General features: G+C 43.6%; 1 protein-coding gene across 2 annotated transcripts; it reads right to left on the reverse strand.

The window, feature by feature from the left end:
* Positions 1–25,529: 25,529 nt before the first annotated feature.
* Positions 25,530–242,768, reverse strand: WNK3 (WNK lysine deficient protein kinase 3). 2 transcript variants are annotated; one of them, XM_068248302.1, is made up of 24 exons: positions 242,139–242,768; positions 213,073–213,659; positions 146,926–147,098; positions 142,348–142,568; positions 133,015–133,172; positions 129,058–129,146; positions 120,466–120,685; positions 119,975–120,269; positions 106,341–106,537; positions 99,905–100,000; positions 89,647–93,468; positions 83,241–83,290; positions 82,365–82,491; positions 80,935–81,051; positions 70,054–70,197; positions 68,405–68,459; positions 68,174–68,290; positions 64,720–65,501; positions 54,568–54,661; positions 53,892–54,019; positions 49,249–49,736; positions 38,063–38,274; positions 33,142–33,344; positions 25,530–30,374 (listed from the first exon to the last, which is right to left on the reverse strand). In XM_068248302.1, the coding sequence occupies exons 2-24, from the start codon at positions 213,598–213,600 to the stop codon at positions 30,060–30,062; spliced, it is 8,631 nt and encodes a 2,876-aa protein (XP_068104403.1). In that variant the 5' UTR covers positions 213,601–213,659; positions 242,139–242,768; the 3' UTR covers positions 25,530–30,059. The 2 variants fall into 2 exon arrangements, with proteins under 2 accessions (XP_068104403.1, XP_068104404.1); XM_068248303.1 differs by lacking the exon at positions 242,139–242,768 and adding an exon at positions 241,929–242,088.
* Between the last annotated feature and the right edge of the window lie 1,025 nt (positions 242,769–243,793).

The raw sequence follows: 243,793 nt of genomic DNA on the forward strand, positions 1-243,793 counted from the left end.
GCTAGAAACAGCCCTGGCCATTAGGTCCAAGAAAACATAATTCAGTAACTAGAAGATCACAGTTGGATGAAGATTTAACCGGAAAGCTGATTTTGAACATTGAGTTACAATATAGCTTAAAGAGACTACGTAACAAAAATTGCATCCTGTTTTTTATCATCCTACAAGTTCCAAAAGCTATTCTAATGTGTTCTGGCTTACTGCTGCACGTTCTACTATCACCATCTCTGTAATAAATCAACTTATCTCTCTCTTGTCAGACTTGTCAGCCTGTGTCTGGAAGGCTGCCAAGTTCTTCAGTGTTGTGGTTCTGTGATGCATCTCTCTCCTCCAGGCCCCTCTGTGCACACTGCCTGTGTATAGGGAAGCTTCTCTCTTATCTTTTACAAGCTGGATAAATCCTCCTCTGAGCTGGCTGGGCTTTCATACTGAGGAATTACATACAGGCAGAGCTGTCTGCACTCTGCATTAAGAAACAGCCTGACACTTCAGTGGAAGATAGCTGCAGGGGGAAAGAAACACACAAATGATCTCTTGAGATTAAAAAGGAAGGCTGTATACAGCCTGCTTGTGTATGGATGTATTTTCTATGTGTGGACATACTGTACATCAAGCTACTTCCTGTTTTGGTGGCCATTTTGTTTGTTTATAAACAAACTTTTTAATACTGTTTTTAACCACTTTTAATGCGGCGAGGAGCGGCGAAATTGTGACAGAGGGTAATAGGAGATGTCCCCTAACGCACTGGTATGTTTACTTTTGTGCGATTTTAACAATACAGATTCTCTTTAAGCTTTAATCAATGACATATGCAGCAAAATTCTAATGATGTACAGTCATTTTTCATTAAAAATTTAAATTGGACAATGGTCCAAGCTAATCCCAAGAAAGAATTAAGCCTGGTGCACACCAAGCGTTTTTGTTAGCGTTTTCAAAACTGCTGCCGCCTGTGAAACTGCTTGGCTAATGTATCTCAATGGGATGGTGCACACCAGCCGTTTGAGGTTTTTAGCAAACCGCAAACATGGCTCCTGCAGAATTTTTGCTCAAACCGCTCTGAAAACCGCTAGATAAGAGCAGTTTTCCAAGATTTTTTGTTATAGAAGCTTTTCAGTAACAACTGTAACAATATATGAAATCTACTAGACAAAAATGCTCCAAAAAAAACGCTAGGCATGTTTAAAAATCTTTTGAAACATGCCTAGAATGGCTCTGAAAATATGCTTCAAAAACCTCTAGCATTTTGCGGATCTGCTAGAGGGTTTTGGTGTGCACTGGGCCTTAGACTGGGACAAGATCTTTACCAGTATGGCCAAGCCCTCATCAAATATTATTAAAGAACCAGCCTATACAATTCTGTATGAATGGTATCTTACTTCCATTATGTTTGCTAAATGTAAAGCTATACCTTTCCCATGTTGCCTTAACTCTACATCCTCCATTGCCTATATGTATTACTGCTGGTGGCCTTGTCTGCCCCTCCAAAATTCTTGGGATGGAAGTTTTTTGCAACTTTCACTTACACTGGATTTTTAAAGGAGATGTTTGTGGCTCTATTTTCTAGAAATTGTTCTGGTTTGATTAAATATCAGAACAAGCTGGTAGTTCTATTTTGTGCAGCTAATAGATGTTTGATTGCTAAATTTTGTAATGGTCCACTCCATGGTTCTTGCATAAAGTGTGGTGTATCTCTCACATAGCAAGACGTTTTGAATCATGATCATACCATTTATTGGCCAAGTTAAAATAATAAGAGTACGTTTTTGACTGTGCAGCCTTCGTCAGACTTCAATCCTGTTTGCTTGCAAGATGTAATAGACAGCTACTGTATATACATGCAACATCAAAAGGAATATAGTAGAGTCTTGGTTATCCGGCACAGATGGGGATTGGCTGATGCCAAATAAGTGTGCTTTCTGGCTGCTTGAGAGTCAATATTATAAATACACAAACAGCCTGAGAAGTTGGCCTTCAGCACTGAGTACAGCCGGCGATTTGTGCTGGTTGGTTGAGTTCTGGATAACTGGGATTTTACTGTACATAGATTTTTTTTAATACTCTACTGGATCTATCACATGGAGCAGATCTACCTTAAACCTGCCTCTTCATACAGTATATTTCATCAGATTTGGGCCTTCTGGATGGCCCAATTTCCCTTAGGACAGCCCTCTAATGTCAAGTTATATTCTGCAGCTTTAAGTTATGTAGCTTGCTCTGCCTATTTCAGTTGAGTAGTATTACGTTTTATGTTTAATTACATAGTTACACAGTTATTTTGGTTAAAAAAAGACATACGTCCATCGAGTACAACCAGTACAAAGTACAACTCCAGCCTGCTCCCTCACATATCCCTGCTGATCCAGAGGAAGGCGAAAAAACCCTTACAAGGCATGGTCCAATTAGCCCCAAAAGGGAAAAATTCCTTCCCGACCCAGATGGCAATCAGATAAAATCCCTTGATCAACATCATTAGGCATTACCTAGTAATTGTAGCCATGGATGTCTTTCAACACAAGGAAAGCATCTAAGCCCCCTTTAAATGCAGGTATAGAGTGTGCCATAACGACTTCCTGTGGCAATGCATTCCACATCTTAATCACTCTTACTGTAAAGAACCCTTTCCTAAATAAATGGCTAAAACGTTTTTCCTCCATGCGCAGATCATGTCCTCTAGTCCTTTGAGAAGGCCTAGGGACAAAAAGCTAATCCGCCAAGCTATTATATTGCCCTCTGATGTATTTATACATGTTAATTAGATCTCCTCTAAGGCGTCTTTTCTCTAGACTAAATAAACCCAGTTTACCTAACCTTTCTTGGTAAGCGAGACCTTCCATCCCACGTATCAGTTTTGTTGCTCGTCTCTGCACCTGCTCTAAAACTGCAATATCTTTTTTGTAATGTGGTGCCCAGAACTGAATTCCATATTCCAGATGTGGCCTTACTAGAGAGTTAAACAGGGGCAATATTATGCTAGCATCTCAAGTTTTTATTTCCCTTTTAATGCATCCCAAAATTGTGTTAGCTTTAGCTGCAGCGGCTTGGCATTGAGTACGATTATTTAACTTGTTGTCGATGAGTACTCCTAAGTCCTTCTCCAAGTTTGATGCCCCCAACTGTATCCCATTTATTTTGTATGGTGCTAGACCATTGGTACGACCAAAATGCATGACTTTACATTTTTCAACATTGAATTTCATCTGCCATTTATGTGCCCATATAGCCATCCTATCCAGATCCTGTTGCAATATGACATTATCTTCTTGAGAGTTGATGTTTTACTTTTCTGTTGATGCAGACACATTTGACATATGACTTTGCACAATATGCTTTGTGTATCTTCTGTTATTCAAGTGGACAGTACTGTAGTAGAAATGTTATTGCATATTTTGTATGTTGATATAAAACCGGTTTCAATAAAAATCTAGTAAACAAAAAAAAAAAATAATTAAATTGTACAAATGGAGGGTAAAGGAACACACAAGTAGGAGAGTTTAAAGTGAGTACATGAAAAACTCCAATCCTGAAACAAGCTCGGTTGTATTTAAAAGCCACAAACACAACAATATATAAATATAAATGTTTATCAAACTTAATTGGAGGTGTGGAAAATGCATACATGAAAAAAAGGCGCCTGGAAAAAAAGGGGGATTGCCGCTAGTAGAATATCGCTACAATTAGCAATATTCTACTGCTGGATTCCGATAGTAAAATATCGGTAATGTTTACAGATATTTTACTTTGACTAAACCAAACCCTCTAACGATGCCTAACCATGACCCCCCAGTGGTGCCTAATCCTACCCCACCTGGTAGTGCCTAGTGCGAAGACCCGCCCACACCTAATCTCTCTCCCTCGCCACCAAAACCGCAATATGTGGCAAGGAAGGTACATTTTGGCGCCTGATTAGTGGCAGACATCGTAAATTTCAGGACTCGATAGCATCACAGGCGCCAGGGGCTTACAGAAACGCACAGCCAAAAGTTGCGGCTTTAACAATAGGCACAAATGTCAGCACCATTTTTTTAAGGGATCCTGCGTCCTTTTTTCCCGTTCCTGTGGAAAATAACCTCAGAAAATCATTCTGGGCTGTATGAAAAGCATTCACAGAGCTGATTAATCTGTAATTATAAGATTTTGCCACAGTTATGGTGACATATGGTGATTACTTGCAGCAAATGCAGCATAAATCTGTACACAGCAAATTGCATAGATGCATAGACATCACCATACATTTCATCATAAATACAATGCAATGCGCTAATCAAGACAAGGGGGTGTGCCTAGGGAGCCTGAGACATGACTCATAATTGTGCCTGATGCACATTTCATGCTGCTTCCTCAGAGGCCCAACAGGTTCAATAAAAGTCAGTATTTTGAGCTATACTGTAGCTGGGTCACTAAATAATGGCACAGATGTCATCAGAAATAAAGCCCCAGCTGAATGAGACTGAACTGTTGGCCCTGACAGAGGCGAGACATAAGTTAAATAAATTTCAGGATTATGCCAGACAGGCTGCACGCAGATGTTCCCATGCATTTTATATGCATGGAAAAAGAAAACCGGGTAAGCTTTTAGCGCGGGCACTAAAGCAGCAGCAACAGAAAACACATGTCTCTCAAATAATAGATCATATGGGTCAAATACACATTCGTAGTGAGTCTATAGCTAGCTCATTTCAAGATTTCTATCACAAATTATACAACTTGACTCAGAGGTCCAATGGGACTTGTAGAGATCAGTGGTGGGCCGAAATTTTGCATCAAAATTACACATTGGAAAATTATTTTTTTGACTTGTACCCACTATTTTCAACATATGTAACAATTTTGGTGTCAATAGCTTGTATGAGGGCTTTGCTATTTACTGCTAAAGTCTGCATGAAATTATGCAAAAATTACGCTAAATTGTACGCAAAATTTCAAATGACTATGCAAAATCAATTGAATTTACATATCGTAATTACGTACAGGCGTAATTGCAAAAATGTACATGAAAATTTGCGTAATCATAAGTATCTAATTATGATCATCACTAGTAGAGATACTTGACCCTCAGCTGAACACCTGGGCTCCCTGTCATCCTACACTGACCCCGAGTCAGCATCCATCTACTACTCCACCACAATCACCGCTGTCATGAACACAGCCGCCCCTCTCACCAACTTCCGCCCCCCCCGCATAAACAGACAGCCCTGGCTGACTGAACCCATCAAACAACTGAAAAGACAGTCCAGGGCAGCAGAACGGCAGTGGAGGAAAAGCTCAAATGCAGATGACTTCGCCCACTATAAAAACACGCTGCTCCAGCTCAGGGACGCTCTCTCACTTGCAAAGCAGTCATACTTCTCTACACTTATTTCTTCACAATCCCATAACCCTAAACAACTTTTCAACACCTTCAGCTCTCTTCTACACCCCCGCCTCCCCCTACAACCACAAGCCTGTCGGCAGAAGACTTTGCAGCATATTTTGTGAGCAAAATTGAAACACTACAGAACAGCTTTCAAAAGCAACCCTCTTCACCGGTCCAATCACCTCTTCCTTTTTCCTCTCTGCCCGGCAGCTCCCCTACTATCAAATCTCCGTCTCCACATAACCACTCACCCACTCAAACCTCCTCCCCGCTAACAATCTTCTCTGCCTTAACTGAACAGCGTCTTTCTTCACTAATCTCTAAAGCTCATCTTACTACATGCGCCTCAGACCCTATTCCAGGGGTCTCAAACTCAATTTACCTGGGGGGCCGCAGGAGGCAAAGTCAGGATGAGGCTGGGCCGCATAAGGAATTTCACAATCGCGGCGCATCGCCGCCTCTGCCCGCCCCTCTCACTCTTCCTTCACAGAGAGGGGCGAGGAGAGGCGGCGATCCATGCGGCGATTGACGTCAGGAGGGGCAGAGCTGAAGCTGAAAGCTCTGCCCCTTCCAGGAAATGCAGGCGAATTGCCCCCCGGGCGATTTGGGGGCTCTGCAGCCCTCGTTTAGCGACGGGGATGCGGCGGATTACTTGGGAGCACTGAAGCGAACTATAAGGAAGCTTTTGACGGCGAGGGCCACAAAATATTGTATCAAGGGCCGCGAGTTTGAGACCCCTGCCCTATCCCCTCATCTTATCCCCCAGCTCTCCTCCCCCCTCATTCCTGCTTTAACAACACTGTTTAACCTTTCCATCTCAACTGGCACTTTCCCTACTTCATTTAAACAAGCTATAACACCACTAATAAAAAAACCCTCTTTAGACTCTACTGCCCTTTCTAACTACCGCCCAGGCTCTCTCCTTCCCTTTGCCTCCAAACTGCTGGAACGCCACATTTACTCAGAGTTGTCTAACTTTCTCTCTGCTAATTTCCTGTTGGACCCCTTCCAGTCTGGCTTCCGCCCTCAACACACTACGGAAACCGTTCTCACTAAGGTTGCCAATGACCTCCTAGCTGCTAAAGCCAAAGGCAGATTTTCGGTACTAATACTCCTAGATCTGTCCTCTGCCTTCGACACTGTTGATCATACCCTACTTCTCCAGACCCTCTCAACACTGGGAATCAAGGGCCTAGCACACTCCTGGCTCAACTCTTACCTGTCTGGACGTTCTTTCATGGTCTCCTATGCCAATACCAACTCCTCTCCACGCCCACTGTCTGTGGGAGTACCACAAGGGTCCGTCCTTGGACCCCTCTTTTTAATTTACACCCATGGCCTGGGACAGATAATAAGCTCTTTTGGGTTTCAATATCACCTCTATGCTGATGACACCCAAATTTATTGTTCTGCCCAAGACCTCTCCTCACTACTATCAAAAGTCCCCGAATGTCTATCCGCTGTATCTACATTTATGTCATCCCCCTTCCTTAAACTCAATATGAGCAAAACGGAGATTGTGATATTTCCACCTTCGCTCTCTGTTCCACCTCCCATTGTCACAATCAATGTAGATAACACCCCAATAGCATCAACCCCCAAAGCTTGTTGCCTAGGGGTAACTCTGGACTCTCCTTTAAACCACATATTAACACTTTAACTACCTCCTGCTACTTCCTTCTCAAAAACATTTCCAGAATCCGTCCCTTCCTTTCACAAGAAGCAACTAAAATGCTTGTACATGCCCTAATCATCTCCCGTCTTGACTACTGCAACACCCTACTCTGTGGTCTACCAAAAAGCAGACTGGCACCTCTCCAATCCCTACTAAACTCTGCGGCCCGTCTCATCCACCTCTCTTCTAGATCCTCTGAGGCAGCCCCTCTTTGCCAATCCCTCTATTGGCTACCAGTTGCCCAAAGGATCAAGTTTAAACTTCTCACACTTGCATACAAAGCTCTACACAAGCTATCGCCTCCATACATTTCCTTTTTAATCTCCAGATACCTCCCCGCCCGGACCCTCCGTTCCTCACAGGAGACCCTTTTGTCCTCCAGCCTAGTCACCTCCTCTCACTCTCGCATCCAAGACTTCTCACGGGCTGTCCCTCTCCTTTGGAACTCTCTCCCTCAGCCGGTTCGTCATGCCACAAGTCTGGAAACCTTCAAACGTACTCTGAAAACACACCTGTTCAGACAAGCCTATAATTTGCTATAGGCAGCACTGAAGGCACACTGGCTCACCCACTAGTCCTTGTGTTTCCTTCCCTTTTGTTTCCTCGCCACTACCCTCTAGAATGTAAGCCCGCAAGGGCAGGGACCTCCTCCTAGTGTTTCTCATACTGCTGTTATTTTAACATATGTACATGTACCAACTACATATCAACTATGTATGTATCTGTATTTATTCTATTCAATGTCATGACTGTACAGTGTCTTGTATTTCTTATGTATATTTGTTCCCCATTATTTGTTTGTACTATGTACAGCGCTACGGAAGATGTTGGCGCTATATAAATAAAAAATAATAATAATTACATAATACAGGCAAACATGCCAAAACTAGCTGAAGAGATTTACAGAGACTGAGATTGGTAAGGTTATTACGGGAATAAAAAAAATGGTAAGTTTCCAGGGCCGGATGGGTTTCCTGCAGAGTATTACAAAAAAATTAGAGGCATATTAGCCCCGTACTTATGCAAATTGTTCAATGCTTTAGCAGCAGGAAACGGGAATTTACAGCTACCTTTGCAGGCATTGGAGTCGCACCTCACTGTAATAGCTAAGCCACAGAAAGACCCGGCGGTGTGAGGGAGTTGGCCAATCTCGCTTCTAAATTTAGATTTAAAAATTCTCAAAGGTCCTGGCAAATAGGTTGGTGGAGCATATGGCATACCTAGTGCATTGGTACCAAGTGGGGTTTATCCCACAACATGAAGCACGGGACAACACAATTAGAATGATTGATCTGCTCCAGTTTTGCGTCTATCAACAGATGCAGAGAAGGCCTTTGACTGGGTGAGCTTAAGTGGATGAAGATGGTGTTGCAGGAGATTCATTTAGGCAGACGTATGTTGGCGTGTATAGGTTAAAGTAAAGAAGTATACCATCAGACCCCTTGCTTATAACAAATGGTACTCGGCAGGGGTGCTTTCACCCTTAGTATGTGCACTGGCCCTGGAGCCTTTCCTATGCCATGTTAGAAGTTATAATGATATATCAGGCCTTCAAGTGGGAAACTGCACACAAGTTGCGGCCTATGCCGACGATTTACAGTTCTTCTTGACGCAGCCTGTGACAGCCTTACCCAACCTAATGGCTGAATTTGAACGGTTTTGAAAATTTTGAGAAGACAATTTACCACGCAACCGAATACGTAGGTCGAGAAATTTGTCTGTAAAAGATGTGCTCCCAGGGATATTGGGTCACTCTTACAGATCTCAAAAGGAGGCCAAATTGTGCAGACCTCTTATGGTGAGAATATTTTCAATGTAGACATTTACTGATGACTCTTGGCTTACACCCCACACATTTCTGACAGAACTTGGACTTTGAGGAGGGGGAAGGGGAAGTTTAGGGGAAATACCAGTTAGGAAAACTTTATCCATACTATATACCTTATTAATTATAATGGCAGTGCCACAGATGCCGTTCTTCAAGGCTAGGGAGACAGAACTAGGTAGAAACTTTACACCTTCCCAAAGATCCAAAATATGCATTTATGCACATACATTTTCCAGAGCAACTAGGGTGCGTGATGTGAACTATAAATTGCTCACGCAATGGTACTATACTCCAACAAGACTTCGTAAAATCTACCCGGATAGGGATGACATGCTGGAGATGTAACTGGGAAACAGGGACCTTGCTTCATATTATGTGGTCTTGTTCTGCTCTGGTTTAATTTTGAAAAATAATTGAGACTTATTAAATCCCTAACGGACAGATTGGTCCCCTATACACCAAAATTCTACCTCTTGCACTGACTGGACAATGAAAAGCTATTGAAAAAAAAAAATCAGTAATCAAACATATCCTTAATAGCGTAAAGTGTTTGCTGGTAAGACACTGAGGGGGGCGATGCTTCCAAGAGAAGAGGAGCTTGTGAGGGAACTAGACAACACTGAGCTAATGGAAGACCTGACATTCACTGCCCTAAATAAGACAGATACTTATAAGAATATATATATATATATATATATATATATATATATATATATATATATATAAATAAGACAATACTCGGATAGCATGTTACAAGTGGGGTTAATAAATGTTAACGGTTTAATACACTACCCATATGTTATACTATATTACATTCTATCTATGTGCATACAATGAAAAGCTGCAAGGAGGATTCTGTCCAGAAGAAAAAGCCCCAATGTAAGAAAACATGAAGGGGCTGGCATTGCAGTCTGTTCAAAATATGAGGTAAGAAAAAATGCACTCTAGGGTGCTGGTTCATGCTGTTGTGAGACGCAAGGTCCAATAAAAATGACTGATGTATTCAGGTTGCACAAGTTATTTTGTAATTTATGTAGGTTATTCAAAATGTCTTCCTTTAGTTTTGTTGAACAGAAAAAAAATGTATTCCTCTTGAAGTTTAATCCCAGATATAAGCACTTAAATTAACCAGGAAATTTAAATAGTGTTTCTACAACCAAAGCAAAAAATACACTTTTGCTGAAAGAGCAGTGCCAGAGTTCCATTAGGCATTGTAGACTCGCGCCTACAGGCAGGCGGCTTATTGGCCGCCCAAAGTGCCTCCTTCTCTCCCTCTCCAGAAGATATACATACCAGCTCAACAGGAAAAATATTCAAAACATTGACAATACGTTTTGTGGGTCATGGACCACTTCCTCAGGTCAATACAAAAAAAATGCCTTAGCAGTATAAGGAGTAGAGTGTAGGCGCCTACACTCTACTCCTTATGCTGCTAAGGCATTTTTTTTCTAATTGACCTGAGGAAGCAGGCCATGACCTGGGAAAGGCGTTGTCAATTTTTTGAATAAATATTTTTCCAGTTGCAATGGTGTCTGTATCTTCTGGAGAGGTAAGAGTTTACCTCATTTACATGTTATGGCTTAACGTTTTAACACCCATATATTTTAGGCGCCTCCACAACCACCCTTTTATCAGACCTCCCTTGGAGGTAATGTTCCCACAATGGGTGCTGTTCACAGGTGTGTGTTGCCACCTTGGTGTGTTGGATTCTTTTGTAAGAATGCAAGCCATGTTGTGTGCTACCAAATACTGCACAAGTTACACCCGCATATTATGGGATACTTATGTTATCAGAAGATGCAAATTTTGAAATCAGTTGCAATGTGTCGAATGCGCATCACGACAGATTCAATGTGAATGTAGCCTTATTTCTATGGTGTTAACATTTCTAGCAGCACAAACAGGTTCTGTTGCAAGGACGGGTTGTATAGAAAGCTCTTGGCCTTGCTCTATAGTCCTCACTACCATGTCTCTGTATGAGCTCCTTTAGCTGTGGCCAGGATCCTAATTCTCAGATGACAACCAGTGTTTTTGATGCAAATGTAACCAAAACATCAGGTAGCTCTACTGTCCTCTATTTTTTACATGAAGGTGGAAGGAGGTGGAAGAGAGAGGGTGTAGAAAAAGTGCAGTAAAGGAGAATTATCTCAGATTTTACAGTTGCTGTTCAAAAAAAATTACACTTTTGTAAATAAAAAAATAAAAAAGTTGATGGCTATACAGTGGGATGCAAAAGTTTGGGCAAACTTTGTTAATTGTCATGATTTTCCTGTATAGTTGGTTGTTAGGATGAAAAAATGTCAGTTAAATATATCATATAGGAGAGACACACAGTGTGATATTTGAGAAGTGAAATGAAGATTATTGGATTTACAGAAAGAGTGCAATAATTGTTTAAACAAAATTAGGCAGGTGCATTCATTTAAGTACCACAAAAAAAGAAATGGAATCAATATTTATTAGATCCTCCTTCTGCAGAAATTACAGCCTCAACGCTTCCTGTAGGTTCCAATGAGAGTCTGGATTCTGGTTGAAGGTATTTTGGACCATTCGTCTTTACAAAACATCTCGATCAATCAGGTTTGATGGCTTCAGAGCATGGACAGCTCTCTATCACCAGAGATTTTCAGGTCTGGGTACTAAGATGGCCATTCCAGAACGTTGTACTTGTTCCTTTGCATGAATGCCTTAGTGGATTTTGAGCAGTGTTTAGGGTCGTTGTCTTGTTGAAAGATCTAGCCCTGGCGCAGCTTCAGCTTTGTCACAGATTCCTGGACATTGGTCTCCAGAATCTGCTGATATTGAATGGAATCCATGCGACCCTCAACTTTGACAAGATTCCCAGTCCCTGCACTAGCCCCACAGCGTGATGGAACCACCACCATATTTTACTGTAGATAGCAGGTGTTTTTCTTGGAATGCTGTGTTCTTTTTCCTCCACACGTAACGCCCCTTGTTATGCCCAAACAACAATATTAGTTTCATCAGTCCACAGCACCTTATTCCAAAATTAAGCTGGCTTATCCAAATGTGCTTTAGCATACCTCAAGAGGCTCTGATTGTGCTGTGGGCGGAGAAAAGGCTTTCTCTGCATCACTCTCGCATACAGCATCTCCTTATGTAAAGTGTGCAGAATGGTTGAACGATGCACAGTGACTCCATCTGCAGCAAGATTATGTTCTAGGTCTTTGGTGCTGGTTTGTGGGTTGACTGACTGTTCTCACCATTTGTCGCTTCTGTTTATCCGAGATTTTTTCTTGGTCTGCCACTTCGAGCCTTAACTTGAACTGAGCCTGTGGTCTTCCATTTCCTCAATATGTTCCCAACTGTGGAAACAGACAGCTGAAATCTCTGAGACAGCTTTCTGTATCCTTCCCCTAAACCATGATGGTGAAAAATCTTTGTCTTCAGGTCATTTGAGAGTTGTTTTGAGACCCCCATGTTGCTAATCTTCAGAGAAAATTAAAAGAGGAGGGAAACTTACAACTGACCCCCTTAAATGCTCTTTCTAATAATTGGATTAACCTGTTTATGTAGGTCAGGGGTCACTGACCTTACCAAGCCAATTTGAGTTCCAATAATTAGTTCTAAGGTTTTGGAATCAATAAAATGACAACAGTGCCCAAATTTATGCAACTGCCTAATTTTGTTTAAACAATTATTGCACTTTCTGTAAATCCAGTAAACTTCCTTTACTTCTAAAATATCACTGGGCACCCCTGCTCAAGCTATGTGATATGCAAATGCTTTATTTATCCCTAGATCTCGTAGACGTTGTTTGTTAGCAGCCCAATGGGTCGTAGCATTCAACTGGAAACCACCCACATTGCCCTTTTCCCAATTTGAGCACAGGCTAGACCTCATCATGGAAACAGACTGGCTAGCATTATTTCTTCTTCTTATGATATTTTCCAATTACGATGGTCCGATTGGTTAACTTATAAAGCTAATCTCTCCTCTGATGTATAATTCTGTACTCCTCCTGCATCTGGTACCAGTGTCTCAGCAATGTTTTTCTTTATCTGTTTTGTGGAGTAAAACTGTTTAGTGTTTTGATGTTTTTTTTTTTTCCTTATGATGCTTTGTTGATGATGATTATTTTTTACCTTTAATAAAAACCTTTTGCAAACTAAAATATCAGTGTGTCTCTTATATGATATATTTAACTGAAATGTTTTATTGTAACAACCAACAATTTATACAGGAAAATCATGACGATCAACAAGGTTGCCCAGACTTTTGCATCCCACTGTATATTAAAAGGATCAGGGCTGGCAAAACCTTACAAGCAAAGGGGGCAAAATTACCCCAGGCCTCCGAGCACTGCCACCCCCCCCAGGTCTCCCCCTGCTTGTGCTCCATTCGGGGTTTCTGCAAAGTTTGGTCAGTATATCAACTCACCTGTCCCGACACACTGCCCGTCTGTGCTCCCCATCTTCAACCCCCATTAAGTCACTACGCAATAACATGCACCGACCTGGTGCACTGAGAAGTGGCGCCTCTGCGAGAATGAAGACGAGAGCTCACGGACTAATGTAGCAGCACCAACAGGCATGTTGCTATTATGACAAAATGTGCAGGGGCCACGGGGAGGGAGCACAGTAACGTTGAGGGGGCAGGTCAATTTTGTTTCCTGGGGCCGTGGGGTGGTTTAAACAGGCCCCAACAAGGATTTTAATTAATTTCACAGATTACTTTAAAGGACCACTAATATGGTTTTCAGCTCTATTTTGTAAAGGTATAGTATTAAAAACAGAATTTTAATAAGCTTGGGGTTTTTTTTTTACCAATTCAATAGCCTTAAGTCAGCAGTAGATTTTTGAAAGGGGAACAGACTATGTTTATAAGTAAACAGAAGAAAGCTTATTTCCTGTTTTGTTCATGAACAGTTATATCTATCTGCTTTCAGCTGTTATGCTGGAAATCTATACAATGCATTTTTTCTACTCGATTTTCAGTCCGCTCGATTTTCTATTTGTTTTTACGCTCGATTCTCTTATCGTTTATTTCCATTCACTTCTATGAGGAATCGATCAGAAAACAGATATGATCTAAAGGGGCCCATACTCTGGTCGATTTTAGCCATCGATCGATTCTATAGAATCGATCAGAAATCTATTCTCTCAAATTCCACATTCGATCGATTTGTGGCAGATTTCGATCGATTTGATCTATCAGGATGGAAGATCTAGGTCGATCTGCTGCTGGCAGCAGATCGATGGCCCATAGAGTTGCATTGAATCTAATGGTCCAAGATCGATTAAATCTATTGGAAATCTGTTCCTAGTGTGTGGCACACATCAGATAGATTCCTGTCAGATTCTACTTGACAGGCATCTGACAGAAATCTATCTAATGGTCGAATCTGCTGTAAATCTATAAGTGTATGGGCCACCTTAAGGAGTGATTGTGAGGTTTCAATACGCGTAAGCTAATTTGCACGTCCAGCATATCCATTTTTCAATAAAGATCGGACTTTTATTATACCAGTGAAGCGGATCTTCTTTCCTTTCTACAGTATCAGATAGGGCTTGGTTGCCCGTGGTTAATTTGCCAGGGTGGCGAGCAGTGTTCATTTTTTTCTACAAGATCAGAAAAACAATCAAAAATAAGATCGGACATGTCGGAAATAACGTATAGCCCCATATACCTGTAATGCGTAACTGTCATGAATGGGTTGCCAGTACACTTATCAGCTAATTGTTTTACTACCCCTTGAGAGCTGAGCAATAGGTCTCTGATTACAACAGAGTGCACAAAGGACTAAAAGAGATGACTATGTTTAGCTCTTCATTTTCACTGCTGTGGGACTTCACTGCTCTATTGCTGGGAATACACGGTACGTTTTTGGCACTCAATTTCCCGCCTGATCGTTTTCCACGCTCGATTATTCGGGCGATTTTGTTATCTTCCATTCGATTTTATTATCTTTTCCCATTGTTCCCTATGCATTATTGAGCACGGAATCGATTGGGCGAGAGATCTGACATGTCGGAAATTATCAATCAAGACATCTAAATGGCTCAATCGAGCCTCAAAAACGTACCGTGTATTCCCAGCATAAGAGAAAAAAAAGGCAAAGACAAGGAGAATCAACCAGCATTAAAGCACACCTGAGGTGAAAATAAAATCATGAAAAACAATTGTATCGATCCTCCTAAATATGACAAGATATTCCAGAGTTTTATTTTACATTTAAATCTACTTAAAGTGGACCCAAATTAAAAATACAAGATGTCAGAAATAAAATCTATGTTCTAGATTATAATAATAAATCGCAGCCTTTTTTCAGCTGCATGATGATAAAGATAAAATATTTTACATTTATTGGTGGAACCCCTCCCTTCCTTTCATATTGCCGGGACAGAATCCGGCAAAATGCTGGAGTAGGTGGTGTCCGGAAAAGGAGGAATTGCTAATGTTTGCCACCTGTATAACCCTAGTTATGAAAAGAAAAGGGTGAAAAGCAGGCACTGAAATGCTCATAGGCTTCAAGGAGCCTATTTATCATTGTATGTGTCAGAGTGGTGCAACTAAATATTTTGAATTAAAAACATTTTTGGTTTGGGTCCGCTTTAAGTTTTTACTCAATGACACATTCATTGAAGTATGCCAGAGCTAAAATCTATGAACTATTGACCCTTTTTATCTCTTTCCTGTTCTCAGAAGCCATTTTCTGTTGGGAAAGTGATTTATAGATGTAATTTCATATCAGTGAGGGTCACACTAGTCTGACCCAGTCCTGAGTCAGACAGGAACTGCCACTTACATACCTGATGTTTAACTCTTTCAGGCAGAGAAAGAAAAAAAGGAACACAGCATAGTTATGTGTGTGCTATGCACTGTAAATACATGTCACATCACCTATCCTTGGAAAGATGGCATTGGTGGGAACGGGCAGCTAATGACAGATCGTTCCAATTTTTTGGGGTGTGTACAGTTGCCACATGACAACCACTAAAGATCTGTCATGTTGGAGCTTTAAGGATGCCTGACCACTGCCATTGTTCATGCCACTCCCTGCCCACCAGAAGCCCTGCACAGTTACATTTGCAAAGTCAGCAAGAGGCTGATGGCGCATATGTCCAGCGGTGTGGCTGCTCTGTTGCCAGTCATCGGTAGCCAATCCCTTGGGTGTCAGAGCTGAACTACATATCTCCTGTGGGTATGTACAGTGGTGTGAAAAACTATTTGCTCCCTTCCTGATTTCTTATTCTTTTGCATGTTTGTCACACAAATGTTTCTGCTCATCAAAAACCGTTAACTATTAGTCAAAGATAACATAATTGAACACAAAATGCAGTTTTAAATGATGGTTTTTATTATATAGTGAGAAAAAAAAAGTCAAAACCTACATGGCCCTGTGTGAAAAAGAAATTGCCCCCTGAACTTAATAACTGGTTTTGGCCACCCTTAGCAGAAATAACTGCAATCAAGCGTTTGCGATAACTTGCAAGGAGTCTTTTACAGCGCTCTGGAGGAATTTTGACCCACTCATCTTTGCAGAATTGTTGTAATTCAGCTTTATTTGAGGGTTTTCTAGCATGAACCGCCTTTTTAAGGTCATGCCACAACATCTCAATAGGATTCAGGTCAGGACTTTGACTAGGCCACTCCAAAGTCTTCATTTTGTTTTTCTTCAGCCATTCAGCGGTGGATTTGCTGGTGTGTTTTGGGTCATTGTCCTGCTGCAACACCCAAAATCGCTTCAGCTTGAGTTGACGAACAGATGGCCGAACATTCTCCTTCAGGATTTTTTGGTAGACAGTAGAATTCATGGTTCCATCTATCACAGCAAGCCTTCCAGGTCCTGAAGCAGCAAAACAACCCCAGACCATCACACGACTACCACCATATTTTACTGTTGTATGATGTTTTGCTGAAATGCTGTGTTACTTCTACGCCAGATGTAACGGGACACGCACCTTCCAAAAAGTTCAACTTTTGTCTCGTTAGTCCACAAGGTATTTTCCCAAAAGTTTTGGCAATCATTGAGATGGTTTTTTTTTTAGCAAAATTGAGACGAGCCTTAATTTTTTTTTGCTTAAAAGTGGTTTGCGCCTTGGATATCTGCCATGCAGGCCGTTTTTGCCCAGTCTCTTTCTTATAGTAGAGTCGTGAACACTGACCTTAATTGAGGCAAGTGAGGCCTGCAGTTCTTTAGATGTTGTCCTGGGGTCTTTTGTGGCCTCTCGGATGAGTTTTCTCTGCACTCTTGGGGTAATTTTGGTCGGCTGGCCACTCCTGGGAAGGTTCATCACTGTTCCATGTTTTTGCCATTTGTGGATAATGGCTCTCACTGTGGTTCGCTGGAGTCCCAAAGCTTTAGAAATTACTTTATAACTTTTACCAGACTGATAGATCTCAATTACTTTTGTTCTCATTTGTTCCTGAATTTCTTTGGATCTTGGCATGATGTCTAGCTTTTGAGGTGCTTTTGGTCTACTTCTCTGTCGGATAGCTCCTATTTAAGTGATTTCTTGATTGAAACCGGTGTGGCAGTAATCAGGCCTGGGGGTGACTACAGAAATTGAACTCCGGTGTGATAAACCACAGTTAAGTTATTTTTTAAGAAGGGGGGCAATCACTTTTTCACACAGGGCCATGTAGATTTGGAGTTTTTTTTTCTCACTAAATAATAAAAACAATCATTTAAAACTGCATTTTGTGTTCAATTATGTTATCTTTGACTAATAGTTAATGGTTTTTGATTAGCAGAAACATTTAATTGTGACAAACATGCAAAAGAATAAGAAATCAGGAAGGGGGCAAATAGTTTTTCACACCACTGTAGCTTTAGGCATCATTTGTTGGATTACACTAGGGCTGGGAATTGTTTTGAAGCTTCATAAGGAGATTGGTCAGAGTTGGACATGGGGCGTATGGATGGGAAGCTAAAATAGAGATGCATTGGTCAGAAATAGGCACACCAGAAGCAGAGGCTAAGGTTTGCTAAAGTGGGAGGAAGATGCATGCAAAGTGGAAGTAAAAGACAGCTGCTATGCAAACAAGCTGTGAAGCAGAAATCCGGCACACTGGATAGTTTTGTACCAAGCTCATGAAGGCCCAAAGAAAAAAAACAAAGTTACAGTATTAGCAGCCTACAGGAACCACACAGCTCCAGCATTCCACTGTGCTTATTTCACCATTATGGTAATTTACAGTACTTTTGGGGCCAAGAGTAATACATTGATAATCACATGCTAGTAATCATTTCAAAGGTAAAAATGTATGTGTTGTAAGAGAAAATGAGACAGAGAGACACAAATGATGCCATTTAATAATGACAGTTTAATGATTTTTTTTTAATGCAAACTTTACAAGAACCCTCCTGTAGTTAAACAATTATTACAATTCCAGTGATGGAATGTTAGTATTCTAAAATACCCCCAAAAAGTGCATGCTGCGTTTCTAAACTGAAGTATATTGCAGTAAAAGACAAACTTTCAAAAATAAACACAGTACTTGTAATAAGAATATATATATATTATGTATAAAACACAAACCACTGGTAAGGTTTTAAAGCAGGGATCTGTTCAGATTTGTATAAGAAATAATACAAAAAAGGCAAGGGGGCCAGGGACAGAGAGAGCCAGAGCAGCCATTTCTACAGAACTGAAATGCAGTTGTAGCCCCGGCTCTATAAACATTGCAATGTTCACTGCTATTTGGTTTTAAGCAGTAAAGGAATAAAGGGGCGCGAGAGTGGGGCAGAGACGCTCTGAACAAATCCCTGGGCAGCGGGAAAAAAAAATATTCACAGTTTGGAAATGACAACAAAATTGAGTACATTAACCTCATTCTGAATCAGCAGGTATGTCTGTGTAAAAATTCACAACCGGCGTTTTTTTCACTACGTCGACAGAATGCACTTTTGTTTTGCAATAACAATAATTAAAATAAAGCTTAAATAGATTAAAAGAAAAAGCAGAAAGTGTTCAATGCGAAAATCAAGTATAAAGAACAAGTTTCGGTAAAGAAATTGTTTTGTTTCAAGCGACGAACACTAAGCTCCCTAATCACAGCTATAGAAGTGCAGCTACCTACCGCACAGATTTAAAAAGAATAATAAAATAATTGTGCCTATGCTGGCCATACACAGGCAAGATCTTTGGCCTAATGCGTCCAACAATCCAATAGTTACCAATTCACCAAAGGATCTGGCAAAGCACAGCAGCAATCATTTATTCCCCCGTCGAGAATTCTCCAAGATCTAATTCTCCATTTTCAAGACTTGACTGTTTGGTGCTATTGCCGACAATTTCACAGTACAGTAAGGAGCAGTTAATTAGTTCAGTCCAGAACATGTTACTTTTTGCTGGATTAAAAAAAATACATTTCTGCAATAAGCACGATTTGTCTATACTGCAAATCGCCCAAAAGAAAACTCTCTCAGACACATTTATCCTGGTTTGGATCGGTTACAGTAAGCATGCCATGAAAGAAGTGGGGGAGAACTCATTGCAGACTTTTTGGAGACTGCCACTCAAGTGTTAAATGTGTTCTTCTAACAACTTTCTTCTGTCAGGAGGAACAAGAGTTCCAGATCACAGACTCAATGTCGTGGAGGCCCAGGGTGAGTAAACTTCAGCTCAAAAATGTATTTATTTAATGTTAACTTACATATTTATACTGTGCTGACATGTTCTTCAATATTTTATGGACATAATTGCACAATTCCTTATACTAACATCTTCCCTGTGAAGCAGACAATCTTATGTTCTTGCCATAGTATAAAGTTAGGTTGGAAAGAAGTCAATTAACCAACAAGTGTGTTTATAGAGTTTGGGTGGTATTGGGAGCAACAGGAGTAAACTTACAAAACATGGGAAGAATGCAATTAAACCTAATGCACACCCACCATGTGCTCCACAAATTCCGAGTTTGAAGAAAGCCATAGCAGTTCCATGAACATCTTCGCATTTGACCAGTTTCCGACTGCTGTGGGATCCCATTCCCCTCGTAACCATACTCTAGTCTAGAAGTAGAAATCCTATAAGATTTTGACACCACCACGCGACTTACAGGCACCCAACAGATGTAGGCTTGCATGTTGTGCAGCCTTGCATCGAGTGTGAATTTTCAGAATGAAGGAATAATCTGGCGCACAAAAACAGCATGACCAGGGTACATTTCACCCTAAAGGATTAGGGCGAGCTCAAAATGTCCTAGGATTTTCAAATTCCAGTTTGATCAGAGTGCATTAGGGACTGACAATGAGATGCAAATAATTACGAACTTAAGGGCTCTTTCACACCAGAGCCCACTTCTGGCGTTTTAACGCAAAGTCTATACTTTGCGTTAACCAAGGTAAAAGTCCATAGACTTTCCTTTTACCTTTCACACCCGACGCTGCGTTTCGATACGTTGCGGTACGACGCGTCCCGGCGCATTTTATCGTCGGGAATCACAGTTTCCCCTTCGGGGTAATTAACTACCACCGCTGCTACTCAGCGTCGCACGTAGTTTCCCGACGACACGCCGCAACGCGTGCAGGAGCCGTTCTCCTGCACGCTTTTGGTGTGTAACGAGCCTAAGCAAATTTGTATTAAAATATATGCAGCTTGAAAATGGACCAATCAAAGGCTAAAGCAGCAGCAGTAGATTCATTTATTTTCAAGTTGCATAAAAATTAGCATCAACTTTCAATTATTTGTATCTCATTAATCTATGATGCATCAAGAGAAACAGATCTTCTCAGAGGGTTAATCCAGTGTGGGAACTAGCAGCTGAATAATAATAAATCACCCATTTAACTGATCAGCAGTTCCAAAGTCTGAATCACCCATTGCACAGTTTGCTTCCACTAAAGTATATGCTAAACAAATGGAAAATGTGAAGATTACCTGAATTCCTAGCTCATTGCTGCTCATAAAAATCTGTCTTGAAAGAATTGTCCAGCCTTCCTAAAGTAATCCTGAGGCAAAGCTCGGGTTCAAAATAAAACATTATCCTGAAGAGAGGGAAGCCTATTCCTATCCTATTGAGGTATCCCTCGGTGGTCTGAAGCCCCCGTTGCTGAGCGTGCCCCCCCCCACATCTGGACTGCGCAGTAGTCCGTCCATACAGGTGCACTGGTATGGAGCCCTTGGCTCTGTCTTAATGTGCATGCGTGTGCAGGCTTGCGTGACCATAAAGCAGGAAGAGGAGCTGCGTGGCCCCAATATAAATTGCAACAATGCCTCATCGCTAATGTTCGGGCAGGTGACATGTTCCACGACGAGGGACATCAAAGCAGCGATGGAAGCCTCAATAATATCCTGAGGCTTCCCTCTCTAAGTAAGCATCTCGTTTTGTACCCAAGCTTTGGCTCGGGTACACATCAACTCATACAATTAAGTCACTCATGTAAATGTGAATTGTTCTTTACACAAACACTGACATTTTACGACACCCAAAGCTGACGCTTGTTAGAAGGAAAAAAAAAAAACCCTGTCTATGGCCAGCATGTGTACTGTTCTACATGGATACTCAAAAGCAAAAGCTCAATATTTTCTTAGGCTTTCAGTTCAAACACAGCATGCTAAATAGCATTTGCTTTCTCATGCTTGTAGTAGCAAAACTGCTAAAAGAAAAAAAAAAGAAAAGAAAATACTAGCAAATGACCCATAATGTTATAAAAAATAAAATAAAATACAAATTCACCAATATGCTTAAGCGGCAAATATTTAGAGGGTGGAAATCCCACAAACCAAAAGTGCTGCCATTCTAGATGGCATTCTTCCAGTTATAGGTTCCTTGTGTAGGACAAACTCTTCCTGCAACACAAAAACTCACAGTATAGCGCAGCTCACTTAGCAAACACCACATATACAACTTTTCTCATAGACTCAACCACCGACAGAGGCTCACTGGAACATGACAGCAATGTGGCTTGCTCAGATGGCTTCACAGATAAGAGCGCAGGAGATATTGGAGTTTACATTCCACAATGCTACATTCACCTTAAAACACTTTTAGGAACAAAAATAAAGAAAAGTTAACTAAATGAGTTAACTGGAGACAATTGTGTCAACTTGGATATTACCCAGGTCTATAAATAGTAAGCCCTCCGCATGTCATTCACATGCATACTTAGGTCTCACAGCAAAATGGAAGAAAAATATGCAGTCATCAGTTAACGTGCAAACATGCTTCACAGGACTTCCAAATGAACAACCTTGTTGCAGCTGCTTCTGTGTTTTCTGTACTTGAGAAGAAAGAGGGGGTTGCAGCCATCCAACTCAGTCACATTTCGTTACTGACTTCTACATATTTAGAAGTCATCCATCACTGCGTTCAACCAAGATGCTTAAAACATGCTACATAAATATATTTTAAAAAGACCCAAATATGGCAAAGTGTAAATGGATGACACAGATGCTCTTTGGACTATTGTTATAATTATCATTGAACAATCCATTTCCAAAGCACACTGAAATGGGCACCGACTATAAATTCCTGTGAACCGATGCCTATGGAACAAAGTGAAAAAAAGCAAAAGTCCTTTTACCTTTATGCTACAGTGACAAAGGTAGGCAAGTTTTCCAAGCAGATATACCAAGCCACCACTAAAGTCACTCAAACCACTAAAATATGTCAGTAACCGCTATTGAGTAAAATAAATTAAATGAGAGAGATCAAGTAGCTCAAGATTGAGATTTAACTGGCTTGTTAAACTTTAAGATCATTTGTAGGAAACATTTGATCAACTCCTACCTTCTGCACCCTTGTTCCCCTCATATTGCTAGCATAACCCCAGATAATCCTCTACCCACATCAGCCTAGCTGTTGTCTGGAAACTCCCCCCTGCTGCTAGGCCACTCTCCCTTCATAGACAATGAAGGGAGGCGGAGGATGAGTGGCTGACTGGTCCTTTCCACCAGCAGTCCCACCTTGCCAAGGTTTTCTTTAGGAAGGCAAGATGGTAACTCCCACAGCCACCTTACCCTCCTTCAATAGGTAGGCAGATGAGTGGCAGCAAACACACTTGAAGGCACTCTTGTAGCCTGGGCCATTGCATTAATATGGTGCCAAATCTGCAAAAGACCTTGGGGAGTCAGGTTATTATGTGCAAAGGATTCCACCACTCCGACCATATATTTCATAAGGGGAAATAAAAATCCTTGTTATCTACTTTAATCCTCAACTCCCATCCAAAAAAACCCCCTATTTTTTGGTTTTAGAGTGGTGAAGGGTTATATAACCTATGCCAGGCTTTGCTTTCTGTATCATTGAGAATAAGTCCCCTCCCTGCCCTTGTAACACAGAGTTATGCTGTAAAGTATGGGTGACATCAGCAAATATTTCTGAAAATTCTCCTCGATAAAAAAGCAATAAAAATTTCGGCAATGTATCAAATCTGTCAAAAAAAAAAAAATGTATTGCTCAGATTTATCAAGACAAGTGCAAAGAAACTTGAAGCAAAAGGGAGGAATTGTTCAGATTGGCAAATTAGCTTTCAAGTTGTTAAAACAAAGGATTCTGATTGGCTGCTCTTCTTAACTGCACTAGTTTTTCTCCAGTTTTCTTTGCACCTGTCTTAATAAACCTAACCCTATGTCAGCAGATATTTCTTGTCATGGTGACACATGTTAATGTAGGAAATGTCCAAAATGATCTCCCGAAAACAGATAAACTGCATTCTAACCCACTTATATTTCCACATTATTCATAAACTGCTCTAGCATGATTAGAGAGAGTTCATCCATTGAGCGTTCACCTTTACTAATTTTCTGTAATCCTGCCTTAAGACAGTTTACATACTGCAGAAACAGGACTCTACTTCTGGCTTGAGATTCTGAAGACTTCTTTCCACAAACTATAAAAGAAAGGAGCATGCCTGACACATCTAAAGTGTTTGCTAAAAAAGAGCTTACACCAGGTGCAAGAGAAATTTATTTGTCTGTGTACAATTCCTTTAAAGGGAACCTGAACCGAGAGGGATATGGAGTCTGCCATATTTATTTCCTTTTAACAATACTAGTTGCCTGGCTGTCCTGCGGAGCTATTTGGCTGCAACAGTATCTGAATCACCCAGCTGAAACAAGCATGCAGCTAATCTTGTCAGAAACATATGTTCTGCATGCTTGTTCAGGGTCTATGGCTAAACGTATTAGAGGAAGAGGATCAGCAGGACAGCCAGGCAATGTGCATTATTGCACACTGCCTATCCCCCTCACTTCAGGTTCCCTTTAAAGATCAATATTTTCCATTTACCTCATGGATTGAGGACCTAAACACTTGCTGACAGCAGAGTTTGCTATGGCATATTGACATTAAGAGACCAGAGTAACAACATTTCCTATATACTTATGGATGTGAGGGTTATCTCACTTATTTTGCCTACCAATCCGGCTATTTAATTTTACAATAACTGACCAAACAGCTGAAAAACTTGGGAAGAGGAAAGGAAATACAAAACACAAGTTAGGAGAGGCAATCTGTTCTGCCCACCTAGCAACTTCCTTGCCTATCTTACATTGTATAGTAACTGTCAAAGCTCATTGCAGCTGCAAAGGAATATCGATTATTATAAAATAGGGAAACTAAAGTAATCAAAACCACCAGGAATTACATTTTTACAGGGAAAAAAAAAATGCAGAAATTCATTTGCCTGGGATCCTTTACTTTAATAGCACGGTCCTTACCTTCCAGAAGGTCTAGTCCACTGAGAAGTCCAACTATAATGATACACAAGAGCTCCTACAGAGAATATCCATGCAATCACCAATAATAGATTTTATCAGCAGGTGGTGCTGCAGGCAAAACCTACAAAATCAAGGCAGGCAAGGCCAAAGTTGAAAAGAAGAGACCCCTCTGTGCTAAGAACAATTCCCACCTTTGTGATTTAACGAAACTGCATTTTTTAACATGCATTTTTAATTGTAGTTTTTGCGGTTTGCATGCACTGCGTTTTGCATGCAGTTTTGCTGCATTGTAACTGTAGCTTGTATTTAAAACAAAGGTACAGAATTCTTCATAGAACTGTGAAGGAAACCCTCTCTACGTATTAAATGAAACTAAATTATTGTTACTGTATACAAATAGCTGAACAGATACCCTAACCACCACTTCGTAATCAATTGTGTAAAGAAACACAGGAACTTCTACTACCATTACTTGAACTTTTTAAATAGCCAATGCTGTCAGAAGGGCAGGATCTAAATCTTGTAAAAAACATCCAGCATCAATCATTGTTGGGCTGAGGTGACCTACATGGATGACCAATTCATTGCTGTACAGTACTGTAAAATAACAGACAGTTCATTAAGCAATAGAAGGTATTCATAACCACCAGTTACTGTTCAAAGGTGGCCACTGAGGATTGTAGCTGGCTGTGTAATTAGTGCTGTGGTTTTGCCATCCTGATACCCTTTTTATTTAGCAATGGGTGGGGGTGGTGAAAAAATATCAAATCAAGGAACCAGCCCATCAGTAATGGAATTTATACCCTCAGTTTTCAGGAAAAAATACTTAGGGTTAAGGTCAAACACAATCACTGAATAATATATTGAGAGGTGCGCTGAACAAATAGATTCTTACTATGTGGGATTGAAAATCTCTTATTTTATTTATTTATACTGCATTAAGTTCGTAATAAAGTGTACACTTTATTACGAACTTAATGCAGTATAAATAAATAAAATAAGAGATTTTCAATCCCACATAGTAAGAATCTATTTGTTTAGCGCACCTCTCAATATATTGTTATAATTCTTTTTCTGAACGGTGGGGAACGGGGGTTTACCCCACCCGAGAAGGTTGCAGCGAGAAACAGTGTTTACAGCATTAGCCCTGTATTCAAACATATTGTCTGGACAGCGCCCTCCTGTTATTGTACAATCACTGAATAAAAATAAAAAGCATTTTCTGTGAAAAAATAATCCAGGCTTGAAACTTCTGTCTGCAGAAGCAGGGTCTACCGACGCTGTTTTCAACAAACTTTAGTCAGGTGTAAGCCAATGCAGCAGTAAGGATACTTTTTCTCCATTTATGGCTAGGTGGGTTGCCATGGTTACCAGACACTCCATAATACTTGGCCAAAATAAGAATGTGTCATAGCAGATCAGGTTTCTTCTCCGAAAGATCTTTCGCTCTGATAAAAACAATCTTTCTTGGGAAAGATAGTTTCTCAAAAGAGTGAAAGGGCTGATAGGGACCATTTCAGCTGACCAAAGCATCCTGTCTATGGGTACTTTCAGGTTTTTTTTTAAATACTAGGTTACATTTTTTTTTAATTAAAAAAAAAAAAAGTATAGTCCAGAAAACAAATGAGTTCCTTATAACTGAACAGCCCTGTGAAACAAACAAACTATTAAGCTATCCAGGTCTCAAAATTTGTTACACCTACAAAAAAAAAAGTCCGGGTGTCAAAATGTGTTACACCGACACAAAAAAAAAAAAAAATCCAAGAGAAAATCAAACTTTTGGATCTTTGTTGCTCCTAGAACCTTACCGCCTATGCACCTTAACTTGCTGAGAGATTATTACAACGGACCAGTACAGTATTTTATTTTTCTTAATGCAGGTTTTACTTAAAACAGACTCAAATAAATCTCAATTTTACCATGTGGCAGAACTCGCTGAAAAAAACCTGGATACGATGAAATAACATTCCCCATGGTGGGAATATCTAAGTGTGCGGAAAGGCAACTGCAGATACTGAGGACATTTTTGTGGCAGTGTATGTTCTAGTCAACCAGAGGAAGTAGCAGAAAGGAAGGCAAAAGGAAAGGGGAAAAAAAAATCCTCTCAGATATGACACCATGTCAAAGTGCATTTCCTCAGTATAGGATGGGCACTACAAAACGAGGTAGATTAAAATAAAATTATTAAAAGAAAATTCACATCAGAAAAAGAAAAAAATCAATAGTCACCTCAACAAAAAATAAAACAAAGGTACATTCTATTACATAAAGCAACAACAGGAATTCTGTAGGCAGAGTGAAACTTTTTGCAATTCACTTTATATGGATCATTTACCCTAAACTATTTGCGACACAAGGTTTCAGTGAGATGGGAGGTTTAAGGGTGTTATGAGCAAGAGGAGTGCATTCCAAATTCAAAATGACAGTCTGCAACTGTCACTCAATGACACTGTCACAAATGACTTTTTTTTTTTTAAGACCTAGTATACATGGGAGTGTGTATTTTGCTTCAGACGCAGATTTTTTTTAAGCACTTTGGATAACTCTTCAGTTCATTATTAGTAATATGAATGGAATCTTATTCAGCAGTGAAAATCTGCATTTTATCTGCTTTAATAAGCTTTCCATTTTGACATTTTAAATTCTAGTGTAAAATACCACTAGAACAGATAAACAAAATACCCTTAATACAAATGCTCATTTACACACACACTGAAAGCCAAATGCTAGGTAAGCAATGAAGCTCCCACGCATGCAATAAGAAACCCCTCAGCAGGTGACACCATATTTAATTGCTTATATTCACAGAACTAACCCCAATACCCAGGAGAGGTTTAATGATTACACAAGAATGGACAGTGGATTTCCTAAACATAAACCATTCAATGCAAACACTTTACAGTTACTGTTGAATTGTCAACTGTGTATGAATAAAAAGTAGCTTCTCGGAGTTTAAAAATTATCAGCATTTTTTGCATTACACATCAAGAGTAGATTAGAGCGGTCATGCTAGAAACATGGCTTCTTGCACTGCTGCCCCCATTTAAACTTCAGTTGCTAGTTTAGTACCCCCATATTCTATGGCTTCACTGTACTGTAATAAGCATGCAGCCAGAGAAGACTGTCAAGCCCGAACTGCACACGTGTCCCAAATTGCTCCCTCACTAGGTAATGAAGCCACAGGACAAGTGTGACAGCCACATGCGTATATATCACAGTCTGAGAAAGAATGAGCAATGACAGCTATGGTATATTTCTCATAACAGGTTTGCTCTCAATGGATTGTTCACTTTAATCCAAAACAGATCTCTTCCTTCACCCAACTATGGAACTGCCTTAACCAAACTAGGAGAATGGAGTTATCTTTTTATGAGTTCTATTAGATCTGCACAGACAGCCCGCCCATTCAATTAATACACAATCTGATTAGTGCCTACAAAGGGTAGTGGGTAGCATATGAGCCATTTTCAAGAAGGCTCAAAACAAAAGTGTGGAATTTCAGGCCTTTAATATGAGGCCATGACCATTCAGAAAATTCACATTATAATCACATCATATTATATTATGCTTACGGTCAACCAGCTTTTCATGCCTGCAAGTCTGTTACATAAAAGAACCTTTTCCCACAGCATGGTGTTGCGTCTGCAATCACTGGCGTTTCCCAGTGATTTTCTCACTGACATGTTACAGATTACAAGATCACTGAAAGTCCTACATGCTGCAATTAAGCTTTGAAAACAACTTTCTGAAAGATTCTCGTGTGACCTGAACACAAGGTTTTCAAATCAAACCATTGTGCGGCAAATCTTGCTCTGGTGAAAAATAGGAGTGGCTTCTCAATACAGATCTCAGACACATCACTAAAGCTCCACAGAGTGTCTATGTCACCACCACCAACCTTCACCTCAGATGTTTTTCCAAAGCTCCACAGAGTGTCTATGTCACCACCACCCACCTTCATCTCAGATGCTTTCCCAAAGGTCCCTAGAGTGTCTATGTCATAGCCACCCACCTTCACCTCAGATGCTTTCCCAGAGCTCCACAGTGTCTATGTCACCGCCCACCTTTAGGCATAGCACCCCTTAAGGTAACGTTCGGTGCCTCAGCATCTTAGGACAGGCCCATGTGCAAGAAAAAATAAAAGATACCTTTATGCAAATAGAAACTTTAAGAAAGTAAGTCAGTATTTCCATAAACACTCCAGGGAGCTGCTGGAGTCCCCAGGACCTTCTACAATAGGATGACTTCCACCTGGTGTGCAAAAGTTGATTAGGCTTAAAAACTGCTATTCTACGTAACAAAGTTGTGTGCTTAATGTATTAATATAGCCCTCTTTTTAAAAGGGAAAAAAGAGGGAATGGTCAAAGCTGGAACAAAATAAATTCAAGTATGAATCCAATCTACAAGCAAGTTGAACATAAACTGCTTTTTAGCCCATCCGTGGTGCCTAGGCACAGCATGAGACAATCTGGCAGGTTATGTCATCAGAGATGGTGAAATGTAAAACATCCCCCAAGGCACAGAGAGAGTCTGCGGGTGAAGCAGAAGCAGCAGTTGTGCGAAAGACAGAAGCAAGAAGGCCTCGTTGTTTACAGGTACTTGGGGTAACGCATGCAGGTGAAGAGCTGGAGAAGACGGTAGATGCTGTATTCCAGAGAAAGGCCTAAAAACAGATGATAGATTTAAACAACCCCTGTCGCAGAGGCAGATAAGCTAAAGTCACCAATGATAAAGGCAATGCAGAAAATAAAGCGTGTAGGAGACATCATTTAACCTGTGCAGGGAAAAAAAGTCACCAACAAAGTTTATAAACACCATAAACCATTCACATTTTCCTTCAGCTGGTGAAAAATACCACTGCTACAGAACAGTCCACAATGGGGTAATTTGTCACACTGTTTGAAAAAACAAAAGAAATAAAAAGAAAGGAACAAAAGGCATATTAGCGTAACATAAGGAAATGTTCCACTTAAACGATAACGACAACAGAAAACATATTTCTGGGGGACTTTGTTGTTCGTTCCACTCACTGACACAGAGGAATAATAGACAACTGTGAAGCCACAAGCGGGTTTTCCAGTAAAAAGACAGGATATGGTTGTGCTGTGTGCAACCCTGTACAAAAAGGCTGGGGTGCTGTTTGGAGAATGCAGTCACGGGAATTTTCCCCCACACATTTCACCCAGTGATTTGATTGGCTGCAGCTTGTTTTGTAGGCTGGGACACATTCATTAACCAATATGGCACCAGGAATTCCCTCATAAATAGAAGTATTTTTTTCTTTTTTTTAATCCATGATACATGTAAAAAGTGAACCACATCGTAGAGTGACTAGGTGTAGCAGATTAGCTACATGTAAATCCGATTCACACAACACAGCACTTCATGAAGAGAAAAAAAAATAACATCCCCAAGACAGATAACAGAATTACTGCACACTCTTTGCATCCCGCCCAATCTTTACTTGGGAAATGACAAAAAAAGGAAAAAAATAAACAAAAAGTGGGTTTATGATGAAATTGGTACGGGAAGATAGGCAGATCCCAAAGAATAGTCCAATGTCTTGTCTGGGATTCATTTTGGGGATGACGGGATTGTAGCAGCTTTTTGGGCTGTAGCAGAGGGGAATGCTTGCATCGCAATTCCGGGCTGGTATGCTGCAAGATGCTGTGCAGGATGGCCTTGCGTCTGTGTAGGCCACTGTACTGGGTAGCCAGAGGAGCTCATTGCATTGAACTGACAGGCATGTTGTCCTGGGTATGGTGGCATTCCTCCTGGTGCAAAATTGGGCAGTACAAGAGACTGAGGGATAGCGGCTGGAACAGTCCCGTGAATCGGAGATATTGTGGGCATCCAAGTGGGTGGGTAGCCTGAGGCAGATGATGAATTCTGGGGAAAAAATACGTACATAAATACACCAAATAAAACATGCATGTCACATAGAATATGTCACACAATAGTTACACTTGTTTCTCAAAACAATGCATGCTTCTGATGATATGAACCTATTCACACAAATGTGTTTTAGAATACAGTATTTAAAGCAAACCTGGGAGGTTTGCAATGCAGCGTTTTTAGTACTGACCTTGGGAGGGTGAAGCCTCTGGATCCTATAGAGGCTTCCCTGTAATCCTACATCAAGCCGTTCTAATGCTGGGGCCCCGGAAGAGTTGTTTGCACAGTAGCACAGGCCCAGCTTTTTTCCAAAGAAAGCCGAGCGGTCCGTGCTAGTGCACATGACAGATAGGGTCCAAGTGCTGAAACAGGCCTGAGAATGACGCTTGGGGAAACTTCTTTTCAATTCTGAAGCTTCCCCCTCTTGAGGCAAGTACCCCCCGTAGGAGCACTTTTTTCCCTTCAGGTACACTTTAAATTGTGCATATACATATTATGCTTATACATGTAAAATTAACTTTTGTATATAAATCTTCAGCAGATTTAGAGAAAATATTTTGTTTAATACATTCATCTCTAAATGTAGTCTGAAGTGATATGATTCTGAATTACTTTTAAGGCTGTTCTTGCCAAGCTGATATGCAACCCTAATCTATGTTTTAGCACTTCAATAACCTGTTCTAATCTTAACTAGAAAATACCTTTTAACATCTGGCAAGTGAAAACAATATAAAACTATATATAAATCATTCCAGGAAAACTATACAAAAATGATGCATATTTGATTTTGGTGCCTGTGCATTGCTTCAGCTAAAGGTGGCTAAAAACTATGGAATAAAATTACCCAATTTAACAACAATTTGATAAAAAAAAAAAGTTCGGTTGAACAGAATTATTTTTTTCATTCGTTTGAGAAATCTGATCAAATTTCCATTTTTTTTTTTTTTATTTTTTTTTACAATACAAGATCAGAAGTGGTGGATTTTTCTGATAAATTTTTTTGGTTGGAAGGTGTGGGGTAGAATGTCAAATGCTTGATGTATATGTAGATCCCAAGCAATTTTTCCAATGTTTTCTATCATTTTTTTGTCATAATTGAGGAAACATTTAACAAGTGTGTGATACATCGATCAGTTTTTGGAAATGTTACAATCAGAAAAATGTATTGTAATTTTTTAATTGAAAAGTAATGTAAAAAATTGTATTGTGTGTGGCCACTTTAGCCCGTTCAGGACCACTACATGTTAAAACTATGCCGTACTAGTTGCTGTCTAAGCTTGCTGCAGCGTAATTGTAACACCGGTGGCTCCCATGCACAGGACTCGATCGCACGCCCCTGCTGGGACAGAGCTAAGCTTGCTGCCTAAGGACAGCTGAGTTCCATACATCGGTCAGGTGCCATTTTCACTGGTGCCTGACCTCCTGATTACTGTGAGCCAATCATAGTGATCAGGAAGTGCAAAATTGCAAAAGGGCTCTGGTCCATAAAGGCTCCAGAGCCTGCCATCGCCAAGTAGTTCAGCAACATTATTTTCAGCGTACTTTTGTTGTTTCAGAGGGCCTATTCACGCTATAAATTGCAAAACTAAGCGCTACAGTTTTGCGCTGGTGATTTTACCACGATTAGCGCTGTAAATTCACAGCTTACACTTCCGCAATTCAGAGAGATTGCAATCAGAACTGTACCACAATCGCTCCAGAATAGCGGCAAAATGCTGCATGTAACGCGTTTTGCGATTAGCGCCAATCGCAAATCGCCTGCGATCAGCATTAACCACTTCCTGATGCCTAAACCTATAAAACTAACAAAGCATAGGCTTTAACTTTGGCTACACCCCTTCAACTTCTGGCCTAGTTTTGCTCCTTACTAAATACAGCATAACCTAAACACAGTGCCTCTAGGTATACATATTGTATACTACCCCACTTCTTGTTCCCTTATTCCTTAAGACTCTAAGCATGCAAGGGTAGGGCTCTCTTAACCTTTTGTATCTTGTATGTACCCATGTTTGTCAGAGATATATGTAGGTGTGTGTGTAGATGTGTGTGTGTGTAGGTGTGTGTGTGTAGGTGTGTGTATGTAGGTGTGTGTATGTAGGTGTGTGTGTGTAGATGTGTGTGTGTAGATGTGTGTGTGTGTAGGTGTGTGTGTGTAGGTGTATAGGTGTGTGTGTAGGGGTGTGTGTGTAGGGGTGTGTGTGTAGGTGTGTGTGTGTGTGTGTGTAGGTGTGTGTGTGTATGTAACAACACACAACCTCTTCCCACCCAATCTCTTTATGCTAACCCTCCTTTCTAACATGCAACTTTAACTGATACTTCCCTTTCATTATCCTTATCCTTTAATATCCCATGCCGTCCTCCTCTAAACCGCCGTTCTCCACCGTCGGCCCTGGTCTAGCGCAGCATGCCATCCACCTGCGGCTGCGCGCCTGCACGCTCCCGCGCGCATCATAAATAAATCATGAATAATTGTCCGGCAGCAGGGAATGGGGGATCGGAGGAGGACGGCATGGGACATTACTGCTACAGGGGGCTGATAGAAGCCCCAGGTATGTGTGTTTTTATCTTCAACACACCCCCACAGAACCCCTTTAAATGCCAATGACTGATTAATTAAACACAGGCACTAAAATAATCCCAATGTAGCAAAAAAAAAAAAAACTACTTCACAAGCACCAGAACTTGTGCAAAAAATAATAGCCAAGTGCAAGTGTCCAAACAAATGAGAATGCAATCACTGTGTTCCCTGTCCCTTTCTTACCTCATGAACCCGATTCCAGCTATCGGAGTCTGGGCGACTCTGGTTCTGTTTGATCTGGTTCAGGCTGGGTTTCAGATTAAGGTTCCCTGCATTCTCCTTTGCCCAATCATCCACCAGTTTATGCAGGTCATCTGTGAACATGCTTTTCTTTTCGGAGACTGAGTTTTGTCCAGCATCAGAGTTGCTTTCCGTACCCGGCTGGTCTGGAAAACAGAGACAACATACTTTAAATAACGTCTAAATCTCGGCTTTTTTTTAAACTACAATACAATATACCACTATACACAAATGTGTCTGATCCTGCTCCAAGAAAATTCAGAATTCACACCTTAACCCACGTACACTTAAATACAGGACAACTCCATTAGAGCAGAACACTTTAAAAGACTAAGTCCACATCTGTTTAAAGTGGATATGAAATGAAAAACTAACTATGACAAGTAACTTGTCTATATATCTTATCTAAAGTTTACACACAAAATCTAGCTGCAAACAGCTTCAACAGTATATGATTATTTCTTCCTGTGATACGAGAGCAGCTATATTCTGCTTATTACACACAGGCGAGCTGCTCTGCATCTCCACCTCTCAGCCTGTGAAAACTCCACTCCCCTCTCCGCTCCCTTGCCTCCGAAATCTCTGGCTGGTTACGCCGCCGCCTCTGGGGAAAGCTGCCTCCTCCCCAGACTGAGCTCCCATGAGCACTTGCTACATAGGACTCAGAAGGCCTAGGCGCTAGAGGAGCTGTGGGCGAGGCTTGCTTAGTTTATAGGAAATTGGGGTATTAAAAAAAAAAAAAAAAAAAGTATTTGGCTTGAAGAATGTCCTATAAACTTTATGTAAGGGGCACAATTATGCAATGGGTAAACTTTTATCTCAGATCCACTTGAAGGACTTTTTCACACAAGGCCAACCATGAACTTGTCAGGCAATTCAGCCTCTTGGCTGCTGCCCATGAACGCCTTTTGGACAACATTTCATGTAGCATCCGCTCTCCTGTATGTCCTCTATCCTGAGTTCCTTTGCAGTTAGGGGTCACCAAGTCTGGCATCAAAATAGAAAGCACTGAGGAGAAAAATCATGCATGCATGTTGAAACCATTTTATTTTTAACTAACCAGTATGAATCCCTGCACTTGGCCATCTAGATACTGTTATGGCCTCAAAATTAAACCCCTGATTTACATTCTGACATTACATGGTGACATTTTTACTGTTGGCAGATTATGTAGCTGCTGCTTGCTTTCTTGGCAGTTGGAAACAGCTGTAAACAGCTATTTCCCACAATGGGCATGATTCACAAAGCTTTTTCACCTTATCGATGTTACATTTTTAAGTTTCCAAAGAACAAAAATATAATACAATTAAGGCAAGAAAAGATATATTGAAATACATTTAATCAGGAACAACTGTGTAAATGTGCTGAATGGTTATTTTTATTAATTAGGTGGTAAATAAGTTATTTATGAGAAGTTTTGTGAATAGAGCCCAATGCAGCAAGGTTCACAGACTGAAACTGCCAGGAATACATACTCAGTTTCTTATGGGCGGGGTTTCACCACAATATCAGTCAGGCCTCTTGCACACTGCAAGCAAATCAGATTCAGATTCCGCTTTTTAATCAGTTTTTACCTCCGATTCAGATTCAGATTTGCAGTGTGCAAGGAGCAAACTGCAAATCTGAATCTGAATCGGAAGTAAAAACAGATTAAAAAGCGGAATCTGAATCTGAATTGCTTGCAGTGTGCAAGAGGCCTTATACAGAGCCCCCTGATGGTCTGTTTGTGAAAAGGAATAGATTTTTCATGTAAAAGGGGGTATCAGCTACTGATTATGATAAAGTTCAAATCTTGGTCGGAGTTTCTCTTTAAAGAGGAACTTTTACTCAGGATTGAACTTCATACCTTTACTCAACTAGGGCAGTTGGGAGGGGGGGGGGGGGGGGGGGGGTTTCCCGCCAAGAGAACCCCTCCCACAGTCCTGACAATTTGCAGTCGGTGATCCTTGTTGCATTGTGGTTGCATTTCTAACTGCTAAACAAGCAATATCGCCCACTGTGCATAGAACTCAGTAATTCACATTCTGTGCAGATCATCTAGCAGAACGAAGGATGTCCCCAGCAGTAATACATTTCAGAATGAAAATCAGGGGAACAAAGAAGAAAGGTGGAGCACTACTCAGAGTACAGCAGTGTGCCACGATCCTTGCCCCAGTATCCCAAGGGGCGTACACCGATGAGACTTCACAATAGATCGCCACCACTCAAACTTTAGTAGTTATATGTTCTTTTATTGCATGTAAAAGACAGCAGCAATGACAGACGCTGTTGCCCTTTATCAAATTGCATAAGCTATAAAAACAAGTGTGAAATGCACCCTGGTGGGGTATTTAAAGGAGCACCATGGCGAAAGTGATGCTGTTCCATTATCCCCAGCATTGGTTGTTTAATAGAGACTGAATCATTTTCTCCATACAGCCTGTGTTTAAAAAAAAAAAAAAAAATAGATCCCATCATAGAATCTGCTTTTGTACACAGCTGACTTGCATCATTACATTAGCTCTTAACCTTCTTGGCGGGGTAAGCCACCACGGAGGATTTCTCAGGCTCTGCTGGGCCGATTTTCATAATTTTTTTTTTTTAGAACACGCAGCAAGCACTTTGCTGTGTGTTCAGGTCGATCGCCGCCGCTCGCCGCGCCGCCACCCGCCGCGATACAGGCCCCCCCCGCATACCCCTTGCACAGCCTGGCCAATGGCTGCGCTATGGGGTGGATCGGGACTCCCTGTGACGTCACCATGGCGACAGAGGAAGCCCTGAAGGAAATCCCATTTAGAACGGGATTTCCGGATGGGCTTGATCGCCGGCGGCAAAAAAAATAGGCTTAAAAAACCTCCCGCGGCCGCGCAGCCACCGAACAATTGACCGCCAGGAGGGTTAATGACGGGGGATGCGATGGGGAACTGCTATTAGCCATCCGTGCCTCAGACACAGCTGATTTTTTAAGCTCACATACTGCAGACTTCTCACATGTAACTAAATTATCAGGCTGTAAATATTGTGAAGCTGGAATGAATAGAACATGTTAATTTAGTAACTTTGTAGCTGTGAGAAGCCAGAGACACAGTAGGCTGATCGCAGTAAGAAGAGTTTTTTTTCTTTGGAGATTCTTGTACGGGCCAAGAATACCTAGGTGAGAAGTAGGGAGAGACCGGGAGCCCAATGGTACAGTATCGTTAAAGTGAACCTAAAGTCAGAATGAAAAAATGAGTTTAACTCACCTGGTGGCTTCCCTCAGCCCCCTGAAGCTGATCGGTGCCCACGCTGACTCCATCAGCTGTCCCTGGACCGGCCAGCGGCGACTTCCGGTTTCGCCATCACCGGCCGAAAGGCTGGGAGCGCGAGTGATTCTTCGCGTTCCCAGCCAGAATATCGTCCCCTATGCTGCTATTGCAGCATAGGGAGGCCGCAATAGCAGCATAGGGGGGCGCTATTCTGGCTGGGAACGCGGAGAATCACTCGCGTTCCCAGCCTATCGGCTGGTGACGGCGAAACCGGAAGTCGCCGCCGGCCGGTCCAGGGACATCTGATGGAGTCAGCGTGGGCACCGATCAGCTTCAGGGGGCTGAGGGAAGCCCCAGGTGAGTTAAACTCATTTTTTCATTCTGACTTTAGGTTCACTTTAAGTATAGGGAGGATACATTTAAATATATACTCACCAAGGTGAGTTGCAGTTCCTGCAACCACCATATAGGCCTGCAGGGAATTAACTGTCCCTGCTCAGTACTCCAGATCCTGCTGGATACTGGATGGTCGCTCTCCTGTAGTACGATAGACTTTTCAAAAACTGCAAAGCTATTAACTCCAAAGGAGGTCTTGTCTGGTAGTGGGTAGGATGGAGGCAACCAATGTGCATTCTCTCTTAGTATTTTTAAATACAAATAAACTATATAATAAAAAGAGGTAATAGCTTACCTCTCCAGAAGATACAGACACCAGTTCAACTGGAAAAAAGTTTTTATGCAAAAATGACAACGCTTTTCACGGGTCATGGCCCGCTTCCTCAGGTCAATACAAAATGCCTTGATAGCATAGGGGATAGAGTGTAGGCGCCTCTAATGTCCTCTTTTTTTATTATATAATTTATTTGTATTTAAAAATACTAAAATAGAATGCACATTGGGCGCCTCCATCCTACCCACTAGCAGTAAGAAGAGAGCAGATAACAGCCAGCCCCCATCACTACCCCCTCAGGAAGAACTGATGTAATGACACTGTCAGCTGTGTAGAGCAGATTTGGTGTTAAGAGCTTTTTTTTTTTTTAACAAGCGGTGTGGCGAAAATTGGCTTGTATCCTGCAACTCTTTGCTATTTTATAACGCTGATACCATCCGCAGTGCTTTAAAGAGTATTAATAATTCCAGCATTTGTATAGCGCTTTTCTCCTGGTGGACTCAAAGAGCTTGCGAGGCAGCCACTAGAGTGCACTCAGTAGGCAGTAGCAGTGTTAGTGAGTCTCACCCAAGAACCACTTACTGAATAGGAAGAATATCCTTGACTATATAGTCATATCACCAGAGAAGCTTACAATCTAATTACAATGACAGCCCTATGTCTCTGCCACAGTCTAAAGCCAATTTTGAGATTGAACCATTTATTAGCATGGTTGTTTTTGGATGTGGAAGAAAACCCATGTAAATATGAAAAAACAAAAACATATAAACACCACGCAGATAGTGTCCTGGCCAAGACATTAACGCGTTCATGGCTATACCATGAACTGTTAAATTTACAGCTGAAACAGCAGAACAGGCCACTCCCAATTATCACTCTTTACATCTGTAGATACATTTAACTTCCTACGTACATTTGTTACAAAGGTTTGAATCATTATTAAAGCTTTACCAGACATATGACAACCTACCTGAGTTTCCAATCCCATTGTCCATGTGAGTCAGGGAATGTGTGCGGCTCCGCTGTTTACTCTTTAGTGACCTGGGGCGACGCGGGGACATTGGTTGGGAAGGGGTGTCAGAGGACTGTGCTTTGCCCTCTCTGTATGAACGTAAGCGCGCATATACTTCCTCCAGCTCTCGGTTTTGTTGGGCCTGTAAAGTCACAACCTCATGAATGTGCCTAGAGAGGGAATAAACAGCAAATTAACGAATTTTACAACTTTAACACTACAATACTATATAAAAGACTGTAAAAGGTCAGAAAGCAATTGCTATCTACAAAATGTATTATATACAGTACCGGACATCTATTGTGAAACTTTAGAAACCATTTAGTTTAGGAGAGTAAAAAAAATGTGCATACTTTACCACTTCCTGCAAAATTGACGTTAAAAATAGTCCTATTTGCGCACCTTTAGTGCAAATAGGACTTGTATATAACTTCAGCTATACTGCCAAAGTGCACACACACCACTGGAGCGTGCATGCACACTCATGCACGTCCTCAGTCAATGGCATGAAATGGATAAAGCAAATGAATCACATAAATGCAATTATAATAATATGAATGTGCCAACTTTTCCACACCTGACCGGCAGAAGTACCTGCAGCAGGCAACTTCCCAGCAATGATGTATGCGTGCGCTGCAATGCATGCCACGAGATGTAGTCCCTGAGTCCTACATCTCATAGTATTTCCAAAAATGATCAGCGCTTCAAGTCACATATGCCTGAAATTTGCAGAATAGTTTGACAGTGACAACTAATAGTACCAACACAGCCAAAAGTCCTTGGTGAATCAATCCCTGCATGAAAAGTCCTTTTCCAAGGCCAGGTACATTATGGCAAGTATTCAAAGATGCTGCATGGACGTCATCTTGTCGGCACAGATCAGTCCATGTCCCTGCTGTTCGTTTTTGGAAATACTGCAAGAGTGCCTGTAGGTGCTCTGACAGGCTGACTATTGCACTCCCCAGTGACCCTCTGGGTGTGCATCTACATCCTTGTATATAGTCCTACACTTCCCAGCATGCATTGCCGCGTGCATAACACTGCCGGGAATGTACAAACTGCAGCTGTTGTGGCTGGTAGTAGATGGCTCATTCCTTGCGGGCCGTGGACTGGAGGAGCAGCACCTGTAGGAAAGTAATGATACTCGCACCAACCACTACCCCTCCAATAGCACACCCTATTAATAACCTCCCATATGGGGAGGCTAATTTTAAACAATTTTACCGTGTTGCTTAGTTCCTTTTGAAGTTTTGACAGCTTGCAAGGAAATGTACATTAGTAATTAAAAGTATTACCTAAACTGCTTTTGTTATGTCTTCATATTTTCTCCATGACTAACACCGGACCACATACAACTCGCTTGACTAAAACATTGTGTTGTAATAACTGAGGCTACCTAAAAAAAAAGGAAAAGTTTTGCTAATCTTGGGCTTCATTCAGTCTCTAGAAGTCTATTGGATACAACGCCAAAGTACAACTCTACTCCAGGCTGCCGCTGTCCCCTCCGTAAGATCGCGACCCACATTGCCTGTGCATGCGCGGGGCTTGCCTCTCGTGATCACACTCCCATGGCCAGGTGAGCACTTTGCATTGAACAGTTCAAGTCTGTAAACTGCAAAAAGGTAGAGCGCTCCCAGCCATGGGAACACGATGACGAGAGGCCCGCACATGCGCATAAGACCATGACCCACCGCTAGTCACAATCTTACAAAGGGGACAGCGCCAGCCTGGAACAGAGCGGAACTTCGATGTGGGACCCGATAGACTTCTAGTGGCTGGGAGAAGCCCCAGGCGAGTAAAACTTTATACAGTAACACTGTATAATTACCAGTCCAAGGTGTAATGTCCGTGAGCACATGAGATGTATGCAGACAGTGAGTGTGGGATCTGGGGATCCTATGCTATTGAAAATAGTGTCTGCTGCTGTTCACTTCCTAAGTTCTTATTTTGGTAAACCACCAGTGACTGCCTCAAGACATATAAAAGGGCATAGCTTATCCCTGGTCACATGATTTTAAAAACCACAAGTGAATAATATCAGAGCAGAGAAAGTATTATCACAAATATGAATATTGACTTGAGATTTCTTCCAAGCACTGCTGGCTACTTAGGAAACAAATGAAATGTAGATCTACTATCAGGGCCGGATTTGTACTTTTTGCCACACAAGGCCAACTTTCCCCAACCGCCCCCCAACCAACAGCATCTTAATTAACACCCCCTCCCCTCATCCGTTCCCCCACCCACCCAACACATTTCCTCCTCAAGCTTCCATGTTTCCCCCATCGGCATGAGCAACCTGATTATTTTTATTATTATTATGCATTTATATAGCACTGACATCTTCTGCAGCACTTTACAGATTAAATAGTCATGTCAATGACTGTCCTCAGAGGAGCTAACAATCTAATCCTACCATAGTCATAGTCTAATATCCTACCATATTATTATTATGTATTTATATAGCAGTGACATCTTCTGCAGCACTTTACAGAGTACATAGTCATGTCACTGGCGGTGGCTGGATAGTGTGCTGGTTAAGGGCACTGCCTTTGACATGGGAGACCAGGGTTTGAATCCTGGCTACAGTCAGTACCTATTCAGTAAGGAGTTCATGGCAAGACTTCCTAACACTACAGGGTGGCCTCTTGAGTCCCAGTGACTGCAGCTCTTGAGCCCTTTGAGTCCAACAGGAGAAAATGGCTATACAAATCTTCCAATTATTAATCACAGTCTAATGTCCTACCATATAATTATTATGTATTTATATAGCACTGACATCTTCTGCTGCACATTACAGAGTACATAGTCATGTCACTGACTGTCCTCAGAGGAGCTCATAATCTAATCCCTACATGCTCATATGACCAACATAGTCTAGGGCCAATTTAGGGGGAAACCAATTATCTGTATGTTTTTGGGATGTGGGAGGAAATTGGTGCGCCTGGAAAAAACCAATGCAGACATGGGGAGAACATGCAAACTCCATGCAGCTAGTGCCCAGTGTGGGATTTGACCCAGCGCTGCAAGGTCACAGGTTCAGAAACACAGCTAAGTTGTGGGGAAGCCATGGAAATTAGATGCACTAAGGTACAAGTAGGAATGAATTGGAAAGACAGGTGAGTTACTTAACCTTTCAAAATGTTTGGCTAGCATTAGGCCTCTGGGTGCAGCCCTCTCAGATGGCAATATTCCTTGTGGTTCAAATCATCCTAGTGAAGCCAGTTTCAGAATGACTACTGTACAGACATGCTGTTAGGAAGCTAGTCTGTACAATGTTGTCCAATCTTACCACACTCTATGTAAAGGGGTTCTTAGGTTCCTTTTAGTGTCTCTCAAAAAAAAAATCCTAGACACACACACCCCTACACACACACCCCTACACACACACACACACACCCCTACACACACCCCTACACACACACACACACCCCTACACACACACCTAAAATGTCCAAAAAGGCAAAAAATGTTGGAAAATACAACATTTCTTTGACATATTTATACAATAAAAAGACAAAACCAAAAGCGGACAAGTTTCAGACCAATCGGTCATTACTTACAGGCAGCCCGAGGTGAAAGCTGCAGCAAAATACAGATACTTACCTAGGAATCCTCCAGAGGCTTTTTGTGTCCTCCTTGCCCTCCCCCACAGCCTAGGACCCTCTGGAACATCACAGCAGCGTTCCTCTTCATACACAAGGACTGATGTACTGCCTGCGTGAGTATGGCCTCACCTTTTCAGTAACAAGGAGTTTCTTGTGTACATGCAGTTCCAGCTCACCTCGCAGGCGTCTCCATACCTGTGCAGGCACAGTACAGCCCTGGTCGTACACAGTGGAGAGTGCAGAAGCTTTTTGTCCAGTGCTGTGCGCTACAATGGTGAGGAGGAGGAGGACACAGGAAGACTCTGGACTATCCAGAGACTTCGCTTTACCTAGGTAAGCATTTGGTTTTTTTTCTTGCAGGTTTTACCTGAGGTACATTTTAAGGTCCGAAGCATGACAACTTTGGCTCTTTGTGCCCATTGTAATTGAATATGTCTGGCTATACAGAGATTTCGTGTTTTCTTATATAATTGCGGATCTATTTTTTGCCTTTTTGATAATTTTAGTGCTGATAAAGCTAGTGGATGACATTTCTACTTACAATAATCACAGCACTTTCCTGTACTGTAAAGAAAAAATACTGCCAGTTTATAATCTTAAAATGGCACTCTGCTTTTTAAAACTGAGAACAAAACAGCATTGATCAGAAAGCAATCACCCAGAAGGGTCCCTATATATATTAACACAACATTAGGAGCTGGGCATACAGTTCACACCAGGGTCGGACTGGGACACTGGGGGCCCACCAAAGAAATTTCAACCTGGGGCCCACACATCCCATGATTGCGGTAAAAAAAGGGCGTGACAATGCAACGGAAGGTGGGCGTGGTCATGATTTATTATGGACAGGGCCAAATGTACATGATCTTCTTAGCAGCATTGTAATTCAGAGACACTGCTGCCCAGCAAAACTTTGCTGGGCAGCCCCCTCCCCTCCTTCAATATAAAGTAATGTCCTACTTTGCAGAGGTTGCGACCACAGAGGTTGCAAGTCGGGGCCCTTGGGCCAAAGGGCCCTAACTCAACTACAGTATTACCTCTCTATTGGTCCTGTGCTCATAATAATCACTTCTATAGATACTTTGAACAGTGATAATCATTAACAAGCTGTTCCCCATCCCCTACTTGCACCTCTGACACGGTTGTTGCCATTGGCAGGTTTTGGTGCGTCGTATCACTTGTTATGTATAGAGTGCTTGGGGGGCCCCATTGTAAAATTTGCATCGAGGCCTACAGCTCCTTAGCTACGTCACTGCTCTCAGCATGAGTGCTTACAGCACTGAGAAGATAATTTTTGTGCTGCAGGCAGCAATTGGAGCTCTGTCAGACAAGGAGGGGGGGTTCATCCAAGACCTGGAGGCGGGACCCACCGAGGGAAAAAACTGTACTACTGTGGCCCAGTTCGACCCTGGTTCACACTAGTAAATGTTTCACAATTCTGTACACTTCAAATAAACAAAGGACAAACTGATGAAGGATGGATGAGTACCGTATTTGGTGGTTCCAGGAACAAGAACAGTGAGAAGCTGAGGACTGGGCTGCCTGCATTAGGCTAAATCTCTGCACAGTGGTCCGGCTCCCATCCCCCCACAACACATTCCGATGAGTGATCTTGCAGTTGCAGCTATTATCTTCTCTCCGTGAGTGTGTTATACGAGGTGTGGGAAGAGAAGAGCACACTGCTATAGGAAGTGTCAGACCTCGAAGCTACTGCAGCACGAGTGAACCACGAGGCAGAAGGGCAGCAAAATGTGACAGCCTTCCTTCCTCTTTGAGCAGTGCATCAATGGGCACATGCGAGCTACTACTCAGCACTGAAAGTAGAAATTTGAAAGGGGCGGGGAGCGAAATGTGATTCTAGACGATGGATGCCCCCGGAGACAACAGAGACACCACACATGATCGGTGCACCGGAGAGCAGCTATAAATACATGCTTTGTGCAGAGCGACACAGGGGTAGGTCGGGGTGGCTGCAAACTTTGTGGCAATAAATCATTGTGGGGAACGGTGTGGACGGTAGCCCACTTCCTGTTGGGAGACGGGACATTGTTTAGCAGATTGACTGTTTGTTAGCCCGCCCCTTCCATGGCTCCACCCTAGGCACGGGCCTATAGTGCCTTCCCACAAATCCGGCCCTGTCTACTATATCAGTGCAGAGCTGCCGCTTGCCTACATAATATACATACTGGCCAAAGGTGCACTGGATCACCAAGCCAGCATTTGCTAACGATTTCAGCTAAAAGATAAAGTTGGGATCAGAACAAAGTTCACTCAACACAAAGTCTTATCAGAACACAATTTCCCATTTTATTAACATTTTGCCTAAAGCAAAATAATTATAATCTCTTTTTGATATATTTTAGTTTGCACCCTTTGCTGCCATAGTGCAGACAGCATCTACAGTCCTCACTGGGCTTATGCAGAGGAAAAGACAGACAGATCCTGTAGGGTATTACCAATGCTACAGTCATAAGGTCACCTCCTAATCTGATTTACAGCTATTTAGAAAGGATCATTTATCAGACACTCTCCCATGTCTATTGGCTGACCATGCCTGCTGGACAACAATTTACACATCACTTACCTTGTGGAACCTTAAAGTGTCAAGAAATGTTTTCTACAAACTGCAGATTCAATATTTTTTTTTTTATAAATATTAATTGCCTCACTGCGCCTCAATGATAATACATCCAATGCTTCAATACTTCAATAAAAGATTTTTATTAAAAGTTAATTAAGATAATAATAGATAACATAGAAATGTCTCCTAAGCTGTTACTGAGATCAGCTGACCTCACCACACTGCATACCTTCATGCACACTGCTCCATTCACAACCTGAATTGGTTAATTCCCCCCACGAAAAGCCAGCTACTGCCGCCCGTGATCGTGTAGGGAGATTGTACCCCAGATGTGTTTAGAAACAGGCTGCAAGATCGTCCTTTGGGTGTGGCAGCGTGGTTTACACCCCAAAAAATTGGCAGCGTAGGCCCCGATTGGTGGAGACAGAGTGGTGACGTCACCTGAAACTTCCGATCCACGGAGAGTACCATCTTGAAGCAACAAGCGGCTCCGAGCTTTTGTTGTCCTCGGCCGGGACAAGGAAACTTGTCGAGCTGCTGAAGAAGACTAACACAGTCTAGCTGCCAGTCTTGAACCTCCCAGCCGCTAAGTGAAGGTTACGTGAGTCTATCAGCTACACGCCATATGCGGAGCAGTAAGACTGCTATGAACTTGACCGACAATCTAAATCAATTTGATTATACACAATAACACGCTATACACGGAGCATATGAATGCTATGAAATACAACACGAGAGATCAACGGAATTTTTTCTATATTTTATATTTATATGTTTTTTAACCATTTGGGGTGTACCAATTTTTTGGGGTGTAAACCACACTGCCACACCCAAAGGACGATCTTGCAGCCTGTTTCTAAACACATCTGGGGTACAATCTCCCTACACGATCACGGGCGGCAGTAGCTGGCTTTTCGTGGGGGGAATTAACCACTTCAGGTTGTGAATAGAGCAGTGTGCATGAAGGTATGCAGTGTGGTGAGGTCAGCTGATCTCAGTAACAGCTTGGGAGACATTTCTATGTTATCTATTATTATCTTAATTAACTTTTAATAAAAATCTTTTATTGAAGCATTGGATGTATTATCATTGAGGCGCAGTGAGGCAATTAATATTTATGTTCCCAAATCGATGAGGTTTTGAGCAAACCCCATAGCTTTCTCTGCAGCCCACACTATTACTGCTACAAAGCGCCACAGCCATCTTAATTTAAATATTTTTTTTTAGTTTTTCAAAATGTTATACTTACACCGGATGAAGGCATACATTTCTGGTAATGCCACAAGAAATAGCCTGTAGTAGAATATGGGTACACTTACAGATATTCTACTACTTCATTCATATTGTAAAATATTGGAAATATTTACAGATATATGATTATATCTATAATACCTAACCCTAGTCTCTTCCCACCCCCCACCCCCCATTTGTGTGCCGCTTCCTTTGTTTTGTAAGTGCACTGGGTTTGGAGGCCTGAGGAGGATTGGCACCGATGTGTCAGAGCAGACTTTGCTGTACATTTACCAGTGTATTTCTTTCACTACAATGACTTTTAGAGTGTCCTTGCAGTGCATCAATGCCTCCATGTCTGTACTACAGCCTTACTACCTCAGCAGGCTGCTCTCATTAACCTTTTGTAGACCACGTGTATTAAATCCTACGCCGCACTTGTGGCTGTCTAAGCCTGATGTGGCGTAGGATTTATGCCACCTGCCATTTCCGCTCCCGACGCCGTGCACACCCGAGAGGGGAGATTAAGCTGTCATTTGACAGCTGACATCTCCCCTCAGTAAACAGGAGCCATTGTGATTGGCTCCTGATCACTACGAGTGCTGGCGGATCGCAGTGATCACTATTGGCAGTGGCGGTCTGGGGGGGGGGGGGGGGGGGGAGAAGGACGGTGACTCACCGTCTCTCCACTCCGCTCTGGCCAGCATCCCCAATCGCTCTGCTTTGAGTGTCGGGTCGCAGACCTGGAACTTAACAACAGTGCGAGTGATGATGCCGGTCAGAACGGAGGGGGGCTAGTGCTGCTCATTGCTGAAGCCTGGGAGGTGAGTAAAGGCTGCATTTCGGGGGACACCTGTCTACTACTTAAGGAGATTGTGGCTGCACTACCCAATCTGTGAAACAACCGTGTCTGCACTCTGCAGGACGCCCAGAAACTGGGCAGTAGCACAGAGTAGCTCCGGGCTAGGTGGGAAAACCCAATCTTGAGCGGCTCTATGTTACTGCGCAGCTGTCCTGCGCAATGCAGCCACACTTGTTCATGGACAGGAGCATGCAACGAGATAAAAACAAGGAACACCAAGAGCCCCAATAGTGTAATATGTACTGGTAAATGGTTAGTAGATAGAGTAAATATTAATACTCACAAACCAGGGTTACCATTAGGCAACCACTGTAAAGGCAGGTGGGGAGATTTTCCTGACCCCACTCAGGAATAAGAAGTCGCTCTCTGTAGATGAGAAAAAAGGGGGTTCAACCCTCCAACCCATAGTGGACTCAATATTATGCAGGAGAACAGAGGCGCCAAAAGGATAAAAGGAAGCTAAATGAGCTTAAAAACCAAATTCTTGGTAAATAGAGGAGGTGCATATTTGGAGTTCATAAATAAAATATATTGACTGTCTTTACTACAGTCGTTGTGTGTCTACTTGGAGGAGGCAAGTCCACCACTACCTCCTCTATTTACCAAGAATTTGGTTTTTAAGCTTATTTAGCTTCCTTTTATCCTTTTGGCGCCTCTGTTCTCATGGACAGGAGCATGGCCACATGCACCAATCAACAAGCCCCGAAAATAAGACCTAGCATGATATTTCAGGATTTCTGAGGATGCTCAAAATAAAAGCCCTACTCCAAAAATAAGCCCTAGTTAGAGTTCATTAAAAACCAATGCAAATAGTTTCCAGGCAGCTACATTATAAATGCAAAAAATTGAAATCAATTGGCAGTAGAATGCAGTACAGATAGAGCCTTCACTAAGAAAAGCAGACACCCCCAAAACAATCACACTCAAAAGACCTCACAAGATCCAAACCATAAGGGTTGGCAAATGTGGACTTTCTGTAAATGTAGATTGTTGTACGTGGAAAAAGGAAAAACAGTCAACTATGAGAAATTCATGATGGCATTTTCAGAGGTTTGGAAAGTTCTAATTCTAGAATGTGTTGACATGACAATGGGGTTGATTCATTAGTTATAAAGCAACATGCACACACTAGTGCAGGGTAGCGCTTGTTCTTAAGTAACCAGCGCTCGTCTAAGTTACGTGGGCTCCTTTAATTGTCGCGTGCTGTGAAGTAGCGCGACCACGATACTTTACTAGCGCGGCTGCTACTACATGAATTAATGTTGTAGCGGCTGCGCAAGCGAGGTATCCCGTTTGCGCTACTTCACAGTGTGCGGCAGTTATAGGAGCTTACGTAATTTAGACAAGCGTGCTTGTTACTTAGGAACGCACACTACGCAGCATGACCGTGTGTAGCGTGTGCATATTGCTTTTTAACTCGCGTTGCTATAGCAGTGCTCTTTAATGAATCAACCCAAATATTTAAATAGTTTTTTTATTTATTGTGTGTGTTCAAGAATAAATCTGTCCTCTTGCCCCCCCGACAAGGTATAAAACCCCCCTTGTTGTACACAGACACTGGCGTAACAATAGGGCCTGCAGCCCCTGCTCCCGTGGGGAGGCCCGGGCCCCCCCCCCCCCCCCTGGTTCCCGCTCGGGCCGTTTTGGGGGGCTGGAGGGGTCGCAGCATGAGGGGAAAGCAGTGGCCACCGTCGGCGGGGAGGGGGGACATTCCCCCCCACCTCGGGGCTCTCCCCTCTGCGCTCCCCCCTCCAGCTTAAAGAAGTGTCCGTGGGCAGCGGCGAACAGCGGCCGGCCGCAAACAGATACATACCTTCCATGCGCTCCAGCCTGCGTTCCTCTCGCTAGCCTCTGACGCGACTTCCGGTACAACTTTAAGCTGGAGGGGAGCGCCCTGAGGTAAGGGAGGGGGGAACGTACCCCCTCCCCGCCGACTGTGGCCACGGCTTTCCCCCTGCGACCCCTCCAGCCCCTCAAAACGGCCCGGGGGGGGGGGGTAAGCTCTGAAATTCTGCAGGGGGGCCCAGTTACGCCCCTGTACACAGATACTGCCTAAGGATCATAGATGGAGCCATTTGCATGTTCTCTCAATAGCAGCAACGTGAGCATTTTGGGACCACTTTTGTATACATTGAAACTTAAAAAAAATGGGAAAGACTACATTCCAAGTTGATTCAAATTTCATGGAGACAAGTGCTGATGGTGCAGTGAGATACCATGTCAAAGTCAATGTAATTGAGAAATTAAACGGTTTGCCTCAAAATTGCATTTCCTTGACTCGATAGAACCCTAGTGCAACTTTCGAAAGGACCCAAAAGACCCCCCACAAGACAGGAGGGAAGACCGTGTATCATTCACAAGGCAAATTAAAAAATGCAGCCTTTAAAATAAAATACATGGAGGAAGAAAACTGAAGGGAAGAAAAAGGTAAGATTAATATCAATATGTAAATTCCTTTAAGTTACAATCCCACAATGTGAAACACTGGGCTGGGGTACTTTTTTCTAATATTTTCATGTTGCTGGTGTTGCTGCAGTGTAAGAAGGCAGAAGATGAAAGGCACAATTCGTCTAGTGCAGGATATGCAGCGTTTCCCTGCATCAGAGTCGCACAGGGAAACACTGCCTATTCCGTCAATAGCTTGCCGCTCAAATCACATGCTGCTGCTATTCTGGACAGCATGGTGCAGTTTTCCATGGCATGCGTCCGAATCCCTATATAGCAATTGGGCTGCAGCTTCGCAGCTGCATGGGTGGAAATAGGGCTTAAGACTTTGCATTTTGACTTTGGGTTTGCTGGAAGACATCACCAATTTTTCAAAACCTGCAAGAACCAATTATAAATATAGGAAAATAGTACTAACTTCTGCCGGAGTTTCTGCAGTTCCACCTTTAACTCCTCATCTTCTAGTTCTGACTCGTCGTCGCTGCTCATGGGGGAGGATGGGGAGTGCAGCAGGGCACTCGACTTTTGGGATATTGCCTTTTCTCCCTGGAAGTTCTGCTCCACTTCTTGTACTTTGAGTTCCTGGACTCTGCTGGGGGCTGCAGACACCTCAGAATCACTACTTGGCTGATTTTCTAAGTTAATAGCTTTTTCTTTCATCCACAGGCTTGGCTTAGACTGTGCACTGCTTCCAGTGGCAACATTTTCCTCTAGCTCCTGGTCAGGGGTTAAAGAAGATATATCTGACTCGAATGCTGTGCTAGCTGCCTGTGGAGTCTCCTCCGCTTTGGTACCAGCAGACCCTGTTTCTTCAAGAGAGTTTGGCTTGTCTGATCGCTGAGATGTCTGAGGGCCATTGGTAGCTTCATTAGTAGACGGCTGCTCTTGCTGTGGGACAGTAACAACCTGAAAGAGTAAGAAAAATGAGGTGCATGATGGCTGGCACCACTTTTCATTTCAAATCCATGCACTTCTTCAGCACAAGAGGGAACAGTAGCTCAAGACTTCAGTGGCTAAGGTGATGACCAGGGAAGTCTAACAGCAAGGGCACTGCAGAAGGTATTATCTACAAAATACATTTTCTTGAAGGGGGTGGGGAGGGAGGAGAAGAAAGAGAATACGTTCGGCAAGAGGCAATAATGTTAATATTTAAAATGGCAAATGAGTCTGTTCACCGAGGTGGATATTGCAAAACTAGCACATGGAAATCCAAAGCAGAACTGGTACAAAAATAGAGCAAATGTCCAGATCAAGGATTCTGAGAGGTCGCCCTGAGCAACTGCTCCACTTCTGCAACTGTAAACAATAGTGATGCCGCCTCATGTCTGCCTAAAGAAGCTAGACATGAGGTGGAGCTTTCAACATCACTGCCCTGCACACAGCTATCAAAAGCCACAATTCCTGTCCATCTTCTAGCTTACCCCTAGTTAGGCAGACTGGAGAAAACAACCGTTGTTTACAAGTGTGAGTGTTATGGGGGAACATAGATGGTCCCCCTGGGCCTTAGCCAAGTCTGGGGGTGGACTCTCTGTGGTTCTCTGCCAGCCTCCCTTGGGGGCAGCCATGGTATTCCTGAGCAGTGGACATGCTTTGGTGGTGTCCAGGGACGGATCTAGAACAAGTTGCCCCAAGTTGCGCCTGGGGCAAGGTCAGGTTTTGGCGCCTAAAGTGCCATTCTTCATCCAAATTTTGCCGCCTTTTTAAGAATTCAACAAACTGTGCCTGGGGCAAGAGACCTGCTTGCCCCCCCCCTAGATCCGTCCCTGGTGGTGTCAGTGCTGTTCCCCACTTCCTGGGGACATAGGAGGCCTACACGCTGCGCCCCTGTTGAGATGCAATGGATTTTGTGTGGGCTAACCCCTGCAGGGAACAGCAGTAAGTTAGTTATGAAGTGGCCACACACCATACAATTTTTCAAATATCTTTTAAATTCAAGAATTGCAATCAATTTTTCTGACTGTTTGTAACATTTAAAATATCTGACCAAAGACACACACACACACACACACACACGTCTCTGTACGAAGGTACACACACACACACACACACACACACACACACACACACACACACACACACACACACACACGTGTGGTCAAATTTTACCCAATTATGAAAAAAATGATTGAAAACTGAGAAAATTGCTTGGAAGTATAAATAAGGAAATTAACAATCTACCACACACCGTTCAATTTTCAAAAGAATTGATCAGAAAAATCCAGTAATCACAATAGACTTATCAAATAAATACGGGAAATCAGATTCGATTTCTTGCTCGAATTAAAAAAAAAAAAGCTTTTGCATTTTTGGAAAATCCGATTGTTTTCATTGAATTGCCATAAAATTAGATTATGTTACGGTAACGTGTGTGGCCACCTTTAGACCCTGCATATTCTGGCAGACAGATGCTTTCAGCAAATGCAATGCCATTTTAAATGAGTTGATAGACATTTAGGCAGCCATTATATATCCAGGCGAACCTGGTCAGAATACACATCTCTGTTTTTCTCCAGTTTGAGTAAGAGTTATACCTGGATATCTTAAGGGTCCTTTGGGGGGCAAACAGACAGTCATATCCGCGTGGTTCAGTAGTTTATTTAACATTTAATTAAAAGTTAAAGGCACAGGATCAGTGGAATAAAAAACAGTAATTCAATATTAAGGGGTAAAAAAATAACCTTTCCAATTTAGTTGGTTATGTTTTTCCAGTCTGGGTAGGCAATTTATTTATTGAAATTGTACAAGCATTATGTCTACAGTCATTTTTCTCAGCAGTAAAGGTAGAACATTAGCATTGAACATTTAATGTTCTGAGTTCACGCATATTTTTTGGGGCAAACAACATGCAGCTTGTAACTGAGCCAACCCCATGTACTTGTTGCCGATATTAACTGGTCCAGTTCCCATACCTCCGAACTTTTTGAGATTAGAAAGAGGGACAATTACGCTACCTTCCTGCCACATCCCTAATCATGCCCGACACCCCAAGTCACACATACCATAAAGATTTCATAAGAAAAATATATTTTATAATTCAAACTACATTGTTCCTTTATATCTTGGATCATGTTTCTGCATATTAACATATACATTTAAAGGAGGGGTGTAAAGTTAAGAGTCAATTGAACACTTTTTCAGCAGGAAAATACATATATTTACATAGATCTGTACATTGGTGCTGAAAGAGGGACAAATGAGGAAGAAAGAGGGAGAAAGGGACAGGGTTCCAAAAGAGGGGCAGTTAGGAGCTATGCAATCCCAAATTATATGCTATCTTCAATACTGCGTCTATGTTGAAAATCGGCATTTTTTTTAGATCATCCCTAGCACATATATATATGGGTTGACTGTAGCCTGACCATAAAAACAATCAATTATCCCCACTCAAAATATATTTAGGTTAAGAACAAACAATTCATCACATTTCAGCATAGTATTTTGCTCAATTCTGATATATACATAGAGTGCTACTACTCCCTCCGGCCACTAGGTGGTAGTGTTGAGTATAAAACAGACAGCCAGACAGACAGCCTCTATCACTTTCAATGAACATTTTCTTTCCTTATTTGTAACTTTTTTTTTTTTTTTTACTCCAGTAAATTCAGAGGCCAGGATAGAGTAAGTGGCATGGTGAGAGGTATACATTTGTTAACTAATGCTGTTTATTCAAAAAGGGAGGGAGGTTTGATGCATACTTGTAATGCTGGATGGAGTTGTTTGACTTTTGTAATTCTGCCCAAGCCAAGACCTTTCTTTAGGGTCCCTTTGATTCAGTATCGAGGTTTCTTCAGAAGACCTCACACCACATTCTCTTGCCCTCCGGCTGGATAGACGCATCAGAACATGAATGTCCTCCCTTACCCTCTTTTTGCATAGCTCCCAACTGTCCCTTTTTCGGAGGGACAGTCCCTCTTTGGGAGCCCTGTCCCTCTGTCCCTTTTTGCTCCTCATTTGTCCCTCTTTCTATGTAAATATATGTATTTATCTACTGTAAAATGTGTTTAATTGACTCTAAATGTTATTCCCATCCTTACAATTGATATATTACTTATTTTCAAAATGTTAATATGAAGGAAAATGAACCAGGATAGAAAGGACCAGTGTGATTTGAATTATAAAACATATTTTTCTTATGAAATCTTTATGGTACGTGTGACTAGGGGTGTGGCTGGGCGTGATCAGGGGTGTGGCAGGGGCGTGGCTTAAGTGTCCCTCTTTCTCATCTCAAAAAGTTGGGAGGTATGTTTTTGTCCGACAGCTCTTATAAGCAATGTGCACCACTCTCCCCCTCTCCCTTTTTAACCGATTAGCAATGTTTTGTTTAGCACCTCTGTTTTCAGTACACAGCTTTACTCTACTCAGTACTGGGGTTGGGTTTTTACTGTGCGACAGCTGGGTTGCCTGACTGGATGAGATTATATTCCATACCTGTGAGTTTGGTTGGTTGTCCCTTAGACAGCCTGCTCTTCAGAGTATTATACTTTCTCCACAAAATACTTTCTCTTAAGTAGGTACTACACCACCAGTGTCTCTCTGTTACTTTTTTTATACTTATAAAGTGAGGAGATGACCCAACATCGGGGGAGGGGGCAGGACCAACACTAGCTCGCATGCTTTAGTTCCACCCCCTTGCATGTTTGTCAGTGTAACATTATCACGCAGTTGTGGGTGGTGATCTTGATCCACATAGGGAGGACGCTGTGCCAGATCAAATCCGGCAATGGCGCCCCAAATTAGCCCCTGTAATATTTGTATTAAGTTGTTAGGATGATGTGCTGAATTTTATCTGCAACAGGGCCATCTAGTGGCAGAGTTTTCCTATGTTGGACCATGTCCAACACGGGATCTACAGAGGAAAAAGGCTAATGTTGGACGTAGTCGGACATTGGATTGGGAAGGGTTAATACAAACACATAAAAAGAGTTGCTACCAGAACATTTCTGCAATGATATTTGGTAAAATCACAGCAATGTATATAGCTGTCCTGGAAGAGTTTTTCCTTTTTCACTGAGAATTTAGATATCTCTTTCACACACAACCTAAAGCTACTGAAATACACACCTGAAACCGTCCACGTTTAAAGGCACTGGTTCCGGAGGTCGTCCCTTCTGACAAGGCACATTCAGCCAGTGCCTCCACCACCCTTTGTGTGGCATCACACACTTCCCGTCTTGAGCCATCATCTTCAGCTAAGAGAAAATCAAACATTAAGTCACACTGCTCTACAACCATTGCGAGATAAATATCCTCCCATAAAAGTGAAGGGGAATACGGCAGCGGAACAGAACGGCGAGTGCGGCTTCCAGGGAAGGTACACAGTGCCATGCTCAGGCCAAAACTAGTGAAAACACATGTAAGACAAGAAGCAATGAAAGCCCAGGGCTCGAACAATAGTGTCCTTTGAGACACAAGCTAGACAAACACAAAGATAAAAAAAGGCAAAAAGTGAGGGAACAAGAAACGTGAGGGAACATTTCTGAGGATGAGTAAAAAAACTAAAATAAAAAGGTAACTCACTAAAAAGAAATATATACGTACGGAAATAACCAAAAGGGATGTTTCCTATGGGTACGGGCCTAACTGTAAGCAACACTACCTTGACGGACTCTTGACCTCTTGAATAAGCTGTTGGAATGCCGCAATCTGCATGCCCAGCTTTTTAATTTGCGAGCCCACGGTTTCTTGCTAATGGGGTTTTTGAGACTAGGACAAGTAAAGCTTAGGCCAAAATATCCACCTCCTGTCTGTAGATGCGCGGCTCCTGTGCTCATAGAGCGCTTGGTACAGGCGTGAGAAGAACTCCCAGGGTGCCAGGCCTCTTCAGAGCTTTCCTGGGAAGGGTGAAATAAAAGAAAGGGAAGGGGGGAAAAAAAAAAGCATAACATGATGTGAGCGTCCTGCTGGTACTGTAACGTGTTTGTGAGCAGTATGAGAGGCAACCTGTGAGATTTCTGACAGCTTTATAAAACGTTGTGTGTGTTCAACAGGCTCCTTCCACGTGAGGAAGCATGTAAACCGCTACTGCTAAACACCAATATGGCTATTCTGAGTCATTCTACATTACCCAGTACGCCCACACCTTAGTGATACATGATCACTATGGACCTGATTGACTAGAGGCATAATTTTCACCTCAGCCTGTACTCACTGTAAATACCATAAATCAGAGGGGGAAAAACATTTCTGTTTGTAAAACTAAATATCTGAATCAAAGGGTAAGATTTATCTTTCATGACAGAGCTATGAGCAGGGCCGTTGCTGACTAGCTGAAATGCTTCTACTCATACTTTAATGCTTATCCTTTAGCTATAAGTGCTTGTTTACACTTAATGCCGTGCCCATGTAAAACCACAGCCAGCAATGTTGTTGATCTGCACCACTGATGGCCCAATATTCTGAGGCACTCACTTGGAGCAAGTATGCAGAAACAAAATGTTAGAAAAATTGACCAAAGAGCGATGTGGTGGCTGCCATATTTATTTCCTTTTAAACAATGCAAATTGCCTGGCTCTCCTACTGATCCCCTAAATACTTTTAGTTATAGACCCTGAACAAATGCAGATCAGATATTTGACTTAAAAAGACACTGTAATGCAATCAACGTCCCCTGGAGGGTACTTACCTTAGGAGGGGGAAGTCTCTGGATCCTTTTGAGGCTTCTACCGTCCTCCATCCCACGGTGGCAGCGCTGGCTTGCCCAAAACCACAGCTGACATGGGATTCAGTAGCACCTGCAGTATTTACATTCCCTGACTCCAGTGCAGGCGCAGTAGCGTCTTCCTGAAAGGCTCAGGCGGAAATAGCCAAACCCAATTGGGTCCGCTCTACTGCGCAGGTGACGCGGACTGAGCTCGATTGGAGAGCCGCTACTGCACCTGCGCTAGTGGCAGAGAAGAAGATAGATATTTACATGCCCGCTGTTCGGGGACTTCTAGAGCTGCCACCGTGGGATGGAAGAGGATGGGGGAAGCCTCATTAGGATCCAGAGGCTTCCCCCTTCTGAGGCAAGTATCCCCCAGAGGGTTTTGTTTTTTTCATTACTGGTTTTCTTTAAGTTTGACTGCATTTGCCGCATGATTGTTTCAGGCGTGTGATTCTGAAACTACTGATGCATGAAAGATCAGCAGGACACAAGGCAACTGGTATTGTTTAAAAGGATATAAATATGGCAGCCTCCGTATTCCTCTTAGTACAGGTTTACATTAAAGTGAATGGGAACCGCAGTTAAAAAAAAAATGAAGCAAATATTTACCTAAGGAGAGGGAAGGCTCTGGGTCGTATAGAGCCTTCCGTCTCCTCTCTCGGTGCTCTCTATCCTGTGCTGGCTCCCCCCCCCCCCCGTTTCAATCCCCCACCGAAAGGGTATTTGGAAGTCTTCGGGAGCCATGTCCTCTCGAAGACGTGCGGATCCATACTGCACAGGCGTGAGCGTGCAAGAAAGCGTGCTCGCGCAGGTGCAGTACAGGGCCGCCCTTCTTCAGGAGCACTCGGGCTCCCTGAAGACTTCTGAAGCCTCCTTCGGCCGGGTAAAGCAGTATTTGACTAAATTAGTCAAATACTGCTACCGGGCAAGCCAGCACTGGAACGAGGGGACCAGGAGAGGAGCGGGAAGGCTCTATAGGACCCAAAGCCTTCCCTCTCCATTGGTAAGTATGTCTAATTTTTTTAAATGCGGTTCCCATTCACTTTAAAGAACTTTACTTATATGTTTGGTCCAAGTGAGGGACTAGAAAGGATTACCAGCAATTTTTAGAGAGGATAGCGATGGCTGCTTACATACTTCCCTCATGATAGGTGCAATTTAAACTACTAATTAAAAGTGATCTCAATATGAGGCATAATAAGATAAATATATGTGGTTTGAAGGCACAACATAACTCAAAAGGAAACTGATAAAGAAGGGTGAACAAAAAGGGAGAAAAATCAGAGCAAAGTGTAGCAAAAACAAAGAAAGACGATGTATTTAAAATGTTCCTTCTACTTCCTTTTCTCTCTCCTGCTCTCTGGCCCCACAGTTACTCAGAAAAGAGATTGAACTTTAACACATTGCAGAACTGGCTAACGTTTAATCCCTGACACTCGTTTTCTATCATAAAGGGAAACGGAGGTATGGTTAGATGGAAACAGAGTAGATTTTATAAAAGTGAATCACTGCTTATTCACATGTGTGCATGCTACAACCATATTGTGCAGCTGAAAGTTTCTTTGGATACCAGAGCTGAAGAGAGTAGGTAAAACAGGGGGAGCAGGCATGTACGGTAAGCTGTCCTGGTGCCCACCTCTCCCCTCGTTCTCCTCTGTCCCCCTCCTTTGATACCTAAATGCCCCCCAGCAGCCTCTTTTGGGTTGGCCATTAGTGTGTAGGGGCTGGCCCTGCATCGCACACCTGTAGCTGGAGTGCTCTGCGCATGATGTCAAAACTGTGCCGTGCACATGTACAGAGCGCTCCCGGCTGTGGGATGTAGGACGGGCGCAGCCAGGCCAGCACACTAATGCCTAACTAGGCCGAGCCTGCTGGAGACATTTATGTATCAAAAGAGGGGACAGAGGAGAGCGGGGGGAGGAGTAGGCGTCAGGACAGTTTACTATACATGCCTGCCGACATGCGTTTTCCTACTCGTTTCAGCTCTGGTATCCTTTAAGGACCAGAGCGGTCCTTTTCCCTATTTTGTATTGTAATTACTATGATTGGCGCACAGAAATCACTGGGTCAGGAGCCAATGACATGAGATATGGAAGCTCTGCTGTCAGCGTGACAGCAGACCAAGCGACTGCAGCTGGATGATGGATAATGGAGATCTACGAAGGAAAATGACGTTAAAAAAATGATTGCAAAGTTTAAATCAGATGACATGTTTTTTGGAAAGCAATTTTGAAACCCATAGCAATTATATTTTCTACTGGTGTTTGACTGTGGGTGTATGCATATGATTTGTTAAATTCCTCAAATCCAGGTTCAAATTAGGGGTTTATATTTTAATTATTACTGGAGAAGGTAATGTTTGACTCACTTTGCAAGGTGAAATACTTACCCAACAGAGATCACTTCTGCAACCAGCAGACACCTTCTCCTTCCCTAGTAACAATTATCCTGCAATAACCTGAACATGTCAGCAGAATATTCATTGTAAGACAATGAAGGCTCTGGTGGTGATAGCAGGCTTTCTCAACCAGAGAATCCTTGAGGACCCTATAGGGGTTTCTCTGGTGTTTTTCTCTCCAGTTATTAAGGGACTCAGGAGGGGCGTTGGCTCAGCTAGTGGGGTAAAAAGGTTTCAAATGTGGCTCCGGTCTTCCTCACACATGGCTTGCCTGTCCCAAGTTTCAGCTTCCTTAATTGTTCAGTACTGCCACAATGGTCATGTGACTGTAGTATCACATGACATAAGACCATTGTGCTTTGGTGAAGGAATGAGGAACAAGAAGTTGTCAAGAACTGAGGATGGGGGTATGTACTGTGGGTAAAAGAGAAAGAAGTCAGGCAGGTAAAGATAACCAACCATCATTCAATCTTTGCAAGGTGAAGTGGCTGCATTTCAATAAAGGGCACTAAAATCGTGTGCACTGTGTGTTGAGGCGAAGATTGGGTCAGTACAAGAAGGGGCACAGTAATAAGAAGCACAATGATAAAGCGGCAGTGTAATAATTGGCATTTTCAGTGGAATAGGTCAATGTGCTATTGTATGGAAAACTTATAATTGTGGGAGCTATAATAAAAAGGACTTTAAAGGCAAATGAAAACCACCCCATAAGGGAGGTTTGTAACACTGTATGGTGTTTGTGTGCTGGGGTTAGGGGAAGAACCATTGGTTACCTAAAGGGGGGCTGCTAGTGTAGCTCCCCATCAATGTGAAAGTCGCCATCTCGTCCGCAGCCGGCTGCCTTTCAAAGAATCTGTGCGTGGACCTTACTCCCGGCCGCAATGCTTGTCGGGACCTGTAGTCCGTAAATGTGTGTACATCTCCTGCTGGGAAGATATATGTACTACAGCTTCTGGAATGCATTGCAGTATGCATTTCCCAGAATGCATTGTGGCCAGGACTGAGCTGCAGAGGCAGGTTCTTTGAAGTGCGGCCAGCTGCAGATGAGAGGGTGACTTTCACAGGGAACACCACATGTAGGTAACCAATCATGCTCCCCATAACCCCTGGCCAAACAATGGCATACAGTGTTACTTGCGAACCTCACTTATGGGATGTTCAATGTCATGTGCTCAGTTCCCTTTAACGCAGGCCACTATAATAGGGATCACTATAACGGAGAGCAAGACAGGAATATGGAATACCTAAACAAGAAAGCTATCGCAATACAAAAAATAACTAGAGCCACAAGGACCATGCCTCCAGCAAATTAAATCCCCTTTCCCCAGGTAATGCTTACACATAGGTGCCCTGAGATGCAATAATAATTGTTACGGTTCCTTGATGGTAAAAAGGCTGTGAAAGACTTATTCTTTTTTTAGTTTGCATCCTCTTTAAAGGTTTAGAGCATTACAATAACTTAAAAGTAGGCCCTGCTTGCATTTGTGATTTTACCTCTGTGATAGAATATAACCTTGTCATTGCAGTGGTTTACATTACAAAATGATTTATCAGCAAAGATGATCAATGAGATGCATATTATTCCATCTCCTGTCCAAATTTAGTGCATATTGTATGCTGCATGAAATTGGGCTGACCAAATGCATTCTCTACTGATTCTGACTGTCCCAATTACAAGCTGCATACAATTCAGAATTATTAGCCTCCCATTGTCCATCTCTAGGCATCAGTACTAAAGGTAGCAAAGAAAAAAAAATAGATTCCTAGATAACCTATGTGGAGGGAAGCCTGTGGATAATTCAGAGGCTTCCCGTGTCCTCTTCGACCCCACCGTTGCTGCGCATAGACCCTCTGAATGAATCAGACAAGAGCTTGTTGTATATGTTCCCATGACTGCTCCCTGCCATGTACGAGTGCAGTGGCACTGCACAGCTGCATGTGCACAGTGAACAGCCGTGGATGAGTAGCTCCATGCTACTGCACAGGCATTGCCACAAACTAAAAGATGATCCCAGCCAGGCACAGTGGGGTTCAGGAGAAGGTAGGAAGCCTCATGCTGGGTACACCCGATATGATTTCCCGGGATCGATTGATTATTTCCAAAATGTCTGATCGGCTCTTGATCGATTGAATGGTCGATTTTGCACACTTAGCATTAGAAAATCGATTGCTCTATCGATCGAGAACTGATCGGACATGAACGGGAAATCGCATCATGTGTACCCAGCATCAGGCAGATCCAGAGGCTTTCCTCCTCTTTAGTATGTTACCTAAGAGGTGAGTAAGTGGCCTAGGTAAGTAAATGGCTAAAAGTTTTTTAGCCACTTCGGGTTTCCTTTAAAGGGGCACTACAGCGAAAAACTGTAAAATTTAAAATATGTGCAAACATATACATATAAGAAGTACATTTCTTCCCAGAGTAAAATGAGCCATAAATTACCTTTCTCCTATGTTGCTGTCACTTACAGTAGGTAGTAGAAATCTGACAGAAGTGACAGGTTTTGGACTAGTCCATCTCTTTATAGGGGATTCTCAGGGATATATTTATTTTCAAAAGCACTTCGTGAATGGCAGTTGCTCTGTCCAACTGCCAAAAAACTGTGTAGGGAGCAGGGAAGCTGGCCAGCATCATTGTTTAAATCCTTTTTTCAGGAATACCTTTATAAAGAATAAAAGCCTTGCTGAGAATCCCCTATGAAGAGATGGACTAGTCCAAAACCTGTCGCTTCTGTCAGATTTCTACTACCTACTGTAAGTGACAGCAACATAGGAGAAAAGTAATTTATGGCTCATTTTACTCTGGAAAAAATGTACTTATTTGTATATGTTTGCACATATTTAAAATTTTACAGTTTTTCGCTGTAGTGCACCTTTACGTTAATTTGAGTACATTTTTCCTGTAGTGAGCTGTAAAGATATTTTATTAGTAAGGTGCAAAACAATGTAAAATCCGTTACGTATTACAATATGAAAACAACAATGCTTTCTATTTTAAAAAAAATTCAATAACCATTTTGAGGGTGGGTGTGGTGGTGGTGGTGGTGGTGGGGGGGGGGGGGGGGTGTGGAGGGTAGGTGTAAAACAATTTCCCGTGAGAAAACTCCGGAAAAAAATTAATTTATTACAGGGCCCTAATGTTACAGTGTAAACTAATAAAGCCCTGCAACATGACAGAGATAATAAAAAAGAGGTGGCTAGACGCCTCCCTAATAAAGGCTATAAATCTCCAGCACAGTAAAACCAAGCTATAGGGCTCATATCTGTTAGCCTCCAAATCAAAAATTCCTTGACATTGCAAACTATTAAAACCAAAGTCTTACTACACGTAGATTTTTATAGAACTTCAGCTACTTATAGGAGCAGAAATTAATGCTACAAACCAACAATTTGCATAGTTTCCAAAATACCACTCAGCAAATAAGCAGTCAGACCATAGCAGAATAAAAATAGAAAAGTTGCAAACGGCAAGTTCCTTCCTCCAACCAGTAATTTTGGCCACAATACAGAAGTCTAGTATATTTCTCACACTAGTAATTTGCAGATAACATGTCATAAGTATACTCATCTGGGTAGAATTTGCAGCTGAATCAACCACAGTTGAATATAAGTTCCACTTTTGAAACAGAAGCGCGATCAGATTGAATAATAAATCTTTGTGTAGCGACAGTGGTGCAGCTTTATACAGCAGCTGAAAGTTACAAAAAGAGCACACTGTGAGATATGTACCCACTCCGGAGCAGGTTGGCCAAGGTAAGGTTTCACCTAGTTTCAGAGGCTGGAAAGCCTGTACAGGAGATCCAGTGGTGAAGCTTTATCCCTCTCTAGCCGGGGACCGGGTGCCTTGGCAGCTGGTGTAGTGTCCAAGTCTGCTTTAGTTAGCAACTGCAGGTCATCATACTCCAAGCTGGCTTCAGTGAGAGACCCTCACTTGCATTTGTCCCTGCATAGCCCTGAAAATTGACAAACATCACAACAACTCTCACTGAAGCCAGCTCATGAGTGCAAGAACCCGCAGTTACCAACTAAGGCAAACATGGAAGCTACACCACCTGTCAAGATGCCCAGTCCCTGGCTACAGAGGGACAAAGCTTCACTGCTGGATCTACAGTACAGGCTTTCCAGCCTCTGCGATCAGAAGAGACCTTTCCACTGTTAACCTGCACCGGAGTAGATACATATCTCACAGAGTGTGCTCTTTTTGTCTCTCTGAACAACCACAGCAACACAATCCACAGTACTTGCTCAATACCCTTTTCCAAGATGATGTCTTAACTTTCACTCCTCCTGTCATCATCACAGGGCCCAGAGGTTACATACAGCCTTCATTTGCTTTTAACTATCCAATAAAAAAGGGAGAGGAAAAATTGTGCAGGCTGACAAACTTCATGGAAAAAAGTTATTATACTAACTGATCATACTCATAGGGAGTAGGCACATAAAAGAAAAAAGAAAAGTGGCGTAGCACTAAACTGCATTCTGATATATATATATATACACACACACACACACACACACACACACACACACACACACACACACACACACACACACACACACACATACTTTTTTTTTAAGTGTATTAAAACAAAACAATAAAAACTATATGACTATGCTAAGGTGCAATCTTTGAAAAATGATTTGTAGATTGCTATATTTGGCTCATTGATTGTAAAAATATTTTAATAGTTCTAAAAGCAAACAGTTACTTAAGTGCAATATCTGGTCCATTACAAATATCTAAAATGTATTAAGGGCAAAAACATTACTCCAAAACGCAGTGTTGGGATCATCAATAACCAAAACACTGAAAACCAAAGCCCCCTATAAGGTGTAATTTTTCACTCTTCTCATTTGGTTATAAATGAGTAAACACAAACATTACTGTACTGTGTGTATATGTGTAAATACAGTTAGTGCGCGTGTAAATTATCACTGTACGCCGATATCCGCTAATTGTGGGTTACTCTACCGGAAAAAATGCAATTCAGGTCCTAATATCACTTAAGCTGAACCTGAACAGCAACACTAGTGTGTACCATTAAATAATAATGAGGACCCGCAATGCAGGAATAAACACTGACTAATAGCCAAGTGGGAAAGAAAAGTATATGTACTGAAAAAGCTTTAGTGTAATAATTATACCCCTGAAAAAACAACCAAAAAAAAAATAAGCCAAACCTGTATTGGATTTACTGTTATACACATTTTATTTTGTGCCAACTACCTAAAATGTTTATTTAGCGAGTATAAATTGTGTCATGAAGCAAATCAGCAGCCTGCATGATTTTCCTCGCTGAAAGCTGAAGGCTTTGTGAACCATCTGGTCCCCCATAGTGATGGCAAAGACAAGCAGAAGTCAGGGTGGCATCTTGGAAGAGAGTACTGGGAAAATACAGTGGAAGTGTGGGTTGTATTATGGTGAGATTTTCACTGCAAACGGTTACCAGAAAACTGCATATATGCCATTGAAGCGGTGAGTAGGACTACCACCCTATACGATAACTGACCCAAACAGTATATGGAGGCTGCAGTAATAATTTTCTTTTAAACAATGCACATTTCCTGGCTGTCCTGCTGGTCCTCTTTCCCTAATACCTTTAGCAAAAGACCCTGAACAAGCATGCAGACCAGATGTATGAGACTGCATTTGCTGCAAGCTTGTTTCAAGTGTGCAATTCAGACACTACTGATGTCTGAAACATCAGCAGGACTTCCAGGCAACTGGCATTGTTTAAAAGGAAATACATATGGCAGATATATATTCCTCTCAGGTCAATTGTCCTTTAATCAGCAAGAAATATTGACATTTTGTACTGTGGTCAGAATTGTTGGTCGGGGGATCAACTGCACTGTTAGCAACATTTCATTTGTTAAAGGGAACCTGAAGCGAGAAGTATATGGAGGCTGCCATATTTACTTCCTTTTAAACAATATAAATTGCCTGGCAGTCCTGCTGATCTATTTGGCTGCAGTAGTGTCTGAACAACACCAGAAACAAGCATGCAGCTAATCTTGTCAGATCTGACAATGTCAGAAACGCCTGATCTGATGCATGCTTGTTCAGTGGGAGGATCAGCAGAATAACCGGGCAACTGGTATTGATTAAAATGAAATAAATATGGCAGCCTCCATATCCCTCTCGCTAGACGGCAGCCCTAGGACCGCGTAATGCCAATTGGCGTTAAGTCCTGGGGGAGTGGTTTGCAGAGGATTGCGCACGTAACCCCGCTTGAGTGACGGAGCTCTGCTCCATCATCAGTCTACTAGCGGCGATCACCGTTTGGAGAATGTTAGACGGCGAAACCACACTGTACAGCGCTGCGATCTACAGCAGCGCTGTACTGGGGACAGCCCTGTCACTCGGCTCAGAGACGAGAGCGATCAGCTCTCATAGGCTGATGTCTATGAGAGCTGATCGCTGTGATTGGCTGTTGGGGGGAGATGGGGGGGGGGGGTAGAAAAAACAACCAAAAACAAGTAAAATAAACAAATTAAAAACACACACACACACATATATATACATACACATATATATACATATATACATGCACACACATACATATAAATAATAAAAAATATAAACATCCATGGAAAGGGGGGGGGGGGGGAATCACTAGTGTGCTATGTAGTATGGCTCTGCAGCAAGCTTTTAAAGCTGCAGAGTACTAAATTGCAAAACATAGCCTGGTCACTTTGGGGGTGTAAGCATATGGTCCCTGAAGTGATTAAAGGGAGTACTTATTTCATTGATATAGCACTAAATTAGAAATCATGAGTGAAAATTCAATAATTCCACATCATGTGCACATATAATATTAAACGCGAACGTGAAGAGATACATTACTTACAGATGGTGTCAATTGATCAGGGACCGGAATGGCAGCTTCAGGGTCTTTAACTTCCAAAGAATCAATCGGTTCTGCCTCCTCTGGTGTGGCCTGAATGCTGCCAACATTCACATTTGTGTCTTCAGGGGCAGGACCAGACGGGGTATCTTCAGCAGATGATGAAAGCGGAGACTCCGTACTCTGCGTTTCCTTTGGACTGTCAGCGACGCAACTAGCAGAGCTGTCCTGATACAATAAGGTTCTCAGCTTCTCATCCAGGGTTTTGATACGGTTGTCTGCAAAGTCTCTTTTAGGAGGTCCTTCAGTATCAGACTCTTGGACTGAAGCAGAGTGTACCAGTGAGGATTCTGAAACTGGTGTCTGAGCAAATGTGGCTCCCTCTGAAGATGTTATATTGTCTGACAGTGTCAGCCCCAAGGATACACCTGTAGCAGTCTGGGAAGGCACAGAACCAGACTCTGTCGTATTTGTTGCCTGTGCATCCTGATCACTACACAGTTGCAACCCTGGCTGCTGTCCTTCAGATAACAAAACAATATTATTATCAGGGGCATCATGCTCTGTCTTGGTCTGCAGGGCTGGCAAGGAAGCGCTGTTTGCAGGAGAGAGAACATTTCCACTGTCTGTAGTTGCATGAGCTGTGGATACGGGAGGTTCCGTTTCAGTGACAGGAACCTGGCCATCGGCTGAAGTGCGGCCAGTTAGATGCTCTGTCTGATGGGAGGAGCTAGAGTTAGAAGGCTCCTCGGGCAGGCTGTGGCTTGTTGGCTCACTATGTGATTCTGTTGTGAAGGAAAAGAAAAATGTTAAAAAAGGACTCCTTTTCTAGCATCATAAACAACGTTCAGCCCAACTCCAGACCCAAATGTTTTCCAAGTCGAATAAAACTATTTTAAATCTACCAAAAGTCAAAATCATTAAAAAGCTACAAAAAGTCCCTCTACCAATCAGTGTAAGCTACACAGACTTCCAATGCTGCAGATTTCTGACAGTTCTATCCAAGCCCCGCCCCTTTGCAGTCTGATGATGCAAGCAAAACAACAGAGTCTGCTGTCAACTCCATTAGTTTGATTGTTTTAGATGACAATTTAAAAATATCAGCAGAATTCTGCAATTTCTTATGTTGAAGGATGTGGCAGACTTTACAGCACTTTTTAATTTGTTTTGCTGAAACTGTATAAAGACGGTCAGTTTTCTGATATTTTGATGTACTGGTTGTATAGGATACTTTCTCTAGAACTTGCTGAGGTCTGGCAAAAAAGTCATCTACAGTCTAAAGCAGGGGTCTCAAACTCAATTTACCTGGAGGCCGCAGGAGGCAAAGTCAGGATGAGGCTGGGCCGCATAAGGGATTTCACAATCAGCAGCTACCCGCCCCTCTCACTCTTCCTTCACAGAGAGGGGCGAGGAGAGACGTCAGGAGGGGCAGAGCTGAAGCTGAAAGCTCTGCCCCTTCCAGGAAATGCCGGCGGATTGCAGGGCTGTGGAGTCGGTCCAAAAATCCACCGACTCTGACTCCGACTCCTCAGTTTAGGATTCCACCGACTCCGACTCCACGACTCCGACTCCTCTAATTTGCATATTACAATTTTGTTGATTAAAAGTATGTAACATGAAATTCGTCTCCTAACTGCCAACGCTTAGGAATTTTACAAGACAACTGAAGTGAGAAGGATATGTAGACTGCCATTTATTCCCTTTAGTCATAGACTAAAACTAGTCCTTGGTAAGAGTACTTGTAAAAGGTACAGCCCGGAACAAAGAACATCTATCAGCCCCTAGGCAATGTAAGTGTGGGTGCATGTAAGAATGATGTGCAGGTACTCTGCAGGGGAATGAGGAGATTGTAAACAGACAACACCTCTGTGTTCAATGTGCTCAGCATTCTCAGTGGATTCCCTGCAGCTCTGTGGGGAGTGCATATGTAGAGTATAGTACTACTGTGTAACAAAGTAAACCTGAGACAGATGAAATTAAAGTTTTATACATACCTGGGGCTTCCTCCAGCCGCCTTCAGGATAATCAGTCCCTCGTTGTCCTCCTCCACCACCTGGATCTTCTGCTATGAGTCCAGGTACTTGAGCCAGTCAGGCGTAGTGCGCATGCACACACTCCGCCGCCAGGAGCATACTACACCTGTGCAGCACTATTGCGCAGGTGCAGAATGTTCCTGGCTGTGGGAGCGGCATACGGCCGGACAGCGCTGACTGGATGAATTACCAGGACTTATAGCAGAAGATCCAGGTAGTGGAGGACAGTGAGGGACTGATTAGCCTGAAGGGGGCTGGAGGAAGCCCCAGGTATGTATAAAAGTTTACTTTTCATCCGTCTCAGTTACCCTTTAATTTGTAGTCACCAAACCAAATTTTAATAACATATCAAATTATTTTATTTCATCAGCAAAGGGAGTGCATACATTTGCATAAATCAGCATCAATGCAGAATTATTTCCATCTCGTTGACCATCTTTATTAGTGACACAGCTACACATCAGGCTTTATTCTTACAGCATAGATGTTATTTAGTATATATAAGAGATTGCTGTGTACACATCATATATACAGTCACAATCAGATATGTATATCTGACCTTAAAAATATGGGGACTGCTTTATTGAAGCAGCACAAGTAACTCATTTTGATTGGTTTATTTCATTTTTGTGGACTAAGCACAGCTATTACTGTATATATACTGTATATATACATTATTTTTAATGCCTATTATCTGAGAAATAGAACATTTTATCATATTTTCTATTTTAATTACAGTTACAAATTCATTAGGAGTCGGAGTCGGTGCATTTTTTCCCGACTCCAGGCACCCAAAATTGCCCGACTCCACGACTCCGACTCCACAGCCCTGGCGGATTGCCCCTCAGGCTATTTGGGGGCTCTGCAGCCCTAGTTTAGCGGCAGGGATGCGGCGGATTACTTGGGAGCACTGAAGCGAACTATAAGGAAGCTTTTGCCGGCGCGGGCCACAAAATATTGTATCGAGGGCCGCAAATGGCCCGCGGGCCGCGACTTTGAGACCCCTGGTCTAAAGAATGGAGGCTTCTGGAGTAGTGATGGTCAGGTCAAGGAAAACGCATGGAGAAACATGTGATCAGTTTGGTCAGGTGATAGATATGCAAGTCTCTGATTTGCTAGTCATGATTACGTGCTAAAGCAGGATGTAATCACAGCAAATCAGAGCTTTGCAAATTATCAGCTGATCAAACAAATCACAGGTCAACAGCAGTGAATCTTCTAGTCAGGGAGATGACACTAGCATCATAGTAATAGACTGCCAATGACTAATATCATCAAGTCCCAATTTCTGTCTACCGCCCACCTTTTTTTAGGAAAAAGAAATCACCATTGTCAACAGATATCTGTGATTTGGAAAATATATGTTGGTGGAGGGGTTGGAAATGAGACAAAGATATACAGCACAAAGGGAAAACTAGGGATACCTGTAGCTTGATGAGGAACTTTAGCAACAAATCCAGACTGAGCTTCCCGGTTTCTAATTGTCTGGTTGATAAAAAATCTCCAGCGTCCAACGGGAGAGGACTGCTGTGCAGATTCTCCTGTGAAAACAAGAATGAAGTACCCTGTAAATACCACTATGTTGCATAGATAAGGATATATTACATTTATTCAGCATGGACTGCACTTGCATCAGAACGTGCTGAGACACTTACCTCCTGCCTGAGCAGAGACTGGAGCTGATATCTGTGAATGATCAGAGGATCCCGCCTGAAAAAAAAAATAATTGTAACGTTAATCAACTATGCTATGTAACTACATGACGCACATGTCTTGTGTCTTCTACTTCATTTTTATTTGTAAAATAATGGAAAGTGAGTGTAAAAAGGCATCATATTTATTCTACTGTCTCGCACACGCTAACGGATCAAACCCTTTGTCTTTGAGGGGAGTGCAACAGCTGGAAAAGAGGGATGACGCTCCCTATGCAGTATTCAATAGACGAAAGAGCTGGCACATTCAAAGTAAATCTTTACTGCTTTCATGTAAAAGCATAGGGCCAACGTTTCAAAGCCACATAGGGCCCCTTTATCAAGGCAATGTTTCAGCTGATCCCAGAGGAGTACACATCGCTGCGTGCAAGTGTTTAGCGGAGCCTGACTCACACTTCCTCTACAGGAATTTCTACACAGCAGCAGACAGATTTTTGCCTCAGAGCAAACATTGCCTTAATAAAGGGATCCTACGTGGCTCTGAAACATTGGCCATATGCTTTTACATGAAACAAATAAAGATTAAGTTTGGACGTGCCAGCTTTTTCTTCTATTGAATACTGTAGAGACTTGGACACACAATGCTAGGTGTCAATGCAGGACCAGTTAGCTTTCAAAAAAGAATAGATATGAAGAGACAGTCTGCAGCATAAATTACTCCTGTCATAATTTAAAGTAAACCTGTGATGACAAAGAGGTTAAAATCTGGATACCTGCCTAAGTAGTGGGAAGCCTTTGAATGGTCCAGAGGCTTCCCAGATCATATTAGCCCTCCATTGCTACCTAGGGCCCTCTTCATGTGGCCGCACTCCTGTCTATGTATAAGCTTATCTCTACTGGGCATGCACGAGCGAGGTCCGCACATGGCCAGTAAAACGATTCTCTTAAGTGAAGAGAGAGAAATGCTGTGCATTCGTGGCTTTATTCTACTGGGCATGTGTGGACTTTACACACACATGCCCAGTAGAGAAAAGCTCATATGTGTCGGGAGCGTGGCCATGAGAAACATATGCCACTGGCCCTTTTCAAATATGTTTAAAGCACTTCAACAGTAAGTTGAAGAGCTCTCAATCCAATAACTACTATGATGATAGTCTAAAGCCGGATCTACACGAGGCGATCCGGCGGCTCGATCAGCCGCCGGATCGCCTCTTCCGCATCCCCGCGCGTACCCGCCGTGTCCCCGCTCGCCCGCGCATCGGATTCGATCCGCCCTCGTCCCCGCACCGCTTATCTTCCACTCGATTCCCTGCCATTGTCCCCTCGTGGGGAACGAGCAGGGAATCGGCGGCAGCAAAATCGGACCTGACGGATCTTATCAATCGAGCCGCATCAGCGGTTCGTAATGTCCCAATTATAGCCTGAGGCCAGTTGGGGGGGGGGGGGGGGGGGTTGAGAGACCAGTTAAGCTGTCTAAATGTTTTTTGGAATGTGGGAGGAAACAGAAGGCACCAGAGGAAACCCACAGGCACATAGGGAGGACATACAAACTGGATGCAGACAGTGTTCTGTATGCATAACCTCCCCGGGATGGGTAGATGGGTGCACTGACTGAATAAGGAAGTCTGCAGAAATTGCCTGCAATCACTCACCTGGCCGCTGTACTCTGAGCTGGTTGAGTCACTCCTTTCTGTAACCGGAATGGTGCGCAGAATCTCCTGGGCCTGAGTGACAATTAATTTCAACTCCTCAACGAACTTCTCCTTTTCTGCTGCCAGCACAAAGTCATCCTCAACCTGTTATAAAGAAAAAAACACTTTCCAAGTTAAATATTAAATCTCAATAATTATGAATAGAGTGTCTAAAAAAACGAAATAATGATCTCAGGTATTTTTACTGTGAGAAAGAAAACATGCCAAAACAATGAGGAAGTTGTGTAATTTAGTTTACATCTCCATCAAGTTAAGGGCAGTTGGGCTTACAGTAAGCTAAGGCATTTAATTTCTATCCTACCTGTCCTTTACCAGATGGGGAATTAGACAATTAGACAACCTTCACATTGTATACAAGACACCAGTGCCTCAGTAATGTTTGTTTTCATGGACACAACCCTCTAGACTTTATACCAGTAACTATGGCGATTCACATTGTGAACTGTGTCGATTAAATGACTGTAAGCTTGTCAAGTTTATCTGCAACAAACTGCACATTGTGAAACAGTCCTCTCTCAACAATGATCTCAAATATGAATATGCATATGACACCTTTACTGAGAACCAGACAAAGGAGTAGTTTTATGCCAAGCAACCTGCAAACCTTCAGGCACTTTCCATATACACACACACCTTCCACATGCCCAGATTCAAATGAAATATGTGAATGTTAAATCCTAGGCTGTAACATTAGATTTAATGTAAATTTTTTTTTTTTTTTTTTAAAAGGACTTGTCAATCAATGTTGGTCTGTTTTATTGACTGCAATGAGTAAGGACTGGCACTCCAATAACATTTGTAGGTTTTCATAGCTGCCCAAAATCCAACATTTCGAAGTTACGCAGTACCTCTTTATCAAGGAAAGCAATGCAATGAAAACGTGCATTAGGGAAATGCATAGGTGTACAGTGAAGCGACAGCGCACACCACCGCCTCCCCAGGATGCATACGTTCATTGCATTGCTTTCCTTGATAAAGAGGTACTATGTTACCTCGAAACATTGGATTTTTGTCAGCTATCAAAAACCTACAAATCTAAATGGAGTGCCGATCCATACTCCTAGCATATACCGTATTTATTGGACTATAAGGCGCTCCAGACTACAAGACACACATAGATTTAAGTCCCATCTACACGATACGATTCTTTGCGCGATTCGATTAAGATTCTATTTACGATCCGATTAAATCCGACATGCCCGATCAGGATTCGATTCAATTCAATTCAATTTTCCATTGTTTTGTAATGGCAAATCGAATCCCAATCAGACATGTCGGATTTAATTGGAACGTAAATAGAATCGTAATCGAATCGCGCAAAGAATCGTATCGTGTAGATTGGTCTTTAAAGGGCAAAAAGCAGGGGAAAAGGGTCTGTTTTTCCAGGCTGTAAATTATCGTAATCAAGTGTACAGTGGGGAAGCAGCAGCAACTCGATCCACAGCATTTTCAAGTGGCATTGGAGCAGCTGCTGTAATGAGCCGCAATGCTATTCCTCTGATCTTCCTCTTTCATCATGTCCGGCATCAGCCGCACAGCAGTGCGATCCACAGTGCTTCCAAGCACAATAGGAGCAGCCGCTGTAATTATCCGCAATGCTGGCCCTTTGATCTTCCTTTTCAACAGGCCTGGCATCAGCGCGATCCCAGGTGACAAGTAGATCTTCAGCCGCAATAGCGGCAGAGTCCTCAGAGGCTTCCGTACTGCCTTGTTTACTGGCGCCCTCTCATGACCTGCAGCGCAGTGCACCGCAGGTCATGGGGTGATGCATGTAAACAAGGCAGTACGGAAGCCTCCGATGACTCTGACGCTATTGCGGCTGAAGATCTACCTGTCACCTGGGATAGTGCTGCAAATGAGACATTCCAAACATGGCTAAAATCTACACACAATCAATAACAGCTTTTGCCTTGATATTTAACATAAAAAGTAGGAAAATGTTTACACAGCTACTTAAGACCTTTTTGTACATTGTCATTTTAGAACACTTGGTTTCATAGCTTTCCTTCAAGCAAAAAGTTCATATTTTAATACCTGCATGCATATTTGTTTCGTCATAGAAAGGATTCTCATGATTCCAAAACTGCCCGGTGCTAAACAAGTGGCATTTAAAGTAAATGTCATTAAAGAAATATGTGGCTGCTTTTGCAGACCACCTTTTTAAAACACTCTCTGTGTCTATCATTAATTCTGGTCCTTTTGGCTAAATACACAGTCAAGTCAATAAGTGTTGGGGGGGATATTTAGGCCACAAAGTGGACTTCTGCCAGGTCCAGCTCATACAGTCTGGTTTGTACGAATGAGGAGGGGGAGAGGAGAGGCATAATTCAACTCGAAGCCATATTGGATTTCTTTAGTTTGTAACTTCAGGTACACATTTGGCGCATGCAGAAGCAAATGGGGTTTGGCTTCTTTCTAAGCCCCTATGTACAGCGTAAAGCTCGATTCCATAACAGGGTTAATGAAATTTATTACCACACCTGCCTTCCCAAGCATTCTTCTTAAGAACCAATTCACCAGAAGTGGCCCTTGCTTCCCAGTTCTCTGATAAGAACACATTCCAGGCTGGACCTGCATTTCTAACAGAATAGGTGCTCAAAACAACAATCAAAGGTCCTAAATCAGGAACAAGGGAAACCACTACATGATTTCCTGCTGTTTCTATTAGGCTTTAAGAAAAGAAGGAAATGGCGCACCGCTGACATATGAATGATATTACTTCCAAATTCTTACACCCAAGTTGCGTGTATTGTTCATGTGATTGATTTATTTGTTTGAAATGGACAGTTTCCAAAGCGGTGTGCAAACCTAATTCCTTTACTTACCTAAGGTGAATAGTTCAAATGTATCCAAAATAATAAAGCACCAAAAAACATTTTAAATGTTTATTGTCAATTGTTCTCAAAACAATCGTTCACACTGAAGTGAAAACTCCCTTCAGGACATAGGTAAATATCAAGTACAGATTAGACAGCGACTATGTACCATATCGACTAATCACCAAAAAGGCTCATAAATAAACAGCTCTGAGGCCTCATTCACACCTAAAATCAAAACCGCAAACGCAAGGATTTTGCGTGCTTTCCCCCCCCCCCCCTCCCGGCACTCCACTGCGCGCTGCGTATCTGGTAAAAGCGCTTTTCTAAGCACTTTACCAGAGCGGTTTTGTAACTCACTCCCTGGCGCAAAACAGGAAGTGAACTCATTGACCTGGAAAAGAATAAATACAATGTATTTAGTCTAAAAACCGCGAAAGCAATCGCCGCATACAGCAGTTTTGTGAGCGTTTAGCTTTCTTCCTATACCTTTCATTACAGAAAAAAATGCCCCAAATGGTACAGGCACTGCTTTGTTGAACGAACAGCGCATGGACCGGGCCGATATGGACCTTCTCAGAGAATCATTGCAGAAGCGTTTTGTGGGTGATTTTAAAAATCGCCTGTGATCGCCTGTGCTTGAAAAGAGGTCGAAAACGCCCCTAGTGTGAACAAGCCCTAAAGGCGTAAGACCCGAAGGTTACAACTCCCCCAACTCCCACTCCGCTCTTTTCACCTTCAATTGACTATTGTTGCTGTCGCTAGCTAATAGTCCTGCCAGTGGAGTTTCTAGGGTCCTTGGAGATTGGGGGCACCTGTGGGCACCAGGTGGGGAGGTATATGCGTGTGCCGCGGCAAAAATGGGCGTGGCCATGAGGTGAGTGGGCGTGGCCATGGGTGGGGCCAAATGTACATGAACTTAGCAGCGGTGTAAGCTACAGATAATGGGCCTGCCCATCGAAATATTGGATGGAGCCCCCTGTCCTTTATTTAGATAATTTACAATCAGTATAGGCATAGATCAAAGATGTATACGCACATACAATTTTGATTGGTCAATCACTGACCACCAATTTTACCACCCCCGTGCAGTAAGTGGGCCAACAGACAATACATTTTATGAACAGAGATAAAATTGGCTAATCAAAATTGTATGTGTGTACTAGGCTTTACAGCCAATACTGTACATACTGAAAGTAGCAGGGATCAGCATACAATACAGCTGGTTTACAATCAGTAAAGGCACAGAGTAACACCTTACACTGTACACACTGGAGGTAAATCAGCACACAGTTCAGGCACTAGAAAACAGCGTATACTGTACATACTGTAGGCAGCAGAATTCAGCACACTGCAGCTAGCGTGCCAAAAATATGAGGATCCCGTTGTGCGGCGTGCTTATCCCGCTGCACCGAAAAATGGGTGGGCCATGGACCAGAATATAGGTGTGGTAACAGGTGGAGACAAATTTACATGAACCTAGCAATGGTGGGACAGATTATGACAGTGGTGGCGAACCTTTTGGAGGCCGAGTGCCCAAACTGCAACCCAAAAGTCACTTATCTATCGCAAAATGGCAACAGCAATTTAAACTAAATACTGTACAAACGTTTTAACTCATACATGAACATTATGGAAAATCCAAGTTGAAAATAAACTGTGAAGATAAACAATTTCATCCATCCTACTCCTCAAAAATGTATTTAATTTTTTTTAGAACCTCCCAGTTTTATTTTGTGTTTTAAAAAGCTAAAAAAGTAGGTTTAATGCTATTGTCTCATATGATAAGGATTCAGCTTTTCCCATAGTCTCGCAGTTAGCAATCATGAGGCCCCCAACAAGACAAATTCAGCAATCATGAGGCCCCCAACAAATCATGAGGCCCCCAACAAGACAAATTCAGCAATCTTAAAGCCCCCAACAAATCATAACGCTCCCAACAAGACCAATTCAGCAGTCATGAGGCACATAAATAGACAGCATTTCACATAAATAGGCAGAATGCCCCCTTAATATGGTAGCCCCCCAAGTTAGGTAGTGAGTGACAGGGACCCCCAGGTTAGCTAGTGAGTGACAGGGACCCCCAGGTTAGCTAGTGAGTGACAGGGACCCCCAGGTTAGCTAGTGAGTGACAGGGACCCCCAGGTTAGCTAGTGAGTGACAGGGACCCCCAGGTTAGCTAGTGAGTGACAGGGACCCCCAGGTTAGCTAGTGAGTGACAGGGACCCCCAGGTTAGCTAGTGAGTGACAGGGACCCCCAGGTTAGCTAGTGAGTGACAGGGACCCCCAGGTTAGCTAGTGAGTGACAGGGACCCACAGGTTAGCTAGTGAGTGACAGGGACCCACAGGTTAGCTAGTGAGTGACAGGGACCCACAGGTTAGCTAGTGAGTGACAGGGACCCACAGGTTAGCTAGTGAGTGACAGGGACCCACAGGTTAGCTAGTGAGTGACAGGGACCCACAGGTTAGCTAGTGAGTGACAGGGACCCACAGGTTAGCTAGTGAGTGACAGGGACCCACAGGTTAGCTAGTGAGTGCCAGGGAGCCCCTCTAGGCGGTGAGTGCCAGGGAGCCCCTCTAGGCGGTGAGTGCCAGGGAGCCCCTCTAGGCGGTGAGTGCCAGGGAGCCCCTCTAGGCGGTGAGTGCCAGGGAGCCCCTCTAGGCGGTGAGTGCCAGGGAGCCCCTCTAGGCGGTGAGTGCCAGGGAGCCCCTCTAGGCGGTGAGTGCCAGGGAGCCCCTCTAGGCGGTGAGTGCCAGGGAGCCCCTCTAGGCGGTGAGTGCCAGGGAGCCCCTCTAGGCGGTGAGTGCCAGGGAGCCCCTCTAGGCAGTGAGTGCCAGGGAGCCCCTCTAGGCAGTGAGTGCCAGGGAGCCCCTCTAGGCAGTGAGTGCCAGGGAGCCCCTCTAGGCAGTGAGTGCCAGGGAGCCCCTCTAGGCAGTGAGTGCCAGGGAGCCCCTCTAGGCAGTGAGTGCCAGGGAGCCCCTCTAGGCAGTGAGTGCCAGGGAGCCCCTCTAGGCAGTGAGTGCCAGGGAGCCCCTCTAGGCAGTGAGTGCCAGGGAGCCCCTCTAGGCAGTGAGTGCCAGGGAGCCCCTCTAGGCAGTGAGTGCCAGGGAGCCCCTCTAGGCAGTGAGTGCCAGGGAGCCCCTCTAGGCAGTGAGTGCCAGGGAGCCCCTCTAGGCAGTGAGTGCCAGGGAGCCCCTCTAGGCAGTGAGTGCCAGGGAGCCCCTCTAGGCAGTGAGTGCCAGGGAGCCCCTCTAGGCAGTGAGTGCCAGGGAGCCCCTCTAGGCAGTGAGTGCCAGGGAGCCCCTCTAGGCAGTGAGTGCCAGGGAGCCCCTCTAGGCAGTGAGTGCCAGGGAGCCCCTCTAGGCAGTGAGTGCCAGGGAGCCCCTCTAGGCAGTGAGTGCCAGGGAGCCCCTCTAGGCAGTGAGTGCCAGGGAGCCCCTCTAGGCAGTGAGTGCCAGGGAGCCCCTCTAGGCAGTGAGTGCCAGGGAGCCCCTCTAGGCAGTGAGTGCCAGGGCGCCCCTCTAGGCAGTGAGTGCCAGGGCGCCCCTCTAGGCAGTGAGTGCCAGGGCGCCCCTCTAGGCAGTGAGTGCCAGGGCGCCCCTCTAGGCAGTGAGTGCCAGGGCGCCCCTCTAGGCAGTGAGTGCCAGGGCGCCCCTCTAGGCAGTGAGTGCCAGGGAGCCCCTCTAGGCAGTGAGTGCCAGGGAGCCCCTCTAGGCAGTGAGTGCCAGGGAGCCCCTCTAGGCAGTGAGTGCCAGGGAGCCCCTCTAGGCAGTGAGTGCCAGGGAGCCCCTCTAGGCAGTGAGTGCCAGGGAGCCCCTCTAGGCAGTGAGTGCCAGGGAGCCCCTCTAGGCAGTGAGTGCCAGGGAGCCCCTCTAGGCAGTGAGTGCCAGGGAGCCCCTCTAGGCAGTGAGTGCCAGGGAGCCCCTCTAGGCAGTGAGTGCCAGGGAGCCCCTCTAGGCAGTGAGTGCCAGGGAGCCCCTCTAGGCAGTGAGTGCCAGGGAGCCCCTCTAGGCAGTGAGTGCCAGGGAGCCCCTCTAGGCAGTGAGTGCCAGGGAGCCCCTCTAGGCAGTGAGTGCCAGGGAGCCCCTCTAGGCAGTGAGTGCCAGGGAGCCCCTCTAGGCAGTGAGTGCCAGGGAGCCCCTCTAGGCAGTGAGTGCCAGGGAGCCCCTCTAGGCAGTGAGTGCCAGGGAGCCCCTCTAGGCAGTGAGTGCCAGGGAGCCCCTCTAGGCAGTGAGTGCCAGGGAGCCCCTCTAGGCAGTGAGTGCCAGGGAGCCCCTCTAGGCAGTGAGTGCCAGGGAGCCCCTCTAGGCAGTGAGTGCCAGGGAGCCCCTCTAGGCAGTGAGTGCCAGGGAGCCCCTCTAGGCAGTGAGTGCCAGGGAGCCCCTCTAGGCAGTGAGTGCCAGGGAGCCCCTCTAGGCAGTGAGTGCCAGGGAGCCCCTCTAGGCAGTGAGTGCCAGGGAGCCCCTCTAGGCAGTGAGTGCCAGGGAGCCCCTCTAGGCAGTGAGTGCCAGGGAGCCCCTCTAGGCAGTGAGTGCCAGGGAGCCCCTCTAGGCAGTGAGTGCCAGGGAGCCCCTCTAGGCAGTGAGTGCCAGGGAACCCCTCTAGGCAGTGAGTGCCAGGGAACCCCTCTAGGCAGTGAGTGCCAGGGAGCCCCTCTAGGCAGTGAGTGCCAGGGAGCCCCTCTAGGCAGTGAGTGCCAGGGAGCCCCTCTAGGCAGTGAGTGCCAGGGAGCCCCTTTAGGTAGTGAGTGAGTGCCAGGGAGCCCCTTTAGGTAGTGAGTGAGTGCCAGGGAGCCCCTTTAGGTAGTGAGTGAGTGCCAGGGAGCCCCTTTAGGTAGTGAGTGAGTGCCAGGGAGCCCCTTTAGGTAGTGAGTGAGTGCCAGGGAGCCCCTTTAGGTAGTGAGTGAGTGCCAGGGAGCCCCTTTAGGTAGTGAGTGAGTGCCAGGGAGCCCCTTTAGGTAGTGAGTGAGTGACAGGGAGCCCCTTTAGGCAGTGAGTGAGTGACAGGGAGCCCCTTTAGGCAGTGAGTGAGTGCCAGGGAGCCCCTTTAGGCAGTGAATGCCAGGGAGCCCCTTTAGGCAGTGAGTGAGTGACAGGGAGCCCCTTTAGGTAGTGAGTGAGTGCCAGGGAGCCCCTTTAGGTAGTGAGTGAGTGCCAGGGAGCCCCTTTAGGTAGTGAGTGAGTGCCAGGGAGCCCCTTTAGGCAGTGAGTGACAGGGAGCCCCTTTAGGTAGTGAGTGCCAGGGAGCCCCTTTAGGTAGTGAGTGCCAGGGAGCCCCTTTAGGCAGTGAGTGCCAGGGGGCCCCTTTAGGCAGTGAGTGAGTGCCAAGGAGCCCCTTTAGGTAGTGAGTGCCAGGGAGCCCCTTAAGGCAGTGAGTGCCAGGGAGCCCCTTTAGGCAGTGAGTGACAGGGAGCCCCTTTAGGTAGTGAGTGCCAGGGAGCCCCTTTAGGCAGTGAGTGAGTGCCAGGGAGCCCCTTTAGGCAGTGAGTGAGTGCCAGGGAGCCCCTTTAGGCAGTGAGTGAGTGCCAGGGAGCCCCCCCTCTAGCCGCCGCTCCCCCCTCACCTGGCAGTGTAGTCAGACCTCAGGATCAGCGGCGACCCGACCAGTAGTACGAGCGGGTGCCGTACGCACCCGCTCTATATGCGGAAGTGATGTCACTTCCGCATATCAGTGCGGGCGCTGGGTCCTAGCGCCCGCACGATTGGTCGCCGGCTCGCCGCCTGATCCTGAGGTCTGAGTGACGCGGCGGCGACTGGAGGGAGCCGCTGAGATCCGTGGCACCCTAGGACAGATTGGGGGCACGTACCACCCCAAAATAGGGCTAGCGACGCCCCTGAGTCCTGCAAAAAAAGGAAAACAAAGCCAAACCAAGGAAAAGAAAATAGCAGAAAAGATAAATGGAAATACACAGACCATCAGTGATCTGCATCTCCCCCCTTCTCATCAATCAATTCCAACAATTTGTGAAGACCTCCAAAAAGTTGTAACATCTCAAGCCAACAAGAGTTTCCCTTCATCAGAGAGAGCAAAGACCCCCCATCTCAGCCACATTTGGTCAAACTTTTCCTCCCTATTGGCTGCCAGGTGAATGATCGGTTCAGAGAGTAGCATTCCAAGTTGAGCAGTAAGAGGGAATGGGGCTCAATAGGCACCTTGATATTACTAAGCATCTCAATGATCTTTCAAATTGCCTCTCAGAAGGGCTGTAATATGGGACAGCCATGCCAGATATGCATCACACCACCTATAACACTGCTGCAAAGCCAACACAACTCCGAGACAGAAGGATAGAATATATGCAGCTTCTCTGGGGTCTGGGAAACCTTTGAGGTAACAGCTTACAAGCATTTTCTCGTGCTCTCTCTGAAGGGGAGCACTTAGGAGTTTAGATCATTCTGTCTCAGAGGTTCAAAAGGTCTTGCCATTCTGCTATAAATGTAGGTCTTGCATCACATACATAGGGAATAAGTGCACCATAGAGACATCTTGTGCTCGGTCAGAAGGTGTGAAAAACACAGCTCCTCTATATCTGTCTCCTCTCTGCATGGCAAGTCAGAGTCTACTACTGTTCTTAGAAAATGAGTAAATTGTAGATATTCATATTGCATACGTGGTGAGATATGGGCAATATTATAAGGGGAGAGAATTTCTTTTGGGGGTCAGATCATTGGATACAAGTTAGCTGAGGTCTCAAAGGGGTAGGGAAGGTGGACACTTGACAGCAGGCACCATAAGGTGACAGCCAGAGCCAGTACAAGGTCCTCCAGCACCCAAGGCTAAGAAACCAAAGCGCGCCCCCTCCATCCCTCCCACCTCCGCAGCATCACACAGTGGGACGTGACCAGCAAGCCATGCAGCAGGTGACAACCCTATGCAACATTGGTTCATGTAAAGGCCCGTACGCATGCTAGACTAGGGTCAGCTGAGGTGGTACATAACAGTCTCTGATTTCGAGGGCTGCTGTTCACACGCCTGATCATCAGACGGCAGCCCAGCAAGTTCAGCCTCAGCCCAGTGATGTCGCCCAAGGGATCGGGTGACATCCATCTAGCGTGTGTACAGGTCTTAAAGTAAACCTGTAAGGGACAAAAGTGCCCCTGGAGGGTACTTACCACAGGAGGGGGAATCATCTGAGTCCTAACAAGGGTTCCCCTATCTCCCTCTAGCAAGGCCAATCGAAGCCCAATCCTGCTGCCACTCTGGTGAAAATAGCCCAGCCTGATAAGGTCCGCTCTACTGAGCAGGCGGCTTGTGTCTGTGCAGTAAAGCAGACCCGATCAGGGTCGTCTATTCCTGCAGGAGCCTGACCGGAGAGTCTCTACTGCGCCTGCACGCACGCCGACAAAGATCTTCGGTGGATCCCAGAGCCGGATCCCCTCTGCTGTGCAGGATGGGGAAGCCTCTTTAGGATCCAAAAGCTTCCCCCTTCCGTGTTAAGTACCCCCCAGGGGGAACTAGTTTTCTTACAGGTTTACTTTAAGTGAAAGCTATTACAGTACTCAGAGGTTCCCTTTGTTTTTGTTTTTTCATCATTTTAGGGTTACCTTGATGCTATGTGCACACGGATGCCTGGCATTTTGTTGTTTTTTTCCATCCCTAGCAAAATGTGAACACAATGTGAAATTCATCGTTCTTAATTAATCCAATTCATGCTACAAGTGTGGTGCTGGCTGGCTTTGCAAAAAAATCTTGCTTCAGGCAAACTTACTAGTGATTTAACCTCCATAACAGTCAATGGAAAATACCTGTCAGCGCCAGTTGGCTTATGCTAAAAGAATGTGTCAATGCTAGGCAATGTCAGCTATACTGTACTAGCCAAAGCATATCAACACCTGCTAACTGTCAGTTAGGGTCTGCCTAAGTGCTAATGTTTTCTTCCCTGATTCCAGTGCGATTGTGCCCAAAAACTTTTTTTTTTTTTTTTTAAACCAATGTTTGTCTAACGGAAAACAAAACTAAAAACTGCAAAAAATATAGCCCAATTAGTGCCCTGTAAGAGCTCACCATGTAGTCTGCAATGTCCTCTGGAGCATCTCCATCCGCATCAAATTTAAATGTTACCATCTTGTTGTTATGGGTCTCCAGCTGACATTCCACCATGTTGTCTCCAAATTTTGAAACCTGAAATGAATATATTTAAAACTAGTAAGTGCTGATACTCAACACAAATTCAAGTCTAAAATCTGGCCAGATTTGAGAAAATAAAGGTGTCTAACATGGTGATATCAGGAAGCAACACCAGAAATCACTGAGGAGCACGATTTTCTGTTCGATTCTTTGTTCATCTTTTTTAAAAATAGAAATATGACCAGACAACCTGATGCACACATCAGTTTGTTTGGTTAAAAAATACATACATCCATAAAGTTTAACCAGGGGAAAAAATACACAAGTAAAAAAAATTAGGTACATATCTGTCCTGCCCCATCACATATTCCAGTAGATCAAGGGGAAGGCAAGAAAAACCCTTACAAGGCTTGGCCTATTAACCCTTAGGGCTGGAACCCACAAGAGCGTTTTTTTTGAGCATTTTGGCAGCGCTGCGATACGCTAGCGTTTTGCCAAAACGCTCAGCTGATGTTAATGGATGGGGCAACTTCCACAGGAGCGTTTGCGTTTCCCAGAAACGCAAACGCAGGACCTGCAGCATTTTGGGAGCGTTAGCGCTTCAATGAAAGTATTGAAACGCTAGCAGAAACGCTCAGCAAAACCTAAACTGAGCGGTTTTGCTAGCGTTTTGCGGTTCAGCACACTAAAAATTAAAAATAATTCACAGGACCAATCAGGATAAAAACGCGAAACGCAAAATGCTACACAACCGCTGAGGAAAAAAATACACTGTTGCAAAACGCGACCGAAAACTCGCATGAATCCGCTTGCAAACAGCTCAGGCAAGACGCTAGCGGTTGCGTTTTGCGTTTGCGGATTTCAGTGGGTTCCAGGCCTTAGGGTGGATTCACACTTTGAAGCATTGTGCTGCATCACATTGCATCCCATTGAAAAAAGCATGCTGCAACGCAAAGTGACGCAACACAACGCATCTAAGTGTGCATCCAGCCTTAAAGGGAATCATTTTCTTCCCAACTCCAGGTGTGAGTCAGAAAAAGTCACTGTATCAACTCTGCTGGGAATCACCTAGTAATTATAGCCATGGGTGTCCTTCAATGTGAGGAAAGCACAAGAGTCAACCAACAAGCACTGAAAAACTGATGTGCTTGACTTGATAGATGAATAAGGGAACCTTGGCTCTCCAGCTCTTAAGGAACTACAAGTCCCACAATGCATTGCAGGTGTCTTACAGTAACAGTCATGATTAATAAAGGCAAATGCATGCTGGGATTTGTAGTTTTATCACAGCTGGAGAGCTAAGGTTCCCTACCCCTGCTCCAGCATGTAAGGCCAGGTCACAGGCATTGTTTATTAGAAGTACATACCTCCAGGAAGGTCAAGTTAAACCGTGTCATCTTATCTGGCCTAGGGCAAGATGCTCTACGTTGCTTCATCTTTTCAGGTTTACCATTGCCGACGGTACCATCAAGACTGCCAGCATCAGTATGGGCACTGTAAAGGATATAAGAATGTGTGTTACCATGCTACCCAGCAGCAGAGAAGGGTAAAATGCAGCCAAGTTCTTTATCCTGAATCCAAAATCAGACTTCCTGTGACATTTTATCAAATCTATTGCTCTTAATGCAAAAATGGATTGTGGTTGATTTATAAAGAAAGGTGCAGAAAAATTAAGTAGAAAGGGAGCAACCAATTAGGTTAAATCCGTTGGAGAAACAAGAATCGTAATTGGCTACTCTAAGCTGCTGCAGTTCTCTTTCCACTTGTCTTTAGAAGGTAGACCCAGTGTATTCGCATATAGTTCTTGAAGTCTTTGGTGTTCTGCAAAACAATTTCATGTTCACTGCTCTGGTATCTTACAAGCAGCCTATTCTGTGCAGAGGGGAGATTGAGGACAAGTGGGCACTACCCAAGTGCAAGAACTACAAGAGAATAGCAACAGGATCTGGCTTTCACACCCTTGTCACCATCTTCAGGGGCCACCTGTGCGGAATATAAATCTTCACCACAGGCAATCACAAAATCGTGTTTACTGAGTAAAATCTGATGCGTGTACATAACTTCACAACCAACAAGGTACTACTAATGAAATTGGGCAATAAAACAGAAGACTAGATACATGTCGCTAATAACAATATAGAAGTCATAAAAATCCACTGCTAATTGAACGCAATTAGATCGGCATGTAAAGAAAAAAATAGTTTTTTTAAGATGGGGATGAAAGAATTACATCATTGTCTTACCTATAAACTGGATCCAGCTTCTGAAGACCAGACTGCTCCATTCCAGACACCTACAGACAATAAGAATATGAAAATTGAATACAGTAAGTACTAATGCCTCCCTTTTAGCTGCCGATGCCCTTTCTGACATACTGCTCATGTACAGGGCCACCGTCACGACCCTGCATGTGCGGCAGCACACAGATTCATGGAAGTAGATAGCAGGGATTTTAATATATGGGATTACTTAAGGCCTGGTCTCCACGTTAACGCTATGAGCAATGCAGGTTTTGGTCGCAATGCACGGCACTTGCGTTACTACGCAATTCTCCACGGTGAGATTGCAATACCATTGAGGATAATGAACGGTATCACACAAAAAAATGCATGCAACCATGCGATTCTGCAGTGATTCGATACGCATGGATGGAAACATCAAACAGTGCAGTCCTTTTGATGCAGATTGCATCATTAAATTAAACGTTGCTAAATCAGCAACACACAGATGGGGACAAGGTGTTGTTGTATAAAGGCTTTATTTAGATCAGTACCGTTATACATTCTCCATAAATCTTATGCCTGGTACACACTATGAGATTTCCTGTCAGATCGATTATTTCCAACATGTCCGATCTGATTTCCGATCATTTTCCAATTGATTTTCGACTGTTTTCTGTTCACTTCTATCGGAAATTGATTGGAAATCAGATCGGAGATGTTGGAAATAATCGAGCTTACAAGTAAATCAGCCAGAAAATCTTATAGAGTGTACCTAGCATTACAGGACTCAGAACCACATTCACATTGCATGAACTGGTCCCCAGTCTATATCGGTCAGTGATAACCTGATGTGGATTAGATAAAGGTTACCTACTAATACGGTTGAATAGTGGTGTAACTGCTGTCATAGCAACAGCCATGAGGCTGTAGTCTCCCAGCAAGCACCACTAGCAGGAAATGACTCTGCTGACCTTCCTTCTCATGCGTGTTGCTTGGTTCCTGTTAATTCCCTTGTGGAGATGTAAATTAGCACTTGCATTTCTCTTTTACATTTCTACATATCATAGCGAGAGGGTATCAAAGAGCACAGCCTGCAATCATCCTGTCTTCAGGCTGTTATACAGCATGGCGCTGTTCTCTTTACTGACAATAAAAGGGCTCAATGCCAACAGTCTACACAGTGCTCTAGTGTTAAATGACAGCCAGAAGACAGGATGGCTGCAGCTACCGGTATGCATCTCTACCACAACCCAATTTGTTATGCAGTAGTGAGCAGGAGAAATGTGAGCGTTCACTTGTGTCAACATGTGGAATTGCCCAGAGGAGCTGAGGGGTGAATAATGGGGTATTTGAATGAACACCACAAGTAGGGCCTAGGACCCATGGAGTAGAGGGAAAAAACAATGCGAGTGGGGTCCTGAGGAATAAGCAGTGGATGCACAGTGAGTTCAGTGTGCACAAGTTGGGGATATTTTTAGAGTGAGGCCTGGGGAAAATACAGTATTTTATATACTTGTGTATAAATCAAATAACTTTTCCCTTTTTTGAATAGTGAGTGTGAAAGATCATATTACAAACGTGTCCCACTCTGCTTGTAGAAAACCTAGACTGAAAAGTTCCTTTATTTAGCAGTTTAACTTACCTGAGGCCTCTTCCAGCCCCCTGCAGTCTTTCTGTGCCCACATTGGCTTTCCGCGATCCTCTGGTCTGCTGCAGTGCCCTTTTGTCAGCTGTATGTGTGGCCCAAGCCTGTGCGCCTGCTGATTGCGCTACTGCACACAGGAGTTATCTGTGCTTGCACAGTACGTAAAATTGCTACTGCAGAGCGCAATCAGGAGGCGCATAGCCCAGGGGCACAAATGTGCAGTAGCCCATGACTGGCCAGCTTTCAGAGGGGCTCTGCAGTTGACTGCAGGATTGCTGAATACCAGCGAGGGCATAGACTGAAGAGGCTTCAGGTAAGTTAAACTGCTCTTTTTTTCACTTAAAGAGAACCTGTACTGAGTAAAAATATTTAAAATAAACACGAGGTAACTTCAAATGAACATTACATAGTTACCTTGCCATCAGTTCTTCTCAGAAGCCCACCATTTTCTTCTGACAATCTCTTCCAGTTCTGACAATAATTTGTCAGATCTGAAATATATCAGTTGCTGTCAGTAAAATATCAGTTGCTGTCAGTTATAGCTGAGAGGAAAACTGATGTACAAGGTAATGTCCATGTTTCCCTATGGCTCAAGTGGGTGATGTTACAGTTTAACTGTGTGCTGACCAGAAAGCTGTTATGGGGTAATGGCCATTTTCAAAATGGAGGACGGAAAATTCCCTTGATCACAGTGAACAAACAGGACGCGGGACAGGAGAAAGACACTGAGGAGTAGACTACATGGAAGGTAAATATGACTTGTGTATGCTTATTTTGACTTTTAATTTTCAGTTCAGGTTTTCTTTAAAGAGAACCAGAGGCGGCATATTGAAATCCTAATAGAAAGTACTCTTGGGTCGTGTCTTGGCTTCCTATTGGAGGAAGCTAATAGACGGGGAGCCAGTTACCGAGGGGGCGAAGCGGAGGAGGCTGATTGACAAGCCTCCCATAAACAAAGCAGGCTAGCAACAAGCAGATTGTCGCTAGCCTGGTGATCTTTTAAAGGCGGGGGGAGGGGGGCATCAGAGAGCAGGAAGGGGGGGGGGGGGGGGAAGGCTGGCAGTGGCAATTGTATGACAGAGGCATGTCATTGTGCACATGACATGCCTCTGGGTCCTATTAGGATTTTATTATGCCACCTCAGGTTCTCTTTAAAGAGGAACTGTAACCAAATAAGCAAAAAGACTGCGCCCATGTTTAACTATAACACCTTTGTTAGCAACCTGCCCAAAAGGAACCCCCTTTACCCTCAACAGTGCCATAGCCCCTCCATTAGGTACCAGTAAAACCTCAACTCCCACAGTGTCACAACACCTGTTATTTAGTTTAATACAGACTACAGCCTATTGTTTTGTTTCATCTCCCAACAACTGCAACAAGAAAGAACTACCATACTTTATATTTTCGCCTTTCAGCTTATATAGGAGAAAAGGCTTCTCACCAAACATGATGGCTAATGATTAGGATTATTGTCAGCTTTACAAGGTTAGTTGCAGCAGTCTCTTCCAGTACTGCCCAGCAGCCGACCACCTCATGTAATAGCACCTATTCTTCAGTTAGCAACCACATTCTTACTTTCCAGTCACTAGGGCTGGTTAGAGCATGCAAAGGAGACACACAATGGTTATTAAGGAGGAACAGAAACTCTCATATATATGCCCAACATTATGACAGAATGAAAAGCCCCTAAATATTTGTGTTTTTCCATTTCCCTGGGTACTGCTATTTGTTGTAAAAAAAAATAAGTGGTTAGGCATTTACACCTCCTGACACATACTCTGGGGAGTAACCAGTGTCAAGCATCTCGCATGAAAAAGCGTTTGAGAAAAAGTAGTCTTTAAAAAAACACCAAATATCAGATCCCTTAATATCATTTGTACATTTATATCAAAATTACTACAATACTAGTTGTCTTTTAGGTGTTAAGTGTTCTTACATTTAAAGGCAAGACAATTACCAGTATTGTGGAATGCTGGACTACACTTCCCATGATACCTAGCAGTGAACATTAGATGCTAATAACACACTCTTCAAGACTCTTGCCTGAGCAATCAAGGTAGGCTGAATATACTAATGCTGGACCAATAGTGTGTGGGGGATGATGAGTGTGACAGTACTGACTTCTGATAGCGGATATTAGTTTGAAGCTCTGATGACTATGATGATGAAATATTATGCAGGAGAACAGAGGCGCCAAAAGGATAAAAGGAAGCTAAATGAGCTTAAAAACCAAATTCTTGGTAAATAGAGGAGGTAGTGGTGGACTTACCTCCACCAAGTAGACACACAACGACTGTAGTAAAGACAGCCAATATATTTTATTTATGAACTCCAAATATGCAACGCGTTTCGTAGGTTTGATCCCTCTTCATCAGGCAATAACGGAGCAATAGCACCTCAGAGGTGCCTGGCTCTTCTACTGACCACATATGCTATTGCTCCGTTATTGCCTGATGAAGAGGGATCAAACCTGCTTAACACGTTCATATTTGGAGTTCATAAATAAAATATATTGACTCTTTACTACAGTCGTTTTGTGTCTACTTGGAGGAGGTAAGTCCACCACTACCTCCTCTATTTACCAAGAACTTGGTTTTTAAGCTCATTTAGCTTCCTTTTATCCTTTTGGCGCCTCTGTTCTGATGCATAATATTGAGTCCACCCTGGGTGGAGGGTTGAACCCCCTTTTTCTCATCTACAGAGAGCGACTTCTTATTCCTGAGTGGGGTCAGGAAAATCTCCCCACCTGCCTTTACAGTGGTTGCCTAATGGTAACCCTAGTTTGTGAGTATTAATATTTACTCTATCTAGTAACCATTTACCAGTACATATTACACTATTGGGGCTCTTGGTGTTCCTTGTTTTTTATCTCGTTGCAATGATGATGAAATATGATGATATCTAGGGCAGCCGACTGCTTAATGCAAAAATCTGGAGGCACATGGCAGATTTAATACTCAAGTATGGCCTGCAGATACATGTAAAACTGCCTCTTCTGCCTACTGTTGGATTTAACATGGATTCATCTGCACAGTTCCACTGCAGAATCACTTTCTCTTTCATACTGTATAGTGTTTACTTTACAATGTTTTTCTATAAATACAGTTGCAAAAATTATATATAAAGTGGTAAAGCTCTGAGTGCTCCAATTAGAAATTAAGGAATTTGGTCTACCTGAAGTGCTAAAATGCATTTAAACTTTACAGCGTTCCTATCTTGAGTGTGACAGTGAGTAATACAGACATTGGGGTATACTCACTAAACCCTGTTAAACTTAATGTGTAAAGACAGCATAACCTTGTTATGTAATTTGCGCAACTTGCACTATATATGCAACACCTATGCGGCTTGTGCAAACAAATAGGTGTTGTACATCTAACTCGAGTTATGCAAATAACGTAACTGGTTATGTAATTTGCGTAGATCCTGGTAATAGTAATGTGCATTGCCTGCATGCACCAAGATTAAGTGTTTAGTGAATATACCATACCCCATTGTCTGAAGAGTGCAACCACAAACACAGGGTTTCTTTTGAATTTCCATTACAATCTGTGGTGGCAGTAAATGCCTGTGTGTGTATGTAAAGGCTCACCTAGCTCAGCAGGCCATGCTTCAGTAATGGCCCCTCTCAGTCTGCTAGCACTTACATTATTGTCTGCCAAGCTGGAAAAACTCTGTGCAGGGTTATTGATATGCTTCACCTCACTATTCATATGGGAATATAAATAAGGTTCCTATTTTTAATGCACATGATAGTAAGTATGCAATAAACAGCAAAGCACAAGGTTTGAGGAGAACTGTTGATGAGGCTCTGTAGAGATGTTGTCTTTGCCTTGGTGATCACGAAGAGAATCTCCCTCAGCAGCACAGAGCAGGTGGGCAGGACCAGCTCGGTTTTCTCAAAGAAAAATTGGTCTCATCCCCCTGGCTCGTTCATGCTTCACTGCTTCAAGTGGGTGATAACAGGATAGAGGGAGGAGTTAAGACAGGGCACAGAAACCCATTAGCCAGAATAGGGGATATAATGGTGTCTGTATGCATTCTCTTCATGCTGGATAAAATGAAACCATTCACATGACAGACAAGCATTTATACTTACCTGGGACTTCCTCTTTTTCCGTCCGGTTTCATCCATTCCTCCACTGTCCATACGGAACCTTGGTCACACACCCACGGCCAGGAGCATTTTGCGCCTGCACAGTTCGTAAAGGCTTGTAAATGCGCAGGTGCAGAGCACCCCTGGCCAAGAGAGCGCGACCAAGGACGTGCGTGGCCAGGGTCAGGTGTGTGCAGTAGTCTCCAAATGGCTCAGTCAGGGACTTTACCAGGATGGACAGCACAGTAAGACTACAGGGGGCTGGAGGAAGCCCCTGGTAGGTATAAATGCTTGTATTTACTACGTCTCAGGTACACTTTATACTGCACTGTGGACACTACTATGTTACTGTCCTAACTGTACTTGTTAATATGACATCTGCAACTTTAGTTAGTGACACATTTTTAACAAAAGTTATGTTTTAGCTACTTATCTAGGAACAATGAGAATATTCAGGAACCGATATTGTCTGATTGCAGCATTGCACCTATAAGATCAACATGATAATGCTTTATAGTGCAAGGGATAAGCTATAGGTCATTGAGGGAGTTCTTCAAGCATACGTTTCTAAATGATTGAATGGTGTACCCTTCAGTAAGCCACAGCGAAATGGAACAACCTGAAGTAGTGAATTCATTGTAATGATGGCTCTTTTTGTATAATTCAATGTTCAGCAATGCACTTACCGGCTGTGACTCTGGAACTGGCTGCTGAACTTGGCTTTGGGCCTGTGCTGAAACTTGGTGAGCATCACGGAGTGGATCTGCTGCCTCGGCTGTGTACCCACTTGAACCTGAGCTTGCCTGCGCCAACACAGGGTTAAGATAACCAGGTGGCTGTAGAGATTCACGGCTGTCAGTATGAAGAACTGGTTGCGGCTGTAGAAGTGGCACTGCCGCTGGTTGCTCTAGAGATGCAGGTGGTACTTGACTTTGAATAGGCATGTGAGCTGATGCAGCTTTATGAGACAGAGGAATAAAATTCACATTATCGAATACTTGTGACTCACTGGCTTGAACAGGAGGGGGTTGATTATAAGGGGACATAAGCGGTTCTTGAGCAGAAAGGGGAGCATTCATGTGCACATTGCTCTGATGGCCATTCTGTGGCTGCTGAACGGTTAAGGGTTGACTCATTTGACCATACTCAGATGGAACACAAGTTAGCGGCTGTGCATGAGAAGTTGGAACAGGATACTGCTGACTCAGTCCTCCATGTGGCACAAAACCCTGACTTGGGTGCTGTGACCCTACAGAGGAAAGAGGTATTTGACTAAGATTTGTCTGAGTCCTTTGTTCTGCTTCTGGCTGCATAAACAAGGCTTGTTTATCTGGAGACTGAACAGGCTGTTGAGCATAATGTACTTGGTTCTCAGCTTGCAGTTCTTGTCTGGGCTCCTGTGGCGGTGTCATTGTTTTTTGCAAGTGCAGACTTACAGGCTGGTCAGAGGGCTGCACATGAACAGATTTCAGAGACTCAGCAGAAGGGATTGTATTCTGAACATGCATATGACCATGCATAGAAGTGGGAACAGCATGGCTATACATCACTTGGTGCTCTGCAGAAGGCGTAGCTTGTGGGATTGGGGCATAAAAAGGCTGATGAGTGGGAGGCACAGGTTGGGACATATAAAGAGATGGAGTAGCCTGGGGAATGGTTTGATGGCTATACACCTGTTGATCAGCAGAAGGAACAGTCTGTTGTATGTATACTTGTTCAGCCAGGGGGACTGACTGAGGGACAAACATTGGCTGAGGAGATACCGATCTATGCACATGTCCTTGTTGCTCAGGAACAGCATGCTGCGCTACTGAAATCTGGTCACCAATTGTTCCTAAATGTGGACTGCCTTGCATATGCTGAGTAGATGCTTGTGGATAGGCTTGCTGGTCAACTGTAGTGACTACTTGTTGGTTACAAACTGGCTGAGATGAAGTGCCAGTAGAAGGCTGACCAGATGGTGCTACAGCCTGCTGGTTATATTTCTGTTCACTGGGAAGAACTGCTTCACGGGCATACATAAGCTGATCAGCAGAGACATTCTGTAAATTCCCAGGGTGGCCTTGTAATTGTCCAAGAGATGGATCAGTTCTCTGTATGTGTTGTAGGTAGCCAATCTGTTCACTGGACTGTGTAGAATGCTGACTATAGACCTGTTCTGGTGGTGGCACAGAATGCTGGACATAAACAGGCTGCTCCAGTGGTGGCACAACTTGATGGGTATATGCAGGCTGCTCCTGTGGGGGCACAACCTGCTGGGTATATACAAGCTGCTCCAGCGGTGGCACAACCTGCTGGGTATATACAAGCTGCTCCTGTGGTGGCACAACCTGCTGGGTATATACAAGCTGCTCCTGTGGTGGTACAACCTGCTGGGTATATACAGGCTGCTCCTGTGGTGGCACAACCTGCTGGGTATATGCAGGCTGCTCTATTGGTGGCCCAACCTGCTGGGTATATACAGGCTGCTCCAGTGGTGGCCCAACCTGCTGGGTATATACAGGCTGCTCCAGTGGTGGCACAACCTGCTGAATATAAACAGGTTGCTCCATTTGTGAAACTGCATGCTGGGTAAATGTAGGCTGCTCAGATGTCATTGCTGTGTGCTGTGCATACATGTGCTGTGTATACAGAAGCTGGTCAGGCTGATTTATTACATGTTGGCTATACAAAGACTTCTCTGTTTGTGGTTGTGCATGCTGGGGATGCATGGACTGCTGATCGTGAGGCAGTGCGGTAGGTTGGGCATAGACAGGATGCTGCTCAGACTGCTGCATAGCATGCTGGGAGTAAACAGATACTTGTTCTCGCTGTGGAACTCCTTGCTTGCTGTACATAGCATGAAGCTCAGAGGGTGGTACAATTTGCTGTCCATATACAGACGACCCATGCATTGGCATAGCTTGTGTTGCACATGCTGCTTTCTGCTCAGGTAGTTTTACCCCCTGCTGCTGATCTGAAACGGCAAGGACTTGTGTTACACACACAGGCTGTGGTTCAGATGGTGGTCCAGGGTGTTGGCCATACACTGGCTTATCAGCATGTGAAATAACCTGCTGTGAATACATTAACTGATCAGACAATGGAGCAGCCTGCTGAGCATATCCTACTTGGTCTGTTGGAGGAATCACCTGTTGGATAAATCTACCCTGTTCAGATGGAGCTGTTTGCTTGACATGTTGCAGTACATCAGCTGATGGCATTTGCTGGAGATACCCTGGCTGTTCTGATAGTGCTGCAGGTTGCTGGCCATACACAGGCTGCTCACATGATGGTTTCCCTGGTTGGGAGCTTGCTTGAGGCTTCTCAACTGGTGCAGTTTGTTGGATATACACTTGTTGTTCAGCTGAAACAGTCTGTGGTGGATACAGAGGCTTGTCGGTCAATAGCGGCTGTTGTGGGTAAAGTGGCTGCTCTGCAGACACAATGCTTTGCCTAGGGTACATAAGATGATCAGGTGCCACTCTATCCTGTTGAGGATGGATTAACTGATTAGGCATAGATACTGCTTGTTGGACATAACATGGCTGGTCAGAAGGCTGTAACACTTGCTGGTTGTACATTAGATGCTCAGGCAACCCCGTCGTTGAAGCAACAGTCTTCTGTGCACACATAGCCTGATCTGGGATTCCAGCAGGATGCTGTCTATATGCATCCGGAGGAGGAATTTGGATGTAAAGCGGCTGCTCTGCAGGATTCTGCATTATTTTAGGTTGAGAAAGCATTTGCTCTGAAGAACCTGCTACAGGCTGAGATAACGTTGGCTGTTCCGCTACAGTGGGCTTAAGCACTTGTACAGGATATGCTGTCTTGTCCTGTTCACAGGAAGCCTGCTGGACTGGAATCTGTGAAACAGTGTTCTGGCTGTATGAAGGCTGCTCATGCACAGTCATTGGTTGCTGTAACTGTCCTGAAGCATCAAGGACCCCAGATGATTGGGCACTGAAGGGCAAATGTTCTACATCATACTGTGGCTCCATGCGCACCTGCTGTGACATAGTGTCCTGCACAACAGAAGCTTGGTACATTATCTGATGTGGTGGTTCAGCCACAGCTGGCTGCAAAACAATCTGCTGCTGTGCCGGTGGAGTATGGTAAGAGGGCTGAGTCACAGAAGACTGCAGCTGCTCAAGGTGTGAATGCTGAATGTGAAAACTTTGCCCTTGCTGTAGAGTTGTGGAGTATGCTAATGGGTCTTGGATAGGCATTTGCGACTGCTGCAGAGTAGGTATCTGTTGCTGCTGAGTGTTACTCTGGACTCCCATCACATTCTGTAAGCCATACTGATTTATACTGGTGGGGTGGCATGAAGGAAGAAGTCCTGAAACTTGATTATCACCAACAGAGACAGAAAGGAGTTGCACGCCCGTCACACCACAATTATCAAGCTGGATTCCAGGCCTTGTCTGCTGAGGTGGCATCTGTCCGGATATTATCTGAGGGGACAGTGCAGAATATGGTGGCTGCATTACTGGCATCCCTGAAGCATCCAGCTGGGCATCCATGGACTGAAAAGACAAAAAGAAAGAATAAGTAATTTTCAGTAAAGAGAACCTGACGGGGATCTAAGTGTACATAAAATGACACTGCATCTTAAAACATACCTTTTCAAACAATGCATTTTGTTTTTTTACAACCTTTTTTGACCATCAGGGTATACCTTTTGAGAGTAAATTTAGCATTCCATATAAACAATATCCATCAGTTTAAACCAGGCACTTTCCAGTTTTGAAACAAGGGCACTATCTTTGCCAAGTGCTAAGCTTGTCCAATAAAGACTAATTATTTATTTTATTTATTTGTTGTATTTATAAAGCGCCAACATATTACGCAGCGCTGGACATTAATTTAGGTTACAGACAATATTTAGGGGTGACAAACAGCAATATGACAATACAGGAATACAAGAAAACCAGATCACACAGCACAGTATGAGTACAAGGTAATGCTTAATCAGTCACTGGATGGGAGCATGGAGTTAGGCAAGTTAGGTTCACTCAAATGCATAGCATGGGTGCACAGTAATAGAGGTGCATGATCAGGTAGGACACAAAACTGCTACTTTTATTGTTGAACAATAGACACCGGAAATGTGAGGGACGCCTGCAGCCTCAGTTGTGCCTCTTATAAGTCATCATCTTGTAGACATAATTACATGAGTAAAAGCCAAGTCATAAACTTCAAGCTTTTTTTCCCAAAAGGTGAGGAAAAGAGCAGGATGAAAAGAACTAGTACTATTGCTAAGAACTAGCATGTAATGTGTTCTCACACACTTTCTCCAGAAACAGCGTAGAAAATGTATTTGCATTGTAATGGAGTACATTAATACGAGATGTGGATATGCCCATGTGAGGTCCCATTCAGCAATGCAGCGTACAACAAAAACGCATAGACTGAACTCAGCCTTAAAGGGACAACGAAGTGAGCATGATATGGAGGCTGCCATAATTATTGCCTTTTAAATACAACATTTCTATAGCGCTTTTCTCCCATAGGACTCAAAGCGCTTAGGCTATCTCAGATTCAGTAATTGGTAGTAGGATGAAGTAGGATGAAGTATTCACACAACAAAAGTTATATTTCTGCAAATGCCAAACTGAACAGGTGGGTTTTCAGTCTGGATTTAAACACGTCCAGTTCCCTGACTGTGCTGTTGCTCTTATCGCATTAGTAGCATCTGATTCACAACTCAAACAAGGATGTGGCTAATCCAGTCAGATGTGAGTGAGAGCGTCTTATCTACTTGCTTGTCCAGGGTCTATGGCTAAAAGTACTGGGGACACTTGATCAGGACAATCCATGCCCCTGATGAGTGTAACATATGTGGAAAAGGCAGCTGCGGTGAACAGCGCTACCACCGCAGCTGCCTCCAGCGCTCATACCAGCAGAGTTTCCGGGCCTCAGGTGTCTAACACGCCGGGGACGGAACTGTCAGTTGCACATAGGGTTGCCCTGTCGCGCGTGCGTAGACAGGACCTTTATGCGGGGAGGAGGCGCGTCAGCTTACCGGCTGACGTCAGAGGGGCCGCTCCCCATTGGTTGATCACTGGGGGCGTGCCTGGAGGGTCTCCCTCTGCTTCATAAGCCTTGGCATGTCACTCGCAACTTGTCTGCTGTTGCGAATACTTCGTGTTAGCGCTCAGACCCTTAGATAGTTCCGGTGTGCTTTGATCCGGGAGGAAACCGGGGAGTTCACACAAGATAGGAATTGTTTGATTATCTTTAGCATTATCTTACTGTTATTATTTGTATAAGACTCTGGCTTGTTCTGACTACTCTCTTGCTAAGTGATTCTGTACCTTTGCACATCTGATCTTATTGCCTACCCTGCCTGATTATATCTTCCTGACTCTGCCTTCCGATTTTGTACTCCATCTGTCTGTCTGTTGCCGAACCCGATCTGTCTGACTACTCCACTCTCACCAGAGGGCCCTTGTCTCTGGTGAGAGGCTCTCACTGATAGTACCCACCAGCTCCTCTGGTGAGGTACAGCTCTAATCAGTCTTACTGTTGCACCAAACACCATCAGTATTTGTTGTCACATCAGTTTCTGATATACCAGCATTATAGGTGATTCTGCAGATCACCTTATAATCAGGTATATTTCTGCATTATAGGTGATACTGCAGATCACCTAATAATCAGAATTCTTACAATTACTGACACAAATCGTTACGAGTGACAAAATCAATAGGGTGGAGCCTGATGCGGAAGCGGGATTAGTGCTTACACGGAGTGACGTGGAGGCGGCGAGGCGGACTACGGAAGGGAATCCCCGATACACCAAGCGCGCGGCGGTGGTGGGAGTGAGCCCGACGGTACTGGAGCCTGCCAGTCTTGGCCACCAATACAGGGGAGAGCCAGTTCAAAAAAAACCTGAGCTTTCTTAATCTGCTGGAACATGTGAGTGTAATTGGATGTTTTAATAAATGGTATTATACTATGTGGAGTTTTCTTTGAGGTGGCCAACATAGAAGAATTCTCCTTGGGAGAAAGTCTACTGTTGATCTGCTCTAGAGGTGGGGGATGACCCGGGAACTGTCCCAAGGCTCATTCTGACCTGTGAGGTCAGTGGATGCGGTGAGTGGCACACAAAGGGTGCTGGTGGTGGCCTATCCCTGTATCTGAAGCGATATATCTGCTGGAGCTATTAATAGGATTTGAAGTGGTTTGGAAGCAATAGTGGATCTCTCCAGGGACTAAAAGAACTCATTTTATGTGTCTGCATATATATGTTTAATTTTTACTGCAATTGTGTTATCCACACCATGAGCTCCACCTCTTGGATCAATCATTTCTAACTGTAAGAGGAGGCGAACGGGTGGCGTTTTAGGTGTTGTGTATAACTGCAGTGTTCTCCCCAGGCTCTTTTAGCCGGGTGCTCCACCCGGCTAGTTTTGGTGAGCACCCGGCTGTCATCAGCTCACTTTCACCTCTGCTGTAAGCAGAACTGTGCAGAGAAGTGCAGCCCTGTATTCTCTCATCTCGCCCCACCCGGCTACTTTTTCATGCCACACGGCTGGAAAAAAATTCTGGGGAGAACACTGAACTGTGAGCGCTACCTCTTGTGGATGAATTTTTGATCAAGAAAATGATCAAGCAACTGGTATTGTTTGAAAGGATATATATATATATGGCAGCCTTAATATCACCAGGGGCTCCCTTTAAACACAGGCAAAACAATGCGCACACCATTACTTTTGTTATACTGTCAAATCATTGCTTCTGTGCAAAAAAAAACAAAAAACCCTGTAAGAATCGAAGGACTACACAGAACCAAGGCCTCGGCCTCCGACTTGGAGCTTTATACCGCCTGTTTCGGCCAATGACAGCACTGGTTGGTTGCTCAAAGTAAAGAGTCAATCTCTATTTAGTCTAGGGCCGTTATATGAAAGTGACTTTTAGCTCAGCAAAGGATCAAGCACGGTATATAACAAAAGTAACTGAATGCATTTTGTGGTACCAGCACTTACCTACATTGAAAACCCTACCAAGATCACTTTTTAATTAAGCGGAGTAGGTTTAGAACCTCTGTCAGGTTATTACTGTTGGACACTGTCTTTCACTTTTGCCACTGTGACATGAAATGAAGGTGGAAAAAAACCTCCCCTAAAATCGGGGAATTCTAGCCCTTGGCAGTTGTCACCAGAAGTGGTGTGCAAACATTTATACTGATACTATTCCAGTGACACATTTTAGATTACACCACACAATGACTCAAGGCCAAATTTTAAAAGGGCATTGAATAAAGATGTCTTTATAACAAAGCCACAACAGTGATAAAGTCCTATTAGTGGTGCTAAGACCCTCCCACTCTATCCTTGTAGAGGTACTACTGTAAGCTCTTCCTGCGCTCTCAAACACTGAAAATGTTTTGGGCTGGATTTCTATTTAAAGGACACCTGAAGTGAGAGGGATATGGAGGATGCCATATTTATTTCCTTTTATGAAATGCCTGTTGCCTGGCTATCTTGCTGATCCTCTGCATCTAATACTTTTAGCCATAGACCCTGAACAAGCATGCAGAAGACCAGGCGTTTCTGGCATTTTTGTCAAATCTGTCAATATTAGCTGCATGCTTGTTTCTGGTGATTCAGTCCGGCACTACAGCAGCTAAATAGATCCGCAAAGCTGCCAGGCAACTGGTGTTGTTTATAAGGAAATAAATATGGCAGCCTCCATATACTTATCGCTTCAGTTTCCCTTTAAGCAAAGAACAAGGACTAAAAAGAAAGGTGCCGATGAGCACTTCTAAAAAGGCAACTTGCCTAGATGATAATGTGATCTTCTGTCTGGCACATTCTGACTCACAGACCCAGAACAAGTATGCAGCCGAGGTGCTCTGACTCTACTGGCTGAATGCTCTTCCAGGTGAGTAGCTCAGACACTAATAAAGCCAAGCAAGCACAATGACAACAAGGGAACTAGAATTAGTATTTTTTAAAAAGAAACTAAAGATACCAGCCCCCACATTCTTTCTCAGTTCAGAAATTCCTGAACCTTAATTTCATGCCACTTAACTTCAGACACTTCTATAGAATTGCACAGTGAAAGTAAAAGTACAGCTTAAAACATAGCACAGGGCTTCAACCGTCCAGGTGGCACAGACTCCCCTATAAACTTCAGGTTTTCATTCTCAAAATGTCCTTCTGCATTGAGGAGCCTGAACCTGACAGTTTCCTTAAAAGGAACCCAAGGTTAGAGTTATAAGGTTATAAGAAGGCTGCCATATGTATTTCCCTTTAAAGACAAGGCAAACAACATTTATATCATGCTTTTCTCCTGGCGGACTCTAAGCACCTGAGCTGCAGCCACAAGAGCACGCTCAGTAGGCAGTAGCAGTGATAGGGAGTCTAGCCAAAGGTCTCCTACTGAATAGGTGCTGGCTTACTGAACAGGAAGAGCTGACCTCCTGTGTCTTAATACACTGTCCAGCTACTGCTTTTAAAGTGAACCCGAGGTGGGAGTGATATGGAGGCTGCCATATTTATTTCCTTGTAAACAATACTAGTTGACTGGCAGTCCTGCTGATCTATTTGGCTGCAGTAGTGAACTGAATTACACCAGAAACAAGCATGCAGCTAATCTTGTCAGTTCTGACAATATTGTCAGAAACACCCGACCTGCTGCTTGCTTGTTCAGGGTCTATGGTTGAAAGTATTAGAGCCAGAAGACCAGTAGGGCAGCCAGGCAACTGGTATAGTTTAAAAGGAAATAAATATGGCAGCCTCCATATTATTCTCACCTCGGGATCCCTTTAAACCATGCAAGTTGCCTGGTTGTCCCCCTGATCTTGTGTCTCTAATACTTTAACCATAGTCCCAGAACAAGCATGCAGATCAGGTGTTCTAACTCAAGTCTGACTGGATTAGCCACAGTCTTGTTTCAGGATTGTGCCTCAGACACCATTTATCTTAGAAGATCAGCAGGACTGCCAGGTAACTGGTATGGTTTAAAAGGAAATAAATATGACAGCCATATTCTCACCTTGGGGTCACTTTAAAGCCCTCGTTTTATTAACATAGTATAAATATTTCTCTCAGTGCCAGTAGCAGTCTGCTAACTCCCACCTTCCTGTAGGTAGAAGGAACCATGCCTCTCTAGGGACTGCAGTGATGCCATCCACATGGTAAGGAGGCTAGTCCAAATGCTATGTACACTGATACCACATGTCCTCACTAACAGCCTAGAAGCTCTAGCACTGGCTTCAGTATGGACTCATTCCCCCGCTACATGAATGGTGTTACTGTGAGCCTAAGAAGGGATAAGTGAGTAGCCCACGGCAGGTCACCAAGGAGGAGAAAATCGGGACAGTAGAGGCATTCTGGATTTCTATACTGCAATAACATTTTCAATTTATTAGCTGCATTAAAGCAGTATTTAACGCTGACATAATATTCAATAAAAAAATGTTCCTACTTTTTATAACCCATACAGTTATATTTGCTTTTGTGCACAAGTATTATTCATTTAGAAATTACAAGTTCCCAAAGTGCAGTTAATTTGCTCTAAAAGCTGCCATTGCACTTTATTCATAGATTCAGTATTTATACATTGTAATGTACCCAGTAAATTTTTCTGAGCTGTATCTGATCTAGAAGTAGTTTCTCCACTGCCAGGAAATGTTTACATTCCTCTCTTGCTAAAATAAAGTAGACACATGATAAGGTCACCTATTCGGATCTCAATGCAGGGAGATTTTCTATTGAAAACTAAGTCCTGTGTTTAACTGTTTTAATGCTGTTCTGCGCAAAAAAAATAATAATTGTGGTAGTATATTATATGCTGTAAATAATCTTTTAGAGCAAAGAAGATATGCTGGGTTTCATGCCGCTTTAAGAAAACTTGATCTTGAACTAGCACATTAAGAAACAATGTCTGCATCAGATACTTTAAACAATGGAGTAGGTTATAGTTGTGGCTGTTCTGTGTACACAACATTACCTGTGCAGTAAGTTGTCCTTCCACCATTGTAACTTGTTGGTATTGAGCACCAGGTTGAGCCAAGCACTGCATCGGGATCATCTGTGCTATTGGCACCTAAACCAAAACAAACAGAAGCAAAAAATAAACAAATGGACAATTTCATAGAATTTAGGAATGGAGAAATTCGGAAGTTCATCATTATAACCAATGAACCAGCAGGAGCAGAGAGATAAGAGACTATTGTTTCACTTATACTGTATTCGGAGGGTTGACAGAGTTCATGTACTATTAAAACATAAATTTAAACATTTTAACAACTATGGTTAAAGCATGTTATAGTAAATGTTTCTGTAATCTTTTGAAATGACAGTTTAGTTAGCATTTTGCATAAGAAATTTGGAAAATATAACAGAAATTATCCAGAACAATTAATAAAAAAAAAAAAAAACAGATTCCTTTAGGCCAGGGGTCTCAAACTCAATTTACCTGGGGGGCCGCAGGAGGCAAAGTCAGGATGAGGCTGGGCCGCATAAGGAATTTCACAATCGCGGCGCATCGCCGCCTCTGCCCGCCCCTCTCACTCTTCCTTCACAGAGAGGGGCGGGGAGAGGCGGCGATTGACGTCAGGAGGTGCAGAGCTGAAGCTGAAAGCTCTGCACCTTCCAGGATACGTGTTAGCAAAGTATTATAAGATGGTGCCAACAATTTTCCTAGGCTGACAATGAAAGTGCAAGCTATCTGGTTTCTTCAAAAGTGACAGCAAGCTCTAAAATTGGAGCTACTTATATCTGAATTTTCTGCAAACATTTCTACTGCCACTACGGGCTTGGTAGTAGCTAAGGCCACATACACACATCAGACCATAGTCTTTGGAAAATGAAAGATCACAGACCAATCTTACCACCCTTCCTGTAGTATAAGAGCCATACTCTACACAGTCTTTTCTATGGAGCTGAACTCCCCATCAGAAAAAAATCTTTGCAAGATGCTGAACACACAGATCCTGTACAGACACAAAAGATCAGTATCTGCAAAAGATCTGTTCCTGCCAGAAATCCATTCCTGCAAATTGCAATGATAGTCTATGAGATCTGCAGATCATCATACACACATGATTTAACTGACATTCATCTGCAGATCCGCAGATCTGAAAATCCATCCTGGTGGATCTGATCTGCAGATGAATGTCAGTTAAATCATGTGTGTATGATGATCTGGAGATCTCATAGACTATCATTGCAATTTGCAGGAATGGATTTTTGGCAGGAACAGATCTTTTGCAGATACTGATCTTTTGTGTCTGTACAGCATCTGTGTGTGCAGCATCTTGCAAAGATTTTTTTCTGATGTGGAGTTCAGCTCCATAGAAAAGACTGTGTAGAGTATGGCTCTCATACTACATGAAGGGTGGTAAGATTGGTCTGTGATCTTTCATTTTCCAAAGACTATAGTCTGATGTGTGTATGAGCCTTAAGCCTCAGGGTATTACAATTAACACTAGATGTGGCAAAATGCTAGAATTAGCTGTGTTAGGATATCTAAAAATAAGCAAACATTAACAGAATAGCCTATCTTGACTGATGAACTGAAGCAGTGCACATGCAAGATAGTGGGTGCTCTTTTGACACCAAGTGTTAAGGTTGGGGGGGGGGGGGGAGGGGGGAGAGATGAGATAGGATGTTAAAGTTGATGTAGGTAAGAGGTTGAATGGCTATGGTGTTAAGCTCCCATAGGAGTAGGGGATAAAAAGGCCAAAGTTCAAAAGGTCAGGTAACCACCGGGAAGGGGGCAAGGTTAGGCACCACTGGGGGGGCAGTTTGTTAAAGTTGGGCACCACCGTGAGGGGCTCTGTATGAGAGTAGGGAGAGGTTAGGTCATAGTCAAATATCAGTAAATATTACCAATATTTTACTACATGTGTAGGGCAATAATTTTACAGATATTCTACTACCCTCTATTTCCAGCTCCCTATGAAATGATAATTTTTTTTCATGGTGCAGCCCTCGCCCATTGTGGCACTGCAGTGAACGCAAGTGCTCATTATTGCCACCTATGGCTGATCTGCCTGGCCTAAGCCTTATCAGATTGTAATGGATGTAATATTGGGTCTCATATGCCCATCCTGTATATATTCATTTCCAAGAAATCCACAATAGCAACGCCGGCAGGGGCAGAAATGTAATCAATGGCAGTGTGCACACAATTGAAGGATTAGCATCCAGCAACACCATGACAGCTGCTTCAAACAATTATTGCAGTTTTTGAAGCACCGTGCATTATTCAATAATCAAATAGAGCCGGGTTCCTCTATTTAATTTACTCTTTTTTTTTTATAGCAAAGTGCTTGAAATGCCTCACTGATAAACTAAACCATTATTTCAGCATTCTGCAAATTTACATAATAAAAGGCTTTTATTGTGTGCCTATCTTGTTAGTTAAATGTTAGCACTCTGTTTTTATTAATGTTCAGTTTTCAAAATGGTAAATTTGAAAAGAAAAAGGTGCCAGCACATATAACCGGGCTAGTGTCGTAACCAATAGTGAGGCAGGTGTACGTTTAATTAAGGCGCCTAAAAATTTTGGCGCAGAGTGAAGCCGAAAAATGTCTCATCCTGCTTCTGCAAAAGCCCTGGCGGAGTCCTTTACTATTCCCCCTTCAGGCCACTGTGTACTGTGGGGTAAGACGTAATTTGGCTGCAAGCTATTGCTGGCAGCTGAATTACACTTTTTTATAGTAATTTGGGCTCCGCCTCTTGATGGTGCCCAAATTATTGCCTGAGCGCCGGGATAGCCGTTATTCCTATTAGAACTAGCCTGATGCGCTCCAATTTCCTGCCCGTTTTTGCCTGGCTTGTGAGGCAGTGCCTAACAAACATTTTTGAATTGATCTCCTTCCCTGCAAATCCTAAACATTTGTACTGAAACCCCAGCACATGATTGGGCATGGATTTCCTGCCTGATCGCCAGCAACCGGTAATAGTCATTAGAGTGGCAGGAAGAGGATCCAGGCAAAAGTGTCTTAAACTATCACAAATTATTCCTACTAAGGACCAAAGAAGCATGTATGTATGCATGAGAACTTAGTAAAGTTAATTCGTAGTCACCAAACCAAATTTTAACAACATATCAAATTATTTGATTTCATGAGCAAACATTTGCATAAACCAGCATCAACGCAGAGTTATTACCATCTCATTGACCATCTCTATTAGTGACACTGCTACACATCAGGCTTTATTCTTACAGCATGCCATAGATGATATTTAGTGTATATAAGAGATTCCTGTGCACACATATATAGTCACAATCAGATATGTATATCTGACTTTAAAAATACGGGGACTGCAGCACAAGTAACTATTTTTGACTGGTTTATTTCATTTTTGTGGACTAAGCACTGCTATTACTGATTTATGACAACTATTATCTGAGAAATAGAACATTTTATCATATTGTCTATTTTAATTACAGTTTAAATTCATTCGGAGTCGGAGTATTTTTTCCCGACTCCAGGTACCCAAAATTGCTCCGACCCCACAGCCCTGCTTATTACGTCCTATGGTGGCGCTTGCCGTGCCCAAATCTCCTGCGCTCATACCCGGTCCTCCTCCACGGGCCCGTCCCTGTGCAGTCACCTTCACTAAACTACTAAGCCCTTGTTGACGGCTCGTGCATGCGCAGTCCCGCTTCGGGGGTTTCAGAGCTGGAAAGGGCCGGTGGAAAGAGACAGAGGGAAACCTTTAGGAGGATCCAGACGCTTCCCTCTCGAGGTAAGTATCAAACTTTTACCTTTTGTAACCTCACAAGAACTGGAAGCAGTATGGATATGGCTCAGAAGGATCCAGCACGCCTACCTTCTGTCTCTAACAATTATGGAAGGCCACCACTGGGCCACTGATACATTTTTGCTGCCTTGGGAACCTGAGTTTGAATGCAAAGACACAATGCAAACAATGCAATCATTTACTACCTAGATGGGGAAACGCTTTTTCTACATTTACGGTAGGCGATAGAAACAGATGGAATGCACAGTGTAGCAGCCATGAAAATACAGCCATTTGGTTGCTGTACATGCAAGCAAATGCAGCAATCTATATGGACAGTTAGGGTCAAGAAAACTTTGGCATGACATGTGGAGGGTGGCTGCTGCTTACCCAGATATGTGACTGAATTGCTTATACTTGGGAGCTGCTAACAGGCGGTTAATCCATTGCTGTCAGCGTGACCTGAGCCTTAAGCTCAGAGTGCTACACTCTTCAGAATTATCTCAAGCGCTCTGATTAAATAGATCAGGTTTATTTATTGGGGTATTTTCTGCACAGTATTTAGGTTCCATAATACAATTTCAACTTCCAGTGCCTGTACGTTTCAAGCATTTCATCAACCATATGCAAGGTAAAGAGATAAAAAGTATGGAAATCAAAGCAAAAAACTCTGGAGAGTCCTTCCCAGGAACAGATAAAAGCCAGTATATACTCTCCTTAGCATGGGCTACACAGAGAACATTGGACTTATACAGATAAACTATATTCAGCAGAGAATATGCAGCAGATATCTGCCCGCTCTTTTTCCTACCAATTCCACCTTAGAAGAAAAAACATGCTCACCTAAAGTGGACCTGAACTCTTGCACAGAGCAGAAGGAAAACCGAGAAATGCACCCTGTATGCATTTATTATTATTATTATTAATTATTTATTAATTTATAAAGCGCCAACATATTCCGTAGCGCTTGTACAATGTACTTAGCGAGTTTAGCCTGTCTAATTCCCCCTCATCTGTGACTAAGCACAAGTTGTAATTTGATCCCTCAGCTGTGTCAGCTGACTTCCACGGCAAAGAGCTAATTGGTAAACAGGATGTTAACAAAGGGTCTGCTTCAATGAAAGCAGGAAGTAGACAATGCAGATTTATTGCAGTATATGTATCAGTTGTAACAAAGATGTTTTTCTTCAGAGGTTATTATGCTGCTGCTTATCTTTTAGAGCAGAGAGGAAGTTCTGAGTTCAGGTCCGCTTTAAGGGAGTATGTTCAGGCAGCTATAATTCATCTGAAAGACTGGTGAGAGTCGTGGCATGCGTCATACATCCCACCAGGACAGAGGAATTCCTGGAATACTTAGCTTAACCCCATCCCACTTCAGAGCTTTACAATACTAATTAGCCATGGAATGTTTAATTCCCACCAGGAATTCTCTGTATTGCTGCAATAGGTGTAACTGGGAGCTCTATACCTCCCTTCCCTCAGGGGGTGCCTGGAAACCTACAGTGTGGAACTTCTCAGGTTTTTTCTATAGGGATACTATCTGTAACCAAAACAAATGCAAATGTGATGGTCTCTCATGAATGGAATGTGTTTCTCTTTCCACCACTTCATGCAAGTTCCAAAGCAGCTACTGAATAAGTTCATTACTAGACCCAGACATGGCCTGCTTCTATAAAGCTATGCAATCAATTAGAAAATCATCAAATAAGCCATTGAGATCTATTGGTTACAGCTCAATTATCTGGTATACCTTTTTGCACCATTAGATGTTGGATTCTTGACTAGTTTTAGTTGTTCAATGCCTGATTAAGCTTTGATAGCTTTTTAACAGATCTCCTTTTTTTCCAATTTATAAAGCACCAACATATTACGCAGCGCTGGACTTAGTTCGGATAGATTACCGCTCGCCCCCGCTTCCTTATCAGCGCTCGATTCCCTGCTATTGTCCGCAGGCGGGAATCGAGCGGGCGGGGGTCGAGCGGCTTGAACGGGCCAGCTGAATATTATCAGCTGGCCAGATCAGCTTGTCGCTACACGGTACAGAAACGTACTGTGTATCCCCAGCATTAAAGGGAACCTGAAGTGAGAGGGATATGGAGGCTGTCATTTTTATTTCCTTAAACAATACCAGTTGCTGGCAGTCCTGTTGATCCTCTTTCTCTAATACTTTTAGCCATAGACCCTGAACAAGCATATGCAGATCAGATGTTTCTGACTGAAGTCTGACTGGATTAGATGCGTGCTTGTTTCAGTTGTGTGACCCAGACACTGCTGTAGCCAAAGAAATCAGCAGGACTGCCAGGCAACTGATACGGTTTAAAAGGAAATAAACAAGTCAGCCTCCATAATCATCTCACTTCAGTTGTCCTTTAATTGTCCTAACACAAAGGTATATTGTGACAAATTCCAACAAATTTTGCAGTGAAACAATTTTCTGTTGCCAAGGTATGAGAGCACAATGAGAAGATCATTCATTTCAATAGCATGCTTATTTGGGTATACGGATCATCATAAAAAAAAAAAAAAGAAAAGTACTGTGTTGGTGTAGGAATGTAAGTGAGCTGTACAGTACATAGTCACAAAGTATCAGGTCATCAAAGCATTTCCTATACATCCTTTTGCATGGACAGCCTCATTTTATCGGTCTCTCAGAATAGACTATTCCATATTTAGAAGGGATGGGAACTCACCGCCTGCGTCTGCTGATAGTGTCCTATGACGTGTTGTGGTGGATAAAACTGACCCATGTGACTGCTTTCTGTTTGAGGCATGCCAGGGACTTGCTGAACACTTATCCCTTCATGGGGAGGCGCATAAATGGCACTGTGCTGGCTGGATGCATCTGACTGTGTGACGGAGCCTGCCCCTGCGTCAGACAGGACATCAACTAAAAAAAGAAAAGAAAATTGTTATGAAGCGTAAACAATTCAAAGGGAATGCTAGATCATGAATAAGCAGGATCAATACTAAATGAGCATTAAATAATACAAAGATGAACAAAACAACATATCACAGGAATTATGTAGAAACACTAACTTTCCACACAAAATTGGGGGAAAAAGCAAACTAGAGTTCCATAACCTGAAATGAAAGCTCAAATATTCCTAAAAACAGAATTCTGCACGATCATTAAAGGGTACCTGAACTGACATGTGACACTATGAGATAACCGAGTATGTACGGTCAGATTCCTGAAAAACAACTAGGCTTAGCTTTTTATTTTTGCTACGAGAAAGGGTTAAACATTCATGTATGCAATTGACAATTTCTCTATTGGGACTTAGTTGTACTATAGTGTAACCCTCACTAATAACCAATTACAGCCATAAAACTCTTCTCTAGAAGAGAACAACTCCGGAGTGCAGGGAATAAAAAGAAAAGGCTAATAGTTTGGCTATGAACCACGTCAGATTATGTGAAATACTGAGTCATTCAGCTGATAAAATAAACCATTAAACCTGCTTTTAAGCTTTTAAACAGAAAATAAATCTGTCGGATTAGGAAATAAAAAAAGTCATTGTTAAGAGTAGGAGGACAGATACAATTGTTTATCTCATCAGTTTATTTTCAGCTCAGGTTTGCTTTAAAAATGTCCAGGTGTGGATTTCTACAACTCAAACTAGTGGTGAGGCCGCACCTCTCCCACCAATCCTGCAGGGCCAGGTAACCCTCACATGGCACTGTCATTACCGAGGGGTACTCCAAGTATATACAACCATTCATTGAAATACCATTTCAGTATATAGTGTTTCCTTGCAAATAACATGACAGCTAAAGTACAATCAAGGAACAAGAGGAAAGCTTTACAATAGTATTTGTGAAATGTTCCATTAAAAGCAGGACTGAATTAGAAGAGAACGGAGGAAGAGCAAACCATTATTATCTCAACTTTATGAAAGGCTGATTGTGCCTAACTAAGCTGATCTTTTGGAAGCAGGAAGTTACCTGGCGAAGGATGTGGGCACCATTTACCAAGAGGAGTATACACATACCAGGCATGTGACCAGCATTGTACAACTACCTTGGTCATAATAAGTCTCAGTGTTTCTCCAAAATACAAGCTGCACAGGTGGAGTGAGGAGCCAAAGGCTTTAGCTGTGCAGTTTATCTCAGTACAATTTGGAGACTATGACGTAAATATTCTAGCAAACTACACCTACTGACAGCTGTCAGGAATATATTGGGGTGCTGATAATGTTAAGGATAATAACAGAACATATTTCTGTCTTTTTTCTGTCTACTGGGTGAAACCTCAGATGTGTATTGTGCTTGGTAGTAATTGGCCACCTGGCCAGAGTAATCTGAAGGATAATGTAAGTCTGCATGTAAATGTACATTACCTCTGCCCTCATTGTCCAGCCGGGGAAACTGTGTGTACTGCTAATTAGCGGCCAATTGAGGAAGAATAGGCTGGTCGGCATGGCTTTTGAGTCTGGTGTCAGCTATTGTCCCATTATACAAGGAAAGCCTGCTAAGAGTCTTGAGAAAAGGGGGAAGCTGACACCTGAATGTTTGAAATGTATTTGACAGCCTACGGGAAATTATAGAAGGGGTAAAGTCCTTTTGATACCATTTGCTACCTGTGGAAATTGAATTATTGGTGGAGGTGCAACCTCCTTATCTTTGATCAGCTAGGAAGTACTGTCAACAATGGGGTTGTCACCTGTAACTTGGACTAGGGAAATCTTTTCATGTATGAGGGCTATTGTACATTTTTCGCAGGTGGATGTTAGATCTCTGGAGATCCAATTATGACTGAGGATGTAATTAAATCTAGCTTCCCCCCGTCCACACAGGCTTACAGCCTCGAGGCGAATATTTCATTATAAAAACCAGGGGACATCTACCTCAAATCAGTTCTCTTCTGACGGTAGCTACGGCTGGTCTCCTGGCCTAAGCTAGTGGACTCCTGGCCTAGCCAGAACTGTGTCCGTCCACACAAAAGTCCACGATTCTTCTATCTGGACCCCTTTATTTTGGTAAGCAAAATTGCTTGGTGTGTTATCTTTGTAACTTTTATCTTGTAACTATGTTTACTTTGTTTTTTGTAATCTTTTTGTATATATTAAGTTCTGCACCGTTCTATGTTTTTCTAGAATATTAAATTATTATTTAATAAGTTTGACTTCTGCCGTACTAAACTAACACTCATAGCCTAGAAGAGACTGAAGTGTAACCGTGTATAAGTTCATGCCTAATTGTACGCTTGAGCAACACTACCGTATGAAATTGTAATTGCATTGTGTGTGGGGGCGTTTGTCATATGTTGGCCTAAGCGCGCAGCTGACCCAACGTACGAACAACGCCAGTGCGAGTAGCGACAGCAGAGTGGCTAACAGTATCGTTCGGAACGACTGTTAGTGGGTCTTTGCTTCACGACAGTGTAAGATTGCAACTGTGTGTGTGTGTGGGTGCGTGGCGTTCCCGTATTTGGCCTAAGCGCAAAGCTGACCCAAATACGAAAACGCAGATTGCGTATTGAGCACTCGATAGCTGAGTGAACGTGTCTAGCAACGCTAGTGGTGGCAGTGGGAAGTGTTTGAGGGGTTCCAGCCTTGGTTGTAGCTTAAATAAGGCTGTTCCCCGCTTAATCTGGTCAAACCCGCAGTCGGGAACCGTATACGCAGGCGTGCCGCGGGCTGGTTCCTGACATAATTGGCTGGCAGTGGTGGCATCGTTTAGTACATTAGTATGCAGTTTAGCTCGCTATTCTGAGTACTAAAGGCTGGAAGCTTGCTAGAAGCAAATAGCCTACAGAAGTCTACTCAGTGCAGAATCTATATACGTTTTTTTTTTGTTTTTTTTTGGTTCAAAGATACACACTTGGTATTTGCTTTCCCTTCCCCCCTTTTTTCTTTTTCTTTTTTGCAACACGATGGCTCAGAAAGCATCCAGCTATGCAAGGCAAAATAAAGAGATGCTACTCCACCTGTGTGAGCACAAAGGCATCGAGACGGTGAGCGGCCAGACTAAGGAGCAGTTGGTTCGTGCCCTCGAGGAGCATGATGAGGCAGAGCAAGCCCGTGCTTCAACGTCAGCGGATGCAGCTCACGACATGCCAGAGGAGGAATCGCTCCCGCTACAGGATGCGAGTGGAGACGATGTCCTGGATGATCCACCGAACACGGAGATGACATCTCTGGAAGCTGATCTACAGCTACTGAACTCGGCTGATCCTGAACTGCGCCTAAAGCTGATCCTACTGCACCGACAGGCAGAGAAGGAACAAGCGGCACAGCGACTCCAGGCCGAGAGGGAACAAGCGGCACAGCGACTCCAGGCCGAGAGGGAACAAGCTGCACAGCGACACCAGGCCGAGAGGGAAAGTGCTGAACGGCAACACCAGCTGGAGCTGGCTAAACTTCAGCAGCAGAACCGGTCTGCTGGACCCGCAGAACGCGAAGGTGAGCGAGTCCACAGAATCCCCCTGGATAAGTTCCCCGCTATGGACAAGGACTCTGACATAGACACCTTCCTACAGGGGTTTGAAAGGACTTGTCGGCAGTATGGGGTGCCCCGTGAGCAGTGGGCAAGATACCTCACACCAGGGCTGAGAGGCAAGGCCCTGGAGGCATTTGTGAGTCTCCCCCAGGAGGAAGAAACAGACTTTGAGGCAATTAAGAAAGCCATCATTGCGCGATACCACCTCACGCCAGAGGTGTATCGCAAACGTTTCAGGACAGTGCAGCGAGGTCCTAATGACAGCTACCTGGATCATGCTTGCAACCTGCGCACTGCCTTCCAGCAGTGGCTAAAAGGACTGTCAGTTAAAACCTTGGATGCCCTGCAGGAGCTGATGATAAAAGACCAGTTCCTACACACCTGTCCTGTTGAGGTCCGGCTGTTTGTGCTGGATCGAGAACCAAAGACAGTGGATGAGGCTGCGGAAATGGCCGATGCCTACACCGCCCATAGAGCACCTGAGTCCCGGAGGACTACTACGCCCAGCTGGAGAGGAGAACAGATTGCTAAACCTGTTTCACCCAGCACCCAGAGGAGGCAAGCACCGCTGTCTCCTGGATTCAAGCAACCTGACACTCGGAAATGCTTTGTATGTGACAGGGTGGGTCATATCAGCACGACTTGCCCAGAGAGGAAGAGGGAGGCCCCAAAATCCAGTGAGGCCTCAAACGCCAGTGAAGTCCCAACGGCATTGTGTGCTACCAGGAATACCACTGGCTATGCAGAGAATCTGCAGCTTGTCACGGTTGGGGGTACAGTTGCCACTGGGCTGAGAGACACTGGAGCAGAAGTGACTCTCATACATCCCCAGCTTGTGAACCCGGAGCAGTACATACCTGGGAAAATGATTGCTGTCAGAGGAATTGGGGGTGTCACCCCAGCAATACCCACCGCCTTGGTCCACCTGGATTGGGGGGCCGGCAGCGGACTGAAAGAAGTTGGGGTAACCGACAAAATCCCCACCAACGTGTTGCTGGGTACTGACCTGGGACGGTTAGTGGCCCGGTATGAGCCTACTCCAAACCCCGTGGAGCCTGCATCCCCAGCAGAAGTTCAGGACTCTTGCAAGGTACTGTCTGATAATGCTGTGCAAATGGGGAGTGCTGGTGAGGCCCCAGGGGCTATGGACTGTGTGCTAGGAGCCAGCCCTAGTGAGTCTCCAGTGCCTAGGCCTGGAGTGGGACATGTTGATACAAAGAATGCAGAAATGGATAATGTCATTTATGACGCACGGACTATCGAGGCGATCGATGCAAGAACTGTTGATGCTACTTGTGAAGTGCTGAGTAGCAATGTGTGTAAAGATACAGATAATGTTGATGTTTTATGTGATGTCCCAAATGACAATATATGTAGGGCTGATAATGCTGTGTGTCATGTGGACACTCCGTCAGCTGCAGGGGGAACCAGCGGCGCTCGCTGGGCTGCAGCAGGTGGACTGTCCACTGAAGGGGCAGATGGCACCAGGCCAGATCCTTCCCCTTCAGATGGTTTCAAGACCAAAGGTGATGTGGTTTATGATATGTGTAAGGTGGGCGCTCCCTCGGCTGCCGTGGTAACCCGCAGCGCTAGCGAGTCTACAGCACAGGGACTGTCCACCGAAGTGGCAAATGCTGCTGGGTCAGCCACATCTAATTCGGAACCTGGCCCTGAGGGCCCAGGAGCCTCTCCGTCTGCAGCCTTCCTAGAATGTGTGACAGGCAGCACTGAGCTCTCTGGGGCTGTTCGATTTGACAGCAGCCTGGAAGAGCTCAGGGGGCTAGCCAGCAGGTCACCAGCTGGGAGGGGCGGGCTGAGAGGGTTCTGGGAAGTTATTCCCTCGGAGCTGTCCGAAGGGGAAGAGGCAGACCAGCAGATAATCGATCCCCAAAGGGACCGAGAGATAGCTCCTGCCACTATAGAGAAAGTGCCTGTAGCGACGGTTGGAACCCTCCCCCAGCTGCAGCACTGTCTCTATGGTCGCGAATTCACGGTTGTCACTGACCCTCATTCCCCTGGTTGGTTACGTCAGGTTGTCAGGGGCAATGACACATTGCAGCAACCTGACCTAGCTTTCCAGTCCTGTAGCTTGGAGCTAAGGAATTACCCCCCCAGGCCCGGCCGTCAGTGTCGGCTTTGGCAGGACGATTCGTTAGAATCATCTGCCGGCGCCATTTGGAAGAGGGGGCGTGTCAGGAATATATTGGGGTGCTGATAATGTTAAGGATAATAACAGAACATATTTCTGTCTTTTTTCTGTCTACTGGGTGAAACCTCAGATGTGTATTGTGCTTGGTAGTAATTGGCCACCTGGCCAGAGTAATCTGAAGGATAATGTAAGTCTGCATGTAAATGTACATTACCTCTGCCCTCATTGTCCAGCCGGGGAAACTGTGTGTACTGCTAATTAGCGGCCAATTGAGGAAGAATAGGCTGGTCGGCATGGCTTTTGAGTCTGGTGTCAGCTATTGTCCCATTATACAAGGAAAGCCTGCTAAGAGTCTTGAGAAAAGGGGGAAGCTGACACCTGAATGTTTGAAATGTATTTGACAGCCTACGGGAAATTATAGAAGGGGTGAAGTCCTTTTGATACCATTTGCTACCTGTGGAAATTGAATTATTGGTGGAGGTGCAACCTCCTTATCTTTGATCAGCTAGGAAGTACTGTCAACAATGGGGTTGTCACCTGTAACTTGGACTAGGGAAATCTTTTCATGTATGAGGGCTATTGTACATTTTTCGCAGGTGGATGTTAGATCTCTGGAGATCCAATTATGACTGAGGATGTAATTAAATCTAGCTTCCCCCCGTCCACACAGGCTTACAGCCTCGAGGCGAATATTTCATTATAAAAACCAGGGGACATCTACCTCAAATCAGTTCTCTTCTGACGGTAGCTACGGCTGGTCTCCTGGCCTAAGCTAGTGGACTCCTGGCCTAGCCAGAACTGTGTCCGTCCACACAAAAGTCCACGATTCTTCTATCTGGACCCCTTTATTTTGGTAAGCAAAATTGCTTGGTGTGTTATCTTTGTAACTTTTATCTTGTAACTATTTTTACTTTGTTTTTTGTAATCTTTTTGTATATATTAAGTTCTGCACTGTTCTATGTTTTTCTAGAATATTAAAATATTATTTAATAAGTTTGACTTCTGCCGTACTAAACTAACACTCATAGCCTAGAAGAGACTGAAGTGTAACCGTGTATAAGTTCATGCCTAATTGTACGCTTGAGCAACACTACCGTATGAAATTGTAATTGCATTGTGTGTGGGGGCGTTTGTCATACGTTGGCCTAAGCGCGCAGCTGACCCAACGTACGAACAACGCCAGTGCGAGTAGCGACAGCAGAGTGGCTAACAGTATCGTTCGGAACGATTGTTAGTGGGTCTTTGCTTCACGACAGTGTAAGATTGCAACTGTGTGTGTGTGTGGGTGCGTGGCGTTCCCGTATTTGGCCTAAGCGCAAAGCTGACCCAAATACGAAAATGCAGATTGCGTATTGAGCACTCGATAGCTGAGTGAACGTGTCTAGCAACGCTAGTGGTGGCAGTGGGAAGTGTTTGAGGGGTTCCAGCCTTGGTTGTAGCTTAAATAAGGCTGTTCCCCGCTTAATCTGGTCAAACCCGCAGTCGGGAACCGTATACGCAGGCGTGCCGCGGGCCGGTTCCTGACAACAGCATTTACTGAATTATCTAACATTCATGCCATAATGCATTCCTGGACTCCATAAGAAGCTCAGGGGGGTCCTGGAGGTTGTGTAAGCTCAGTACACAAGTCCCAAAAACCGTTTCAAGTCAAACTGCTGGCATGTCTCTGCCTCACTCTTCCGTAATGCAGCCCACATGTCAGTTGCTGGCCATTTTTTCCAGTTATTACTTCCTGAACCACTGACCCAGAATGAATGTGTAGATCAGGTATCCTGATTCCACTGTCTGCAAGCTGGATACCTGTGTGCAACTCAAACTAAAGCCAAATGACCATTGTGACAGACAAACCATTAAAGCAGCAGAATAGTGCAATGGTTAAAAATGCCACCTTTTACATAGGAGACCAGGGTTCAAATTCTGGCTAGAGCTAGTGCCTATACAGTAAGGAGTCATTGGCAATACTCCCTACTGCTCCAGGGTGGCCTACTGAGCATGTTCGTGGTTGCAGCTCTCAAGTGCTGTGAGTGACAGAAGCTATGTACTACAAGAGGTAACATTTTACAGCACTCCAATATTTTGAAAAAAGGTGGAAAGGCAGTTTTCGGGTTATCTCTCAGTTTGGGTTTCTATTAAAGTGAACCTGACCTTTACACAGGACAGAAGAATAACAGAGAAATACACCCTGTATGTAATTAAAAGGTCCTGTCTGACCTTCCCCTCATTTGTGTCTAATCACAAGTTGTAATTTGATTCCCCAGCTTTGTCAGCTGACTGCCATGGCAGTTTGAAAGCACATTATGTTAACAAGATGTCTGCTTCTATAAAAGCAGGACGTAGACACTGCAGATTTATTGCAGGATTTGTATCAGCTGCAACAAAGAAATGTTTTTATTTAAAAGTTATTATGCTGTTGCTTATCTTTCAGAGCAGATATGCAGTTCTGAGTTCAGGTCCACTTTAAGACCAAAAATAGAGAAGTACTGCAGGCCAGTTATAAAAAGGGAAAAAACAGAAAGAAAGATAGATCTGGTAGTGGTGAAAAGTGTAGGTATAGACAACAATTACAGCTTTACTGCCTGCATTTTTTTTTACCATAAATGACTGTTCTCCCAGTTTGCTTTAGGAAACAAACTTGTATCTTTCCATACCAGTTTCCAGCCTCTGTGTCTCTAAAGACGCTGCTCTCACAGATCGATGCTTATGGCCTAGTCATCAGTGTGCCTGTACACATTTTAACAGGCATCTTTTTTGTTGTTCTCTTTTTAGCCTTTATATGGCCCTCAATAGCAGCATGTGTTCGCTGACTCCAACAAAACAAAACCCGCCAATGACTTTTTAGATTGGCCAAGCTGGAACTGAATTTTAAATTGTTTACCTACTGCTGAGATAAATATCTAGAACACCGATCTAAAAATATAAGGATTCACATGCATGTGCACCATCTGCTAAGCAAGCAGTCTGCATTTGTTAAAGGCAGGTCTCTCGAAGACTCGATTTACACCACGCATGCTGGAGGACACAAATAGGTTACCCAAGAGGCTTGTGTGTTTGAGGACTAGTATTTGTACTGGTACAATTTATGGTTACCATGATTTAGGTTACAATTTTGGAAGAAAAAATGGACACCACCTTAAAATATGAAGGAACAAACAACCCCTATTATAACTATAACCCTCCTGCAGCTAACGTGTACACAGGTACATTCTTGTTATCATGGGAATAGATTTTTCCATATCAGTGCAAAGGAGAAATTGACGAACAGTTTCTAATAGCAACAAATCAACTTTTTTTCCCCCTTTTTTTGCTGTTAAAGGAATACATACAAAACTGACATTAACAAAGATTGGTGCTCCATAAGCATTTAATATTGCAAAACTAATGCGGTTTCAATTTGTAAGTGATTTTTCCAAAACGGTCAGTATATTAAAATTGCACGTCTTTGTAACCATGGCAACTGTGCTCTGTTTTAGTAATGAGCCGCACAGGCAATTAGTGCAGGTGTTGAAAAAGAGCAACAACCCACTGACTATCAGCAAACTTGGGCGCTCTTTTCTATTTTCTGCCACTTCCTGTTAGGAATACTGTAGAACAACTCGTTTATCTGCACGTAGAAGAAAACATAAGGTAAGCACTCTGAAATAATGTTTGCCATCAATGCTTGCAACATGTAAAGCCAAACTGAACAAATTACTCTTTCATAAGTAAAAGCAGTTTCCCTTTAAAGGCAAAAATTACTCAGAACAACTGCTCAACATCCAGGTCAGTTTTTCTTGCTCTGGTTTTGATCACTTAGTCCTACAATACACATTGAGAAACAGCAAAGCTCGTAACAGGTTCAGAGACGCTCTCACTGCATCATAGCAGCCAAGCTTTTTTCTCTTCCTTTTGCTGAAACAGCGCAAATAGTTATCTAGTTTTGCTGAAGCTACAGGTTTATTTTAACCAGCTATACTTAACACAAATGATGGGTTTAAGGCAAGCCTGTCTTAATATTTACTCTTGTGCCCTGGCTGCCTGACTACCTACAATGCTAGGTCTCCCTCACAAGCTTCCTCATGGTGACTGCAGATGAATTACAGACGACAAATCTTAATTACTAAGCAATTCTATCTATAGGGGAATCTTTAGTGATTTCAGCATCAGCAAAGACAGTCTTCAGAAAGGCTCATTATAAAAGCAATGCAAAAGTACGAGGGTAGGAGAGGGAGGAGTACACTTCAATTGAAACACAATTTCCTATAAAAAGTATAAATTTTATTCGAATATTGCATCATAAAACATCACTTTCTATTCCAATCTAAAAGGGTGTACACCCAAGGGGGAGGGTGGCCGGCCCTAGCCTAACCGTCACTCAGTCATCCAAACCACCATGCACACAGGGATAATTTTCCAATTGCGTACTAAGCCAATGCATAGATGTCCACAGGACTATGTAGGTGAAGGTGTAGGTTCCTCCAGTAATAGCATTTAGGCAAGCAATGAGAGTTCCAGTGTGTGTGGACAAGGAGAGAGTAATACATCCGCTTTAAGCCACAAGTAACAAGCACAGTCCGCAGACCTCAGACAGCAAGTAAAAGACCAGTAAAGCAAAGATAAGCAGCCAGCAGCAAAGCCATGCCTAGAGCCCACGATCATCAGATATACTCTACCCGTTCCATGCAGTTTCCGGGTGTCAAAGGTGATAACGTGATAGCTCACAGTTCACTTGAAAACGGGTAGTGTAGGCTTGCTGTAATCCACAACCAGGAGGAGAAGCTGGTCCATTCAAATGCTATGGCTAGAATCGTCAGAGTCCAAGATGGAGCTGTATGCAGTGCCAACAAAGGATGTCCGGATAGTGCGGCTAAGCGGGATGGGTAAGGCAGAGGGCGGGCATACTCCACGAGGGTTACACCAACACGCCGTGTAGACCCGACATGTTTCGCCGGTTCACTTCCGGCTTTCTCAAGGGGGCGTGTCAACCAGCAAGATACACGCAATCACGCACACGCTGTCTATTAGAACTGATCATTGGCCAATCCGGGCGCAGCCGCCCATACCAACAACCCGTCAGCGGAAACAACCAGTGTCCACCGACAAGGGGAGGGGATGGGGGCGGGAGCGTCCAGCGGCCATTACTTCGGAGACCAATATAGACAAGGTTTAAACTGGTTAAGTGGAACAGTGGCTTGAAAAAAGGAGAATATAGAAAAACATGCAAAATATGCGGCGGCCACAGAACTAAAAACTGGGCTCCCGTATAGGAAACTATCCATATAAATTATGCATAAGATTTCTGACAATAGCCACAAGGTGCGTGGTGCAACCACAACGCAAGGCCAGGTCATGTCCAACATCTTTCAGGTCAGAGGCACACGCACTATTGATGCACCACTAAAGGTAAATGGCGCACCAAAACACACAGGACACCAGGGAAAGGGAGAACCCGCCAATCACAGCGGCAGGAAGGAAGAATAGCTCTGCGAGTTATTCAGCCCAGGGGGGGTGGTGGCATTTAGTTCAAAAATCCACCGTGCTTCACGTTGGAGGACCAGTCTATCGAAATTACCCCCCCGGATGTTGGTATGTATGCGGTCCAAACCTATGACCCTAAGGTCGTGGTACTTGCCCCCATGTACCGTCTTGAAATGTCGGGCCACCGGAGACAGAACTACTGGGTCCTTACTTTTAATTTTAGATATGTGTTCACCAATCCGTCTCCTGAGTTCCCTCTTGGTCTTCCCAACGTAAAAAGCTCCGCAGGGGCAGACCAAGAGGTATACCACAAGAATGGTGTCACAATTGACAAAATGAGGAAGTGTCCAGGTTCTACCGTCATTATAAAAGCAGACTCAGCCTCTTACAGTATATCCATTATGTATAAAGTGCCAACACAGTCATGTACAATAAATTAGTAAGCGCTATTGATCACAAAAAGAATACAATAGATGGAAAGGGCCCTGTCCAGGCCTATAAAGCAAGACAAGACACAGAGGTTAGAGAAGCAGGGGCAGCTGGGGGTGGTGGTGGGAATTAGCGGTTAGTAAATAACTAAAGATTAAAAGGAAGATGGGCAGGCAGTTCTGAACAGGCAGGTTCTGAGGGACAGTTGAAATATCTTGAAGGTTGGTGAAAGACGTATAGGGCAAGAGACTGGTTCTGGTGAAGGCATTATTGTCTCTACTGCACTCAAAGGATGGCACAAGATAGGCTGTGCCAAAAGGGGGGCTGTGCCAAATGTCAATTCCTTCTGATGGCAGGGCTTGCATACAGCATAAAGTGTATATAGTTTGGGGAGGACACTGGTGCTAGGGGGCTAAGAAGAATGTGAAGGTCTGCCTTTACATTCTAAATAATCAGTTTGTTTGCCACAGCAGGGAATAGGAATATTCTTGTAGTCAGTAAGGTGAAAGGATAGAGGTAAACACACAGCAAGGTTTCGTAGAAGCTGATAAGATGGAGTAGTGGATCCTGTAGTATGACTGAACATCAAGATGATACTTGAGGGGAGTAGAATGGTGCTTATAGCTGTTATGGGGGAAAGGGAGGAAGAGTAGGTAGTGAGGTTAAAGCGAGCCCGAGGATGATAGATGGGGATGTTGTGAAAGTCGAGTAGCTGTATGTTGCCCAGAGGTGGAAGGAGGGGTGAGATAGCTGAGGGTGGCAGGGGGCATAAGGGCCCATTCACACTAGGGTGATTCCCGCTCTACCCTATGGCAGTGTTTTGCAATTAGCGCCAATCGTGTTACCTGCAGCATTTTTGGAGCAATTCTGGAGTGATCATGGTACTGCTTATAAAGCGCTGATCGCGATCGCTCTGAAATTGCGGAAGTATTCAGGGTTTTTAGAGGTAAAATCCCTTCAGCAAAACGTTAACACTTAGCGCTACAGTTTTGGGATTTTAGATGTGAACGGGGCCCAAAACTTAATTTGATAGGAGATGGAGGTTGGGGAGTGAAGAGAGGTAGCATATCATCCATGGTGTGGGGCTGGAGCAGACGGTGGTTGTGGATGAGACAGGTAGCTGCTGTGCAGAGCAGTCACAACTCCTAGATCACTTCTGTCAAAGTGGCTATAAATGGGTGCTCTTCTCTTCAGTGGAACGCAGGATTCCTGGTTTTATTTGCATTCCCACACAGGTTTGAGAAACACTGGGTTAGAACCTTCCACAAAATACAGATAAGTTAATTGTCTTTCCCTTAAATTGGCTGTAGACTACACTGAACATATGACTCTGGTGACTATTAGACTGTGAACCCCGCTGAAGAACGGTTAAGGCCCTTAACACACCGTTCAATTGGTGTTTCCCAACAGGGATCGAGACCCATTCCCTCAGGTCAACATCCCTGGGCTGAGGCTGTACAGATGCAGAGTCAGCTGCACAGCTGACAACGTGCTCTGTTGTAATGGGAGAACTGATGAAGCAACACAGACATAAGGCCACGTGGCGAGCACAAAAGATTTAGACCATCACTCAACCGAGTTGATCCACCTAGGGTGGATTGCTGGCCTGGCGGTGGTCAGGGGCCGCTGTATACATGCCTGATTAGATCAGCCGCCTCTGCCGACTTGAATCTAGCTAGCATATGTATGGGCCTTCAGCGAAAAGACTATACTGTGTGAAGTGTTGCAAGAGACGCCAGTGCTATATGAATACTAAGTAATAATAATTGTAAGACTATAAAATACATTTTGAGCTTTAACATTCCACCCTGCATGCAGTGTAGCACACATCACTGATGGGTAGATTCAGACCTGCGTGTGAAGAGCACTGCTGTAACTGCTGCTGCTGTTGGAGCTGCTGGCGCACATGTTGATCCACCTCGGTGTCCTCATTCTCATTGACACCCGGCTGTGAGAAGCTAGCAGTAACTGAGGTTCCAGGCTGCAGAGGGGGGACTCCAGAAACTTTGTTTTGAGAATCACGGCGATCATCCAACTGTCCCGACAGCAACTTTCTTTCCCTGGTCTTCTTAATTAAGCTCACTCGATCCCTTATGGATTTTGCAACAGCTTTACTGTCACTTTCATGAAAGAATCCAGATTTCACCTAGAAAAAAATAAATGCATATTATAACTTATTTCTAGATACCAGCTGTCTTCCCCCCCCCCCCCCCAAAAAAAAACACATTCTTTAACACATATGGCATGGCAAAACCCATTTGGGAAACTACTCTATTTTAACTACAAGCAAGGAAAAAAAAAAAAAAAGCAAAGTCTTGTCATATCAAAGTCGAAGTTCTCACCATTTCAAAGGCCACTTCATCTGGATTGTCCATTTCCAAGTTAAAGCTGAATTCTATAGCTTCATTGTCTTTGTGTTTCCCCTTCAGCTTTTTGGGATCTTCCACCCAGAGTCTCAAAGCTAGAGAGGCGTTTAAACCATCGTCTTCTTCTGCCAGTTCCACCCGCAGGCCAGTGTCTTCAGCAAAAAAGGCATGGTTCAAGAGCTCCTTAATAGATAACCTAGATAAGGGAAATACAAGTGAAAATTGATCATTTATATGTAGTCAACAAAAGAAAGTATAAGATATAAAAACAAGAAATTCCATACGTAAACTAGTTTTGAAACTGTATTTAATAAATATAAGTAAATTAAAAGTTGAGAGATTACAGCTCGATTGACAAAGTTTTGTACACACTGGTTGATAGTAATTGTTTGAAATGATCAAAGCAAGACCGCTTCACGAACAGTACAGAAGATGGCATGATGTGAACAGCAGCAGAAGAATGCAAACGAATGCCAAACTATTGTAAACCGGATAGGATCATTAAATGATGCAGTATGTGACAGACCATACGGGGACGTGGTGTAGACTTCGTGGACATCTTTTTAAACTCTAGCAAGCTTTGTATACACTGCTGACAATGAGCGATTATCTGCCAAAGTGATCTGTCAAGTCGGTTATTTTAAAGGCCTGGGCACCATCGGTGATCTGTCGATTGTTGTTCCCTTATGGCGTTTGTGCTTATGATTTTTGAATGATACTTGGACGATGGGTTGTTCAACGGCAGTTTACAACAATTTCACTGTACCGTGTGTATGTTATTACCTCCAAGGTTTTCTGACCCTCAGCTTTGTACATCACCTTTTCAAAGAACTGCACTAAGAGCTGATTAAAAGCCAAAAAAAACATGAAACAAAAAAAACCAAAAACAAGTGAATACATATTTGCTAGTACTCCATTTGCCCAATTAGAAAAATGGACACAGAAAACAACTACGTTAACTTTATTCTAGCATATGCCCGTCAGAGAGCGCATTCACTTTCCTCAGAACTCTTTAATTCCAGAAGTAGTCCTTGTTTCCCACTCTTGGTCCTGGTCAATGCGGTTTCACATATACAGCAAGCAAGACAAAAACATCAGCTTTAGCCACAACTACTATTCTACAAAAAAAATGTATTATATTGCAATCACATATATTTGCATTTCCCCAATGAATGAGGGGAGTCTATTTACATTCTTTGGGCCTGATGCACTACCCTAGACTACACAAGCAGCTTACGGCAAATTTACCGTAACCACCGCTGGCAGAAATAGTACAAATTGCCTAATTAGCGCAACCCAGTTTACGTAAATAACATAAGTGTTGCTAGGGTAGCATGTGTTGTACTGTGTCTTACCCTAGCAAGGCTTGTGTTACTTTAACGCCATTTTTTCTTTATTCAGGCAAACTGCACTACACCGCCAGCAGTAGTATTGGTAAAATTGCTGTGTGCTACATGGCAGTCTTACTGCAGTTTAGTGAATCAGGGACTAAGTATGTCAGGAAACTTTTATTCTGCTACACCAGAGGTCAGGAACCTGATTGGCTGAGAGAGCCATAAACGCCACGTATTATAGAATTCTGTGAGAGCCATACAATATGTTTCAAACTGGAACAGTGCGCATGCACAGCAGAGGGCTCACGTCCCTGGTGCCATGGGGATGTGTATACAGTTGATCCTCAGGGCAGCGGAAGTGTCAGTCAGGTCTTCAGCTTCTCTTGTGTTTCTGCAACATCAGCAATTTCCCCGTGAGCCAGACAGGAGAAATACTGACTTAGGCCCGGTGCACACCAAAACCCGCTAGCAGATCTGCAAAATGCTAGCAGATTTTTAAACGCTTTTTTTTATTTTTATGAGACGTTTTGCTAGCATTTTGCGGATTGCTGCTGCGGATTTCAGTGTAGCATATTTCATATATTGTTACAGTAAAGCTGTTACTGAACAGCTTCTGTAACAAAACCGCCTGGCAAACCAATCTGATCTGCCGTTTTTCAGAGCGGTTTGCGTTTTTCCTATACTTAACATTGAGGCAGAAACGCCTCCGCAATCCAAAAAATGCCTCACCCCGGGAGGATTCGTTTCTGCAAAACGTCTCCCACTGTGGTGTGCACACCCCCATTGAAATACATTACCCTAGCATATCCGCAGCCGCAAGCGGCTGCAAAAACGTTCAAAAAGCAGCTCGGTGTGCCCCAGCCCTAACCGCTCGTACAATTAGCTCAGTGTTCTCCCCAGGATCAATTAGCTGGGCGGAGCGCCCGGGTAAATTAAATTACCGCCCGGCTGATGAGACCACCTGTCCTGTCACCACATGCTCGGCTCATCGCTGCCATTATTATTCTCCAGCTTTCAGTGAAGTGACGCTCGGCCAATCAGCGCTTCCTTACCATCACAAGCGTGGCCTAGTGGGAGGAGTCCGCAGAGCGCCCTATCATTTGCGCCTGTCAGCCATTTCACGGCCCGGGGCGGATTCTGTGTAGCCCTTGAAGCCGTGCGGTGACGTCATCTGGAACGCGGAGCTTAGCGTGCGACGTGCTGGCAGCAGTGGTTGCACCTGTGGCTTCCCGGGGAGTTGCGCAGCGGTAAATGTATATGGAGTGCAGCCAGGTTGGGGGGCGGATGCGGGACTGCTCCGGAGTGGAGGAGGGCGCTGGAAATTGTGTGGGGGACTGAGGAGCCTAGCTTCACTCATTTCCATAGCAACCGACATGGGATTCTGCGCCCGGATATGGGGAGGGTGAGAGGGCGGCTGTGTTGTGGGGGGAGCGAGGCCTCTGTAATGTGTCACTAGCCCAGCATCAACAGGCCAGCCAATCACAGCCTTTGCCTGCTGGCTGTGTGTAAAGGGGCACGCCACACAGATTTGTCTCTAGTCACCACAATAGTAATGTATTCTATCTCTGTGTCAGTTGTCCAGCTCTAGCCAATCGCAACCTCTGCCTGCTGGCTGTGTGTAAAGGGGCACTCCACACAGAAGTGTCTCCAGTCACCACAATAGTAATGTATTGTCTCTGTCATTAGCTCAGTGCCAGCCAATCACTACCTCTGCCTGCTGGCTTTGTGTAAAGGGGCACTTCACACAGGTGTGTAAGTCCAGTCACAGGAGTAGGACTGTATTGTCTCTGTGTCACTAGCCCAGCTCCAGCCATCAGTAGGCCAGCCATTCACAACCTCTGCAGTGTTCTCCCCTGGTTAATTTTGATGAGTACCCAGTTGTCATCTGGTTGCCACCTCCTCCTATGCTGTAAGCAAAGTTGTGCCGCTCAGCATTCCCCCAATCCCACCCCACCCGGCTACTTTTTCATGCCACCCGGCTGGAAAAAAATCCTGGGGAGAACACTGTCCCCTCTCTCTCATCTACCTGTGGCTGTGCAAGGCTGCCTCCCCTTTAACAGAGCGATCCATCTCTGCTCTGCTTCCAGGACCCCGCTGCCCGCTGAGAGGGGAGTGTGTCGCTCCTGGCCCCGCCCCCTTTGTGATCCGAATCACTTATTTTGATGATTCGGATGATTCGACTCACAAAATAGATTCGGATCAAGGATCAAATCGTTCATGATCAGGACAACACTAGAAGCAAGAGGTCTGCGGCTCTGCACTGGCGGAAGGTAGGGAATCCAGGGCAGGTGTTAGGTGAGCCAATGCTCACATCTATGCAAGGGGCGAGTGGAGGAGGCGCGGGGGGGGGGGGTCGGAAGAGGACGAGCGGGGGATCGGCGGTTGCGCGGGGATGCAGCGGGATTCGGAGCTGGATCCCCTTGTTAGGTGAGCCGATGCTTTTTTTTTCTATGTAGGGGGTGAGCAGAGGAGGCGCACAGAGGGAAGGGGGGTACCCTGGCTAGCTATACTCAAGGCACCTATACCTAACTAGCTACACTGAATGCGCCTATACCTAACTAGCCACACTGAATGCCTCTATACCTAACTAGCTATACTGAGGGTCCCTATACCTAACTAGCTATACTGAGGGTCCCTATACCTTAACTAGCTACACTGAATGCCCCTATACCTAACTAGCTACACTGAATGCCCCTATACCTAACTAGCTATACAGAATCCCCTTATACCTAGCTATACTGAATGCCCTTTTACCTAACTAGCTATACTGAGGGCCCCTATACCTAACTAGCTATACTGAATGCCCCTATACCTAACTAGCTATACTGAGGGCCCCTATACCTAACTAGCTATACTGAATGCCCCTATACCTAACTAGCTACACTGAATGCCCCTATACCTAACTAGCTACACTGAATGCCCCTATACCTAACTAGCTATACTGAGGGTCCCTATACCTAACTAGCTATACAGAATCCCCTTATACCTAGCTATACTGAATGCCCTTTTACCTAACTAGCTATACTGAGGGCCCCTATACCTAACTAGCTATACTGAATGCCCCTATACCTAACTAGCTATACTGAGGGCCACTATACCTAACTAGCTATACTGAGGGTCCCTATACCTAACTAGCTATACTGAGGGTCCCTATACCTAACTAGCTATACTGAGGGCCCCTATACCAAACTAGCTATACTGAATCCCCTTATACCTAGCTATACTGAATGCCCTTTTACTTAACTAGCTATACTGAATGCCTCTATACCTAACTAGCTATACTGAGGGCCTCTATACCTAACTAGCTATACTGAATGCCCCTATACCTAACTAGCTATACTGAGGGCCCCTATACCTAACTAGCTATACTGAATGCCCTTATACATAGCTATACTGAATGCCCCTATACCTAACTAATTATACTGAGGGCCCCTATACCTAACTAATTATACTGAGGGCCCCTATACCTAACTAGCTATACTGAATGCCCCTATACCTAGCTATATTGAATGCCCCTATACCTAGCTATACTGAATGTCCCTATACCTAACTAGCTATACTGAGGGCCCCTATACCTAACTAACTTTACAGAAGGCCCCTATACCTTGCTAGCTATACTAAAGGCCCCTATGCTTTGCTAGCTTTATTAAAGGCATCTATACCTAACTAGCTATACTGAAGGCACCTATACCTAACTAGCTATACTGAAGGCACCTATACCTAACTAGCTATACTGAAGGCACCTATACCTAGCTATCTATACTGAAGGCACCTATGCCTAGCTAGCTATACTGAAGGAACCTTTACCTAGCTACCTATAGTGTGAGCACCTAGCCTGCCTACCTATACTGTGGGCAACTATTCCACGGACCGCAGGATTCGTTAGATTCGGGATTCGAAAGGTTCGAGATATTCGAGAACCTTTTTAGATCCGGATTCGAAGAAATTGTGGATTCGTCCCATCCCTAGTATCCATTAACAGGTTGTATTATTTTTTTTAACAGGTTAATTGTTTGCATATTAAGGATTAGTGGTGGTCAACGAGGAGCTTGAAAACGGGCCAATCAAAAATGACGGAATCTGAAATGGTCCAATTAAGGCTGCGTTCAGATCAGACTGTGTTGCCTTCCCGGTCAAGGCAGGGGTGGAAGGGAAAAGTTGCACTGCACGTTATATGGGCATAGAGCAGTGATGGCTAACCGCGGCACTCCAGCTGTGGTGGAACTACAAGTCCCATGAGGCATTGCAGTGCTCGGAAAGCTGTAAGCTGAGGGGGGAGGCAGAGGCATGATGGGATTTGTAGTTTTGTCACAGCTGGAGTGCCAAGGTTAGCCATCACTGGCATAGAGTCATGTACAGTGAAGCCTACAGTCAGTGAAAAGTAAGCTTCACTGTTTTATAATAGTTAGATTGCAACAGATGCACTGTGAACACATAGGTGTTACATTGCAGTGAGATGTTCTGTATTATAGTGCATCCGTTATGTTGCACTGCAATGCCCTACTTGTGAGCGTAGCCTTAAAGAGAAACCTGAGGTCACATGATGAGATAGACATGTGTATGTACAGTGCCAAGCACACACATAACTATGCTGTGTTCCTTTTTTTCTTTCTCTGCCTGAAAGAGTTAAATATCAGGTATGTAAGTGGCTGACTCAGTCCTGACTCAGACAGGAAGTGACTACAGTGTCTCACTGATAAGAAATTCCTACTATTGCCAGCGCATGCACAGAAGAGCCCTGACTGGCAAAATGATGGGAGCTTTCTACGGAAGGACGGAGAGGCACATGATCAGCAGGAGAGTCAGGGAACTGGTATTTTAAAAGGAAAAATCCATATTCTTCTCAGTTTAGGTTCCCTTTAAAGTGTACACTGTGCCTGATTTATACTTGGGGTTTCCTCCAGCCTCATGTGGGCCGTGGGATCCCTCGCCACTCTCCCCGGCCGCTTTGTTGTCTCGTAGAAAGCTCCGATAGTTTGGCCAATCTGCGCTCTTCTGCACATGTACGAGTATGCCCTTGTAGCTGGGAGTATTCTGTGCATGTGCTGGGGCAGAACACTCCCAGCCACAAGGTCATGCACAGCCTGCCAGCGCATACACAGAAGAGACCTGACTGGCAAAATGATGGGAGCTTTCTACGGAAGGCCAGGGAGGACGGTGGGCCAGCCTACAGTCCACTTAGGGCTGGAGGAAGCCCCAGGTAAGTGGAAATCAGGCACAGTGTGCTGCAGAATGTTGCATAGAAAATTGTAAAAAAAAATTTGCACCAACTTGGAGTATTTGCATCTCATTGACCTTCAGGCCTGGAACTTGCAAGAGCGTTGGGTTTTTTTTGAGCATTAAGGGCCCATTCACACTTATGCGTTTTCAGAGCGATTTCAGCTTTGCTGAAAATCGCCAGCGATTTGAAAAACCTGTGCACAATGGAAGTGTATGTAAGTGTTCTCATCTAAGCGTTTAGCGATTTGCTGAAACGCAAACGCGTTGCATGCAGTGTTTTCTGAGCGGCTCTGGAGCGATTAGCGTTTCAATAAAAGTATTTGAATTAAACTAGAAATCGCAAAACGCTAATTGCTGGAAAAACGCTCTCTATACAGTGAAAAATCGCTAGGAAAAATGCCAGAAAAACGCTCAGCGTTTTGCGTTAGCGTTTAGCGATTTCTAGTGTGAATGGGCCCTTAGGGAACGCTTTCAATCACTAGCGATTTCCCTAATCGCTCTGCCAATGTAAATGGATGGGACAGATTCCACAAGAGCGATTGTGATTAAGGAAATCGCAATCGCAGGACGTGCAGCATTTTGGGAAAGTTTCCATGCTAATGAATTGTATAGGAGCAAGGAAACCACTACCAAAATCGCTTGCAAAACCGTACCACAAATCGCTAGTGTTTGCAATACCGTTTTACTCTTTTTTTTTTTTGTGGGTTCCAGGCCTCACATTTAAGGATCAGTAATCATCATTACAGTTGGATTGAATAGAAATTGATGTAAAGTATGACCATTTTCCCTCATCTCTCATGCACCTGTGAATCCTATGTATCTGTTGCTCATACCTGTCAGAAACCATCAACCTTCCATACAATTCCAGTGTTCTCCCCAGGCTCTTTTAGCCGGGTGCTACACCCGGCTAGTTTTGGTCAGCACCCGGCTATCATCGGCTCGCCTCCTCCTATGCTGTAAGCAGAGTTGCTCATAGAAGCACTAGCCCTGCATTCTCATCTCGCCCCACCCGGCTACTTTTTCATGCCACCCGGCTGGAAAAAATTTCTGGGGAGTACACTGCAGCTAGATGACTTGGGGGTTGATTCACTTTGTAGGACGAGATTCCTGCGCTTTGATTGGCCCAATAGGCTGCCTGTCACTTGACAGGCAGCCTATTGGGCCAAAGTGCGGGGATCTCGTCCTACAAAGTCACTGGACCTGAGAGGGTCCAGAGTGGGACGATTGGACCAGCAGTTTGTTTTACGGTAGCGCGAGCAAGTTAGTAGTGCATGCTACAGCAATAGTGAATCAACCCCTATTGATTTGTATGTGAGCCAGCTGTAGCCATCAAAAGAGCCACATCTGGCTCCCGAGCCATAGGTTCCCTACCTCTGTACTACACAGTGCAGAATTAGCAACATAAAGCTGAAATTCAGTCTATGTGATAAAATTTAAAGACAGGATTTTTAGATGCATATGGTCAATTTTAAGTTATTAGATGGAATATTTAATTAATTATCGGCCTGGAGATGAGCTTTAATTCAGTATACCAGTTTCCAGAAAGTAACTGCTGAATATATTCCTAAACATATAAAAATCAATTATGCACACATAGTAAAAGGTTACAGTACGACCTTCTGCAATTACAGAAAACCCCTGAAGCATATTTGATTAATCAGATAACTAGATTGCACCGGGGATAGACAAAGTCCTCAGTAGTGAGAATAATAGTGCAGGAAAGCAAATGCAAAGGAACAAGCTCCATGTGTTTCCAATAGGAATTTCTGCTTAACATATTACAAGACCGCCATTCATATGGGAAAGAATTCAATGACTGCAAGCAGCGTTTTAACTTTGACAACACGTGAAGAGTTATTTCTGAAAAAGGGTCACATTTCAGGTCATGTCAGGCTGGCAGAATGAAACAGATCATGAGCTAATTGCGAAGTGACTGAGTTCTGATGAGCATGTGACCTTTTCTTCTGCAGCAATTGTGAGATGCGCGCATTCATCTTCCTGCTCATTTTCTTACCTTTCAGTCTTATTCTGCCGTATGCAACTCTCTATGATTTCCTTCACCTCTGGGTCCGTCACTTTGTTGAAACTGGCAGGCTTAATACCCTGTAAGGGTCAGGAAAGACAATGGTTAAGTTCTGACATTCTTCATGGTTTTCATTAAAAAAAATTTTTTAAGATTAACACAGAGGTATTGGTTGTGGTAGTAGTAAGTAGGTCTATGATCTGAGCTACCTATCCATGTAATGATGCGCTTACAGATTTTTCAAAAGATTAGACTGAGGTTCAGTAAAAACAACATCTATTGAAATCATGGCATTTTTTTTTTAAATCTGAAATTTTGATTGTACACAGGTCAGAAAAGTAGATTCTTTGCGGGATCGATTACGCCCGGAACTGTATGGAGAGAGGCTGTGGGTAAAAGCAGCAGCCTGCCGTTGGGGTTCCGCACAGCTTTGTATTACATAAGGCAGATCAAAGCTTGTGGCTATAGCAGTGAGATCAATATTAGGCAGGGGTTTTTTTATCCTGAAATCTAGTCACAGAGTTAACATTACAGACTGGTAGAACAGATAAACCACCATCACCTGGAACATTTCAATTGATTATCTAAATTACCACTAATTGAATAGTGTACAACCAACTTTACTGCCATTCTTCTAAAGTGAAACTTAAACAGGCATGAATATGTAGGTTGATTCTGCAGACTTGCTTACAAATAAGGCTTCTTGCCAGCCAGATCTGCCTACTGTACAATATTTCTTAACCCTGCCACAGACTACTATAGGCATTTCCGCACCCATACGTCTAACGGCGTTTGACTACAAAACTATTTTCGCCTGCAGCGGCCGTCTGAGTGTTTTTTTGTCCCAATATTGCTTTGCCATGGACGTCTAAGGCTTTGTTCACATTCAGCGCAGATGGCTGTGCGATCGGAACGCAACGCGTACGATCGCACGCCATCTGCGCTACAGATCTGATCTGCCCTGCGATTCCCGAAAATGCATGCAGCAGTGCAATAGCGTACTACAATTCTTGTGCAGTGCATATGATGGGAACGGTAGAAGGGCCGTCTATGCCATTCTACCATTCTTGTGTATCGCACACTATGCGCACTGCCAAAATGTGCACGGCAGAGTGCATAGTCTGAACGAGCTCTTAAAGGGGAACTGAAGAGAGAGGTATATGGAGGCTGTCATGTTTATTTCCTTTTAGACAATACCAGTTGCCTGGCAGCCCTGCTGATCCTCTGCCTCTAATACTATTAGCCATAGCCCCTGAACAAGCATGCAGCAGATCAGGTGTTTCAGTGGTTCAGACTTAGAAGTCTGATCTGACAAGACTAGCTGCATGCTTGTTTCTGGTTTTAATCAGATACTACTGCAGAGAAATAGACCAGCAGGGCTGCCAGGCAACTGGTATTGATTAAAAGGAAATAAACATGACAGCCTCCATATACCTCTCTCTTCAATTCCCCTTTAAGGGCGTTTAGTACAAAGTTTAGGCTCAGTGCCAACTTTCTACTTGACTTAAAATATGCAATTAATTCTCAGTTGATGCAGAATTATGCAAATGTTACTGAGATCTGTGCAGCTTGAAATGGATCAAATGCTTTCACTGCAAAATTTGATTAGTCCATTAACATTTTTGATCTTCATAATCATCTGCATAATTCTGTATCGTAATACTTTTAATAATTCTCAGTCCTCTAAAATGTATTTGCACCTCAGTGACATTCCCTACTGACACATGTGAATTTTCGTACACAGATTTGCTCAAGACATCTAATAAACACAATTTTTTTTAACACAAAAAGAGATGGCACTCTAAGGGTTAATCGTTGAATCAGAACCTCTATGCAGATTGAGAGTTCTGACTTAATAGGTCTACAACTCAAGACACAAAGGGCCCATTCACAATTGTGTTTGCAAAATGCCGGCGATTTTTGCCGGCGTTTTGTAGGAGTGATTTTTCCGCGATTTCATGCAGAAAAATCACTGAACAGTGCGGCGATTCTTCCGCGATCTCTTTTAGCGCTTCTATAGCACTGAAACGCAATCGCCAGGAAATCACCTGAAAATGATGCAGGCGACGCATTTGCGTTTCACGTTTTTGGGTGATTTGCGGCGATTAGCGCGAATCACCCAAGTAAGAACGGGCCCATAGGGTTTTATTACACCAGCGCTCCTTAAAAGCGCTAGCGTTTGAGCGTTTTGCAGAAATCGTGGCAACGCTCTAGTGTGAATGGGCCCTAAAGAACCCAAAAAGATCAACATCAAAGCCAAGAAATGGCATTTTTCTAATCTGACATTAACATGGCAGCCTCCATAGTCGTCACACTTGAGGTTAATTTAAATATTAGGACAAGGTTAGGCCTAGGCTCTGAGATCCTCAAATATACACCAAAGGTAGAATCCTAAAGTGGTACTGTACTTCTATTTAAGATGGCTTAAAATGTCAACATAGGGCCCTGATCAATAATGCAGTAGTTTTGCACAATTTATTTTAGTCCGGATGTAAGATGCTGGCAGCGCCACTCGTGTGTCTATATCATTGTAACTTCCAGGCAACTGGTATTGTTTAAAAGGAAATAAATATGGAAGCCTCCATGTCCCTCTTAAGTCAGGTTTGCAAACACAGGGTATGAGAGAATAGCAAGTCAGAAGCCATTTTTGACAAATTAACAGGACTGACCTTTACAGAAAATTCAGTGATGCAATAAGACTTATTGATCAGAATGTCATTATAAAACGCTTTATATACAATGAACCATAAAAACACAAACTTTAGGGTGTGTTAAGACCTTTAACCCCCTTGGCGGTACAATAAATCTGCCAGGGGGCGCTTTTTAAAGCATGTGGCTAGCCTAGAGCTAGCTACATGCTTCCCCCCCTCCGATCGCCGCCGGCGCTTTTACCCTGCAGGGCTTCCCCGTCGCCATGGCGATCGCGATGACGTCATCGACATCCTGACGTCAGCGGGTGTTCCGATCCACCCCTCAGCGCTGCCTGGCACTGATTGGCCAGGCAGCGCAGGGGTCTCGTGGGGGAGGGGGGGCGTCGCGGCGGCGATCGTTATGCACACGCAGCTAGCAAAGTGCTAGCTGCGTGTAGCAAAAAAATTTTTTATGTAAATCGGCCCAGCAGGGCCTGAGCGGCACCCTCCGGCGGCTTACCCAGTGTCACACACAGGGTTACCGCTAAGGAGGTTAATAGTAGCCTATGCAAAACCTGTTTGAACTATCATTTATCGTCTGACCAAAGACCCTTGTACATATACTGTATGTACATGTGACTAAGCAGGGGGCGGGGATTAAAACAATAATCCGTTATCAATGCTCCTGACAGCTGTATTCATGAGCTAGAGGACAGGGGGAAGCTTGTACAGGCATTATGCGGTCACCATAAATTGTTGCTTTTGGACGTGAGTTACCCAACCTACATCTGAGGCTTTTGGACCGGTGTGGTGGACTCTAGCACATGATCACAATGGATTTTACAGCATCCTGGAAGGCAGTCAATGACTGGCAGCAGTTTACTGTACTTTAAAACGGCACACTGTGTAAGCCTATGGACGATACATACACAGAGGTTATGGTTGAAGGTGATTATAAAACAGCAACTTCAGCAGTAGATTGTGGCAAGCACCATCCCCCTACCATATGTATATAAAATTGTGCCAGTTTTTCACGCTGCTTTGCAAGTGCCTACAAATCCAAAATATGAGATTTGCAAAACCACCAGTATAAAAACAGCCTTGCTTAAAGTGAAAAAAAAAAAAAAGTCTACACAATATGAAATACTGTACGTTACATACACAGTCACAGAACACAGCATACAAGATGGACAGTACTGTATAGAAGAACATTTGTTCACCTACAGGCAGCTGTTAGGATGCAACGCTGCACAGCACAAGAGGGAAGGCAAATGGAATTACACATTAAAGGCAGAATTATGTTAGAAAGCAGACGTACACTGGTTACTTTGCGGTAGATCTGAGCGGCATTCTGGCATTCAGAGTATGGGTATTCTGAGGTAGCCATTTCCAGCATGCACATGCCAAATGCATAGACATCCACAGACTCGTCATAATGCTCCTCATACATTTCTGGGGCCATGAATTCTGGAGTTCCTGGAAAATAAATCATTACACAACAATGCATCATCTTCATCAGCAAACCTATTTTAAACCACTGATAAAGTGCGCCGGTGTCTCCAATAAAGCAACAGCCTAAGAAACACATTGAATAATATCTCAAAGTAAATTAATTGGTTACACCTATTAGAACTACTCACCAGGGCTGTGGAGTCTGAGTCGAGGAGTTGGCGCAATTTTGGGTACCTGGAGTCTGAGTTGGAGTCGGTTGTTTCATAAACTAAGGAGTCGGAGTCGGGAGTCGGAGTATTTTTGTACCAAATTCACAACCCTGGTAAATAGACTAATGAGTCGAGGAGTCGGAGCTATTTTGGGTACCCAGAGTCGGAGTCAAATGATTTTTGTACCAACACCACAGCCCTGCTACTCACAGTGTACAGTTCAAACTAATGTTTATTTAGGCGCCAGTGGTGCATTCGGCTGTGCATCATTTTTTATAATTTGTATACTGTGCATCATTTTTTATACTGTGAGTAACGTCCCATTGCCCGGTTTTTCTTTCTACGAGGGAGGGGAGTCCACCAACTTCCCCCTTTTTAAACAGTTTTTTTTTTATCATTTTTACTCTACTTGGCGCCTCTGTTACTGCTTTACAAATTGTCTAGTCCACCCTTGGTGGAGGGGTGTATCCCCATTCCTTCCTGTCTACAGAGCCACTTCTTAAAGGGACACTTAAGTCAAACAAAAAAAATGAGTTTTACCCACCTGGGGCTTCCAATAGCCCCCTGCAGCTGTTCGGTGCCCTCGCCGTCTCCCTCCGATCCTCCTGGCCCCACCGGCAGCCACTTCCTGTTTCGGTGACAGGAGCTGACAGGCTGGGGACGCGAGTGATTCTTCGCGTTCCTGGCCACAATAGCGCCATCTATGCTGCTATAACATATATCATATACCATATAGCAGCATAGAGGGTGCTAATGTATCTGGTAACGTGAAAAATCACTCGCTTCCCCAGCCTGTCAGCTCCTGTCACCGAAACAGGAAGTGGCTGCCGGCAGGGCCACGAGGATTGGAGGGAGACGGCGAGGGCACCGGACAGCTGCAGGGGGCTATTGGAAGCCCCAGGTGAATAAAGCTAATTTTTTTTGTTTGACTTAAGTGTCCCTTTAAACCTGAGCAGGGTCAGGTTATAATTCTCCCCGCCTGCCTTTCCAGTGGTTGCCTTTGTGGCGACCCACGTTTGTGAGTATAACCATTACTTTGTTGTACACCTGACTGTCACTGAGATACTACACTACATTGGGCTCTCAGTCCCCTTTTGTCTCCTTCAATCATTTTTTCGCAGTGATTGTTTCTGCACTTTCCCCCCATCAATCAGCTACTTATTAGCAATACCCAGAATCTAATCCACCTCCTGAGGCCCATTACCCTCCTCCACCTAGATTTTAATCCTTTGCTGACACCTCTCCTCCACGTTAACCCCTTACGGATTGCTTAATCGTACAGTAATTGACCCTTACAATAACCCTTAATACCCCTAATTAACATTGAGCCCTTAACTGATTTGACTCCCTTAACTCCTAAACCCATCCTAATAACCTTCGCCAATAAATCTAACATCTCCCTACATATATCCCCTAACATCAATATTCCGTAACTTACTTCTAACCCTGACCAGTACTCACCTTCTGTCATTTTTCTCCTGGATCTTCAAAGAAACATGAGGTGAGAGACATGTGGAGGCTGCCATAAGCATTTTCTTTTAAATAATACCAGTTGCCTGGCAGTCCTGCTCATCTTTCTGGTCAGTAGCATCTGAAACAAGCATGCAGCTAATCATGTCAGATTTTGGTCAGAAACCTCTAATCTGCATGCTTTATTCAGAGGCTATAACAAAGTATTAGAGGCAGTGGATCAGCAGGACAACCATGCAACGTGTATGGTTTAAAGCCCAATCTACACGATACGATTCTTTATACGATTCAATTACGATTCTATTTACGATCCGATTAAATCCAACATGTCCGATCAGGATTCGATTCAATTCGATTTGCCATTGTTATGCAATGACAAATCGAATTGAATCGAATCCTGATCGGACATGTCGGATTTAATTAGATCGTAAATAGAATCGTAATTGAATCGTATAAAGAATCGTATCGTGTAGATTGGGCTTTAAAGGGAATAAATGTCGGCCCCCGTGTCTCTCACCGCTGGTTCCCTTTAAAAAGGGAAACTGCAGCACCCCCTCTAGTGGAAACCTAACCTAGCACTTTGGCTACTGCATAGCTGAGTGCTTGGAGCCCAAATGAAACCGCACTCAAATGACCAGTGCTATGTTCAACATTTCTCCTACCCACTAGAGATGGTCAATGAGATGCTAATAATTCCAACAAACATGGAAATATAAAGAGTATTGTGCAGAGCATTAAAATGGGCCAATAAAATGCGCTTTCTGCCAGTTGACTGACCCAATTCCATGTTGCATACAAATCTGCATTACATCGGCATGCAAGACTATTACTACCATCTCATTGACCATCTCCATTGCACACAATTAGGCAGGTTTCTATGAATCGTTTCTCAGTGCTACATAAAATAAATGTGCCATGCTGTAATATGGGTTAATGCTAAAGAGGAAAAAACCCGGAGATCATTCATGACGTTAAAAATGAATTCCCTTGATAAGCACCAGTCGCTATGGCAACTAATCCTCTTACACACTTTGGCTAACAGGTGATAAATGGAGAAACTTCTGTCTATTCAGGAAGACATTCCATCATTCCTCCTACTGACTTTTTCAGTTCATTGGAGTCTGAAGGATAAGGAGTGTTTCACAGACATTGCACCTGTACAGAGGTCTGCAATACAGCAAAGTACAGGTGCTTTCCATAGAAGCTGGAAAGAGAAGGACATGGGAACCTGAAGCCATTCATGCCACAACAGCCACAACATTGAGTGAAATCACCAAGCAGATTGTTGAAGCGAAGCTGAAAAGGGGGCTGATGTCATACAGTTGCACCTGTCCTAGGATTCTTGTGACCTGCAATAGGTCTATTTTTGCTCTAGAAGCTAAAGGATTTTCACACTGCTCACAAGATCATCAATACCAACCATCTAGCAGATAGGAGCTCAAAAATCCTTTAGTATTGTTTCCTTGCTTAGCAGAGGCTTTAAAAACTACTGGGGGGGGGGGGGGGGGAGGGAGGGGGGGGGGGGTTGAACTTACCTGGGGCTTCCAACGGTCCCCCACCACAGACGTCCTGTGCCCGTGCAGCAGTCAAAGATACTCAGTCCCCACCTCCCGTTCACTTCCAGAAATTCAAGAAGTGAACCGGAGCATCGGTGAGTGGCTGCTCAGACACAGGAAGTCTGCCGGGGACCATTAGAAGCCCCAGGTAAGTTCAACTCTTGTCCCCCCTACAGTAGTCCTTTTAAGACATGTAGGCTACATTCAAAGTGGGACATTGCGGGCCTGCGTTAAGTCATGTAACGCAGCTTACCGCACTGCATAAGCCTATGGGACATTCACAGTGCGACGTTAGCGTCACATTGTAACGTTATGCTAACACTGCTGCATTGCGTGCGGCACCTCTCGTTACCAGGGACAGGAAAGCATACTTTTCATGTCCTGTATGCTGTACTGTACTTCATGCGACGGTAAAGCAGCATTAATGTACGTTACCACTTTTTTGCGTTCAATGCTGTGTTGTGACTTCAATGCTCAGGCCACGCTGAGGAGCGCTAGCAAGTGCCCAGCTGAAGCACAAGAGTAGGTGACAGCCAGTGACTGCACCACCTGCAGCGGCTCGTGTGACATAGGCCTAACCCTAATCACCTTTGAAAGGAAGGGATATCTACTCTGTTTTCTCGGTTTGCATAGCATAATGAACCACTAATTTCTGGTGTCTGTTTCTTATTTTCACTTTAAAATTAGTGGGGATACTTCAACATGCAGTGATTGAAAGCCTTGCTGATAGGCATGCAGATAGAAGTAATATCGCCTTTTGGATAACAGTGAGGAAGGTTTAGAGGTTTTTTTCAATGTGACCCTTTTAAGCAGATTTCATTTATTTTCTCCACCATCAAAATTTCCTGGCAGGAGTGAGTAAATATCGTCATATTTTAAACATAAAAAAACCCGGACAGAGTTTATAACCCTTGAAAAAAAAGCTTTGCTACACATAAAACAGATTGTTTATTCTCTGACTTTCGTTCAAGGACATTGGAACCTATAAATGGTTTGACCTCCTATTTGCTCTGCACGACGTCGTTGATCTTTGTTTTGTTTACATGTGATGCACTGAAGTTAACACTTCGATGCAGCATAGATTTATTAATAGAGACCATTTTTCAATGAACTTTAGCCACCTTGGACTTAAAATAATACTTTTGCTACAGCAGTCATGCACACAGCTTTGCTCACAAGATTGTTAATTAACTAACCTAACAGTAGTCCCTTATGACCATGTTAAGCACTTTCAACCTTTGCCAGCGAAACAGATGATTTTTGGTTAAGGTAAGCCAGTTTGGCCAGATTAAGCAAACGATTTTTGGTTAAGATAAGCCAGTTTGGCCAGATTATGAATTAGCTCAGATAGTCTCCAGAATAAGTGACACATTGTCAAATAGTGAACCTAAAAATGTTTTTCATTTTTACCATAACCTTGATCCCAACCGTTTGTGCCTCTGTAGGATTCACAGTGTCCCCACCCCTCTGCCTCATTTCCCAACAGGCCTACCTTAACCTTAATACGCATTAGCTCTGTACTCCCATCCACTGAACACATCCCCCAGCAATCATTGCAGCACCCTGAGACTCTACCAGGAACTACAAAATTCAGTAGATACAGCCAGTTTGCCGAGAAGTTGATACATGTCGTACGGGCTAGGGGCGGGAGTAGCAGCACCCCATAGGCAAGTAGTAAAGCTCACCCCTACCCCTACCCCCCAACAGCACACACCATAGCAATCCTCAACTGATGGGAAGGTCAATCAGGAGAGCTCATGTGCCACCCAAAGTATGAAGAACAATAGATGCCAGACTACATTCCCTGCATTACATTAGAAGCTATTTGTATGCAAGAGAAGGCTGGCATGTGGTTCACAGAAAGTAGGTGCTGAGCAATTAGACCATAATTTGCTAACAAGAAATTACTCTGTCTCCAGAGGTCTGAAATCTGTATGGATAGGTGCACAGCTGCAGGCAAGAAGACCTACAAAAAATGTTTGGGAATATGAAAACTAAATAAAAAAATACAATATATAAAAGTTGATTGTATAGAGAATTGGACTTGTTCAACTTTGGGTTTAGTTAAGCTTTAACCTTTCCCCACCAAAAGCTTAAAGGACAATTGAAGATTCGAGTTAATGGGACCCTGTCGGACGCCTTCAAAATTACCAACGGCACCAGACAGGGATGCCCATTATCCCCACTACTCTATGTAATCTGCATGGAACACCTAGCAATAGCACTAAGACAAAATCTCTCAATTCATGGGATAAAAATAGGTGACCACCACTTCAAACTTTCACTATTCGCAGATGACCTATTACTATATATCTCAAATCCACACATAGAATATTCTATCAGACTTAAATAAATTTGGAGATGTTAGCAATTTTAAAATAAATATTACTAAAACTGAAGCGATTAATATCAATCTCCCTACAGCCACGATTAAAGGGGAACTGAAGAGAAAGGTATATGGAGGCTGTCATGTTTATTTCCTTTTAGACAATACCAGTTGCCTGGCAGCCCTGCTGATCCTCTGCCTCTAATACTAATAGCCATAGCCCCTGAACAAGCATGCAGCAGATCAGGTGTTTCAGTGGTTCAGACTTATAAGTCTGATCTGACAAGACTAGCATCATGCTTGTTTCTGGTTTTAATCAGATACTACTGCAGAGAAATAGACCAGCAGGGCTGCCAGGCAACTGGTATTGATTAAAAGGAAATAAACATGACAGCCTCCATATACCTCTCTCTTCAGTTCCCCTTTAATACCCTAAAAAACTCCTTCAACTTTAGATGGCAGTCCAGCCATATCAAATACCTAGGAATTATAATTCCTAATGATCTAAGTAAAGTATTTCAACTTAACTACCCACCACTCTTTAACAAAATCCAAAAAGAACTAGATAACTGGACTAATCTTAGGCTCACCTGGTCCAGTCATATAAATATTATTAAAATGGATACCCTCCCTAAAATTTTATATACACTACAAGCCATCCCCATTGGGTTAACCTGCTCTTTCCTCAAAAAATTACAATCACTAATGTTAAACTTTATTTGGCAACTCAAAACGCATAGAACAAAATTCAAACTCCTTACACGACCCAAATCAGAGGGTGGCATGGGTCTACCTGACATTAAAACATATTACTATGCTTCTCTCCTAACCCATGTTCTTAATTGGTTCCAAGATAGAAATAGCAAGCAATGGGTCATTCTGGAGTCAGTCACATCCAAACTAGACCCTAGAGCATTGCTTTGGATACCATCAGATCAGAAACCGGGGCCTGCTGACATTGCATTCTGGACCCAAATTGTTCTAAGAAAATGGGGTAATGTCAGAGAACGTCTCAAACTATCTACCCTTTATAGCCCACTTACTCCTCTCTTTGACAACCCCAATCTGGCCACCGGGATCCAGCAATCATCTTTCCTGGGATGGGACAGGGATTTCTGGCCTCAGGTGAGGCACATCACCGCCTCTAATAGGCTTCTACCACAGGTCAATATAGGCAATCCCCAAAATCCTCCTACAGTAAATTGGCTAATGTGGTCCCAGCTTTCTTGGTTCTATAAATTTCTGATGTCTAAAACTAACATTCATAGAAATCTAACTCCATTCGAACGAATGTGCGCTACAACCTCTTCCCTAAATCACAAGGTCTCCCTAATCTATTCATTATTAGTGTGCACCAACAGCAAAAAAGACCTTCTTAAGTTAACGGACACCTGGGATAGAGACCTAGGACAGGTTCTACCAGCAGAAGATTGGGAAAAAATCTTTGAGTTAACACACAAATCCTCAGTCTCCCTAAACCATCAAGAGAGAAACTTCAAAATATTTGCCAGATGGTATCGTGTGCCATCGCAGGTGTCTAAATATAGTCAAGACAGTTCGGACCAATGTTGGAGGTGTTTGCAATCTACGGGAACCTATATTCATATTTGGTGGGAGTGCCCTAAAATACAAGAATTCTGGGTGGGGGTGTTTGAGGTCCACAAACAATTGTATTGTTCATCTCTGCCCTTAAAGGCTTCAACAGCCCTTTTGACACTACTCCCTGGTAGAACTTCCAGTATCAAAAAATCAATAACTCCTATTCTACTATTCTACTTATCTCAGCGAGATTACTAATAGCTCGACACTGGAAATCAAGCTCAGTACCTACTATGGCGGAATTATTCAAAGAAATAAATGCAACTATGCGATTGGAGGACCTCTATACCCCGACCTCAGACAACGCTGAATCTTTCGTAGCTAAATGGGCTGTATGGATGGATTTTAGGGACTCAGAGAAAGCTATGGTAATTCTTCGTAGAGACCAGGCCCCCGTAACATCCATCACCCTAGGAAATGGAACTTTATAAACACCACAAAATAGGCTTGACCGGGGATTAGACATACCTCCTACACCTCCTGCCCCTCCCCTCCTCTCTCTCACTCTTCTTCTCGTCCCCTATTTTTGTTTGTATATGTCTTACTAAGTCCATGTCACTTCCGAAAATGTTTTTCAATAAAACCAAGTTCTGGTGTATTTCAAATTCTATGCTACTCTGGTACATATATGACATGTATTCCTCACTCCTTTTGTATTAAGTGGACTACCTCACCATTGTCACCACTTTCCTGATTTCCTTGTCCAGAAATATTCGGAATAGACCAAAGCAGACAACCTGGTACATAGTTACCTCGTAATAACCTACAATTGAACTCTGCACATCATTCTGGACTATCAAAACCTGTACAAATGTACCACAAGCTCAACTACATGACATAACTAATATCCGATTTTATACACTTAATATCTATGACATGTTATTTTGTCTATCTGTTCTTACTTAATCTTTCAATAAAAAATTATTTGGAAAAAAAAAGGACAATTGAAGTGAGAGGGATATGGAGGCTCCCATAATTATTTCCTTTTTGATGCATCAGTAGTGTCTGAATCCCACACCTAAAACAATAATGCAGCTAATCCTGTCAGATTTTTGCCAGAAACATCTGATGTGCATGCTTGTTGAGGGTCTATGGCAAAAAGTATTAGAGGCAGAGGATCCGCAGGAAAACCAGCATAGGAAATAAATATGACAGCCTCTATAACCCTCTGACTTCAGGTGTGCGTTAACCTTACCGCAGACCAGAACAAATACCAGGAGTCAGGTAAGCAAGGCTCCTTGAAAATTACAGCTGGATCCTAACTTTTGAGCTATTGATTGTGGTCAATGGAATAAACTTCAAAAAAATTCCTGCCGGTTCCTGAATTCCATAGGGATTTGTAAATTTATGCTCTAAACTTACCTTATGCCTAAGCCCTGACCTACTGTAACAACACAATAACACTAACAGTTAACCCTAACCTTTCACCTAAGCATAGCATTAACTTGCACTCTTCCAATGATGCTTACTGCTCACTCTGCCTGATAACTTTCTCTGTAAGCCCTAGCCTAACACACACATAACCTTCACTAACCCTTCCAAGGTTCCTAAACTTAAAATTTTAAGCACCACAACTCTTCTTCACTCTCTGCTTCAAGGCAAACAGTGCTCTAACATCTCCATTGCAGTAAGTCAAACATAGCAAAACCACAATCTTTTCGGTTGTGCTAGAATATGTTTATTACCTCATGGGTATCTTTCTAGTGTAAAAGTACAGTATGCAGAACATTCTAAAGTACAAGCTTCCTGTTTAACCCCTAGCTTTCACAAATGGAACGTAGAAGCAGCACATTGCTGATCTGAGTTTTGTCAAAACCATCTCTTCAGAAAAAAGGGCAGCTGGGTTTAAAGGGGAATTACGTTCAAAGAACAAGTAAAAAACAGAAATTTAAACTGTGGGGGAAAGAATAAGTGAACATGACGATATGTTGCGAAAAGGCTACTGACTTTTTATTCTGTTCAACAATTGCGGGTGTCTTTTAAAAGATACATACACCCTCTTCCCAGTGTAATCGAACAATAAGAATGAGGAGACTTACCAATCACACTTTTTGCAAAGGAGGTTCGCATGAGAGTGGCCAGGCCGAGATCTCCAATCTTCACAGACCCCGTGGGCCCAGTAATAAAGATGTTGTCACATTTTAGATCGCGATGGATGATGGGAGGAGTCCGAGTGTGGAGGAATTGGAGCCCTTTCAAGATTTGCCTACACCAACTTCTTAATACTTTGGGCTTCATTACTTTGAACCGTTTCAAGTAACTGCAAGGGAGAAAAAAAAAAACACCACATTACTGACATGTGCTAGAACATGAATTTTTATTTAGCTGAGGTTAAAGAGAATCTGTACTTCAAATTCTTACAATAAAAAGCATACCATTCTATTCATTGTGTTCTCCTGGGCCCCTCTGTGCTGTTTCTGCCACTCTCTGCTGCAAACCTGGCTTGTAATTACCAGTTTTAGGCAGTGTTTACAAACAAAAGACATGGCTGCTAACCAGAGTGTGATAGGCTGAGAGGAGAGCTTGGAGAGGGTGTGTAAAGCTTCTGCCTATCACAAGCAGTGCTGCACATTCCACACATTCCAGCCTGAGCCAGACAGAGCCGACAGAGGAAAGAAGATAAGATTACAGAGACAGTGCAACTAGAAAAGGCTGGAGTATGCCAGAGCACATTAGAATCTGACAGGAATCTAATGTGTGCCACACACTAGGAACAGATTTCCAATAGATTTTAGAATGAAATCTGTAGGAAATCTATTGAAAATCGATCTAAATGCACGATTGCACCATTGGATCCAAATCAACTCTATGGGCCATCGATCTGCTGCCAGCTGCAGATCAACATAGATTTTCCATCCAGTCAGATCAAATCGATCAAAATCGGCCATTGATTCCCGAACAATCGAATCGATCAATCGATGGCTGAAATCGACCAGAGTATGGGCCCCTTAAGCCGAGAAAGGAAAAAAAATTATTTGGGGGGAGGGGGTCCGGGGGGAGGAAATCTTCAACCAAAAACTAAGCAGGGGGTTTGTTGCCTGCTACGAAAAAACAAAGCTTTGTAATTTAATAGGTTTAGAGCTGATGGATGTTTTTAATGCGGTGGAGGCTGTGGTTTTCATGTATTTCAAAGTCTCAAAATCGCGCATGAACCACCAAGCCTTCTCACAATGAAAATGGATGAGAACAGTTCAAGAGGCTTCTGCCATCAAGGATTTCAAGTGTTTGTGAAAAGATCTGCAGGTCTAAAATGCATTGTGGCAACCACTTCTTAGACTTTGATGTAAACTTAACGAGATAAACATATGTACAGTCCCAGTCCTACTTAGAAGTAGTCTGTTCCTTTTTTTCTCACTGTAAGAGTTAAAATCCAGGGCTCTAAATGACAGTTTCTCTACAGCTGGACTGTAATGCAACTCTGACCAATAACTAGTTAGAGATCAAAAAATTCCTATGAGCCAGGCAAACACATCCGAGAACAGGAAATGCATCATTTAGAGCCCTGGATTCAATAGATCAAAATATGTCTATATAAGGCTGAATAAAACAGAAAAAGAGTCAGCAACCAATATAGTCAAATCTTTAAACCTTGATTTTTTTCACTTCCAATAAGACTACAGGATTCCAGGAAAGTCCAATATAGGCTCATGACAATACATATAGAGAGGTTTATCTCATCAATTTTCACTTCAGGTCTGCTTGAAATGCTTTCTTTTTAAACATTTGCAGTACAGAAAATGGCCTCTTTCTATACCTTTATTTTTCCTGTGCAAGCTAATCACTTAAAAATGCTGGACACATTTACTCATACTACAGCAATTGTCAGGCATATGGAAAACACCTGCAAAAGTCCTCAACATGCCTGTCTGCAGCTTGAGCAACTGGTCTGCAAACACGATCAAAAGCCTGGCATTTTAAGATGCCTAGTAGGCAACTCTACCATCAGAATAAACCAGCCTAAACAGTCACACTTTGTGCTACAGCAGCTCAGAGAGGGCAGCTGTTGTCAGCGCAGGAGGCAGATGATTGAAAGCATGAGCCAAGCACTCCCGAATTAGGCACTAGCCCAGTTTCAGTGACAGCTTCCTGCATGCAGAAGGAGGGAGAGAGACCGAAATCTAGTCCTTGGTCAAGGGACTAATAATTCCATCCTACAAAGTTAGATATGTGGGGGAAGGTGCCAGAGAATGGTCAGTAGTTCTTCCAAAATCCCTGGGAGCTTAAATTTAATCTCCTAAACTAAATGTAAACTATATAATATTTAACCATATTTAACCAGTAACAGCAACAACAAATCCAGCAAAATCCAAATATCAGCAACTAATTAATTGGCGACAGATACTTTGGACCCACTTACACTGGGAATTTTAACTCCACATTTCCAAAACGTTGCCCTTACGACTTGCCATTATTTATCACTAAGCCATTCCTAGACTGCATATTCTACCTCTTGTGACAGCTGCATGATCATATCCAACACACTGCTCAACAATAATGACAGAAAAGGCCTTTACCCTCCTATACATGAGCATTATAAATGTCTGGTAAAACTGCTATGCGCAAGGAATGCACCAACGCCAGGGTAGTAAAAGATGATACGCCTTTACCGCAACCTGTGCGCAGCAGTTTTACCTTCCTTACTTGAACCAGGCGTTATATGTCCTAAAGAACAACCTGCTCAGACATGGAAACACGTTTGTTTAAAAGAGTGGCAGAGAATAGGGATGGCCCCCAAGATACAAATAATTCTGAGCTGATGCAGGATTATCCCTTGGAAAACCATTCACAGCAGAGTCCTGCACAAGAACATCTGTAGTCTAGAGGCAAGCAACAAGTCTGTTGCTATAGAGGATGGGGGGGGGGGGGGGGGGGGGGCCGCTCAGTGGGCCATCCAGGAAGGGTTGAAAGGACCCACTAGAGGCTGCTGATTCTGACTTAACATATTGAGGTCCCGATTTAGGAATAAGTGCTGGCCAGTCCTGTGTGTAGGTTGATTGCGCACAGAAATAAGTTAGTATGCAGTCCCATTGCATGCAGCTGGAGTGTCTGATTATGCATGTAGTGGATCTGTTGTCCCATTGATTCCTGTTTTTTAGGGGAGGGTCTGTGGCCCATATAGAGGTGTGTCCATTTCTGGCTATTTCGATTTAAATAAATGAACAAATAAGGGAAGTCTTTGCGTCTTAATTTGAGCACAGATTCATTGTTTTTACACTGTTGAGAAATTAGGCCGGTTGCTGCCATGGGGATCCATGGTTTGGCAACAAAATCAGTGGTGGTGGTGCTACCTGGTTATAACTTACTACAAATTCAGTTTAACTTACCTGGGGCTTTTTCCAGCCCCCTGGTCCCCACTGCGTTCCTCTGCTGTGCTCCTGTGAAAGCTGGCCGACTGAGTCCTGTCGCAGACTACTGCACATGTGCGGCCTGGCCTCGATCGCGCCTTGCCGCATGCGCAGTTCATAAAACTTGCAGTAGCCCGCAACGGGGATCAGTAAGCCAGCTTTCAGAGGAACACAGCAGAGGAGAGCATCAGATCATGAGGACAGCAAGGGACCTAAAGAACTACAGAATACCCAGATAAGTTAAACGGAAAGCCTTTGGGTCACATAAAGAGACTAACAACATTTTCAGCCTTATTTCTTCTATCCTATAAGTTCCTATACCTGTTCTAATGTGGCGTGTCTTACTGTAGCCTTTCCTAGTTGCACAGTGGCTGTATTACCTCCGTTATCTAATGTAATCTTCTTTCCTTTGCCGGCTTTGTCGGCTCAGGCAAGAATGTGCTGCTCTGCTGTGATAGGATAGAACATATACACACCCTCTCCATGCCCCCTGCAGGCTCTATATGAGTCACAGACTGAGCTTCTCTGAGCCTGTCACATGCTGGTTAGTAGCCATGTTTTTTGTTTGTAAACACTGCCTAAAACTGGCAATTACAAGCCAGGATCTCAGCAGGGAGTGGCAGAAACAGCAAAGAGGGGCCCAGGAGAACAAAATGAATATAATGATATCCTTTTTATTGTAAGAATTTTAGAGTACAGATTCTCTTTAAAGTTTCCTTTAAGAGATAGTCACAGATCTTCGATGTTCAAGGAAATAATAAATCTGCCCTGTATGTAAATTTAATGCAGATTCTACACAGCTTGAATTGTTCCCATGCAAACCAGCAGGAATACATTTGATTGGCCCAGTTCCAAGCTGTATACAATTTGCAAAAAAATCTGCATGCAAGTCAGAAATATTGGCATCTCATTGACTACCTCCAGAACCAGATAATCTCTTGGGAGGTCCGTGAAATGCGACCAGTCTTTGGAAAAAACAAACAGGTAAAAACGTGTGTGTGTTTGCTAGGACTAAAACAAAACCCCAAACTAAAATGCGCATACAAAAATCAAACATGAAAAAATAACAAAACTTGAACTTCAAGAACTAGATCTCAGATTTGTGCGTCAGTAAAAGTTTCCAGTGGTTCAGATGAAAGGACTTATCAGATCTCTGGCCCGGCTGATAAAGGTTGCTGAAAAGGTGAAAGCCTCTCTGCTGCGTTCTCTCAATGTGATGGAATAAAGTGACAGGAGAGCATGCTGCTGCTGAATAACTGTAAAAATAATTACGTTTTTAAAGTGCCAGACGTCATCAGCTCTGTCACCAGGACTATACACTTCTTTCCTTTCAGCGTAGACTCCCAGGAATCGTAGAAACGTACAATGTTGGGATGCTGAAGCCCCTTTAGCATCTCTGCCTCTTCTTTGAATCGTTGCTGCTCTGCTTTGGTTAGTTTTCGATCCTTGAGAACAAAGAGATTAAAACAAAACGTGATCATATTATAGATAAAGGAGGAGAGAATGTTTGCATTTATGTGCCAATATTTTTGTATGAATGCAGTACTAAAAATAAACCTAAGTGTTTATCACTGGCCATCTACAATCCTAGAAGCACATTTTGGTTATTTTATGAACTTGTACAGTGCTGACAGTACAGAAAAATTGAAAATCAGACAAATATTTTACTACTCCTGTAATCCATATAAAAAATTGATTTAATCAAAACCTCACACTAGACAAGGCACAGCACATTTATATCATGCTTTTCTCATGGCGGACTCAAAGCACCAGAGTTGCAGCCACTAGGGCGCGCTCTATAGGCGGCAGCAGTGTTAGGGGCATGCATGTAATTAAGGTGCTGGGAAATTTGGGCAACCAGGCAAAGCCAAAAAATGGTGCACCCTGCTCTTGCTAAAGTCCTGGCGGCATTAATTACTATTCCCCATCCATTACGGCCTTTGGCGGTACATCGTGCGCCAAAATTTCCTGAGTCTTTTTTGCTGTCTTGGTGTTAGGGAGCCTTGCCCAAGGTTTCCCGACTGAATAGGTGCTGGCTTACTGAACAGGAAGAGCAGAGATTCGAATTCTGGCCTTATGTGTCAGAGGCAGAGCCCTTAACCAGTAGACTATCCAGCCACTGCTAGATGTGGTCAATTAGTAATTGCAGCTTGTTTAATGCAAATGATATGCACTTTGGAATTCAGACAAGCAAAAATACTTCCTGATTATTCTATTTGGCCCAATTTCAAGTTGCATACAGTTTGCAGGGGACCAATCTCACTGCTTAAATAAAACTCTGCAATAAGCGAGAACTAGTATTTTTCGATCGGATTTACAACTATGCCAGGAAAGCTCTCAGTCACTGCTGAAATGTACATGCATATAGATATTATCCCTGGCGGGAACCGAAGCCCATGATTGTAGTACCCCATCAACATTGACGATCAGATTCTGAGCCTACTACATCTAGCATGTAAATCTTGAAGACAACTGTCTACTTTGACAGTAAATATCTTCAAGTATTCTGTATATTTAAGAATTATATGAAACCCAAAGTACTGATTAGACAGATTTTCACAGCATGTGCTTCTGTAGAAAATACTCCACAATCCTCTAGCAGCAGCTCCCTAACTGGGGTCAACCTCACAGACAAGATTCTCCTCTTCCTTTTGTGTCCAACCTGATCATGCACCTCCATTACTGTGAACCCATGCTAGGCATCTGAGTGAACCTAACTTGCCTAATCTCCATGCTCCATCCAGTGACTGACTAAGCATTACCTTGTACTCATACTGTGCTGCATGATCTGATCTTTCTTGTATTCAGGTATTGTCATTTTGCTGTATGTCACCCCTAAATATTGTATGTATCCCTATTTATTGTCCAGCGCTGCGTAATATGTTGGCGCTTTATAAATACAACAAATAAATAAATAATAAAATAAGATAATACTCCAGTCATCACACAGCTTGGCAGTGGTGTGTGGTTCTCTCACTGTCTTACATAGTTATTTTGGTTGAAAAAAGACATACGTCCATCGAGTTCAACCAGAATTCTGTAGGAAGGGCCCGGAGTTGTCAGGCAGGTAATGCATGCACAGCCTATACATTAGGTCACTGTCAGGCAGGTAATGCATGCTCAGTGTACACGCCAGTTCACATTGAGCATTCTGTTGTACACGAGAATAACCCACCATTCATACCACAAGTTACAATGTGCACATAATAACAATGCAATCAGTTTCAACATAATACACATTTTAGCATGCGTTAACCAGAAACACATCATAAGGCTTGGTTTTAATCTGCAGCCGTACCACGTACAGCCAGCGGGAGTGTATAGTGAAGTGTTTGCTCCGACGGTCCGCTGTGGTCTAGCTAGAGCCTAGGGCGCTGCATTTTAAGCATAGACTATATGGGAAACTCATCAGACTGCCCAGGATTATCAGGGTCTGCACAAAAATACGGACCGCTTAATGGGTTCAACAGATCTGTTGCAGACTCACGTGTGAATGGCTCCTTTTTATAAAATAGGAGCCAATCACCGTCAGTTTTGTGGTAAAATGGATAAAAAAAAAATATAGTTATCCATTCAAGTGGGAACACAGCCTGAGACAGCGTATTAGGAAAATGCAATCCACTAAGATGCAGAGATAAACAAGTTCCTTGTATTGTATGGGCAGTGTGTTCATGTACGTTCAGGGCTGGTTACAGGCACTGCAATTGGTTCTGGGAAGTCTTGCTTCCCTTCCCCAACCGCCGACACGGAAATACCACCAGGTACGAGCGGCGGTGCGCTCTCGACGATAAAATACTGGAAGCGTGCCTATCTGGACGACTATAGTCGTCCAGATAGGCTGAAGTGGTTAATTTTTTTTAAATTGAATTGAGTGTAATCAGTGCAGTCATCGATATCAAGCTGAAACCAACAATACTGTTCATAGAGCAGTATGGAAAATTTTGGTTGATTGCACAGGAATCGACTGTCATTTTGACTGCTTTTGATTGACTATGTACTTAAACATTGATCTCACTGTAAATGAGTGATCGATTGAATCACATATTCTATTAATAATTTGGATGAAATCTACCTGATATCGTTAACCACTTCCCGACCGCCCAACGCACAGAGGCGGCCGGGAAGTGGACCCCGCAAGGACCGCCACATGCGCAGAGGCGGCGGTCCTTTTACGGGCATGGGCGGCGCGATCGCGTCATTCGTGACGCGATCGGCCGCCGGGGACTGGCTCCACCCACCTCGCGCTGTAACCCGCCGGCCGTTCGGAAGCGCCGGCGGGTTACTAGCACCCGGATCGCCACATACAAAGTGTATAATACACTTTGTAATGTATACAAAGTGTATTATACAGGCTGCCTCCTGCCCTGGTGGTCCCAGTGTCCGAGGGGCCACCAGGGCAGGCTCCAGCCACCCTAGTCTGCACCCAAGCACACCGATTTCCCCCCCCCGCCCCCTGATCGCCCACAGCACCCCCCAGACCCCCCTCCCTGCCCACCCCCCAGACCACTGTTTGCACCCAATCACCACCCTAATCACCCATCAATCACTCCCTGTCACCGCTATTTTTTTTATTCCTTAAACTGCCCTCTGCTCCTTCCTGCTCACCCCCCCCCACCCCTCAGATTCTCCCCAGACCCCCCCAGACACCGCCCCCTGTGTACTGTATGCATCTATCCCCCTGATCACCCGTCCATCACCCATCAATCACCCCCTGTCACTGCCACCCATCAATCACCCCCTGTCACTGCCACCCATCAATCACCCGCTGTCACTGCCACCCATCAATCAGCCCCTAACCTGCCCCTTGCGGGCAATCTGATCACCCACCCACACCAATAGATCGCCCGCAGATCCGACGTCCGATCACCTCCCAAGTGCAGTGTTTACATCTGTTCTCTACCCTAAACACCCACTAATTACCCATCAATCACCCCCTGTCACTGCTACCTATCAGATTAGACCCCTATCTGCCCCTAGGGCACTCAATCACCTGCCCACACCCTCAGAACGCCCTCAGACTAGTCCTGATCACCTCGCCAGTGCATTGCTTGCATCTATTCCCCCCTCTAATCACACCTTGAGACACCCATCAATCACCTCCTGTCACCCCCTAGCACACCTACCCATCAGATCAGGCCCTAATTTGCCCCGTGTGGGCTCCTGATCACTCGGCCAAACCCTCAGATCCCCCTCAGACCCCCTTCCGATCACCTCCCCAGTGCATTGATTGCATCTATTTTCCCCTCTAACCACCCCCTGAGACACCCATCAATCACCTCCTGTCACCCCCCTAACACTCCTATCCATCAGATCAGGCCCAATACAACCGGTCATCTAAAAGGCCACCCTGCTTATGACCGGTTCCACAAAATTCGCCCCCTCATAGACCACCTGTCATCAAAATTTGCAGATGCTTATTCCCCTGAACAGTCATTTTGAGACATTTGGTTTCCAGACTACTCACGGTTTTGGGCCCCTAAAATGCCAGGGCGGTATAGGAACCCCACAAGTGACCCCATTTTAGAAAAAAAGACACCCCAAGGTATTCTGTTAGGTGTATGACAAATTCATAGAAGATTTTATTTTTTGTCAAAAGTTAGCGGAAATTGATTTTTATTGTTTTTTTTTTCACAAAGTGTCATTTTTCACTAACTTGTGACAAAAAATAAATTCTATAAACTCGCCATACACCTAACGGAATACCTTGGGGTGTCTTCTTTCTAAAATGGGGTCACTTGTGGGGTTCCTATATTGCCCTGGCATTTTAGGGGCCCTAAACCGTGAGGAGTAGTCTAGAAAACAAATGCCTCAAAATGACCTGTGAATAGGACGTTGGGCCCCTTAGCGCACCTAGGCTGCAAAAAAGTGTCACACATGTGGTACCACCGTACTCAGGAAAAGTAGTATAATGTGTTTTGGGGTGTATTTTTACACATACCCCTGCTGGGTGGGAGAAATATCTCTAATTGACAATTGTTTGAATTTTTTTTTTTACACACAATTGTCCATTTACAAACAATTGCCAATTACAGAGATATTTCTCCCACCCAGCAGGGGTATGTGTAAAAATACACCCCAAAACACATTATACTACTTCTCCTGAGTACGGCGGTACCACATGTGTGGCACTTTTTTACACCCTAAGTACGCTAAGGGGCCCAAAGTCCAATGAGTACCTTTAGGATTTCACAGGTCATTTTGTGACATTTGGTTTCAAGACTACTACTCACGGTTTAGGGCCCCTAAAATGCCAGGGCAGTATAGGAACCCCACAAATAACCCCATTCTAGAAAGAAGACACCACAAGGTATTCCGTTAGGTGTATGGCGAGTTCATAGAATTTATTTTTTGTTACAAGTTAGTGAAAAATGACACTTTGTGAAAAAAAACAATTAAAAATCAATTTCCGCTAACTTGCGACAAAAAATAAATTCTTCTATGAACTTGCCATACTCCCAACGGAACACCTTGGGGTGTCTTCTTTCTAAAATGGGGTCATTAGTGGGGTTCCTATACTGCCCTGGCATTTTAGGGGCCCTAAACCGTGAGGAGTAGTCTTGAAACAAAAATGACCTGTGAAATCCTAAAGGTACTCATTGGACTTTGGGCCCCTTAGCGCAGTTAGGGTGCAAAAAAGTGCCACACATGTGGTATCGCCGTACTTAGGAGAAGTAGTATAATGTGTTTTGGGGTGTATTTTTAGACATACCCATGCTGAGTGGGAGAAATATCTCTGTAAATGGACAATTGTGTGTAAAAAAAAATAAAAATCAAACAATTGTCATTTACAGAGATATTTCTTCCACCCAGCATGGGTATGTGTAAAAATACACCCCAAAACACATTATACTACTTCTCCTGAGTACGGCAATACCACGTGTGGCACTTTTTTGCAGCCTAACTGCGCTAAGGGGCCCAAAGTCCAATGAGCACCTTTAGGCTTTACAGGGGTGCTTACAATTTAGCACCCCCCAAAATGTCAGGACAGTAAACACACCCCACAAATGACCCCATTTTGGAAAGTAGACACTTCAAGGTATTCAGAGAGGAGCATAGTGAGTCCGTGGCAGATTTCATTTTTTTTTGTCGCAAGTTAGAAGAAATGGAAACTTTATTTTTTTGGTCACAAAGTGTCATTTTCCGCTTACTTGTGACAAAAAATAATATCTTCTATGAACTCACTATGCCTCTCAGTGAATACTTTGGGATGTCTTCTTTCCAAAATGGGGTCATTTGGGGGGTATTTATACTATCCTGGAATTCTAGCCCCTCATGACACGTCAGATGGTCAGAAAATGGGAAAATTCACTTTTTGCACCATAGTTTGTAAACGCTATAACTTTTACCCAAACCAATAAATATAGGCTGAATGGGGTTTTTTTTTTAATCAAAAACATGTTTGTCCACATTTTTCGCGCTGCATGTATACAGAAATTTTACTTTATTTGAAAAATGTCAGCACAGAAAGTTAAAAAAATCATTTTGACAAAATTCATGTCTTTTTTGATGAATATAATAAAAAGTAAAAATCGCAGCAGCAATCAAATAGCACCAAAAGAAAGCTTTATTAGTGACAAGAAAAGGAGCCAAAATTCATTTAGGTGGTAGGTTGTATGAGCGAGCAATAAACCGTGAAAGCTGCAGTGGTCTGAATGGAAAATAAGTGCCTGGTCCTTAAGGGGAGTAAAGCCCACGGTCCTCAAGTGGTTAATAGAGTTGGACTTAAATCAGTTTCTTCTCAATTGATATAACTAAAAAAAAATTAAATTAAATTGATCCTGCTATCAGTCAATCAGAACTCAAACTAAAGCACACCTAATGTAAGCCCAGAGGCCGGATCCACAAACTTGTGGATTGTCCATTCGTCTACTCATTTCTCCCGGTCCCCTTAATAACCAATTGAAAAACTTGACTTTTGGCTAAAGTGAAATTTTCAGATAGGAAGAGGCAGGCTTACTGCAATGTTTTCTATATAATCCTTACCTCGTCCCCACCCCATTTAGTCTTCTTAAAGAGAATCTGTATTGTTAAAATCGTACAAAAGTAAACATACCAGTGCGTTAGGGGACATCTCCTATTACCCTCTGACACAATTTCGCCACTTCTCGCCGCATTAAAAGTGGTTAAAAACAGTTTTAAAAAGACTCCTATTAGACCTACCGGTAATGGAGTTTCTGATTGTCATCCGGGACAACCTGAGAGAGATCCGGTCCCGCCCCGGATCTGTGGAAACACGAATCCAAGAAGATTAAAAGCCCCCGCCCACCCTCCATACTCAGTGCGTCTGAAAGTATATAAGACTAGAAACACCAAGATGAAGGAACACATAAAACACCAAAAAAGGTGAATGTACTAGATCCCAGTGATCTAAACTGTAACAGAAAGGTGCGCAGTCGAGATAGGGAAAAGGGTTCTAATGTTTGTCCCGGATGACAATCAGAAACTCCATTACCGGTAGGTCTAATAGGAGTCTTTCTCTAATTGTCATCCGGGACAACCTGAGAGATAAACAAGAAAGTCTTTATGGCAAAAAAAGACTAACCTAGGGAGGGACCCCCGCCTGGAGCACCTTTCTGCCAAACGATTGATCTTGTTGAGACAGTACATCCACTCTGTAGTGCTTGATGAAAGTTGATGCACTTGCCCATGTTGCCGCTTGACAAATTTGTTGAATGGTGGCTCCTGCTCTTTCCGCCCAGGATGTAGATAGAGAACGGGTTGAATGAGCCTTAATGTTAGGTGGTAAGGGACAATTACTACCCTCATATGTTAAAGCTATGGTCTGTCCATCTAGCAATGGTTTGTCTGGATGCCTGTTGCCCCTTATTTTTCCCTGAAAATAGGATAAATAGGCTGCTTGACTTTCTAAACTCTCTCGATCTTGAAAGATATACTAGTAGACATCCTTTTACGTCCAAACAGTGAAATTCCTCCTCCTTCTGCCCCGAAGGGTTGCCACAAAAAGAAGGAAGAATGATGTCCTGAGATCTATGAAACTCAGAGACTACCTTAGGGAGATAGGCCGGATCAGTTCTGAGTCTGACACTATCAGGGCAAATGATTAGAAAGGGATCTTTGACAGATAACGCCTGTAAATCACTAATACGTCTAGCCGATGTAATTGCGATCAAAAAAGCTAATTTCAAGCTAAGGAATCTCATTTCAATCTCTTCAATGGGTTCAAAGGGTGGCTTTGTTAAACACTTGAGGACCAGGGATAAATCCCATTGTGGAAATACCTTCTGTCTTACTGGTGTAGACCTCTGAAGTGCCTTGAAGAAATTCTTTACCAACTCTTCCTGCGCTAGATGCCTATCTAATAGTATTGAAAGCGCTGAACATTGAACCTTAAGAGTACTAAGAGCCAACCTCATGTCCGACCCTTCCTGAAGAAACTCTAAAATTGAACTAGTCAAATTTTGATCCCTGGTTCTAGTTTCACACCAGGCTAGATAAACCTTCCAGACCTTTCGGTATATCTTCTGAGTTACTGGCTTTCTACATTTCATTACCGTGTCAATAACCTTCTCTGAAAGGCCCTTATTCCTCAAGATTACCCTTTCAGGATCCAGGCGGCCAGTCTGAATAACTGTGGCCTGGGGTGGATAAGAGGGCCCTGGATTAGCAGATCTGGCCGATCCGGCAGGGGAAAGGGTGGAGCCACTGCCAACCTCCGCAGGGTCGCATACCATGGTCGTTTCGGCCATAGTGGAGCTATCAGGATCATATTCCCTCTCTCCCTTTGAAATTTCCCCAATACCTGAGGTAACAGTACTGTTGGAGGAAACGCATAGGAGAGGTTGAAGTTCCAAGGGAAGCTGAGGGCGTCCAACCCCAGAGATCTCTGGCACCTGTGCAGGGAGAAAAATTGGTCCGTCTTTGCATTCGTCGGAGATGCAAAGAGATCCACCTCTGGGAAACCGAATCTGATTGTCACCATCTGAAAAACCTCCGGGTGAAGTTCCCACTCTGACTGATTTACCTGATGACGACTTAAAAAATCTGCCTCTATATTGAGAGTCCCCTTTATGTGGATAGCTGACAAAGATAGAACCAGGGGTTCTATCCAGTCCAGAATTTCTGAGCATAGGCGCCTGAGCTCGATTGATCTCGTGCCTCCTTGCTTTGCCAGAAAAGCCACCGTCGTGATATTGTCGGAAAATATTAACACGTGCTTTCCCTCTATCAGGGATTGAAAAGATAGAAGTGCTTCCTGTACTGCCAGTAATTCTCTGAAGTTGGACGATTTCTTTGCAATTTGCTGCGTCCAATGCCCCTGAGCATGATGGCCCAATATTGTTGCGCCCCATCCCCAAGAGCTTGCATCTGTAAAGATCTTTATTGGCTCTTCCTGTCTCCAAAAACATCCTTTGGTTAGATTCTGAGCGTCCAACCACCAGCCCAGCCTGGATTTTACTAACTCTGGGATAGTTATCTGAGAGTCTAGGGAAAGTTGGGACCTGTCCCAATTTGCCAAAAGCAGAGACTGGAGATCTCTGCCGTGGTGTTGGGCCCAGGTGACAGCTGGAATGGCTGCTGAGAACAATCCTAGAACTCGCATGATCTGGCGAAGAGAACTCTTTTGCTGTCTGCACAGCAGATCTACTTCCCCCTGAACCTTTGCAATCTTTTCGGCCGGTAAGTAGATCCTCCTCTCTATCGAATTTATCCTGTATCCTAAAAACACAATCTCCTGTGCTGGATTCAAGGCTGATTTCTTGTAATTTACTAACCACCCCACTTGGGACAGGAGGGAAATCACTATATCTCTGTGAGCTCTGGCCAGAGCCTCTGTTTCTGCAAACAGGAGGAGATCGTCCAGGTATGGGACAATCGCTATTCCCTGTAACCTGAAATTCTTCATAACTTCTGCTAATATCTTTGTAAATATTCGGGGAGCCGAGGCTATCCCAAATGGAAGGGCCTGAAATTGGAAATGTCGAATCTGGTCCTGAGACCTGATTGCGAACCTCAAAAACCTCTGATGGCTGGAAAAAATGGGAATGTGCAGATATGCGTCGGAGAGATCTATCGACACAAAAAATTCCATGCCCTGTAATAGGGCCCTCACCGAATAAATGCTTTCCATCCTGAACTTCTTGTATGTCAGGAATGGGTTGAGAGATTTCAGATTCAGGATGAACCTGAATTCTCCACTCGTCTTCTTTACTAGAAAGACATGGGAATAGTAACCCTGGAATAATTCTTCCTGGGGTACTGGAATTATAACTTTCTTCTCTAAAAGTTTCAGAATTTCCATTTCCAAACCCCTGGCCTTTTCCGGGTCCTTTGGAGTTGGATTTACAAATTTCCTTTGTGGAGGGGGGCTTGAAAACTGAAGACGATAACCCGTCTTGATTATCTGAAAAACAAAAGGATCGGGATTCAACTTTTCCCATTCGACCTGAAAATAAATTAGCCTCCCTCCTACTGGTAAATCGTCATTTACTCGGCTTGGGGGGCTCCGTCTTTCCAAGAGTCCCCGCGTCCTCAAAGGATAGATCCGAGTCCTTAGAATATTGGGACAGGGATGCGTCAAGTTTAGGACACTTAGTCCACCTGTCAATTTCTGATTGAGAATAGGGATACTTCCTCTTTGCTGACTTGGGCACAAACAGTGGCCTCTCAGGATTCTGCCACTGTGAAGTAATAATATCCTGTAAAGTTTTGTGGATAGGAAAAACTCTGCCCGAGGACTGACCTAACCCAAGATACACCTGATCCTGGGGAGTAATTTCCGGAACTGATTCCTTTATCTGTTCTGTGGTATATACTGCCTTAAGTAACTCAGAAGATTCCTCCGGGGAAAACAAAAATCTAGGCGTTTTTACCCTATCATCCCCCTCTGAATCCCCCGACTGAGGCTGCTCTCCCTCCTCCTGAGATACTGACATATCTTCCCCTTCCTCTTCTCCCTCCTCTTCCTCGTCAGCTCCAAAAATATCAGAAAAGGAGTGATGGGAAGGAGTGCCGGAAGAGGGTCCTGGCAGAGACTCCTTAACTGGCTGGACCAGGGACTCTTTAAATTTTTCTAAAGTTTCCTGCATATTTTTGTTGACAGTATCCATAACTTCCTTTAGGATGTTAGGAGTTTGGGAGGCCACAATAGCATCTATGCAAGCCTGACATAAATTTCTTGGGGCTTCCAAGGCTATCTTACTATTACATAAACTACATCTTTTATATTTAGCTTGAGTGGATGTAGTAGTAGTAGATTTGGGCTCAGATTTTGTCTGCAATAAAAAGACAACAAAGACAAAGTACTGAGATGCCATCCTCTATATGATATTTATCAGATGTGGTAGTAGGAAAGATATCCTCCACTGGAGGCTTACCCCACTGGACCCTGATGGCTGGACCTGCGAAGAGGATCTGGGAGCAGAACTCTCCGACTCACGCTGCTGCTGAGGCTGCTCTCCCCTCTGAGGCTGCGACATTCCGCTGTGCCGCCTGCAGGCCTGATCAGAGACGCCAGGACCACGCTGCTTCACTTCTTGGCTTTCTCTGATGTTCCTCCTCCACGCCCCCTACGTCATACGCCACGCGACGTCTGACCTCACTTCCGGCGTTCACTCAGCTGTCCGGATACGCCTTGCAGAGCCGGCGCTGATGGAGGAGGTGCGGCGTAACGGCCATACACCACGCGGAAGCCGTACACCGCTCTAAGAGGTCTGTAGTCCGCGCCGCTGCTGAGGCCGCCTCTTGCTCTGCCCGCTGCTGCTAAGGAACCATAACAAAACCTCCAGGTACTCCGGACTCACCCTCTGGTGAGTCCATAAAAATAAAAAACAGGAGCTTTGCTTCTCAGGTGTTTCCGTGGCGGAAACACAGATGAACTGAGTATGGAGGGTGGGCGGGGGCTTTTAATCTTCTTGGATTCGTGTTTCCACAGATCCGGGGCGGGACCGGATCTCTCTCAGGTTGTCCCGGATGACAATTAGAGAAAGTTTGTTTATAAACAAACAAAATGGCCACCAAAACAGGAAGTAGGTTGATGTACAGTATGTCCACACATAGAAAATACATCCATACACAAGCAGGCTGTATACAGCCTTCCTTTTGAATCTCAAGAGATCATTTGTGTGTTTCTTTCCCCCTGCATCTCTCATGCACTGAAGTTTCAGGCTGCTCGTTTCTTCCTGCAAACAGCTTTGCCCTTGTCTGTAATTCTTCAGTATGTGAAAGCCCAGCCAGCTCAGAGGACGATTTATCCAGCTTGTAAAAGATAAGAGAGAAGAGAGAAGCTGCCCTAATCTAAATAATACACAGGCAGTGTGCATAGAGGGGCCTGGAAGGGGGAGTTCATAGCAGAACCACAACACTGAAGAACTTGGCAGCCTTCCAGACACAGGCCGACAAGTCTGACAGGGGAAAGATACATTGATTTATTACAGAGACTGTGATAGTAGAAAGTGCTGCAGTAAGCTAGAACACATTAGAATAGCTTTTGGAACTTGTAGGATGATTAAAAACAGGATGCAATTTTTGTTACGGAGTCTCTTTAAGAGGACGGAATGGGAGGGTGAAAGGAGGAAAACCGGTCTCTTCCTGTCTGAAAAAGTGACAAACTAAAAGTAAAATTTTTCAAGGAGTGATTATGGGAGGTGATGGTGGGGAAGGGACAACTCAGATTTTTGTGGATCCAGCATGAACATAACCCTGTGCACCTTAGGTAGCTTTGCCTCGGGTCAGGTATCCTTTAGGCCTCTTGCACACTGCAAGTGATTCCAATTCAGATTCCGCTTTTTAATCAGTTTTTACATCCGATTCAGATTCCGATTTGCAGTGTGCAGGGAGCAAACTGCAAATCGGAATCTGAATCGGATGTAAAAACTGATTAAAAAGCGGAATCTGAATCGGAATCACTTGCAGTGTGCAAGAGGCCTTAATGTATTTTACAACTTGGGTCTTCTGCAGTGTTTTTGATGCAAAGAGCAAGAGCTTTTTGGATCTTTGGAGTTTTTTTTTTTCAACCAACCAGAGGCAACTAACTACTGAGGCAAGTCTCCCCCCTACACCACCACTTCAGGTGCACTTTAATTAATGTTTGTGATACGGTTTTTATTTACAGCAACAGTAGCTTCTTGAAGGATGGAGGATAAGTGATTCCCTTCATCATATTTTAAGCATACGGACAACTCCCAAACTTTTCCATAATGTATATGGTAAATACATTCTGAATACAAGGCTATAAGAGAAGAGAGACAAAAAAAAGCCCACACAAGAGCCTTCTACATAAGAAATGTAAAGAAAGAAGGGCAGATTAGCAGCAGTAAATGTAGCATCAATAATGATGTCGGATATGTATTTAGGATGAAACTGTCACAGAATCCGGTTTCCCTTGCAATAAAACAGGGTTATCATTCTCAGGTCAAAGGTTTTACAGATCCAAAGCCATAATGTTCAAATCCTCATCATGGCAGAAAAAAAAATTACCGTTTTATACTGTAGAACAAACAGTGTTCCCCAACACTGTCCTCAAGGCCCACTAAGGCCCGGTGCACACCAAAACCCGCTAGCAGATCTGCAAAATGCTAGCAGATTTTGAAACGCTTTTTCTTATTTTTCTGTAGCGTTTCACCGAGCATTTTGCAGTTTTGTGAAGAGTTTTTGGTGTAGTAGATTTCATATATCATTACTGTAAAGCTGTTACTGAACAGCTTCTGTAACAAAAACGCCTGAAAAACCGCTCTGAACTGCCGCTTTTCAGAGAGGTTTGCGTTTTTCCTATACTTTACATTGGAGGCAGAAACGCCTCCACAATCCAAAAAATGCCTCACCCCGGGAGTATGCGTTTCAGCAAAACGCCTCCCACTCTGGTGTGAACCACCCCATTGAGATACATTGACAAAGCGTATCCGCAGCCGCAAGCGGCTGCAAAAACGCCGAAAAACCCGCTCGGTGTGCACCAGCCCTAACAGTGCATGTTTTGAGGACAACCACAGAGGTAGTTAATTAGCTCTGCTGAGGCACAAATTACCCCACCTGTACATGTTTGTGGTTTTCTGCAAAACGTACGGTTGGTGGGCCTTGAGGACAGGGTTGGGGAACTATGTAGAATATGTCACATTATATGAAGGCATACAAATGTATTGCCGTTCTTCAAATTACACCATCTCTGCAGCATATATTAGAGCAGTCTTTCTAAAAAATCTCCTTTGAAGCCCAGCACTGGGGAAAAAGTAATTTTTCATTTAGGATACTGTTGAAAAGGGTTACTCTTGGGTTTTTAGTCATCTGTGACCTATTCTCTTACTACTCTAACTGGAAAAGTCAGAAAAATGGATGGATGACTGTACAAACTTGAGTTCTATCTCTAGAACCATCAAGGTTCATATTACAGGCATGACAAATTAACAGGAAGAGAGGGCAAAAACAGCAAAAATAAAACAAACCGTTCCACAATTCCTGTTTTACGGTACCAAACAGAATAGTCAAACAAATTCCCTGGAGTCGGGCTTTAGAGCAATTGCCGTAAATAGAGATAAGGCCCTTTCACACTATACACAGTCTTGTTCATCTTGCAAATCCTAAGCACATGCACTTTTTGCATAGGGATAGTTCCTTTCGCATTCTCCATAAAATTCTACGGAGAGTAAAACCGATGAATAGAAATATATATTTTTGAAGTCATTTTTTCTGGTTGGAGATGGTCATAGGCACCCAGCATTTTCTTTATTTGGCACATGCAATTTAGAAAACGCACTGCAATATTTGTATTTTATTTATTTTTTTATTTTAAGTATTTATATAGCGCTGACATTACGCAGGGCTGTACAGAGTATATTGTCTTGTCACTAACTGTCCGTCCCTCAGAGGGGCTCACAATCTAGTCCCTACCATAGTCATATGTCTATGTATGTATTGTGTAGTGCATGTATCATAGTCTAAGGCCAATTTGTGGGGGAGCCAATTAACTTATCTGTAGGTTTTTGGGATGTGGGAGGAAAACTGAGTACCCGGAGGAAACCCACGCACACAGGGAGAACATACAAACTCCTTGCAGATGTTGACCTGGCTGTGATTCGAACCAGGGACCCAGTGCTGCAAGGTGAGAGCACTAACCCCTACGCCACCGTGCTGCCCTAGAGAAACAAAAATGTGTACAGAATGTAACAGTAAAAACCTGCATGACAAGTGCATTAAAAATCAGTGAATTCACTGCAGTTTCTCATGCACATTCATTTATGTTCTGTGGTGTGCAAAGGCCTCTCACCACTACAATGAGGTAGGACATTTTGATGCAAATGATAGTAAATTACACAACGGATTGCCAAAAAAAGAAAAAAAACAAAAAAAGGATTGAACTTTTTGGAACCATTCATTGGGCCAACTCTGCCACTGGCAATGAAATAGATTCAATTAGTTAGCAATAACAATGTTAATGGTCAATAATCAAGTTTCTTATTAATGTGCTAATGAGGGAAGGTGACCGGCTTCAGAGTCAGGAGCGAGTCTCAAACAAACAATCCCCCAGGCTGGCAATAAAAATGAAATCAAGAATTTGCACCCATCTGAGTTCCCCTGAACCAGAGAACATTATCATAAAATCTTTCTGATCTATTGAATGAGAAAGCAGGGAATGGCTATAAAAACAAGAAGCCCAGCTAATGAATAACCTTTATTACCGCAAGAGTCAAACACTTTTTTTTAGCTCTGTATGTATGAGCCGAACATACTTATTAAGCTATAATTTATTAATGAGGCCCTTTAGGGAGCTTGTGTTTAGATGCTTTACTGAGTACTTCAGCGTGGCTTGCTCCTCTGGAAATTTAATTAAAGCTAGGTAGTTCATCTAAACATCAGACTGAAATAATGCTGGGAATTCACTGTGAACACTGATTAGGGGTGTCTCCTGCAATTACATACAATTAGAGGCCACCTCTGCAAATTTGGACAGCTTCCCCTCACCCCTCAGTATGAGAAATAAATGATTCAGTATATGTCTATCACTTGGAAGCCCTTACTATTAAAAAGGACACACAAAAATGACAAAATAGCTAAAAGTTTATCACATTAGCAGAAAATGGCATGACGTTGAAACCAAGTATTTATTTCCAGAAATAAATGGTGGCCATGAATAAAAAGAAGTAATGCTGTTGACAAGAAAACATGTCCCTGCCTCCGAAGGACTCACACCCTGGGGCATTTGCTGTGGCAAGCAGTAGAGACAAGATGAAGTAGTCAGAAGTTTAACTTCATACACTGAAATACAATATATAAATACATTTCAGGGTATCTGCCCCTTCATCAGGATTACACTGTACTGCAGATAAAATAGGGTGAGGTGATCTGTGGTGCCAATCAAAAGACCGGCTGTGTTTCCCCGACTGCCTCATAAGTGATGATAGAATTGGAGGAGGAGTTGAAAAAAATCTGGAAAATCCCTCCATGGAGGACGTTCTGATATCTCGGCTGTAAGGTGGATCCCTTGTTCTCTCTTTGGGCGACATGCAATTCACTTTTTCACCTGAGTTTTCTCCTAGGAGATAATTTTTTATCTTCGATTTAAAATAACTTTCCAGCATTTTTCAACTACAAAAGTACCAAAAAGTTGGTGAAAAAGTACTATCAAAATTATTTTTGAGTATTTTCTTGCTTTCTAGTGGCTTAAAAGGCATTTTATTAACATGTTTAAAATCATTACCTAGGAGAAAACTCCAGAGAAAAAGTGAATTGCATATGGGCCTTTGTCTCTTCTTTTGGACTTTTCCTTCTCTTTTCTCCTTGCTCACCCTCTTCTTCCTTCTATTACGCAAATGGTCATTACCTTCTCCTGTTGGGCCTGTCCATCGCTGGACGACAGGCGCACGAGAATGTACAGCTACTAGTCCAATGTTAACTTGGACCTTCCCTCCCCTGAACTACCTTCTGCATTGCCCCAGATAGCTGTGGGTATTTTTACCCTCTGAGGGCATATCCTATCTTACTGCATATCATTATTCCCGGGTTGCATTATGGTTATATGCTACTGAAAATTACTATTGTCCTTTCTCCCCGACTACAATGTTAACTTCTACAAGGCTTGTAACCCCCCCCCCCCCCCCCCCCTTTTCTTGTTATGGTTTTCATACTGTACTGTTGTAAGCTTTAAAATGCAAAACTTTCAATAAAAAAAACTTTATAAACAAAAAAGAATTGGAGGAGGAGTCTAGATAGCTTTCTTTCCAGTGAAATTCCACCACCATCTCAACAGAATATGAGAACCAACATCATTGATCATCATCAAAATATCGTGCATTGCCAATCCATGAAAAATTTACTACAGTTTCATATGTGTGTTTCCACCCCTCCCTTTAGATTGTAAGCTTCTGGCAGTGTCCTCCACTCCCTAGTGTAATCTACAGGATCATGTGCTCCTGTCCTATGACTGCCTGTACTTGTATTACTGGGCCTACCTAACCAGCCCATATTGCATGATCATGTATTTTGTACAATTTGCATGTATAACTTTGCTCTATGTTGTATAACCCTATGTATGTCATCCTTGTATCATTGTCTATATTTATTGTCCAGCGCTGCGTAATATGTTGGCGCTTTATAAATACAATAAATAATAATAATAATGATATGCATAAAAAAATGAAGTTTAACAAATTCCCTATTCCTAACTCAAACTTACATTCCCCCAATAAAGAGACACCAAATCTTAACCAGTGCATAACAACTATCATATCCTATGTTAACTATTAAAACACCTAATCCTAAACAATATGGACCTTTTTCCCGTTGAAATCTACCCACCGCGAAAACAGATAATGAAAGGTGCTCCTGGCACCAGAACAGTTTTTTTTGCAAATTATACTATATATTGATTTGAAGAATCTCGCTGAGACCCGCGAAACGTGTTCTGGTTTCACCTCAGGCTAGTTACTGTCTTCTTTTGAGGTAAGTGAAATTTCCCTAAATATTGATACTTTTTAATACCACTTTTTGGGGGCACCTTCTCCTGCATACATAAAATATAGGTGAAAAAATGACGTTGGATATTGCTGCTAATAGAAGATCACTAAAATTATTGGTAAAATGACCAATATTCTACTACTTCTTTCCAATAGTAAAATATTGGTAATCTTTGCCAATATTTTCTATTATCTAACCCTACTGTCACACAGAACCCTCTCTCTACCGATGCCAAACACTTAACCCTCCCCCCCCATAGTGCTTACCCTCTACTCCCCCCCCCCTCCCCCCAGGCACAACGCAGCAATTCGCAGCATTACAGGAAAATGTGGGCGCCTAGAGTATTCTACTAAGGGAAATTCATATAACGGCAGTAGTAAGTGTCAATATGAAAATCAGAAGGATTTCCATAGTGAGACTTCCACTATATGATTTTCTTATTGAGACTTCCTCTTGCTTTAAAAAAAAAATATTGTGCATTATATATTGTGGGTGCCGCAAAAGCCGCTAATAACATTGTGCTCTATGCAGTGCCCTTTTTAACCGCTTGTCGTATGCACCCCGATTACCTGCTTTGCCTCTTCCCTCTCAGTAGTGGCAGTGAAGTATATTGTCAGCACCAAATTACTGTGCTAAATCCACCTGGCCACCAAAAAAAACCTGGTTCTTCCCTCTGGCAAAGGGTATGTTTTGCGTGTTTTAAAACCGATCCCTGGAGTTTCACTTTAATAACTTCCTACTGAAGACAAGAAGCACATTTAAATCAGTAAATTCAAAAAAACAGTTTCAAAGAGTAACAATGGCTGCTTTATATTGACAACAATGGTTTCACACTGGCAGTTTAGTGTGGATTGCAATTAACCAATATAATTAATGCGCTTTGTTACTCTGTATAATAGTTGCCTTCAGAAAGGATATTTCACCATCTTTTCTAATGAATATTTACCTTGTTTTTATTGAAATGTTCCCAAAATAAATAACAGCCAATAACAGTCAATAAACTCATCTACTACGCACACAAAGCAAGCCACACTGTAAACAGGAACACATCCAAATGATAATGCTACAGCAACAATCCTGCCGCTGGCACAGTACCAAGGTGCCTGACCGCTGGACATTATATGAAAATAGCAACACGCTCACAGCAGTAGCTCGATACTGTATCAATTATGTATTGAGGTAGGACAATTCTCAACCACTAAACATCCGAATAACTTGTAAACTTATGCAATGTTTTGCTGTGCAGTAATTGGCACAGTGCACAGCTTACATTAAAAAAAAATTTTTTTTAGAGCAATCCAGTTATAAGGAGAGAGCTGCTGTCACTGCTAAGCACCTTTACAAAATGTAAGGCATTTTTGATCTTCAGGCTAGAATACTTTTGTAACCACCCAGTGTAGAACAATTTATTGGATTGTGGAGCTGGTTGTCTAAACACACTAAGGTTGGCTGAGGCGGCCAATAACAACCGCCTCAGCCGATACCCAAACAGGTGTACGGCGGCCCCCAAACTGCAAGCGACACACTGTGAATACATCCACTCGATGAGCGGCCAACTTCGAGGACGCTGCTCCCCTGCCCGTCAAATGACATTATGCAAACGCCACTCCCTCATCCCTCCGCATAGCAACAGTACACAGTGAGCTACACAGCTGACACGCGTCTGTACTAGTCGGTCCAGCGATGTTGCCCAATGGAATCGGCTCCTGATCCCAGACGGGCAACACATATCACAGCTGTGTACGCGGACCACCTAGGACATTGTTGAAGTAAACTTGAAGTGAAAGGAATACAGAGGCTGCTATCTTCATTCTCTAGTAAACAATGCCAGTTGACTGACTTCTGAGTTGATGCTCTGCTTCTAATACATAGTCACTGGCCCAGAAGGAGTATGCAGGTCAGATATTTTCGACTCTACTGGCCGCATGCTCGTTGCAATTGTGTGACTCAGAAACAGCTAAATCCAAAAACTCAGCATAACAGCCAAGACACAGGCATTAAATATAAGGCCTGGTGCGCACTTGCAACCGTTCAGTTTTTTTGCTCGTGTTTGTAAAGTTCTTTGAGCAGCAATTACCAGTGTGTTTTTTGTAGCAATTTTATTTCTTGGGTAGTTCGGGTAGAAAAATTGCTGCAAATTCACTTTTTAATAGTGATCTCAAAGTGAAGGTATACTTTGTATTGGAGCGCAAAGACTTCAAATATGCTGCAGGCAGAGCAATTGCAATTTGACTTAATCGCAATCACTCTGGCGGATTCCCATTGGCAAAGCATTTTTTTGGAAATTGCCGAAGATCCAAAAGAGCTGCCAAAAGGGCTCAAAGCAGATCCCAGGCCTAAAGGTGGCCATACACTCGTTAGATTAGCAGCAGATAGATCATCAGATAAAGTTTCTGATCTATATGATGTGTTTAGGAACATTTTTTACTAGGAACAGATTTCCAATAGATTTCAGTATGAAATCTATTGGAAATCTGATGGCAAAAAAGCCATCAGATCGATTTTCATTAGGTCCAATGCAAGATAAGCAATCTCAACAGATCGATCTAGATTTTCCAGCACGTCAGATATCGGCCGCAAACCGCTCAGGCAATCGATCGATTTTGATCGATCGTCCGCTAATCGGCTGAGTGTATGGGCCCCTTAAGGGAATGAAGATAGCAGCCTCTGCATTCCTCTCTTTTCAGAATCCTTCACGATTGTCATAGTGATAGTCCCTTTTTTTGGAGGGGGGGGGGGGGGGTAGCCTTACTGTTTATTTCCCCTCGACCTTGAATACTTTGTGCTGCCCCTTGTGGCCTCTCTCAAATGACTTTAGAAATCTGAGTGTCAAGATTGGTTTTGAAGATTTCTACTGACCCCTAACAGGAGGGGGATAAATAGAAACAATTGAAGACTGAGCATTAACAAAACAGTGGACTGAGGATTTTGGGTTGTAATAGATTAATTCTGCTCTTTTGAGTAGTGGCATATGGCAGAGTCAAAGCTTGGATTTTATTTTTGTGAGGGACAAACTTGGGATTGTCTTATGAGTCCGTGCTTACAGTGATACCACACAATCACCACAGAACTATTGGAGCAAAGAGAATTGCAGCAGTGGAGCTTTTGGGAAGCAAACTAGAAAAGATATACAAGCTATTTAGATATGGAGATTAAGAATACAGAACCTGCATGGAAAAATTATGATAGATTTGTTGATATTATAAGGAGAGTTTCAAGGTGTTGTATACCATGAAGTTGTAGGACAAATAATATACCCAGTATGACAGAAATTATATAGCAGAATAAAGACGATCCATTCCCCGAGTGAAAATTGGAAGATTTTAAACAAACGATTGCATGTCTCAGAGAATAAATGTGAAAGAACAGGACAGGGTCAATACCTATTCAGTAAGAAGTCCTAGAGCAAGACTTCCTAACACTGCAGGGTGGCCCCTTGAGCTCACCCTTAAGGTGCGTACACACACACTACTAAATGCAACGACTGGTCTGCCGGATCCTCCTGCTAGGCGGTCTTTAGCCAACAGTATGTGCGTGTGTACGCACGGTCGGCGGACTGATAAGGCTGTTTCTGAACGATCCTCTGCAGCTCTTGAGCACTTTGAGCCCAACAGGAAAAAAGGGCCATACAAATGTTAGGATTATTGGTTTCTGTCCAAGAAAGACTTTTACTTACCAAGTTCTCAACATCACAGTACACTGAAGACAGCTACAAAAAACACTTGGTTACAGGAGTTCACTTGGTAGATCTCACAGCACCATTTGACAGATCTTTACATTAGCTGATTATGGCTATCAGCTGACAAAGGACTATGGATTTGTGCAGCCGACAGTAATACTGCTAAAATATAGATATTTTTACATCACCTAGAAAAAATAAAGTTTAGGTGGCACAATGCAACTTAATAGAGCAGACCAGGGAAGAGACTTGACTCCCTTACTCTACAACCTCAATACCAAAGATCAACCAAAGTTTTGTGTACTGAGATGACCTTGGAACTGCCCGTCAGTCTAAAGGGGCCAATTGAATCGATCGGAAATCGATTAGCCGATCGATCTGACAGGATGGGAAATCTAGGTCGCTCTGCTGCTAGCAGCAGATCGATGACCCATACAGTTACATTGGATCTAATGGTCCAATAATGCATTTATATCGCTTTTCAATAGATTTCATTCTGAAATCTATTGGAAATCTGTTCCTAGTGTGTGGCACAGATTCCTGTCAGATTCGATTTGACAGGCATCTGACAGAAATCTGATGGTCGAATCTGCTGTAAATCTATAAGTCTTTGGCCACCTTAAAGGGGTTCTGTGGACTGCTAAAATAAACAAAAACCGCCACTTACCTGGGGCTTCTAACGGCCTCCTGCAGCTGTAATGTCTCGCGCCGTCCTACTCCGATGCTCCGTTCCCTGCTGCTGGTCCCGGTCTAATGACGCAATCAATTACACTGTGGACACACACGTACTCGCTCCAGCTATCGGGAGCTTACTGCACAGGCGCAGTACAAGAAAAGTTCGTACTACGCCTGGACACGCGCAGGAGTAAGCATTATTCGTCTTGTTAGACGAATATTAGACCGGGACTGTCAGCAGGGAACGGAGCATCGGAGGAGGACAGCACATTACAGCTGCAGGGGGCCGATAGAAGCCCGAGGTAAGTGGCGGTTTTTGTTTGTTTTAGCAATCCACAGTACCCCTTTAAGGACATTAACATTATTGAGAAGACATTATAGAAGCCCTGTCTGAACTATCAAAACTACTATAAAAAGAATAAAGTAAAGGTAAATCTACCTAAAACTCAGGTCAGTTTATGTCCCCTCCGGATCCACTTCACGGATTATAACCTCAACTTAAAAGGGACCCTAAGCTGTGTATTAAAAAAAAAAAACTGGACTTACCTGGGGCTTCCTCCAGCCCACCATAGCCCGCAAGTTTCCCGGGATCCTCTTGATCAGATAATGCGCTGACTTCAAGTGAATTCCCGTGCTCGCCCCTGCCGCGTAGCCATCATGTCGGCCGCCATAAGAGTTCTGCACATATGCATTTCTCAGACTGAACCGCGCATGAGCAGGACTCTTATGGTGGCCGACGTGTTGACATGACTGCTACGCAACGGGGCAAGCACACGTGACTTCATCCGAAGTCAGCGCGTTACCAGAGCCACCAGTGGATCAGCAGAGAGGGGCAGGACGATGCCGGGAACCTCGCAGGCTACAGTGGGCTAGAGCAGTGCTGTCCAACTGGCGACCCGCGGGCCGCATCCGGCCCGCCAGGCCTTCTGCTGCGGCCCCCCTGCTGTGGCAGTGTTAGCCCCCGAGTCCCCATAGCTGAGGGGACTTTTTTTTTTTTAAACAGTTTCCCCCATTCCTCGGCTATAATGTAATATTTCCAGCCCCCCTCCCCTCGTTCCCCCCCCCTGCTGCCGCCGCCTCACCTCTCAGATCGGCGGCGGGCAGGAGATAGGAAGGAACCAGCCACACCGGCGCACGGCAGCCGCACGGGGGACTTTAAATGCTAGACGTGACCGATGATGTCACTTCCTGCATTTAAATTCACCGCGCAGCTGCCGTGCGCTGGTGTGGCTAGTTGCCATCTCCTGCCCGGTCCGATCTGAGAGGTGAGGCGGCGGCAGCACGGAGGAATGAGGGGAGTGGAGCAAAGGGGGGCTGGAAATATTACATTATAGCAGCTAATCTGAGGGAGTTTTGTGGGTAAATCTGCAGCCGATCTGAGTGCATTTTGTGGGGACATCTGCAGCCAATCTGAGTGCATTTTGTGGGGACATCTGCAGCCAATCTGAGTGCATTTTGTGGGGACATCTGCAGCCAATCTGAGTGCATTTTGTGGGGACATCTGCAGCCAATCTGAGTGCATTTTGTGGGGACATCTGCAGCCAATCTGACAGCATTTTGTGGGGACATCTGCAGCCAATCTCACAGCATTTTGTGGGGACATCTGCAGCCAATCTGACAGCATTTTGTGGGGACATCTGCAGCCAATCTGAGGGCATTTTGTGGGGACATCTGCAGCCAATCTGACAGCATTTTGTGGGGACATCTGCAGCCAATCTGAGGGCATTTTGTGGGGACATCTGCAGCCAGTTTGGTCTGCCGGCCCTCCACCATGTGGCCTGGAAAAAAAAACGGCCCTCCATGCCCACGAAGTTGGACAGCACTGGGCTAGAGGAAGCCTCAGGTATGTCCGGTTTTCTTTTTTAATACACAGTTTAGGGTCCCTATAAGCTGGAATGATGTAAAAAGTGAATAGTGCAACAATTCAGTCTATTTAGGGTTTTGTTTTTTCTGCACAGAATACCAACAGGGATGGTAAATAAGATTCAAATAATTCTGAGTGGACGCTCTCTATATGCAAAATTATTGAGCTTAAATATGGACCAAACGATTTCAACCATGATGGGCATCAATTGGCCCATTCGCAAGCTGAAATTTGCATCTCATTGACCATTCATAATCACAAACATTTAAATCTCACACTATGAGGCTGAGAATCAAAGTCAGCTGATGCGCTCTACATACTAGCTGGACCATCATCTCTCCCCCCCCCCCCCCCCCAACATGCAGTGGTCAGCAGGATAGAGGACACTAAACTTATGCTGGGAACACACATTACGTTTTTTCATTAGTTAGATGCATTTGATTGACACATATTGACTTGTTAGGAGCTCCTTGCTGGTTTATGAATGCTTTTGAAGATTCAAGCACTTTGTCTTTGTGTGACACACAATTAAAGACACTTTGCCGAGACTTATTTTACACTCCCAAAACTCACTATTGTAGATTAAATATATGTTTAATCACATGACCCCTGAAACCAACCCAAATACTTAAGGGATACACATATTACATGATAGGAAGCTATGGCCTTAAAAGCCTGAATTAGAACACCAAAGACACCCAAAAGCAAATAAGATTCCTAAAAAGTATGAAAACTGGAAAAAATAAGTAAAAAAAAAAATCACTTGCCATCACACTAAAAGCAAGCAAGCTGTGTCATCAGCAACAAAAACTTGGGAAGGTTGTATAATGGAATAACACGTTTTACAGGGGTTACCTGCTTCATCCAGTTTAATTCATAGCTTAATAGCAGTATTAGAGGGCTGGGAGCTACTTTGTAACAAAAGGCTTTGAGCTTTCCAAGTGAGTAACCCCAGCAAAATGCATTGTTCCTGTACTATATTTCAAGTATTTTGCCACAAACACCACTTGCACGCTTTTAGCGAAAAGGAAAGCTTTTTTTATCCGAGTTTTGGTCCTTTCAGTTATTTTATTCTCTCTGAGTGCTTCTGCAGTTCTGAAAGACGGTCATCCTTCCTGTCCCTTGCTTAATTTGGTCACACCGTGAAAGCCCTGCAGGTCATATAGCCTGACTGGGATGGTTATGCATTTTATACAAGTGTTTATGGTGGTTGCCCGGATAAACCAAACCCATAGCAGATTATGGTATCTTGAGTTAATCTCACGTTGTACATTATTCCATTGATATACTGTACTAGATTCGGAAACTAGCGGAGGACAAGAATAAGGTGCTCAGCAGTAAAAGTCGTGTTGGTTGTCCAGTGATATGGCACGGTGGTTCACTAAACATCATGAAACCCCTACTGACTATAGAATTTTGCTTGACAGGATTATAAACGATCATCTTGACCAACACAGATGAACTTCTGTAGCCAACGTTAATCTAAGATAATAGTCTCTTCAGAGAGGGATCTACCTGGTTGAATCCATCCAGACATTGCACACAGCATAATTCAACATGAAATCCAATAAAAAAAAAAAAAAAAAAAAAAAAAAAAAAAAAAAAAATCTATCTAACCGCAGTGTTCGATGCTGTGCAACACTATGGACCAACGATCTGCTGACGCTCCCGACCTGCCGATTAAAATCTTCAATATCGTGAGATCAGCTAAAAATCAATCAATGTATCATGCCACTGGTATGCAGGGTTGCTCAAATCCGATCCAGGAGACATCCAGATAGTTGCTATCCGGATATCTCCCAGTAAACCTGTGCGGGGTGGGCGGGTCAATCTTACCTGTCTGACGTCTTCTTCATCCGTCCCTCGGCGCCTCCCATGATGCGGTCCAAGCGGCGGTCACATGATTACAAACACTTCATCAGGGTTGAAGGAGGAAGTGTTTGTAATCACGTGACGCGCGTGGAGCGCATTGTGGGAGGCGCCGAGGGACGGACGAAGAAGACAGACAGGTAAGATTGACACCCCCCCCCCCCCCCCAAGGTTTACTGGGAGATATCCGGATAGCAACTATATATACTACTATATATAGATATTTAGACTATTTGATCATTTGAATCTACTAGAAATTGATGCCACAACATACCAGTAGGGCTGCTCAAATCCGATCCGGATGTCTCCCGGATCGAATTTGAACAGCCCTACTGGTATGTTGTGGCATCAATTTCTAGCAGATTCAAATGATCAAATAGTCTAAATATCTATGGAGGAAAAGTATCAGCCAGTGTATGGCCATCTTATGCTAGTTACACACCATACAATTTTCTAGCAGATTTACCTGCCAGATTGATTATTTCCAACACGTCCGATCTGAATTTTAATCGATTTTTCATTTTTTCGATCAATTTCCACAGCAGTGAACAGAAAAACGATCGGAAAATTGAAAAATCGATTGAAATTCAGATCGGACATGTTGGAAATAATCAATCTGGCAGGTAAATCTGCCAGAAAATTGTATGGTGTGTACACCGCATTACACTTTTGACCGAATAGCCCCAATAATATAGAAAAGGAGTATAGAGTTTCTTTCAAATCCTCTAACAGTAGGTAATATCCAAAGTGAAAGCAGCCTTCTATACTATCTGAGAAAAGAAAGCAATGCAGCTGAACTAAACCCAACTTGTTAAAACAGGCACATTGTAGTACAACAGTCAGCAGTTCTAGATGTCAAGCACAATCATCAACATACAAAGACATATTGGAAAATCTTTTTACAACACAATAGAAATGAATCCCTTCACTATGAAGACAGTGGACCAATGTCATTAATGGAAGCACACAACTCAGTTGAAGACTGTCAAGAGTTCTCATGTCCTATCTATAGTTACCATTACCCTAGATAATTTGCTTGGTAAGTTTCTTTCTTAAAGAACTAACTAGATATTGTGCTGTACCCAGAAGGAATTTAAAGGATTGCTAGAGCACATCAGCCTACACAGTTGCAGGTCAGAGTCTTCATATACATTCCAAGAACATGTTAATCATCAACTGTCAAATGCCCATTCCAACACTTAAAGGAGCGTTCATTCACCAAATACATGTACATGTAAACACATGTACACACAGCCTTAAACAGTTTTACACAGCATACATACACTTAACATTAAATGCCATATAATAAAGTATAAAACAACAACAAAAAAAACACACACACACACAAACCAAAGAGAATGAATTTTGAGTTGGTGCCTTTCACAATCTTGTCAGCATACTGGGTATGTTTATAACTAGGCATCATATCATGGGTTACGGTGGAGAAAGAGGAGAACGGAGTCACTGTGTTGTATAGCAATATCTCCGCTATAGCCAGATCTACAAACTTGTTTTGTAAGGTAGAATTTTATTAGGCACAACAGTAAAGCCACATATACATATGTTAGTAGGTTCTTGGCCAAGGCGGCTGGTCAGGACAGTCTGACAAAGATCTAGCATGTGTACAGCCTCCCTGATGCTTCGCTGAGTGAACAGGAGAGCCATGTTGTGTCAGCCAGTAAGACCTTCATCCTCCTTACCCCTCCTGCTGAAAGCCGCTCCATCATGCAGCACACCATTGTCTCTCCCTCCCCACCCACCACATGGAATCTATGGAATCTGTATGGCTCTTGGCCCTGAACTATTAAGTCCCAATACCTGTGGGCAACATTCTTTGTGCGCGTCTAAACACCCTCAATACACATAAGTGTGCATCTTTCTACTGTAGTAGGCATGGCCAATGTGATGCACAGGATTCTGGAGTTCAGGACTATGCAAATAAATGCAGCATGAAAATGGAACAGTTGTGAGAAAAGGAAATGATGGCCCCACCACTGTACTAAAGCCAGGAGTAGGATATCAGGTTTGCCAAAGCTTCAATAAAGAGAAAGTTACATTAATTCTACTCAAACTGGCTCTTCTGTAAAAGCCATCAGCCCTTAGTCATTGCTATTTGAAAATAGACCAATCTAATGCTGCCGAGCTGCGATTCAATCCAACCATTTTCAAGCTGAATGCACTTGAATAAACCTTTGCATAATCCTGCATCAACCCGAAATTACTTGCATCTCCTTAACCTTCCCTAATTCCTAGCATAAAGCAGAGTGCATAATCTAGAGGAAAGCCTTACAATAAAGAGATCTGTCGGTTACCTATACACCGCACGCCGATTGCCGATTTCATCAAGAAATCTCTCAGGCATCAGCGGAATCTGCCACCGCACCCCTAGTGTATAAATGTGTCCCTCGTGTGTGCATTTATACATTACCTGCTTTATGTTACCCATTGTGTGGTGGCCATCCGTCTTCTGCTTCTCGCTCCTCCATTTACACTCCATACACTGCCGGCATTTAGCACCTGGCGCAAATGACATCACATATGCACCACAATGCTATATGCTGGCAGCGTGTGAGGTGCAAATGGAAGTAGAGGAATGGGCACCAAGCGATGGGCGACATAGGACGAAATATAAATGCACACATGGAGGGCACATTTATACACTAAGGAGAACAACGCCGGGGGTTTCGTCGCTCTACCCAATATCACCATTACCACTGCGCACCCATTTGACCATGATGGGCAGACACCTTGCAGCATGTCCACTCGTTACATGCGACCAATTCGCCAAAAATTGGTCACATCGTCCATCTGGAACTCTTTGTGGCACCGATTTTCATCTGCTTTCATAATTATCGAATCGGAAAGGTCAATTATTTGCCAAGTCGAGCAGTATATGGCAACCTTAATAATTAAGAGAATTAAGACTAGATAATAGATTTAATAAGAACTGTAAAAAAAACACGAAGGCACTTGTACTTCACTATAGAAATGCAATATTGAGCAGGCATGGATCAGGATTAGGGAGTTGATGCTGGCGGGAGCAGTGCACAAAACACAGCCACAAAGCTTTGTACTAAATCAAGCGATGTGACCCCTGACCATGCAATGACTCCCACCCACAGCCCCCAACACATGCTCCTGGTGGGACCAGTTGCACAAAGATTGTTCAAGACCTTCAGGTTTTGATTCATGCAATAGAAATTAAACATAGTGCTTCTGAAAGAGTTATTCAGCCATACAGGCAAGATGCATACAAAGGTTGCAAGGGCAGACCAATATAACTAGGTGCAGCCTAACGCTGTTCAAATTCTCCTACCTGTTGAACATAAAGAGCCACAGGCTATGCTACCTGTGTGGTTTTTTTTTTATTACATTTCTGGCATTATTCAGCAGCAGAAAGACCTTCCAATGTACAAAAGTGTGTACGAAAACAGAGGATCTTGTAAGAAATGCTACAGAATCTGGACACGTTGGCTATCTATGTTTACAATCAAAATGTTAATTTGATGTTGCTCTTTTCAGATGTCAATACAGAGAATGGGGTCACTGGTCACGCTGGAGCATGGGATGTACTGCTGTTAGATCGGTTTTTCTCTCGAAAAATCAATAAAGAAAAGGTTTTTACACAAAAATTGAGCTGAACAAAATGTGGGGGAAGTTAAGTGTGGTTTCAATATCAACACAGACAACACCTGCTTAAAGTTTATTTGTCAATTATTCAAGGTATAGGTAAGGGTTTGTCTCTGATGGGGATACTTCCAGTCAAGGTCATGTCATACAAGAAACTAAGTTGGTGAGAAGTTGTTACTAGTGGGCATGAATAAGCATCTGAGTGACTTTGACGAGGACCAAATTAACCACTAAGTCAGAACAGCTCCAAAATGGCAGGCCTTCCAGGGTGAGTCCTGTACGCAGTGATAAGTGCCTAGCAAAAGTGGTCCAAAAAGGAAATCCATTGAATCAGAAACAGTGTCATAGTGCCTAAGGCTCATTCTTGTGAGGGGGATTCAAAGGCTAACCAGTCTACTTCCATCACTCAAAAACTACTACAGCACAGACTGCTGAAAAGTGAGAGGCATATGGAGGAGCCATATCTATTTCCTTGTAAGCAAGATCAGTTGCCTGGCAGCCCTGCTGATCTTCTGCATCTAATACTTTTAGCCATAGACCCTGAACAAGCATGCACCAGATCAGGCGTTTGACATTATTGTCAGATCTGACTGATTAACTGCATGCTTGTTTCTGGTGTGATTCAGACACTACTGGCGCCAAATAGATCAGCAGGGCTGCCAGGCAATTGGTGTTTAAAAACGAACTAAATATGGCAGCCTCCATATACTGCTCACTTCAGGTTCCCTTTAACATATGTCATGAGCTAAAGGTGTCATAACACACAGAGTACCCATGCTTACCACAACACACCACCAAAAATGCACCTAAAATGAATACAAGAGCACCGAAAAAAAGATCCTTAAGGAAAGGAAGAACGTGGTCAGGTTTAATTCATCTTATTTGGAGTTACAATGGGGACCTGCATAGTTCTAGACAGGTTATATTAATGGGGCTTGACAAAGGGGTGGATGCGCCGAAACGAGTTGTGAAGTCACTGCACACGGGCACCAGAGGGAAGGCTCCTATTGTCCATCACCACCCAGGACACCTACACACTGCAGGCCACAAAGGAGGAGCAGGTCGCCACCCATGGTTGTCTTATTGGGTTTTCAGCCCATGATATGCTTGTTTATCATTGTCTTTTAGTAAGTGGTTTTTAATACTTTGCGTGTGTGAGTATTAAATAACTTTAATGCACTACGGAGCGCTCCTTTTTGTTTCTTATCTACTATTTTAATGGGAAGTTGTACTTGTACAATATCTTAATGACTCTTCAGCTTCCTTAATTTAATCAATCAATTGCAGAAAGGTCTCTAGCACCTGCTAACAACCTTATGCCCCCTCAGCACCAGAAGATTAGCAAGCAGTCTATTTACTTACTGCACCACTTTACCCTTCAGGACACTTTATGCTTCTGCCCTGTAAATGGTAAACTGCCTCTCCATGGAAACAAGCACACACGGTTTTCCAATTACAGCACCATTTAGAGGCCAGGGGATCACTGGTGTGGCAAGTGAAGACCACACCAGTCTATGATTAGGGGCCCTTGTACATGTTATGTGGATGGCTGAACCAGGTAAAAGGGCCTTTGAGAGTAACAGCGTGCTGAGCAGAGTCATGGAGTACTTTATAAGGTTGTCTGTTCTATGAAAACAAGAAAACAAGTCAGGAATGGCCAATCCAATACGTCTATGTTGACTTGCGCCTTTTAACATTCCATGTATAACACTAATAGTGACATTGTTTCCTAGTAAGAAAATATATTTTGGATGTCAGCCCACAAAACAGATACAATTAGCCTCTGAGGTTTGCAAGTATTAATGAAGTAGCTGTTAAAAGCAGCTATTGCAAAGGGTGCTCTCCACCGCTGACAGATAATGGAAACAGAACTAAAAATACCATAGCGACATGTAGAAAGAGAGTGAGACAACTTCGCACTATATGGTAGAAAGCTTGCAGTAAGCACAATTTCTTCTGAGAAAACACAGAGGCGGAACAGAAGTGAGAAGCAGAGGGAGTTTCACATGAGAGACGTGTAAAAGGTCTTACTACTGACAGTAACACGTAACCACATAAGGCAGCTTTCCACATCCCGTTCCTGACGAGAACTCCCCCCACAATAAACTCGTCTCACAGAACCAACGCACACACGATCATAGAAAAAGTTTACTTCACATGTAGTTCACAGCAGAACATGCCCATAAGCAATCAATCAGAAACAGGCCAGTGGGACCTGTTAGCAAACAGGTCGATTAGTCAGGTTAAAAGAATGATCTCGAGGGGATTAAGTCTACGTAGTTCGAGTTTACCCACCCGCACGCATACCATGCAGGAGCTTAAACGTATAATCTAAGTGTGTAATTATGAGCATAGATTATTAATAGATCTGCTGCAGGACAGGCAAGGATATCTATTATGTACGTCAAAGCACTTAAGATGAATGGTCATTAATAAGAGACATTCAATATTAGAAAGGCTATTTTTGACCATGTAAACCTGAGCAGGATTTCATGGGCTTGAAGAGAATGTAGTAAAATACAGTGGATATGAAATACCTTAAGTACTCGCATATAATCCTAATTTTTTGGCATTAAAAAAATGTGCTTAAGAATTACCCTCTCGACTTATATGCGAGTCAGTGGAGCAGACCAGATGGTGGGGCAGGTTTTGTTACTGGCAGAGGGGCATAATGATTGTGCACTAGTGATCCTGCTCTTGCCAGCTGGCTCCCTGCTGTGTCCGTTACCCCGCATCCCTTGCAACATGGTGAGCAGAGTGCGCTGCTCAAGACTACCTGTGTACCCTGGCTTGTGCAACGTGTCAGTGGTGCAATTACTGGGGATTCTTCTTGTGTGGCAATTTGCTGTGTCTCATACCTATGACGCCATCTAGTGACAGCTGTATTATCCTTGGTGCACATCTGGCTATGGGGAGAGGGGATGGCTTATACTGGGGAGGAGGATATACTGGGGAGGGGGCTTATCTATGAGTCAATCACTTTTTCCTGGTTTCTGAGGGAAAAGTGGGTACGTCTGCTTATATGCAAGTACATATGGTAGATTTAAAAAAGGATATAAGGATAAGTAGATACAGACCCAAAGTATTAAACTTGTAAAACTAAAACAGACATTTCTTCCAAGGCAACAGCATACTATCCCTTTGAACTCGACACCATCTTCTAATAGCCGAAGGAGCCCTAAAGCTACATAAAATAAATATGCACATTATTATAACATAACTCCCAGTGGTACAAGGTAGTCATTACACTTGTCCCAATACACAAGTTGGCCACCACAGATAGTGGTGTTACAGTCAAACGCCTCTCTGCAACTATGACATTATTATTACCACCAACTCAGACTCCTCAGTTTATGAAACCACCGACTTCGACTCCAGGTACCCAAAATTGCTCCGACACCAAAGCCCTTGCAGGGCTATGGAGTGTGTACCAAAATCATCCGACACCTCAGTTTAAGAAAGCACTGACCGATTCCTGGCACCCAAAAATGGCTCCTTATCCGTATCAATCCTTGCCATGCACTGATGAGGACTTAATAGTCCAAAACAGGCTGTCTGCATGTTAGGTTGATGAGGCTCGGTAAAATGTTTAAGCTATAGGCTTTCTTACACCATTTGTTCTGGATGTGAGCATGGCTTCAGGGACAAAAAGAGAATTTGCATATTCAGGAGCAAGGCATCATGGGAAACCACAGTTACTCAAAGCTGAATTACTGCAAATACCTTGTTTAAGGCGGCAAATTTCACGTAGAGTAGATCACAATCTAATCCCTACTTTAATCATAGTCCATTGTGGTCATCACAGTCAATCATAAAGGGGAAGCCGATAAACTTGCCAGTATGATTTTGGTATGTGGGAGGCCCAGAGCCCCCCACACACAAACACAACAAGGGCATACAAACTCCATGCAGATGGTGTCCTGGACCACATACAAACAGGGGACACTTGCACTGCGAAATGTAAGCGCTACCACTATCCACTACGCCAGTGTGCCGCTCATTCAGATGTCACACCACAAGAATGCACAATATACTATGAGATAATTCTGCAAGCATTATGTTATCAATTGCAACAGAATGTTGCAGGACGGATATTGTCCAGGTCCTCAATGAGAAAACAGATCACAGAACGGGCACGGGTCCATTATACCCAATCTCATAAACATTCTCTTTGCTGTTCATTGTACAGCGGCTTGGACATGCCTAAAAGCCGCTATGCATTGCAGTGTGTAATTTAAATATTTATCTATACAAAGAAATAACATTTATGAAAATAACAATGGAGCAAAAGATATGGCATTCTGCTGACAATTCAGTTTTATGCTTTTTTTCCCCACTACTGTAAAATGGTTGAATAAATTGCACTTTTGATAGTATTACTTTCGTTTTTATCAGAGTTGTGTAGTTGGAGTCAAAGCAATTTTGGGTACCTGGAGTCTGTGGTTCCATAAACTGAGGAGTTGGATGTTTTTTGTACAGACTCCACAGCCCTGGTTTTTATCATTAAATACCGTATATAATTGTGTATAAGCCGGATTTTTGAGGCCAAAAAAGTGGCCCAAAAGTGGGGGTCTCGGCTTATACACGATTCATGCCACTAACCTGGCATGAATCCTCACAGAGCAGTGTGTCGGTCTGTCCCTCCCGTGTCCCTCGCCATGCATTTAACCACTGGAGCTATATGATCAGTAAACTCCCACCTGCGTGTCCCCGGCATGTGTCCCCCCTCCCACTGAAGCAGCAGCCTATGTGCAAATAGCTATCCCTCGGCGGCCCTCCCTAGTGTCTCTCGCAATATGTGCTTTGTCCGCCCAAGTGGTGCTTCTAGATACTGCTCCCGGAGTTTCCTCGGCATCTACAAAGTCCAGCGCGGTTGATCGTTCAGTCACGGATTCCCGCGGGCAGTATACAGCTTCCTCTCCAGTATCAGTCCCCTCTCTATGATGCCCTCTAGTGGCGCCTCACATTACGTGCACCACTGCAGGACGTCATAGAGAGGAGACTGATAGCGAAGAGGAAGATGTATACTGGCCGCGGTAATCAGTGACTGAACGATCCACCGCGCTGGACTCTGTAAATACCGGGACACTTGGGGAGTGGCATCTATAGGCACCACTTGGGCGGACAAAGTGCACATCAAGGGGTGACACTCAAGGGAGGGCTGACAGGGGATAGCTATTTGCACATATGCTGCTGCTTCAGCGGGAGGGGGGACACATGCTGGGGACATGCGGAGGGGGAGTTTAATAGCTGAGCATACCGCTCACATGCTAAGTAGCTGTATCTCAGCTGCAGAATCCAATTTAGTCCTCCCTGCTCCTTCTCTCACTGCTTTCCCTCCAATAACATTAGATTTTTCCTCCATTGGCTCTCCAAATCATTAGCCTTCTCAATGCATCTTCTATTGTTTATCACTGGTGGAGAGTACATTAGGAAGGACAGTATTTCACTACTGTCTCAATGTTTTCTTGCTAAAGTTCTGCTAAACTCTAAAATGCAAAAAAAAATTAGAACTACACTTCGGTTGATAGAAGTGATTGCACAAAACCGACTGTAGTTGTTAGAAACAAGATACAATATGTGATAAACACTAAGGTGCCATATGGACACGTTTGACAGGTGCTTCACTTCCTACCCTTGGCTTATACTCGGGTCAATACTGTTTTCTGTTCTTTTAGGTAAAAGTTGGGGGGGGGGGGGGGGTCGGCTTATACTCGAGTATATACGGTAGCTTTATATTCACCAAAACAACCAAACAAAAAAAGTACCTAATCTTTCATTCACTTGATAATTATCTTAAAGGGACACTGTAGGGGGGTCAGGGGAAAATGAGTTGAAGTTATCCGGGGCTTCTAATGGTCCCCCACAGACATCCTGTGCCCGCACAGCCACTCCCCAATGCTCCAGCCCCGCCTCCGGTTCACTTCTGGAATTTCAGACTTTAAAGTCTGAAAACCACTGCGCCTGCGTTGCTGTGTCCTCACTCCCACTAATGGCGCCAGGAGAGTACTACGCAGGCCCAGTATGGTCTGCGCCTGCGCCGTGCTCTCCTGGTGACATCAGGGGAAGCGAGGACACGGCAACGCAGGCGCAGTGGTTTTCAGACTTTAAAGTCTGAAATTCCAGAAGTGAACCAGAGGCGGGGGCGGAGCATTGGGGAGTGGCTGCGCGGGCACAAGATGTCTGTGGGGGACCATTAGAAGCCCCGAATAACAAACTCATTTTCCCCCAACCCCCCTACAGTATCCCTTTTAAGCGTAACCACAGCACAGGCACCCTATTAATTTAACAAACATAACATTTAACACCCACATTGGAACCTTATGCATTGAAAGTCAAAATTTAGGATCCAGGTACCCTTTTTGCCCCATTCTTTAGATGGAGATCACATGGGCTACTCCTTCCACTTTCAGCATTAATGGCCAGTTTGTGTGTGGGCTATGGTGCTGTGTCAAAAGTGTGGACAGGGCAGGGTGGAATGTCTTGAATTTAAGGTGATCGGTAAACTATGGCAGAGACTGTGGTGATGAAGACAAATCTCCCCATTCTGAATCTACCGCCACAGCCAAACTTCTCCAACCAACAAAAGGGTGTCAAATCAACTCCGTCTCCAGGGAAAAGACAAAGACAAAAAGGATATATATATATATATATATATATATATATATATATATATATATATATATATATATATATATATATATATATATATATATATATATATATATATATATATATATATATATATATATATATGTATATGTATGTGACAGGAAGTTCTATGAAGGGACCAAATGCCAGGCATAAGTTTCACTCAGCCGAGTCACCGGAGATTCAGGAAGTGCATTTTCAAATTTACTTTACCAGCAGCCTCTCAAAACAAATAATTCTAGGCGGAAATGATCTTTGGCTTGGGACAGACCAGGTACATCATTACGTATGTACAGTAAGAATAATAATTAGGATTCATGCTGTGGTTTTAGATTTCCTGATAAAATACAAACACATAAATACACATATACAGAGCAGAGATATACTATCTCTGTGCTGGACAATTCCCAGGGGGCAGACAGCCAAGGCTTGTTAAACATCACAGAAGACTGCCTTCTGAATTCCATGTGCATTTTATATATGCATTTACAAGAATGCTAAAACATTTTTTTAATAAAAATGGGGGGGGGGGGGGGGGGGGGGTTGCGGTCATTGCTTTGTTTGCGGTCATATCTTTTTCTCTGAAAAAGACCATGCATCTTGGTGACAGCTGCCAAAAATTGTCCATATCTGCAAGATTATGGTGCTGAAGATGCAATTTCTAAGAAGGTCTCTTAAAACGATGCAACATATTAAGGGTTTAGAGCAAACCAGTCATTAAAAGCAAAAGCTTCAAGCTAAGCAAAGCAGCTAAAAGCAAGCATCAGGTGGACTGTCGGAATAGTGGAAACAAAGTTTAGACTGACTTCTATAAATCTTCTCAAATAATGAAAGTACCTGTAAATAGGGTTTAGGCAGGGGTGACCCGATAGATTGCCTGGATGTAACAATTTTATAGGCATTATAACATCAGATTTAGCAGTTTGACTGTGGAATACCATTCTATACGATATTTTCATTCTGACTCAAACATATCCTTACATTGTGCAGGTTTGACTGACACTAATAGGGTTAATGTCACTCTTCTGAATGACTGCTTCTCAGTGCATATACTCTAAGGCATTTGTTTAATCATCTCAGGATTCATTGAAAACTTTCATGCCTCGCATGGCTAGTTCGTGTTATATAACCTCAGTACACTGCCATGTATTGTAATGTGGACCTCTGCTGTCAACTAGGAGCTTTTGCTAATGTCGAGCTGGCACATGTCTGTGCCAACATCCTGTACAAACATTTTTTAAAATAAATAGCCGGGTTACTTTGGCTTCATCTGCTAACAGTGAATGGATGATGTAACGGGAAAGGCAGCAAAAAGGCTGAATTTAAAGACAATGATAAAAAGTTAGACAGAGGTCACTGTCCCATACAAGAGTCAGATTCCAAATATATGAACAGCAACCTTTTTCAGGCATATCCTTAGAATATAATTTGCATTCCTATATTTATATTTACATAGGAAATACATAGAAAGCGTTCTGACTTCACTGGAGGTAGACTTGTTTTGGTACAGTAGTTTAGGTGCCTAGTCCAGACAGTCAGGTACTGAGCATCTTCCAGAGGAGGAAGAATTGTCCATCTGAATTTTTCTTAGTAAAGATTTCCTTTAATGCCCTTCAGAAAAACATTGCTCGTTTACAGCCCAAGTTTTGCCTCCCATATTTAAAGCATAGGACAGAAAATTTCAATCATTTACACGTTTTATGCAATATATTTTAAAATACCAGGCTCCTATAGTTCCTTCTCAAGCATAAAGCAGATCACATGACCCCACCACCTTCCTCTGTAGTGATGGTCATGTCTATGAGAACTCACAGAGAAGCATGTGGTCAGTTGACAGATACGCAAGTCTTTAATTTGCTAATCATGATCATATTCCAAAGTAGTATGTGATCACAGCATATCGTGTAAATCTATCAGCTGATCAAACAAATCACATGCTTTATGAGTTCTAGACACGATCATCAATATTCTTCTGCTAACAAAAATTAATTTAGTGATTTGCCCCACAGCTACAGTTCCTCCTTTCACAGTGTAATAATACACTGAACTATACACTGAGCTATGTAATAATACACTGAACTATTCCCATAGTGTGTTTATAAAAGACGTGTACCTTATCACTCTTTCCTGCAGCAATATGAAACCATTTCTAACTGCACTTTTATAAAATAGAGAGGAGGGTAGGGGGAGAGTTTAAATCCCTTTTCCACACTAGCCAGGAACCTTGAGAGGAGACTGCTCAGCTACACATGTAGTGCTACAGTACTGACCAAAGTGTTAATTTCTCAGCAGTACAGGGGATGTGGGTAGAGTCAGCTATGTGCAGAGATAGAGAGAGATTGGCCAAATCCCTTTCCATCCTATCATGTAAGTGGTGATGGGATAGGGATGGAGATTAGACAGCTATCTCTCCAATAAAATAGCACTGTGATCTCTACAGAAAATGGAGCGAGAAGTGTCAGCAGTCGGTCAAGTAATTTAAATGCAAAAAAAAAAAAAAAAAAAAAAAAAGGAAGCTGAACAAAGCTGAACTTTACCCCCGCCCGTACGGATTTCTCCGTCCCTTTTTCCATCCTTTAACCCCCAAGGACGGAGAAATCCGTACTTTGCGCACTCCCGCCACTGCCCGTGCTCCCGCTCGTAAACACGCCGCCCGCTCGCCCGGAGATCAATGAACGGGAAAATCCATTCCCGTTCGTTGATCTTAGCCCCGCAATGATCCGCGGCTCTCCGATGGGCAGCGCGATCATTGTGAAACGATACAAACTTACCCAGCCTCCAAGTACTTCCTCCAAGCTTCCGGAAGGACGCTTGGAGGTCGCATTAACGCAAAAAGTTACTGTGGCCATCTTGTGGCCAAATAGTAAAACTACACCCTACACATTTTTCACATACAAATAAATTACTTTTACACAAAAAATTAACTCATTACCTCCCACACTCCCAATTTTTTTTTTTTGTAATAAAAAAAAAAATTAAAAAATGTACAATAAAAAAAAATACATAAATAGTTACCTTAGGGACTGAACTTTTTAAATATTTATGTCAGGAGGGTACAAAACTGTTACTTTATAAACTATGGGCTTGTAATTAGGGATGGACACAAAACTGAAAAAAATGCACCTTTATTTCCAAATAAAATTATGGCGCCAAACATTGTGATAGGGACATAATTTAAATGGTTTTATAACCGGGACAAAAGGGCAAATACATTTCATGGGTTTTAATTACAGTAGCATGCATTATTTAAAAACTATAATGGCCGAAAACTGAAAAATTAATTTTTTCCCCACATTTTTCCTATTTTCCCATTAAAACACATTTAGAATAAAATAATTCTTGGCATAATGTCCCACCTAAATAAAGCCTAATTGGTGGTGGAAAAAACAAGATATAGATCGTTTAATTGTGATAAGTAATGATAAAGTTATAGACGAATGAATGGAAGGAGCGCTGAAAGGTGAAAATTGCTCTGGTGGTCAGGGGGTAAACCCCCTCAGTGGTGAAGTGGTTAAAAAAAATGCACATTGTGATAATTCACATTAGTACTGAAAACATAACAATTTCAATGGAATAGTTTCCATGGAATGCAGTTTTTGTAGTCCTTTCAACCCCCCCAACAAACCTTTGACTGCTAGCTGCAGATTTGCGCACCACACATTCGTTTTCCATGTAATGATTGTCCAATGTTTATTGACACCTTTGTACCAATTTATATTTATGAATGCAAAACAAAACAACCCTTGATGCTTCCTTAAAGTGGCCATTAATGATGCCATTCTCCAGACGATCGATACGATAGTAATATCAACCGGAAACGATTGTTCAGGCCACTAATAAAAGGAAAGCTACTTTTCAATTCGATCAGATTAAATGGAAAAGATGCATTTTTCAGATTGATTCCATCAACCTGATCGAATTAGATAGCAGCATTCCTTCTGTTAGTGGGCCCGAACAATCATCCGAGTATTGGATTGTTAATGGCTACCTTTACTTTGATGGAGGCAAATGTTATAGGAAACAGACAGTCCACAAAACTGTGTCCCTCCACTTCCAGCCCATAATCACACCACTGAAAAGACATCTGTGGCTTTATGCATAAATAAAACAAATGGCAGTAACAAGAATTCAAGAGTGTGCCCCATGCAGCTACCAACACCGATCCCCTCTCTCTGCCCATTTTCTGAAGTACACAGAGCAGTCTCCTCAGTTTTTGGCAAATCCCACATTTTCATAACATTGATGATGTAATTTTGATTTGTGATCTACAGCGGCTATTCTTTTCTGACCAACGGCGTGCAGATTAGGGAAACGTCAAACAGTTTCATGAGGAATGTTTTCTCCCAGAATCATTTGAGGTTTTCCATATCCTCGCACTCTCACCAGTAAAGAATAGCAGCTACAGATCAATCAATCAGATTATATTCACTGCATCAGCGGTAATTTAACGATTACATAAAAACAAACTATGGATTTCCAGCAACTGTAGAAAGGTAAAAAAAGAAAAAAAGAAAAAAAAAAGGATCCAATTACAATACCTCAGCTGAGTTCCAGTTGCACTTGTACAAAACAAAGAGTGCTAGTGGCTCCATATAAGGCAAAACTGATTTTTGTTTATTTTTCAGTTTTAAATATTTTATTAAGGATTGCAGGAAAAAAAAAGATTGCATCAAGGTGTAAAAATATACACTAAATAAAATTACAAAAATATTCACAAAATGAAACCATTAGAACAACACGTTCTGTAAATAACAGAAATACCAAACTAATAAAGACACAGGTGGTAGTGGTCAAACCGTTATGTCAGTATGTCAAAAAGAAAACCAAGATCAACTGGTACACTGCAAGCTCTCCAAGTGTAAATAGATGAGAGAATCAGCTTTTATTCCTATCCCTCCAATCCAGCCAAGGATGCCAGATCTGCTCATATAAAGTCATAACGTCCCGTATAGCATTCATTTTTTTTTTGCAGATCATAGTATTTATTTTTTTATAGGAGAAATTAGGGGTCCTCCAAATAGAGACAATTAGGGTCTTAGCTGTTACTACTATAAATGGAATACGTTTGTTCTGGGGGGATTTTCAGCCCGATTTTTTTTTTTTGTAGGACCAACAACTCTGGAAATAAGCTGTTATTTCCACTTTATTGGCACTTTTTTTTAAGTGTGCCAAAACTAACAATTCCAATGATTCATAAGATTAACTGCATGTATTCTCTCAAACAGCTTGGGCACCCTGTTATAATTCAGCCCCATAGGTATTCAGTCTAGTTAGCCCTCATTTGTTGGTAGAGAAGACCACAGGCAAGTTATGATATGCAGAGGCAGACAAAGCCTACCTCTCCTCGGGGCATACTGTGTGCTGAGTCTGCTGACAGCTGCAAAAACAGATTTTGTGTGCTAAGAGGACAGTGGCTGAAGCACAGTGCTGTTTATTGAGGGGAAAAAAAAAACAACCAGACTGGGTATTACTCCTGGCTTCACTCTGATGGGAAACCCATACACATGAAGCTTCACTGTTACTGAGCTTAAAGGACACCTGAAGTGAGAGGTAAAATAATTAAAAGGCAATGTGATAAACAAAGACCCATGGCTTTTTTTTCGGCATAGACAGGCTGGTTAGCATATTCATTCTACGTTTACCTGACCTGGTATACAGTGACCGGTCACAGTGATACCCACCAAAAGCTCTAAGTTCACTCAAAGACCTAAACGCACTTTTGCATTGCTAAGCTCATTTCAGTGACGTGTTTCAGTGTGTGACAGCACTGTCTCATAGGCACACACCCGTTCACACTTGAGATCGCAAAAGCTAGTTATCAGCGCTACTGATTTTTACATGATTATCGCACATTTTTCACTGGATATTTTTGAGTTGGAGCAATCGCGATTGGAATTTTATCGCAATCGATAAAAAAAACTAAAAAATCCTGCATGTAGTGAATCGCAGGCAATCGCGCCAGTTAGATCACTGCCATGTACGTAAAGAGAAACCGTGACCAAGACTTGAGCTTCATCCCAATCAGTAGCGGATACCTCCTTTTAAATGAGAAATCTATTCCTTTTCACAAACAGATCATCAGGGGCTCTGTATGACTGATATTGTGGTGAAACCCCTCCCACAAGAAACTGAGGACCGTGGTACTCCTGGCAGTTTCCTGTCTCTGAACCTTCTTGCATTGTGGGAAATAGCAGTTTACAGCGGTTTCCATCTGCCAAAAAAGGAAGCAGCAACTACATCACCTTCCAGCAGTAAAAATGTCATTATGTGATAAATGTCAGAATGTAAATCAGGGATTTAAACAATTTTACAATGGGCAAACACTGACTAAATCATTTATACATAGTTATTGTAAATATGAAGCAACTTTTTATGACATTTTCACTGGAGTTCCTCTTTAAGAATGCACTAGCACTTCAAAAAGCAATAGCGATCACCAGCCATGCTGTGATTAGCGGTCCGCTAATCGCCAAGTATGAATGGCCCTTGAAGGGACACTTAAGTCAGAAAAAAATGAGTTTTACTCACCTGGGGCTTCTACCAGCCCCCTGCAGCAGTCCTGTGCCCTTGCAGCCACTCACTAATCCTCTGGTCCCCCGCTGCCAGCTAGTTTCGTTTTTGCTGACAGGCCCGACAGGACTGGCCACGAGTAGCTTCCTCCGCATTCCCGACTGCAATTAGCGCTATTGAGTATTTTTGTACGCGTTGCTGCCCGCAATAGCGCTAATTGCAGTCGGGAATGCGGAGGAAGCTACGTGTGGCCGGGCCTGTCGGCAAAAACAAAGCTAGCTGGCAGTGGGGGACCAGAGGATTCGTGAGTGGCTGCGAGGGCACAGGACTGCTGCAGGGGGCTGGTAGAAGACCCAGGTAAGAAACTTTTTTTCTGGCTTAAGTGTCCCTTTAAGCACCGTGCATTCTGACAACACATTGCTGAATACATTCTGTGTGAAACACAAAGCTGCCCCATTCATACTAGAATTTTTATTCTGAAATCTAGTGAAAATCTGTCCCTAGAGAGTGGCACACCTCAGACGATGGATGGGCTATAGTTCAACTCTTTGCTGGAATGTATTAAAAACAGATGTACTGTGTGAGGTAGGAATAGATTCCTTCTTAATCGAATCCTTTCTGAAACGAAACAATGATTTTGAAACACTGGGTGGAAATCTGTAAATGTATGGGCCGCTTAAAAAGACAACTGTAGTGTAAGAATATGGAGGCTGCCATAATTATTCCCGTTTAAACAATACTAGTTGCCTGGCAGCCCTGCTGATCCATTTGGTTGAAGTAGTGTCTAAATAACACCAGAAACAAGCATGCAGCCAATAAACTCAGAAACACCTGATCTGCTTCATGCTTGTTCAGGGTCTATGGATTAAAGTATTAAAAAGACAGAGGTATTGCTTATAAGGATATAAATATGGTATTGCTTATAAGGATATAAATATGGCAGCCTCCACATCCCTCTCTTTACAGTTGTCCTTTAAGTGTATAGCCACCTTTAGATACGCTATATGAAACTAAAGTTTGGCTTGCAACTTTAAAGTGAGTGCAAGAGCAGCTGGAATATAAGTAGAATATGTATCCATATGTCTCTTCCTGGCAACTGGGAGACTAAAAAAAGAGCAGCAACAAGGTCAGCACTTGGAAATTCCCGTTTTACAACTCACAGAACTGTGTACAGCAGCTGCCCACCAAATACAAGTCTTTGTGTTCAGTAATGTAATTAGGAACATTTCCTTCAAAACAGGACATATTTTTTTATGTGTAAATGGTATCTGTAAAAAGTCTACATCCGTCTTCAACTTTCTGCTATCGCTACATTATTCTATGGTGAGGCCATTCATGGCTACCCAATACAAAAAAGAAGCCATGATATGCATTACATAAGTTAACTCGCCAGGCAGTAGCAAGTGTTATGGAGTCTTGCCCAAGGTCTCCTCACTGAATAGAAGCTGGCTTACCGAATAGGTTGAACTTGTTGAACAGTCTCTGTTAGTTGTTGTGCTTCCATAAGGCTAAATGAGGCAGTTTTCTAGGTTTGCCTGCAGAGGAAAATTAATGTGTGCAACAAAATATCACTCCCCCTGAATCCCACTATGTTTTACAACAGATCTCCCATTCTCCTGAAAGCACTGCATGTTTATTGGTGCACTACATAAAAGAAAACCCCATTACAGAAATAAGTTCATGAAAATTATTTAAACTGCAACTGGAAGCCGGATTGGTTCAACTACTGGTCGCATGCCCAAGCGTCCGATCCTTCTCATGTCCTTAAAACAAATATTCCATTAATTCCATGGTTGGTTTCTTTTTACTTCACAACCCACCTCCTACTTACCAGGAACAGGGATGCTCAATAAGATGCAAACTTTGGCAGCTTTAAAATGGACCAATAAAATGCAGTACTAAATGGTCCTTTTTTCAAGCTGCATCAATTTGTATGAAACCACTAAGTCATTTGCAATTGCTACCAGGACTCCTTGGCAAGAACATTGTACTGGGGCTTCACAGGAGTCCAGCCTCTGCAGTCAGGTGGGATTTGTACACATCGTGCGTGTGTGTGTGTGGGCATGTATTCTTACTGCACCTCCTGTATGCCTGCATCCCCCTCCACTTATCTGTAAAAATGCCCCATTTTGTCTTGTAAGTCGGCATGGTCGGCGCCCTTTCACCTGGACATACTATCTATGCTGTGCATGTATGTCAGGTCAGCAGCCTCATGACCATGCTCCCCGCTTGTCTCCTATGTGTGATCACACAAGGCTGCAAACCTGACATACCTGCTCATGCACACTGAGCTAGGACTGATGTTCAGTCACAGCAGGTAAAGTGGTGATTTGCCTAAATGAGCTTCCTCGTAGCAGAGATCATGTAACTAAATATCTAGGTTTTTGGTATTACTGGTCAATTTCTTAACACAAGCATCTTCTGTCAATCTAGAAAAACCACTTAAAGGACCTCTGTCATGAAAATCTTACCATTTAAAATACATGTAAACATATACAAATAAGAAGTTAGTCTCTTCCAGAGTAAAATGAGCCATAAATGACTTTTCTTCTATGTTGCCGTCACTTACAGTAAGTAGTAGATCTGACATTACGGACAGATTTTGGACTAGCCAATCTTCTCATGGGGGGGGGGTTCCCTTTATTATAGCACTTAGTGAACGGCAGTTGCTCCGTCCAACTGCCAAAAAAAAGTGTGCAGCGAGCAGGGAAGCTGGCCAGCATCTTTGTATAAATCTTTTTCAGGGAATGTCTTTATAAAGAATAAAGGCCATGCTGAGAATCCCCCATGAAGAGATGGACTAACCCAAAACCTGTCGGTAATGTCAGATTTCTACTACCTCCTGTAAGTGACAGCAACATAGGAGAAAAGTAATGTATGGTTCATTTTACTCTGGAAGAAATGTACTTATTTGTATGGGTTTTAATTTTTTTACGCGACAGTTCCTCTTTAAAGGGAAGGTTCAGGGAGGGTGGGTAAAAAATAAAAATCAATTTCCACTTACCTGGGGCTTCCTCCAGCCCGTGGCAGGCAGGAGGTGCCCTCGCCGCCGCTCCGCAGGCTCCCGGTGGTCTCCGGTGGCCGACCCGACCTGGCCAGGCCGGCTGCCAGGTCGGGCTCTTCTGCACTCCAAGGCCCGGAACTTCTGCGTCCCACGCCGGCGCTCTGACGTCATCGGACGTCCTCCGGGCTCTACTGCGCAGGCGCAGAACTACTGCGCATGCGCAGTAGAGCCCGGAGGACGTCCGATGACGGCAGCGAGCCGGCGTGGGACGCAGAAGTTCCGGGCCTTGGAGCGCAGAAGAGCCCGACCTGGCAGCCGGCCTGGCCAGGTCGGGTACCGAAGACCACCGGGAGCCTGCGGAGCGGCGGCGAGGGCACCTCCTGCCTGCCACGGGCTGGAGGAAGCCCCAGGTAAGTGGAAATTGATTTTTATTTTTTACCCACCCTCCCTGAACCTTTCCTTTAAGGCATCCAGCATTTATTATTTTAATAAGAGGGAGGAAAGGACAGAAGGGTAAAGAACTAGAACTTCTAGCAGCCTTATGTTAAAGGAGGGACCACTAGGTTTTCTGACTGCATTAGGCAACCTTCTTTACAGTTATGCCATAAATGTTTACTGCATTGTCTGGTGGGCAGGTGATGCATTATTTATCAAATAAATGAACAGCAACCATACATCAAGCATGTAAATTATTTTCAAGACACTGTGCACGTACATGTAGACAGTGTATATAGGAGAAAAATGTATACACCCCCCCCCACCCCCCCAGAGATCGGTAACGAGACAAGAACTCTTGTCTTGTGTGACAATTTAATGCAACTCAGAACTGGGCCAACAAAGAAGAGCAGGAAGTTCATTTGATTGGATTGGTCCAACTGCAAGATGCATACATTTGGCCTTAAGTTTATGCACAACCCAGAATTGTTTTCATCTCACTGACCATCTCTATTAAGCCGCATCTACACGCGTAGATGCGGCTCCGATCCGTCGGCTCGAGTAGCCGCCGGATCCCCTCTTTCGCGTGCCCGCCGCGTCCCCGCTCACCGCACGTGTGCCTAATTCGATTCCCCGCTCGTCCCCGCTGGCGCCGCTTATCTTCCACTCGATTCCCTGCCATTGTCCCCTCGCGGGGAGCGAGCAGGGAACCGGCGGTGCAGAAATCCGTCCTGTCGGATCTTATCAATCGAGCCGCATCAGCGGCTCGATTGATAAGGAACATCGGAGCCGCATATACGCGTGTAGATGCGGCTTAAGGACTCGTTCACACTGCAAGAGCTTTTCTAAGGGCTTGTTATTTTACAGTAATCACTTACTGTAAAATACAGGCTGGTATTGGTTATGGTGCTGGAGCCAGGGGGTGGGCTCTGACTCCTGAAAAGTATCAATGTACACAGCTTGGAAAGTGGGTTTGAACTGCAAATTGAAAACTGTGGTACCTATTGCTAGGTATGTTCAGCGCCTGAATACCAGAAGGTACTGAGTTACAGGAAGCTTTCTTCTCCTTATAGCTCACTTCTCCCCTCTTGGATATAGTATGCAAAAACCAAGAGCACTCTCTTTTCTATGATGTACATTTATTCCAGTATTTTGGGACAGTGTTGTGTCCCTTTGTAAAGGAAATAACATGAACACCTGTCTTGCAGCATCTGTGCGCTTGCGTGTGAGGTGAAACCTCAGCAGGATAGAGCCAAATGGCTGATGTGGAGCCATTTCCCACCATCCTGATGAAGGTTTGCCATGAACACGAGTGCACACATCCTGCAAGTCAGGTGTTCGTGTTATTTCCTTGACAAAGGGACACAACACTGTCCCAAAATGTTGAAATAAATGTACATGATTGAAAAAAAGAGTGCCAACCCTTTTTTAATACTGTATGTATGTAAGGGATCTCTCTCTCTCTCTCTCTCTGCATTCCAGTTTCTGAGCATCACACAATTGCTTTTCTGCATGGCCCAATAAGTGCAAAACCATACCATAGCTGCATGTATTCTCCCTCGGAGTCATGTGGAGTCGGAGTTCAGGAGTCTGAGCAATTTTGAGTAACTGCAGTCGGAGTCTTCATAAACTGAGGATTTAGAGGATTTTTGCACCAACTCCACAGCCCTGGTGGCAATTGGCTGACATGTCATTCGGAAATGGTTCCAAACTGTGCGGCTTTCCACTGGTCTTATACGGCTGTCAGTCACCATGACTTCAGAGTTATCGGGACAGTGGAAAGTCATGCAGTTTGGAGTCCTTTTCCAAATTAGTTATCAGCCATTGCCACTGCAACCCAAATGTATGAGGCAGGAGGTATACAGGCTCTGGGAATGAAAAAAGTGTTAGGGGAGAAATATGTTACACTAACCACTCTTGTACTAGCAATAGATACAAGAATTTTCAATTTGCAGTTCCATCCCCCTTTAAGAGATGCAAATATTTATGCAGCTTAACAACTTGAAAAATCCAGCCACTGCAGTAGCTGGTTGGTTCATTGTAAAGCTACACACATTTGCATAAAATAAGTATAAAAAAATGTGTGCATCAACCAGTAACATTTCATGGACTATCCCTACTTTCTATTGGTCCATTCAAGGAGACTCATCAGTGGCCAATTTTACATAAGTCCCTATGGGAAATTCAAATAAGCTTCAGTAGGACTTATTTGAATTTGCAATCATCCATCCCAATTGTTCCACGTGTAGATTTCAGATCCGACTCTGCATCATGCCAAACTCAGAAACATAAGGGATATTGAAAGCGCCTATCAATCTACTGAGCTACCCAACAAACATACTTCAAAAGTCCTAATCAGCATATCCTTGTTCCAAACTTTCCAACATATACATGAAAATAAGTTGTCAATTATGCAAGACAAGCCCATTGTGGTATGCTGCTATGCAAGCTGTCACTAAAAGACAGCTGGTAGATTTCTATGGAATTACTGAGTCAGCTGTTTGTTAGAATCAAAAGGTCTACACCCCACTGCAGATGCCGTACTATTCTCCGCAGGAGACGGAGAGAGTGCACTGCGCATGCTCAGACTGGATGAAGTTATGGGACACGGTACCGGAGCTGGAGAAGGCTGGGGGCAGCCGTATGTGAGCAATCCGTGCGGATGGGCCTGGAGGAAGCCCCAGGTATGTATAAACTTTGACTAATATTCGTCTCTGGTTTCCTTTATGTCACTCTCAAATGATGCTAGATCAAAGGCCATACCGTAATTAGTCTTACGACACAAGTATAAGCCTGAAATGGCTTTATCAAATCAATGCACCCACAAGCTCTGGTAGACTGTAGAAGATAGAGAAAAACCATCTGGATTAGCCACCCAGCCAACCGCTGCTGTAATGTAGATGCTGGTGTCTGAAATGAGGGAAATACAGTGGTTCTCCTGTGTATATGGATATATACACTACACCAGTGTTTCCCAACCCTGTCCTCAAGGCCCACCAATGGTGCATGTTTTGTATACATCCACAGAGGTAGTTAATCAGCTCAGCTAAGACACTAATTACCCCACCTGTGATTGTGTGTGGTTTCCTGCAAAAGTTGCACTGTTGGTGGGCCTTGAGGACAGGGTTGGGGAACTCTGCACTACACGATACATACATACATAGACGACATGTGACTATGGTAGGGATTAGGGATGATCAATGAGATGCAAATGGTTCCGAAATGATGCAGTTTTATGCAAATTTATTCAGTTTGAAAATGGACCAATCAATTTAATTCAAGGTTTTAAGTGATTGGTCCATTTTGAAGCCGCATACACTTGCAATAAAAATTTGCATACATTTGCATCTACTCAGAAACAATTTAAGTTAATGGACAAGACAATATACTCTGCACAGCACTGCGGAAGATGGCACTATATAAAAATACTAAATACAAGTCCCTTAAGTATGTGCCATTAAAATGAATCTTTCAACATCAGTCTGTAGCTGCTAAAACGTTTCGTTTTAGGAAACTTGCTGGAAGTTATGGTAAAAAATATCTTGGCATTCACGTTAACCAAAATTCCCCTCTCTGAATCTCATTGTTCATAAGTCTGCACAATGCAGGAAGTAAACTTTATTGCATCCATTTTCACTTTTGCAATTTTCTTTACAATTTTCTTTCTAGAGGGCTACTGACTCCACATAGGCACACTTTGAAAGATACCTTCCGTCTTTGCACCATCTGAGAGGTATGCAAGATAGCTTTCCCAGTATAATGTGTATTGCTCTAGACAGGGCTGTGGAGTCGGCACAAAAATCTCCCGATTCAGACAGCATGCGCTGTCCATTCTTTAAATCCTCGTGAATCGCACTACAGAATGGCTGGGCAGAGCCGCTGAGAGCACTCGTGTATGGTTCGAAAACATTGACAACAGCACATGCCCAGCATGCTCTAGTGATGGCTGCTTTACACAGCTGTGTGGGAGCATGCACAAATAGGGCACGTGAATGGAGAAAGCATACACCCTTGAGCTCCCACCAGAGCCAAGAACAGGCATTAAAGCAAAAGCATGGAGGGAAGATCAGAAACGTAGTCACTGCGGGGGACCAGAGGATAGTTCCAGGACGGCGCTGGCAAGGCGGCTGGTAGAAGCCCTAAGTGAAACTTTGTTTTACGTTCACTTTAGTTTGCCTTTAAAGGAATCATTAGGCAAAAAAAAACAACAAAAAAAAAACCTCACCTGGGGCTTTCTCCAGCCCCTGGCAGCCGACTGTCCCACACTGACTGCTCTGCTCTCCGCCACCATCCCGGGCTCCCTGCACGCTGTTCATGCCGACCTTCAGGTCGTCCTTACTGCAGCTGCGTGAAGCGCCACAGTTAATCATGGCCACGTGGTCGCAGGTGCAGTAGTTCTGCGCCTGCGCAGTGTGCCCCAGACCACGTGGCCATGATTGACAGTGGCACTTCACGCAGGTGCAGTAAGGGCGACCTCTAGGTCGGCCTGAACAGCGTGCGGGGAGCCCGGGACGGCGGTGGAGAGGTCAGCGCGGAACAGTTGGCTGCAAGGGGCTGGAGAAAGCCCCAGGTGAGTAAGGCAGATTTTTTATTTTTGCCTGATGATTCATTTAAGTATACACTCAAATGTTTGGGATAGTTTATACAGGGATGTGGTTGAGCAGGTAACTGCACTATTCAAACGCTAGTATCTATTATGTAGTTTAGCTATAGATCCTTATCGGTATATATATATATATATATATATATATATATATATATATATATATATATATATATATATATATATATATATATATATATATATATATATATATATATATATATATATATATATATATATATATATATATATATATATATATATTTTACTAATCGCATCATCAGCAGAAGCCGGCACTAGGGGAGCAGTGAGGGAGAAGAGAGGTCTCTGATTGCCAAGGGCTCCAATGGATTAGGTGCGCCAGTGCTGCTGCTACTCGTATCTATGGGTGGGTGGGAGGCAGAGGAGGACACATGGAGGCACAGAGGATGACCGATGGAAGGTGGAGGACACAAGTTTGGATAACTATGTTCCTCACATGTAAAAGACAATTCTAATGTATAGGATTAGTTAGATTGGAGAGGTGCGTGATATTCGTGAACCTTTTTGGATTCAGATTCGAAGAAATTTTGGATTCGTCCCATCCCTATTTTGAATGAATTGTTTTCCAATCTCAGTGGAAGTTCAGAATTATTGCCAGAGTGTTTAGGTGAAGGATTATTATTTGACTTTGGTGTTTCGATTATTGTCATGAGACTTGGCAGGTTTAGTGGATGTGCGCAGTGTTTAGCCAACTTTTTAATTGTATTAACCTGCTATGACATTTTTGTCAATAGTAGCCGCTTCAAGTACTAACCACTGTTTCACCACACATCTAATACTCTGGAAAGTTATATACAGCAATAAGAAGACTGCAGACTGTAGTTTAATTTGTAAATAAGCACTATAAAAATGAGAGCTGAAAGCAGGACAAACATTTCAGAGGAACCAACAATCATCATGGTATACACGAAGGAAAACAAATGCAGGGCACTGACTTCCTGTACACGAATTAGATTTAAACTCAAATCAGGATTCCTACAGACTCCTAAGACAAAGACAACAAGAAGCCACAGAGTCCATATTCATATCTGAACATTGAATGTATTAAGCAATTTTTTTTTATCTAGGTCTGCTTTATCAAAGACCATAAAGCTGAAGAGTCGGGGTTCAAAATATGCAGGCCAGAATTCTTATTCTCTTTACCAAAGTTCCTTCTTTCCAGCACTGCTGTAACTTCTCTAAACATATGAAACAGGTAATTTGGGTGCTGCTTTGGTAAACGCACCACATAGACAGCAAAGTTAATTAGGTCACCCAGAGGGTCATTTGGGTGCTGTGGCACCCAATAATTCTCTTATTAGGCGTTGTAGATATCATCAGAGGGGTTTTTAGAGGTGAAGGTGGTGCATATATTGGTAGATATTGAAGTGCCAGGACCGCATAAATAGAGATAGGGTCAGTGAGAGGATAAGGTGAAACTTAGCGATAATAAAATATTGAAAAAAGTACTGATATTGTAGTATCGAATTACCAATTGCCTAATAGTACAATATTGGTAATGTTACTGATATTCTACCAGCAGCTATCCCCAGCACCCAAATTACTACAGCTTTTTTTTTTTTTTTTACCTTTCATGCATTTCACTCCACTGTGAAGAACCTATTCCAAACTGGAATGTAATCCAAATCTGTGGTTCCTGTCACTCTGAAAAAAATACAGGGTATACAAAAGCTACATATGCCAGCCACTAATCCAGCTGTTCACACTTAGCACATCTGACTACAATCAAGGCTTCACCAAGTGTAACTGAAATACTCGGACACGTTTAGAAAATTTCTTCAGAATCCCCCCTCATCAATAATGCAGTTATATTACATTATTAATTTTGCATCTGAAATGAGCTGCCACAGCAGCACCTCCAATTGTTTGCAGGTTTATGTACAGCACACTGCATGTAGACACATGACAGCCATTTGCTTGCTCCAACTGTTGTAAAACCCTCTATTCCTATCCTATTAAAGGCACTAAAACAAGAAATCACTTCAAATGTTTAGTTTCCTCATTGTTCACCAGCAAATTCAGTAAAGCAAAACAATTGGAACGATGTTAATCACATCAACCACCAATGAATTTGCATGCTTTTTTTACTGCATGGGGAAGAAAGGGTTAAACGTTTGCAGAGCTGCAATTCATTTGATGATCCTGCTGCAGCTTGTAGCCTTGGCACTCAGAGAGTGATCTGAGACCAATCAGAGGGGTGGTCTCTAATCACGTGACTCCTTCGATCACCACAACTGGTCAATTGCAGTGATCAAAGGGAAGACATTTACAAAAAGAGAAATGGCTGAAGCCAGAAGACACCCGATACACAAAACATACTCGCAATTCTTTTGCAATTGCTTAGAAACAAGCAGGCCACTCTCAGTATGTGTAGTATGGACTCTTACACTGTGCTTAACCCCCTTGCCGGTCTAATTCCCGCTGGCAAGGGGGCAGCGCAGCACTTTTTTTAAATTTATTTTTTTAATCATGTAGTGAGCTCGCTACATGATAGCCGCTCAGCAGCGGCATCCCCCCACCCACTCCGATGCAGGAAATCCTGTTCAGAACGGGATTTCCTGCTGGGCTTCCCCGGTCGCCATGGCGACGGGGCGGGATGACGTCCCCGACGTCATGGACGTCAGAGGGAATCCCGATCCACCCCTCAGCGCTGCCTGGCACTGATTGGCCAGGCTGCGCAAGGGGTCTGGAGGGGGGGGGGGGGCGGCGCGGCGGCGATCAGATGTTACAAGCAGCTAGCAAAGTGCTAGCTGCATGCAACAACAACAAAAATTATGCAAATCGGCCCAGCGGGGCCTGAGAAATCCTCCTGCGCAGGTTACCCCGATCTGAGCTCGGGATAACCGGCAAGGAGGTTAATAAGCTACATTTTGTGCTGGTTTCAGGTTCGATTGTTGTTATTTAAACACTGATTGGGAATGGCCTTACTTTGGGAGATAGTGTGCTGGAGCTCGAGAAGAGGAGCAGCAAGAAAGAAAGGTTCCTCAGATTTGTATGGTGGTGAGAAGAACAAAACTTGTGGCTGAAGCAAGGAGAGCGATATCTGAGGGGACGTCTATTGACGTATAACTTGATAGCTCTTTGCAGTACATAAGATTTGCAGTACATAACAACACTAACAAAGTCTAGGCTAGAGGCTGTTTTCTATGACTTGGTTCATTCATAGAACAGTCATACAGAAACCGGGGTCAGGTAGCAGAGGACCCTACATGGATATGGTAGACTTAAGGTGCAGGGGGTAATGAAATTTTGCTATTTGTGGATTCCATCCTGGCCACACTGAATGCCAAACTGTCCCAATTTATGCAACTTGGAACACGTTCATCAACTGTCATTTCAGGCTCCAAGTACAGAGACAAGTTGCAATTTTACATGTCAGCAAAGAGAATATCAATCACCGCAAAGAGGCCCAAGTAAAGTCGGCATCATATTTCACTTTAGGGTATACCACATGCTGCAAATTTTTTCCTTCTGATGGAACTTCTTAAAGTGCTCCCCTGCTTAGTTTATGACATACTGCAAATCACAAAGGGTGAGGAAAAACTACAGGGTAAAGGCTTTGTCAATTTTCTTTATAAGTTTACAATCTGCTCTTTTCAGAAACAAAAAAAAAAAAAACAAAAAAAAAAAAGTGTATGAACAGTTTAAGATGTTTTCACCTGCTTCCTTCTCCACTGTATAGGGAAAATATAAAGGAGGAAAAATATTTATTTACAGCACCCCTGAACTGACGAGATAACATGGGTGCATATAGTACTAAGCCTACAGCTGATAACAGAGAGCTGAAAAGTTTAAAGTGAATGGGAACCGCATTAAAAAAAAAAAAAAAAAAAGGAAGCAAATACCTAAGGAGAAGGAAGGATCTGGGTTGTATAGAGCCTTCCGTCTACTTTCTCGGTGCTCTCTATCCTGTGCTGGCTCTGATTACTTGTGTTTACAAGCAAGGCTGAGGTGACTCAGTGATTGGATGTGTAAATAAAAAAATAGTGCAGTTGTTAGTATACACCTCAGTGGGAGTGTCTGAAGACTCTGGGAGGAGGGCAGCTAATGAATACACAATGAGCAAGAGAAGGGAGGGGGGAAAACAAGAGTCAGGGAGGATATGTTGTCAGCATTAGCTTGGCAAGATGGCCACTGCCTAGAATAGTATTTTCTGCTATTCCTTTATAAAATTCACAGGAATCATTAGGTAGATAGCACAATACATCTGTTATGTAAGAAGTAGTATTTATCTACTTATATACCGTATGTGTTTTTTATTTCTAGGTTAGCATGGGTGTCGCTTGTTCTTTAAGGACCTACAACAAAAACAGCAGATCGTGTACACAAAAAGTTGAAAAAGAGTTAACACTCAGTGGTGAAACTTTTTTCAAATTAAACACGGGCAGGACAGCCACTCATACAGCAATTAAACAAACAATATCTCATAAGAAAAGGAAAGACATTTGTATTACTTAGAAGATATTGAATTTGGGCCTGTTCACGTGGAATACATGACTATACATACCGGTAGCTTACTTTTCGAACAGGAGAGGTTTGTAAAATGTGTTCATAAAATGTAATGTAAATGATTACTACTTTGCGTCAATGTATGCTAGGTTATTAAGGGCTGGTTCAGACGGACGCTTGCGGAGCGTTTACCGCAAGCGTTCGGACCGTCGCGGTAAACGCTCCCATTCAAGTGAATGGGAGCGTTTACACCGAGCTTTTGCGCGCTTTTACCCGAACGCGGCGTTCGGGTCCCGATTTTCGCGAGCGTTCGGGCTGCCCCTGGAAGCAACATGTAGCTTCCAGGGAGCGGCCAACCGCGACGGCTAATGTTCCCCTACGGGAAAAAAAAAACGCGACCGCATCACGACGCGACCGAAGGCTACTGAAAGCCTGACCGCGCAGCCGCCGCAACGCCCCCAGACGCGACGCTACGCAGACATCCGTCTGAACCAGCCCTTAATCTTTTGACTGCCATGGACGACATGCAACTCAGCAAGGCTGTCGAAGGGTTAAAACAAGCTTATGGTGTTCGTAGTCACTGCAACCTTGTGTCAAATAGGAATGGGTTGCCTCTAATCATCTGCACCAGGGATGTGATCTGACCTCTGGTGTTATCTAACAGGGTCCCATCAACAACAATCTATTGTCACATGGGCTATGTCAGGACTTGGTGATAGGGAAAACCAACACAAATTGAAATTAAACACTAAAGAAATTCTGTATAAAAAGAAACCAACACACACAGTTGAATGAATCAGGAGAGAAAGTGCAATCTTCACACAGGTTGCTGAGGTTGATCAGGCACACATGCAAGTAGGAATCAAAACAACCTTGCCTCCATGTACAGCACACAAGCCCTGTTATGTGTCCAAAGTAGAAATCACATGGGTACTAGCAATAAGCAATGGATTTATTACACACTAGCATAAATACAGCAATACTGCATGGACACCGAGAAGAGGCTGCCGCAGGCCGCACACCGAGAAGAGGCTGCCGCAGGCCGCACACCGAGAAGAGGCTGCCGCAGGCCGCACACCGAGAAGAGGCTGCCGCAGGCCGCACACCGAGAAGAGGCTGCCGCAGGCCGCACACCGAGAAGAGGCTGCCGCAGGCCGCACACCGAGAAGAGGCTGCCGCAGGCCGCACACCGAGAAGAGGCTGCCGCAGGCCGCACACCGAGAAGAGGCTGCCGCAGGCCGCACACCGAGAAGAGGCTGCCGCAGGCCGCACACCGAGAAGAGGCTGCCGCAGGCCGCACACCGAGAAGAGGCTGCCGCAGGCCGCACACCGAGAAGAGGCTGCCGCAGGCCGCACACCGAGAAGAGGCTGCCGCAGGCCGCACACCGAGAAGTGGCTGCCGCAGGCCGCACACCGAGAGGAGGCTGCCGCAGGCCGCACACCGAGAGGAGGCTGCCGCAGGCCGCACACCGAGAGGAGGCTGCCGCAGGCCGCACACCGAGAGGAGGCTGCCGCAGGCCGCACACCGAGAGGAGGCTGCCGCAGGCCGCACACCGAGAGGAGGCTGCCGCAGGCCGCACACCGAGAGGAGGCTGCCGCAGGCCGCACACCGAGAGGAGGCTGCCGCAGGCCGCACACCGAGAGGAGGCTGCCGCAGGCCGCACACCGAGAGGAGGCTGCCGCAGGCCGCACACCGAGAGGAGGCTGCCGCAGGCCGCACACCGAGAGGAGGCTGCCGCAGGCCGCACACCGAGAGGAGGCTGCCGCAGGCCGCACACCGAGAGGAGGCTGCCGCAGGCCGCACACCGAGAAGAGGCTGCCGCAGGCCGCACACCGAGAAGAGGCTGCCGCAGGCCGCACACCGAGAAGAGGCTGCCGCAGGCCGCACACCGAGAGGAGGCTGCCGCAGGCCGCACACCGAGAAGAGGCTGCCGCAGGCCGCACACCGAGAAGAGGCTGCCGCAGGCCGCACACCGAGAAGAGGCTGCCGCAGGCCGCACACCGAGAAGAGGCTGCCGCAGGCCGCACACCGAGAAGAGGCTGCCGCAGGCCGCACACCGAGAAGAGACTGACGCAGGCCGCACACCGAGAAGAGACTGACGCAGGCCGCACACCGAGAAGAGACTGACGCAGGCCGCACACCGAGAGGAGACTGCCGCAGGCCGCACACCGAGAGGAGGCTGCCGCAGGCCGCACACCGAGAGGAGGCTGCCGCAGGCCGCACACCGAGAAGAGGCTGCCGCAGGCCGCACACCGAGAAGAGGCTGCCGCAGGCCGCACACCGAGAAGAGGCTGCCGCAGGCCGCACACCGAGAAGAGGCTGCCGCAGGCCGCACACCGAGAAGAGGCTGCCGCAGGCCGCACACCGAGAAGAGGCTGCCGCAGGCCGCACACCGAGAAGAGGCTGCCGCAGGCCGCACACCGAGAAGAGGCTGCCGCAGGCCGCACACCGAGAAGAGACTGCCGCAGGCCGCACACCGAGAAGAGGCTGCTGCAGGCCGCACACCGAGAAGAGACTGACGCAGGCCGCACACCGAGAAGAGACTGACGCAGGCCGCACACCGAGAAGAGACTGACGCAGGCCGCACACCGAGAAGAGACTGCCGCAGGCCGCACACCGAGAGGAGGCTGCCGCAGGCCGCACACCGAGAGGAGGCTGCCGCAGGCCGCACACCGAGAAGAGGCTGCCGCAGGCCGCACACCGAGAAGAGGCTGCCGCAGGCCGCACACCGAGAAGAGGCTGCCGCAGGCCGCACACCGAGAAGAGGCTGCCGCAGGCCGCACACCGAGAAGAGACTGCTACAGACACAGGAGACTGCTCTAAACACACACATGGAATTAAATAAAAGACAAACATTTCCACCATCCATATTTCATTTTTTTTTTTAGAATCAATAGCTTAAATTTTCTATATAAACCAAGTGAAACCACTTGTAGATTATTACGCTTTTGCTTCAAAAAAAAAGTTCTGGGGGCGTGGCTAGCTTACAAGGACAATGGATGATTTGCATATTCAACAATGATGCATTGTGAGAGACCTCATTTGCTCACTTCAGCTTGAATTATCGCAAATACCTACTGTTTTAAGAAGGCAGACTTGTGTTTTTCATAGCAAAGTAAGGGGGCTTTAGGATCTTACACATTGCAATGAGTTATGGTTCACCATGACCATGTCTGTAACTCGGGGCATTTTAGTTACTACCCCATAGACTCTATAGAGCCACATTAATCCATGCCATGCACTGATGAGGATCAACCAATATGAAACAGTCTGTATGCATGATGGATTATTGTGGCTCTGTATAATTAACTAGCTGACATCATTGCATTCCAGTGGTTCTGGAGGTGTGGCTAGCTTACAGGGACAAGAGATGATTTGCATATTCAGCAGTGATGTATTGTGGGAGACATCATATGCTCACTCCAATCTGAATTACTGCAAATACCTTCTGTTTTGAGAAGGCAAACTCTTGTTTTCCATAGCATTTTAGTAAGCGGGCTTTTGGATGCTCTGTAGACTCTTACACACTCCAATGAGTTCTGCTTCACCAAGAGCTTGCTGAGCAGTCTATCTTTTGCTTTAAACGAGGTTTTGTTTTGCATCAAAAACCCCTGGGAAAAAACTGTACATTCCTGAGCAATATTTATTTCTTCTGGCACTTTGACTGTAAAAAAAAAAAAAAAAAATCTGAGAAAAGCTCACATGCCTCAGTAACACTTCTGAACCTAATGAAAGACAGTCATAACCTCTGACGTTCCAGGAAGTTCATAAGCAAACACAGGAATTAGCACCCTGGGTAGCATCAATACCCCATATAGGCCATTTGTAAACTGAGAACTTAAAGCAGGCCTTTGAGAAAGAATTGCACAGAGCATAAATTATCTTATCAACATGTGTCATGTTTTAAAAGCCTTTTCCCTATGGCTTATTTCTATCTATGTGTGTGCATGGCAGAAACCATCCTATGGCTCACATTCCTTAAATTACGTCAAGATGGAGACAAGACTCAGATGGTTGTTGCCTGTGAAAAAGTATGATCCTGTAACTATCACTCTAGAGCAATATATGAATAGACCGATTATCTAGGCCATTTCTATCCACCTCTAGGGGAGGGGGTGTAGAGGAGAGGAGAACAACCCCTTTACTGAAATAAAATGGGAATCAGCCAGGAAAAAAAAAACACTGCTAATTTCCCCTCCATGGGTTAGCCCTGTAGGATTGCAGGGACAGATATAGCTTGTCTCAATCTAATAACTGTACACAGCATAATGGAAACCTGAGGTACAAGAAGTATGGAAAAGTATCAATGCTGGATCTATGTCGAGAGACTGTAAAAGTGACCACTGCAGACGTCCTTTTAAAGAAAACTACCTGACAACTTTATGCCTTCAAAATATGTCACCTATCTGGCTGTAAAGGTGCACTTTAGCAGTGCGATTTTTTTAGTGAAGTACAGGTTGTCCCCAGTTAACAAACGAGATGGGGACTGTAGGTTCGTTCTTAACATGAATCTGTTCTCAAGTCAGAACATTGTGCCATCTCTGTCCCCTGCACCTCCTCTAGGCCCCCTCTGCCTCCAGTGTCCCCCTCTGTGTCACATCTGTCCTCTGTACCTGCCTACACAAGTTTAAAAGCCATTCATTCTTTGAATTCTTTCAAATCGATTTTCTCAAAAACTACAAGTCCAATTTGAACTTTTTTTACTTGTTCCCATGGTAACAGAATGTCGTACATGTAATTCGTATCGGCGGGTCGTTCGTAAGTCGGGGACTACCTGTATCATAAGATCATTCAGATAGAAAGAAAATATTGTATTTAGTTGATCCACAGCATTAGAGAATACAAACTATCCCTGATATCGAAACCAGTTGGGACCAAATCTATGAAAAAAATCCAACACGCTGATCGACCACTTCTTTACAGGAAACAATTGATATTGGACATGCTTCGCAAAGCTTTTTCACCTCTTTTCACTTTATGTTACTTTTTTTAAGCTCCCAAAGAGCAAAAGTATAATATAATTAAGGCAAGGTAAGTATTATTGAAATGAAGTTAAAGGACTGCTATCGTGAAAATTGTAAAATTTAGAATACAAACCATGAAAACCCATACAAAAATACATTTCTTCCAGAGTAAAATGAGCCATAAATACATTTTCACCTATGTTGCTGTCACTTACAGGAAACAATAGAAATCTGACATTACCAACAGGTTTTCGACTAGCCCATGTCCTCACAGGGCAGAGTTCCCCAAACCTGTCCTCAAGGCCCACCAACAGTACACGTTTTGCAGAAAACCACAAACATGCACAGGTGAGGTAATTAGTATCTCAGCAGAGCTGATTACTACCTCTGTGGATTTACACAAAACATGCACTGTTGGTGGGCCTTGAGGACAGGGTTGGGGAACACGGGCATAGGGGATTCTCAGGGTATTGTTTATTTTCAAAAGCACTTAGAGAATGGCAGTTGCTCAAACTGCCAAAAAAATGTGAAGCGAGCAGGGAGGCTGGCCATCATTGTATAAATCCTTTTCAGAGAATGTCTTTATAAAGAATAAAAGCCTTGCTGAGAATCCCCTGTGAAGAGATGGACTAGTCCAAAATCTGTCGGTTCTGTCAGATTTCTACTACCTACCATAAGTGACAGCAACATAGGAGAAAAGTAATTAACAGTTAATTTCACTATGGGAGAAAAAAAAAAAAAAACCCTTCCTTGTATGTGTTTACACATTTTTTAAATTTTACAATTTTTCACGATAATGGTCCTTTGTTTAGAAACCACTTACTTTGAGTGATAATTTTGCTTCTAAATGTGCCGAAAGTTTATTTTTATCAATTAGGCGATACGTAATTTATGAGAGGTTATGTGAAAAGCACCCATAGAGTTTTTTCAGGATCTGTTGGACCACCCAGCTTTTCTGTTTTCCTACAATACGATCTGAAGTGTCTGATCGAAAATATGATGAACTAAAGTTGGACCATTAGCAGGCACCTTAAAGGAGTCATCAGGAAAGATTAACTACCTCCGATCTACTTACCTGGGGCTTCCTCCAGCCCCATGCAGCTGACATGTCCCACACCGCAGCTCCGCTCTCTGCTGCCGGTCCGTGGTCCCCGCACGGTGTTTCGCCAGGCGTCCTCTACTGCGCGAGCACCACTCTCAATCAAGTCCACGTTGTGGACTGTACTGCGCAGGCACAGAACTACTGCGCCTAAGCAGTACACTCATGACAACGTGGACTTGATTAGCAGCGGCGCTTCATGCAGGCGCAGTAAAGTCTACGTTGTCTTGAGTGTACTGCTTAGGCGCAGTAGTTCTGTGCCTGCGCAGTACAGTCCACAACATGGACCTGATTGAGAGTGGTGCTCGCGCAGGCGCAGTAAAGGACGCCTGGCGAAACACCGTGCGGGGACCACGGATCGGCAGCAGAGAACGGAGTTGCGGTGTGGGACATGTAGCAGCATGGGGCTGGAGGAAGCCCCAGGTAAGTAGATTAGGGGGTAGTTAATATTGCTTGACAACTCCTTTAAAGAGGGATTAAACTGACATTCAGTAAAACACGTTTTCCTACATTTTATTAATACAATTATCACATTTGCATTTGTGCACAACTATTACTGTCTGTTTACAAATTACAAGTTCCCAAAGTACAGTTTATCTGCACTGAAAGCTACCATTATAATTTCTTGCATAGCTTCTGCACTTATATAGTACAATGTATCCAGTGAAAAGGTTTTCTCCTGTGTACACTTTTGGCTTGTATTAAGCTGATACACAGCTAGCAGCGTTTATATTACCTTGTTTGTTTTTCTTAGCTACTACTGTAATCACTTCCTCAAGTTTGGCAATGGCACCAAACTTCCCACTGAAGGAGAAAGTGCTGTGTTTAACTGTTTGAATGTTCTGTTACCAGTGTTTTTTTTCTGGTAGTAGCTTTTTTTGCTGTAAGCAATATTTTAGTGCAAAGAAGAAATGCTGAGTTTAATGGTAATCTTTTGGCTTTAGTAGTTCCTGGAGCTAGACACCTGGAAGAAAGCCTACATCCAATGGAGTAAAACATCAAATGCCTGCTATGCATACTTGTTCTGGGTCAGTTTCAGTTTGTATGGCAACAAAGTCTCATTCTATCCCATAATACGAGTCTAAGGGCCCGTTTCCACTATAGCGTTGCGGAATCGCCGGCGAATCACCGCAGGCAAATCGCATGCGGGTGCGATTCCGCATGCGTTTTTTGCCGCGATTTCACATAGGTAAGGCTGTATGCGAATTTAACCATGTCACTGCCTGTGTAAATTAACATTAATACCTATGCGAAATCGCATGCGAATTCGCGGCAAAAACGCATGGGGAAAACGCATGCGATTTCCCTATTAAATACATTGCGTGCGATTCGCCTGCATTCCACACGCAGGCGAATTCTGAGGGCCCTACCATGCAGATTTTTTCTGCACAGAAAAAACGTGCGGGGAAACGCACAAGTGGAAACAGTCCCATCCACTTGTACTGACTGTGCGAATCCGCATGCGGGCAACGCATGCGGATTCGCGATAGTGGAAACGGGCTAAAGAAGGCATTTTAGACAGAAAGCTTACTTCTGAATCCTCTGATTAGCAGAATGGCCTGGCAGTATACATTTTTTAAATGCTAGAAGAACTGTATAGCAGCTTTTAATATCTCACTATATGGTTACTTTAAGATGGCCAATAAATCACATCATCATCAATGTAAACTTTTTTTCCTTAACTGTTTGCCAACATGGTACAATACTCTGCTATGCTTGTTCTGAGGACAGGCAAAGAAATGAGAACACCAACCAAGCAAATAATTTAAACTGATACAAAAAAAGGCAGCTTCCATATCCATCCTATCACTACAGCTTACCTTAGTAACTATGCTAGCCTGCTTATAGTCATAATTATTTGCACTTTAAAGGGGAGTCCATGAAATGGGTGCATGTCATTTTGGAGCCGCTCAGTTCGGCGCGGTGAGAGCCGAATGACTGCTTTCACCGCTGCCGCAAAATACTGAGGCGGCATTAAATACTATTCCCCCTGCAACTCGGAGGGAGATGTAATTCGGGGTCTGGCAGCCGCCAGAGCCCCGAATTAACGATACGCTCCCCGCGCAGCATAACATTGCTGCTATGGGGCGCCCAGCTTCGGCGCTCGGCTCTCAGAGCTGCACTCCAAAATAAGCTGATCCGCATGAAAAACCACTGAGTTGGGCACTAAACATGAATATTTTAAACAGACGAATGAAAAAAAGTTCCCCTGGAGTGTACTCACCTTGGTAGAGGGAAGCCTCTGGATGTATCGAGGCTTCCCCCGTCACCCTCCGTCTCACGGTGGTCTTGCTGCAGCCCACTGAATGCACAGCCGACAATTTGTCAAGCTGTGCAATATTTACCTTTCCCTGTTCCAGCGGGGGCGCTGTTGCGGCTCTCCGCTTGGAAATAGGCAGAAATAGTCGATCTCAGTCGGGGTCTGCTCTACTGCACAGGCACAGGAGACTTGCGCCTGCGCAGTAGAGCGGACCAGACAGGGATTGGCTATTTCCGTGAGGAGAGCCGCTACGGTAAATATTTGCATGCCTGCTGTTCAGTGGGCTGCAGCGAGACCACCGTGGGACACAGGAGGATGGTGGAAGCCTCGATAGGATCCCCTCCTAGGCTTTCCCCTCCTGAGGTGAGTACCCCTAGGGGCATTTTTTAACTTTACAGATCCTCCAAGTTATACGTTTTAAAATATTTGACCTCTCTAGCTAGCTGGCAAACTCACCTATCTGAAAGAGTCTGGAGCATAATATTTGCAAAAAAAAAAAAAAAAAAGGACGTCTTTAACTACTTGAGGACCACAGTGTTAAACCCACCTAAAGACCAGGCTATTTTTTCCCTAATTGGCCACTGCAGCTTTAAGGCTAAGCTGCAGGGATACACAACACAGCACACGAGTGATTCCTTCCCCCCTTTTCCCCCCCACCAACAGAGCTCTCTGTTGGTGGGGTCTGATCGCTCCAATTTTTTTTATATAAATATTAATTTCATTTATTTTTGAATAAAAATGACTATTTTTTTCCCCTGCTGCCTCCCTCCTTCCCCCCCTCCCCCCCCCCCCCCCGCCAGCCAGAGTGATCAGCAGTCATAGGCTTCAGCCTATGACAGCCGATCAATGCCCAACCTATGGAGGGGACAGCCGTGTCACACGGCTGTCCCCAGTACAGCGCTGCCACCAATTGCAGCGCTGTACATGTAAATAGATGGTGATCACGCCGTCTAACAGTCTCCTGAGTGGCGATTGACGCTCGGAGATTGAAGGTGGGGTGCAGCCTGCGCGCGATCTCCTTCAGTAGCCGGCTCCAGGACATGACGCCAATTGGCGTTAGGCGGTCCTGGGGCTGCCGCCGCGGCCACGCCCATTGGTGTGGAGAGGTCGTAGAGTAAAACACAAGAGGATGCCTGAGGAAAACAGCTCCTCAGCCTCTATACAACAGAAGGTATGAAGTGATTTAATTTAGCTTATTCCGGAAATATACCGCATTCACAATAACAGACTGCTTTAAGCAGTCTTTCAAACCATAGTAAAAAAGGAAAACTGTATTCAAACATTAATCTCAGTAACTAATTATAAGTGTGTATGTGTAAGGCTTGTATTTAAAACATCCCGCTATTGTCCTTTCTGCCCCAGGCTGAGTTTGGTAGTCAGAAGTTGTGACTCCGCTTTGCCTAAATTACATATATGCATATTTGGGTGTGTGACTGTCACGCTACTGAAGCAAACATATCAGATGGGCAGTCAGCGAATTAGCCTTTGTTAAAATTAGTTAAGCAAAAGCAGCTCTAGTAATCTCCCAGCAGAATATAAGTTACATGTTCTTACATTAAAGAATGCCCGAGGCAGTGCAGGGCGTGGGGGGGGGGGGGGGGGGTGTCAGGGGTCAGATGGGACACAGAGGCATGTTCTCTGCTGCAAGACATGCTTCAGAGTCATCGTCAGGTCCATACAAAAAAATGCCTTAGCAGCATAATGAGTTGAGTGTAGGCACCTCTATTCTAATAGTGGCCCCTACTCACTACTCCTTATGCTGCTGAGGCATTTTTTGTATTGACCCGAGGAAGAGGGCCATGACCCACGAAATTAGTTGTCAATTTTTTGAACAAACATTTTTCCAGTTACACTGGTGCCTGTATCTTCTGGAGAGGTAAGCGATTACCTTTCATTTACACGTTATGTTTAAACACCCGTATATTTTCGGCACCTCCAACCCATCCGTCTATTAGGGATTTGAAAAGTTCTTGCAAACGCAATGCTATGGGTGATTTTTATAAAATCACATTGCTCAGGTGAGAGCACACACAGCATTACATCAGCAAAACGTTTTAAAACAAGCGCTTAGAAAAAGCTCTTGCAGTGTGAATTAGCCTTTCAATTTTAAAACATTTGATCTGCATGCTTGTTCAGGGTCTTTGGATAAAAATATGGGCAAGAGGCATGGATCACGGAGGAGCAGCAGGATAATTTGCATTGCTTAAAAAGAAAAAAAAAATCAGGTCATCCTCCATGTCCCTCTCACCTCATGACCCCTCTAAGGTAGTGAAATAGGCAAAATAAAAAAGGTAGCGGGCTGAGCACATAGTGGAAGTTAAAAACAACAACCTATAATCAATTGCAAAACACAAAACAGATCTGAAGAGAGAAAACTCACTTCAGGTTAGATTCTCACCAATGTGGAGGGAAGGCTTTGGATCCCATAGAGCCTTCCTGGTCCTCTCTCTGTCCCCTTGTTCCACCGCATCTCCCATTCAAATTACAGGCCTTCGGAACTGCTCAAAGTACTCAAGGATGCAAGTACTTCCGAAGGCTGCCCAAGGAGAGTGACGACTTATTCAACTTGCTGGTCAAATTATTTCAAGGGCAGGGGCAACGGTGCAACGAGGGCATGGGGAGAGGACTGGAATGGCTCTCTGGGATCCAGGACCTTCCCTCTGCATAGGTATGCAACTAGTTTCCTGAACCGCTTCAGGTTTACTTTAAAATAATGTGATCTTGACAAACTCATTTCAGGAATAGGTTTGAAAGAAAAAAAAAAAAAAAAAAAAGACTAACCTGCAGCTCACACCAAGCGACTTCGACCCACGTCTCAGTGTCTAGTCCCTTGAAGACAGTTTTGAAAGCCCCTCGACCTAATTCAATATCAAACTTCAGAAATCGTCCACCCGGTGATGTTGCCACAGCTTTCATTTCTGCTTCCTCCTCCATTTCTTTTTCAGTCTTTTCCCTGGGAGAGTCTTTAGAGGCCTCCAATACCACTTTGGCTTCATTCTTGCCTTCCTGTACCAAGTCTGTGGCATTTGATATAGGACTACCCAACTGCTGCTTGCCCACACAAGCAGGCTCCTTCTCTTCCTTCATGGGTTGCTCCAGCATTGTGTCATCCTCAGTAATGTCCACACTCTTCCTAAAGAACCGTTTTCTTTCACTTGTGCCTGAAGCAGAATTGGGGTTGTCACTGACCTCCAAACTTGCCTGTCGGGCCAACGAAGAATCCTTAGGGGCCAGATTCTTCTCTGCAGAAAATCCAGCAGGTTTATCAGATTCATCAGTACTTGCAGGCTCTCCAGAGTCTGTAGCCATTTTCCTCAGGTTTGCAGTTCAGATATACACAATACAAAATAAATAATCCTTTGCGAGTTCTGCAGGTTCAAAGGGAAAAATATTATAATAACCAACAAGCTATGGTAAAATTAAGAATTTCAGTAAAACAGGCAAGTTACAAATAATAAAGAGAAAACAGTTTTGCGATAAATTATTCACACCTTTCCTTATTTATTGTATTTCCAAGACAAAGGACTTCTGCTCTGTTGAGTGAAAATAAAGAAAACTTAAGTAAACCAGTTTTTAATTAATTGTTTTTTGATAGTGATGGAAGCATTTTTTTTTTTTTATTACCGACTGTCCTCATGGGTGAAATTGTAACTCCCTTACTATTACAGGGAACCCCACAAAGCTTTGTGGCTTTAATAGTACAGTGGGATGCGAAAGTTTGGGCAACTTTGTTAATCGTCATTTTCCTGCATAAACCCTTGGTTGTTGCAATAAAAAAAATGTCAGTTAAATATATCATATAGGAGACACACAGAGATATTTGAGAAGTAAAATGGAGTTTATTGAATTTACAGAAAGTGTGCAATAATTGTTTAAATAAAATTAGCAAGTGCATTAATTTGGGCACTGTTGTCATTTTATTGATTCCAAAACCTTTAGAACCAATTATTGGAACTTCAATTGGCTTGGTAAACTCAGTGACCCCTGACCTACATACACAGGTGAATCCCATTATGAGAAAGTATTTAAGGGGGTCAATTGTAAGTTTCCCTCCTAATTTTCTCTGAAAAGAAGCAACATGGGGGTCTGAAAACAACTCTCAAATAATCTGAAGACAGATTGTTCACCATCATGGTTTAGGGGAAGGATACAGAAAGCTGTCTTAGAGATTTCAGCTGTCTGTTTCCACAGTTGGGATCATATTGAGGAAATGGAACACCACAGGCTCAGTTCAAGTTAAGGCTTAAAGGGGTTATCAGGGAAAAAACTAAAGATAAGCTTTACTCACCTGGGGCTTTCTCCAGCTGACTGTCCCACACTGTCACCTACGCTCCCCTCCTAACTAAACTGCATGGGATACTACAATAAAATTAAAAACAATGGTGCATGAGCCAGCCTGGAGCCCCGGGAACTGACTGGCAGCCTGAAGCCCTCTCCAACTGACTGGCTGACTTGCTCAGCTTCTGCTTGATTAATCACTGCAGGCTAGGTGTATTATATGTGTGCATTTCTCATTGGCTTATAAGCAGCCTGCAGGCTTTATAAAATAGCAGAGAACTGTTTGGGAGTGAGTTTCTCCATTTGTGTGTTTGGTAAGTTTTGGGGCAGTAGGAGACAGGCCTTGGTGGTGGCAGCTCCAGGGCTTGACTGCGCTCACATATGGTGTTAGATGCTGGTTCTGGGGCCCCGGGCAGTGAGAGTTCCCGGGGCCCCAGGCTGGCTCATGCACCATTGTTTTTAATTTTATTGTAGTATCCCATGCAGTTTAGTTAGGAGGGGGGCAGATGAGAGGGAATATCCTGCACGCTGGTGCCCCCTGCTGGTCATATAGCCATTGTCTATATGCAACTGAAGCCCTCTCTAACTGACTGGCTGACTTGCTCAGCTTCTGCTTGATCACTGCAGGCTAGGTGTATTATATGTGTGCATTTCTCATTGGCTTATAAGCAGCCTGCAGGCTTTATAAAGCAGCAGAGAACTGTTTGGGAGTGAGTTTCTCCATTTGTGTGTTTGGTAAGTCACCTACGCTCCCCACCGCTGTCCTGCTCGGTATTCGGCCTTACTGCGGCTGCACGAAACGCCGCTGTCAATCATCGCTACGGCAAACTGCGCAGGCTCGGTATTCAGGCCGACCCTACAGTCCGCCTGAATAAAGAGCGGCGAGAGCGGGACAGCGGCGGGGAGCGGAGATGACCGCGTGGGTCAGTCAGCTGAAAGGGGCTGGAGAAAGCCCCAGGTAAGTATAGCTTATTTTTAGTTTTTTTCCCGGATAACTCCATTAAAGTGGCAGACCAAGAAAAATCTCGGATAAACAGAAGCGACGAAAGGTGAGAACAGTCAGTCAACTCACAGACCAGCACCAAAGACCTACAACATCATCTTGCTGCAGATGGAGTCACTGTGCATCGTTCAACCATTCTGCGCACCTTGCACAAGGAAATGCTGTACGCGAGTGATGCAGAGGAAGACATTTCTCTGCCCACAGCACAAACAGAGCCGCTTGAGGTATGCTAAAGCACACTCTCATTGGAACCTTCAGGAAGAGTTTCGAGGCTGTAATTTCTGCAAAAAGAGGATCTACTAAATATTGATTTCACTTTTTTAAACGAAATGAATAATTAAATTCAAATTTATGCACCTGCCTCATTTTGTTTCAACAATTACTGCACACTTTCTGTAAATCCAATAAACTTAATTTCACTGTGTGTGTCTCCTGTATGATATTTTTAACTTACTTTTTTATCGTAACAAGCAATGATTTATACAGGAAAACGATTAACAAGGTTGCCCAAACTTTCACAACCCACTGTAAATCTGGTGGGGATCTGGAAAGCAAAATGTAGAACATCAAGAAAAAAAGCCTCTTTGCTAATCAATAATAATTATAGTTTTATTTGTTGCTAATAATCTCACTTTGAAAGATATCCCTAATTCCTGTCTGGGAAGGAACATATGAAGAATCGCACAGGTGGGGAAATGCAATAAAATCCAAAAGAGATTCTAATCTTTCAGACAACCAAAATAAAAAGATTTCCTTAAGTTGGCCATTACAATTTCATTAAGTCTGAAGCAAAATTATCGGAAACCCATCCATTTCTTGCTTGCGAAAAAGTCCTCGTTTCTTAACCAGCTGACCAAAAGTGATTGAAAATTAGTTTCAGATGGCAGACCACAACCAGTTTTTAATGCAGCCGGCCATTTTTCATCTCATCACATACTGAAACTTACTAAGGCAGTGTGCACCATAACTGAACTCTGTGATCAAACTAGAAGTGCCATGTAGAATCCAATAGAGATGCCGTGGAACGAACCTAAAATGCGTTCATGTACAAGAAAAGGGGCATATTTTGCACATTTGATTGACACAAATTTAAGTTCACAAACTAAGGGCTCATTCAACCCTAGTCAGTGAGTTGAAATGCATGAAAATGCATAAATTAAAAAAAAAAAAAAAGGTGAATGGGTTTGTGAGTTGCTGTGCATTTCTACGCATTTCCATGAGCTTTAACTCCTGATGAGTTGAAATGCACGGCAACTCACTTTTGTAGTGCGAATGATAAAATGAAAGTGTATGGACTTTCATGTCACCATGAAAAATGCACACTATCTAACTTACTGCAACTCACAGTGTGAATGAGCCCTAAATGAAAAGCCATTTTGTTTAACCACTTAAGTACCAGCGGTCTCTGCCCCCTTAACCACTTACCGACCGCCTACTGCAGATTGGCGGCGGCAAAGTGGCAGCCCCAGGACCACGTAACGCAGAATGGCGTCGGGTCCTGGGACACTGTTTTGCCGGGGATCGCGCATCCACCGGCAATAGGCTCCGCCCACCCGCGACGTCAACCCGCCGGCCAATCGGAAGCGCCGGCGGGTTGTCAACCCGATGATCGCCGCATAGGAATCGTATAATACGCTTTGTAATGTTTACAAAGTGTATTATACAGGCTGCCTCCTGCCCTGGTGGTCCCAATGTCCGAGGGACCACCAGGGCAGGCTGCAGCCACCCTAGTCTGCACCCAAACACACTGATCTGCCCCCCCTGCCCACCCACAGCACCCCTCAGATCCACCCCTGCCCACCCTCCAGACCACTGTTTGCACCCAATCACCCCCCTAATCACCCTTCAATCACTCCCTGTCACTATCTGTCAGCGCTATTCTTTAGATTAGTCCCTAAACTGCACCCTGGGGACTCCTGATCACCCGCCCAACCCTCAGATTCTCTCCAGACCCCCCCTCCTGTGTACTGTATGCATCTATCCCCCTGATCACCTGTCAATCACCCATCACCCCCTGTCACTGCCACCCATCAATCAGCCCCTAACCTGCCCCTTGCGGGCAATCTGATCACCCACCCACACCATTAGATCGCCTGCAGACCCGACGTCAGATCACCTCCCAAGTGCATTGTGTACATCTGTTCTCTCCTCTAAACACCCACTAATTACCCATCAATCACCCCCTATCACCACCTGTCACTGTTGCCCATCAGATTAGACCCTAATCTGCCCCTTGCGGGCACCCAATCACCCGCCCACACCCTCAGACCCCAGCCCTGATCACCTCGCCAGTGCATTGCTTGCATCTATTCCCCCCGCTTATCACACCTTGAGACACCCATCAATCACCTCCTGTCACCACCTGTGACCCCCTAGCACACCTACCCATCAAATCAGGCCCTAATTTGCCCCGTGTGGGCTCCTGATCACTCGGCCAAACCCTCAGATCCCCCTCAGACCCCCTTCCGATCACCTCCCCAGTGCATTGATTGCATCTATTTTCCCCTCTAACCACCCCCTGAGACACCCATCAATCACCTCCTGTCACCCCCCTAGCACTCCTATCCATCAGATCAGGCCCAATACAACCTGTCATGTAAGAGGCCACCCTGCTTATGACCGATTCCACAAAATACGCCCCCTCATAGACCACCTGCCATCAAAATTTGCAGATGCTTATACCCCTGAACAGTCATTTTGAGACATTTGGTTTCCAGACTAGACACGGTTTTGGGCCCGTAAAATGCCAGGGCAGTATAGGAACTCCACAAGTGACCCCTTTTTAGAAAAAAGACACCCAAGGTATTCTGTTAGGTGTATGAAGCGTTTATAGAAGATTTTATTTTTTGTCAAAAGTTAGCGGAAATTGATTTTTATTGTTTTTTCACAAAGTTTCATTTTTCACTAACTTGTGACAAAAAATAAGATCTTCTATGAACTCACCATACTCCTAACAGAATACCTTTGGGTTTCCTCTTTCTAAAATGGGGTCACTTGTGGCGTTCCTATACTGCCCTGGCATTTTAGGGGCCCTAAACCGTGAGGAGTAGTCTAGAGAACAAATGCCTCAAAATGACCTGTGAATAGGACGTTAGGCCCCTTAGCGCACCTAGGTTGCAAAAAAGTGTCACACATGTGGTATCGCCGTACTCAGAAGAAGTAGTATAATGTGTTTTGGGGTGTACTTTTACACATACCCATGCTGGGTGGGAGAAATCTCTCTGTAAATGGACAATGGAGTTTAAAAAAAAAAAAAAATCAAAAAATTGTCATTTACAGAGATATTTCTCCCACCCAGCATGGGTATGTGTAAAAATACACCCCAAAACACATACTACTTCTGAGTACGGCAATACCACATGTGTGGCACTTTTTTGCAGCCTAACTGTGCTAAGGGGCCCTAAGTCCAATGAGCACCTTTAGGCTTTACAGGGGTGCTTACAATTTAGCACCCCCAAAATGCCAGGACAGTCAACACACCCCACAAATGAAACCATTTTGGAAAGTAGACACTTCAAGGTATTCAGAGAGGAGCATAGTGAGTCCGTGGCAGATATTTTTTTTTGTCGCAAGTTAGAAGAAATGGAAACTTTTTTTTCCCTTTTTTTTGTCACAAAGTGTCATTTTCCGCTAACTTGTGACAAAAAATAAAATCTTCTATGAACTCACCATGCCTCTCAGTGAATACTATGGGATGTCTTCTTTCCAAAATTGGGTCATTTGGGGGGTATTTATACTATCCTGGAATTTTAGCACCTCATGAAACATGACAGGTGCTCAGAAAAGTCGGAGATGCTTCAAAATGGGAAAATTCATTTTTTGCACCAGTTTGTAAACGCTATAACTTTTACCCAAACCAATAAATATACAATAAATGTTTTTGTTTTGTTTTTTATCAAAGACATGTAGCAGAATAACTTTTGCGCTCAAATGTATAGGAAATTTTACTTCATTTGAAAAATGTCAGCACAGAAAGTAAAAAAAGTCATTTTTTTGACAAAATTCATGTCTCATTCATGTCTTAATGAATATAATAAAAAGTAAAAATCGCAGCAGCAATCAAATAGCACCAAAAGAAAGCTGTATTAGTGACAAGAAAAGGCGATAAAATTCATTTAGATGGTAGGTTGTATGACCGAGCAATAAACCGTTAAAGCTGCAGTGGTCTGAATGGAAAAAAAAGGCTCTGGTCCTTAAAGAGGAACTGTAACGACAAAATTCCCCTGGGGGGTACTCACCTCGGGTGGGGGAAGCCTCAGGATCCTAATGAGGCTTCCCACACCGTCCTGCGTCCCTCGGGGGTCTCGCTGTAGCCCTCCGTACAGCCGTGACGCAATATTTACCTTCCTGGCTCCTGCGCAGGCGCTCTGATGGCTGTCGGCGCCGAAGTAGGCGGAAATACCCGATCGCCGTCGGGTCTGCTCTACTGCGCAGGCTTCCGGCGCCTGCGCAGTAGAGCGGACCCGACAGAGATCGGGTATTTCCGTCTATTTCCGTGCCGAAAGTCGCCACAGCGCCCCCACTGGAGCCAGCAAAGGTAAATATTGAAGCTACAGTCGGCTCTGTCGCCGGCTGTTCGGAGGGCTGCAGCGAGACCCCCGTGGGACAGAGGACGGCGTGGGAAGCCTCATTAGGATCCGGAGGCTTCCCCCACCCGAGGTGAGTACCCCCCAGGGGAGGTTTTTGTTGTTACAGAGTCTCTTTAAGGGGTTTTATGACTGCAGTCCTTAAGTGGTTAAGGACCAGAGACCGCTGGTACAGAAATGGCGGAGTCCCGATGGAAAACGACGAATATACCCGCACATACCCGCCGAAAGTCGGTAATCTGGCCCACCCACTATGCCGTCAGAGACTTCCTGTGAGCCGGTCAGGAACCACTTTCATTGGCTCCTGATCCTGTCTTTCAATGTAAGCCAATGGGAGTTGCTTGCATTGAAAGACAGGGCCAGGAGCCAATGAAATCAGCTCCTGACCCGCTCACAAGGATCTGCCATCATAGAGACAGGCAAAGCCAGTGAGCTGCAACGACAGACGGCGGGGATTAAGCGGCAAGATCGGCGAAAACGGAGGATGCGTGCAGTGGCGGCTAATTGAAATATATGCCCTGCCAGCCAGGTGACCACCAAAACAGGGCGTAGATTTCAATTAGCTTGGTCCTTAAAGAGACTCTGAAGCAAGTCTAAATTCTCTTTATTAACTTGTATTCATTTGAATCACCCACAGCCCTGCTAAACCGCTGCTATCCTGCGGCAAAACAGGGGGTTTATACCCCCCAAATCACCTCTGCAAAATCCACAACTTTCTTAGTCGTGGAATTTTGCTGCTCATGGAGGCAGAGCTATGAGCTGCAGCTCTGCCTCCATGCGCGTCAATCTGCCGGCGGATCTCCATCTCTCCTCGCCCCTCTCAGTGAAGGAAGGGAGAGGCGGCGATCAGCGAGGATTGACGGGCGAAGAGGAAGAGCTACAGTCATTAGCTCTCCCTCATTCATCTTATTCTTGTAATACTCATTTATCATATATGTATTTCACTTCCCACGTATAAACCACAGTACGTAGGAATGCATTTGAACCCCGACGCATGCGCCCTTAAAACCAGATCCACTACACCCTCCCTCCCCGCTGCCCTCCAGCGTGAGACGCGCTCACGCATGCGTACAAGCACATCCTATACGTCAATAATGACGCATTGCCCATACCCTGACGCGTGAGCGGTGTGATGTTATCGCACTGCCCACACCACGACTTACAGGCAGTGCAACGTTGTGGGCCCACCACTAATAGAATGGGATTGGTAAGGGGTGGGGGCTACGTGATGGGCAGGTAGTGGAATTACTATGGGTGAGGAGGAGAATGAATGGGGGGGCGTGTCCGTGAGCCAATGGGAGCCTGGGGACAGGTTATGTAACTTAACCAAATCACACGCGTGCACGCGCACTCCCGGCCGCGGATTCGGTAGCCACGGAATCAATGTATCGGGCTATGGAGCCCGATCACTGATTCCTCTCCCCCGCTGAAAAAGCAACAGCTTCTCTCGGAAGCTTCGCTTTTTCTGAAGCTATGTCCCTCTAAGCGTACATTGTACGCTTAGAGTGACGTCATGTAAACAAACTCAAGCCAAAAAGTAAAACTACAAGTAAAAGTAAAAAAACATTACAATACACAAACATTTCCCCAAATAAAACACTTTTATATCCCACCCTCCCAAAAATGCCCACATAAAATGTTTAATTAAAAAAAAAACAAAAAAACATTACTATAAAAAAAAAAAAAAAAAAAAATATTTACCTAAGGATCTAAACTTTTTAAATATCTATGTAAAGATGAAATATTTCTCTTTTTTTTATAAGCTTATAAATAGTGATGAATGCAAAACGGAAAAAATGCTCTTTTATTTTCGAATATTGTCGCGATACATTGTGATAGGGACATAATTTAAACGGTGAAATAACCGTGACAAATGGGCAATTACAATATGTGGGTTTTAATTATGGAGGCATGTATTATTTTAAAACTATAATGGCCGAAAACGGACAATGAATTTTTTCTTTTTTTTTTCTTATTCTTACTGTTAAAATGCATTTACAGTAAGGTAGCTCTTAGCAAAATGTACCCCCCAAAGAAAGCCTAATTGGTGGCAGAAAAAACAAGATATAGATCAGTTCATTGTGATAAGTAGTGATAAAGTTATAGGCTAATGAATGGGAGGTGAACATTGCTCGGATGCATAAAGTGAAAACGACTGAGCGCTTAAGTGGTTAAAAAGGGTCAGTGACTGAGGATGATGTGGTTATGTAATTTAGGAGAGGGCGGTGCGATCAGGTCGCACCGCCCTCTCCTAAATTACATACCCACATCCTCCTCAGTCACTGACCCAATTTATGTTACATAACCTGTCCCCAGGCTCCCATTGGCTCACGGACACGCCACCCCATTCAGTCTCCTCCTCACCCATAGTAATTCCACTACCTGCCCATCACGTAGCCCCCACCCCTTACCAACTATGCCATTGGTCCACCCACACACACAGGTATATAATCAGAATTCTCCGGACTTACTAGTACAGAGGCGCTTATCGTGACCTTGAGACTATACTGGTAAGTCTAATCTACTGCCTTTTTACTATAATGTTTTCTTGTGCCACCCCACCTTCCTCCTTAACCACCCCCCGCTTTTTACTATTATCCCATTTTTACTATTATCTCCTTTTTACTATTATTACTTTTCTACTACCCCAGGTCCCCCTCACAGCCCCCTTACCTTATGTCCCATTATACCCATAACCTTGTCTTTGTCAACCCATTAATTACACTAACTTAATTATGCACTAAACATTATTCAACATACACATATATATATTAGTCTAAGGACACTATCTCTGTCTTTTCAGTGTACTCCTATCTGTTTATTGCCTGAGGAAGTGGGAATATACCCGTGAAACGCGTTGCATTGTTTGTTTTGGAGTATATAAAAAAACCTGTTGTCATAAACACTGATGGTATCCTGTCTGCTTCGGGGAGGCGAGTCCACCACCACCGCCTGGGGAATTTTGAACTTTTTAGTATCTTTTATCCTGCTGGCGCCTCTGTCCATTCTTACATTACCAATATCCACCCCTGGTGGAGGGGTCGATTCCCCATCTTTTTCTTTATCTACAGAGAGCAACTTTTAATCCTGAGTGAGGACAGGTCTAATCTCACCTGCCCTTACAGTAGTTGCCTAGGCGGTAACCCACACTTGTGAGTATATACATTATATAATGTTCATATTCCTTCTTATTGTTTTGCATACTACATTATATCGGGCTCTCGGTGTCCCCTCTTTTTCAGGAAGCGCTCCCCGGACATAGGAGAGGGGATTCGGGGGGTATAAACCCCTCGTTTTGCCACGGGATAGCGGCGGTTTAGCAGGGTTGAGGGCGATTCAAATGAATACTAGTTAAGAGAATTTAGACTCGCTTCAGAGTCTCTTTAAGTAGTTAAACTATGCCATTTGTTCTAAGTCTAATTCTTAGGCCTGGGACCCACTAGCAGCACTTTCATAGCCTTTTGTAAGCGCTTGAGATTTGGAAAGACCGTGCTAATGTAATGCAATGAGTGTGATCCCACTTGAGGAATGAGATTTTTTTTTTAAATCCCCCACAGCACTGCATTAGCAAGAGCTTTACAAATCCCAAGCACTTTAAAAAAGTGCTGCTATAGTGAGTTCCAGGCCTTATTGTAGTTTTGAATAGTGGGGTAATGGTTTAGAACCTAACTGCAGTACTAATTTTTTCTTACATCCAAGACATACTCAAATAATATGAAACCTGTTTTCAACCTAGGTCTCCCCAAAGAGCAAAAAACTTCCATCCCTTTTCTACCACCCATAGGCTTCAAACCATCCAAAGATCAAAGAAACAGAGAGAAACCAGAAAATTAATTATTCATCTGCTACATGTTTATCGTCCATCTTAATGCATTTTCCGTACAGACCAGATATCCCTTCACTTCTCCACTTTAAGGTTGCGTGCTCCATTTCCCAAGTATTTGCTACCATCTTAATCAAATGCTGATTTCCTAGCATTGCTCCAAAATGTCAAGACCAGCACCAGGGCTGCATTAAAAAAAACATCTAAGCAATGGCTTTATTTTTTTACCCCAATCTATTTACTCGACCAATAGAGGGAAAAGTTGAAATTAGAAATTGTGTGTATATGCTTCCAAAGTATGGCAGCAATTTCATACTACACACTGATCAATCTGTGCTGTCAGCACATTAGAAGAATCCTCACTACACAATTTGAAAAGTCATTAGAACTGACACCATGGCTTCAATTCACAAATTCACTGCATGCTCAAATCTTTGTGAATTGACATTATACTGACATGCGTTGAGGCCGGAAATTTAGCTCACTGGTCGGAAATTTAGGCTTGCCATACGGTAACAGACTAAAAGTAGATACACACATCCAATTTTGATTAACTTATGACTGATCAATTTTATCACTTATGTAGTATGAGAGCTTACCTACACACAGTATTCAAATTGTGTTGACCTTCATACGACATGGAAGTGGTAAAACTGGCCAATCTAATTCTAATCTAAGTGAACCAGGCTTTTGTGAATTGAAATTAAACCAAATGTTCGGTAAAATATGCTGTTTTCTGCATTGCCGCATGCGGTAATGCTTTGCCTTGTCAATTGTGGCCCACGTGTAAATCAATGGGCTTGTTCTTATCTAGTGTATCTCTGCATGCAAAAAAAAACAACAACAACAACAAAAACAAAAAAATCACATTGCATGCAATATTTCATGAAACTACTACATCACTACAATATTTTTATTTTTAAGTGACAAGCAAAAAAAAAACTTGTAGAGCTAATGACCCTTTGAACTCCCCTGTTGTAAAACCTTATCTGAACCTGTCTCGCAATGTTTCTTTGCTGTTTAACAAAAACACAGAACATTTATATCGCGCTTTTCTCTTGGCGGACTGGCGCCAGAGCTGCAGCCACTAGGACGCGCAGCAGTGTTAGGGAGACTTGCCCAAGGTCTCCTACTGAATAGGTGCTGGCTTACTTAACAGGCAGAGCCGAGATTCAAACCCAAGTCTCCTGTGTCAGAGCCCTTAAAGCGGTATTGCCACCTTAAAAATCAAAATTTCAACAACAACTGGTCTGAGTGTATTAAGTGATAAAGATGCTAATCCTGCATTCAAAACTTGCAAAACTTTTTCTGCTGTTATCGTTTGTAGTTATCACATACATTAGGGGCACTGGCCCTAGTGCAAAACAGTGCCAAAGAGTTGAATGCTGGGAGTTCTTTTTATCTACAATATATTCCTCCTTTTCCATTCATTTCCCTGCCTAGCTGCTTATAAGAAACACCCTCTAATTACTTGTGTTTACAAGCAAGGCTGAGGTGACTCAGTGATTGGATGTGTAAATAAAAAAAATAAAAAAAAAGCGCAGTTGTTAGTATACACCTCCGTGGGAGTGTCTGAAGACTATGGGAGGAGGGCAGCTAATGAATACACAATGAGCAAGAGAAGGGAGGGGGGGGAAACAAGAATCAGGGAGGATATGATGTCAGCATTAGCTTGGCAAGATGGCCACTGCCAAGAATAGGATTTACTGCTTTTCCTTTATAAAATTCACAGGAATTATTACGTGGATAGCACAATACATCTGTTATGTAAGTAGAAATAGTATTTATCTACATACATATAAATATAGTGTGTGTGTGTGTGTGTGTGTGTGTGTGTGTGTGTGTGTGTGTGTGTGTGTGTGTGTGTGTGTGTGTGTGTGTGTGTGTGTGTGTGTGTGTGTGTGTGTGTGTGTGTGTGTGTGTGTGTGTGTGTGTGTGTGTGTGTGTGTGTGTGTGTGTGTGTGTGTGTGTGTGTGTGTGTGTGTGGTGTGTGTGTGGTGTGTGTGTGGTGTGTGTGTGTGGTGTGTGTGTGTGGTGTGTGTGTGTGGTGTGTGTGTGTGGTGTGTGTGTGGTGTGTGTGTGGTGTGTGTGTGGTGTGTGTGTGGTGTGTGTGTGGTGTGTGTGTGGTGTGTGTGTGGTGTGTGTGTGGTGTGTGTGTGGTGTGTGTGTGGTGTGTGGTGTGTGTGTGGTGTGTGTGTGTGGTGTGTGTGTGTGTGGTGTGTGTGTGTGTGGTGTGTGTGTGTGGTGTGTGGTGTGTGGTGTGTGGTGTGTGGTGTGTGGTGTGTGTGTGTGTGTGTGTGGTGTGTGTGTGGTGTGTGTGTGGTGTGTGTGTGTGTGTGTGTGTGGTGTGTGGTGTGTGGTGTGTGGGGTGTGTGTGGTGTGTGGGGTGTGGGGTGTGTGGGGTGTGGTGTGTGTGGGGTGTGTGGTGTGGTGTGTGTGTGGTGTGTGTGTGGTGTGTGTGTGGTGTGGTGTGTGTGTATGGTGTGTGGGGTGTGTGTATGGTGTGTGTGGTGTGTGGGGTGTGTGTGGTGTGTGGGGTGTGTGTGGTGTGTGTGTGTGGTGTGTGGGGTGTGTGTGTGGTGTGTGTGGTGTGTGTGGTGTGTGTGGTGTGTGTGGTGTGTGTGGTGTGTGTGGTGTGTGTGGGGTGTGTGGGGTGTGTGGTGTGTGTGGGGTGTGTGTGTGTGGTGTGTGTGTGTGTGTGTGTGTGTGTGTGTGGTGTGTGTGTGTGTGTGTGTGGTGTGTGTGTGGTGTGTGTGTATGGTGTGTGGGGTGTGTGTGGGGTGTGTGTGTGGTGTGTGTGTGGTGTGTGTGTGGTGTGGTGTGTGGTGTGTGTGTGGTGTGGTGTGTGGTGTGTGTGTGTGTGGTGTGTGTGTGGTGTGGTGTGTGGTGTGTGTGTGTGTGGTGTGTGTGTATGGTGTGTGGGGTGTGTGTATGGTGTGTGTGGTGTGTGTGGTGTGTGTGGTGTGTGGGGTGTGTGTGGTGTGTGTGTGGTGTGTGTGTGTGTGTGTGTGTGGTGTGTGTGTGTGTGTGGTGTGTGTGTGTGTGGTGTGTGTGTGTGTGGTGTATGGTGTGTGTGTATGGTGTGTGTGTATGGTGTGTGTGTGTATGGTGTGTGTGTGTATGGTGTGTGTGTGTGTATGGTGTGTGTGTGTGTATGGTGTGTGTGTGTGTGTGTATGGTGTGTGTGTGTATATGGTGTGTGTGTGTATGGTGTGTGTGTGTATGGTGTGTGTGTATGGTGTGTGTGTATGGTGTGTGTGTGTGTATGGTGTGTGTGTGTATGGTGTGTGTGTATGGTGTGTGTGTGTATGGTGTGTGTGTATGGTGTGTGTGTATGGTGTGTGTGTATGGTGTGTGTGTATGGTGTTGTATGATAGGAGTACTGTAGTATAGAGACTTTAGGTATAGCTGTATAGTGATACTGAGATATGATGCTGTAGTGATATATTAGAGAGTATACTGAGTAGTATATGTCTTGAGTATGAGTAGTGTTTATGGTGTGTGTGTGTATGGTGTGTGTGTGTATGGTGTGTGTGTGTATGGTGTGTGAGTATATAGCAGCTAGATGCGTAGATCGTTCGTGTGCGGTGTGCGTGTGAGTGTGCGGTGTGCGTGTGCGGTGTGGGTTTTCTAGGTTAGCATGGGTGTCGCTTGTTCTTTAACCATTACACTATCCAGCCACTGGTTTAAGTGCTTTAGAAAATAGGGTTGGGTCTGAGAGCTCAGAGAAGCTCTTTTGCATAGATAACTATTTCTTAGCTGTACTACACATACAATTCATCATAAGTTTATTTTCACTTCAGATTACCTTTGTGCAAAACCATTGTTCACCGTATACAAAATCTGATTTATCAGAGCCCATCTTAAAATGCAACAGAAGCGTAAATTGAGAAGCCCTATACTAAATGCTTCTAGTCTAAACAACGCTCTGCAAAATAAGAAATTCCTCAACAGCAGTTATCAAATAACAGGAAGGGTTTGATTATAGTTAATACCGCTACATGTGGTGCTCTCAGTGCAAGGGAGTCTTTCTAACATAGGTGATAAGAATTCCGGATAACTTTGTTCCCAAAATAAATGCAAAACAAGTTAAAGTACTACTATCACGAAAATGTTAAATACATTATACATTAAGTTTCCCCTAGGTCAGTGATCTGCAAACTTGGCTCACCAGTCCCAAAATGCATTGCAGGAGTCTGACAGCCACAGTCAGGACTTGTAGTTCCTTAACAGCCGGAGAACCAAGTTTGCAGATCACTGTCCTACCTTGCTGTCGCTTACAATAGGCAGTAAAAAAAAAAAAAAAAAAAAATTTGATACATTGACAGATTTTGGACTAGTCCAAATTTTCAATATTTCACTTCTACAAAAGCACTCCCTGGAAAGCATCTATACAACGATGCCTGCCATTCTCCCTATTCATTTGCACACTGTTCTGCAAAAATGGACAGAGTAACTGCTGTATAATGAGAACTGATCAGCTGGCATATTGGCCTCAATTCACTAAGCTTACCTCCTGTCTTTAATAACTCTTCTGAGCTGTTTTACAGTTAGATCACCATGGTGATAACTGTAAAACAGCTCAGAAGAGTTATTAAAGACAGGAGTTAAGCTTAGTGAATTGAGGCCATTGAGTCATAACTGACTCAAGCATGGCAAGCTTTCAATTGTATAATCTGTTTCCAAGTGAAAAATGTACAGTATTAGGGTATATCATGAAGGGAGTAATTACCTTTTCACACTTTTACATAAACAATATTCAGATTTTTTTTTAATACAGCCTCATTACAGTACACAGACGTCAAGACTTCTTCTGAGCAGGCCATATGACTAATATGTTGGTGAAAAAGAACAATGAGAACATATGGTTGACCCGACATATCTAAAATGCATTTCTAGCTGTGTGCCTTCTAAACTATGCAGCTATGGCTTGGGGGCTCTGCCATAACAATGTCCCACTCTGTCCTATTACTATGCTGAACCAGACTAAGGAACCATTTCCTTAAAAACAGCACAATGCTTGCACTTCATGCAGAACTCCCTTGTCAATGAAAAAGAGAAATATTCAGCTAAACAGTCCAAAGGATATGTGATATGCTGTATTTCCAACACTGATTTATACCAGCCTAAACATGCATGAGCAACACATGATCACAGATGATACCAAATCTAAAGAACTATTCTTGTTAAAAAAAAAAAAAAATGTTCCATTTAAAGTGGATCTAAATCCAAAACTGTCCTAAAAGATTAGGCTCAGCATGATGACCTTTAGGGGACAAAATGTCTTCGTTAAAATTGATGGAAATCCTAAAAACTGCTAAAGTTCTGGATTAACTTTCAATGAGCATCGTACTAGGTATGATAGGAGACTGAGTATCTTCAACACAGGTAGGATCAACTACTCTTATCCTGTGAATGTATACATCGTACAATTAGTTAAGTGCTATTGTGCTATACTAGAGGGCGCCTCCTACTGTCGTCTTTCCAGAACTTCAATGAGCATCAGTCCTTTCCTTTACAGGCAGAGCCTTGGCACTCATTTACAGCTACTGTTTAGGCTAACACACCCAGCTCAGTGCAGTGGATCTCTACATTTATATTTGGAATGAAAACTTTTTATTGTGTGTTGTGCAAGAGTTCGGGTCAGTTTTAATTGGGATGCATTCTACAACAATTCAAAACTTCCTGTTCATTCAGCAGTACCAAGTCTGTTGCTTTCCCCTACTACAGAGAAAAAAAAAAAAACAAGAAGTTACCCATGCGTTGTGGATGCCTAAGCAGGATAGGAAAATTAATTTAAAGAGACACTGAAGCGAAAAAAAAAAATTATGATATTATGATTTGTATGTGTAGTACAGCTAAGAAATAAAACATTAAGATCAGATACATCAGTCTAATTGTTTCCAGTACAGGAAGATTTAAGAAACTCCAGTTGTTATCTCTATACAAAAAAGCCATTAAGCTCTATGACTTTCAAAGTCGTGGAGAGGGCTGTTTTCTGACTTTTATTATCTCAACTGTTAGTTAATTTTTTACTTTTCCTCTGCCAGAGGAGAGGTCATTAGTTCACAAACTGCTCTGAAAGAATCATTTTGAATGCTGAGTGTTGTGTAATCTGCACAGATTAGAGAATGACGCAATGTTAGAAAAAACTATATACCTGAAAATAAAAATATGATAATATTTTCTTTGCTGCTACTCTTCTAGTAATTATTCATAGTACACAACCAATTCATCATATATATTTTTTTCGCTTCAGTGTCTCTTTAAAAGTTGATCTGTCCACTCCAAAAGCCAGGAAAAATCTTTTACTCCTCATATGTCCAACTTCAAAATGATAAACAAAGCTATGGTCATAAAGGACCAAGTGTTATTGCTGTCTCCAGAACAGAAGATTGGTCTACTTCTACAGCAAGGCAGTTAAAGTAACCAGATCACCAGAGCACAATCTGTTGAAACTTTCATCCCATTTCTTCTGCTTTTGGAAGCCCTTCTGCAATAAAACCAAGCATCCAGAATAATTTCCACAGTAATGCTACCAGCACTTTTGATGTCTGAAGAATGCTCTCAGTTACTGGATTGCTTCCAGACGCCAACCTTGGCAACCATCCAGTTTTCTTTAGATTTAAGCACTTATGTACTGCATGTTTTCCTGGAAGAATTCCCACAAAACATGCATCAACATCATGCTAAAAAGGAAGCATACTGAAGCTGTAAAGTAAAAAGAAAATGTTTTAATGGTGACATTTCATAATGAGAAGAACTGAAACTCAGATTGTGACCACCTGCTAATATCCAGAATAACCGCCTCAAGCAACATGGACGACACATGGGCCCATAAGGGTGATGGGCAAGATTCTGAATGGTTACTGGAGGTATCTGGAGACATGGAATCTGCAGTGTGTCCAAAAGCAGCAGCATAGCAGTGGATTCAGTCATCAAACATGCACCTTTATCTGGTTTCAAGACTCACATGCTATTGTTTCAAACAGCTCCTGGACGGTGTCTGTTGCTACCAGGATGCATGGACTCTCTAATGTAATGGCCTGCAACAACATTGGCACTGCTGCTATTAACCTTGTAGTATTGTAAGATTCCAAGGTGTGAAGAAACACCACAGTAGGTATAAGTGGTGTGCTAAGACCCCAGCCCAAGTCCCTCGATATCTAAAGCACAAAAATGAGTTGGCGTCCCCACCATCAGATGATAAAGAGCTCTTTTATTCCATCACAGGGACAAACAGTGTTTGCCCCGTGATGAAATGAGAGCCATTTATGACCTGTTGGTGGTGCCGACCCCTTGTATCATATTTAGCTGGATGTTGAGCAAATCGTTTTGGATCTAAATACTTTCATATGGACTGCGGTTTTATTCCCGGCTCCATGCAACTGTTGTAAACACAATATTTTTAAAATTTCCAAATAAACATCAAATTTTGTCAGCTTATTGGCTCAGTGTGCTGGTCTATCCTGTACCATAACCGTCTGATAGTGATCTGGCAAACAGACTATGCACCTCGCTGGAACCAGTTGTGCGACCGATTTCCGGTCGCACAACTGTATACGGTAGGACAATAATCAAGTTTGGGTTACGATTTGGGGATTTCGGAATCCAGGAAATTGAGCTTAAAGAGGAACTCTAGTGAAATTAATGTAATAAAAATTGCTTCATTTTTACAATAATGATGTAGAAATGATTTAGTCAGTGTTTGCCCAATGTAAAATCTTTCCTCTGCCTGATTTACATTCTGACATTTATCCATTGGTGATGTTTTTACTGCTGGCAGTGGAAGGAGATGCTGCTTGCTTTTTTTGGCAGTTGTAAACAGCTATTTCCCACAATGCAACAAGGTTCACAGACAGGAAACTGCCAGGACCATGGTCCTCGGAGTTTCTTGTGGGCGGGGTTTCACTACACTATCAGCCATACAGAGCCCCCTGATGATCTATTTGTGAAAAGGAATAGATTTCTCATGTAAAAGGGGGTAACAGCTACTGATTGCGAACACGGTAAATCCAGCGCTGGAGACTTGGGCGCAGCCGGCGCCACCATAGGCCGTAATAGGAACTACGGCTATCGTAGGCACAGGGAGTAACTTCAGCGCCGTCAGAAGACGGATCTGAAGTTGCTTTTAAAACAATAATTCGGCTTCCAGCAATTGCTGGAAGCCGAATTATTTCATTCCCCCACTATCCATGTCGGCCTGGAGGGGGAATAGTAATTAACACGGCCCAGACTTGTGCGGCAGCAGGATTAGCCATATACTGGCTGTGTCCTGCGCCCAAGTCTCCGGCGCCGTTCTCTCTCGTACGCACTGATTGGGATGAAGTTCAATTCTTGGTCACGGTTTCTCTTTAAAGGTAAACCATAGCCAAGAGTTGAACTTTATCCCAATCAGTAGCTGATACCCCCTTTCCCATGAGAAATCTTTTCCTTTTCACAAATGGATCATCGGAGGGCTCTGTATGGCTGATATTGCGGTGAAAACCCTCCCACAGTGTGATGTCAGGACCATGACATCATACTGTGGGAGCCTTGTTGCATTGTGGGAAATAACACCTGCCAGCAGTAAAAATGTCACCATGTGGTAAATGTCAGAATGTAAATCAGGGAGAGGAAAGATTTTACAATGGGCAAACACTGACTAAATTTATGCATAATTATTGTAAAAATTAAGCATTTTATGACATTTTCACTGGAGTTCCTCTTTAAAGTGCAACTAATTGTACAGGAGGACAGTGGACTTCCCTGACTGGTCAAAGGTTGTCCTCTCCAAACTGCTGCCATGTTTTTGCAATTAACCTATGTGAGCATGGGTGTAGTCCCCAGCCAACTGCATTGGCGACCCATTCTCAGCAGGATTTGCTGCACACATCTAGAAGCCCCCTGGTTCATTAGGAGAGCAAGTTGTTGCACTGTAAGCTCGCCAATCGGCCCTCACCAACCCACTCAGGTTACGTTACCTCGCACATTGATGGCTCATGCTACCACATCAGGTAGTCATGGTTCTATTCTTCCACTTATGGTGCACTTCAACCATAGCAGCTACAGTGAACAATTCTGACATGCTTCTGGCCTTGGCCTCATGGACAATGTTCACGTCTCCTTAATTGTGCCAGCCTCCACCCCCTCCCTAACCACCACCACCAGAATGGCCACAGCTGCTATATTGGCACCTTGTGGTCATTCCACCCTATTTGCTCACAAAGTCTCAACTTGACAGAACCATTTGTTTATAAACTGCACATTCCCGACATCAGAGGTTGCGGTTATCATAATAATGTGACTCAACCATGTAGAATACATACATATATGAAAACAAATGTGCAAGTCTGTGGATGTAAGTGAAGCTGCCTGCAAGTGCAGAGTACAGAGTCCGATGGTGGTTTAACACAAACATCCACTGCAACAAAAAATATCAGTTCTGGTAAGACAGATACTTTACCTCAAACTTCAAAACAGCTCAACTTTTTTCTCAGTTTTAAAGTCAAGCAGAAGTAAGAGGGATATGGAGGCTACCATATTTAGTTTTTAAACAATACCAATTGCCTGGCAGTCCAGCTGATGCTCTGCCCCTTAAGCTTACAGCCATAGACCCTAAACAAGCATGCAGATCAGAAGTGTCTGACTGAAGTCTGACTGGATTAGCCACATTCTTGTTTCAGGTGTGCGATTCAGACACTACTGCAGACAAAGATCTGCAGGACAGATAGGCAACTGGTAATGTTTAAAAGGAAAAAAAAATTGCAGCTTTCATATCCCTCTAAGTTCAGGTGTACTTTAAACAATAGACTCCCATAAAGGTTGATTATTAAATAAAAGATAAACCCCAAAAAGACATAAGAATAAACTCCATATCTTGAATACTACAATGTAATTGCCATGTCAGAAACACTGTCACTAGCCACTTCCTGCACCACAGACTTCCAAAGTTAAAAGGCTAAAAGTGCGTACACGTCTGATTTTATGCCCCATTTGTCGTTCAAACCGGACTTTTGAACGGCATGTAATTCAAACAAAAAGTCGTTCAGACTTCTTGTACACACAGACGACAAAACATTGCTAATTACAGCTCATTTAAATTTCGTTTGAGTGGTCAATGGACTGGATAGAACAATGGACCAGATCAAAGACTTGTCAAAAGACTTGTTGGCTGAATGTCTACAAGTGTCAAAGTAATAGACTTTCAGGCAGGGAACACACTACATGCGTTTTGCCGTGAACAGCAAAACGTGCACGATTTTAAAGGCTATTGAAATAGCGTAGCGCAGGAAACGCGTGCGCCGCATACGTTTGTGCGTGTTTGCATTCGCGTTTTTTTCCGCATTTTCTAAACGCACAGTTTTCTGCTTTTTTTCCGCACGTTGCATGACAGTACATGCCATGCAAACGCATATATGCGGAAATGTACGCGGAAAAACGCATGCATTAGACGCAAACGCAAAACCCGATGGAAACCTGGGAAATGCAGGGGAAAACGGCCCTACAAGCGTGTTCCCTGCCTCAAACAAGTCGTTTGCACACATGTATGGACCTAACTGTCGTTTGACGACAGTTAGTCCATGGATCCGCCGAGTGGATCAGTCAAAACTGCTGCCATCAGTTTAGCGATCAAACGTACACATATCCAATTGTCGTTCAAACGACCGGTTTGAACGACAAGTTGTTCAGAAATATCAGACGTGTGTACGTACCTTAAAGTCTGCTAGGGATAGAGTCTGTGCTCCTCCCAACTGCAGTCTCAATAACATGAATATACAGCGCACACAGTGCTTAATTTTAACTCATTCAACTAAAACAAACTTTTGACCTACAGAAACATCTCTTCAAACAGAATGGGAACTTTTGGGGTCTTCACTTACTAAAAACTGTTAAGGACTTTATTTTGACTGCTGCCTACAGGTCGGTTTTAAAGCTCATATGCATTTATGGGGATTAATATAAACATGTATGCACAGAATCATGGACAGAAATACTTATTTCCACTGACATACAGCTTTCATCCTGTTCTCTCTGGATTCAGGCAAATCAACCATCCAACACAGAGTAAAGGTGCCCATACACTCGTCAGATTAGCAGCAGATAGATAAGAAATGCATCTGATGATCTATCTGATGTGTTTTTAGAACATTTTTTACCAGGATAGAATTCCAATAGATTTCAGTTTGAAATCTATTGAAAATTCGATCTGATGGCATTTTTTTTCCATCAGATTTCCATTAGGGCCAATGCAAAATGATAAGCAATCTCATCAGATCGACCTAGATTTTCCACCCTGCCAGTTCGATGGAAATCGATGGAAATCGGCCGTCGATCTGTCGATTGGCCAACCGATTTGCAATCGATCGATTTTGATCGATCGGTCAGAAAATCGGCTGAGTGTATGGGCCCCTTTAGAAGAACAGTAGATGCCAGACTATATTTACAAGTATTCCTGCATTGCAGTGTAAAGCATGTGTCTTCATATGGGGGGGGGGGATGAACACTTTTCAGTTTACAGGAAGTAAATGGTTGGCAAATATAAGACCTGCTTACCAATAACAGCTGCAGGCAAACACTGTTACACAACTTTGTTACAAACTTCAAAAGCTTAGTTACAAGAGTGTTGGTGCACATTTACACAAGGATTGCCACCTAGTGTGGCAAACAAATACGTCTCCAATCCTAATCGGATCAAAGAGGAATCAAACCTCCCCCCAATACACTTTGCAGATTTTTAATAGATTTTACAATGAAATCTATCAAACTGCAGCACAGCACCATTCCAAAGTGAACCGCTATGTGCCGTCGATTTACAGCCTGTCTGATAGTAAATGCTATCAATTTTTGCTGCAAATTGATCAAAATTATGATCAATGGGGCTAATAGGGCTGTAATTTCCGGCGGGGAAAATCTAGGCATCTTTGGCCAGCTTTAGACTTCCACATATATTTTATATTTGAATATTACATTTTACAGACATGACCACTGTGCCAGTCCAGCCGCCATGTTGTATCTTATAGAGAATCTATTTCAACAAAAACAAAAAAACAAAACAAAACCGTAATTGTTTTGGTATGCTAGTATCCAGGGCTGTGGAGTCAGTACATAAAAACTTCCAACTCTGGGTACTCAAAATGGCTCCGACTCCTCGACTCAGATTCCTTAGTCTAATACTTGCCAGGGCTGTGGATTATGTACAAATGTATCAGACTCCTGACTCCTCAGTTTACGAAATCACCGACTCCAACTCCGACTCCGGGTACCCAAAATTGCTGACTCCAACTCCAAAGCCCTGTTAGTATCATGCAATGCAACGTTGCTGTGCTAATGAGTGCTTGTGTTATTTTTAGTCTCAGACTCACTGTGGTATACAGTAGAATCCCATCATACTAAACTACTATACTGAACGGGCAGCATGGTAGCGTAGTCTTGCCTTGCAGCCCTGAGTCCCTCATTCGAATCCTAGCCAGATCGCTATCTGCATGGAGTTTGTATGTTCGTGTCTGCGGTTTCCTCCCACATCACAAAAACTTACAGATAAGTTAATCAGCTTCCCACTAAATTGGCCCTAGTCTATGATACATACATTAGACAATACAGATATTTGACTATGGTAGAGATTAGATTGTGAGCCCCTCTGAGGGATAGTTAAGTGACAAGACAATGTACTCTGTACATCGCTGCTGAAGATGTCAGCGCTATATAAATCCTAAATAATAATAACGTCAAGGGAACAGGCCAAGTAGTTTACTATTGCAGAATTATATAAGTGCCTGGTGGGGACCTGGAGACGGATTTTGTTTATGAGATTCTACTGTAGTAAATTAAACAAAGAAAAAACCCCAAACTAAAACAAACAAAAAACTTTTCCGTATAGCAACACACACAGATGCAGGTAAACCAGAGATCCGTTCCTGTATGGTAGGGGGAAAACAAATGTAAAGAAAGCTCACACCTGAGAAAAAAAAAAAAGGAAAAAAAAGGGCATGTATAATGTATTCCCATTAGCCTGACACCTTCCTGATATCTCTCTGTTCAAATATAAAACACACAGTGCTACTACAGTACTGCCTTCTCAACAACCACGCTGTCCTGCACACTGAGAGCAGGCAGCTTCCCAAGATAACAGGATCCTGTTCCAAAACCAACAGTGATAGAACTAATATGACAACAAAGTGAAGATACCAGGCTCTTTCAACCGCAAGAGTAATTTATGAATCACTTAACTCCATCGTTCCCATATATAGAAATAGGAGAATTAAACGTGCATGCTGCCTTCCTTGCAGAGACAAACACTCACTAAAAGAGCACTAGAACCCATGAGTATCACAAGAAGGCTTTGTACACAAACGTACATGCACAGTGAACAATCAATGTGCTTACCCAATACATTTAGCCTTCTGGAAATAAAAGCAAAGAAGTGTGAAAATTAATAACTGCAGAAAGCACAGCATTAATTCAACATCAAGTGAGAGAACAAAAGTAAACAGAAATACCGCTGATAAGATTGGAAAAACACCGATCGGTTTAAGCTCCAGCTAGCATATTCCCCCTGGATCTGTCTCCGAAGCAAGTCATGCATGTTGTAGTCTTTGCAGCAAAACTGTCAAAGGGAACTTAAAAGTGCAGAAGGCTGAGTCTTCTCTTTGGAAGAATACAGGCAGCTGGCCCGGCGAAACCATCAAGTTTAGATACTAGTTAAACCAGTTCTTTCTCATTCTGGATGAGCTCATCTGATGCCCTCAGGCCCCAATGAGGGAAAAATGTAGTTCAGCTACAGGTTATGGCCTATGCAAATATAGAGGCAGATAAACAGTACAGAGTACGTTATATGTGCTGGCAGGAAATGATTAACATTTTGTAAGAGAAGCAACTTATAAAACTTTTCACCACACAATACAAACCAAAAACCACATTTCCCACACAATCTAGCAGAGTAAAAATTTAATTTGAAAATCATTTCCCATCATTACTACATAAGCCTCTAATAAACTCCTCAATTAAATTGCGTTATTTGTCTTGCCCATTTATGGCTTTAGATAATAAGAGGAGGGTAACCTGTGGCAGCCAGACATCAGTGTTTTAGTAAACAGATGAACATATACATACATTTTTCTGGGTTGAAGTACTTTGCCACTTTAAAGCCCGTCTATATGTTCACTGTATAGACATCTGCAATTTGGAACACCAGCTAAAAATACATGACACAGTAGTGTGGCTACAGAACAAATGCAAGAGCAATAACAAGATCCAAGACCACATTTGCTCAAAACATGGTGCCATGTGGAAGAGAATCAATGATTGCACACCAGCTGGCCGGGCACATGAGGAGGACAGTAATCATTACAGTCTCCTGTGTCAAGCACACCAAACAGTAAGCTGTGAGAACAAGGGGGGGGGGGGGAGCATGACAACAAAGCAGACTGCACTGACAATTTGTGGAAGAGCTGTCTGTCTAGCAGCCTTTGTTAAAGCATCCAGCGGCAGGTCTTGTAAACTGGCAAACACAAGCAAACATTTTTTTATCCGCACCAAGAGAATATTTCGGAAAACGAATTACAAAAGGCAGACGGCGGAAACCTGTTTTCATCCAAGCTCCAGTGACATTTAATCACACGGTATACTCAAGAACCTCAATCAATGCAAATGACATAACTTATTCATTAGAAGACGAAGATACAAAAAGGTGGAGCTTGCCTGTAGTATGAGAAAGCCAAGAGATAAACAAAGCCATGCAGGTTCTTACAAGCGCAACAATCAGCCAGTGCTAAGGAAATCAATACTTACTTACTACCTGCACTGATTATCGGTACAAAAATGTTGGGCATAAAATCAATTCTTTATTTTTATCTGGTATACAAGTAATAAGGATGCTAATCCAAAAGTTAAAAATCGCTATTACTTTTCTTGTTGATAAATGACCATTCCCCAGTTTACCTGACTCCTAATTAGTACACACAAAATTAAACTTGCAGGGCATGCTGGGTTGTCCTTTTTTTCTTCTCTACTTCCCCTCAGCAGCCTGATTGGCTGAAGCCTCTTTCCCTCCTGTTTTCCCCTCCCACACCTCTGTTCCTCTCTGATTGGCCAATATTTCTCATGCTGAGACAATGCACTTTCTATAGTGAAGGGCAGGCAAAACAGGCAGAGGAGAGTAAGAGAGGAAAGGGCATCAGGATTGGCTTCAAAATAGCCACAGTTAAAGAGACACTGAAGCGGAAAAAAAAAATGATATAATGAATTGGTTGTGTACTATGGATAATTACTAGAAGATTAGCAGCAAAGAAAATATTCTCATATTTTTATTTTCAGGTATATAGTGTTTTTTTTTCTAACATTGCATCATTCTATAATATGTGCAGATTACACAACACTCAGCATTCAAAATGATTCTTTCAGAGCAGTCTGAACTAATGACCTCTCCTCTGGCAGAGAAAAAGAAAATTGTTCACTAACAGTTGAGATAATAAAAGTCAGAAGACAGCCCTCTATCCGACTTTGAAAGTCGTAGAGCTTAATGGCTTTTTTGCATAGAGATAACAACTGGAGTTTCTTAACTCTTCCTGTACTGGAAACAATTAGCCCGGCGGATGGCTCAAAAGCAGGCTTATCACCAGAACGACAGTCTGTACACACGCCCGATTTGGCGTGCGGACGACTGAACGACGGGACGTTCAAACGACCCGTCGTTCGCAAAAAATCTGCCGTGTGTATGGGCCTTAATCTTAATGTTTTATTTCTTAGCTGTACTACACATACAAATCATAATATCATAAATGTTTTCGCTTCAGTGTCTCTTTAAGATGGGAAATGCTAAGAAGGATTTTCTATTTTTTTTTTACTGTAGAAAAATCACTAAAATCAAAACGTGGACAGTGCAATACATATGTTATGCAAGTAGAGCAAGTATTTATCCACCTATGTTTTTTTCCTGAGATAGTATGGCTGACAGCTCCTCTTTAATGATAGATCGTTGTACAAAAAAAAAAAAAAAAATGACCACATTCCTACAATAGAGCAGAAAGTTTGGAATGTGTTGCAATGCAAGTTTAAACACCTGAAGAAGCGCCTTTCAGAAAATCTAAGATTATAGAATGATAAATCTAATGTTGAAAACTTAACCAAATGCAGAGCTAGCTAGATAGATAGATACACACACACACACACACACACACACACACACACACACACTCTTTGCACAGTAATTATGAGACATGTTATGTTTTATATGACTTTTTCCTTTAAATTCAAGAATAAAATGTAACCTCTACAGTCTACCCAAAATTGACTCATCTACCTAAAAATTGCCGGCAACCCAAGTCATCAATTTCATTACCTCTGGGATCATGGCAGAGAGATGCCTTCATTATAGCTCACAAGTGACGCCCCCCTCCCACCCAACATACACCTTATGGTCTCACTTGTGCTATTGTTATTTTTTATTCATAAAGCCAAACATATTTCGCTGTACCACATCAAAGATCAAAGGGAGTCTTGCTGCTCCATTTTCCATCCATTACTGTTTTAAAAAAAAAAAAAAAACTTAATTTGATATTTATGCAAAACCCCTTCTCTGAGCACTGTGACTTTATAAAGTCGTGGACAGCACTGTCTTTTGAAGCTCTTATCTCAACTCTCATTGTTTCTTGTTTATGTTTTTCTACAGAGAAAAGTTCAAAGTGTCAGTAGCCTGCTCTGTGGAATCATTTAAAATGCTGAGTGTATTTTGGAAACGGCAATTATTAGAGAATGATGCAATGTTATAAATAAGCTATATACCTGAAAATAAAAATGACACTTTTCTGTGCTACTAATGTTCTATTAATTATCCGTATTTTGAATAGACATCTTTAGCATTGTACTATTCATGATGGTAGCCACATGTGGAACAATTTAAATAATCGTAACAAGAGTATCAAAATATTTCAACCCTATAAATCAAATTGACTGTGCCAGTCTGCTTTACCATTACCACGGAGTCAATCTAATTTTTGTACAAAAAGATTGTTCAGATCATTGACAAGCTAAAAATTAAACCAATGTGGTAATCAGTTTGTCCAGGAAAGTCAGTGGCAATGGCCAAATCAAAGCCAGAACTTCAACTATCTTGGCAGATGCAAAAATTTGACATTTCTTGTTAAACAAAAATCATAACTCAGACTTGTTGAATTTTCTGTCCAACACTAATTGAAACATTTCAAATAACTGAATTGAATAAATTAACTGACAGTCTTATTAATAAATCAAGCTGTCAGAAAATGATTTGCATCTGATTCAATCAAGCTATCAGTTAATCATTAGCTTCCAAATCGGATTAGCCACATGCAAAAATGTATTTTCAGTCTCCTAATTCCAGTACCTGGGAGATCAAAAATCTATAGGAAAGTCAAAAGAAAAGTTAATTGTTATGACACTGCCCAGTGTAGACCTTTCTTGGAGTTCTGTCTCCTACTGGTATAGCTCAAATGCTGTTTATACTACCTTTGCCTGAAATGCTGACCATACCACCCAGGAGTAAAGTGAAACATCAAACTTGACTCTTGTAGCATTTTCAATCTACAGAAACAGGAAATAGCAAAGGGCTAACCTCCAACTTTGCAGTTAATCAGACTGTGGAAGTAAATTAATGACAACCTAATTAAATCAATCAAGCAATCAATCAACAGCTTTTTGGGTCTGAATAGCCTCTTGCTTAATTCCAGTTCAGCCACTAACTGCAGAACAAATAAAAAACAATAAGCAATCAAAATGAACTTCACATCTCTATGAAGGAGATACAAGCATCCACCAAAAAAAAGTGAACAGCAGCAATGAGTGTATCAGACCTATTAAAAAATAAAGACAGAAACTGCCAAGGTCTGCTAATCCTCTACAGAGACATCGATCTATCCATATCTGCCAGGTTTGAGACTGAAGAGTGTGCCAGGCATGGACACATGCAGCTCCATCCACTGTAGCAACTCACAGAGCACTTGGGGGGAGCTGAGGAGGTCTGAAAGGCACAATAATACTGTGATGTCTATGCAGAGAGCTCAGCCTTCCTCACGATGATGTACCTAGAGCTGCTGTCAGCTGACAGGTAATCAGAGACATCATACACACACACACAGGTCAATACAAGTCATAGTAAAATCCATCCATCCTCCCTCCCATCCCCTCGCCACACAGGTCTCACCGGCTGATAATAACGGTCCCCGGCCGCCCCCCTCTCCCTGTCACCGGCTGCTGGGCTCTGTCAGGGGATGGAGGAGGGTGGAGGTGGGCACGGGAAGCCTCGCGGAGAGGGGGGCGCCGGTTACACTCAACAGAGAAGAGACAACCCGCCGCCGCCGCTCAGCACACACCGAGCGAGAAGCGCGCACCCGAGGCTGATGGAGCGCGTGCACGAGTCGAGAGCGCGCGCCCCAGGATTTACCTCAGGGGGTAAAAAAATAAATAAATAAAATTAAATAGTGGAGTTGGTAGAGAAGCGAGTTTGAATGGAAGGATTGTAAATATATTTGCCGAGCAGGCGATAGGAAGATAAATAGCTAAGCTGCTCGGATGAATGGAGGAGACAATGGGATATATAGGCCAGCCTGAGAGCCGCGCTGCTAGCACACACAGGAATGCGTATGAGGGGAAAATGGGCTCGCTGACGGCACTGGGCAGCGTACAGGGGACGTCTATAACGAGAGGGGTTCCCCCTCAGCCGCTTGCGGTGCCCCCGCCATTGAATGGACAATGGAAACGTTGGTCGTGCCCGCGCTCAACCCCCCTCCTTCTTCGCAGCGCGCGCCACCGATTAACGTACATGCACGCGCATAGTCTAAGGCACGACTGCAGCGCTACCGAAGGGAGGCGGGGCTCTGCCAGACTGAGGACCTGCGTGATGTCGTGTCACGTGTGGACTCACTGCAGCCTTGGGGGGCGGGGCTGAGAGGAAGACTACGCGGGAGTTACAAGCTGAAAGTGGAGGAGTGTGTGCGTGGCTCCAAGTTGCTATTCAGGACTAGTCTCTTCATTAGTAGCGTTTTTGATCAGCAATGGAATGGCACTGCAGCCTCTGAACTCATCTCCTTATGTAGCTGCCTCCTGAGGACCTCCAATGTTTGCTTGGTGCAGGGGCGTAGCAATAGGGGGTGCAAAGGTAGCAACCGCATCGGGGCCCTTGGGCCAGAGGGGCCCCGAAGGGCCCTCCCTCAACTACAGTATTAGCTCTCTATTGGTCCTGTGATGGTAATAATCACTTCTATAGATACTTTGAATAGTAGTGATCATTAACAAGCTGTTCCCCATCCCCTTCTTGCACCTCTGACACTGTAGTTGCCATTGGCAGGTTTTGGAGCGCCGTATCAATTGTTATGTATAGAGTGCTTGGGGGGCCCCATTGTAAAACTTGCATCAGGGCCCACAGCTCCTTAGCTACGCCACTGGCTTGGTGCCAAACGCTTGCTTGGTTGCTCGTTTGAACGCCAGTGGGTTCTGTAGCAGTATATAAAAACAAAAAGGGCTCTATTCATAAAAAATTTGTGGCGAAAAAACTCCTGGAGGGAAAATACCGCAGCGGTATTTTAGACTTCTGGGTGGTCATTCATAAAAATGTTGGCAGCTGCGATGCAAGTGCGGAGATCTCCCGCTGAAAGCTGGTGGTAAGCTGTCGGAAGGCATGCGGAAACACTTACGCCGGCAGAGTCCCTCCGTGCACTGCTCTCTCTGGGAGGTCTGTCCCATTCACTTGTATGTAATCCGCAGGCTTTGAGGAAGCGGTATTTCCCGTCCACATACCGCTTCCTCTAATCTTTATGAATGGCCATTTTGTTACTTTTTTCTAGATAAATCTAGAAAAAC

This window comes from Hyperolius riggenbachi, chromosome 8 (genome assembly GCF_040937935.1).
Source record: "Hyperolius riggenbachi isolate aHypRig1 chromosome 8, aHypRig1.pri, whole genome shotgun sequence".
Taxonomy (NCBI): domain Eukaryota; kingdom Metazoa; phylum Chordata; class Amphibia; order Anura; family Hyperoliidae; genus Hyperolius; species Hyperolius riggenbachi.

Coding starts and splice junctions, on each gene's coding strand:
- WNK3 (XM_068248302.1), bottom strand. CDS start 213,600: ATGGCTACAGACTCTGGAGAGCCTGCAAGTACTGATGAATCTGATAAA. Junction 93,469..99,904: donor AAGGACAACTTACTGCACAG/GTAATGTTGTGT, acceptor TTGTCTTTTCAG/TCCATGGATGCCCAGCTGGA. Junction 49,737..53,891: donor TTAAACGTGGACGGTTTCAG/GTGTGTATTTCA, acceptor TTACTCTTTCAG/GTTGTTACTGTCCCACAGCA.